Source organism: Populus trichocarpa, chromosome 6, assembly GCF_000002775.5.
Source record: "Populus trichocarpa isolate Nisqually-1 chromosome 6, P.trichocarpa_v4.1, whole genome shotgun sequence".
In the NCBI taxonomy this organism is placed as follows: Eukaryota; Viridiplantae; Streptophyta; class Magnoliopsida; order Malpighiales; family Salicaceae; genus Populus; species Populus trichocarpa.
The window spans coordinates 3,425,625-3,685,755 of NC_037290.2; the positions used below are offsets into that span (position 1 = coordinate 3,425,625).

Sequence of the window (260,131 nt, forward strand, 5' to 3'; positions counted from 1 at the left end):
TGACCACCTTCACTGGAACCTTTCATGGCATTTAATCATGGACTGCCAACCAAAAGACGAGCAAAACATTGCAAATTAAACATGTGTACATGCATACACGCATACACGCAATTTGCATACATACAATATCTTTTTTTATCACATTAGATAGAATGGCATCAATTGCATCAAGTTATAATCCAAATCTTTCAAAACGAGCAAGGACATGCAATAGTGGTGATTCAATCCAAAGACACAAGGAAAACCTGTTCACCTGCAAAGCATATGTAATAAACCAAGAAAGATGGAATATCCCGTCTTTCAAGCCCATCATGTAGAGACCTTCTCTTATCTTTTGTTCCTGAAACATTAAAAATCAAGGATGCACTGAGAACAAACATTAACACTGGCTACGCATTTCTCTATTTAAAAATGTCAAAATAAGGAAAGATACAACAAATGCAAGAAAATCATACAGATATAGAGTAAACTTAATGCTAACTATCATAGTCATTACCAAACCTTCTCGAACACAGAATAACTGATAAGGCCAGAGATTGGGTAGAGAAATCCCAAAAGATACCTGCTCATGCAAGTCCAGGAAAACAAAAAAACAATCCTAATTAACAAAGATAATAGAAAAACTTTGAAACCTTAGGGGTAAAAACACATACAATACTCCCATGACCCTCTTGATAATTGACTGAAATTGATCATCGGTGTATTCACGTGTTGGAAAGGGAGCGATTCTAATTTTTGAAGGGCTAAATTTTGTCCATGGCAACTTGAGCGAGGAAGATTTGTTGAATGAATTGGACGATGGAAGTTCTATATGTTCAGTTGAAGACTCAGTTTCAGTTTGCTGAGAGGCAAATATTATGAATGAATCCACTACCTGCTGAAGCTGCAGAAAGCATGGAAGCTCAACCTTGTTAATTTACTCTTTGAAAAGTATACGGCATTCCCCACACAATTTGTAAAGATAAATCTAAAGCATAAAAGGATAAATTAGAGAATCTGTACAGGATTAATAAAAGAGCTCCAATGTCAGGTGCTTGTATATTTAGCCAATTAAGTCAGACATTTTTAGTTTTGAGCATAAAAGATTGTCTCCACAATTATGAGGTTCCAAAATTCAAAATCAAGACTATAACATACAATCTAACTAAACAATAACGATTGTGCCAAATGTCTAATCCAAATATTTACAAAGAACTTCAAACATGTAAAGCTAATTTCAGTAAGGTATGAAATTTCAATTATTCTTTCCAAACAATTTTGTCCAATCTTCTTCAAGTTCCATAAAAAAAAAAGCAGTGCATGATAACCATGAATGGAAGGAGCTATAGCTGAAATTTGAAAGCGAAATCGGTAAATGTTTCAAACTACAACAGCCACGCTTGGTTCATAGACAAGCAAAAATAATTTAATAAGAAGTAACTTATAACAAACCTAGACGACATTCAAAGCAAAAACAAATTACCAGCACATGTAATAAGCAAATAAATATTTGTGGACTGCAGGGAGAAAAAGTAACATGAGAAGAAATAAGTAAACATACAGTGAAAAAAGCGCTGGAGCTGTATTGCATTGTCGGTATTATATTAACACCCAGTTCCAAGTCATTGAGATAAGGTCCATTCACATCCATTATGGTTCTAACATCAGGAAACCCAGAGAAAGCCCATGTGTGATTAAGTCGTATACTGTAATCAAATAGCTGAGGACCTTGATTATGAAATACTACTGCTCCTTTGATTTTTGGATTTGAGCAATTCCTAAAGAAAAGGGGGGAAAGGCCATCGTGCATGTCAATGCCGCAGCCTAAAACCATAATAAAAATGAATTGAATCCATGAGGAATGAACTTTTACCAGAATGCCAAGAGTACAACTTACTTGACTTGACTACAGGTGCCATAAAGATCAGAGGTTAAATATGTTTCCAACTCGAGTTCATCTTTGTAGATCAGAGAAACTTGCTGAAATTACAAAATCAGATCCATGAATCTCTCGGTCACAAAGGCCCTAATCATAAACAGAGGCGGCGGCAGCAACGATAACAATAACAACAACAACAACAACAACAATAACAGAGGCTATCCAGGCCTTCCCCATAGACCACACTACATGAAATCTTTGATGGATGTCATACAGAAAAGTATAGAAGTATAACGCACACATGCACAAGTAAACCCACATTTTGAGAGTACATCCTTGTTTGGAGGGTACAAAAATGTTTTTAACCTGCAAAATCACAAAAAGATGTTCAATGGGTACCTGCAGTAGAGGGAACTTGATTGACATTAAGTTAATCATCATCCTTGTTTCTTCTGTATCCGGTGCAAAAGCCAAAAACTCTCCCCTCACCAGCAATGCCTCCAAAACTTCTTGAAAATTCGGGGACATACCCTTTCCTACTTCTACAAGCATATTTTCCTTTATACACCTGAAACAATTCAACACCCCCACAGCAACATTTACTTCCCACGACATCATAAAGAGCTAATTCCACAACATAAACATGAAATTAAAAATTTGCTATACTTATTCTCTGTATTTGGCTTAAACTAACAAAGTAGGAACAATTTTCAAAACTCTTCATCGTGTTTTGTCACTGAATTATAACCAGCGAAGTAGCATTGAAATTTAAATCACAGTGAAAGTTGAAGATAACTTACGCCTGCGCAGGGTGAATTTGCAAATCAACTCTTGTCCGCACCGCTATTAGCAGTAACATTACAATTGTAGGAAGCAAGATCTGCAAAATCAAAAGCAAATTTTAACAAAGAAAGAAAGAAAACAAACAAACAAACAAACAATTCATCCTATTAACGGACAGTTAAAAAATGAGAAGAAAATAAAAAACTCGCATCAATTTGAACAAGAGAAACCAGATGCTTGATTCAAGCACAAGGAAATTAAAAAATAAAAACAAATATCAAGAAACAGCACATAAGTGATGATCAATAATTAGAATCATGCGAAATAACAAAGAAAATCACAAGAATCGTATAATTTAATCAAAAGTAAGAGAAAAATCAAATAAAACTTCAGTCAAATTCGAAGAAAATCGAGTAAATTCAAGATCAAATTGAAAAATATTAAACCTGAACTAAATTAAAAATAAAAATTACCTCAGCAGAAGTGATAAAAGGATGGCGAATTTTGAGAAGCCAATTCTTACGAAGCATAGCCCTCAACTGCCTCGTTGAATTCCCCATACTTCAGTTTTCTTCTTTCAATTTCCTCTCTTTCTCTCTTTACAAAACCCTAAGGACTGGAAGCAGCTATTGGAGAGAGAGACGAGGTGACGAGAGGGAGAGGAAAGTGTGAGGGAAGGTGTAGCTGGTAAAAAGTCCGTGAGGTTTAAATTTTTTTATTTTGTTTTTTAGTTTTAATTTTTTATATTATTTTTTAAATATTTTTATATTATTCTAATGTGTTATTATAAAAATAAATTTTAAAAAAATATATTATTTTAATATATTAAAAAATATACTTTTTAGAAAGAGTACTGCTGGAAAATTGCACTCACACCAAAGAAGGGCTGCGAAATTGAAATATTTTTATTTATTTAAGGCATGAGTGAGTTTATTTATTTAGTAGTTGTTAAGTATCTTTATGGGGTGTAATAAAAGTTATTACTTCGTACACCAGAGTACTGGTGTTTTGATTGGATTGGGTGATTGGGCACAGTGTAAGGGGCCATGGATTCTTGCTTTATTTCCCTTTTTTATTATTATTATTATTTGGATAAAGCTTTATTTAGGAGCGCCTCCGTGAGGGTGATCAAGTTGGAAACTAAATCATCTGCTAGGTGACTCGACAGTAAAAAATTCGAATTAAAAGATTTGTTTTTCTTATAATTTCATGTTTATGTTTTATGGTTGTTAATATGATGATTAATGGAAACTTAAATAATTATTAATTTTAAGATTTATAAGATTAATCGAAATACACAAAAACTAATTCGGATACCTCATTAATTAAAAAAAAAAAAAGTTGGCAAGTAGCAGAAACATAACATTCAAGATACTGTCGCAATATTGTTCAATATCCCACTCTTCAATGAGAGAGAGGAGAAAAGAGTGAAAAACAGGTCAAGGCGATCGGTTTTTCTTCACAAAAATGATGAGTGGCGTTGAAATAAAGGTAATTGGTTCAATTACCTCAGCATTTCGTTACTGCGAAGCAGAACGAGGTTCTTTTTCTAAGCATGGAAAAGATAAAGAAATCCGACACTATTTTTCATACTAAAAAATATGAAAAATAAGGAATTTTTTTTTCCTATGGAGCTCCTTTCACCAACCAGAAACCGACATGATAAAATATAAGAAATAAAATACATAAAATATGTCCACGTCAAGATATGACAAGTGTGCACGGTCACGGTCTTATCTAGCGAAAATTATATCTTACTCCATGGGAAAAAAATATATATAAATAAACAAATAAATTATATCTTACTCCATCTTCTATGTTTGGTGGGTCATGACAAAAGAAAAAACCAAATCAAATAAAATCAAAGGAGAGTTAAAGCATGCTTGTCAACGTCATGCAAGTTGCTCTGGGTCGTATTTCGGAAGCCAGTTGAGTTCAATTACAACCAGGGGAATTGCTAAATAATTAACCTGGCCCGACAATGATTGGACTTAGTGGTAAGATATTGATGTGTTTATATCAATTTTCTTTAGCTTTTTTAAAATTATTTTTTTATTTTTTATCTTTAAACTATTATTTTTAATATTTTTTAATCATTTTAATATGCCGATATTAAAAATAATTTTTAAAAAAAATATATTATCTTAATATATTTTCAAACAAAAAATATTTTGAAAATTAACTTTTATTACACTCTCAAACGGGCAGAATAATGAAGTTGACCACAAAATTAGGTTAAGAGCTTGTTTAAGAGTGTAATATAAGTTGTTTTTCAAAAACAAAATTACTTGCAAAATGCATTTAGATAATTTTGTATTTATTAAAATTCAACTATAATATCGACATATTAAAATGATCTAAAAATACAAAAAAAAAATTGAAGCTAAAAAATAAAAAAATATCAAAAACACGATTGTACAGCAATGCCAAATAATACCTAAGAAAAATTATTAGCAACATCAGCCACGTTCTCTTTGTTTTTTTTTTTTATATATAAAAAAACACTTTTTATTTGTTACATTGCTTTAAATAATTGAAAATTGATAAATAATATTAATTGACTTGAACAATAATTAATCACTTTTTGAAACAATGATTAAATTTTTTATTAGAAAACAGGTTAGTAATACTTTAATATTTTTTATATTAAAAAATTGTTTCAACTCAAAACGTAGCATAAGCTAATAATCCGGTCATAAACTTAAGGATGCTCATATAGTGGAACCTATCACAAACATATAACTTCAAATTCAAGTTTTTATTTTTCTTGTATTTGCAAGTAGTGAGGTTTAGTCCTCCACTAAACAGGGGGCTCACGGTGTGTCGTGGGCTATTCTATTTTTTTTTTCATCGTGGAGAAAGAATGTCAAGGTAACACAAACATTCATAAAAAAAAAAAAAAAAATTCAAGATTTGAGTCATTGACTCAACTGAGTTTAATAAACTTGTCTAATTTAAATACTACAAATAAAAAAACAAAAATATAATAAATAAATTGATAAAAAACCGACAATATAAAAAAAAGTAAAAGAAAACTAGCTCGAGTCCATCCATGTTAGAATGCCACATTTGTGACTTGTTCGTGATATTGGTGTAACCCATTCAACAACAAATGAATAAAAAGATTGAATTGTCCCCCATTAATTTTGAGCCAATCAGAGCTAACCTTCTAACCATGAAATCATGGTCAAAGAATTGAAATAATCCTATAAAAAAAAGTAAAAACAAAACACAAAAACCAGTTCTCAATAAATTAAATGTTGAATGATGAAATTGATAAAAAAAAATTAAATTTAAAAAAAGATCTAGAAAATATAAAAGTCAACTCATGTTAATTTTTGAAACTTATGACCATGGTCGTATGCTTTTGACTAACTCCATAAACTCTAAAAAATAATGAAGCAAAATGTCTCTTATTGAACTTGATAATTACAAAGAAAACTAATTTGCTAAATGCTAGTTTGAAAACATTTGATTTTAAAAATAATTTAGTTATTATATTGTATTTTTAAAACGTAAAAGAATTAAATTGTCCCAAATTAATTTTATAATGATTAATGAACTATATAAAAAAAAACCTTGTTATCCTAATAATAAATTTATTGATTTTTTTATTAAAAAAATAAAATAATTATTATATTATTGCAATGAAAAGTAATATATATTGAGGGACATAGAATCCTCCATAACGATTTTTTTTTTAATGAATATCGATTTTCCATTATTTTGTTTCTTTGTGGTGCGGGTCGCCTCTTCTCAAATGCATCGTACGTAGGCTGTTTTTTTCTTTTCTTTTTTATGAACTTTAATAAAAGACGAAGAAGATGAAATTTACAAGATTATTGTTATCAATAATTCAGTGACCTTCTAAATTTTTGTGCACTGGCTGATGTACGAGAGTGCAGTGGGACCATATTCCATAGCCCTCGGGTAAGAAATTAAAAAGCACGTTTCCTCCATCACCTTTGGTGGCCAACGGGTAGAGGATGATGCCATGGAATTATTCCTTGGAAGCTTGACCGGAACACCCAATAATAAAACGACTAAAATGCTTTTAGAAGCAAAAAATTTAGACCTAGCATCAAGGGGTATATTTATATTTTCATGATGTTGTTTCGTTATTGCAGTTTAAATTAAAGGGCCATTTGATATTTAACCAGATATTAAAAACAATAAATAATTAAAATACACAATAAAATAACAAAAATATCTTTAAAAAAAATTAAACATGAGATCAAAGGGTGTTTTTGTTTTTTCACGGTGTTTTTTTTTTTGTAATTAAAGAGTTAACCCATAAACACCTTTTCATTTAGTTTTTTTTAAAAAGGACGTGTGTGAATAGCACACCTAGAAGCGAGTGGGAGGTGCTAGCACCCTTTGGACAGCACGTGCGGTGCCTCCCGATATTAAAAACAATGCTCTATTGTCGTGTTGTTGGAAAAGCCTCTCTGTTCTCTTCCTGCTAGTGCAACACGTGTTTCCGGCGGTGATCTAGTTCGTCACCAGTGGCCTTTTTTTTTATCCCTTATTTTCTCTTTCCTCCCTAAAAATTACAACTTGGTCATTTTGATTATTGATATTTCAACTTCAGTCTCTGTTTTTTTTTTATCTTGGCTTTTTTACATAAGTTTTATTTGTTTTCAATTTCATCCTTAAATCTTAATCTACCTAATATTACATTCTCTAATTTGGTCATCGTTCTTTGGATTTCTATTTTTTTTGCTTTGACTCTTTTGCAAAAGTTATATTGGTTTTTAATTCATCATTCAATTCGAGTTGATAGTATTATATTTTTCAATTTGATCATTGTTGTTTTGAATTCTAGTTTTCTTCTTGACTCTTTTGTAAAAGTCATTATTCTTTTCAATTTCACCCTTTAATTTCAACATTGCTTTTATTTTTATATTAATTTTAAACCGGTCTTTTTTAATTTTTTTTTGTCCTTATACTATATTGTTTTCAACTTCACTCTTCAATTAAATATAAAATTTATTTTGTATTTTAATTATGTTCATCATTATTTGAATTGCTATTTTTTAAAATCTTTTTGTATAAGTGAATTTTTTTTTAAAATCATCCTTCAACATATAAATAATTGAGAATTAAACTTCATAATTTTTACAGATTGAGTGCTTCAGGTTTAATGACTCGGGTCACGAGTTTAAAAAGTTAACATATTTTTTTAATAGAAACAGGGTTGTATAATTTTCTTTATTTTTTATCAGTTTATTCTAATGGCATGATTTGGGTCGCAAGTGAGATATTTATTGCTATCAAAACCACTGTTACAAAAATCGAATCAACATTTGATCATATTTTGCAGTAACCCAATTTTTAAGTTAAATTTAAAGAATAAAATAGTAGTGAATATGTCATGTAGCTAATCAGTTGGTTACATGTAGCACTTATTTTATTCATGTAAAACATATTTATTATTAACAAATAATTTTTTTGACTTTGACATTCAATTATACTTGATTAATGAATCTAATGTTTGATTAATGAATCTACAGTAAAGATGAAGTCTACGAAACAAAATTGTTTTGCATATAAAACTATAAAGTTATTATAATTATGAGATTTATGTTATATCAAAATATTATTACTAAATATTCCCAATGAGTATTATATTAAGATTGAATATTAATTAGAGTTGTTGAGATCAGTTCATATTATGTTTCTTTCTTTATGAAATGAAGTAGTAGCTCATGTAAACTGGGATACGAGAGGTATCTGAAATTCATATGTAAGTACTTGTCTGATGACATGTACACTAAACCGACTTGCAAGATAATTCCAGTTGGATAGATCACTTATGTCCATGAAAAGACTCGTATAATAGTTGTGTAAGTGATCCTTAAGCTTTAGATCATTAAGTTAACTTATATAGAGAGTGTTATACTTTGATCCCGACCACATGTTGTCCTAGTCAAGGGTACCAAATGGACAGATATTGCGTATAACATAGACTATATGAATGTATTTGAGTAATCAATAGAGGATTCATCACCCTGGTGAATTAGAAAAAAAAATGTTTCATCTGTTCTCAGATAGTATTGATTGTGAAATCCTTAGCCAAGGTAAAATAAAAGTTGAAAAAAGTTTTAAATTTTATTCAAAGAATCAATCATTATAGTTTTGAGAAATAAAATGATATAGCGAAACAAATATACTCCATGCTATAATGTTTAAATCATAACATTATCGATGAAGGGATAATAATTACACTGAAAAATTAATCATTGATATGTTAAGTCAAACCACTCATGATTTTCTTAATATTTGGAAGATCATGATATGTTACTGAACGTTATATTTGATCTTCAAATATAAATCAAATAATTATCAACTTGATAATAAATAAAATTGTTTAATTTATCTAATCTAATCTTATTTTATTTAAGATTATGGTTTATATTTGGGTCAACGTACTAGGAAATCTAATGAGTCACACACATAAGAATTATTGGTCATAAATTAAAATTGAATGATCAATAGAGTGTGACTTGAATGTAAATAAATTTTAGAAATCGAGGGCTATAATGTAATTAATAAATGAAATTACAATTTCAGACCTCAAACAATCAAGTAAGGACGTGGTTGAATAAAATTTTAAAATTAGGCCATAATAATATATGTGATGTTATTTAAGAGGAAAAATGATATTTTTTCCTTTATAGAGTTTTTTAGATTTCCTTATAAATATAAAGTTATATCTTTTATTTTATAAGGTGAGTAAAGTATAATACATAAATGCATGAAACACAAAAGAAAATAACTAGCACTCCAAGGTATAATAATTACTCTCTTATATAAGGGTTTAAGAGAATTATCATTGGTAGTTTATGTGGATTACTGTTAGAGGCCGGACAATTAGACGACCTGTGGTTTGCGACCACTTAGCCTTAAAGTAATTATTCAAAGCTAGAAAGAACATCTGACTGCAGATAATTTTTGTATAAACAATTTTAGATCTGTCCAACAAGATCCCTGAGACTCCTGAAAATTTTTAAATTTACTATTTCCATTGCGTGTGTTCCTTTCAAGAAACCCAATAAAAAAAAACAGCCCACATTTAAGTGGTGTGTAATGTGGATCGTGGTTATATCATGACTACTCTATTTGAAAATAGGGGCCGGAGGAGTGTTTAGATTACTGACTTTAAATCAACTATAATTGTTAACACTAGCATTTGCTTTAATGATTTTCATTTTAAAATTGATGTTAATGTAATCAATCCACTTGCTAATCTCAATATAATACCTATATGGCTATGTGGTTTTGCCGCTGCAATGGAAGTTTGTTTTTCAGTTTGTGTGTTTGGTAATATGGTTTAGTGTGTTTTTATAAAAGTGATTTTCAATTGAAAATGTATTAAAATATTTTTTGACATCAACATATCAAAATCATTAAAAAATAATAATTTAATACTTTAGAATGAGAAACAAAATTGAATACAAAAGCTAATTCAAATATAATGCTGAGGAACAAAATCGAAAAACATAAATACATCAAGAAAAGGATAAAAAAACAGCAATAAAAAGAATGAGGGTTAAACTTGATAAAATTAAATTAAATGATTAGAGATGAAATTGAAAAAAACTTAAATAAGCATTAAAAGCAAAACAAACATTAATAAAAAGAATGAGGATCAGATTGGATAAAAAAATCAAATAAAAGGAAAATTTTGTATTTTTTTGAAGAGAAGAGAGAGAAAATAAGGGATAAGAAAAAAAATCCACATGAGTCATACCGGTGGTCTGACGCCGCTACACGTCTATCTATTGACAAAGACTTGGCTTGCTTCTCCAAACACCGCTAGAGGAGCCTGCAAACGCTGTAAGAAGGGTGCAAACTCCTCCCACTAGTTAAGGTGTGTGTTGCACGAACCACCAACTTTTATTTAATTTTTTTATATTTATTAAAAGACCAAACTGACCCTTACCTAATTTGAGTGGAAAAGAGAAAAAAAAACCCTGGACATTAAATATAATTTTTTTACCTTTAAGGGTAATTTAGACATTTCATATTGCTTTTGAAATTGAAAATTAAGAAATGCCCCTACACAAAAAAAAGTCATTAAAATTTTTTTATGAGGGTATTTTAGTTTTTATATTATGCAAACAAAAGATAAACATTTTGATCTGCCCCTCCATATGTTTCTAGTGAAAAATATTATATTACCTTCAAAACCAAGTTATTTAGCTTTGTTTATGAAAGGTAAATTTGTCCATTCATATTACAAATCTATAATGAACGGTAAAGGAGTCACTTATTAAGTTTATTTTTTCTTTTAATGCTTATTTAGATTTTTTTTTTATTGGTCTTTTTGTGAGCTGTGTATGCTATTTTATTTCATGAATAGTGAGAAGTATATGTAAGCTAACTGGGCTATCATCTTGTCAAAAACATGAGCGCCAAAAACGCCCAATTCCATCGAGGGCCTAATCAAAGCATACTAACAAGCCGAAACCAGTAAAAAAAAAAAACTTCATTGGATCGAGCCTTGTCAAAGACTTGGAGTAAAATCAACTAATCAAGGATGGGAAGAAACAAGAGAAAAAAAAAATTCAGAGAAGAAAAATCCACTTTGGATGGGAGTAGATTACATAAATGTATATAATCTTTCCATTTTGAGGGAATGATTTTGTTGTGATGAAATGAAAAAGAAAAGCTTTACCACAATTTCTAGAGGCTTTTCAGAAATAGAATAATATTTAATTTTTAGAAAATTAAAGTCAATAAAAAAACTAGAACTTAAATATTCATATTTAAGTACAATATTTCTTCATAAAAAATTTGAAAAACTAGTTTTTTAAATTCATACCAAGTTTAAGAAACATATTTTAGATGTTCTTAACAGCTTTTTAATACAATTTTTTCAACAAATAACATGTTTCTTAATTTTCTATTGAAAAAGAAAAAACAATAAAGAATACTAGAATTGAAAATGAAAAATAGTTTTTCATTAATGAACATGCCCTAAACTTCGATCCCAAAATAAATATGGCAGTCTTTTCAAGGATGACAATGTATCAATTTACTGCTGAAAATCCAGGGATAAACTGCCTATCTTTTTATATTTCTTAAAAAAAAATGATTATCTGAAAATCTAAGCAAGATATAAAGAAAAAATTAAACATTTTTTTTAGAAAACAGAAAATGTTTCGTATTATAACAATAATTGTTTTTTTTAATATTTTTTATTTAAAAATATATTAAAATAATATATATTTTTATTTTTTTTAAATTTATTTTTCATGACAACACTTCAAAATAATTTTCTCATTAACTTCCTGTATTGCTTGCTCAAGAAAAGAAACTCAAAAGTGGCATGGAAAAATGGAGAGACAGAAATCAACAGTCCCTCTGTTTTAGAGAACCAAACACGCTTTCATGTTTGCTCGTTGCCACCATTTTCTCACTAGCCAGACAGAAAATAGAAAAAGAAACAAAAACCAAAAACAAAAACCTTGGTCATACAAATCCAACAGAAAAACAAACAACAACCTCAAATTCAATCTGGTATGTCCCTTTCATGCATTATTATTCCCAAAACCCATCAATCATCTAACTATAACCATGAACCTCAACTCTCTACTGTTCATGAAACCCCACTCTCTACTGCAACGCCATTTCTCTCATCCAAAACCGCCATGGGTTCAATCCCTCCACACCTCAGCCATACAAGAAACTTCTATTTCCGATGAAGTATTCACCGTTATTAAAACTATGAACCCAATGGAGCCAGCTTTAGAACCCATGGTCCCGTTTCTCTCACCAAAAATTGTTACCTCTATAATCCAAAACCCACCAAACCCTCAACTGGGTTTTCGTTTCTTTATCTGGGCATCAAATTTCAAGCGTTTTCGTGCATGGGAATCTTGTGATTTAATCACTGACTTGCTCATTAACCAAAACGGGCTTGAGTTGTACTGTCAAACACTTGAAGCTCTTAAAAATGGTGGCATAAAGGTGCATAACGATGCATTTTTTGTGTTGATTAAAGTGTATTTGAAGATGGGTTTGACTGATAAAGCTATGGAAACTTTTGGGTCAATGAGGGATTTTGATTGCACGCCTGATGTTTACACTTATAACATGATTTTGGATGTTTTGATTCAAAAGAATTTTCTTTTATTAGCTTTAACTGTTTATACTAGAATGATGAAGTTGAATTGTTTGCCGAATGTAGCTACATTTAGTATCTTGATTGATGGGTTGTGTAAGAGTGGCAATGTAAAGGATGCACTTCACTTGTTTGATGAAATGACACAAAGAGGTATTTTGCCTGACGCCTTTACGTATTGTGTTGTTATTTCCGGGTTGTGTAGATCCAAGAGGGTTGATGATGCTTATAGATTGTTTGATAAGATGAAAGATAGTGGGGTCGGTCCTGATTTTGTTACTTGCAATGCTTTGCTTAATGGGTTTTGTATGTTAGATAGAGTTGATGAGGCCTTTTCTCTGTTAAGGTTGTTCGAGAAGGACGGATATGTGCTTGATGTGCGCGGGTACAGTTGTTTGATTCGTGGGTTGTTTAGAGCCAAGAGATATGAAGATGTGCAACTGTTGTATAGGAAAATGATCGAGGATAATGTCAAGCCTGATGTTTACTTGTATACAATAATGATGAAAGGGTTAGCAGAAGCAGGGAAGGTTAGGGATGCGTTGGAGTTGTTGAATGAGATGACAGAGAGTGGTGTGGTTCCTGATACTGTTTGTTATAACGTTTTGATCAAAGGTTTCTGTGATATGGGTCTTTTGAGTGAGGCTCGGTCACTACAACTTGAGATTTCTAGGCACGATTGCTTCCCTAATGTTAAAACTTACTCCATTCTCATTAGTGGTATGTGTAGAAATGGTCTTACCAGGGATGCCCAAGAAATATTCAATGAGATGGAGAAGCTTGGATGTTATCCTTCTGCAGTTACATTCAATTCCCTTATTGATGGACTTTGTAAAACTGGCCAGCTCGAGAAAGCTCACCTTCTGTTTTATAAGATGGAGATAGGGAGAAATCCTTCTCTGTTTCTTCGTCTTTCTCAGGGGCCCAGTCATGTTCTTGATTCAGCAAGCCTACAAAAAATGGTGGAGCAATTGTGTGACTCAGGCTTGATTCATAAGGCCTACAGGATTCTCATGCAACTTGCTGACAGCGGGGATGCACCAGGCATTTATACTTATAACATTCTGGTCAATGGTTTTTGCAAGTTAGGCAACTTTAATGGTGCTTATAAACTCTTCAGGGAAATGCAATTCAAGGGGCTCTCACCTGATACTGTTACGTATGGAACTCTTATCAATGGGCTTCTACGGTTTCAACGCGAAGAGGATGCCTACAAGGTCTTTGACCAGATGGAGAAGAATGGATGTACACCTGATGCTGCAGTTTATAGAACAATGATGACTTGGATGTGCAGGAGAATGGAGTTGCCACGAGCTTTTAGTCTCTGGTTGAAGTATCTCAGGAACATTCGTAGCCAGGAAGATGAAGCAATTAAAGCTATAGAAGGATACTTTGAGAAGCAAGAAGTGGAAAAGGCTGTTCGAGGCTTGCTTGAGATGGACTTCAAGTTAAATGATTTTGATTTAGGTCCATATGCTATTTGGCTAATTGGGCTGTGTCAAACAAGAAGGGTAGGTGAAGCTTTGAAGATATTCTTAATCCTTGAAGAGTACAAAGTTGTTATTACACCCCCTTGTTGTGTGAAATTGATATATTTTCTATTGAAAGAAGGGGATCTAGACCGTGCAATTGATGTTTTCCTTTACACCATCGAGAAAGGCTACCTGTTGAGACGACGGGTTGCCAATCGAATACTGACAAAACTTGTCCGTAGAAAGGGTGAAATGGGAAAGGATCGTGCCATTTATCTTCTATGCAGAATGAAATCCGTGGGATATGATTTGGATGCTCACCTTCTCCCTTGGACGAAGTCCCTTTTACATCGACATAATATACAGGAAATGGTAAACGGTGTCCCTGAGATGAACTCTGGATGCGTGGAAATGCAAAACAGCTATGGTAGAGTTGGGCAACCATGGAAGCCTACAGTCAAACAACGGAGAAAAATGTTTCAACTGGCACGAAGAAAATATGCCGGAATGAAAAACAGCTGACACAAAAGAAATATGCAGGAAATGGAAAACGGCGTCCCTGGGTTGGACTCTATACATGGAAATGCAGAACGGCTATGGTAGATTTTGGCGACTGCAGATGCCTGCAGTCAAACAATGGAGAAAATGATTTCAAATAACACAACAGTAAAAGAAAATTCAAGAAGCCGACTGCATCTAGATCGAGATTGGTGTTTAGTTGAATCAAGTGCATTCGGACGGTTGAGCTTTTTGCATGCTTAATTTTCGTATGTTCTGTTCCAGACGCAAACCTGTTGTAAAACATCGCCCATAGGCAACCGCAGGAAGAGATTTTTTTTTTTCTTTTTACAGTTCACTGTAAGAAATAAGAGCCTGATTTTTCTGTAATAAGAAAGTGGACGACACAGTTTTCTGTGCATCCCTAAAGTTTTGTACCATATACACTGATATTTTCCCTGCGATACTATTAACTGCACAAAAGATACTCAAAGGAAGCTCACATGGTTAGAAATTCATGTTGTTATGGTGATTTGAATTTTTTCTTGACATAAGCAACGACATAAAGATTGTGTGATCTGCTGTATTTGTTCTATCAAATAATTTTTCAACGAGTACCCAGGAATCACCCCCTGCTGCTAGTATCTTGTTTCCATCTCCATCTCTGTAATATCCGACAATTAGTAAGGTTCTTGCAGCAGTCAATATGGTTCGTTGTCTCGGCTTGCAATAACAACACTTATCAATAGTGCATGACTAAGTTGGAATGTTGTACAATTGATAGGTTGGAGCGACAATGAAGGTGACTACTTGCTTTTACTCGTCTACGGGTTTGTGTATATATCAAATGGAAGTGTAGATAATCATCTTTTCAGAAATGAAACACATCTCCACTGAAGGTGAGGTTCACTATAGCTTTTGACTTTGCATTCGCATTTCTTTATCTCCATGAAGAATCAGAAGAATGTGTATTGCTCTCTGGATATTAGTACCTTCACCTGCTGATTCAAATGTACCCCCCATTACATCGAGTATTGGCCATTAAGCTTGTCAAGTTTTTATTGACCTTTGTATGATGACAAAATCTACTTCCATTTCAAAGATTTCCACTTCATATTACTTTATCTATTCTCAAGTTTCTAGGCTTTTACTCGGAAATGTCACTGATATTCCAAGTAGAGAAATAACAAAAGCTTTTAATTACTTGGAGATATATGGGCACTGATATGAAATGCGAAAGCTGCTTCCTTGCCGATAGAATCATTCTTCGGTTGTTCGCTTTAATTCTTGTATATAATACTTCGTTTCAGTTATTCTCTCATATCACCTCAGTAACGGTTTTTGTCTCGTTGAACCAAAAAAAGGGATATGGACACTTCACCTTCTGGTTGCCCATTTCCATGTTCAGATCTTTGGCCAGTTCATCACTAACTCCATTTTTTTTAGATTTCTTGGTAGTATCTATGCCGTGCTGTCGACTCTCCTGTCACGTTTCTCAAATAAGACCTTCACAAGCCACCTGCTGCTCTGTGTTTGATGTTTTGAAATACTAGCATCCAAAGCCTTGCTCCTTCCAAACTCTGTAGACCCATTTTCTCATTTGCAAAACTTTCATTCATGACACTTCAAACAAGTTACTAACCTCTCCTTTCACGTGCCTAGTCTTCCAATCACTAATGTTGTTCCATCTTGAAACACATAACAGAGTACAACACAACGTCTGTCAACCCAAATTGCCTCAAACAAGTAACTACGAAGAGATGTCTCTCGTGCATTCCAACAGCAACATCCATACAAGAAAGTTCATCTCGGTAGAATCCCAGTTCAGGTAACAAAGATAGACCCCCTAATCTCTTGGGGGTTTCTAGAGAAATCTACAGAAATGCTTGGTACGGGAAGGTAAGGTTAACTGGAAACTAGGTACTATTATTTGTATTCTTCTGATGATGACAATAGCAGTAGGGCTTATAGTGACAAAGAAGAGAGAAAATCTATGGAAAAAGCCCTCGTACAATTTTAGAATTAGCAAGAGAAGTTCTGACAGAAGAGATGGATTTCCACGATCTAGTTTCTGCTACCAATAACTTTTCAAGCAAGAGAACGTTGGGACAGTGTTACGATTCAGGATGGCAGAATAATGGTGGGAAACAACAACAAGAAGAAGGCTGCTGTGGGAAGGCAAACGTCAGGGACACGCAATCTGCTATTAGTTGTAGAATTCTGTTAGTTAGTTAGAGTTAGTTGGATTAATCTGTTAGTAGTTAATATTGATCACTATAAAAGCGCAGTGTATGGATCACATTGGATATGAATAGATTGCAGTCCAATTTCGATCTCATTTCTCTCTTCTCTGACTCTTCTCTGCTAATATCATTTCTCTCTTCTCTTGACTCTGCTCTGCTAATATCATTCTGCTTCTTAGCCTCATCTTTTTCTTGATTTGTTAAGTGATCTTAACAGACAAAGAGGTACTGGATGTGTTTACAAGGGATAGCTAAGCAATCCCAACTATAAGGTTGCTGTAAATAGACAGAGGATATAAACATGCTGAAGAATCACCACTGAATTAATAATCACGAGTCAGTTAGAACATGGGAACATTATGCTATTGATAGGTTGGAGCACTGACGGAGGTGAATTTTTGCTTGCTTATGGTTACATGTCAAATGGAAGTCTAAACAATCATCTTCTTAGAAATGGCATGCAACTACCATGGAAGACAAGGTTCAATATAGTTTTTGATTTGTCGTCAACATTGTTTATCTGCATGAAGAATCAAAGAAATGTGTTATGCATTGCGGTATCAAGTCAACTAATGTGATTTTGGACTCAAAATGCAATGCCATTCTTGGTGATTTTGGTGCAGCCATGTTTCTAGACCAGCCTGACCTGGCCCTTCAAACAAGAAAGATGGTGGGGACATTTGGCTGTGTAGCTCCTGGATTTTACTATCAAGGCAGGGCAGCTAAAGAAGCAGATGTTTATAGCTTTGGGGTTTTAGTTTTGGAAATAGCTTGTGGGATAAGGAAACACAAAGATGAGGAGTCACATCTAGGCCTAGTTGAATGGTTTTGGGAGCTTTATGGAGCCGGGAATGTTCTTGAATCAGCTGGTGAGAGGTTAAACATTGATTTCAATAAGCATGAGATGGAATGCTTATTGATTGTTGGATAGTGTAGTGTTCATCCAACTGCCAAGCAGAGGCCTAAAATCAGTCAAGCTATTGAGGTTCTTAAATTGGAAGTTGCAAAGCCAAATCTCCCATTTGAGATGGCCCCATTCTTTTGGGAACTTGAGCACTTGATTCTGCTTAATCAAGCTTTCCGTCCACCACTTCTGAGTCTCGAGAATGGCTGTCAGAGTTGTCTCTACAAATCTCAATGCTGCATTTATATGATTTTCCATATTAATAGAATCATGTTAATAGAATCATCTCTGCAGTGCATCTTCCTGGTAGCTCCTGTGCTCATTGTTTTTTCTTCTTAGTGAGACAACACTTCCTGAGAAGCCAACCATGTAATAACACCATTGGTGAGAATGTGGGTTACATGCTCTTTGCTTCCAAGCTTGTTGACCAGGGGCTATGATAATATCAATATTCCACTTTGACTAAAAGTTAAGGACAGTTTATAAAATACAGATACCACCTCTCTTTTCAAGATAAAACTGACTATGGAACTACAAATTTAAACATGGAATAATGTCTCTTGAATGGCTAACCACGTAATGGATTTAGACCACTGCTGGTGCTAGCCATAACTGTCCTAACTATGCCAACCACAGCCCATATGCAAGCAGAATCCACCAACACTTGGGCAGTCCTCGCGCAGCCATAAAAAAATTGATTAGTTGGATAATAAGCTCTATCAATAATCACATGGCAGCGGTTCAGATTTTGGCAAAGCCTCCTCTGTTGTGGGGGAAATAAATTGTCTTTGAGTTGGGGAGGAGGCGTTATCCATCCAATAGGAACGGAGAGCAACAACATCGATAAGATCAGAAGTATAGTTTTTAGATGAAGGTTTTTTTTTATTCTTTTGATAATTATCAGATAAAGGTTGCTTGTAAATCAGCTTAAAACCTATTCATCTTACCAGTCCAGATCAACCATGTCTTCCACTGGCCAAGACCAAATCTTACAACAAGAGCATTCAAGTTTTTTTTTTTAATCTATTATTTTTTTGATATGCTAGGAATAAGGTAGTCAAAAATATTTTTTTGACACGACATAAAAAATCAATATAAACTCGGATTATAAATTCAAATTGTAAAATCATAAAAAAATAAATAATTTTTTTAACTAATTATATATTGATAATTTCAACTAAAAAATTAAATTACATTAAAATCTGATAAAATTAGTCAACAATATTATAATAAATAAGCGATCTAAATAAAATGAGAGAGATAGATAATATGAATTAATAAATTAATGACATGAAGAAATAAAAAATCTTAGAATAAAACTTTTCAATACAAGTGAATTACTGAATGATATTGACATATCCTATCATTTAGTAACTCACCTGTAGCTCTAGATATGTTTCAAACAGTACACAAATATCTAGTTTGACATATTTGATAAAATTCATTTACTAACTTTGACTCTCTGAAATATTATGTTTTCGAACTCCATCTGACCTAAAAATTTACCACAATATATTTTCATGTGTCTAATATTTTTCTATAAAATTTCAGCTCTATCCAATGTATTGTTTGAAAGATATATTTAATTTCACAAAACTGATTAGCAGATATTTTAAAATTAAATTTAAACATGACTTAATTTATATCACAAATTTAATAAATTCATAAAATCAAACCGAGTTTTTAGTCTGAGCACATGTTTCACTCGTATAATTTTACTAGTTAACTCACTATTTTAACAATAATAGCCGGGAGTTCAACATTTTCATTTCTACGCAAAACATGTGTCGTTTTTCCTTTCCTGAGTCATAGATAAAATTCAGTCACACACACACACACACACACACACACACACACACACACATATATATATTTCTTTCTTTGGGGGACTGAATTCTGAAACTTCGTGTACATCAGCTGCGAGTATAGAAAGTCTACATGTGATTAATGTACATATACATTAGGATGTCTTTGTATATTCTCTGAAACAAACGTAAGCAAACCTGTAAAAAGAAGTAAAAGCCTTATCTCGGAAGAAAAAATTGCAATTAGGACACTTTTCCTTGGATTTTTCACACTGAAACCTTCCAAATATCTGCTTTTTTTTTTCTCAGGTTACAAGAACATCTGGCTTTCTGAGGGATCTGATGCTAAAATCTCCCAAATTCCTGCTCTTCTTTTCCCAAATAGAAGGAACATCTGCCTTCCTGTAAAGGGCGGAGTAAGAGTTGAGACACCATCACTCCTCTGGCCGAAAGAAACTATAAGTTGAACTGGTCTCAGTCTTTGTAACCTTCATCACAACATTAAAGGATTTAATCAAGCAATTATACAGGCAACAATAAATCATGGCAGAGCTTTACCATAGTGTCAACTTTGTACTCTTGTAATGACAGGTGAGATTACTGAGTAGTATTAGTGTATCTCAAAACTACAGGCGAGCACCCTGCCGTCTGATTCCACGCTTTACCAAGAAAACCTGACAGCTTTAATGCTTCCCAGGACATGCGAAACTACATGACCAAGTTTTCTTGGGATCAAATTTCGGACAGGATATTAGTTATAGATGATGTTTCTCTGGTATTCTACACTATGATGTTTCTCTGGTATTCTACACTGAGAGATCAACTCACTCAAGACGACAACAATTTTCCTGACCTCTGAAACTGATTCATGATTGCTCATAAATTTATAATAATTTATCTTCTTGAGAGTTCTTTAAAAGAAACATTCTTATACTCTAGCAAGGAAATAGACACAAGAGAAATGGAGGATTGCAGATTAAGAAAAATGAAAGAAATATTGAGAAGCTTTAAGCGAGAATAAACCTACCTCAGGATTTCGAGAAAGTCCAGTAGGAAGAGCAGGAACAAGAGATGTCCAAAGGATGGGGTCTACTAAGGGATCGATTGTGTTGTAGTTGGTCAGAAGAGGAGCAGACAAGAAAGGAGTCAATGGAACATTTCTTTGAAGAGACAATCCCCCAGTCATTCCTAATGCAGCTCCAAGCCTCTCACTGTTGCTATCGTGACTTGTGGACTTCTCAACTGCTTTTCCATGGTCCATCTTGTTGATATTATTTCTGTTTTCATTCTCATCATTTTCAGTGACAGTTTCTTGCTTTTTTGATGCCTTCTCTTGCAAGTTCTTGTATGCAGCTGACTGTGACAAAATGCTCAAAGCAGATATCTTAGAACCTTTATGCCTTTTTCCTTCAACAGATAAGCCTAAACGGGGCATCTGGTATGGCTCAGTACATTGCACTTCTCGTTCTGTTGTTTTAAGTTCACTGCCAATGTCGTCAGCACAGCCATGTTTTGTATCCTCGGATGACTTTGTCATAGACTCTGCCAGACTAGTTTTATTGGAACCCCACCATTTAATATAGCCTGTCAGATCTATCTTTCTCTCAATACAAAAACTGTATTCACTCTCAGCTGCTTGATCATCACCTGCACCTTATAATGAAATATTGCCCTTAGATGGCATTAATTTTGGAGGTAAACTAGGTGGGAGAATTTAAATACTCACAGGAGCCTTCAGTCACCAATTTATTGTCAAAAGGCCATTTTGCAAGGCAACATAACACTGCAGAATTCTTTAATATAATTTGGTGTCTTGATTAATGATAAATAGAGAATCCCTGAATTAAGAAATCAGACCTTACCATAGTTTACGTTACTGAAGTATTCAGATCCAGGCACACGACTATAAGATGAGTCCCATCGACTGAAAGCAGAAACAAAAAATTAGTAATATTTTAAGCATATGTGATTAGGCAATCATATACCAAAAGAATGCTTTAGGGAAGAGCAAAAGGTACCATAAATGAAAGGATAATTTGTGCAGAAAAAAGCAAAAGTTTCCAAGAGCATACCTAGATAGTGCACGGTACTTTGAGATTCCTCTTGAAAAACCACTACTCTTTCTGCAGAAAACATCCACCATTAGAAACAGCATGATTACTATAAACGGTATGTTTTTCAGACTAGATACACACCTCCGAAGAGATGCCAGATACTCTTCTCTTGAGACATTCTGCATTTCTTCAAGATCTCTCGTGTAATCAGTAACCTGCAGGACATTGTGACAAAACTTAATCAGTAAACAGAAAAACACGAATGAGCTCTGTACAAGAAACTAAGAAAGGTCCAACTGGAGTTTTTTTCTCACTGGAAAATTAATGAGTGTTCCAGGGCCCCAATATTTCAAAGCAGCTAGATCATATGCTCTAGCAGCAGCTTCCTCGTCATCATATGCCCCTGCAAGTGAGTAGAACTTAATGAATCCAATAAATATGAAGAGCACAAGTATGAGCATATTTCAAGAAAAAGATTGTATAAAGCCAGTAACATACCCAAGTATACTGGAAGAATGAGCCCGGCCGACCATTCCAAGCGCAACAAGGAGACAAAGCAAGTGTCAGTTTGCATAATATACCCATGATTGCATTGTAAAGAAAGAGGAGAGGGAGGGAGGAAGCGAGATAGAGACCTTGCTTTCCCTTCTTATTCTGATTCTGGTTCCAGGTACTCTTATCCCAAAGGTGAGCTTCATATCGACCAGTCCACCTATGCCTATTGACCAAACCAAACAATAGAAATGTGTTCAGCCATCAAATCATAATTCTGTGTTGCTATTGACTACCCTTGAAAATCCAAGGTAACCAACCTGTACCCTCAAAATGACCCAAAATCACATTTATTTTATTTAAATAAATAAAAAAAGCAATCCCTTTCTTTTCCAGGCCCCATTCTACTACATTGATCCACCAGAAGCCTTGCATCAAATATCCTATTAAAATTAGCATTTCCAAATCTCCTGAATTACCTCAACACTTTCTCCCACAACCATTTATTTCCTCTAAACCCTCGTTTACACGTGTTGTCAAACACATAATACACATAGCACAAGCAACTAACTGTCTTCAACTTTGCCCTAACACAATCACACTCAATTATACAAAAAGATAAAAACTTTAAACCGAAACCCTAAAAAAGAACCTTGTACATACGTATACAGGCACCTTTACACCCACGGATACGTATATTTATACCTGGTGACGCCACGGTAAATGGAGCTACGTTTACCAGCAGTGCAAGGAGGCATTTTGCTAATACGTTCTTTAGCGGTGCATCCTCTCTCCTTCCTTGGCTTCTTAAGTCCTCTGTACAGTAATAACTGATCGTTTGCTATCACCGCCGCCTCTGAGCTCTCTCCTCCACCACCTCCACCTCCGCATCCTCCGCTTCCGCCACCACATACCCCGCCGCCGATTTCTGGTTTTAGGACCGGATCAGAAGAAGACGCCATGATTTGATTTAAGAAAAAAACTAACAAATTGAGAATTGAAAACAATGAAAAGGAAGCATCTTTTTGACTGTTGGTTTTTCACTGAAGTAAAGAGGGGAGGGAAGATGAAATGACGGAGATGTCCTTGATCGGTTTGGAAATGACGATGGTGTTTCAGGGTTGTTACAGGATGAAATGGGGTATAACGGCTAGGAGGGGGAAAGGGGTAATTCGGTAACTTAAAGTGTTTTGAAAGAGCATGGAGTATGGATGCTTGCTGGTGGATGTGGAAGCCAACTGCCACTTGTCCGGTTTTGGAGGTGCTTCGTGTCATGTTTGAAAACGACGTCGTAGTTGTAATTATTGCGAAGGTTGAATTATTTTTTTGCCTGCTTTTTAGGTGCCTAGCATGTGAACCTCTCAGGCAAAATGGGCACCAATGCCACCAATTGATTGATGTTTTTTCCCCCCTCTCGGAGGATGGTGATGTGTTTTATCTTTAATTATATTAATTTTTATTAAGAATATTATTTTGAAAAAAAAAAATTGATATGAGATTTGGTGAGATCAACAACATTAAAGAAGCGTAATACATTCCGGAAAAAGAAAGAACAAGGGATACTCATTTTTTTAATTAAAAAAATATTCCTTTTCTTATTACAAAGACACCAATTTCAGAATTTTATGTCTACAGATATTATAGACAAAAGACCAGGACTATTTCACCAGCTGCATTATCCAACGACTGCCTCACAACGCATTACAGAACTAGATCATATGCCAGCCATGGTGTCGGTTGTGTAGTTAAACTTGATATCTAGCATTTGCTTCAGTCTTTCCGCCAAAGAGAAACTAGATAGAAACTACACTGAGCAAACAAGTATCCATAGTCTTCGACCTATCACGGCATAAACAGGACATCGTTGAACCAGTAAAGCAGCCCGGATCACCAGTCTGTCCACGGTGGATTGTCTACTCTTGAGTGGCGGGTTTAATCCAAATCGGATCGAAACCCTCTCGTGTTCTTGAGAACATAATAGATTGCATTTGTAAACCAGATTCTCAATGTTGATGGGACTGGACATTACATTGTTACTGAACTCCATATTCTCAGAGGTGCAATGACGCTAGTAATGACTTTGTATTGCCATTCTCTTTTGTTCCTCACATTAGGCCATTTCCATCCCCTGCTACAATTGCATATGACACTCTGGCATCATCCTTGATCACAGACATAACCTGCATTCTAATACGACATTTTGAAAGCAAAGGACCTCTCAGGCGTCAATAGACATACTGAGAAAGTGCTCTAGCATTACCCAGCTCAATGAACTTTCATCAGGAGCATCAACTGCAGTGACTAATTTCTTGTTATACATTTCCTACTCCAAAGTTCCATTCCTCATCGTGTGAAAAATGATCATCTTTCCACAGTTTGGATATATTACTGGAAATGTCATAAACTCCTCTTGCAGGGCATGGGTTAATTCCCCCCCCCCCCCCATTTAACCAGCGGAGAGTAGGAAGGATCTCACACCTTGCTTGTCGAGACTTCATTCCCAGATTTTCTTCTCAACGATTCTGCAAAACATCAGTGACCAGAATAAGAAACAGCAACCCAATGAAATGACTAGGTTTAAATATTTTTTTAACTTATATTAGATAGAAGCATGTGTTCCAAAACATGATTATCTTGTGTGGGAGACAAGTATTTGCATACCAACTCTTTCCTGTATGATAGAAGAATAAGTGGCTCCACTTTTCTGTGCAAAGGAGATTATGTCAAAATACATTCCATTTGAAGGCTGAACTCTGGCTTCCTCCATCCATTCCAATACCTGCATTAAGAATTCACCGAGTTTTTCCGATCAACTAGAATTGCATTTTAACCCAAGAATAGCAGGTCTCCATTTTTTAGGGAAATAAGCGAGGGGCAAAGTGGCTAGTCCTGATTCCTGCCACTTGCATGTCCATAATAGAAAAATAGAAAAATTGAAGCATAATCTGACAGATTAAGTCTCGTTGATCACCTACATTTCCTTAACTATAATTATGATCATTAAACTTCAAAACATATAACTGACCACTACTCTGATTATTGAAGCAATGCATGCTTTCCTCTTATGGGACAATTCTAAAAGGGAACTTCACTAGGATTTCAAAAAGAACAACCCACTTTTGTGCAGTCATGTAATCACTATACTGTTGTGCCAGTGCTTGAGTTCAAATGCATGCCTCATATAACTTATGGACACATTGATTCAAGACTTTGAAAACAGACACCCTGTGATACCCCAGGTCTCACTTCAGATGAGTGTAAGAAGATCCTAAGGAAACCCCAGGTTGATACCCACCATATCTATCAATAGGAGATTGATGAAATGAACACCATCCATAACATTTATTATTTTTAAAAGTTATGAAATTTTATTTTGTATGAAACAACAGAAATTTTATTATAAGTCACCTCAATATATTTCCTCCAATTTCCAACAGCCAAAAGATTCTTCAACAAGATCGAGTAAGTGTTGCAGTTGATTTCAGCACCTGATCCTATAATCTTGTAAAACAACTGCATTTGTTCATAGATGATGCAGAGCAAGATTAGCTTATAAAACATAACGAATAAAAGTAGCAAGTAAATTAGCTCTCACTACTGATACCCCCCAAGATTTAAGTTATTTATTACATAAGAAGCTTAACAAGAGGTCAAACAAAGGGATAGTTAAATTGTTTACGGCTTCAATGCAGTGTTTCTTGGCAAATACATCTATCATAATATAAGATAGACATGTGAAAAATATCTGAGTACCTTCATCATAGATTCAATTTTTCCACTTTTCCCCAGAAGATGCAGAAGCTGGTTCAGAAGTCCAATTGAAACAACAGAGAATGAAGACTCCATCAATTTAATTAACTCAATCGTTGTTCTCCAATCTCGTAATCTACACCCAAATTTTCTGTGCTAGTTACTCGGGGAACATGAGCATAATGATGTATTATCAAGAGAGCAGGATATCTATCCTGTCCAGACAAACATGCTTATGAAGGCAATTTGCAAGATAGAGTGGATACTTACAGGCTACAGGCTGATACCATCTCAAAGAAAATAGCATCGCTTAAGGGGATTTCTTTCTCTCTCATAAACTCTGCAAGAATGAGAACCTTCGATGGATCACCTCCCTTATTGAAAGCTCTCATCAGAGCCGAACATGCAATAGTGTCTGGTTGGATATTATACTCTTCCATTTCTTGAAGAAGAGCACAAGCCTTTTTCCAGTGTTCTGTACTTGGACAGAAACAAAAGAGAGGTATTTAGCTAGGCAGATGATTTATTTCACGCCATTCACTAATCATGTCAGTCTCATACAAACTGACCTGCTGCATTATAAGCATGTAGCATCATGGTATAGGTAACAACATCAGGACTACAGCCAGCCATCTTCATCTTGTTGAACATAGATTCTGCTTCTGTGATTTTACCCTAACATATATCAAAAAGCAAAAGAAATGAGATCTCCTTCCATTTCCTGTAGATTAGTTAGAAGGCATATTTTGCCAGAGCACTTGCCTGCTTGCTGTAGGCACAGATCACAGAAGAGTAAGCTTCCTTGGTCATAGGAATCTTCAAGTCCATCATTTCAGAAAGAAACTCAAGTGCCTCACAATATTTTGTCATTTTGCAGCAACCACTTATTAAGACTGTGAAAGTAACAGCGTCAGGAATCACTTTACTTTTTCTCATGGATCTGTACATAGAAGTAGCCTTTTCAAACTCTCCCACATTCATATAGCTTCCAATAGCTGAATTATATGCAATTGTGTTCAATTTAATGTGTCGCCTTTCAGCTGCTTGAAGCACAACATCAATATTCACCTTCCTAGAACAGCGGCCACAAGCTGCCAAAAGAGTGCATATTGAGACAGCATTTGGATAGATTCCATCTTGTTCCATTTCACGCAAAACTTCCACAGCTTCAGCAAGCAAACCATTAGATCCATAGGCATCAATCATTGCATTGTAGCTGACAATATTTGGCTTCAACTTGTCTCTCTTCATCATCTCAAATACTTCTCTTGCCTTTTTAGGTTGTTGTGATCTTCCATAAGAGTTTAGCAAAGATGTATACGATACAACATCTGGACGAAGTCCACTATTTTTAATTGCATTGAAAACTGATAATGCCTCTTTATTCATCCCATGAGAAGCATATGCTCCCATGAGTGTATTATAGGAAACAATGTTAGGCTTGAGACCTTCTGCAACCATGGTACTAAACACGGCCCTACAGTTTTCTATCTGCCCATTCACAGAGTATAAGTGGATGATGCTTGTAAATGTTACAACGTCAGGGTGGCACTCTGCTCTCTTCTCCCTCATGGACTTGAAAATACCAATGGCTTTCTCATATTGACCAAGCTTTGTTAAGCAATATATAATGATGTTAAGGGTTGTTGTGTCAGGACGGATATTTGTACCTTTCATTAGTTCAAAATAAGATAGAGCTTTTGCATACTGGGCACCAGTCTTATATGCAGATAAAATAATATTGTGAGTCACCAGATCAGGTCCAACTCCATTTTCAGTCATTTTCTTACAGAGCTTCAGAGCTTCTCTCCAGTTTCCACTAGATCCACAAGCATTGATCAAGTTATTATATGTCGACCGACTGGGAGGAATCTGCAGATGTACAATTAAGGACTCAGAAATCTCTTATGATCTCAGATGACTCAAGTGCATAAGAAAGTAATAACAAGTCATTTACCCAATTCCTTTACGGGTTTGTACATGGAAAAAAATCAATACTTAGTTAAGGTTTCAGCAAAGTGGGTCCTAGAAGGGAGAATCTAAAGATAATCCTATTTTTTACATGAAATGACCTTCCCTCGAGACTTGAAGTTGCAAGAACAAGATTTTAACCACTGCACTGAGCAACGGTCTCAGATTTAAAAACTATTCTAACACATATAGATAAATTTAAGAAATATAGGGAAGGCAGCAGTATTTTCTATGGAAATTATTCAGGGGAGCTTATTATATTCATCCAAACTATCAGTGGAATCAAATGCCTATTCTAAACCTTCATGCACACCAGTTGAAAAATACATGGGTGTTATATAAGTCATAAATCAAGCTATCATCAATAAGTTTCAATCAAAGACCCCACCACTCCTTAAATATCTAACTTAGAAAAGGAACGAGTTAAAAAAGAGTGAAGAAAACAAAATTTTTCAAGTCATTTTTTATGGCTGTAGTGATGGATCCCTAAAGACCAATGCACGAAGCAATATTGCAAAAATTTCTACACAACTCCAATTCAACATGAAAAAAAAAGGAAGCTCACATCAAGTCAGACCTACTAAGATAAATTATAGAAGAAGAAAACAGATACACACAGCTTTCTGCAGCATGTCTTCCATTATATTCATAGCCCAACGCCATTGACCTGATCTACCATGCGCATTGATAAGAGCATTGCAAGTCTCAGCATCTGGTTTGCACCTAGCAGGAAAAAAGAATAATTTGGAACCATATAGTGACCAAGATAGAAAGCTTCAGATATTTCCATAGGGACAGAAACTAGAAAGTAACTGGCCAAGCATCACAAGAGAAACAGAAGGGATGTCCAGTTCCTTTGAATACCACCTAAAGCAACTAAATGCCCCCGAAATATGAAGCCATAAAGGTGCCAAGAAACAAATTTTATTCCACAACAACTACTGTGACAGGAATTGCTTATTGGCAACTATAATATTCCATTTTGTCCTAAAAACAATCAAATCCCTGTTAAAAACACTGCAAATCAATAAAGCATTACCTCCATTTTTGCATCTCGAAAAACAACCCACGAGCTTGATCAGTCCAATTATGCCTAGCATGCAGCCTAATCATCATATTATAAATATCTGTACGAGCACAGTAGTTCCTCTGATTCTTCATCCACCGAAAAACCAAAATGCTGTGTTCAATTGAACCCTTCTGCGTTATCTCCTACATCATTTCCCAAAAAAAAAAAACAATAAGACCCTTTTCTTCCATCACCTCTCAAAAAACACTCTCAAATAATAACAGTAACGTATCGATCATTGGATGAACCTACTATGGGTCCAAGTTACAGCGGGCCACTTTCACAAATCATTGTAAGTCCCACATGTGGGGTCCGGTTCATGAGAGTGGGTCCCACGAATGTAGACAAGCATTGCGGGGGAAATGGTTTGTTTACCTTGATAAGAAGAGGGAAATTCTTACGAGCAAACCGGCCAACCCACCGGTTCAAGAGACCTTCAACATCATCAGACTTGTGATCGAGTTCAAGAACTTTCTGGACAACCTGAGAAACAGACCAGTCCTTCTGGAACCTGTCTCCTTGGACTCGTATACGATAGCGTTGAGGAATCTGGTCTTTCCTGATTCCACTCACTTGAGTGGACACATGGTGTATGCCCTTGTCGTAGTCCACGAACCCAGACTTTTTCTCCTCGAATGCTGCGTCGTTTTTGGAATTCTTGCATAGTATTTTGGGTTTGAAGGCTGGTGGTGTTGGGTTGTGGAGGAGCGGGAGGTGGTGATGGTGTATGGTTGCCATTTCTGGTTGAGATAGAGAAACAGCTTTGGACCGTGGATAGATAAACCCTTTCAAAATGGGTTTACAGTTATTTTAGTTCCAACTTCTAATTACCTTTTTGGCCCTCGTAAAAAATAATTATCTGAGAATAAACATTTATTACTTTATTTTTATTATTATAAACGTTATCTCATCAAAGTTATTACACTTAGCTACAACAATAACTTAGTTTAAAATCTGTATTATGGATTGAGATACAATTGTTTTAATTGAAATATGTATTAAAAATTATTTTTTAAAGTATTTTTTATTGAAAATATATTAAAATAGCATTATTTAAATATTTTTAATATCAACTTATTAAAATAATCTAAAAATATATATATCAAAAATCATTGAGTACTAACTTTTCCATTTATAAAACATCATCACTGTTATTGTCAGATTTCCACTGGTAAAAAAATACTAAACAAGTCATGGAAAGTTCCCAGTTTGAATGTGAACAAAATGGTGTTTAACACGTAATTAGCAAAAGAGAATATGATATACATCAAAATTTGTAAATAGGCACTCCATCCAAATGGCTGTCACTGTGATGACTAGTATATAACAAATACAAAATGAAACCAAAGGGCAAAAGCGTTGGGTGTTTTCCAGCAGTACCTGCTCTTTTCTATGCCTTCAAAAGAAATAAGTTACAAAAGCTCCTTATCGGCAGAATTCAAGGATCCGACCCATCTTGCTTGTATATTGGACGCACAGTAGCTATATAAGTTTTACGTCCATGGTTCAGCTAAAAAGACCGAACCTTGGACAATGATATGGCTTGCCAATAGCCAGCTCTCGATAAATGACTATCGCTAGCTGAGTAGCAGCCCAAGGAGGAACTTCGATAACTGTCAATATCTATTCGGGGCAACAAGCATGGGTGGTTCTGACTCCATGGGCATCACCAGAGGCTGATTTTCTGTTGCCTCACAAGTTTCACTAGTTTGTGTAAAATGGAATCGGGTGCCGCTCAGTTGTTGGGTTTCTGTTTCTTCCATGCTTTCTGGGGTTTGTGTAATTTGGAAGCAGAACTAGGTCCACGAAATGACGCTTCGCCTTTCTTGTTCGTGTTCCTATGCTCCATCTTTCTTTTCCCATCACCAGTTTGCTCTTTGTTAAAATTCCTCTTCTTCCAACCATCCTCTGACCGAACCTTGATTGATTTTTCATGCTCTAAGTGCCTCGCTCTTTTAGCCCCTTCACGTCCGCTACCATCACCAGTTGATATACCAGGCTTGCTTGAGGTGGGAGGCTTCTCATTGTGTTTCTTCTCCCTCTTTCTCTTCCCAGGATGCGCTGAACCAGTTCTCTCAGGTACAGAACCCGATTCCTTGTTCTTTGGCTTCTCCACCCTGATGCAGCAGCACAGTCAACACGGATTTGAATGTGAGAAGCAACTAGGGAGACATGGCTCTTGCAGACAGCAATCAAGCAAAGAGAAATAACAAATATTAAACCAAAAGGAACAGGAGATTTATCAAACCTCTTAGGTGATATATCTGCAGGCGTTTTTTCTGTATCATTTGTGCCAGCTTCCTTGGAAGTTGACTTATGATGGCGATTCTGCAAAGGATGGATATTGGAAAGAAGCAATATGCTTTATTTAAAATTAAACAAAAATTTCAGCAGCATGAAGCACAATGGATTAGATATTCTAGATAGTTAAAATCATGCTATAATACGGGAGATGATGACATGTACGTGGAATTAGTGTAAGAATGACCTTTATTGATTACTTTTTCATTAAATGAATGAATAGTTTGAAAACACCAGAACAAAATTTGAGACCATATAAAGGACAAAAAGGGCTCTATACGGGAAAATGGTCCCCACATAAATGTTAACTTAATAAGGAAGGTTAAATGATTGATGCATTTCGCAACAGATATTAATGGTCTAAATCACTGATTATCATTTACATACTGAAACAGCAGTTGGTGACTCAAAGAGAGCCAAAAGTCTTGCTCTATCCCTGCCACTAGTCTGAATGCTCATGAGACAATTTACATAATTATAGCAACTTTCAATCTGGCCAGCACAAGCTGACATGTAGGGTCTGAATCTGAGCTAATCAAAATGTTTCAAGAAATTAAAATAAACCAAATTGAGAAGGCAACGTTTTTAGAAAAGAAAAACAACCTGCAAAACAGTCTTGAAAAAACTCTTATGTTTCTCTGGGATATCTAACTCAACTGCAGAAGAACCACACTTCCGTATCATAATCTCCAGTATGACTGTAACCTGTGGAAACTCATATATCATATATGTAAGAGGACCTTTCAGAACAGACAATCAATAAACAGAGTCACGTAAACACGTAATTATTTGGAATGTGCAAAGAAGACCAATAAGAGCATAATGCCAGAGTTACATGCCTTTGATCTGAAATGGTTTCTAGAGACAGATGACCAGGGAAGAACTCCAATGATGATGTCAGATAGGAAATTCTGCAGGTCTTTTGCTTGCAAGCAAGATACTAATACTTTTGTGAAGCCCAAAACAGCCTGTTTAATATTTACTAATTATTTCGACACTGTTGAAATCTAAATAAATTAATAACAATCTGGATAGAGAGCTAGCAAATACTTACTTTTATGACTTCCAGAGCTTTGTTTTGCAGCAATGATAAGAGAGAGGGAACAAGATCGGGCACTTTAAGACAGATTTCTGTATCATTATATACTAGTACAGACAGTGCAGATACTGCTCCACTTGTTATGTAGGGAGACGAACCAGAGAGATAGCCTGTTATCTGAGCAGTTTATGACTTCATCAGAGAGCAGCTATGACACTTGTTAAGTTATTAATGGCAACATGACAATGGTCAAATTCAAGATTTTTCATCATTGGACCACAACCAAAAGACCACTGAAAAACTAGCACATCAGCAACAACTCAATGTACAATCTAAAATTTCTAAATAAGGTACTCCCTGCCTGCAAAGTAATTCGTCCATCTACCCTTTATTGGATCCCCAAAATATTTGTCTAATTTGAAGTCCACATACAGAACCTAAGGAAGTTGTACACCACAAATCTAGAAGGCAAACAAGTTATCTAAACACCCAAAACTATCATTTTTAATTGCAGTGGTAATGATGGCATCACATTGATCACCTGAATTCATTGATAATGTCCACTTAAAAGGTTGACTTTCTAACATAGACAAACAACTGGAGGCAGAGGGACAGACAGCCGGATATTAGCCATTCATGCTGGGAAAAACAATGAACTAAAGAGATGGTAAGCATATTCAAAAGCCTTCAACAAATGAAGCTTCACGTTAACAATACTAAAGTAGAACAGGTGACACACTAACCATGCTGATCAGTCTTTGATAAGCTTCTCTAGAAGTGGCACAAGATGAGTTGCGCAAGGAGGAACTTATAAAAAGGAGTGTATCATAAGCCACTTTCCTAGCTTCTTCCCTTGCCTACATGTTACAGAATAGATGCATGCAGTTAGCTCTCAACCACAAGTGTCCTAACTTTGATAATTCATGCTGAATATCAAACGTGTTGATACAATGGCAATAGTATAGAATAACAAGGGAAAAAAAAGACCACTTCATGAATTTTATTTAACAAGAAATGGATGCCAATTTAAAATCTAGCACAAAACATAACCTAGTTGTTTTTCAATGACAATAAACCAATAACAGCGGTAAGTAGTGCAATATATAGTTAGTTAATTTTATGTTATGTAAAGTTCATTGGCAAACTTATCCAAGAATTTTAAACTAACATTAAGAAAACAGAGAGAGAAAACTATAAATCAATGTCTTAACCTACATGTGCATCTTTTGTTTGACACATTAACCATGTTTTCTTGTACAAAAGAACGAGACATGAAATATATCAAGAGCAGAGAGAGAGAGAGATTCTCTTAACAAGCTTTGGCAAGCTAATAACACACACGGAGCAGATAAAGTAGCTCAAGAGTTCGTTTGCCTCTGATTCCTAACTCAAAAATGGAAATCAGGACTACAAAACAATAAAAAAGAAGAAGCAAAGCACGTACATCCTTCAAGATGAGTATGATCTCATTGAGCATAAGAAAAGCCTTTGTATTTTTCTCCTCTGAGGTCATCTGCAAAAAGCATATTAAAGAAATTAATTTAATTTCAGATTCCATTTAATTTTTGCGGGATTACAATAGTATCACATCTGCCTCCTCCAAAGAAAGTGAATTAGCTAAACAAACCAAAGTTGCCAGAGTGTCCATGATATAAACATAATAAGAGAAACTTCAAAAGGAGAAAAAGGTAAAAAAAAACAGGACTTCACAAGATCATGCATACTAGATTTAAAGCAACCACTAATGCATGAAAGTATAGAATCTTCAGGCCAAATTCTAGAAATTCTCAATCATCTTTTCTCAATAATTTGTTTGAGACATAAATTTAGGCATACAAATAAATTTCATAATTAAGGCGTCTTGTATTCAATCTAAATAATACTAATAATGGACACTTTCCCATCAGGTGCCCTTCACTGTGTGAAAGAAAGACAGTGAAGCAAGAAAAATAGGGGTTGGAGGTGAAAAATGAGAGGTTGGGACATTGCAATCCCTTGCTTCAGTGGATAGTGAATGGACCCCCTCCACAAATGTAGGCACTTCAGCTAGAAACATAAATTGTCAGTGTCTTCTTATTTACTTACATTCATCTTGTGATTTCTGCGTTGTATTATTTTTTCCAATTTCTATTGCTATTTTCCAAAGAAAAAACTTTCATGGCTAACATGTAACATGCAAGGGTCCCCAAGAAACATAGTTCACAATGCAAGCATTCAAGTGTTTAACACCGACAATTAGTAAAATATTTCTCTTCCTTATACAGTCAAGACATTGACTTTTAACTCTTCTCAAATGTAGGCTCTTCAGCTAGAAACATAAATTGTCAGTGTCTTCTTATTTACTTACATTCATCTTGTGATTTCTGCGTTGTATTATTTTTTCCAATTTCTATTGCTATTTTCCAAAGAAAAAACTTTCATTAACATGTAACATGCAAGGGTCCCCAAGAAACATAGTTCACAATGCAAGCATTCAAGTGTTTAACACCGACAATTAGTAAAATATTTCTCTTCCTTATCCAGTCAAGACATTGACTTTTTAACTCTTCTTTCATCCTGCCCTGACAAGAAAATGATGACTTGAGGATTTTATCTCGAATTATCATGTTGTAATTTACATTAATGAAAAAAAAAAAAAAAAAAGCAAACAAGCAGCCCAGGAAGTATCATTTCATCTATCAATTTATGTATCTCAAAAATTGAGCTCATTGAGAGGATATTAATCACATGCCACTTCATAATTAAATTTCATTCCCTTTTCTAAATGAGCTCAATTTTTGGGAGTTGAGATATTCAATAATGCCACTTACAGAGAAAAAAATAGAAGATTTGGAAACACAGAAATAAAAATAGAAGAAGATATGACAAACTAAAAGAAGACAAGTAGGAACAGAGATCTTGACCTCTAATGCATGAACTATGAGAATATGGAAACAAGCAAATCGATTTTTAAGAGTTGCAACATCATCAGGAGATTTCAGGCCAAGTAATAAGTCAATCAGCTCCACAAACCGAGAAGAACAAAACCATGCGTGTTCCTGCACCAGAAAAAAAAAAAAAGCTACTAAGTCTGCAAAGCAGTAGCTTCTGAAGATGATAATTTAAGTGTGCCAAGAAGCGAATCCAAACCTGTAAAATTCTGCTCAGAGTGTGGTATGCTTCACAATGACCAGTTACATCAGTAGCCTGAATGTCAAAGATTCATAAAAGAATTTTTAGACCAGAATTATTTGGCCACAAACAAAAAAGTACATGAAGGTTGTCAGATGTTCAGGTTGAAAAAGTCACCTGAAAGATGAAGACAACAAAGTTATATATCAGATCAATGAAATCTGTTTTGGCTCCAACAACGAGAGAAGATGCAAGCTCCATCATCACACACCTGTAGATTTACTGGACTCGTCAATTTTCAAGATTTCAGGGGAGTCAGGGAGAAGACCAAAAACATAAGGTACATTTTCGAGGCAGGCAAATAAGAAACATACAGCAATTTGGAGAAGACAGGGAGAACCCAGTTCATTAATTCCTTTCACATCCTTAACTCAATTTCTTCTTTTCGTTTCTTTTTTTAAAATCTTTTTCATGAGATAGTGTTAGATGTTGTGGGTTGGTTTGGTATTAAAGCAGGACATTAACTTTCCAGTTTACCTATGTACATCTTTCTCTTGTACATTCAAGCTGCGTGCTTCTTCCTCAATCAATTCATCACCATCACTCTTTGGCTGTTGAAACTCACCTTCACCAGTTACAAACCGAAACCTCTTAAGCAGTGACATGAAAACTTTCTGGGTGACAGAAGAATTGCTGATAGAAGCCAAGCATGCAATAGCATCCTGAGAAAATACCATCAGTCAATATGTGATATCTCATGACATTGACTGGTATCAAAAAGGTAATGGCATGCGTATACAATAGCATAATTATAATCTCACAACTAAGAAACATTACTGAAAAGGCTAAACTCAATGTTACCAACTTAGACAGATGCAGAGATTACAGAATATGTCAAAAGCTATCCTACTTACCTAGGGACTGAATCATATGAGCCCAGAAACTTTCAAAGAAGGTTACAGTCTATGAGGTGTAAGCATCAAGTTTATAGATACAACAATGATTTATATCTGTACAATCTTTAGCTAGTATGACAAGAAAACCATGCCAGTAGCTCCGAATAACTTACAAGAGCAGCAACACTTACTTAAACTGCTCAAGCAAAATGAATATCGAACCACTCCACCTTAAATCAGGGGCAGTAGTGACCATGGCAGGTCACAAAGCCAGGTAAGCCAATCCAAATCCAATTGGTAAATTGCTAGGATTCATGCACTTTGTATAGGCATCACCCAACCCAACACTATTTATAGAGAAGATGAAAGCCAAAAAACAGATGCTATAGAAAAGAGGAAACAGAGATAATTCGTAAACTACAGTGAAAAAAATGCATAGTAGGAAAAAGGGGAGCAGGATATCAATGTCAAGTCAATTCTGTATCCCAAGAAATAAACTTTCAACTTAGAGAAAATACAGCAAGAATACATCTATCAAACATGTTAAAACAAAAATTAAGATGGAGAAAAACTATATATGGAAGAAACCTTTATATACGAGGGCTTCCCAGACTGTGAATCAACAAATAAGTCAGCTAGAGCATGAAGCAACTTTGAAGAACATGATGTCAAAGCTTTGATGTTTTTGGTTGCAGTTTTTTTGGAATAAGTGGCTACATTTTGGCACTCTAAAACAGAATCTTTTACTGCATTGTCATTTGAGGCACCACCATCACTTTTAGACAACATCACACTTCTGTTTTGATTCACAAGAACCTATGCAAAACCAAAGAAATAAATATAAAAAAATCAAATATAAAAGAAAACAAAAACAATTAAATAATGCATCCCAATAAAAAAAACCAAACCAAAAGAAGAAAGAAAATAATTAGCTCTTTGCACCTATAAAGGGAAAAGAGAGGTCACCTGTAAGGCAACAGCAATATTCTGATGCATGAAGGAATACTTCTTAAGAGAAGTAATCATAAGTTCAGCCAAAGCTCCAAACTTTTTGTGAGTATCGACAGGATAGCGACAAAAGGCAGGAAGCAGTCCCCAGAGGCCATGAGCATGAGCCTGCAGATCCTGACCAATTACTGATTTTCTAACTGGACAAAAAAAGGGGAAAGGGGAATAATAAATAAAAATATATATATTCCAGAAGTTGAAATGTTCACAGGATAACAAATCGTTGTTGAATGAAAATCATGAAGATGAAGCTATGATAGATAAAAGAACTCTTGGTTGCATTACAATTAAAGAATGGTTATGAGCTAGTACAGCCCCACAGGTGATCAGTAAATCAAACAGTTGTCAGCTATAGTTGTGTGACCACTGACTAGTTAATGTATCAATCTGCATAGTTTCTATTGCAGACTGCAGACATCAGTTTAGGTTCAGCAAAACACAAAGGTCCAATAATACAAATCTTCATCATCAAACCAAGAGCTCTACATCATAAATAAGGGCAATATGATCATTTGAAACTGCCTAACTTCTGCCACCCATTAGAGTTCATCATTATAAAATTAGCCATAATGGACAAACTTTTCATTTACTTAAAGCTTTTAGGGCATACCTTTCTGACCAGCTTGCTTAAAGGATTTTGCAAGAGGCACGATGTGCTCCATATAATACCCTAGCGAAGCTCCAACAACATGGTCTTTCAATATGGGTACCAACCAGATATTTGAACATGTAAAACTGTCAGGATCAATGGAGATAGGTACGAGCATAAGCATCTTCTCCGGACCAATGGCAACCACTGCAGATCCCATGCAATTTTGAAGCTGGAATTGTAACAAAAAGGGCAGCAATCAATTCAGTAGATGTCATTTAAAGAAATTATACACTATCAACTAAAAAGAAACATGCATATCTGAATTGAGGAGTGAGTTTACAACAATAAAAGATATACAGAAATGCCGATCTTGTTACATTTCCTAGGAAACATCTCATGAGATACGACTTGAATGTGCAATGCTCGTGTCAAATCTCTTAGAGAGATCTAACAGGCACTGGGCAAATTGACAGCTCAAAAGATATTGGTTTCTTAGGACTGCTCAAAAGGTGAATATAGCTTTTGCATAGCTTCACACCCATAACTAAGGGCCAAAAAGAAATAACATTGTACCATTAATGCTAACATAAAATCAGTTCAACCATGGATCAAAATTGGCAGATTGACAGCCCCAAAAATTTGTGTCACTGGCTGAAGAAATAGTACAAGCAAAAGAAGATGAAATAAAAATTTAAGAGGTCACTTGACACCACCGCTCCATCAACATTGGGACAGTTGCAAGAACATCCATGAGCACTTACATGATTTGTGTCTGGTTTATCACGACCAGCATCATTCATCAAGTCTGCAAGCTTAAGTACGATGTTCTTCATGAAGATATGCGATATATCTCCTGCAATATAAAAGCAAAGTTGATGAGCAGGAGCTCTACCCATTTATTAGATTAAACATAATCATGCATAGAAACAATGCAAGTAAACATATAATTCTGAGACAATGACCGACACAATATTAAACATGCGTGCAAAAACATTGCATTTTGTTCGGAGAACTATAAAAGTTCGCTATTCTTTTAAAATTTAGCTGGCAATATGGCCTCTAAAGTTATGCTAGTTTAAAAATTTGTCCAGATTTGGATACCATAAAATAGTTTGAAGCAAACAACAGAATTATGTGTAAAATCAAGAAATATAATTGTGCTAAAATGGCAGAAGAACAACAAATTCCATGTACCAAGCTTCTTGAACAAAACAGATATGACTCCCAAAAGGTGTTCGTTAGGAATTCCATCACATGAATTCAGAATATTCTCCAAGACAGCGCATGTTGATTTTATCATATTTGCTTCTTCACTCTCTTGACTTGAATCATCAAGTGATTGACTTTCATTAATCTCGACTTCTTTTGGATCTATATAGTGGTTGATCAACTCCTTCATTATATCTGAAGCCTGTGATGCAGTAGCCTCATCAGTCAAAAGACCTGAATCAGTATAAACATGTGTCAGGGGACCTAATAGTATGCAATCAACAAGTCTGCAACAATAACAAAGAAGAAAAATACTAGCACTGTTAACAGAGATCCAATAAACATATCAAGAAGCAAACCTGCTGTAGAACCAAAAATTTTATGTCCATTACTCGTCCAAGAGCTTGATCCTCCGGCTTGAAGTTTATTTAAAATAGTTCTTAGCAGGGTGGCGGCAGACAATACAGTGTCCACAGGATTCTTCTGTCCCAGAGATAAATACCCAGAAAGAGAATCTATAATGTTCTCCTGTTGCGGACCAATCACTTCATCACTTGAACTCACAAAAAATGCTTCAATATTTTGAAAAATCTGCCTCGTCAGCACTGAGAAATCAGACCTCAAAAGCTTAACTAGTTCTGGCAAAACTTTTGAACTGATTTTAACCGAGAGATATGGAACAGTAACCTTCAGAAGATTTAGCATATGAATGACCTCTAGATGTTCCAGCTTTGATAATGTTTCTTCTTTAGACTCATCAAAAATCCTTGACTCACTCAATGTAAGTGCTACAGGCATGTAATTTTTGAACAACGAAAAGACCAATTTGCTAGCTTCCTTAACAACAGAAGAAGATCTAAAAGACTTGAAAACCTTCTCAAGACAGTCTTGTGCACTCCTCCTCACCTGAAACAATGAAAGTCAAAATCCTAAACTCGTCAACTTCCCTGCATTTATCCCGGTGACAATAGTATAATAGCTTTGATAAAAATCTCAACTTTCTCAAGGAACAACACAAAATTAACCTAAGCAAGAGCCAAATATATCAAAGACAAAGAATTACTTCATTTTCAGCTTAAAAAAAACAAAGATTCAAACTGGAAATCAAATCAGTCTTATAAAAATAGAAACTTTAATAATCATTAATCACTGAATTACTTGACGATTAAGAAAAAAGGCACAACCTTTGGTCTCTTATCAACGGAGAATTTAATCAAACTTTCAAACCCTGCTTTCACAGAATCCCACTCCTCCAAATCACAAAACCCTAAAATCATAACCCCCAAGCACTTCACCACACAGCCCAAACTCCCCACTCCCACTCCTTCTCTCTCCACCGCAACTTCCACTAACACCGCCACCGCCTCCTTCACCTTGGCATCCTTAATCCCCTTCTCTTCAATCAAGGGCACCACAATCGAAACAAACGAAAGTAACGCCGCAATTGCCGTGGAATCTAGAGTTTTCGAATCGGAGAGATTGTTGATTGCGGCAGCGAAGTAAGCTGAGGGAGTTAAAGGAAGTGATTCGGCGGTAAGGATGGATCGGAGTGCGGCGGCAGTTGCCAAGAGGTGGCGGTGCTGTGGTGCTGTAGAGGCGGAGTATCGGGAGAGTAGTTGTTGGCAGATTTCTGTGTCGTTTTTCAATTGGGTTTCAGGTTCGGGTTCGGGTTTTTTATGTTTCATAGTTGCCGGTTTCGTGTTTGTGGTTGTGGTGGTTTCTAAATTTTGAGGGTTTAGAGGGTTTAGGGTTTTAGAATTTGTGAAGTAACGGAGAAGGTGATGCAATTTGGGCGGGTTTGAAATGGGCTTTAATGCTGTTTTGTTGGGCCCGTGTTTAGAGCTTGGTGATTGATGGAGAGCAGCCAGCCCAATTGGATTTATTGAAATTAGGAATCGGGATTTGTGAAGCACGTCTATTTGGTATTGTGGTAGCTTTTATGGTTGTATTTTGAAAAAAATTGTTTTATAAAAAGTACTTTTGATTGAGGTTAGTTTGGTATTTATATATGTTTAGTTAAAACTGTGGTTAAAATTGAGGTTGAATAAAAAGTAGTTTAATATGTTTGGTTAAATATGCTTTTCAAATTCAGGTTATAAAATAACTAAAAAAGATATTTATTAATATTGATGGTTTTTAATTCAAATATTGTAGATTTACCATTGTTACATTATTAAATAAATAATATTTTATATCAAATATTTTTTATTATTATATTAAATTATCTACAATTTCATCACGTATAAAATTCATCTGATAAAAACTATAATTTTCATCATTTTTTGAGCGTGTAATAAAATCAGGTAAAATATCATCAGAAACAAAATTAGAATTGCGATTAAATTCCATAAATCCTATGTCATCATGCGATGTTCTTCTAATTTATGTAGTGTTATTAAATAATATTAAACACTAGTTTTTCGAGTAAAACACCATTTTAAAAAAATTAAATTTTTTTTACCAGGCCGGACGCGGTCCAATGAACACTGTTCACGTGAATAGTACCACGTGAAATTCACCTAGCACTGTTGCTTCTCGCGTTGCCAAGTGAATTACACGAGGAGCAGCTCTCAGCTGCTGTATGCGAAATGGTGGTTTGAGAAAAAAAATTATGGATCCCACCAAACAGTAAATTGCTTTTTTCATATTACCAAACACTTAATTTACACGGTTTTCTTTAAAAGTTAAAGCTACCGCGTAAACAAACACTTTCGTATACGTGTCAAGCAAGAGATTTTGATGTTCATATTATATCTATCAAGTTTTAGATATTCATTTAGATACAAAATTTTAAAAAAATTAAATTTTTTTTTACCAAGCCGGACGCGGTCCAATGAACACTCACGTGAACAATGCCACGTGAAATTCACCTAGCACTGTTGCTTCTCGCGTTGCCAGGTGAATTACACAAGGAGCAGCTCTCAGTTGCTGTGTGCGAAATGGTGGTTTGAGGAAAAAAATTATGGATCCCACCAAACAGTAAATTGCTTTTTTCATATTACCAAACATTTAGTTTACGCGGTTTGCTTTAAAAGCTAAAGTTACCGCGTAAACAAACACCTTCCACGTGTCAAGCAAGAGATTTTGATGTTCGTATTATATCTATCAAGTTTTAGATATTCATTTAGATATTTATTATTTAAGACAAGTATTATATATGTATGTATGTACTATATTATATTTTTAAAAATATAAATATTTTACATATATGTGTGTCGGTTTAGATTCGGGTCGATTTTGGATTGTATTTTATAAAATTTATATCATATTCATTACTCATCAACAAGGTAATTATCCAAAAAAATAAATCTTATCGGGTTTGAGTGTAAGTATTTATCAACTCATATTAAAGTGCCATTTCTAATTGAAATCATATATATATATATATATATTCTTGAAGTTGACTCGTCAATCTGAGCATATACCAATCTAGTTTTTCTTCAAAATTATATATGCATCATGTATTTGATTTAGTCAAACTTTGATTATTTGATCTAGATCTAAATTAAACTCGATCAATTTTTTTTAAAATAATATTATTTTTATAAAAAAAATCAAAATAACATTGTTTTAAAAAAATCAAAATAAAAAATATTTGATAGAGATTAGAGATGATCATTTTCGGTTCGGTTTTTACCTATAAAAACAACCAAACTAAAATTTTATAAAATAAAAAAAATCAAAACTAGTTCAAACCGACTGTTTTGATTTGGTTCGGTTATTTTATATTAAAAACTGAAACCCAACTGATTGGATTTGGTTCGGTTCGGTTTTAGTGTGGTTCGGCTCGGTTATTTTATATTAAAAACCAAAAACTACATTGTTTTTTTGAGTATTTTTTAGACTTTTTAATAAGCTTAGTTTCGGTTTGATTTGATTTTTTTAGTTTAATTTCTTTTTTATTTGATTTGATTCTATTTTTTAATTTTAAGCAAACTGAACAAGACGGTCTGGAGTTTGATAACACCAATAACGAGTCGCACATACGTCCTGAATTCTTTTGGATTGGGGAAAGCGATGGGTGTAGTGCCAGGCCCCGGGCCTCCACCAAACCGAACAAGGTGGAGGCTATGCATGTTTCTTACAAATTGCAAGCAACGTCCCTTTGTAAAAGCCAGTTGCACGCTACGTGGTCCCTGTCCTTCAGGCAAGGGACATCCGGATCCAAGTTAGGGACCTCCCATTATCGATGTGCCCAGACGCGAAGCTTTAAAAGTGGGCTAGTTCCTTGATGGGTCAACTGACCTTGGGTCTACTCCTGGGCTATGGATTCTGTCCCTTCAACTATATATATTCTGTGCATAATCTTTAAAATACCATCCATTACTAATAAACAAAAGGGACGTGTTATAAATCATTTACAAATCTTACTTTTACAGGGAAGAGGAAAGCATAGTTTATGAGTATGACACTGAATATATATATATATATATATATATATATGGGCATATATCATTTATTCAACTGTCAAACGGATGCTTGACATTTGCATCCATGGCGGCAAAATGCTCTTCAGGACTGCGAGCTTGATCGGGTAAGCAAACCAGCGGTATAACCATGGAGCATATCGGGTCATTAGTCATAAAACCGCTCTATCTGGGAGGTAAAGGGGGGAGTGTTTGGGAATGTGGTTGAGATTGTCTTTTAAAATGTTTTTTATTTGAAAATATATTAAAATAATATTTTTTTTATTTTTTAAAAATTATTTTTGACATTATCGTGTTAAAATGATTTAAAAATATATAAAAAAATTAAATTTTTTTCAAAAATATTTTTAAAATAAAAATAAAAAAACAAAAATTACCTTAAACCACGGAGAGCCTTTCTTTGCTGGAGCAGATGGGCATGTCCTTCAGGCTACAGCCACATTACTCCTTGCCCAGTGGAAGGTCTGAGATCATAAAAGCGTCAGATTTTAAGCAAGCTGAATTAACTCCAGCCAGCAAATTTGAAGTTCCCAATGTCAGGACTGGCTTTATAATGGCTATCTTTAAGAGGGTGTCGAGTAGATGTGCGTTGTCGCAAGTATCCATGCGCTCCTGGCAACAACCTCTTCCTGTGTTTTTTTTTTTTTTTAATGTTTTTTTAGGAGATAGGGATGGATCTGTAAGAGCCTTGAGTACCACATGTGTGTCTGTGTTTCATGGAAACTTCTACTTGAGATCCACCGTCAAAATAGCGTTCCTATCTTCACAAGCGTTGGGATAATCCATTCAATTCGATGATTTGATTGATCTGAGACGATCTTGAATCCCTGGATCTTGTTTTCGGTTAGGAAGCTCGTGTATTCATTGCCTTGTTATTAGATGGGACCGGATTTCATGTCAAACTAGATAGGAGTTAATAAGGTAAAACATGGTTGACATCACAGGGAAATCAAATAAAACCTAGTTTAATTTTTTAAAATATTCTAAATCGAGGATTTTTTAATTTATTTTTTTTTAAATATTCTAAATCGAGTATTCAAATTTGTCGGCAGAGTATCTTCTTAAAACAATATTTTTTTCAATGGGAATTAATTAAGTCATATGAATTGTATATCCTATGCTTTTATATGGTTGGTTCATATGATGAATTAACGAATATTACCCAAAAAAATGGTAAATGGATTTATATATTCTCCAGCTACCGTTTTATTAAAAGGTTAACGGAGATGCGATGATAAACAACTATACTCTGCGCATTAATTGAGAATATGCGAGGAATATTGATTTTTTAACCTTTCGTTTTCACGAAACAAATATTATAAATCCGATGCAAAATACCTCTTGGAAGGAATATTACGGCTTTTACACAATAAAAAAATGCTTCAAAAACTTTTATATTAAAAAAAAAAAACAGAGAGAGAGAGGACGGAAGATTTTCGCAAAGTGTGATTTGAAGAACTTTTGGCATAATAAATATCTATTTTCCCGCGCTACGTAGGTTAGATAAAAAAAAAAACATTTCGAGCACAAAAAATAAAATCAAATGAAAAGAAAAGGTTTAGATGAAAGAAAAAACAAAAACACGCAGATTCAAATAAAAGTTGGACGTGCAGTAATAATGTATTTTGGATCTTAAAAAAATAATTGAAGATGCTATGATGATCAGTACAAAATAAAACAAATAACAAAAATTTAACATATTTTTAAAAAAATATTTTACACAATAAGATATTAGATCGGTTTGAATTTTGCAGCCGAATCTACTAAACTCATTACCTATATTATGAACTAGTTTTATTTTAATTTTTGTTACTAAATTAAAAATAAAATAAAATGAATAAACCAGCCCTAAAAATAAATGGCGTTGAAGCGCGCAACCTATGCCCGATCACTGGGGCAAGTGCTTGGTCCTGATGAATACGAGGGTATGTCAGTCACTGCAAAACTCAAAGCGCGAGCTCAAGAGAAGCAGATGTCGATGCAAATCTTGGTGGTGGTGGTGGTAGCAAATATTCAACTAAGAACTTTGATGATCGAAAAGGGGAAAGATTCCATGTGAATGGCACTTGTACATAAATTACTCATTCCTAAGAGACGAGGGGAAGCATGTCCAACAGTGTGTTCGTGCGCGAGATTTGAAAAGGAATCTGGTTAAAATTCCTGAATCAGGACGTGGCAGGTGACAACAACATTATGCAGTCTAGAGATGTCAACAGGGCCCTTAAGAAGAGTTATCTTTTATGTTTAACAGTTCATTCACCCTGGAAACAACTTAGTTGGAGGTAGGGTCCAACAACTAAAAAAGCATTACACGTCGCGTGGTGTTTGGTGCGCCCCTTGTAGCCCTTGAAAATCTCGAGAACCGAGTGTCTTCTACGCCCGATCATACTCATAACTGCATTAGGTCTCAAAGATGAACAACTTCTGGTCAATGGAACGAAGTAGGCAAGGAAAGTCGACAGAATGGATATGTAACCTCGAGAAAGGATTGGCTCTGAAGGCTGGGCTTGGGGGTCTTATTCTCAAACTCATATGTTGTCGATGGACTGCTTAACTGCTCTTATGGTGAGAACGGGTCTTCGTATACTGGCGAGGGGACAGACTGAGAACAACCCCTTCGAAGGCCTCCCCTAAACTCCCTCATGTGTTGAACAGTCGACTCAAAATTGATATGGACAAGGGGAATTCGATTGTTTAATTAAAACAAAGCATTGCGATGGTCCCTGTGGATGCTCACGCAATATGATTTTCTGCCCAGTGCTTTGAATGTCAGAGTGAAGAAATTCAATCAAGCACAAGTAAATAGCAGGAGTAACTATGACTCTTTTAAGGTGGTCAAATGCCTCGTCATCTAATTAGTGATATGCATACATAGATTAACAAGATTTTCATTATCCATGACTACTATCCAATATTTTTATAGTCGTTCCTAGTCTGTGACTCTAATCATATATTTTATTGGGTTTATATATATATATAAACAAATTCAATGATGGATCTGGAAGAAAAAAATTGAAGGACTTCAAAAAAAAGGTCAAATGCATAGGCTTAGACCAAATGGTCCAACATGCGTAGACAAGCTTGACTTAAAAAAAAATAATTCCTGTAAGGGGCAAACAACTATATTTTTATTGGAAAAAAAAAAAAAACAGATCATTTACTGCTCATAATCCAATCACCATAAAGGTAGACAAAAACAACCACAATCAAGCTCTCCTAATATAATGAAACTCGTTTACACTAAGATCGATATTTTTCATTATCAAAATCTGTTTCAACCAATGATTTTCTCTTTTATATTTGAAACCCATCAATTGAAAAATAAAAAAATTGAATTCTATGACCAAAATGGATTTTTTAAAACATAGATGGATTATCAACGTTGAAAAATGTAAATAAAAGGATGAAAATAATTTTTTCCCCTAGGTTGAGGTTGGACATCACGTTTCTCTATGTTTTTCACTTTGATTCATTGTCATTGAATTTTTCCTTCCTTAACATAATTTGACAAATTGAGCATCCTAATGGGCATATAAAAAAGCAATCAGAAAAAAATTGAAAGCAAAAAAAAAAAACTACATAATCTATAGTAATCAAACCCCTTGTCTTTTAGTTTTAGTTATAATAATAGAAATTCATTAGGATTTCACTTGGTATTTGGGTTGTTGATGGAATAAGGGTATTTGGGTTGTTGATTAGATGAGTTGACTTTGGTTAACTTAGATATTTAAAAAAAAATCAAAATTATACCATAAAAAAAAATATTTGAGTTTTGCCACCAATTACGACAAGCCAAATCCTAAATTAGTAAGTTAAAAGTTTGTTTGGAAGCGCGTTTGAAATTGTATTTTTTTAAAAAATAATTATTTTTACTTAAAATGATTTTTTTAATGTGTTTGAATTGTTTTAATGTAATAATATCAAAATATAATTTTTTAAAAATAAAATAAATATAGTAATCACAAACTATCTCTAAATCAAGTCTTATGATTTTTTGGTAACAAAACGTGATTAAAATGAACACGTGCTACTTAAAAGGAAAGAACAGATACCAATGACGGATTGATCGATTACTGTGTAAATAGAGGCGTGTGACAGACTCATAATTCAAGTATCCCAGCAGGTCACAGTACTGCATTCCTCGTGGTTCCAACGTTTTGACTATAACTTATTGTTTACCTTTGACCACGATAAATTAATTAATATACTTCCATATGTATAATTTACTTTTTAGGTGTTGGCTCAATAAATTTAGTATTGCAAACAATTTAGACTTTAGCATGTTTGATATTACAAGGTATGATACTTTCATTTTTATTTAAAAATATTTTTTTAATATAATTTTTTATTTTTTTACATGATCATGTCAAAATCATAAAAAAATACTAATTTAATATTTTTTTCAAGCTAAATATACTTTTAAAACACACTCAAACATGATTTCAAATACATTAGCTATTTAACTCGCGTTCCACCGTAGGTTGTAAACTCTTTAAAAAAAAAAAATACTAGGTATGCAAGCTGCTTAAATATGTTTTTTTTTTACATAAAAGAATTCAAAATGTAAATTAAAAATTCTCTGCAAATATCTAATTAAATAAATCGATAAGCATTTATGTAAATAATAACAAAATTAAAAATTTTAAAAATAAGGACTGAAATTGAAAAACAAAAAACAAAAAGGATAATGATGTACTTTATCCGTTAGGAGATAAAAAAAGCAAAAAAACAACTGTCATAAGCTACCAGGAGCGACTCCGTGTGGGAGAGGACACGATTATGCATCTAGAAAGACAATGGAAGATCAGATTTGACCACCAGGTGACGTCCCACGCGCTGCCTAAATGGCGCGGACGCCACCTAAACACGCGCGAACAACTTTTATGATTTAAAGATTCAAAAGTAAATGTAAAAATACCAAAACGCCTTATAACCCTATTAATCACACAAAATACTCATATGAAACTATGAAAGTACAAAAATACCCCAAAGGAAAAGTTTTTTTTTTTTTCCTTTATAAGGTTAAATGCATTCTTTTACTATGCATAGACAGTGAATAAACCAAAAAAACCATTATCCAACAACCCAACAATTTTTTAATCTTGGAGGCAAAATAATATTTTTACTAGTAAGAGGATTGTAAAAAGTCTAGAAAACTCTTTGTCAACGGTTCTAAATTTTTTTGATTATAAAGGTACAAAAGTATTTTTATTGAGTAAAAAAGATGGAAAAAATACATACACCTCTAAACAATTTTTTAATGACCAATATGCATGTGGAAAAGACAAAATAACCCTCATTTGCCCTTTTTTTTTTCCATCTAAAAATAAAAAAATAATTTCACTATAACAACTTACAACTCACCATATTTATTGCTACCATAAAACTACCACAGGGTGTAGAGTTTTTGTTAATAAACAATCTACAAAGGTTAAAGCTGCATTCCTAGTGAAGAAAGAAAGTTCAAGAGACGTCAATCAGTTCTCCAAGAACATAACATGAAGCACGAAAAGGCAAAGAAATGGAATTTCTTTAATCCAAATATTGTCAGTGTTATTAAAATGAATTCTCAAATTATTGAAGAATGCAATGAATTATTCATTTATTTTTTAAATGAAAAGAGTAAAGAAATTCTTCTTCTTCTTCCTCCTGTCTCGTGGAAATCTAACAACAAAGAGTATTTCCATCTATGATATCACACTTGCAATTCAATAATTCCTTGAAATACAGTTCATAATTGACTTGCTTTCCATGATCATAGCAATCAAATAATCAATTAAATGCTACGATTTTTTTGGGTTGGAGAATAATGAAAATATGTTTCCATTATTTGGTTCAATTAGGAGATTGAAAAAAAAGAGAAAATCATGTAATAAATAAATAAATATTTAAAGAAGGAAAAGAATAATCATGTTGAACAAGAGACAAACATTTAGAGAAGAAAAAGGAGTTAAAAATTAAAATAGCAAGCGTCTACCATAAAAGATGAGAGTCAATGAAGATTATTATGAGACGTTGAAAAAAAATATAGTAGAATTTTTAGCCCCAAAAAAAATCGATAAATAACGATTAAAAAAATGCACAAACAAGCCCTGTTTGTTTTTGTATTTTATAAAAATTTTTGAAAAAATTTGAATTTTTTTTTTATTTTTTACTTTACTTCAAATTAATATTTTTTGGTGTTTTTTTATTATTTTGATGCACCGATATCAAAATTAATTTTTAAAAAATAAAAAATATTATTTTAATATATTTTTGAATAAAAAACACTTTAAAAAATAATTACAACCCCACTTCCAAACAAGATTAATACTGTGTAAACTATAAACTCTAGGTCATGCAGACTCGTATCACCATCCATGCCAGCCTTTCTTTTGTTTCCTTAACTTAATAAAAAATAAATCAGTGGAATTGTTAGCATTTATTTTTCATGAAATAAATATTATTTATAAATTTGATGCAAAATACCCCTAAAAATAAAGGATGGTGAATTTTACTGTAAAAAAAATGCATAGAAAAACAGAGAGAGAGGACGGTGGATTTGCATAGAGTGTGATCTGAAGGCCTTAATTTTAGGTAATAAAACTTCCTCAAAATAAACATGTTCTACTTGAAAGGGAAGGTAAAAATAAATAACAGGGGTTTTGCAAATACGAAGTAAAGTTTTTGGAAAACTAGATTCAAATAAAAACTGAAAATTACTTTTCAAATACAATATTTCTCTGTATGGAAAGGTAGAAAACTAGTTTTTTAATACATATTCCATTACAAGATTTTTTTTTTTCTAAACGAAGAAATAACACAAACAATGCAAAAAATTGTTTTTTATGTCAATTTTAATTTTTTAATTTTTTTTGGATCTTTTACTATATTAACTTTTATTTTTAATTTCACTCTTCAATCAAATATAAAATATATTTTATATTTCAATTCTGATCCTTATTATTTTAATTTTTTTATATAATTAAAATTATTTTTCTTATTTTTATTATTTAATATATAATTGATCGAGAATTAAGTTTTATTGTTTTTCTATATATGATGCTTCAGATCTAATAACCCAGGTCGAGGGTTTGAAAAGTCAGCACGAATTGATATTTTTTTTTTAAAAAATAAACTTTATAATTTACTTTGTTTTTTTTTATTGATTTATTCTGATCTCATAACTTGGATCGCAGGTTTGGTGGAATATCATGGGTTTGCTCAAATATAAAAACTGGGATTGCAAGTTTTTCATGTTAACTCGAGTTAACTAGAACTGATTTGTTTAGGTTATTTTTTTATCCCATATCATCCTGTTGTATTTGATGGAATGTGAACTGAATTATATCTTTTGTTTTTTTTAGAAAATATTTTTTCTCGGGTTATTGTGATATATATATATTTTTAAATTAATTCATCTATTATCATTATTTATTATTTATTATATAATTAAAATAAAATTAACTTATTCATTCCAATAAATCTATAACCCAAATCACATATTTTTATTACCTTTTAAAACGCGCTTAACATCTTTTTTTTTTTTTTTTTAAAAAAAGAGTCTGCCCCATGATGTGCGGACAGTCAAACTAGTCAATAAAAAAAAAAAACATTAAAAAACAAAGACAGCTATCGAATAGGCTAATAGGTAAAATGATCCTGAATTATTGGTCCAATTTAATTCAACTCTTGACCTTTTGATTTTTTATGATTTTAGCACCCCGGACTATCATTTGTAGCTATAAATAGTATAAATTGAATTATATTCTAAAAAAAAAAAAAAAAAAAGAAATACATTGAATCAAGCAAATCAAATAGTGATTAATTATAATAAGGGAAGACCTCAAAAATACCTCTCGACCGTCTGTTAGCATAAATGTAAACCCGAAGCTGATTTTCACATCAATTTTATTCCTATATAATTTTGATTTCTCAATTGGAGCCTTATATTAAAATTCCTTAATAGAAAAATGGTTAAATTCCTCACAAAATTAAATTAATTATTGCAAAGAAAATAATAATTACAGTTTGTAGAGAAACAATTACCAAGTATAGATGGAAAGATCTAGTAGAGAATTTATGAAACTTGATATAAAAATTATTTGAGTATAAAATTGAGACCGAGAGGCACTTTTAAGGCTTGCCCTTAGAAATTAGAATAATTAATAGCTAAAAACAGGTCTCAAAGCTTGTGTGGCAAAACTGTAGCCTCATCGACACCACAAAAAGAGAGGGGAGATGGGAATCATGGCAAAGTCCAAAAGCTGCAAAAACAGCGGTGAAAATTGGGGCATGGGCTTCCTCCTCGTCTTTTTCCCTGAAGACACCTCCTCCTCCTCCTCCTCCCCAACAGCCACCCCCACTGTTCCATTCTCCTCCTCGTCCTCCTCACCGACACCACCAAAAACTACTTCCAGCCCCAATTGTAACTCATCAAAAATAATTAGAAGAACCAACTCAAACAACCCCATCATCACCAAGACTCAATCCACAATCTCAATCTGTGCTCTTCTACTCTTGCTCACTCTCCTTCTCTTCACTCTCTCAACTTTTGAACCCACAATCCCCTACCCTTCCACCACCATTAGTATCAACAAAACCCCACGTAGGTTTTTGTCTCAAAAGCCTCAAAACAAGCTTAAAACCGCCAAAGCCAGTTACTTCTCTATGTTTTCAAGAAGGCCAGAAGATAATAAAGGAAGCGAAAAGTTTCGTTCTTTATTCGCTTTACAAGGAATGGGCAAGCTTTACAGGCGCGGGACTAGGGCAATGAGTGATCTTGTTGTTGCTCATGTAGTGGAAGAGACCAATGAAGCTGAATTTAGACTCTTTTTAAGAGTCTTGCATCGGTCAGGTCTCACAGCAAGAGCCGATGTTGTTTTTGTCTTTCCTTCTTCTTTGTTCGCTTCAAGATTTGAATCACTGATCCAAGAAGAGAATGACTCGTTCTTGAAACTCGTTAATTATTATAAAAAATTGAACGGCACGAGTCATGACTCCGTGTCGGCGTCGAGTTTTGATGTGAGTCAGTTTTTGAAAAGCGAGAAGAAGCAGGTGGGAGAGCCTCTGTGGGGAAAGAGAATTCGAGTTAATGGTGATGGCAATTTCAGTGAGTCGGGAGAGGGTGAAGGGGAGTTGACTTGGTTTCGCTATGGCTCAGTGGTGGGTTTTGAAGCGAGTGAGCTTGACCCGGAAAACTCACTTGCTGGGTTTTTAGATCATTTGCCAATGAGTTTGAGAAGATGGGCTTGTTATCCAATGTTACTCGGTCGAGTTCGGAGAAATTTTAAGCATGTAATGTTAGTGGACGTGAAAAATTTGGTGTTATTCAGCGACCCACTTGGCCGAGTCAGGAACCGGAGTCCAGAATCAGTTTATATAAGAACAAAACAAGAAAGTGGTTCAAGCAAGCATAATAGGAAAATCTCGGAGAAAGCTCAGTCTCATTCTCAAGTTAACTCAGCGATTTTGATGGGTGGAGCACGGGGAATTCGAAGATTGTCTATTGCCATGTTAACAGAAATCGCTCGAGTTGCGATGCAACACAAGAAGAAGAGCTCAGTTACCGAGTCAGGGATTTTAAGTCAACTCGTGGGCAATGTGCATGTATTGAAGAACATTGATTTGATTACAACGACCGAGTCAATCCCGGGTATGAGTTCACTCACTGGCTCAAACTCGTCTTTGTGGAATAATTATAGTATAATCCAACGTGGGGGTAATAGTAATCATGATATTAACTCCATTATCATGAAACAAATATGTTCACGCGAAGCAGAATCTTCTGCTTATAGGGATTGCTAATTAGCAAATTAATTATAGAGGGAGGAAATATAATTTAATTTTTAGAGAAAAAAATTGCATAATTGCGTCTGTTTGTTTTTTTTCTCCTTAATCGCCAATTATATTTGTTTTTACATGTAAATGATATTGTTGAAGATATTATTTATTTTTTAAAATTTTCTATAATTGTAATGTTAATCAGCAACAAATCCGGAGGATGCAAGCATGACAAGAAAATGGTCAAAAGGCCATATTAATTAATCATCATTCTGTCTTGTAGAAGCTAAAGAACAATATATCATAATTATTAAATCCGCACATATTTATCCTTAATTTTAGAACTAGGATTGAAGTAGCTTCTGCTTTTTTTTTAATTGTGTTTGTTTTAAAAAGATATTTATTTATTTTATTTATAATTTTAATATATTGATGTTAAAAATTAAAAAAAAACAATATTTGAATGTGTTTTAAAAAAAATAGTCTGTATTGTAATATTGCTTAGCTTAGATTTATTGCAATTAAGATTACTTTACTGTTAAAATGATATTTGAGTTTGTTGAAAAAAATCTTAATTACGATGATCTCATGATTTTATTTATCACCGAAAAAAATATTAAATTTAAAAACATAATGAAAAAAAAAAGAGGTTTAATGCGAATGTGGGAGACAAAAAAAAATGGATGCTTTGGTCAGCGTTTTATAATTATGTTCCTAAATGTTTGCCTACTTTATGTAATTGATTGTTGATTTTCTGAAAAAGGATGCTATAAATAACCTTTAATTACGCACGCTAATGATCCCTCTTTGATCACCCATTCGTAAAGAATGGATCTTTAGTACCCAAAAAAAAGTTGAAAGCAAAGGCCGTACACTTGATTTCATATTTAAAGATTTCATAGTTTTTAAATGCCACCGGGTAAGACCTCGATATACATTAGTTAATCTAGGTTAACTCGGTTTATATTAAAAAAAAAAAATTAATGGGTTTTGATCGGATTTTGTTTGGGTTGATCGGGTTATAGATCAGTCTGAGTTTTTGACCGAGTCATATCGAATTAATTTTTTTTTAATTTTTATTGAAACCCAGATCAACTTAGACCATAAAATACTTGGATCACGAGTTAACCCAGCAATTTAGGCATAGGTCTTTTTTTTTAAAAAAAAAATTTGCTAGAATTGCTGCTCATTTCTGCATAAAGAAGTTAAAGTCAGAGGGAGCGGATGATGGAGAAAATGTAAAGCAACTACACGTGCTTATGAATTGTGATCTTCTTCTTCAGGTTTTATTTCAAGGCATGAAAAGCAATGAAACGTGTCAATCAAGCACCTTTGCTTTCGCTTTTATAGCCAGCTCTTGCCCAACCAAGCAAACCCTAGCTAGCTAGTAAATGTATTCACATGGCATTAGAAGAAAGGAATAAAAAAAGGGGGAAGATGGCTGAAAGAATTAAGTAAGGTTCTGAATTCTGATAAGGGTTTAACGAGCTGCTGGGTACGTGGTGGTAGTAGAAAAGTGTGTGCGGTATGTTTAGTCCCTTTTTCTTTGCCATTCTTAAAGGGCTGACATGTTAAAGATTACTACTCTTGCCCTGTGGATTTTTAGTCATTTAAGTTTAGATTTCTGAAGGTTTCCTTGCATTTTCGTGACTTTAGCTGTTTGAAATACTGTCAGGATATTGACTATTTTTGTAGTAATTGTTTGTATGAATTTAAGATTTTACAATTCAATGGTGCCCCCCATTTGTGGAATTTCTCTGTGACTTGAATGTAATAGTTATGATACTTGGTTTGGGGTTTGACACAACTCGATGCTTGGATTGTAGTTCTATTGAGTGGATTTACGGGTTGATCAATCAACTTAAACCAATCAAAACGATATCATTTTAGATAAAAAAAACTAAAGGTGACATCGTTGGCCAAGCCAGGTCTGGATTGAGTTTGGTCGAGTTAATTGCATCTGTCCGAACATGATTGGATTGCTTGAGTTAAATTCGGTTCAATGATAAACCCCCTTCAAATTAGGCTATGAAGCAATGAGTTTTCCAAGTTAACTTGTTAGGCCACGTTGAATATGATAACTATGCAGCTTTATTCTTGCTGCATGGTCAGTTTTCATTCCTTCGGATGCTTTTTTGCTTTTATTTTTCTGATTTTTAGAATTTCATCCTTTGGAGACAGAGAGAGAGAGAGAGAGAGAGCGCTAGCTTCATTGGATGCTGACCTTCAAGCAGCAATTTCGTCTTATTAAGAATATTTCCATTTCGACGCGTGCAAAAACAAAACAAGAAAAAGGATAATTATGATGATATTACTATTCCATATCGGCTAGGAAAAAAAATCAGATACTTTTTAAAGGACATTTCGTATATGAATACGTACATTCATAATCAATTTCCATAGTCATAATTACAGTGATGACAAAAAAAAATACACGTTTTTTGCATCCTATAAAGGGCATAATTAGAAAGAAAAATCCATTATTAACATATAATTTGCTTTTAACATAGCAAGAGTAGACTTATTTTATTTTATTTTTTTGATTAATATGGGTATTCAGACCAGCTTACGTGCACCTCGATTAATTCCACGGGTCATAAAGTTAACGACCATATAAACCTCCAGTGACCCTGAAATTTGTGAGACTCGAACTAATAATCTTTATAGAATAAATCTAGTGTTTGATCAGTTGAGCTACACCCCTTAGTATTACTAGTAAACTTATTTTAATATCCTGAAAATGACACAAGAATATCTCTAAACTATGGGGAAAAAAAGGGTTTCCAAGTGCAGTGCAGTCCAATTCAAACCTAGGAGGAGGCTTCGTAGCTGCCGTGGGGACAAGAACGAGTCCATTCTCGATTTAGTTAAGGTAGACAATTCATGTTAAAGAAGGTGGTTAGATATTTCCTATAATCAATGTTCTTAAAGCGTCCGTTGGGGTTGAAACATTAGTCACGGTCCAATTCGAACATTAGCACCATCGCTTTCAATTTGAATTTACTCCAACACATACTTCACGCCAAAGACTTGGGTATTGTAATTGAGGAGTTTTAAAAAAATCATTTATTTTTAGAATAGTTTCACTTTTCAAATGTTATCTTCAAACTAATATAAGGATTAATTTCTTTTTTCAAAAAAATAAAATACGAAGCACACATGCTCCGATATGATTAACTTCGGGAGATCACCTATTCTTTATTTCTAAAGTTTAAAAATGAAGGTAAATTTGAATTAAATTAAAGAAAGTACTAAATAAAATATATTTAATATTATGATGTAAAGTGTTTTTTTGTTTGAAAATATATTAAAATATATTTTTGAGATCAATAAATTAAAATTATTGAAAATAATTAAAAATATTAATTCAATATTTTTTCATGCCAATCACATTAAAAGGGTGTTTGTATGTGTGATAGCGGTTATTTTTCAAAATACTTTTAGCTCGGAAATATATCAAAATTATATATTTTTTATTTTTTAAAAATTATTTTTGATATCAGTACATCAAAATAATTTAAAAATATTAAAAAAATTAATTTAAAATATAAAATAAAAAAATTATTTTTTAAAAAAACACAATAACAAGCTAGAAATAAACTCGAGATAGGTTACTTTCAACAGAGGGTTTGGTATGACACTCGGCCGAAAGGTTGTAGGCCGCTCCTCCACAAACTACATTCTTTGCAATTAATTAATTAATTAATTAATTTAATACCAATAAAGATGGCTTAATGGTGCAGACTCAAGTATGAGCTACATTCTTTTTTGATCCACCTACATTGATATATTATAATGTTTGTTATCCATTACATCTCATCAATCATCAGCATGAGAGGTTTTTTTTTTTTCAAGTAAAAAAGATAAAATAATTAGACAAATTAAAGGCAAAATATTTTTGAAACATTCAATGAATAACTAATAATTTTTACTTTATGAACTCAATTTAAATGATAAGATAAATATTGGAAGGAAAAAGAGAATTATACTCACTTATTTTTTTAAAAAAAATTTCCAGTTTCTTTTTCATATCCTATCAATCTCTCTCTTATTAAATAAATATTATTAATTTTTTTTTAGATTAACGTAGGTGTCCGGGTCAGTTTGCGCGCACTTTGACTAATCCCACGAGTCTTGAAGTTAACGACCATGTAAGCTTTCAGTAGCCCTAAGGTTTGTGAGACTCGAACTGGTGATCTCTGGAGAGCAAACCTAGAATCTGACCAGTTAAGCTACACCCCTCAAGGTTAAATATTATTAATTACTTCATGAGTATAGTAGAATTTCTTAATAAATGCTTTATTTATTCACCTCAAATATTCAATTAACTATCATCGGGGATTTTGTTTGATCACTTTCCAAAAGGATGTGGGCATGTGATTGAATGTCTACATGAAGAAAATTAATCCCACAGATGTTGGCTTTACGACTCTTGGGAGGGGACTCTTTCTTCACATAATCAACAAAATAATGATAGAACATTCTAGTCTCTATTAATTAATTGTCACGGGGAGATTTTAATCAATGTAAACTGCCTAAAAACCTAATTAAATATAATAATTAACAGAACTTTTATGGCCTAATAATCCAACATGTGAAACCTAATTAGCTTTCTGGGCAAAAAAGTAAACGTTATGGCCTAATAAAGCAACATGTGAAACCTAATTAGCTTTGCGGGCAAAAAAGTAAACGAGAACATTCCTTGGGATTTCAAAATTAAAAGACAAGATTGTACGTGTGTGGAACTCCGAAACTTTTGTTCACGTGATTGAATGAATCGATCCTATTAATATTTTTTTGATTTTATGTTTTAAAAGTATTTTTTTAAAAAATTAATTTTTATTTATTTTAAATTAATATTATTTTTTGATATTTTTAGATCATTTTGATGTACTAATGTCAAAAATAATTTTTAAAAAATAATAAAAATATTATTTTTATATATTTTTAAGTAAAAAACACTTTGAAAAGCAACTGTAACCATTCTCAAACACGTTATAAATTTTGCTGATCAATTTAGGACCCCACTAACCAATTCTCTAAACCAAGTGTTAAAAAAAAATTATCAATTTATAATTTGATTGTTGACCTAGATATTAATCTATAATTTGATTGAAATGGTTAAAACCAAATATTTTTTTTTAAAAAAAATAATATTGTTTTGATATTTTAGTATTTTTTTTAATTAATTTAGATCAAAGCATCAACCCACTAATGTATAGGCCAGCTCCAAAAAACGGGGAGACCCATCAGAAGACAAGGATCATTCATCCATGGAGCAAGATACCAACACCACAAATCAATTTATACGAGGTGATGGTTTTTGTTTTCTAAATAATGTTAATGCAATCAAAATAACTCATTTTTATCATAAATTATTAATGAAATACATCAAATTCAAGAGTCATGCCAACAAGACTCTTTAATAAAAGAACTTGAGATTTTTAGCCTTTTAATTTACGAATTTTAGGCTATACAAATTGTTTTTGAGCATTTTTTTACCATATTCATTTTTATTATAAATTATATATGAAAAACAACTTAAGAATTACAACTCAAAAGGAAAGAGCTAAAAATTCATGCAAAACTGACTCCTAAGAACTCCATTACTGAAAGATCTCACAAACTTGGGAGCGCACCTGAAAGAAAACAAACAGATCGCATAATGGCAATAAGACTGAAAGGTATGAAAGCTTACTGAATAACTCTTTACACACAACCATACATGCTTGTTCCATCCAAACAACAACTTTCGGTTCCTGTATACTGGAATTTGATTACAAGTGCAGTACATATACACCCTTTTTTTCTCAACAAATAAAAAAGATTAAAAAGAGGGAAGAATAAAGTCAAATAATCACCAATGAGATACTCTGTGACCAAATAAAAGAATTTGACCTCCCAACTGCCAGAGACTACAGTCTGGTATCAATACAAGAGGCAGAGGTAGATTTAAAGGAAAAAAACACGGGCAAAACTCACTCTTCATGCATAATCACAATCAATACCGCTTTACTAATCACTGCTACACTCCATCATCAAGGAGTAACTAGTGAGATGCTAGACAAAACAAGCCAGGCATGGCTCACCACCAATGAAAGCACAGTTTTCCAACAGAGCAGTCGAGACCATAATGATCGAGGAAATTTGAGTTAGAGCACAAAAGGGTAGAAAAATAATCCCTTTAATGGACTTGATATGATCTCTAGAATAAATCAAATTTCTTCTTCTGCATGTCCTGCTTCCATTTTGGCATTTTATAAAATGCTTCTTTTGTCACCCCAAAAACAGTTTGGAACTCCTCGTCTGATAGATAAGCCTGAAAATTCAAACAGAGAAAAACTTGAATTCCAATCCGGATAACAAATTCAAGTGAAGTAACAAATTTGAGAATAGGACCAACCTCTCTCCGTTTAAAATCAATTCCTTTTACAGGATTGTCAGAGTGAGCCTTCAGTTGATCATAACTGAATGTACTTTGACCATTCCCATCATCATTCTCCTCCTGTTCTGTATCTTGCTTTCTTTCTGAATCCTCCCCATTGCTTTCAGGTACAGATGCAGTCTCTTCCATTTCCTTGACTTCTGCAACTCCTTCAGAACCCTCTACTTCAGATTGTGTTTCACTTTTCCCTTCAGCTACAAGTGCATAAATGTCTTAGATTGTTCAATTCATATACATATGAGAGATCAAATTAAATTGGAGATTCTTAATTCTCAACAGAAAAAAATATACTCTTGCAGAATAAGATAGACATTTTAAAAGCAACTGTGATTTCTTCATATCTAAGATACCGCCATCTGAAACACGCAAAAAGATGATTTCTTACTAGGAAGGTTAGTTTCTGAGCGAGGACTACGAGAAGGAGAGGTTTCGGGTGTTTTCTTTTCAGCAGTAAGAACTGATGAAAGAGCAGCAACAGCTGCAGCTCTTTGTGATCCCTGACCAATCCCAGATGGCCTTGGAGCAGTAGTTTTCGATCCTGGGGATGAATTGAATGCAGAGGATAAGGCAGCTAAAGCTGAAGCTCTCTGTGTCGGCCCTCCTTGACTGGACCCATTAGACCTATCCTGCACCTCAAATCACATCCACGTCATTAGGCCAAAAAAATGATTCAGTAAATGAATTCTTAACACACATACATCATCACTGTTGGGTACGAGAGCTTCAATAATATAAGCATGCTTCGAAGAAATTGCAAGAAAAACATGTAAATAAACAGAAGTCATATGAGCAAGAAGCTAATGTCAGAAACCTAACCATACATCCAAACGCAAATTCTAGGTGAAAATATACAACATTGATCGGCAGCAGATGCTCGTAAAAGCAACAAAACATGCATAGACAATGCTTTGTACCCATCAAATTTCCAGCTGACTCCGGTCAAAGAGAGGAAAACCAAAAGAATTAGAATTATGCCACTTATGAAAAAAAAAATTACTCAATTACCAAGACTCTAATTAACCAGAAAATGTGACCTCCATGGACCTATTGAGAACATGAAAGGACAAAAGGCCAGCCATACTCTTCCTCACTGTTGGTTTGTCAGTTGTTTGGAAAGCATATGACTTGTTTACTAGAAGGGAAGAAAGAAGCAACCCATTGAATAAAGAAATATGAAAACATACAAAACAGTATGCAGTTAACAGTATGCAGCTAACATTGAAAGAGACAGAAAGCAGACTCCTACAAAGTCAAAGAGAAAAGATGAAAGGCAATTTACCACACTGTTGCACGAACAAAATATTTACCAGATGTGATGACTTTCCAGAAGGATTAAATGCAGAAGACAAGGCAGCTAACGCTGAAGCCCGTTGGGTTGGCCCTCCTTGATTTCCATTGGACTTGTCCTGCAAACAAATAATCATGCATTGCATCATCATCAACGTCAACACCAACATTGCATGTAAGACCTGACTCAACTGCATTAGCACATACAGGGAGAACAAGAACAGCAAGACGAAAGACACAATGTCAACATAGTTCGTGGGATTGAGGAGAAGAAAAGTAGCCAAAAGAAGCTACTTACATAGTGGAGAAAAAACTTGGGAGAACAGGATTACAGAAAAGTCTCATCATAGCATTCAACAGTAAAAGAAATAAAGACATTTTATTATAAAGACAAAAAATTAGTTTAAATTCATTCAAACAACAAATGGTACAGTTATCTATCAATCACCAAGTTATGTACCAGCTTTTTGCATCAAGCAACACATTTACCTCCACAGCGTGATGTCCTAACCCAAAGAGTAATGCAACCTTCTTTTGGAATGAGTTTCCTTGAACCTGCAATGCAAGGACAAACTTTTTAAACATACAAACAAAAGAACAAGTTATTGAACATGGGATATATGTGAACAAAGAGAATTTTGTGAATAACAGAGTATTAATCTTAAGATCCAAACCACGTTTGCTTGTTTCTTTATTTCCTTTTCTTCTTTTCCTTTTCTTTTTTTTTCAAATGACACATCCAGATTCCGAGCTCCAAAGTTTGTCTTCATAATCATGATCATCATTGTTCAACTTAAAAGCTCCGGGCATGTGGTGTAATGTTTTTTTTTTTTTGGTAAATGGTTCATAATGGGCGGGCCCAAGTAGAGTAGAGGAGCTAGTGTTGAAGTTCCTTTACTGATTTTTTTAATACAGGGAAGCCCTTAGATTTTGTGGAGATGTAGTGTATGAGTGAAGTTGAATTCAACAAACTTTTACAAACACTCTAGGCAAGGTAGAATAGTCCCCTTAACTGATATTCAATTGGACTAAAAAATCCTTTTGCCTTGATTCTATTTCTAGAACCTATTTATAATAAATGATTCTCATCCCGTTCCCATTGACATGGTGAAAAGACTTGAGCTTCTACCCTTGTCTAGGAGACTAACTTCCGCACAAGCTTCCTGATGCCTCAAGTTCTCACTTCATCCACCATAACTTGTTTAGTTTTGTGTTTTTAATGAGACTCACCAAACTTGATCATGTTAGTATAAACGTTTGGAGGTGACTATATACGCATTCCGTCAATGATCTACTTGTACTACCAAGCTAAGCCTTCGCTAAGTAATGCAAACTACATTTTCTATTATCCTACCCAATAACAGGATTCCTGGGAATTCATCCACGTGCACAGCACCCACCTCAACTCCTTCATAGATATGCCACTCATAACATTCTGGATTTTACTATTCTCAATGACAATATTTCAATAGTGAGATAATAAAATAATGACTTGAGAAAAGATAAATAATGCTTGATTCAGTACATACAGTGGCTTTTATGGGATCCCACAAAAAGTATGTTGTAAAGAATGATGGTTCATTTCCTTCGGTAACTTTATACAGTGGTACAAATGGAGACAAACCATCCAGAGATACAGCCATCTCAATGTATTTCTGCAAAGGAACATATACTGTAAGTAACATTGACAGGAAAAATCTGACAAAAGCAGAACAGTTTAAGCACTACCTGGCCAATATCAAAAACAATTTGCTTTTCTTTGGGATCTACAGACTGGCCAACCCAAACAAACACTTCTGCATGTGTATCAAGTATCAAGATATCCTCAGTCAACAAGTCATCTTGAGAGAAGTTGTAAATTTCCTCAACCTGCCCAATTGAACATGAGAAGCCACTAAGAAGCTGTATAGCAAGAATTTTCAACCGCACTTAAAATCTAGAACTCACCTGAAATTTCCCTGGCAATCCACATAGCAGCAAAAATCGTCATAAAAAAGCCCAGTTAGAATGTTATTTCAGCTACTTAAAAATCTCAGATGACAGTTTCGATCAGATTTATTTCAAAAGAAAATAAATGAAAATTTCAGAGTATCAGCCAAGGTTCAAAATTAGAAATGTCACCTTTATTTAAGGAGAATTCGAACAAGTGAGGATCTCTGACAGTTTCTGGAGAAACTTTTTTGATGGTGTAACTTTGTTTGCCTCCAAGGGCAAACCAGAAAGATGAGCTTTCAGTTCCTTCTTTAGCATGTTTCAACGCAACTCCTGGCTGAATTAGTGAGGCAAGTGATAGTAAGATGACGATCAAATAAAAGAAAAAAATGAAATTTTGTTCGTGATAGTAAGATGACGATCAAATAAAAAGACCTTTAATAGGAGAAACTACAGGAGACACATGGCAATTGAAATGCAATTTTAACTAAATGTGCAGCAGCTCTATTTTTGTGTGTAAGTATGTGCATTCGTATTTAATAGGTCCCATTCCCAAGGTAAATTTTAATATTAACTAATTGCTTAGTGAAATCCAAATATCAAGAATTCATTAAAAAATTGGAGAATATCTGATATTACAGATTTAAAAATATCACTACTTCCTTTGATGTGTGCAATAAAATGAAAAGCAACACGGCTAAATTTGAAATATCAGGTATCATTTTTATATCACGTTCCCGTTTTATAGGTACTTTTTTAATTAAGCGTTTAAAACAAGCCATTGATATTCTTTCCAATAGGAAAACATGTTTTAACAAAATCAGAAAGGTAACAATTCCATTAAGGATGGTACCTTCAAAAATTCAGCAATTTTTGCAGCTAGCTGCTGCTGCTCAAAGGTGCTTTGATTCCCATGCCAGGTGAAAATTGACGAGCCAGATTGCAGAAGGAAGCACTCTGCAGGGTTCAATGATGTTGCCACCTGAAAGAGAATAATTTGATGGGGTATACATAACTGTTAGTGCTACTCCTTTTCTTTTAACAGTGATTGATGCAATGAGGTATTAAGATTATACTCAAAAAGCTTTTGAAGGAATGTGAAGATGGATCTTTCCTATTCACTTTAAAAGAAAAACTGGAGAAATTTTGAATTGTTCAGATGGGAAAAAGGTGATAGTTTCTAAAACTGTAACAGACTGTTGACCATAATGAATAGAAGAATTGTGGTCTCCAAATTACTAAAATATCTTCATAGTAGACTTCAAGATAAACAAAATCTATCAGCAGAAAAGAAAAGCTCAATGATCAGACCACATACTGCTTCAACTTGCACTGCCTTATTGTTATGAACTGAAGTTCCAGATATCCGAAAGAGTGCAACAGAATCTGCAGTGTAGGTTTCATCTGGCGATCCTTTCTCGGCTAGAGAATTCTTGTAACCAGAGCTCTGACCACCCTGAAGAGGAATCAAAGCAAATTTGTTTACAGCTAACCAAACAAAAAAAATCATCATTACAATAATAATTGAGACTTAAATTGTAACACCGGAATTGTAAAAGATTTAAAATGTGCACCTTGAGGATCACCAAAGGCTGAAAAAGTGCTACAAATTGTGGAGGCTCCTTACCTTGAAAAATACGACCCTGCAAGAAGCAACTATTATATGCAAGTCATAGGAGCAATATCCACAATTTAACTTCATATTGTATCGTACCTGTACAGGTCTGCCCTTTAATGAGTTGGACATTGTATTAGCCAGCCGAGCAGCCATCTTCTGGTCCTCCTGGATTGGGCAACCACAGAACTCGTTATTAAACTAGCCAAATGAAGTCCACTGATACAAGGCGATACAATCAACAGATAAATTTATAGGCATTTCTTCTGTGCAGCAATCATGACATGGCAAAGTGACATCGATAACTACCATAGTTTAAGTGATTAAGAAAATATTTGAGTGAAATAGTGAACAAACAAAGTCAAAATGCAGTACATCGTGCAGGAGTTGGTATTTTTGCATTTGTTTCACATTCATAGCAAAACAATGTGTGCACGATGCCAAGGGAGTGGAAGAATGTACAATGTATCTGTTTTTACATGCACAAGAACCCTCCACAACCGTTTATGTTATTTGCTTGGAGACATCTCCATCACTACCCATACTTCTTTCAATTATCTTAACCCAACTTCAACAATATAAATTACCTCTATGCTATTGTTTCCAAACCAACAGCAGAGAAGGTAATCTTCTTTCCTATCACCAGAGTGATAGGTATAGAGTATGATGTAGCAATCTCCACTATAAAATTTACCAATATCCTCCTTTGGCAATGGAGTCTTTGCACTGCCGTTGATGCACCATACCTGCAAACCAAACAGAATTCAATGTTCCAAGAATTATTGATTTTAACAAGCCTACGATTCAAAAATTCCCAAAACACATTTAAGGGACCCAAACTAAACCTCCATCTTTCCACCTCCTTCAAGCAAAGGTGGTACTTCCTCGTTTACAGGAGCGCTTTTTGTCATACCCTTGAGACCAACACCTTGTTGCTTCAGCAAAGCTACCATTACACAGTATACCAAATTTAATAATGTTACCCAAAATATGTTGCTTAATTCAACTCTCAGCATGTGATCATTACCTGCTACCTTCCCTCTTCCCTCTTCAGCACCAGGAGCTGCGGATCCAGCAGGCCAAGAATCAAAGTTTGACTTGAACGAATGTGTCTCATAACCTTGAATCAGTCTGGTTATGCGAGTAGCTTTCGGCCTGTTTTGGCTCACCACAAATTCCTGCAAAAATAGTTTGGAAATGAGATCCCATATTTTGTGTAGAGAAGAAATGCAAAACAGCCTTGGAGATGGGATTTCATATCCTTGTTTTGATGAAGAAATATATGCATGTCTCTACCTCAGCAGCCTGACTAGCAGCTTTTCTCTCCTCCACTTGTGTTACACGGCCAACCCAAAGAAATACCTCAGAACCACAGTCAAGGAGATAACATTTATTGTTTTCTAACAGTCCTTTGGACAGCTCGCCATCTACCATCTTCACCTCACCATCAGTAATGCTACATGAATCAATGATTACAAATTAGCATTGAGTAGCTTCTGTCGATAAGTGAGAGAGATCATAAAAACATTGGAAGCAGATTAAATGTGCCCATGTTTCTTCCAAAATAAAGGAAATTAACTCTTTGAAGATAATAAAAATGAATGTGCAAGGGTAAACTGAATTTTGATGAGGTCATGGAAATTAATAGCAATCAGATGAGTCTTTTACAGCACAATTCCCTCCACAAGAGAAACACTGAAGTTCTAGTAGAATAATTTATTTCTATAAAATTCTACCCCTACCATCTAGACCAAGATAATAAATGAAGGCACAATAAGAGATGCTTATATGGAGCTAGATTACAACGATGACAAATTTATTGTATGCCAACTATTAGGCCACAGATTCCAGAAATCCCAGAAAAATAGATTGCATATTAAAATTATTGGATGCCAACAAGAACATACCAATAATTGATACGCGGATGACGAGTGTGTGTAAAGGAGTTAACACTGTTCTTTTAAGATCATGTGCAGATTCACTAAGTGTCATATTTCAGCTTATTAGTGAGTTCTGTAGTTCTGAATGTGAATGCAAAGGGCAGCATAAACACGACAGCTAAAAGTACTTGTTTTCTTCATAACATGATGAGTAGCAGAAGTTAACATTTCCATGTATAGGCAACAAATGTAAAAGATAAAAAGAGGAAAAATCACAACTCTACATTAATTTTCAAATCTCGTAATTCTACTAGGATACACAAACAAAATCATATAAGATCATAATACCTGTAAAGCTTGGCTGGAGTTGTCTCCAGGATGATGTCATCTTCACTGACAACCTTTTTGCCAATTGGAGCAAAACCACCAAATAGGACCCAGAATTCACCAGAGTCTGACTCAGTGTCTAACTTCCCGTCATCTAGCATCACAAAAGCAATTATGTAGAGATAAGTAGCAGGCAAATAAATATTAACACTAGAATTGCACAAAACAAATAAAACATGGCTGGATAAAGTAAGACTGTTGAAAAGTATAAGGACTGGAAAGGAGGAATGTGATATGAAATTGTAAATCCAGGTGACTTACCAACAATTGCAACATCACATGTTCCATCATGATACTTTTCTTTCAAAAACTGAATCACTTCCAAAGCCTTGGCTCTTTCCTGGATATTAGAGTTTGCACCATTGAATTGATAGATCTTGTTCTCAGTATCCAAGATAAACACGTCATCGTGATTTAATGATGACCGGGCAAAAGGAACCTGCACAAGCAAAACCCAGAATCATATGATCCTGTCTCGTGGCAGATTCACATTTGAGAAGATTTTATTGTGGGTTCGTGAACTTCACATTACAAGATCTGACATGGTTATACCTGCTTCATTCTGACAACACGTTTCCCTCTACATACATACAATCGTGTTTCAAATGCTTCCTCCTCAGCTTTTTTAAACCCAGTTGCAACACCCCCCTCTAATGGTATAATACAGGGTTTGAAGTATGCCAAAAATTTGTCAGATTCATGTCCTTGAAGTTCCCTGTGCTGAACCGCACGCCCTCCAAGAACTGCATCCAGTTCAATGGTTTTGATAGCTGCTGTTCCAGCTTCATCCTGTAATAATGTTATGACATTATGTGAGAATATAATTTCAATTCTTAAATCATATGTGAAGACAAGATAATAGCAAAACCAGGTCCTTAAAGAGGAAGTTCGGAAAGTCAGAAACACACCTGACTAGTATCTTTTCCAATCCAGAAGTGGATATCGTACAGATAAGCACCTCCTTTGCCAGGGGTTGTCTACAAAAAAAAGAGGGGACAAGCAAGCATTAGATGAAGTGAGGATACAAAAGGAATTCACTCAGCAAAATAAAAGTTACAATAATCCAAATACATTAACATGCTCTCTTCAAGCAAGATATCTACAAGACTCCATCAATTAATGCAGATATTTTGGTTCAGAAACTAAAAGAAATAAATAGATAAAAAAAATATTAAACCCGCAACACCAACAAAATTTTTGTTCACGATACATTTGAGGACAAATTAAGGAAAAATAGAAGACAGGCACAAGAATTAAAAAAGAGTGTGAGAAAGAGAGAGTACCTGCAAAACAATGTAAGAATCCCCCATGTAGAATTTTCCATGATCAGATTTTGGCAGTGGAACTGGCTGAAAATTCTCGATTCGCCAAATTTCAGTCCCTCTATAAAATGTGTTAAAGTGTAACAGGGAGGAGAATGTTTAACCTTTAACAAATTTCACCAAGAAAAGTCACACACTCACAACTCCATTCAACAAGATAAAAGTTATAGCACATGCATGATACAAATTTTCATGTATGAAGTTGCTTATTCTGTATAGGATACGGTCTCTGGCCCACTCCCTGAAACGCAGGATCCAAAGCTTTTGTAGAGCTAGACATTGCCTAAAATCCTTCTTGTAATTGCTTTTTATGGAAAAAAAAATTGAGTGGATAATGTTTGAAACCCAGCTATTAGCTATTTGAAAATTGCACAAGAGCCTGTTGCAAGATTAAAAGATCAATAATTGGGAAAAATTACATATGCTGCAAATTTTTTGCACCATTCACAAACAAAGAAGATAATTTTACTGCAGCATCCAGAACAAATCAATCAGGGGAATTACATGACTATCAAATTTCATGGTCAATAACTAAGAACTGCTCCGACAAATAGAAACTATTTTCCACTACTTGGACTCTAAATGATCAGAATTCCCTCTAAATACTTTCAAAAGATCTTAAATGAAAATTACCCCACACCATACGAACAGGGTATATTTATCTGTTCATCATCATCATTTTTATTTATTTATTTTGCTTTGGGAAGGGGTTCGCTAAAGAGGAGCAGAAAGTTTCTCAATTGCATGTCTTTGCTCACACCACAGTGATTAGCCACTTCAGGGGCTCCGGAGCATTCATGGAGGCAGGCTGAAATGCATTGGAAAGCTGCAGTGTAACACTGAATGGGTATCCTGTTCTATCTTATTTTATTTATTTTTGTGTGAAAGGGGGGCAGATTAGGAGAGTCCTACATGTTTCCAGAAGTATCAAACAAGCATTGATGACATTCAAAAAACTAAAAATGTATCTGTGCTATAGATATTATAAGAATAAGAATACAGTACTTTCCAAAAGCATCTAACTATAGTTTTTGTGTACTGCTGGATATCTTGTTAGCACTTCTGATTTAATAACTTTTGTGTTAGACGTGATCACGCTAATCTTCTCCTCTTTTCTTTAACATTTAGCTTGCACAGCAAGGCTCAGCATTCATCCAATTCTTTCCACATATCCGGAAGTTTGTCCATTAATATAATGTCCTCAGCAATGGGCACAACAATCATTAGATTTCCCCTCTTATTTTTTTTCTAGAACCATTAACTTATAGGCTCCATGTCAGGTTGTATGGTTTGCTCTCCCAGTTTCCATTACATATTATCCATCATCCATTTATGAAAGATGACAGACCGTTTTGAAATACATGAGTAAATGACAATAACTCTCATCTTATTGGCACGTCCTGCAGGTGCAGGATCCCCACATGCCTTGGCTCGAAGCATAATACCTATCCTTCATGTAGCAAGAAAATGTTAGTATTAGGAATTAAATGAATAGAACCCCCATTATATAATCCTTGAAAATCCTTAGATTCCATTCCCTCAACATCCAGAGCTACATTTCCCACTGCCCTTCACATACGATAGTCATCTACCCACTTTGAATTACCAGATATGATATGAGAAACCATGTGGCTATTATCCTAGCATCACGTATTATTCATAATCTCAGACCAGAAATTGTAATTCTTCTTCTAAGAAATCTGCAAATGCTGGTAGAATTAGTCAATATTCACAGTGCATGAACTGTGAGAAGTTATCGACAAATTCAAACTTCCTGACCAGGCTCATTGCATGTTACACCCAAAATATGGAACTACTACTTTTGTACAAGGACCATGACCATCAATTCAACTTGTCTATAACCTTTTTCTCCCCGTGCAATCTCTACTTGAAAGCGTAAGCATCAAAACAAAGTCAGCACAAGTTCTGGGGGATCTTCAATCAGCCTTCTAGTAACAGCAATAATCACACTTCTCTTATACACACTTTCATCCGTTTTCAGACTTTCACCCGTTTTCAGATAGTTCTGCCGATTCTTAAAACTAGATATAGAGCCTTTTCATACTATCCACTAGCAACCTACCATGTTCCCTAGTTGTTTTGGTTCTTAAGCAACCGCTATCAGAGATATTCACATAGAATCACAACAAAAACTATAAGACCCTCGATCAGCAACTATCTCCAAAAGATGACACCCCTACCAGTCTTAGCAAATCATTCCACCATCCAATATACGATAAACAAATGCCTGCAGTTTGAGTCGCCGTACTACTATAAAGCACAAACCTTATCAATCAATGATCTAGTCGTTTTCTATCAAAAGCAAACATCATTTGACAACAAACCCGGGATTTTTCTCAATCAACCATCGATTATCCATTGACCAATATATTTGATTAAGATCATCATGATGCTCTCAAGTTAATCAAATCATTTCTAAATGAAAAATCATGATCATCATCAACTATTAAGCGCCAAAAAAAATCAAATCAATACAAGGAAACAAAATTGAAAGATCATCAAACAAAAAAACAACAAACAGACAAAACAAGAAAAAATCCAACTTACAATCAGATCAAAGCTGAGATCATCAACAGAAACGAAACCCACCAATATTTGAACAAGATCACGAAAACCCAGATCATAAAACACGAAATAAAATGCGAAATCAAAAGGGATCTAACAGAATTCCATAATTTTTTTTTAAAAAAAAAGAAACAATCAGAGTCCATCTTTCTGTCAAAGAATATACGTACGTACCCGGAAATTTCTGCGTCAAAAAGATGAGCATGCGCAAACGCAGAGATAGTTAGAGAGAGAGAGAATGAGAGCTAGAAATAGAGGGGGAGGGGGGAGCTGGCAATAAAGAGAGATATACTGTGAAAAGGGAGAAATGAAAAAGAAAAGAGAAGTGAATTATTGCTATTTGTGGGGGTTTGGTTTCTTTCTCCCTGCCTGTCTTATAACTTTATTTTATTACTATTTTTTTTTTTCAGACATTTATAAAGTTTCTTCAGATAAATTGAAAGAAAGAAAGAAAAAATACGAGTTTAAAAAGAATTTACTATGAAAGCTTCTTTTTTTTTCTCTTTTGTTGCAGAGAAGAGAGAGATGGCAATGGAGAGGGGAGAGAGAGAGAGAGAGACTGGTAGAATTTAGAAGGCTAAAAAAAAATCCGCGAAGGACGATGGCACCGGCCATGTTGGCTCTTTTTCTCCTTTTCTGATTGCTTAGTTGGATTTTTTTTTTTTGTTTTGTGTTTTTTTTTTAAGACTTTCTTGATATTTTTTTTTTCTTTAACTTGTCAGCAAAACAAGCCTTTTGCTTTTTAGATTTTTGAGCGATGTAATTTATTAAATATAATTTGGAAATCTTTTTCTTGAAAACTTTTTGCGAGGATTTGTGATAAAATTAGTAATGATTTATTTAAGATTTTGTTTAAAAATAGTACGGTTATATTTGATTAATATCTCCATGTTTAATTAGAAAAATAAAAACAGAAATATAAAATAAATTATGTATTTAAAATAGTTTTATAATAAGTTTTTATTTTATTAAAATATAATATATAATGATATGTCTCTTTAATCTCCATAATTTATGTCTATTTTATTAAACAATATCCAATATCATTTGACAACATTATAACTTGCCATGTATTGTATTTTTCTCTTTTAAAAAAAGATTAATGGTTATTTAATTAAAAATCTTTCATGAATTCATTTTTTTAAAATCACAGATATTTCGATGAGGTCGCTCATTTAATGCATGAGATTTTTTGAAAAATGTCTTGGAATAGATTTTTTTGAGATCGTCATAAATTAAAATAATCAAACTAGTCCAATTAATAATTAATAAGATTTTAAATAATAAAATTTTAAAAAAATAAAAACCAACAAAAATCACATTATTATAGATCAAATTGGTACAAACAAATTTTTTTTTAAATGACAAATTAAAAAATGCTCGAGCGCTCGGGCCTATTGGCACGTCACACCTAGGCTTTTAAAAGCTTAGGCGAGTGTGCATAGAGCAACTTACATGCTTCAGTCTCTTTAATTATTATTTTTAATTTTTACGGGATGAACTATCTATCGTCTGTCCTTTGATTTCTTTAAAAGATAAAAACAGTCGACATATGATATGTCCTGCCTAGATTCTGATGATTTCTAGAAACTGAGAAGTCAAGACTGAGATGTTTCACCCTAAAAACCCTTTGTCAACCATGTTTTGACAACAAAAGATATAAAAACACCCTAAACACCTTGAAAAACATATACATGGCCTGAAATAACCAAAAAATCAGGTTAAAAATTCAAAATCAACCCGAAACCAAAATTATTTTCAAGTTCAAATCTACCATTTCAGACAATGTTATGAAAAAATAGCGCCCAAGCTAAACTCCCTCGTAAAAAAAAACTCATTGACACTAAAATAGTCCATTTTCATGATTGAAATTGATGTTAATTGAAACTTTATCTCTTTACCACCAAAATTCAGCCACATTTTCTCTTTAGCACTAAAATCTGATTACTTTCTCTATCATCTCTCAAACCAAAGAACAAAAATAAGTAAATTGAAGTTTTGAATTACAGTTGAATTATATAAATTTTAAGGGACTTAAATTTTATAATTTAAAAGGTTTGAGGATCAAAATGAACGTTTTGTCCCAAGTTTGAAGCAACCACTCATTTTCACCGCCTTTATAGTTTGGTCCTCTTTCTTTGAATCTTGCCATTCCTAAATAAAGATGCTATAATTGACCTTCAATTCATGCTTTTAAAAAGTGGAATTGATTAAAAAAAAAGAGATAAAAAAATAAATCACTCTAGTAATCCACTATGATTTATCTTTGTGTATGTAATGATATAGGAAAAATCCCCACGTCTTTTAGTATTTATTAATAAAAATAGTATTTAATTCTATACTAAAATAAATAAGAACTATTATAGAGCCTCATTGTTTATATTCACAGCAAATCTCTACTTTTTATTTTTCAATTCAAACCCTGTTTTTGTTAAAAATATTTTTTTAATCTCATTATCATATTTTTTTAAACAATTATTCAAGTTTTTTTAATTAATTATGTCGGTTGAATCATGTTGAGTTAACTTCTACATGGTTTAATTTTAAATTTAGACAAAGTAAGAGTTCAGTTGAGAGGTCTTTTTTATATTAATTTTATCATTTTTTTTCTTAATTTTGAACTCATATTTTTCTTACCAGCTTGCTTTTGGACTACCCAAGGCAACTGGGTCACAACATAACAACTTCTAGGTGGTTTAATTTTAAATTAGAGCTGGACAAAGAGTTGGGTAATGGGGATTTTTATATCAATTTCATTATTTTTTTTCAATTTTCTCCTCATACTTTTCTTATCCGTCGACTAGGGTGTTTTTGGATCAATCAAGTCTACTAGGTCACGTTGAGGCTACTTTAAAAATCTTGATCGATTCCTTGTCTAACTTAATTTTAAGATTAAATCATGTTAAAGCTGACTTGATGTGAATTACCCAACTTGGATGGTTCAAAGATAACTCAGGCTAGCATTCAAAAATTATAAAAACAAGATGGGGGGAAATGATAAAATTAAAAGAAAAATAAGAAAAAGAAATAAAAGAGCACTTGTTTTGCTTTTTAAATAAACAGTGAAGGAGGTGTAGTAGAATTATTGTTTGATTGCGTATGAAATAACTTATTCGTGACTTTTTTTCATTAAAATTTTGCCAACCAACTTTCACATGATTCCTATCTACTAACACGAAATTTCTCATAGTTCAGGAGTTTTGTACAATTCAGCCGATGAAAAAACACCATATATTTCTACGAGACTTTAAAGATTGATGCAGTTAAATGAGGAGAAGGAGTATAACCTCCAAACAGTGCCAATATTCAATTGTAAATGAATGGAACAAATTTCTCGTTGAGAAGATTTATATCTGGAATTTATGGCCAACTAGCCAGGCATCGGGATCGCAGTTAATACGATTCAAAAGCCTTAAGCATCGGCGAGATGGAGTGAATAAGGAGTTGTTTGCAAAAGGTGAAAAAATTTATTTCTAAAAATGTTTATTTATTTAGAAATATATTAAAATAATTTATTTTTTATTTTTTTTAAATTTATTTTTTTCAAAAACATATAAAAAAAATTATAGCAATTTTTTTTTCTTGAAAACATGGTGACCATCCAAGATCTCAAGTTCGACTCTCTTATCTTATCGTGCAGACAATTTCATGGAGCCATCAAATGTGAGAAAAGTCTATGAAATCCTTTGTTTTTTCGTTTTAAAAGCGTTTTTTAAAAAAGTAATTTTTTTATTTTTTTTCTTTGCTTCAAATTAATATTTTTTTTAGGTGTTTTCAGATAATTTGACTTGTTGATATCAAAAATAATTTTAAAAAATAAAAAAACTGTAATTTAATAGGAAAAATATTTAAAAAAACAATCACTATCACATTTCCAAACACTCTATCCTCGCTAAGAGTCTATGCATGCTAGGACTAGTGGGGCCTGACCCGATACCCCTGCTAATTCAAAACAAAAAAGAGGATAAAGATCAATTTCGAGCATGTTTAACTTAACATCAGCAGCACAGTTTACAGAATTTCTACTAGAGGCAGTGAATCTGATGATGGCATGGAAGAGAATTTACGAGGCCGAAAAACCATGAAATGGACTAATGAGATTTTAATTAGGTGGCATTGATAAGGTGCTCAGTCGGTTCAAGCAATGATTGTTGGATCCCAACATATATAGGAATGAATATATAATAATCATAAACAAACAACTAACAAGTGGGTTTGGGTTGGCAGTTCAAGTAAATTGACCCAACACTAGAAGTTAGAGCAATCGAAGATTTCTGGTGCCAAGCCTCAAGGGATCTCTCAAAATATTACTTGTTCTGAATTCACCCAACACTAGGAGCTAGAGCAACTGACCACGATTTTATTTTAAAATAATTTATTTGCAGACAAAAATAGATTCTTAAAGCAATCCAGTTTTTAGCCCTCAAGGAGTATGGTCTCCCGTGAAAGTGACTTACTTCTTTTTATTCAAGCAAGAAGAAGGAAACATGATTAATTATTTCACCAAATAAGTAACCTCGATCTTATAAAATAATATAGATTATATATTAACATCTTAGATTTTTAAATTAAAATAATTTTTTTATATAATATGGTCAAAGAGATAAAACTTAAAAGCAATGCACGAGTTTGTGCAAATTTCAAATTTTAAAAACTTTTTACATTAAAAAAATACATTGATCGAGATAAATTATACTTGGACATTCTGAATTAAGAGTGAACATTTGAATTCATAGGCAAAATATACCTCAATACAAGTAATGAGACTTCATTTGCTTGTTCGTTGGATATTGAGAAGGCTTAAAATAAAGGGTTTCTAGTGATTTAGTTTGGGAGTGAATTTCAATATGTTTTTGTTAAAATTTATTTATTTATAGTTATTTTTTATGTGTTTTTAGATTATTTTGATGTGCTGATATTAAAATTAAATTTTAAAAAATAAAAATATTATTTTAACAAAAATCACTTTAAAAAATAATTATTACTATATTTTTAAACACCATCTCAAAACATAAATGGCAAACATCACGGCCAAGGATGATAGCGATAGCGATAACGATGTTATGGTGGAGCATATGTCGTGCGAGAAGGATAAAAAGATTATCCAATATTATTAATTCTTCCACAAGTCACTTTTCATTTTTATACGTATTAATTAAAATTAGGTGATTTTATTTTTTTTAAAAAAAAAACTTAATGTTTTTTTTTTAAAAAAGGAATTATATACACAATCCATCCATTTCAGCTTCTATTTCTTATTAGGCCTGGTTTGTTTTTGTGTTTTAAAAGCATATTTGAAAAAATTTGAAATTTTTTTATTTTATTCCTTGCTTTAAATTAATATTTTTTTGATGTTTTTAGATCATTTTGATGCGCTGATATTAAAAATAATTTTTAAAAAATAAAAAATATTATTTTAATATATTTCTAGATTAAAAACACTTTAAAAAATAATCGTAACTACACTTTCAAATAAGTTTACATGCATAGTTCTTTTCTTTTTTTTTCAAGAAAAAGGAAGTTATTGGATCATAAGGCTGCAAAAATAAGATGCCAGCTCATGCAAGGCAACGTAGGCAGAAGAAAACCTTATAAAAAATAAAAATAAAAAAGTATGGTCGTTGTCACATGATGTAATTGATTTGCTTTTGTCTATTATACTAATGAAAAGGCCTTTTTATGTAATCGTTTTTCAATATTTTTCCTCAGCAATAGTCATTGTACAATCTTTAATCTTACGTGTGACAGAAAACATGCCCAGGTATTCTTGTTAGATAGTTGTGTTTCATCTACTCTACCGATTGGTATGTTTGTGCATTTGTTAAACATGTATTTTTAGTCTGAAAATATATTGAAATAATATATTTTTTTAATTTTTATAAATTACTTTTTATATAAGCAAACTAAAATAATATAAAAATACAAAAAAGTTAATTTAAAATAAAATTTATTTTACTTTTTAAAAAAACATTTTTAAATAACCAAAACAAACGAAATCTAAAATACATGAGTATCAACCTTTCATTTTTCTCTTCTTGTTATTAAACTCACCACGAATATTGCCTAACTCAAAACTCGAAGTGGGTTGATTAACCTAGATAAATCTAGACAACATGATTTTACTATTAAAAATAAAATAAAATGATCTTGTTTTAAATAATTTTTAAAAATCAAACCTAGTAAAAATCATATTATTAAATTAACTCGTTAAACCCAACAAAGTTTAATAACACTTAATTAAATAAAATAATAGAACCGGCGAGAGAAAGAAATAAACTCAAATTAATCTCCCAACCATGTAACAATTGTCAATCAAATTTTCAAACAAAAGTTTTTGTCCATTTGGATTCCCCCACCAACTTTTGTTGATAGAGTTCATAATAATTTCACGAGTTGCATAAGTGCGGTGTGAGCGTTAATTCATTTATTGAGAAGAACTTAAATTGGTCTTCCACTGTAGCGATTCCCGATGAAGAAATTTGATTGTAAATTTATGCATTTCTTAGGATATAATTGGTGAAAAAAAAAACTTTTGAAACAAAATTAATGATCTCTGTATATTAACTGAGTAACAAGTTGGTGTTTATGATAATTATACCATCACGCCTTTGGATTTGTTGTTGTTGTTATTATTATTTATTGAATTTAAATATGTGTCTTCGAATTCAAAATATTATATTTTTAAGGGGTGAGTAAAAAAACTAAAAAATCAATTAAATCAAGAAAACTAGAAAAAAATAATTGAAAAAACCGAACCGTGAAAAAAACCAATTAAATCGATTAAAATTTTGAAAAAATCGACTGGTTCGGTTCGGTTTCGGTTTTATAAGTTTGGAACCGAAAAAACCAGAAAAAAACCCGAGCCAAACCGGTTTGAACCGGTTTTGTCCTAAAAAACCGAACCGAAACCAGTCGGTTTGAACCGGTTTCGGTTTTTTTTTTAAAAAAAATTCAATTTAATTATTTTTTTATAAAAACCAAACCAAATAAAAAATGATCACCCCAAATACTTTCTATATTTTGCGTGAAAAAGTTATCTTGGACTATTTGAAATGGTGAAGAACATCACAATTGATATATAAGCTAAAGGGTTCTAGGCTTTATAGTTTTACTTAACTTTTTTTTTAAAAGGAGCCTCTACTTTAACAAATCTTTGAGAATTTGACATCAGAGAATACCAGTTTCTCGATTGATTTGGAAACTTCAACAACTTCTCTAAGAGAAGCAATTGTAGCATATGATTGCATGAATTACACATCAAGAAATGACTTCTGTCGTTAACAAAAGGGAAGTGATAAGAAAAAAGTGAGAGAAAGAAAACAATAGCAAGAATTCCAACTAGGGGCATGTTTGGAGGTGTGATAGATTATTTTTTAAAATATTATTTGCTTGAAAATATATTAAAATAATATTTTATTATTATTATTTATATGAATATATTAAAACGATAAAAAAATATGAAAAAAATTAATTTATAGCTAAAAAAATAAAAATTTCAAAAACATAGTCGGATTGCAATGCTAAACAAGACATATGTGTTTAAAGGTGTAGTAAAAATTGTTTTTTAAAATATTATTTGTAAATGTATTAAAATAATATTTTATTATTATTATTACTACTATTATTATTGATATCAATATATCAAAATAAAAAAACACTAAAAAATAATAATTTATAACTAATTTTTTTTTAAAAAAATACAATTAAACTGTAATGTTAAACAAAACATATGTATTGCACCAAACTCAATGGATGATATGTTCCGGTTTGCATTTTTTTTTTTAATATTTGGCAATATTTGTTAACTCACGAATGTCTTTATTATAGAAATGTTATTTAAAATGTAAAACAATACCTATGGTAATTAACAACCAAATCAACTTTCAAGATCAAATTCAGGCACACCGGCCTGTCTTTATTCATTGATCGGTACTTGGCACATCAAATTTTCTGGTGGAGTTATATGCCTCAACCTCATAGTCTTATTGGATCATTATATATGTATATGGAAGTTACTAGGGGATTAACAATTATTATTCTCTTGCGTATTTTTTTCTTTGGAAATTGTTTCCAAAACTACCAAATAGATGCTATCTTTTCTTCACTTCAACTCGTTAAATAATTAACCTTTTAATTTTTAAATCAAGTGTTTTTTTTTTCCATAATCCTTGTAAGATTTTATCTGATAATATTTTAAAACTAGATCTAACCAGATAGGTTGATATATGATTTAAGTAAGTTGAATTCTGAACCAATCAATTTTAATAAAAATAAAAGAAAATTAAATTGATATAATTAAGTAAAAAATCAGAATCAACTCACCATATGGTTACTATAAAAATAGTATTTTATTCAATAAAAATAGCAAAAACACACATAATAAAAGAATAAAAATATGAGAGGAAGGTGGGTTTTCTAATCAAGGGCATGTACTTTTATTTAGTTCACACATGTCAATATTTTAGAGAGGCTTTAAATATTTTAAGAAAAGATAAACAATAACAAATTAACAACAGTAGAGGACGGCTAGGTCGGTGTCAAAAAGACTGAAGCGACCCCGCAGCCCATCTTCACTGAACTGTTGGCATCCCTGCTTTTCATAATATTGTATTCAGTGTACACAGCAGAAAATGCATCAGATTCTGCAGATTTTAATTATTTGGGAATATAATAATTATTATTTTTTAAAATATTCTTCACTTGAAAATATATTTAAATAATATAAATAATCTAAAAAAATAAAATAAAAATTCAAATTTTATCAAATCTTCGGTGCAAACACAACTCTAAACATGATCTTAAGATGAAAATGAAGGCAGGAAGCAGAGAAGAGATGGAAAAGCAATTTCCTAACAGCAGCATGCAGTCAAAATTTCATGAGAAAGTGCGGGCTGTGGGTGGCAGGCAAAGGAGCCCATGACGGGGGAAAAAAAGAAAAAAAGTCAGTGCATATAATAGTATACTTTACAGACACATCGGCAGTTGAAACTCCTCTTTCCCATTTGACCATATGCCATCAAAGTACTCAATACGCTATAAAGTCTCCCTGCCTGCAAATCCATCTTTCAATCTACTCAATTGCCTACTGTCTTGTCTCTCGTTTTTTCGGTGTTCCGGATTGTTTTCCATGATTGAAATTGAAAACGAATCTTATTGAGTTTATGCGATTAAACCTTTTTTTTTTTAATTTAATTTTTTTATATTCTTTAATTGTTTTGCATATTGATGTTAAAAATAAAAAAAATTTATTTTAATATATTTCTAAGTAAAAAGCATAATGAAAAACAATTACTACTATAATACCAAATAATATATATCTAAATGCTATTAGCTCAAACCTAGATAAGTGAAAATTGATATTACGAATAGTCAAAACTTGATTTGGTTTTTTTATAAAAAATAATATTATTTTAATTTTTTTAAAAATTATAAAATAATATTATTTTTATTGATTCAAATCAAATCTTGTAACTTAGTCTGGTGAGATGGGTTTAGAGCCCGAGAGTGTGGTTGCGGTTGCTTTTCAAAGTACTTTTCATTTAGAAATGTATCAAAATAATGTTTTTTTATTTTTTAAAAATTATTTTTGAAATCAGCACATCAAAATAATTTAAAAAATCCAAAAACATATTAATTTAAAGTAAAAAAAAATAAATTTAATTTTTTTAAAATATTTTTAAAATATAAAATCAAATAGGATGTTAATAACCTCTTGATTGAAAACAGGAACCATGAGATGCAAAAGGGGATAATCTAGAATGGGCTAAGCCTTTGTGTAAAAGCCCAGAGCTAAGTCAAAGTTCAGCTTTACCGGGCCTAATATTGTCTTTAAAAAACTCATGCGGATTGGTAGAGCACAAGATTCACGAGCTAGTATATTTGTTTTCATGCATTAAAGAGAGATGAATTTCAGTGGGCTAACTTCAAGTTTTATTTTTTTTTCCGTGTCCAGCCCAATTCAAGGCTCTAAGACGCTAAGAATTTCAAATTTCAATTAAATATAAATTCTGACTCAATTTCATAACAAATTTTATTTAAGTCAAAGTTATTTTTAACTGAATATACCTATAATTTATTTTTAAATCAAGAATAAAAAATAACTTAAATTAATTAATAAAAATATTACCAAGCAATAATCTTAGTCTCCTGAAAGTATAAAATAAAATAAAATTAAACACACCAATTATTTCAAGCACCGCACCCCACAAAATCCCGCAGTTGAAGATTGTAGTGAAAGCAAGGGATATCGCTACAACTTAGCAAGTTTTTTCAGGTACAAACTTAGAGGTCAAGAACATCTACTCTCTCTTTTTTTTTTTTTTAATTTCATTTTCTAATTTCAAACTTAGAATTAATATTGAGAAAAATTTATACACCAACCTCTGGCACGTGAGGGAGAAACCAAAAGAAGAAGAAGCAAAAAATGCCTTTTTCTAATTTATTTATGGTTTCAAGCACCGACCATAACTGATAGAAAAACTAAAACACATGAAGTTACATTAATTTCACACAACACAAGCACTTCTGTGTTCGGTCCAGAAATCAAGACAGACATTTTTACTATCTGTCCATCAAGATAAATTCAATGTTGAGGACAGATCCCATCTGTTAATTAGCATATGCACGTTCAATTCAAGTCAACCGCGTACGAAATTGGTACCTCCTTGGTTTAATATTTAATCTCTTGCATGTGACATCAGTTAACTTTATGTTAAGATTTTTATAAATAAAAATCTATTATTATGCTTTTTTATAATAATAAAATTTTTTCTATATATAATATAAGTATTAAAAACACAATAAATTATTATGCTTTTTTATCTAAAATAATTATTCTTACTAAGGTAATTATTTCTATATATAGGTATATAAAAGGTATTTTAAAAAACTTATTATTTTATTAATTAATAATATTTAAAAAATATTTGCTTTTTATTAATATATGAAAATAAAAGACTTTAACATAAACACAAAGTAATCAATATCATATGAAGAAGTCTAAAAGGAGTGCAAGTCACGGCAAACGATGAAGAAGAAGCTGCTAGGAAAACCGGGACTTAGATTTTGAAAATAAAAGGACAGACATACATAACTCACGCCTAATTTGGTGCTTCTTTAACGTGGCTTGTTACTTTCTTTCCCTATCTTCATTGTATCCACGTTTGTGTCGGATTTGTATACTAAAATATACAAGTGGATTTGCCAAAAAAAACTTTGACCCACTAGGGAACTTTCTTGCCCTATTTAGAGAGCCACTTCTAATTGCTTCTCGACAAGAAAAATACAATGGCTTTGTTTCTCGCTCTATGCTTTGCAATCATTCTCTCATTTTGCCAAGGCTCAGCTCATGCTGCTATCCCACCTCGTCCTCTTGATGGTAAACATTCACCTTTCTTGATTACTCGTTTATGTTCAACATTTTTCATGTGATCTTTCAGACGAAATAGTGCTAGTTGTAACACTTGCCTAGCTAAGGCTAATGTTCCAAATTAAAAGGTTAAATGCATGGTTTAGCAAGGCTGTTTTATGGGGTGTGTGTGTGTGTAGCTGCTTCTTGACATTTATTGACATGGGCAAATTTTTGCAGGACTTGTTGAAAATGGGAACTTTGAGCAAGCACCAGCAAAATCAAATCTCAAGAAAAGAGCGATAATAGGAAAATACTCGCTCCCGAAATGGGAAATCAATGGCATAGTAGAATATGTCTCAGGCGGGCCACAACCAGGTGGCTTCTACCTAGCCATTCCTCGTGGGGTTCATGCAGTGAGGCTAGGCAACGAGGCCTCTATCTCTCAAACTCTTACTGTCAAACCAGGTTCAATTTATGCACTCACGTTCGGAGCCACTAGAACCTGTGCTCAAGATGAGGTGCTAAGGGTCTCGGTCCCTGGCCAGTCAAGTGACCTTCCTCTTCAAACCCTGTATAGCAGTAATGGGGGTGACACTTATGCCTTGGCTTGGAAGGCTACTTCTAAAGCTGTCAAGGTCACATTTCATAACCCTGGCATCCAAGAAGACCCCACTTGCGGACCTCTTTTGGATGCTATTGCAATCAAGGAGATGTTACCTCTGAAGTATAGTAAAGGTAAAGTCCTGAATATTTTTTTTCAGGATCCTTTATAATAGCTGAAGTTTATGTTGGTTTCTGTGCTCTGTACACAACCTAATCCAATTTTTTTTTTGTTTTAAAAAAATTTCTTTCTATGCAGGCAACCTAGTGAAAAATGGTGGCTTTGAAGTTGGTCCGCATGTGTTCAAGAACTTCTCAACTGGAATCTTGCTCCCTCCCAAGAAACAAGATCAAATTTCACCCCTCCCCGGCTGGATCATTGAATCCCTCAAACCTGTAAAATACATCGACAGCAAGCATTTCTTTGTGCCCAAAGGATTTGCGGCAATTGAATTAGTAGCAGGGAGAGAGAGTGCCATAGCACAAGTCATTAGGACAATTCCTGACAAATTCTACAACCTCACATTCACAATCGGAGATGCAAAGAACGCTTGCCATGGGTCAATGATGGTTGAGGCATTTGCTGCCAGGGAAACCCTCAAAGTTCCCTACGTTTCACAGGGAAAAGGTGGATACAAGACTGCAACTTTGAGGTTCCGAGCAATTTCAGCTAGGACAAGGATTACATTTTACAGTGCATATTATCACACCAAGTTACATGATTATGGTCACATGTGTGGCCCTGTCTTGGATGATGTTAGGGTGTTTCCTACTCACTAATAAGGAGAGATTCGTTTGATGTTACCAAATGCATGTGATCATAAGTAATTTTTGAGATAATTAAAGTCTTGCAATAGCCTCTTAACAAGAAATCTGTAACACTGAAATGGGTGCTTAAAACTTTTGAAACCGATGCAGATAAAAGACAAACTTCAGTCATTTTACTCTCGAATGTTTCTTACCTTTTTTTCTTGTTTGATTCTGTTCCTTTGAATGTTTCTATTTGTACTTGTTTGTCCAATCTGTGAAGATACGATATAAATTCATATATTTTTGACAAAGCTTCTTTCAAACTGCCTTTATTGTCTGCTAGCATATGCCCGAGGAATTTCACTTTATTTTTTCTTCGGAATCACTTCTCGGAAAATCCAACTCAAGTAGCCTGGCTCACCTGTCGTGAGTTCCATGCACGAGGCTCATTTATGGAGGAATGTGAAATAGCTAAGGAATCTTATCCTGTTGAAACAAAACATAGAAAAAAAAAACCTTGAATTTTCAATGACTTAATATATATATATTAAAGCTATTATACCCTTAATAAATAAAATTATATAAATATTATTTAAAACATCCATCAATAATTTATAGCCATTTTAGATTGCTATCCTTCTGACCGTTTTAAGATCGAATCTAATTTTTTAATAGGAAATCATCAATAAAATTCAAACTTGATTGAAGAGTTAAATAAAAAATTATAACTATTTTGGGTTAGACAACTTGATTAAATAATTTATTTAATTATCTTCATTTTTTAATCTAATATATAAAATTCTGACTAATTGTTACACACTACTTTATGTCATACAATATTGTAGTAAGATGTTTTTTTTTTAAAATAATCTAAGAGACAAATTAGAAACTTTTTTCCTCTGTAACTTTGTTATTTTGATATTTTTCTTTTACTAACTATACCCTTGCCTTGCAGTAAGCTTTTGGCCATTTGCCAACAACATTGAATCATGTACAGTGCAGTTTGCATGCAATCATGTACAGAGGACAACTTTTATCAAGATCCGCATCTTCTCGGTCTTGTGTAAAGCGTACCTTGTTTGGATAAATCGGAATATAATTAAATACTGATATAATATAAAATGAATTTTTTTTGGGTGAAATAATACAGTTGAAAAATATCACGATTTAAAAATATAATATTTTAATAATATCATAGTTTAAAAACATGATATTTGATATATATTGCATTTCAGAACCATAATGTTTTCTTGATATTTGATGTTTTGGCTTCTATAAGGTTTTAAGTCATTTTCGTGTTTTAAATCTGAAAAAATTTATAAAATTATAATTTTCATTAATTTTAAATTTTATTTATTTTATGATTTTAGAAATTTAAAATATTTACAATTTTATCAAAATTTCGACAGAATTTTTTCTATATAGAAATTATTTCTAAAATTTTATCTCGCTTAAAAAACCTGTAAAAAAAAAAACACAATAAATACAATCAACAAATTCTATCTAAACTCAACATATTATCATATTCCATGATCACAAGTAGCCTCAAGAACACACACACACACAAAACAAATATAAAATAATTTAATAATACAATATTCAAGGAATCATAGAATATATAAATATAAGTCATCTATCTATCTACATTTACGTCGTCTACTGGATGATCCGAGCTCATCAGTAGCATGACCAGATCCAGCTCCTGCTTAAGTGTCCTCGTTCTCTACCATGACATCATTAAGAGTTAGTCTCTCTTCAAAGGTTTTAAGTCCAGTGCGACAAACATTTAACCCTTTGGATGATATAATGTGAATTTCGCTTTCTTCGTCAGTACTAAGAAGATAAGATGAGGCCTCACCACCCTCATGTAGCAAGAAACCAACATAATATTAATAAAATATTAATGTTAGATTAAAAGATAAATACATAAAACTCAACGGTTAACATATATTAATCATAAAAAAACTTGATGACTTATGTGATGTTGAATCTGTTAAGCATATTGCTTGTATTGCATATATCCAGGTGGAGGAACCTGCTTGAGATATAGAATAATGATCTTTTGCATTATACTCATATACCAAATCATATACTTCTCGTTAATAATCACATGATACATCTCTATAAATATCTCATTCCTCTATGCACCACATTGTGATATAAGCACCATACCTGCCTAACTAGTCATGATCATTATTTTTACCTCTACAAGTAATGGCGTGCAAAACATCAGTCATATTGATATCGAATGGAATGTGTTGTTTATAGTTGAACTGTCGTATTACCCGATCCAAGCAATGGTACTAGAACCCTGAGGGGTAGCTCAATTGGTCAGGTCTTGGGTTTTCTCTCTAATGGTTACGAGTTTGAGTCCCCTCAGAGCCACCGGAGGCTTACATAATCATTAATTTCAGGACCCGTGAGATTAATCGAGGTGCGTGCAAGCTGGCCCGGACACCTATGTTAATAAAAAAATATATGCTATTAGACTTTCTGTAAAAAAAAATCAGATTCTAGTCAATTTAACATGATTTTAACTAAATTGCATTACTTCAACTCTAATTGGAAAAATTCATAGCAAATTCAATTAAATTCCTAAAATTTAACATTAAAGCAAACTTAACAAAAAATTAAACATAATTCAGGATATATTATCAACTAATATTTTTAATGCTCAATTGCATTAAATCAAACACAAATTCTTAGCAAATTAATTAAATTCCAATAAAATAGTAAATTAATCAACTTATCAACAATTCAATGAAACATGTAAACCGCCACATTTATGCTCTATTTCATGAGTGTGTGCGTATTTAACTACATTATTAGTCGATTCCAACAATATACATAAAATCCCTAATTTGGCAACTTAACCTAAATTAAACACAACACATAATTAATTGAAATAATTAATTCATCATTAATTCAATTTATTTTCATGTTCAACTATATCAAATAAACTCTAATTGAATGTATTTTTTAACTAATTTATCATTGATTCAACAAACCTTAAATTCACCACAAACCTTGAATTCAACCTAAACAATTATTTGATTTCAATCAAACAAATACAAATTAATATCAATGTAATATGTTTACCTTACTTATAAGACTACAAGAATGGATAAGGTGGCGGCAACAACAAATGGAATGGTGAGTTTTCAATATAAAAACATCAAAAGATGCTTAGAGACCAAGATGAGTTTGATTTTTGGTTGATTTAAAGGCAAAATCTAAGTGTTTAACAAGTTTTTTAAGAGAAAAATGAGGGTGTTAATATTTATTTTTTGTTAGAGAAAGATAACATTGTATGTTCGATCTACTCCTCTTAAATTTTAATTAACGTGACACTTGTGAAATGTATCATGTAGTTATCACATTTTAAAAATACAATATTTAATACATATAATGCTTCAAAAGCACGAAAATATCAAATTATATCATTTCACTAAATGGGTCATAGCCCTCAATTTTCAAGTTTGGTGCGGTAATTTGACTAAAAAAAACCACCTTGCTTTCCCTTTTGTGAAGGAGTACTTGATGTACCTTGCAATTTCTATCTTGTTCTAGTACTGTTCACGCGGAAATTTTTTGTTTCAAAAAGTAGATTCAGGAGCTGGTAGCCTGGTACAAATAAACTGCCGTCCACTTTCCATTTTTTTAATTTGGTAGAGCCCCATGACTCTTGGACAGGGGACACACCTTACTCTCATTTTTCTACGAGCACATGCTCGAGGCGTAGAAGACAAAAAAGGTAGATAGACACTTTGCCTTTCCATTTTGTTTGAAAAAACGAGGTCTAGAGTGATTGACTCGTGAGTCATGATAGCAATAACCAAACAATATTCTATTTTCATTGTCGACATGCTTTCTTTCACTGTATATTATAGAGCTGCGCAACTGCTTATTTTGGCATCCTAATGCAAAGCTAAAGGGTGGGAATCAGTACATAGGAATGTCCGTAACGGTTAGTTTTCCATGAACTAGTTCAGAGGTTGGAACTTGGAACTGCAGAATTCTGGTACGTCTTTTGACTGTCCACGGTAAAGAGAGAAATAGCTGAAGAATGCTTCTTTTGCAACAAAATGGTGCTGTCCACAATGCCCTACGTTAGTTGAACATAAATTTTTTGTAATGGATTACTGAAAAATGTTGCAAAACACTAGCAAAACTTTCAAATTTGTTGAAAAAGATCGACTTGAATATTGCAACATCCAGAACCCACCATGATTCAAACAACTATATATGGACAGTGAGTTCAACCTGATGTTGTTTGATTTTTCTTAGTGAAGCCCTGTAGATGATGAATCACATGCTATAGATACAATGCCATGAGCATTGAGGAGAGTATTGCGTTCAAGAAAATGCCTTATTTGTCATTTGGTTAAACAAAATAACTTTTATTGACATGTTAAAAACATGTTATCACAGACTGACAGACATATATACAATCATTGAAAGTAAATTGCTCGAGTTTATACCATACAGTAGCATTACTTTTATTTGTTTCTTTTAAAGAAGGTTTAAACACCCATTTCAGTGCAATAAACTCTCTCATAGACAATTACAAACCTCTCTAATTACCCAAGAAATTACTCACGACAATATTGGATAAGCAACGAAGATCTTATTAGTGAGTAGGAAACACACTGACATCATCTAAGACAGGGCCACACATGTGACCATAATCGTGCTGCTTATTGTGATAGTATGCACTGTAAAATGTAATCCTTGTCCTAGCTGAAATTGCCTGGAACCTCAAAATTGCAGTCTTGTATCCACCTTTTCCCTGTGAGACGTAGGGAACTTTGACAGTTTCCTTGGCAGCAAATGCCTCAACCATCATTGATCCATGGCAAGCATTCTTTGCATCTCCGACTGTGAATGTTAGGTTGTAGAATTTGTCAGGAATTGTCCTAATGACTTGTGCTATGGCACTCTCTCTCCCTGCTACTAATTCAATTGCCGCAAATCCTTCGGGCACAAAGAAATGCTTGCTGTCAATGTATTTTACTGGTTTGAGGGATTCAATGATCCAGCCAGGGAGGGGTGAAATTTGATCTTGTTGCTTGGGAGGGAGCAAGACACCTGTTGAGAAGTTCTTGAACATATGCGGACCAACTTCAAAGCCACCGTTTTTCACTAGGTTGCCTGTGTAGAAACAAAATGAAAAAACAATACTCACTTAGGTTGTCTGAAGAGAGCACATAAAACAGCATGTCTTCTGGAAATTCTAAAAATCCTGTAAATGCTGGGATCTTACCTATAGTACGCCGGAGAGGTGACATCTCCTTGATTGCAATAGCATCCACTATAGGACCACAAGAGGGGTCCTCTTGAATTCCGAGATTATGAAATGTGACCTTGACAACATCAGAAGTAGCCTTCCAAGCCAAGGAATAAGTGTCACCCCCATCGCTGCTATAAAGGGTCTGAAGAGGGAGGTCACTTGATTGGCCAGGGACTGAGACCCTTAGCACCTCATCCTGAGCACAGGTTCTGGTGGCTCCAAACGTGAGAGCATAGATTGAACCTCGTTTGAGAGTAAGATTTTGAGAGATAGATGCCTCATTGCCTAGCCTCACTGCATGGACCCCTCGAGGAACGGCTAGGAAGAAGCCACCTGGTTGTGGTCCACCCGAGACATACTCTACTAAGCCATTGATTTCCCATTTGGGGAGTGAGTATTTTCCTATGATCACTGTTTTCTTGAGGTTTGATTTTGCTGGTGCCTCTTCAAAGTCCCCATTTTCAACAAGTCCTGCAAAATGTTGCCCATGCCACACTGTGTTAAAAATGACATTATATCACATGTAAATACTGAACATTTCTTTGGTTAACTACCAAAAACATTGCACATAATCAAGTAAAGAGAGGTGATTTTTACCATCAAGAAGTGGAGGTGGACTAGCAGCATGAGCTAAGGAGAAAATGAGAGCAACGCAAAGGGAGAGAAACAGAGCCATTGTATTTATTTTGCTGTCAAGGAGCAACTAGAAGTGGCTCTTAAAATAGGGAAAAAAAGCTCCCAAGTGGGTATAAAAGAATAGCGAAATCTATTTGTATATTTATAGCACAAAAAAAGCTGGATGCATTGAAGAAGGGAAATAATAGAAAACAACCCATGTTCCATGTTAACGTGTCATCAAATAGCCATGGGATGTTTTGGTCTGTCCCTCTTTTCAAAATCTAAGTCCCAAATTTCCACTGAGCTTCTTGACTCTTGTGGTTGGACCCTTCCTTGGTTGCCGTGATTTGCTCTCTTCCAGGACTTTTTTATTTGGATCTCATCTAAATCTAGATTCATTTGTTCCTTGTCCACACAAGCCGGTGATTATGCAAGTTTGATGCTTGATTTTGTTATGCGTATGCGTGATTAATGATTAAACCAAAGATGTACCAGTTTCTTGCGTCTTTAACTTGAGTTGATTTTGCATTTGCACCCTAATATCTGCCTTCCAAATAGAATTTATGTTGGTGGGCGTAATGTAAAGATGCCTGGCTTGATTTTTTGACAGAAACAGATGGGCTCGTGTGAAATTGTGAAGGCAACACTACATTGCAGCTCTTGTATTAATTAAGGTCAGTGTTTGAACTAAAGGTAATTAAAACGGGTTGGTAAGACGTTAATGATATTGCTTGATGCCGCTAGTATCCTTAATTAAGGGATTTTATGAAGTGTAGCTCTTGTAATAATGATTTGAATTTCTTGTTCACCAAAATATTTGACTCCTAGCTAATTTTGAAAGACCTCTGCTCATGTATAAGCTATAAAATATCAACTAACTAAGGCATTTACTTCAATGTACACAGCCCTTTTCATCTGAAGTTATTTGACTCTGCTTTTTGGATAAAATAGTGCGATGCTGTAAAGAGATTTACAGAGTGTTGAGATCTGGCCAGTGTTTTGCTGCTTATGAATGGTGCATAACTGAATCATCTGACCCTCTAAACCAAGAACACCAAAGAATTAAGGTTACCTGCATAAACATGTCCCTTGTTCTGACGTTTACACATAGGGTGTGTCTAGCAAACTTATGCTTTTGGAAATAGGGAGAAGTTGAGCTTGGCAGTGGACTTCCTGACATCAGGTCAATGTTGGTTCAACTATTTACTGTGTTCTACTTGTATAGCTCAGAGTTAAGAGATATATATATGGAAAATCAAGAAAACATCCTTTACTATCGTATATGTTTTACTATTCTATTATGTTTTAGGGTATATGGGAGAAGGATGTTGCTGTGGGTTCACCTCTACCTTGGTATTTGCCACTTGACAAAAATCAGTTTTCACTAAGCAGTTTCCGGGTATCTGCTGTTGGACGATTCATCGCAAAGAACATGGTACGAGTATTTTGGTGATTTCTTTTGAACCAAAAGTTTTTATGATCATTTTGGCCGGCTAAAATATAGAGAGATGGGATGAGGTGTAAAGCTGTAAATAGGAGCAATCGATTTCTTTTATGATTTCACATCAATCCAATGCACATCTGTTCCTGACTCCTTACAAAGTGATCTATAAGTCACAGATTTGTAGCTCATTCAGTTGAAGGTTGTCAAAGAGTTCAGGCTTTCTTGGAGAAAGCAGCACTTGTTGAAAGTGTCAGGTAAATGCTTTCATAATAGTTTGACTGCATATCCCAATCTTAAAGACCGATAAATGTTAGCCTAGCTACTGGATGCAATACATTAAAATACAAACTAGATATCATGAGTGCTTTTCATAATTTTCCATTTTGATCTCATGAAGCATTTTGATCTCATGAAGGCTACCCCACCTGGGTTTCTTCTATCAATTTGATCATTCAATCTGGTTAACTATAATTTATTTTGGTAAGCATTTTGGATGTATTAGTCTCGTTTTCTTGAGCAAACATTTATGCATGCACTCAGTGCATGATCATTTCTGTCCTTGATTCACGCATGATGGGGGTCGTTACACCAATATACTTTTTCATCGCTCGGAAACCTCTGTTGACTGTTGTAGGTCAAAACTTGGAAGATGCTTCCAGGGTTTTTGCACATTTTCTCCTTGATTGCTGTTATTTGTAATTGAAAACTGATTCTGGTGCATATTTGTTTCTTGGGGACCAGAGATAAGGATTTTCCATGCATAAGTTAATGTGTCCAACTTAACTATGTGCTGTTTTTTTATTCAAGAAAAAAAGGTAATACGTATTGGATTCAAATCCCTGTAATTTCCATGCCAGCTCGAATTTTACAGATGCAATATCTCTGATGATTAATTTTACTGATACATTTCAACAAGTACCTAGATAAAGAACAGAGAGATTAACAAGTTTGGATTGGAGCTGAGTTTAGGATTATTTAGATAAAAATTTATAAATGAATATGATACAGGATCATATATGCGATTAGCATTCGGGTTTAAATGAAAATCTGACATCGGGGAGGAATTTCCAGTAGCCATTCCTAGCTGAATGAAACTTCTGTCTGTAACATTTTCAGATTCAATTTCAGTCTAACATTATCAGTAAAATTTATAGAAACCCCAACAAGAGTTGACGATCACTATTCTTCTCAAGGAGAACAGGATAAAATGTAGTGGCATCCCTCTGTGAGATCCCAACCAGCTGCTGGCTCCATGCAATGATACAAAGCAACGGATTTCCATATCAAGCAAGAAAGGGGAACAACACTTGAAAGGGTTTTGTCACTGCATGAATCATGGGCATGACACAGATCATGGACAAATGAGTCCGATGATCACAACATAGCGCAGTTTCACTAGATGAAGTGCAATGGAGGGTCCCAGATGGGCTATCCATGCAGTCTTTTGGTGTACTCCAGTTGAGCTTAGGAAAGACTGCACCTCCAAGGGTTTCAATCGATTCCTTGATCTTCAATTCAAGGGAAAGAAGGGAGCGGTGGAGGCTTCTCTGGTTCATCTTCAGATTCTTCTGACACGGTATAGTCTTCTTCGTCTATGGGATTGTGGATTCTGTTCGGCAGGGCATCTTCATTTGAGATAGAAAGAGGAAGGTGGAAGGGATCGGATCATCAAGAAGGTACTCGAATAAAGATTCTCGAAGTTCAAGAATTATAGTTCTGATAGATACAGGCTTGAATTTTGGGAACCATTCGTGAATCTGGCAACGGTTCACTTCTTCTTCCTTCATTTCGGTAGTATAGGCCATTACCTTCGAGTCTCAAACGAACCCACTTCAGTTGCTTTCTTTGCCATCTGGTATAGGAAAACACAATCAGAGCACTACAAGGGGAAATGCCATAAACAGTAGAGATCTCCGAGCCTTGCTAGTGCCCAAGCAAAGCTTCATACACTGAACTATCGAAAACAAAATATATGCCACAGCAGCAATATTCAAGGACAGATGAGAGAATCATCATCATCAGAGGGCTTAATTTAGGGCTCAGGTATTTGAATTCAACCAAAACTTTGAGAATATATGTGATGCCCACATATCACGTCAGTGTTATGAAGAGATTGGATTAGATAAAAAGAAAAGCCAAGATTTGTGTATAGCAAGGAACTTCTTATGAAAGCGAAAACAAGAGATTCAAGGCTATTTAGACAGCATAGAAGCATTATGCTAATGTCCCTTCTTCATCATTTGCCATAGACCCTAATCCTCCCAAAGTTAAACTCAAGCAACCAGCCATTAATAGCAAGCATTCACTAGCCACTAGCCAGATTATCACCACTTTAAAGCTCAATCATGGTTTTCACAGCTTCTGTCATTCCTGCTCAAGCAGACGTCAACGACACTCAACCTTGGGGGATTCTAACCCACTCAATGTAAATTATTTGACTTTGTCAAGAAAGCAGTACAAATGACTTGGCTAGTTAAATCTGTAAATTTAAATGCCGTTTGGTAATGCGGCGGGCCTGAGGTTAGGAAACCACAGTTTCTACGTTTCTACGTGTTTGGTAATGCGAAAAAACATGTTTTATTTTGGTGGGATCACAATAATTGTGGCTGCACCTGTGGCTGATAAAAAATTGGAAAATTCTGCTTTTCAACAGCAGCAGCTTCATTTTTCAAGATCCATCAAAAAGCTAAGAGAAAAAAAAAAGTCGGCTCAACGATATAAAACATGGTACGAAATGCACGCTAACTTCAAATAATAATAATAAAAAAATATGTAATTTAACTGATCAGATCATAGATTTATTTTTTAAAAATTATCATTTTGAGTTTTATAAATCTCAGGATTATTGAAGGTTTACATGGTCGTTAATTTTAGAACCCGTGAAATTAATCGAGGTACACGCAAGCTAATCCGAATACCCATATTAATAAAAAAAAACAAAAAAAAACAAACCAGTTAACACCTCACACTTGTACAAGTTGAGTGATAGAACGAACCCGACCAAAGTCTTTCTACCTTGGAGAATGGGTTAATAAGGAAAACAAATGAGATTAAGGTTGTATTTAATTAGTGTTTTAAGATAAAAATAAGAGATAAAAAAAATAAAAGGTTAAGTTTAAAAAATAAGAGATATAGACCTGTTTTCATCTCTTTTATTTTTAAATAATGATTAAATATTATCTAAATAATAATTAACAAATAAATAAAAAATAATGATGAGAAAATAGAGATTAAAGTTATATTTAATTAGCATTTCAAGATAAAAATAAGAGAGATATAGAAAACAGTTAAAGTGAAAAAAGAAAAAGAAATGAAGGGATATGGCCTTGATTTCATTTTTTTATATTGAAACAATAATTAAACATTAACTAAATAATAATAATAAATAAATAATCATAGAAAAAGCCTCTTATGAAAACAAGAAGAGCATTTTCTATAGATTTAACACTCTTCCAAAAAAACAAAGAAAATATTTTTTCGTGAATTTACTAGGCTAGTAAACTAGCTTGAATTATTTAACTAATTAAAAAAAAAACTCTTTATATATATATATATATATATCTCAATCCATTTCTTTTACACATTCAAAAATCATAATAATGAAGAAAACAATCAATCAAATTTAGAATTTTAATCCAAATTCCATTTATTTTATTAATTTTTATCAAACTCATGTAAAAAAAAAACCCTCTGTACTTGTGCCTGCTTCTAGCTATTACCTTGGCAGACCTAAAGTCATCCAGAAAAATACATTTAAAAAAAAAAGAAAAAGGAAAACCCCCCGTCTCTGGTCCCAGTCTTCTGTAGAATAAACAAGTCTTTCGCATTGTCTTTCTCTCTGAAAAAACACAGGAGTAATCAACAAGAAAGAAAGGAACAAAACGACGGCGGTAGGCAAATAAGAAGCGGAGGAGATGGAGATAGTGAAGGCAAGGACTGATAAGCGAGAATACAAGAGAATTGTTCTTCCAAATGCTCTCCAAGTCCTTCTCATTAGCGATCCCGACACCGATAAGGCAATTTCAATTCCTTAATTTTTGCAATTTCAATTCAATTCTGGCGCTTTAATCACTGATTTAGGTCAATTCTAACCATTTATTTTTCGTTTCTTTTTAGTGTGCGGCTTCTATGAATGTTAGTGTTGGTTGTTTCAGTGATCCTGATGGTCTTGAAGGACTCGCTCATTTTCTTGGTAGCCTTTTCTTTTTTCTTTTTTCTTTTTGTGGTTTTCATGACGGTTTTTTATTTTATTTTTTTGGTTTCTGGTATTGGCAGAGCATATGCTGTTTTATGCAAGTGAGAAATATCCACTAGAGGACAGTTACTCTAAGTACATTATTGAGGTGATTAATTATTTAATTATCATTTAAATTGCTTACTTAAGAAAGAAAGAAAGAAAGCTCCTTTTATTTCCTGTTAAAATCTTTATATTTATTCTATGTGGTTCGGGAAGGTTGAATTGTAATTTTGGTGAGAATTTATGTGTTACTAAACGATGTTTTCTACGTATTTTGTTGTCTACTTGATGTGTAGCATGGGGGCAGTACCAATGCTTATACGACGTCGGACCACACCAACTATCATTTTGATGTTAACAGTGATTGTTTTGAAGATGCTCTGGACAGGTATAAAATGCACGCTTTCTTATTTTTATAATCTGTAATGATAGATAGCTTGTTGGTTTTGTCAGTTATCTTATAAAGTTTGTGACCTGGTTCTTTGAATGTGATTTACTGTTCAGATTTGCACAGTTCTTTATCAAACCGTTGATGTCAGCGGATGCAACCGTTAGGGAAATTAAGGCTGTTGATTCTGGTTAGCTGCTGTGCTTAGACTTTTTTTCCTTTTTAGGTTTCTCAAGCTGGATTGATGCTGAGTTTCTTTTCGGAATTAGTGTTGGTAATTACTTACTCTGGTGTTTGTGTCTCTCTTGTACAGAAAATCAGAAAAACTTACTGTCTGATGGTTGGAGAATAAACCAGGTATCATTCAATGCACTTGCTCACCTATCCGGTAGACTGTTGGTTTTCTTTTGTTAATCTTTCTTTTCAGTCTTTTGGTTGTCTTGTATTTGTATAAACTCAACAAATTGGTTGCATGTTGCAAGTGTTTTAGTTGATATGTTGTTTGCAAATTCCTAATGATGAGGAATCCTACAGATATCTAGGTTTTCTTTTTCCTTTTCACCTTTGAAACCACCTAGACTAACAAGAGGCCAATTTAACCTTCCAAATTAACTATAAGTAATGTCACAGATCACCTGCCGTTTTGTCTTAGTCACTCAAAAACAGGTATTCCATTGGGTAGTTCTATGCTTTTGCATGATATTGCACATTTGATTCTGCTCTATTTGAAGGTGCAAAATTAGCGTTTATGATATACTTGGTCACAACCTTAAGAAATAGTGATGCACAGTTCGTTCTTTGTAAATATTGCATTTCACATGTAGCAAACCATGCTGCTTGTCATCAATCACAGCTTCGTAGTGATTATGCAATTAATACTACTCACAAACTGTTTTTTCTCTCTTTCATTGCAGCTTCAGAAACATTTAAGTGAGGAAGGCCACCCGTACCATAAATTCAGTACAGGTTAGCTGCATATGTCGATGTATATGTGTGGTTGTATGCATGTGTGTATGAGCTGGTATGTTATTTGTAGAACACAGGAATCCAGGCATGTAGCAAGTCATGCATGCTTGTTGATTTTCAGCAAAACATCCATACTGCCTATGACTTTGTAAAGTTTAATTAATAATATTTTTCTACAACATTATGTTTTTAACTAATGATAATTTCTTAGGGGCGAATGCCTTCCACTGGCTTCCCTTAACTTCTAAAGGAATCATATTTACAACTACAATGATGTTTCATATTAAGGAAGATCAAAATTTATATTCTTTCCTGAATTGTGTCTATCATTTGTCAATTCATAGGGAATTGGGACACTTTGGAAGTTCAGCCAAAAGAAAAGGGGCTGGATACAAGACTTGAGCTTATAAAGCTCTATGAAGAAAATTATTCAGCCAACCTCATGAACTTGGTAATATATGCAAAAGGTTAGTAAATAAGCCTCCCTTCAACATTAATTATCTCTTGATTTCATTATTTACCAACAATTACAACTATAAATTTCTTTGCTGTGGAAATCTTCAGAAAGCCTTGATAAAATACAAAGCCTTGTCGAGGAAAAGTTCCAGGAAATTCGAAATAATGATAGGAGCTGTTTCTCTTTTCCTGGTCAGCCTTGCTCCTCGGAGCATTTACAGGTATGCCAAGTTCTGCTGCATTTCTGATTCTTTGCTCGCTTCATACTTTTAGAGAATGTTAAACTTTTGTGAAAGACAGTTATGTGTGGCTGAAGATATTAAACTTTTGAGAGAGTGTTTAATATTACCTTTATTCTTCACTGTGTTTGTTTTAGATACTTGTTAGAACTGTCCCGATAAAACAAGGTCACAAATTGAGAATTGTTTGGCCAATAACTCCGGGCATTCTTCACTACAAGGAAGGACCATGCAGGTATCTTGGCCACCTGATTGGCCATGAAGGAGAAGGATCTTTGTTTTATGTCTTGAAAACCTTAGGTGGGTTTCCCGCATCCTTACGATCTATCTTTATATTTTTTTTAATTCTACTTTATTAGATATACACATAGGTGGTTTGCTTTTTGCTTGGCAGTCCGCTTCTCATGTTCAGTGAACTCTGTGTGCATTCACTGTGTGCATGTTCATTCTTGTGCCTGTAGTTGCCTGTCTTTTATTTATGATGCTGGAAACGCTGGCTTCTTCTTTTTCTTTTTTGAAAATCAGACTTGCCTTAAGATTTGGTTACTTTAAAAAAAATGCAGGATGGGCCACTGATTTATCTGCTGGTGAAGTAGATGGGACAACAGAGTTCGCTTTCTTCACTGCAGTAATTAATCTTACTGATGCTGGCCATGGTTAGTTCCCCTTTAGTTTTATCTCAGTTTTTGCTCTTGGACAATCTAGCTTTAACAGAGTTGCAAAGCTTAGCTTATCTTATTTTTTAGCTGGGCAGAATTATATCTGGGATTAACATCTTTTATCTAAACTATTCCTTTTTGTTTGTCGGATTGCAGAGCACATGCAAGATGTTGTTGGACTGTTATTCAAATACATTCACCTCTTGCAGCAGTCTGGTGTTTGCAAATGGATATTTGATGAGGTATGGAAATGCATTATATAATTATGGATTACCATTTTGTGATATTACTGACAAACAGGGGAATGGCTAACATGCATCACACACGCTTCTTGCCATGCTCATTTGCAACTCTAACCACATAGACCATGTTTAGAGAATTTGATGGGTGTTACCGTGTTAGTTTGAGAAAGAGAGAAATGAAATGTCATTATTGTGGTGATTAGGCAAGAGAGCCAAGTGAAAGAGAATGCTAGCTACTTAAGGAGAAAGATTATGCTGGTGATTAGGCAAACCAGCATATAATGAATTCTTCTGCAGTTCATTTCCAATTTTAAAGTTGCAAGATGAACTCAACCAATTGGCATTTTGTTTAATTGACATTCTCATGCTGTGGAACATAGGGTTCCGTTACACTTTAATTTCTAGTTGAAATTAGGGGTTATCAATTGGCCCATACAAGTTTGAGCAAAAAAAAAAAGTTCATTTGAACTGAAGAAGCTTGAGGAGATGTAAGTTTTTGACCTTTTCTACCATGCATCTTGACATTTTCATGCTTCTATCCTTTATTTAATGGTTTTCTAAGTTAATTTTTGTTTTTGGAGCGTATTTTGCATCTCCCTGTCAAGTTAGATTATTTATTTATTATCTCTTGCATTCAGTATTGAAGTTTCTCTTTCTAATCTATTCAAGATGCTGAAATATTTTGTCTTTTCTATGAAGCTTGCAGCTATTTGTGAGACATCATTCCACTATCAAGACAAAACCCCTCCAATTAGTTATGTTGTCCGGATTGCATCCAATATGCAGGTTAGTTATGGATTTGAAAGGGGAAAAAATTGCGCACTTCCTCTGGAATTTCTACATCTTGCCAATTTGGTTGTTGTTTTTATATAAGATATTCTACACCATCATGTTGTGTTGTATAACTTTTGTGAGAATTGCTCTTACTAAACAATGTAGCCAAATTTAAAACATCTATGCATCCTCTACAAACAACAATAACAACGAGCATTTTGTTTTCATTATACACTTCTTCATCAGAAGCAATACCAGTTTACAAGTGCTTCATCTTCTAACTTATGAGTTGCAGATTTTTTTTAATTTGATGAGCTGTGGCCTCATGTGAAAATAAACTGAAAGCCTTGACCTTTCAATTTAGGGCCAGAAGAAGGAAAATGGTTTGTGATTAAGTTTTTTTTAAAAAAAAAAACTGAAAAGGAGGTGAAGTTAATATAATTAGAAGGTGTGCCTCTAAAATTTGGGGATGATTTGCTGGAAGATAGATTTTTAAAGGTTGCTAGAAAGGCTAAGAAGTTTTTGTTTCCTATAGGATTTAACTGGGAGTAATTGATGGAAGAAAATGATTTTACTTTTGCTAAACTGTAATAGTTAAAGTTGAAGTGAGTTTTTGATGTGTTGGGGTCAAGTTGTGAATAGTTAAACGTTGGAGATTGTTTGAGAGCTTTGTTTCTCTTTACTTTTAAACATCTTTAAAATATATTCAGGTAAATGCATGCATGCATATAATATAGATATGTGCACATATGTATGTATATGCTTATTTGCATGCTGTATGTATTTCAAAGCTTGTGACTGAGGATATGTTAGCTAGCATATTTTTAGAATAATGGTCTTTAAATGGTTGTTTGGTTTCTTTTTATCAGCTATATCCTCAAAAAGATTGGCTGGTGGGATCCTCCTTGCCTTCTAATTTCAGTCCAAGCATAATTCAGACGGTACTTAATCAACTTTCTCCAGACAATGTTCGGTGAGTTATTTAGAGCTCAAAGGAGCTGTAACTTTTGCCAAAACAAATGAGAAGCAAACATTTTTTGTCCCTTATTCCTTATTCTGTTTTTTTGGTTTATGACAATGAAATGGATTTTATTAGTAAGGCATGAAACCAGAATTAGATCAGGAGAATATGCCAACCACCAAAAAATATAAAGCAAGAAACAAAGAAAAATCATGTTAGAGGGGCTTTCTAATCCTGTTGAACCAGAACTGAGTTGCTTTCGTGTTACCTTACTTTCAAGGGGATTGATAATCGTAAATGATGCTAGATTCCAATTAAATAATAATAGAATGCAGTGAAATTGATGTATTTTAGCACCGTTTATGCTTAAGGGGAATGTCTCAAAATGGAAGAAATATGGCCATTCGTTTTAGAAAGATGATATAACTTTCAATTGCCTATTTTTTTTGTTATGATTGGATCGGCATTACAATCACCTTGCATGTAGATAGTAGTTGTAATCTGCCTTTCCATGGTAAAGGAAAACTAGTTATTGGGTGAACTTTTACAGACTTGTTTCTTTTCCTCATCCAGAATTTTGTTTGTTGTGCTCTATACATGTCTCAATTTGTTTGTACAAATTGTTCAATCAGTTATCTCCTTGGACATCGACTTGGTTGAGAAAATTTCTTAATTACCTCCTTTTATTCTGCAGAATCTTTTGGGAATCGAAGAAATTTGAAGGGCAAACTGCAATGACTGAGCCATGGTACAAAACTGCATACAGTGTTGAGAAAATCACTGGCTCCATGATCCAGGTCTGTTGTTGGTTGTTACTTTTTAGATTATCCAGTCAATGGTGTTATTAAATGCAAATCTTTTTGGACTTCCATTGCAATTTATTTTGCTTTACTGTTTGTTGTCATCAAACTATAAGCAGCTTCATTTTCATGATTAGAATCTCTTGTAAAGGTACAAAACCTGATATTTTGCAAGTTTTTGTCTGATTGCAGGAATGGATGCTATTTGCTCCTAATGAAGATTTGCATCTGCCAGCGCCTAATGTATTCATACCTACTGACTTATCACTTAAGGATGCACAAGAGAAGGTTTGATGGAATTCTATTATCTATTACATGATCATCATTTTTTTGTTTGTTATTTACTGATGTGACTGACCTTTGTAGCAGGTCAAATTCCCAGTTCTCTTAAGAAAGTCATCCTCTTCATCACTATGGTACAAGCCTGACACGATGTTCTCTACTCCTAAAGCTTATGTTAAGATAGATTTCAACTGCCCCTTTGCTAGCAGCTCTCCTGAGACTGAAGTTCTTACTGACATTTTTGCGCGGTTGTTGATGGATGACCTGAATGATTATGGTACCACGAACTAAAATTTGGATTTATTTTAGTGAAGATAAAATTTAATCTCTTTACTTTTTTATTTATTTCCTTTTCTTCCTCAAGTTCCAGTATCTCTTATTTGATGAAGCAGTGTAGCATATGAATATATAATTCATATGAAATCCTCATCTTGATAAATTAAACTTTATTTGATATACTGGCATATTTGATCAATCTCCACTCTGCATCTTACAACAGTTTTATATGTTTTGTATGTTTCAGCTTATTATGCACAGGTTGCTGGTCTATATTATGGCATAAGCAACACAGATAGTGGTTTTCAGGTAGTAGCCTATTTGCATATTAAATGTTATTATGATTTCTCTTCTGTCCCCTCTCTCACACAACCTACTTTTGTTTTGTTTTTTTGTAGGTCACTGTTGTTGGTTACAACCACAAACTGAGGATCTTGTTGGAAACTGTTATTGAAAAAATTTCAAATTTTAAAGTGAAGCCCGACAGATTTTCTGTGATCAAGGTAATGCAAGGAAGAGTTCATACAGGGTTTGAACTTCCTGTATGTACAAGTATTTATACTCAAAAGGATACATATATAGATATATTGATCAGTCATGTATACCAAATAATGCTCTCTTTGATTACGAAATCACTATGAACATCTTTTATGATTCTTCTGAAGCCCAATCAAAGTGGTGGAGCTTGTGTCACGTGTTTCCCTGTAACCTGTCAAAGAACCATCCCAACCCAATAACTTAAGTTGTTAGGTGAGGTCCCAGAATATGATTTATATTATTTTCTAACACGCCCCCACAAGTGAAAGCCCTTTGGGCTTGAAACTTGCACAGGTCCACACTACATTGTGCTTAATTTTTATCAAATAAATGGGGATGATGAAATTCGAACTCGTGACCACTTGGTCATCAAGACTCTGATACCAAGTCAAAGAATCATGTCAACCTAATAACTTAAACTGTTAGGTGAGGTCCTACAATATGATTTATAATATTTTCTAACATAACCTGACTTTATTTTCATGTCATTTGGCAAGTGCAATTTTGATAATTAGAACAAGGGAAGGACAGATATGAGCCAAGCTCTGTACATGATGTTAAGAAGGTTGGGAATAACTTTTGAAAAATTCTTGTGGAATATGGCCAAGAGAATGCCACTTTTAGAGACCACTGAATTATTTATTCCTTTCTTTACCTTTCTTGTTTAATTTTGGTATTGTTTCTTTTCTTTAGGATTCCTGTCTAGGTGACTTTTACAGGTTGCATAGGGAAGAACATATGAGCAGTGCATTTTTTTACTGATTATCATTGATAGACACCTTGTATTTTTTCCAGGAAATGGTGACAAAGGAATATGGAAATTTGAAGTTCCAGCAGCCCTATCAGCAGGCTATGTACTATTGTTCTCTCTTACTACAGGATCAAACATGGCCTTGGATGGAACAACTTGAAATACTTCCTCATCTTCAGGCTGAAGATCTTGCTAAGTTTATTCCATTGATGCTTTCAAGAGCCTTCTTAGAGTGCTATATAGCAGGTTTCAACTGCCTGTCTTGTATTTCTATAATCATATGGCTATCTCGTCTTGAATTTAAGTATCATTAGTAATTATTCCATTCATTCAGGTAATATTGAACGCAGCGAGGCAGAGTCAATGATTCTGCATATTGAAGATGTTTTTAATGAGGGTCCAGACCCTATATGCCAACCCTTATTCCCGTCCCAGCATTTAACAAGTAGAGTTATCAAGCTTGAAAGGGGCATCAATTATTTGTATCCAATTGAAGGCTTAAATCCAGATGATGAAAATTCTGCTCTGGTGCATTACATACAGGTAACTGTATTTGCTTGTGAGAAATGGTTTTTCTGAGTCAATGTGGCTGCTTTTGCAGTTCCGTAGTTTTTGAGTTGTTGAAGATATAATTTAAGTCAAGAATGTACATGATTTCAACTTTAAGATGTAGCATCACTAATGAAACATAGTAGCATATAAATAAATTTAAATACTACATTTCTTGTCGTTTTCTGGTAATTGACTGGATTGAATAAATTATTTCTGGTGAAATTTTGATTTCTAATTGACAGAATCATTCAATTGTGCAGATTCATCGAGATGATTTTACATGGAATGTGAAACTTCAACTGCTTGCTTTAATTGCAAAGCAGCCAGCTTTCCACCAGCTTAGATCTGTTGAGCAACTTGGGTACATTACTGTTCTCATGCAAAGGTATCCAGAATTACTCTCTAAACTTTGTTCCCAACATGGATTTTTCTCTAGGCCTTACCATTTCTTTCAATGTAGAAATGACTCTGGTATTCGCGGACTGCAGTTTATCATTCAATCTACAGTGAAGGTATTTAGCATTTCTTTTGTGTGTCTCTTCTGGTCATGTAGCCTTGTGTTATTACACTCTGTTCATTAATCCTGGTAATCTTGCTAGGGTCCTGGACAAATTGATTTGAGAGTTGAGGCATTCCTCAAGATGTTTGAAACTAAACTTTATGGGATGACCAATGATGAATTCAAGGTGAGGTTCTATTCTATCCCTATCATAATTGATTGATATTTTCTTGCACGTCTTTTTAGGTGGTTCTGACCAGCATGACATTGGTCAATGTTATTTACATGCAGTGATTGTTTCTCTAACCTTAAGGGAAGCTCACATGTTTCGTAAAAGTTAAAATTCCTTTTGGGAGGAAGATGGAGTAATCTTCAAAATACGAGCTTAAGTTGCGCATGGTTAATCTTTCTTCAAATGCTTACCTTCTTCTCTGTAAATTTTCTACCAGCACCTTTTTTTCCAAGACAGAATGAGATATAGCTAGCCGCAAATTGCATGCCTAAACAAAAGATTAATTCCTCGCTACCAATTAACAAATTCTTTGGCTATCTAATTTTCTGTACGAGCTGCACAATTTTTGAACAATATAACTTCAATGAAAAGGAAATCTAGTTGTTCCTAGACAATCCACATCTCAATTCATTATTGTGAACAGTTTGGGCCATTCAGATGAGAGCGAACGAGGCATATATTAGCTGCTTGTTTATTTTGTTATCTAATTTTATTTTGTTGTTGCCTCAATTTGTTTTGAGGTTTGGTGGTTGCAAGTGACCTATTTTTGACAAACCAGTCTTGTGATCCATTTCCGTTCACAAGGATTTAATTTCAAAATGCCTGTCAATGCTCTGCAGAGTAACGTGAATGCTTTGATAGATATGAAACTTGAGAAGCACAAGAATTTAAGAGAAGAATCTGCATTTTTCTGGCGAGAGATTTCTGATGGGACCCTGAAGTTTGATAGGCGAGAATGCGAGGTATGAATCTCATATATCTGCAGATGATGAAAAAATCTATAAATTGTGTTTATGGAAGCGGCAAGTTAAGAGATAAGGGCACACGTTACCTTTCCCAGAATCTCATGTCAATATTGTTAGCCAGTTAGAACAAAGCTTTTTCATCAATGGCTTTTTTTTTCAAATGTTCTAAACTTCTAATCCATGTTGTTACAACAGGTGGCCGCGTTAAAACAACTTACACAACAGGACTTGATAGATTTCTTTGATGAACATGTAAAAGTTGGTGCACCTCGGAAGAGGACATTGAGCGTGCGGGTTTACGGGAAACTGCATTCATGTGAGTACCCATCAGACAAAAGCCAACAGCTCCCGCCCAACGCAGTTCAGATAGAAGATATTTTCAGTTTCAGAAGATCACAACCTCTTTATGGTTCATTTAAAGGAGGCTTTGGTCACATGAAGCTGTAGGGTTGGGATATAAAAGCAATGGAGGTTTCCCCTTTTCAGCTGTGTACAATCTGGTTGAAGAAAATTGAAACCTGCAGCGAAGCAAGCAAATGGTAGTCGTAGCTGAAGCCGAAGTATAGCAATAAAACAAGAAGTATTCTCCAAAGTGATTTTCATGGCACTGTTTCTCATTGATCTCTGGCTTACAATCGTGGCATTGCATTGTAATTTATATGAAGTATTTTTTATGTGTTGCTTGCTTCTCAAAGACAACGATGTCTTGCTAGATACGTTTGTTTCAACAACCGAGGCCAATAAAAAAAATTAACAAAAAACTTATTTAGCCTTTTTAAAATAGTGTTTATTTTTTAATTATATTAGATGTATATAATTGTTTTATGAGGATGGTGTGATATATATATATTAAATTTATTTTCTTATAATATCTTTAATATGTGTAGTTTTGCATAAAATTTGTTTTTTTTATTTTACTCAATAAATTTTATGTGTCATTTCTGTTATAAATTGATTTTAATAAATAAATTCATTAAACATAATTGGGTAAATAACTTGTATTGTGATATTAAATATCTTGATCTATATTTGTTTTTTTAATTTTTTTAATTATATTTTTATTTATTGTTAATGATTTATTTATTTATTTATAAAAATAGTTTGTGATTTATTTAATTTGATATGTGCCTTAGTTTTTTTATTTACATTTTAAGATTTTTTTTTGTAAAAAAGACGCGTTGAAAGATTTTACCTGAATTATTTATTTATTGAATTGCTATTTATTTTGGATTTTTTTATCTTTTTTTTTTTCAAATTATCCTTCAAAATTTCATTTTTTATAGATTAAACTTCATGATTTTTCATGTGTGGTATTTTCGGTAAGATAATTCAGGTTATGGATTTAAAAAGTTAATAGAAGTTGATATCTTTTTGTTATTTTTATTTTTGATATTGTCGTTCAATATTGTTTTTCTAATAAAAAAATAATTTTATAATTATCTTTAAATTTTTTTTTATCAAATTATTTTTATCTCATGAAATTTGTTAAATTAATATGAAATAACTTACGATCGGCTTAAATCAGTTTTTTTTTTCTGTTTTTTTTATTTTGTCATTCCATGATTTTTTGCTCTTCAATAAAGTTCTTTTTCCTGTGTTATCGTCATCATGGCTTTTATAACATAGGGGACGATATGTTTTATAAGTGACTAGTCGTTTCGGTTAACAGAGATGAAACCAGAGAACCTAGGCCCAGCAACCCCAAACCAAAGGCAACGGCGGTTCTGCATCTAATCGGGGAGTATTGCCTGTTTTTTCTTCGAGAAAGAACAGTTAATACTTGACAATCAAAACGAATTGGAATATTTCAGAATTCAATTGAAGCTTTCCAATAAATGGAAATTAGAACCAATAAAAAAATTTAAATACATCGATTCATTGGTCAAAAAATGTGTTTCTTTTTTTGAATGATTTTACATGACTGAATAGAAGACTATGTCAATAGTATCTAAGCCCTTCGCCGCCTTGACTCCACAACTGGCCCCCCGAGAAGAGCCTCGAGTCGGCGCCTGACTCTCGCTGCCACCGTTGTGGCCATGGCGCTGCTGCTGCTGGTGGTGGTGGAGGTCATCGGAGTTAGAGGGAGGATGGTAGTACAAGCGAGCAGTTTGTGGGCAGTGAGAGTAAAATCTTCCAGCTATTCTTACCCCAGAATCTAACAACCCCATTTCTCTACAACAAACTCTCTTCCTCCTCGTTTTTTTATAAGAGCGAGAGTGAGAACTCGAGAGAGAGGGAGAGAGAGACACTTTAGGAGATGTGAAAGCCAGTCAGTCTGAGACGTTGTTGCGAGAAAGAGGAGAGGAGACTGTGGTGTTATATAGGGATCTCTCCTCACCTAAAACTCTGGCTTTTGACTTTCCCAGGTTCCTTTGGCTTTCTTGTTAGGTCTTCTTTTTCTTCCCAGTCCTTGCAGTAAGTTATATTGTAATTGTGCCCCATATTAATTGTACCCCTCATCATAATTATTTTACTTTTTATGCCCTCTCGAATCCATGAAAGTCAATTAAATTTTTTAGCTTCGAAAAGGAATAAGAATCATACCAGTCAGGATTGTGGTTCAAAAAGAAAAATATCAGTGAGAACTATTACTCTAAAAAATATTAAATTGATTTTTTTTAGTGTTTTCTAATAGTTTTTATATGTATTTTTGAACAAAAAACTATTTTAATATATTTTTAAATAATAAATTATTTAAAAATATATCATATATCATAATCTTAAAACTCCTCCATCTTTATTTAAGGGCAAAGAAATCAGTGTATCTCTAGAATTTCTGGGATTTGACACGTCTTTATTTCATAGGTGGGACGTATTCAAAGGGGGTACAAGGACAAATAATTGGGGTTAATATCAAATATGTAAAAGTAAAGGACTATAAAGGTAAATGTGCGTGAAGGCGGCGCAATATGCGAAAAGGGCGTAGTCTCGTCTCGTGTTCCTTTTTTTCGGTGCTCTCTTTCTTGTATGGCTTTTCAAACGTTCAGACTCTACGCACGTTCTCGACCGCGTCAAGCTTTGACGTTACGCGTTGAATATTCGCTACGTGGTTTTGACGGCGCTGTCTAGAGTTGGCTTTAAGACTTGATTTTTTTAAGAAAAATTCTTCCTTCGAAAATAAAAAATTTCCATTGCCTCAATGGAGAATTTTCTTACCTAACTTAATTTAAATAGTCAAATTGTTAGGAACATGTTTTTGATTTGTGCCTTGTTTGTTTCAGGTAAAGTAGTCAATGTTTGGTAAGTTCTTGGAAACTAAACGTGTTTGGAAATGTAATTACGGTTGTTTTTCAAAATATTTTTTATTAAGAAATATATCAAAATTATTTTTTTTATTTTTTAAAAATTATTTTTGATATCAGCGTATCAAAATTATTTAAAAATACTAAGAAAATATTAATTTGAAGTAAAGAAAAAAAATTTAATTTTTTTAAAAATCGTTTTTGAAACGCAAAAACAAACATAGTTGGAATAAAAGCAAAAATAAAGTGTTTTCTTCTTTTTTTATTCTAGAAAACACTTTCCTTGTTTTTACAAACATAACATCTTCCACGAAATATTTATGTATATATTTATCCCCAATGCAAAAAATTTATACCAAAAAAACCTAAATATCTAACTCTCAAGTAATATTATTAACTAATTTGGCTTTTTCATTAATTTAAAAAAGTTATTTTGAGGTTTAAAAATGAAATTTACTTAAAAATATTTAACAAGGTTATGTGTCTATAATATTATATTTGTATATTTATATTTTATAAAATAAGCTATATATAATATATGATATCATAAAAAAAAATCCTCCATAATTTTACTTTTTATATCTCATTTTTTAATTATAAGTGCTTAAATAGTTACATTTGATATTTTATAAATATTAAATAGACTTGAAAAAAAATATTTATAAGTTATTTTTCAACTTATTTTTCATGACATAATTAAACACTAAAAATTCTTTTTCAGCTTATTTTTCGTAACATTGTCAAATATCAGAAAATAATTTATTTTTCATGAAAATCACTTTAAAAAAAAAATTATTTTCCAGCAAACAAACGAGGTCTTAGATCTTAAAATGATCGGTTAAACCCACAAAGAAAAGAAAGCTTATTAGTATTTAGTACAAACTAGATTATTAATTTGCGCTACATTGCAGGTCGGGTCAAGTTTTTCTTAAACATAAAAAAAATATTCAAATGTTGCTAATGTTGTTTTTTTTTCTAGTGGAAAATTTTTTTAAACCGTGTAGGGGTTAATCCAACATTACTCAAATGACTTTACGAGTCCAATTTTTAAATCGGACTACTCATAAAAACATAGTTTGATTCAAAAATATTCAAGATGATGTCTTTTTTAATATTAAAATAACAATATATTGAGTTGACTTGGGTCAACCTGGGTTAACATATCAAATCTGCGATCCGGGTTATGAAATTATGATAATCTTATAGAAAACAAAACAAAACAAATTATAAAAACATAATTCTCAATCAACTCAATGTTGAAAGATGTAATTGAAAAAATAATTAAAAAGGGGCCTAAAAAGACAACTAGAGGTAACCTGTCAAACCCACGACCTGAGTATAAGACCAAGATAACCTCATAGAAAGTAAATGAATACAAATTAAGAAGTTCAATTCTCGACCAGCTCAATGCTAAAAAATAAGATTAAAAATATCAGTTAAAAAAATAAAAAAATGACCATAATTAATCCGTCAAACTCATGACACAAGTCATAATACCGAAATAACTTCATAGAAAAAATAAAAAAAATAACCCAAGTTAACTTATAAAAATTTGCAAATCTAGTCATAAAACTGAGAGAACCTTATATAAAACAAATTAAAATAAATTATGAAACTTAAATCTTAATTGACTCCATCAAATTCAATGTTAAACGATAAAATTTATAAAAGTTTTAATAAAAAAATAAAAAATAAATCAAGTCAATTTAAATTATCTCATTAAATACTATTTTTGGATTATAAAATTAAAATAATTTAATAAAAAATAAATCAAATTAAATGAAGTCTAGTGTGTTAAAAAAAAACCAACCAAAGACACTTTTTCCCAACTAAAAGTAAAAATAAAAGACACTTTTAATTTTTGTTTTAGCCGCCACCCTCTACCCTCTGTCTCTTTCTCTCATGTGATTTACCTAGTTATTTCATGTATGCTTAACACTTGCAAGATGAACCCTGGCTTCAAATCTCCCATCCAAAGGCTTTCATTATGCTCTCTGCTGGGCACTGACAGGCCAGGTCGAAGCGACAAGCCCCTGATAGAAGCTAGGCTAAAGCCCTCCTCGCTTTGTTCTACCAAATGAGAAAAGAGCTCGTCACTTAGATCGATGGAACGAGATACAGATCGCTGAGAGGTCAATGGTTAATTAAAGGCTTGACCAACGGGAGAAGACAAGATGACCAGAAGTCCAAGAGGGGTGGGTCGACAGGAGAAGCAAGTCATTTTGAAGGATTTATCCGGTTTACCGGTCTTCAAATAAAAAAACGATACAAACCAAGCTGAACCAGTTCGGTTTGAGCCGGCTTTCGATTCAGTTCAGGTTAAATTTTTCAAAAAGAACAATGACCGGTCTGGTTGGTTTTTTGGTCCAAAATCGGACCAAATCAGACCATGAACACCCCTAATGAAGCATAATTTCCGATGAAATACAATATTAAATGATGAAATTGAAAAGAAAAAAACTAATAATAATAAAAAAAGAATTAGGCCAACTGGATCAACATGTTAAACCGTGACTCAAGTCATGAAACAGAGACAATCCAATAAAAAAAAATCGATGTTGAATGATTTGTGACTCAAGTCACGGGAATGAGATAACCTCTTGAAAAGAAAAAAAAAACAATCCGATTTGACCAAGGTTAAAATGTCAAAACTTGTGACATTGATTATGAGACCAAGATATCTCCATGCAAATCAAAAACATATTAAGAAATTCAATTCTTAATTAACTTAATATTAAATAATAAAATTAAAAAAAAAATTATTCAATAAAAAAAATAAACAACAAGCACACACCCAACCTGCTACCGTGAGCTAATTGATGAGCCTAGTTCTTTTTTGTTTTTTCTTTTCAAATCTTTCTTTGGTTTTATTTTGGTGCTCCAAAATTTTTTATCAAATTCAGTAACTTTTCAGTTTTTACATGTGGTTTTTAAATACCATGATAAATTTTATTTGAATTTTAATAATTTATTTTTCAATTATTATGTGCATGATATAAAACTAATAATATTAAAGATAAATTGTTCATGAAATTTCAATTTGATTTTTTTATTCTTAAAATTTTAAAATTAATTTTTAACATAATTTTATTATATTATAGATTTTTAGCTTTCAATCGCACATAAAATATAAAAATATTATTATATTATTTTTAAAAAAATTGTTTTAACAAGTAGCCTAACAATAAAAAATAAAAAATTTCATAGCTAGCCATTCAAATAAACAAAAGGCCACGAGATCACAGCCCAACAACATCGCACATAAAATATAAAAATACTATTATATTATTTTTATAAAAAATTTGTTCTAACAAGTAGCCTAACAATATAAAACAAAAACTTTCATAGCTGGCCATTCAGATAAACAAAAGCCACAAGATTACAGCCCAACAACTGTTAATCAAGTTGCTTGCATTGGTAGAAAGCAAAGAGCAACTCGTGAGCAATAAGGAAACAATAAAGAATCGTGTCCGCAAGAATATCAGGGACTAGGGGGGAAAAGAACTATCCTGGGATATATGATTAAAAGAAAGCGTAAAGAGTTCACAGAGACAGCAAATGAAATTTGTAGAATGTGAAGTGTCATCTATTTTTTATTCTTATAAAGAAAGAAAGAACCACGGTTATTCCTTGCATTATGCTCATTCCTTCTCATCCCATCAAAATCATCCTTAACAACAATTCAAGGAATATATATCGGCCATGGCTCCCTCCAACAGTTATCAATTGTGCATAATACTGACTTGCATTCAATTTAAGCTGAAATTATTCCTCAATCTATTAATTTCAAGTATATGAACAAAGCTTTCTCAACAGAGGTATATGGCCGAAGCCCAACTCTAGGCTCAGCAAGAAAAACAATAGCACATATCAATATAGGGAAAATGTTCAGTTAACTATAATGTATACGGTAAGGCGCTGCCACCGCCACCGCCACCGCCATCCTTGTGTATATAGTGGTGTAATACTGGTGTCACTCGGTTCCCCTTTTTTACATCTTTTATGTAATTCCGGGCAGAAACAACAGCTAAAGGCAATAAGACTATTATGCTGCTCTATGTTATGCTACCAGCCTAATTAATCATGTACCAATATTTCCTATTTCACTTTCATATATATTCGCTGACCAAAATTTCCCTTGGTGGTGGGACGGATAAACCCTAGAAGATGACCTGTAGTTATATAGTATAACTAGGTCAAGCTCCCTATACAATTTTTCATGCTATCTGCAAAAGGAGAGGTCACTGATTACAATTATAACACATGGCAGTAACATTTTTAGTGCTAATTTTATAAAGTAATCACTTCATTGAAATGTCAAAAGCGGTAAAAAGATTTATGAGAAGAACCGAGTACCTTGTAAATATATGGGTCATGTCTCCCTCCTCTGCCAGATCTTTTCACTTCTTCTTGCCTTAACAGCCTAAAATTTCACCACGGTTCATTAACAATCAAACGGTGATGAAGATTTTGCAAGTAATAAATATATATATTTTTTATAAAAAGAGCACTATTGCACACAATTAGATCTAACACATTCCACGTGTCAATCACGTGAGCTTACTCACTCACATTCTCAAAGCTTTGCTCGTGCTAGGACTGTCTCCAAGCACTTGACGAATTCTCATTTCAGCGAAACAACCGCTAGACAGCAGCTTCAATATTGCTTCGGCTAGGCTGCTAAGGTAACGCGAGCCAGAGCCAGATCTAGATCTGATCCTCTTCGGCTCCTCGTCATCACGAACCGGCTTCATCATTAATCCTTTCCTTTTCATATGGTGGTTTCGCGCGCAAGCAGCGCTGGGAGTGCTTGACAAACACGAACCTGACTCCGTCGACGCCTCAACTGCCTTCTCTGGCGGAGCTACTGCGACGGTCCTCTGGTGACCCGAGATCCAGTTCACCTTCGAGCGCTTCCTTCGTGCTACCTGCAAGAATTACGAGAATTAAACTCAACAGCAATGATTATTAACTGATCAAAACACAGAGAACGCTTCGTTTAACAACAAAATCACAAAAAAAACACGAATAAAAGGACCGATCTAGAAGCAAACACAGTGCTATGAAGAGCTTAATCGATAACAAATACAGTAAGACTGAGAGAGCTTGTCTTAGATAACATCCAAACAGAAGCAAAACTGAAGAAAATCAACTAATAATCACCGAAAGAGATTCGTAATGACTTCAAACGGGGATTTCTACTCAAAATCAACAAAAAAAGAGCAAAAAATCACATACAAATCAACCGATAAGCATAAAACAGGAAAAAAAACGATTTCTAATAGAGATATTCACTCAAAATCAACAAATAATAGCCAAAAATCTCGCTATGCTAAAATCATCCAAATAGAGCAGAAAAACACTAAAATATCAACTAACAAGAATCAACAGAGACGATCACTCAAAAATGAACAGAACGAAGCCGAACAGAAACTCTGAGATTAAACCGAGAAAAAATGAAGACCACCTCGGGCTTCATTTCATGGCAGCGAGACACAATAGCGACGATCCGTAGCTTGTGAGCTCGAATCTCCTTAAACGAAGATACATCACTAGTAAGAGATGAAACGCACGATTTCGAGCCACTAGTCACCGAGCTCAAGCTCTCTTCTTCACTTCTTATCTTTCTATCACTTCGCTCTTTCACAGACTTCTTTCCATCAACACCAAGACTACCAAAACAAAAAAACATCGTTAATTAAAATACAAGCAAAATTAAAAAGCAAAGCAAGTTTTGATTGATTGAGTAGTTACTTTGAAGGAGGAGAGATAGGTGTGGTGTTGGAGAGGAGGAGAAGAGCAGAAGCGACAGTGCATTCAACAGGAGAAGGAAACGGATGCATTTTTTGTGTTTTGAACAGAAAGAAACGAAACGAAACGTTTTTTGTGTGGGTGGCGGGCTGTTCCAGATATTTGAATTTTTACTTTTCCTTTAGTTTTTGTTACTGCTATTTTTGTGCTCCCTTTCTACCGGTTTTATCATGGACAGCCGGATGCTTCTCGCGTGGGGTGGTTACTGTCATGGGAGAGAGTGTAGAATAACGAGACTGTTTTGAATGCTTGCCAGGTTTCAGGTTTTACAGTGCGAGTTTTGCATACAAAGTTTTATTGACCTCCATGTAATCGGGCTGTTTGTTAAGTTTAGGTGACAGCCTGTTAGCTAAAGAAAGTTTCAGTAAATATTAGATTACTAGATAATTCACTAGTGTTATGTTGCTGGTTAAGTAAGATTTTTCTTCAACGTTAGAAAAAAGTTCAAATGTTGCTCATACTTTTTTTTTAGCAAAAATATTTTTTAACTGTTTTGAGATTTGACTTGATATAATTCGGTTGTTTTTACATGTCTAAAAATAATTTATACGACCTGTAAAAATATAGTTTTACTAAATAATTTCAAGATGGTATATTTTTTTTAATATTAAGATAATAACATATTAAATTGACTTCAGTCAACCCGGGTTAACATGTCAAATGTGTGAATCGAGTTTTGAGACTATAATAACCTCATAAAAAGTAAATCAAAATAAATTATGAAGTCTAATTCTCAATTAACTTAGATGATGAAATTAAAAAAAATCAATTAAAAAATAATCTAAAAAAGTGTCACAGGATAACCTGCTAAACTTGCAACATGGGTTATAAAATCGAGATAACCCTAAGAAAAGCAAATCAAAACAAATTACAAATTCTAATTTCTATTCAACCCAATGTTGAAGGATATTATTAAAAAAATCAATAGAAAAAAAACATTAAAAAAATACACGAGTCAATCTGTCAAACTCATGACATGGGTCATCATACTGAGATAACCTCGTATAAAAAAATAAATTGATTTAACCCAAGTTAATGTGCTAGATTCGTGATTTTGGTCATAAAACTGAGATAACCCCACAAAGAGTAAATCAAAATAAAATTATGAAGCTCAATTTCTAATCTTTCTTGTCGGACTTAACATTGAATAATAAAATTTTAAAAATATATAATTAAAAAAAAGGAGTCAAGTCAACTTGAATCAGCTTGTTAAACATTATTTCTCAATCATGAGGTCAGGATAACCTAATAAAAAGCAAACTCAAATAAATTATGAAATCTAATTATCAATCAACACAATATTAAATGACGAAATTTGGTGGAAAAAAACCAAGTCAACTGGATTGACCTTTCAAACTCGCAACTCAAGTCATAAGACGGGGATAACCCAATAAAAAACAAATCCAATGTTGAAAGACACGTGATCCAGGTTATGAGATCGAAATAACCTCTTAGAAAAAGAAAACAAAAAAACAACCAGATTTAACTAATATTAAAATGTCAAAACTCATAACTTTGATTACGAGACCAATATATTTTCATAGAAAAAAAAATTATGAAGCTCAATTTCTAATCGACATAGTGTTGAATGATAAAATTGAAAAAAAAAATAACACAAAAAACAATTTAAGTCAACTCATTAAGCACTATTCTTGGGTCATAAAGGCTAAAATAACATAATGGAAAGTAAACAAAACAAATCATGAAATCTAGTCCATAATCAATCCAATATTTGGTTGACTTGAGTTTTTTCTTTTCTTTTTTTAATTGATTTTTTTTTTTCTCGAATTCATCATTCAACATTAGGATGATTAAGAATTATACTTTGTGATTTTCTTATGTATGTTTTTTATGAGGTTATCTCTATTTCACAACTCTTGTCAAGAGTTTGGCGGGTTAACCTTAGCTGACTCGAGTTTTTTTTTGTTTTTTTAATTGATTTTTTTTAATTTTATCTTTCAAAATTGAGTTGATTGGAAATTGATATTCACAATTTGTTTCAATTTACTTTTTATTGGGTTATCTTGGTTTCATGACTAGGGTTGTGGATTTGACAAATTAATCCAGGTTGACTCGGGTCATTTTTTTTAGTCTTTTTTTTAATTGATTTTTTTTCCATCTTCATTCTTCAACATTGAATTTATTGAAAATTAAATTTTCATAATTTATTTTGATTTACTTTCTATGATGTCATGATCTCATGATTTAGTATGTAGATTGACAGATTAATCGGCTTGACCTAATATGTTGTTGTCTCAATATTTATTAAAAAGATCTCATCTTAAATATATTTTTTTTACTCAAACTATATTTTTACTGGTCATCCGAATTGCTTTTGAAATAACTAAGAGAATCAAGTTATATCGGATCAAATCCTACACGGTTTAAATTTTTTTCTATAAGAAAAAACATTACTAATGTCTAGATGTTATTTTATATTAAAAAAAATTAATCTAATTTACAATATAACGCGGGTCAAATGATATAATATAAATATACTAAATTGCACCATTTCTTTGGGCTACCCCGTAATAAAAGCAAAATAATGATCATAGTCATACTCAAAATAATAAAAACCAGCGCATGCATATACTTCAACACTCTTTTGCTTCACTCTTCCCTTCATCTCCATCTCCCTCTTCATGCCATGCATTAAAGAGAACATTAATTAACGACTAGTTTTTTTTATCTTTCTGAAAATTACTAGTCAACTAAAAATTCGTCGTGACATGTTAAAAATACTAAAATTATAAGACTCGATCCAAGTTGCTGGTCACAAATCGAGTGGGCTTTTTTATAGCCTCTGTTAACCAAGTGGGCTTGCTGTTTCTGTTTGGTTAGGGTGTCTGTCTGTATTCTGGTGGTTGTACTGGGCTTATCAAGTTCTGAAGGAGAAAAAAAAGCCTTAAAAAAATAATAATAATACAATACTAATTATAACGAAGAAGACTAGCAAGACAAATAAACTGTTCTTATGGTAAATTCCAAGGCAAAATTGGAAACTCTTGTTTCCTGATGTCTAGGGCATTCTTTTTCTTCCTAATGATTAGAATCACTTTATTTCTTGAAGGTATGTAATATATTTATAATACCTTCAAGTTATAAATTATTAAATATTTATTTTTAATTGTGTTAGAAAATTATGAGATAGAATTTTGTAGCTTCACCAAATAAATCATTATTGTGGCAGTGAATATTGAATGAATATATTTATAGTCGAAAAAATGATTTGTTATCTCGGACCGTGCACACACAAATTTCAATTATATATAAAAAAGCATTGCAAATTATAAATTTGTATTAGTGAAGCTTGATTTGAAAGAGCTTCAAGATGTTGATGTTTTTTTTTCCCTGGTTATCGGAGAAATTGATGAAGATCTTTAAAACTTCAAGCTTAATCTGAAGGAGTTTCAAGGTGTTGATGATTTCTAATTTGTTAAAGAATTTCTAAACTTGGAGGAAGTTCCTGTTGAAGAGAGCCTTTTTTTAAAAAAAAAATTTCTTGAATTGAATTTCATATTTTCTTACATGAAAAGTAAAATTTACGTTGATTACCATTTATTCTGGGGTATTTTATTAAAACAAAAATAAGAAAGTCATTTAAAATATTCTAACTAAACGAGTATTAACGCTGTTTATTTTTGCGTTTTAAAAGCGTTTTTGAAAAAAATCGAATCGAATTTATTTTATTTTTGCTTCAAATTAATATTTTTTGATATTTTTAGATCATTTTGATGCGCTAATATCAAAAATAATTTTTAAAAAATAAAAAAATATATTATTTTTATACATTTCTAAATATAAAACATTTTAAAAAATAACCACAACCATATTTTTAAATACGCTTGTAAATCCATGAAATAGTATTTGATGAGTGTTTAATGAGATAAACAAAAGATTATATGATTTCCACGTGACTACTTATCCACTATGTTAAACTTGAATTAATAGAAGGATTAGATTGAGAACCTATTGATATATCAAGGACCTAATCAGGATGAAAATTGATAGAGGACCTATTTGAGATCACAACTACAAAACAGGGACTATTTTGAGGTTTGCTCTTTCGATATACAACTTGATAAACAAGAAGAAGAAGAAGAAGTCATGTTTGGTGCACGAAAATGGATCCAGGAATATTAAGCAAAAAAATAATCCAGCTGTATTTGACGTGTCGTGTGGATATGAGTCAGTGATTACTTGTTAACTTGTTATTGGCAAGACAAGCACGCCTTTTTGCCACGTCAGGTAAGGATATGCCTTGAGAGTATCTTTTGCTAATTTCCCTCTTTAAACCCTTAACTCTCTCTTATTTACATACAACATCATAGTGTTTTTATTATATTATGCCCTAAAATCAAAAGTCAAATAAATGAAAATTGCTTCTTTTTTTTCACCCACATTTTCTCAATTTCCCATGAAAAAAATGAATGACAAGAACCGACGTTAATTATATTTGGGATAGACTTGTAAAATTTTGATGTCTACAGACTAATTAGTTAAAATTATAATGTTTTTAAATAACTCTAAATTACAGGGGATTTGTACTCACTTTTTATCTAGTCGTATTATAAAACTAGAAAACACTATGATTAGAGGCAGGGGCGGAGCAAGAAAAAAAAGTCAAGAGGGATCAAATTAAAAAATTTATTCTAAAAGGGGTTAAAATTTTAAGGAAAAGACTGGAAAAATTTTTTCTTGCAGAAGCCTGGGTCCCTGCCAGCCTCCCCCTGCCTCCGCCACTAATTAGAGGGTTGGCAAGTAAAAAATAGCAATCTCCTAGAAATCACAGTGTATGAATACATGATTCAAGGTAAATCACGAGTACCAAAATTACAAAAAAAAAAACAAAACAAAACTAACCGGGCTCATGAATTACTTACATCCAAACACAATGCAATATAGACAGAGATAATGTAACTACATCTTGCATTTCCAGTAAAAAAATGATAAGCTTAATATACAATATAAAAACTATATAATCTTTAAAAACAAAATTTATAAGAAGGTTAAATAGAAGCAATTAAGTATTTTTATTTTTTAAAACTATATTACTCTTAAAAGTAAAGTTTGTTAATCTTGCATCAAGGGTTTTTTTTTTTTCAAACTAGTTATTACTTATTAGTAATTAACAAGTTGGCTCGAGTTAATTTGATCTTTTAACAATCATGAGTTTTATTTTTTAAAAAATATTGTTGGCACCGCTCACACCTTTCTTGTGGCACCATCCCTTGCTCAAATGTTGCCTTTCAAAATGACCTTTGAAGTGTCTTGCCATGAGCTTTTCACTGGTGTCGTGCGTGTATATAGAGGAGCGGTGGTTAGACTTCGATTAACTTTTTTTTTTCTCATTTTTCTTTTCTTTCTCATTTCCTTACCAAAATATAAGGGTATCGTTTCATTTGTTTTTTTGTATCCAATTTTCTCCTCACTCTCTTGATTGTTATTTTTTTTATTGATTTTTTCTTCAATTTTTTTCCCTCGTCATTTGATTTCATTTGATATTTACATCAAATTTAGTCATTATTTTTTTTATTACTATTTTTTTTATTTTGGATATTTTTATTGTATTTTTTTATTTTAATCACTTAGTATTTTTGTTGATTTAGAATTTGTTCACGTTAATTTTTAGGGTATGCTTTCCATGTGGTTAGTCTTAGGCTCCTAACTTGGGTCACAATTCTCAAAATTTAACATGGATTGGCTTTGATATTTTTTTAAGGATTTTTTTTAAAATTTATTCTTTCAACATATGATTTATTGAGAATTGATCTTTATACCCTTTTTTTTTCACTTCCTTTTCTACAGGGGCTATCCCAATCCCATGCCAAGGTTGCGGTGTGAATGGGTTAACCCGGGTTTGTTAGGATTTTTTTACTATTTTTTTAATTATTTTTTTCATTTCCCCCCTTTACATTGGACTATTTGATAATTGAGCTTCGTAATATTATTTAATTTGCTTTTGACAGGCTTTGTAGTTTTTGTTTTACCTTGCCAATTTTTTTTTAATTTTTTTAATTTATATTATTTAAATTAACCAAGTTTATTAAATCCAGTCGAGTTAATAATATAAATCCTAAATTGTTTTTGTTTTTTTTTATATATTTATATAAATTTAATATTTTTTTATGCTATAAAAAAATTAGACTGGCCGCAGGGTAGCAAGAGGCCTAAGTAGTCTAACACTAAATTACTACCATCTTTTCTTTTCCGCAAAGAAAGTTGGATAATAGAAGCAAGAAATCTCTTAAAAAAAAAAAAACCATCAACCTGATTCCCAGGTTTCCAACGAAATCCTATCGTACCAAAATCAAAAGGAACAAAAAAAAAAAAAGAAAAAAAGAGAAGAAAGCATTTCGACACTGTTTAGGAGTGTGGCTTAAATAAAAGTTCGTAAAATTTAATTTTTTTATTTAAATTTAAATTTTTAGATTATTTTAATATATTAAAATTAATTTTAAAAAAATAAAAAAATAAAATTTATTTTAATATATTTTTAAATAAAAAATATTTTAAAAACCGGAAGTACTTTCCGTTAACTAATGTTTCGTTAACTAATGTCGGGAGAAGGTTTGCAGAATGTGCCATCCAGACCTGGATGCCCGAGACAAGTTGCTCTGTCAACTGCTACAGCAGCAAACACATGGGCATTTCATTCTTCCATATTTTTTTTTAATAAGTGGACCCCGCATGACAGACAAGCAAAACGATGTTTTGTTTGTTTAAAACCACCAATCACAAATAAGCTCTTACTTTACTGCTAGTCCTCAGCAGATGAGCAAAACAGTGTTTTCTTCTTCTTCTCTACTCTCAAGAATCGATGTCATAGTTGCGAGATCCTTTCCAGTTTAGAAAAACGTTCGAGGACAATTATTTGATAAAGAAAAACAAACTTGAGCTACCAAATTGCTAGACGAGATCACAAATAAGTTTAATCTACTTCCATATATATATATATTAAAACCGAAGAAACGAGAAGGAAAACAAATAAGATTTGTGACCGACTTCATTAAACAAGAAAATAAAAGAAATAATTTAATCAATGAAGCCAAAACCATAAATAATTGGAGCTGATTGGAAATATTAATCATGAAATGACCCATACAAAAAAGAAAGAAATGATGGAAGAGAAAACAACTAAACAAGACAAGGACACCTCAACCCACTCCAACAAGAGGCAGCAGGAACGTTACATTGCATTTCATTCAACTTCAAGCCTAAGCAACCCCCAACCCCTTCCATGTCGGCAGCAACCTACTTCTTCCTTTCTTTCTTTAGCAGCTAACAAGTGGACTCCTCCCTCCTGTTTCATTTCTAGAGAGAGAGAACGATCGGAGACATTATTGTAACTTACTTTTAGAGAGATAGACTGAAAAAAAGGACGAGAGAGAGACAAGGAAATCGAGAAAATGTTTTGACAGTGAGAGTCAATGTTAGAGTGAATAAGAAACTCTCAAAAAGATTGAAGCTTTCAAGTTCAATTAAGAACTCAAAATAACACAAAAGATTGGAACTTTGAGCTTCAATCTCTTCAGTTTCTCACAAAATCACTACAAAGATTGAAGCTTTGAAGTTCAATCTCTTCCAAAAAACCAAAATCAAGAAGATCCCTTTTTTTCTTTCACCAATGTTAGTCCAAGATCGTGTAACCACTAACCCAAATCCCAAATCTCCCAAATCACAAATCAGAGCCTCCATCAACAGCCACCATCACGACCTCCACCACCGCTTCTCAGAGTCAAAATCTTTAGATTTCTCCACATGGGTATCTGAGAATTTCTGCAAAATCGTCACAATCACGGTGCTAGTTGCCACTGTCGCCGCCATCCTCTTCCTCTTGAGCACTGGTGACACTGCTGCACTTAGCTACATTCAATCAAAAGCCCAACCTCTAGACAAAGCCCATCATCCTCCTCGTATAAATTGGAACAATATCCCATCAATCGCTGACAAATCTTCGCCTTATACGAATTTCCGGTCAGAGAAATGGATTGTTGTTAGTGTCTCTCATTATCCTTCTGATTCGCTTAAAAAGCTTGTTAGGATTAAGGGGTGGCAATTGCTAGCAATTGGGAATTCAAGGACACCAAATGATTGGTCCTTGAAGGGTGCAATTTACTTGTCTTTAGAACAACAAGCGACTTTAGGGTTTCGGGTTTCAGGTTATCTACCTTTTGATTCTTATTTAAGGAAGAGTGTGGGGTATTTGTTTGCGATCCAACATGGGGCGAAGAAAATTTTTGATGCTGATGATCGCGGAGAGGTTATTGATGGTGATTTAGGGAAGCATTTTGATGTGGAGTTAATAGGGGAGGGGGCTAGGCAAGAGACTATATTGCAATATAGCCATGAGAATGAGAATAGGAGTGTAGTGAATCCTTATGTTCATTTTGGTCAAAGGACAGTTTGGCCGAGAGGGTTACCATTAGAGAATGTGGGTGAAATTGGCCATGAAGAGTTTTACACTGAGGTTTTTGGTGGGAAACAGTTTATACAACAAGGGATATCGAATGGATTGCCTGATGTTGATTCTGTGTTTTATCATACCAGGAAAACTGGTTTAGAAGCCTTCGATATTAGGTTTGATGAGCGTGCCCCGAAAGTGGCATTGCCTCAAGGGGTAATGATGCCGGTCAATTCATTTAATACGATTTACCATTCGTCAGCTTTTTGGGGTTTGATGCTTCCAGTTTCAGTTAGTACTATGGCTTCTGATGTCTTGAGAGGCTATTGGGGGCAAAGGCTTTTGTGGGAGATTGGTGGGTATGTTGTGGTTTATCCACCGACTGTGCATAGATATGATACAGTTGGGGGGTACCCTTTTTCTGAAGAGAAGGATCTTCATGTTAATGTTGGGAGGCTTATTAAGTTCTTGGTTGCATGGAGGTCGAGTAAGCATGAGTTGTTTGAGAAAATTTTAGAGTTGAGTTTTGCTATGGCAGAGGAGGGGTTTTGGAGTGAGCAGGATGTGAAGTTTACTGCTGCTTGGCTTCAGGACTTGCTTGCTGTAGGGTATCAGCAGCCTAGGTTAATGTCATTTGAATTGGACCGGCCTCGTCCTAATATAGGTCATGGGGATCGAAAGGAGTTTGTTCCTCGGAAGTTGCCATCTGTGCATCTTGGAGTGGAGGAAACGGGGACAGTGAATTATGAGATTGGCAATTTGATTCGTTGGAGAAAGAATTTTGGGAATGTTGTGCTTATTATGTTTTGCAATGGGCCTGTTGAACGTACTGCCCTGGAATGGAGATTACTTTATGGGAGGATATTCAAAACTGTGATTATCTTATCATCGCAGAAGAATGAAGATCTTGCTATTGAAGCAGGGCATTTGGATCGTATGTACAAGTAAGTTATCTATATTTATATATTTTACTTGTTTTGGTATTGTGATTTGAATCTAGATTCTTATGCTAACCAGAATCTCGGATATCTGATATGGATTCATATATTAGTCAGATAGCAAATTTTATATAACTATGACAAGAACTTTGTCTCTCACAGAGACTGGGGAGTTGGAGTGTTGGGAAGCTTTGACACTCTTGTAAAATGAAAGAGATTTGTTATGATTAAGAAAGTCTGAGGTTAATTTATGGGTAGCAAGAGAGTATGGAGAGAGCTTTCATGGAATTGGCTTTTCTTAGTTCATTTAATTCTATATGTCTGTTTATACGGGAATAATCACTCTTAGATTGTGTAGATTTTTGCCTATGCCCTATAGTTACAATACTGAACTCTTGTGCATTTGGACATTAAAGTTGGATTTTGGATGGCTGTTGGAGTTGCATAAAATACGACAATCAAATTTAATAAATGGTGGCTGTGTTTCTTGTCATGTTTCTAATTCCAACTCACCATTTTAGCATGTCTAGGGTAATGTTGACATCCTGGAGAACATTTGTGATCCTGGTATTCAGATTCTTTTACTAGGAAATGATGGCTTGGGAATCATCGTATCCTCCAACTTACCTTGTTGTTTACTGATGCCATATGGAATGAGTTTAATCTCCAGGTTCAACATGATACATAAGCTCTGATCTTCAAGTCAGGACAGAGTACTGCACAAAAGATTAATCCAGATTGTTTTTTGTGATTTTCATTTGAGATGTTTTGAAATATACGCATTCTGTTGAAGGTTAGGGTATGATATGTGCATAATACAATAGTTTAAGCTTTGTCTATTTTCAAATTCTTTCGGGCATGAGGCACTGGTGCTTGTGGATAAACTATTCTAGTTAAGCAAGATCAGAGCGTGAGTTTTCTTGGAGTCTCAAACATCCCTCTAGAACTGTCCTTTTCTCAAGGAGGCATTTGTTTCCTTCCCTCAAATTTGTTTTGGAGTTATGCCAGTTTGAGTTTGTTACTGTGTCTTTTATTGTAGTTTTCTTAAAAGCACCTCTGGTTGTTATCTTGTCAGTATCTTGGTTTCTTTGGCATGCATTCGTTATCGATAACCATGGAATTGGTGTAAAGTCAAATTTTAACTGTTTTGCACTGTCAAGTGGATATCCCCTATCTTTCATCTTAAACTGGTGTTGCTTTGTGTACTAATTATCCTATCTAATGTTGGTTATAGACATCTGCCTAAGATATTTGATCGATATAGCAGTGCCGAAGGCTTTTTATTCCTTCAGGATGACACCATCCTCAATTACTGGAATCTGCTTCAAGCGGACAAGACTAAACTATGGATTACTGACAAGGTAATTTTTTTTCAGTGCTCTGCTTTTTTGGTCATTGTTATCTCCTTTTCAATACATAAGGTTGCCTTATTTTATCAATTTTGTTTTTCTCCACACATGAGGATTGTGCACATTGTGTTGGTATGCCAGAGCTTTGTTTCTTCTTTCTCACACCATATCATAAAAATCAATATCTTAATGAATATCCATGTCCATATTTGTTGTGATGCTGCATGCTTATGGTGAATAACACATGTGGCTCCCCTTCTCTTCCTTTCTAACACACGTTGTTGCATGTAGGTATCCAAGTCCTGGACAACTGTGTCTACCAATGGAAACACAGGTTGGTATGCGAAACAAGCAGAAATGGTAAGAAAAGTTGTTGGCTCAATGCCGGTTCACTTCCAAGTCAATTATAAGGAAGCCATGAAAAGTGACCAGAGCCTTGTAATAGGCAGCTCTGAGATATTCTACATTCCTCAGCAGCTGGTAACTGACTTTGTAGATCTTGTTGGTTTGGTGGGTGATCTTAACATTCATCAAAAGGTTGCCATACCCATGTTCTTTATGTCTATGGATTCACCTCAGAATTTTGATTCAGTGCTTAGCACAATGGTATATAAGCCGAAGCCACCACCTGCTAATTCAACTTTTTATTCTGCTCAAGCACCTGCTGTTCATCCATGGAATGTGTCTAGTGAGCAAGATTTCATAAAGCTGACAAGAATAATGGCAGAAGGGGACCCGCTCCTAATGGAGTTGTTTTGAAGGTAAAAAACATCGTTTAATACTCAAAAGAGCCAGAATAGAGTAAGAAAGATTCAAAGACACCTGTAGCGCTACTTTCTACCTGTTATACTGAATTCTGTTTTTTCTTTTTCCCAATTTTTTTTGTTCAAGGGGGAGGGCTCCTTTTCTTTTTTCCTTAATTTTTTTGTATTTTTTTCTTTTAACATCTCTGTACATTTACCTTGTATCATTCATTTACTGATGGGGATTCCTCTGATGGAAAAATGTGTTAGATCTTTTTCTTTGGCTGGAAAATGTAAGAGAAGAAGATACTTGTTTCAGTTTCTTCTCTGGCGCTGTTCGCGAAACATTTTCAGATTATTCATTTGCTCATATTTCAATGTCTGCCTTCCTTGCTTTGGGGCTTTCAGGATATGGTTCTTGGTTGGAGTTTATCTCTTTGTTTGGGGTTTGTTTTTTTGGTGTCTTGGCTATTTTATATTAGGCCTTGGCGTTTAATTATGTTCAGGCAGCTGCTGGCCTTTTCTTGGCACCGTGTACTGCTCGTGTTCTCTCTCTTCAACCTCTGGGAGCCTACTTTATCATACTTTGGTTGGCTTATCAAAGAAAGAAAAAGAAAAAAGAAAGAATTGACAGTGGAGATGCTAACAAAACCTATGAAAGGGATTGAATTGCAACTGTGGATTTTATTAAAAATCTCGCATTTAAACGTGGTTGTCACATCCATTCATTCAAGAGAAACAGAGAAATAACCAAGGAAATCAACCATGTTAATGGGTATTTGCAAGTCTAGTATCTTTCCAGCAGTTCATTTACAGTTTACCGATCAATACCCTCAATCTTGTCTTCAACTTCTGAGTACAACTGTCTCAGCTTCTCAATGTTATCCTGTGAAGTTTCCCAGTACCCACGACCATTGGCCTCTAAAAAGGTCTGCAACATCTTCCTAAATGAATTTGGGTTTGTGCTCATGAGTTTGTTCAGCATCTCCTCATCTTGGATGAAAGTTGAGTTAGCTTCTTCATAGACCCAGTTGTCGACTTGGCCTGAAGTTGCACTCCAGCCAACAGTGTTTGTAAGCCGCTTCTCAATTTCACGAACACCCTCATAACCAGTAGACAGCATTCCTTCATACCACTTAGGATTCAACAATTTGGTTCGAGCATCGAGTCGCACAGTCTCTGAAAGAGTACGTACCTTGAAGAGACAAATTTTGAAGTAGTTTAGCATTAGAAGGAACTTAATAATTTTAGACTTGGCTATTGAATCAGCCCTTCGGATTAAAAGAGATTGAAATTGCAGTAATTGTCCAATTGCTAACCTGAGCATTTGCTGTTGTTGTGTCTGCAATGTAAGCATTAGGCTTCTTCTTATCCTTCCTCAAGTTCTGCACCAAGTTTGTGGGGTCTGAGTCAAAATAGTGGCTCACATCGGTGAGTGAGATTTCTGAAGAATCAAGATTTTGGAAGGTGGCTTCCGCTGTGCTAAGAGCCATCTCAAAAACTTTTCTCTTCTCTGCCATGCCTGCACCTGGGGCATCACAATCAAAGGCAAAGGACTTCCTGCTCAAGTACATGTCTTGAAGCTGCTTCTCATCATTCCAAGAAGAATTCTCCACTGCAAGGTTTATGTTTGAGGAGTATGATCCCGAGGCATTAGAGAATATACGTGTTGCTGCTTCTCGAATGTCAACACCAAGGGCTTCAGCTTGTTCTAGAGCATGCTTCCTGACAAAGTTCTGATCAGCTGGCTCATCTAGTTCAGCTACCATTTTCACTGCACGGTCGAGGAGGTTCATCTGTGGACAAAATAAAGGAAAAACAATACAGAAGTTCATCAGTAAACGGTTGAGCCAAAACGACGGCTATTAAAGAAAGAAAGCAGAACTGAAATATTCATATGTTAAAATAATTACTGATCCTCATGATTTTCCCTGAATGAAAACAAATTAGTAATATGAAAAAGACTCGGTACCTGATTGATAAAGAGATCTCTAAACACCCCTGAGCAATTAACGACGACATCAATCCTAGGCCTTCCAAGTTCTTCAAGACTTACAAGTTCCACCCGGTTAACCCTACCAAAGGTATCAGCAACTGGCATTACTCCAATCATCCACAATACCTGAGCCAGGGACTCACCATAGGTCTTGATATTATCAGTTCCCCACAATACAAGTGCAACTGTCTCAGGATACTTCCCACCATTGTCAGCTTTCTGCCTCTCAATTAATCTGTCCACCACAACTTTTGCACTCTGCATTGCTGCTGTTGTAGGAATGGATTGTGGGTCTAGTGCGTGGATGTTCTTTCCAGTTGGCAACACCTTTGGGTTTCTGATTGGGTCACCACCAGGCCCTGGCTCCACATATTTGCCTTCCAAGGCTTGTTTCAGACTCCCCAACTCATTGTCAGCGACTATAAGTTTCAAACAGTCTCCTAGGAACCGGAATAATGTTCTCAGCTTATCCCTATCTGCCTGATAGAATTTTGTGCTTGACAAGTAATCAACCCATGGTTCATTAATGCCAAACCCGAGGATAGAGCTAAGCTTATCTGCAACATCTACAACTTGACCCTTTTTGTTAGTTGTTTTCTGCACAAAGGCAGAGACGGCGCCACGCGAGGCCTCAGTTATTTTCCGAAGAAGTTCTACATCCTTCAAGATTCCCTTGTCACTCTCTCTATATACATCCTCTATGTTTCGTCCAACAGTTTCAGCTAATATTGATGGGAGCGATGAAATCTCATCTTCAGGACGGTCTAATGCAGCAATATTGACCAAGGTTGCGACAGCTTCCATTGCAGATGGAGGTTCACCAATGACATGAAGCCCACATGGCAAAAGCCGGGATTCAATCTCCATGATCTTGGAGTATACCTTTCCAACCACAAGATCTCGCTCCTTTGCAGAGATCTCCTCCCCCTCTTCAGGAAGCTCGACATCCTTGTCAAGATTGCATTGCCTAGCTGTACTGATTATGGAGCTCACAATCTGTGGCCCACGACCTGTGTCTTTGAGGGATTGGTATGAGGAGATAAGCTCACTCAACTGCTTCAGGCCCTTGTAAAGCCCAGCATTTTCAGCTGGAGGGGTCAAATAGCTAATAGTATTTGCATAACTGCGGCGTTTTGCAATGGTGGCTTCAGATGGGTTATTAGCTGCATAATAATAGACGTTGGGGATATTACCAATGAGACTGTCAGGAAAACAAGCATCGCTCATTCCCACCTGCTTCCCTGGCATGAATTCAAGTGAACCATGTGTGCCAAAATGAAGAACTGCATCTGCTTTGAAGATTTTCTCAACGAAAGAGTAATAAGCTGCAAATCCATGATGTGGGCTAGCCGATTTGGAGAATAATAGCCGCATTGGATCACCCTCATAACCAAAGGTGGGCTGGACTCCGATGAAGACATTACCGTACTGTTTTCCATATACCAAGAGATTCTCTCCATCAGAATTCAAATTGCCAGGAGGTTTGCCCCAGTTTTCTTCCAATGCAGTGGCATATGAAGTAAGGCTTTGATACTCTCGAACACCCATTTTGTAAGCAATGTTCAGATTTGGGCTGCTAAATTGAGCCTCTTTATCATGGAGTATGTCTTCAATCAAGGCTTCTGAAGTCTCTGGAAGGCCCTCAACATTGTAGCCATCTCTTTCTAGTTCTTTCAGAACCGAGAAGATGGAGGAGAAGACATTAAGGTAGGCTGCTGTCCCAACATTCCCCTTGTCTGGAGGAAAACTGAAGACAGTGATTGCTAACTTCTTCTCAGTCTGCATTAGGTAATATACTTGTCATCATGTGATGAAAAAATAGATTCAAATTGAGTTCAAGTATTGTTTTATAGGAGAAAATAGACTAGGTAATGAAAGTGTGAATCTTCTGCCACAAAGTTGAGAGGGAGAGACAGATGGGTCGCTAAAAGGGGCAGATGTGGACAGCCTATCCCTATCATTCCATCAGAATCAAATTTACATTTTAAGCAGTTTCTGAAGCAAAATTCTCATGGCTAATAAATAACTAGTGCACATATACAATGTGTGTTCTTTGAGGCCCATTCTCTCTCCATCACCGGCAAGCATAGATTCATAAATTGAATCAGGTAGTGACAATAGAAGTTCACATCAGCAATGATGCCTACTAATAGTAAATGCAACCCTTGGACTTCAACAATTTCGTTTTCTTTTCTTTCAAAGAAATTCTTGTTTCACTTGTAAACAAATGAAATGAGGGTGGGAATGATGTAATGCTTCATTGTGATCTAAGCACGTAGATTGCCTAACCATTATGAACTATCATGAACATTTTTATGGTTTTCATATCAACTGGAAGCAAACAACAAAACTCCAGGTTGTATAAAAAAAATATGACATGATGTTTAATGATCAGGAAGGAAAATACCTTTGATTTCCTTTTCAGTTCACCCCATCTGATTGCTCTCGTGCAGAGCTGCTCCACCCTTTTGTGAAGAGCATGTGATTTCCCTGCAATTACATTGAATTTTTTACTAATCCTTCAAGAATATGAGGTCGTGTGCATTGAAAGGAACTGCTTGAAGTAAAAGTAATGAACATACTGTTCAGCTTCAGCTTGTAAAATAAAAGCACCGAAAGATGCATATTTGCTTGAATTGTAGTTTTTTAAAATATTTGCCCCTTTTGGAAATGATAGAGACTCTAAAATCTTAAAGCAATTCCAAGTCTAATGATGGAACCTAAATCACACGAGTATTGATGGCCATGAATAGAACAAACAATAAGAAGATGAATTAAAGAGGGAAATTAGGCTTGCCTGTTCTTGGATCCCGGCCGGCAAAAACAATGGGCTCCATGCCACCATCCAGCTCAGGAAGAGCAACTTGCAAAGCCACCTGAATTGGGTGCAACCCCAAAGTACTATTTAACCACTCCTCAGTTGTTTGAAACACCAAAGGCAATGCAACAATATAAGGCACATCAAGCTTGCTCAATGCCTCGATAGCTCTTGGATGATCCTGCCTTGCTGGACCTCCAACAAGAGCAAAACCAGTCAATGATATCACTGAATTCACCATTGGTTTCTTTGTAACTGGATCGATCAAATACCTCTCAACAGGCCCAGAAAAGTCAAGTCCACCAGCGAAAATTGGTATCACTTTAGCACCTCTTGCCTCCAACTCCATAATCACAGCCACATAGTGACTCTCATCACCAGTCACAATATGACTCCTTTGCAAAACCAGCCCAATGACTGGTGCATTAGGGTCTTTAAGCTTCTCATTAGCATCCCTCCTGGTTCCATACCAATTCAGATACTCCTTCGCATCTTCATACATACAAGGAGCCAAAGGGTGCCAAATTCCACTATCCAAGAACAAAACTGGATCAGAATACGCAATCTTTTTCCCTTTCAATGCAGGAACATAAGACCCAGATATCATTTTCAAGAAATTCTGCAAGTTATCTGGTGACCCACCAAGCCAAAACTGCAAACTCAAGATATAAAGCCTAGCATCTTGAGCCTTATCACTAGGCAAATATTTCAAAACCTTCGGCAAAGTTCTCACTAACTTCAACATACTGTCAGCAAAACCCGCACCTTGCTTCTTTTTCTTGAACAACTGGAAGAATGGACTCTTTGATTGACCAAGCTGTGACATACTGAAAGAACCCAACTTGTTAAGCCTCATTACCTCAGGCATTGAAGGGAAAACCAAAACTGCATCAAGCCTATCCCTTTCTTTCTCCACAGCAGTTTTAACCTTCAATGCAAGCTCCTCAACAAAAATCAATGACCCTATAAAGATATTTGCATCTTCAAGATCCTTGCAGAAAGTTTTATATGTGGACGCATCACGAAGCTCCTCAACTAAGTAACCAACAACTTCGTATGATGCATCTTTGGAGGTCTTGTTTAGAGCTTGAACTGCTGCAGTGAGTGAAGACTGATACTGAGCTTCAAGGACTACGTAGACTATCTTCACAGTGGGGAGGTTCTGGTTGTTTTCAGGCACTATTCGGCGAACTTCTTGGGTGGTTTGTGTGAACAGGCCATTGCCAATTGCAGCACATTTTACTTTCAACGAGGATTTCAAGCTGGTTTGGTTGATTTTCCTGGGAACAAATGAGTGAAGAAAGTAGTGTTTTTGAGATGGTGAAGAGAGTTGGTCTGGTTTGATTGATTGTAAAGTGAATGGTGAAGACACTAAAGAAGCCATTCTTGGTAGAAAAAAAACTCACTTTAAGCAACTCAAAAACAGAGCCCTCGGTTTCTCCTCTCTGTTTCTAAATTAGAGAGAGGGAGAAACAAAGCAAGAGAAAACAGGTTTTGAGAAGCAAAAACGTATGAATTTGCTTCAGTTTCTCGTGTTTGTGCGTGTGTTCTTGGTTCTGGTTCAATGGTGTTTCTTCTTCTTCCTCCTCTTTTTCCAAGAGGTTTAAAGGCTGTGTTTATAATTTGTGTGTGTGGAGAAGGTATAGAGGGATATTTCAGAAGAGAAAAGTCGGTTATTATGGTTAGTGGTGGGAGGGAAGAACACGTGGCAAAATAGGCAGTCAAGCAATTATGATGGGAGTGTAGTTTCTGAGGTTGAGTTTTGTTTTCAAGTATTTGGAGAGAGAAAATGGGAGTGTGTCTACCCATCTATCTGTTAGGGTTTTCATGATGGAGTTTCCTGGATTCTGATTGGTAGAATTGGATTTCCCAAAAAGTAGCAGTAAGGGAAAGTGAGGTGGAATTGGATGGTGATAGAGAGAAATTATGTGACTAGATTCTTCCTTGCACTGTAAAAAAGAGGGGCTTGTCTTGCCTTGTAACAGATTCTTCATTTTGAGTTTGTGTTTCTCTGTGAAAAAGAAATGATATTTTTTTTGTGACCTAAATGGGGCCAGGTAACCTAGTTTGTGGCCAAGTGAACTTCTGTCCTTCTATCTTTTGTTCATGATTGATGCAAGATATCTTTTGGATACAAGGACAAGGTGGGAGCCCATGGTATCAGACTACTACTTACAGCAGCAGGATAAAAAAAAAAAAAAAAGCTGTGGTAAATACTGGGTTCTACGTTGCCATCCATGTCGTCACTCCCTCCTCTTTCCACCCTTCCCGTCTTCGCACATTATGCTTTTGTTTTCAATAAAAAGTCCCCAGAGAGATTTCATTGATTAAAAATTGAGCAGGTTGAGAGTCACATATATTTTCTTGTCAAGAAAATAAAGAAAAGAATACTGAAACTTGAGATTTCTTGGAAAAGAAGTGGACATGGACGCCATTAAATCACCAATATTTCATGTAATATTGTATACTAGAAAACTCTCATATAAGGCTGTCAATCATTTGCTTTTCAGCCCTCATTTCTTTTTAAAATCTCAACCAATTTAAGCATTTTCGCTACAATGATGCAAACAAAGCTTGGAAGAGAGGATTGCTATTGTTCCTTCAAGAAAATTACATGTTTCTCCGATCAAAGACTTGCATTCTGTAACAAAACACCAAATTCCATAGCCAATATTTGCGAGGCACAGCCCATGATTGCCATACGTTGTCAATTTAAGCCATGACAAGTCTACATTTAGCCATTGGTTCGATGGATCTTCTTGGGAGGGCCATAATTGAAATTAAACCTCACGTCCCATTATATCAACTCACATGCAACACTACTATTAAGTATCCCAATAAATGAGCCAGATACCATTTCACACACATTAACAGCGACCATCATCAATCAAGCTATCCGATAATTCAAAGAAAAAAGGTTCAAAGGTCATCAGCCTTGAATTTAATTCGAAGAAATGTTTAATCTCCATTTAAGAAACTGTGGCTTTCAACACATGAAGCTGCTTAGAGATAAATGCAATCCTCGTATTACATAGCTGGTCAATTGATGAATGGATGGGGGAAAAAATGAAGTAAAGAAAAAAAAAACAAAGAGAAAGCTCACATTACAGGAGACTGTCTGATACACAGTCAAGGGTTTTTACTTGGTAGTAAATTGCAATCAAGACGTCAATCCAAGTGGTTTTGGTAAACACCGCGTGCAAGTCAAGAAATAGTGTGGTTTCAAGTTCTAGAAGCAGGGAAGGAAGGGGGGGATTGCCTTCAAAGTGTGGAATACAGAGTATGCTGCCAAAACAAATCTAACGTACCAATTGGTCTACCTGGCCACACACGCAGGAAAGTTCTTTTTCCTCCCAAAAGATACTATTCGATCATCTTGCGAGCTGTGACTCAATCTAAGCTATGGACATCCACTACTATGATTGACTAGCTAGTATTGCTGCAGAGAGTGATAGAGATAGAACAAAATGCGATAAACCAGCTTTTCCATTGATGCAAGTAACAATTCACTACTTTTCCCTCCAAAATCTCTTTTCAGAAATACTTGCTTCATAGTAAGAAGACAGAATGAACACTGTATTTTTTAAACCGTAGAACTACTACATCCTAAATGAAACTTAGTCAATCTCCATACCAGAAATGGTCTCATCTAAAATGTCTTGAAGTTCCTTCACTCTCTGCCTAGTCAATGCAACACAATCCTGCAACCACAGCAAGCCACTTCTTTGTCAGCGTTACATATATCAGTCTTAACAAAAACAAGTGATAGTGTAAACCATACAAGGAATTCTAATCGAATGACTAGAATGTATCTTGTAAGATATTAGAAAGTTCCATTAGCTTTTATCCAAGCATTCAGTATATCAACTCCTGCCTATCTTCTCTTGCATACTGTCATTAACACATTGGATTTCAAACAAATCTACCTCATTATGCATCACTTGCGTTGAGGATTAGAACTCTGAAAATGATCTGGCATTTGAAGGGGAAGCCATTTTAAAATTTCAATTTTCCACACAAATCCCAATAGTCAAAACTTTTCAAAACCTTTAAAAGACTTGAGTTTGAATCCAAGAATTTTATCACCAGGTCAACACCACTCCCCAGAATAGTGGTAACAGATCTATCACGACATAAACAACTGAATATGAATGTTGCTTCAATTATCATGGTTCAAATGAACAGACTGCCAGGCAATAACTTGCAAAGTGTTTTGCTTCCTATCATAACGACAAATTGAATGGATTCTTTGACATTAAATTTGATTTCAGGAACCATCAATGTATATTCTCAAAAGCAGAGACTAACCTGGACAGCTGATGTCTGGGCAAGAACTGGTCCACCTGGCTTGTAAAAAGACACGAGTCTGGAAGATGAATCCAAAACCACCGTTACAAGAGTTTCCATAATAGACTCTTCTTCTGCAGTTGGGTCTGCCAAGATGTAGTTCTTGTGAAGTATGCATGTCAATGAAAATGGAATGCTGCTCAGTGTGAGCTTCCTCTTCTCCTTGTTGACAGGCTCCTCCTCCAATTTTGTTCCATCATCTTCCTCCGATACGAGTACTATTTTTCCATCATCATTTAGGGAAACTATGGGGATTTGCACTGCACATATTAAGCTTCTGTAATAAATAAAGGCAGCTGCAGATAAAAGATATTAATTGCAAGCAGAGCTTAGTTTGTACTAAAATCGCATTCAATGAAACAAACTAAGATTATAGAGTGTTCAAGCTTGGACTGAATTCATAAGGAGAAAAAAAAAGCAATAAATTACCTTTGCTGCTTTGCCTTGGTAATAATTACAATAGCTGGTATAACTAGAAAAAAGTGAAACCGGGTATCACTACACATTTTTTTTGTCATTAGTGAGGTTAGCAAAGTGAGCAAGGGTTATTGTACACCAAATATGTAAGAACCCATTGATACCATGTTGGAAATTATCTGGAATATAATGCTACAGAGAATTCTTAAATCAAATTATTTTGAACCATCCAACCGGATCAGATGATTTCAAATCATCAAAGAATTATGATCACTATGATTGACATTTATAGGCCCGCAAGATATTCACAAGAAACTGGCTTTCCTTCACATAATTATTTGGGCATACTTCGTCAAATTCTATTCAGAAAGAGAACAAGGATCTTTTGAAACCTATTCTTACATATCTAAACTGACTTTCACTAAATCTCCAACTTTTTTGAGTGACTGATATTCAAAGAGTGTAAGAACTTTAAACCACTGGAGAACCGGACACCATATCCAAACAGAAAGCATCCAGCCCAATGAATTTCAATAGTATATGCAAAGTGAATCTAATTCAATCTTCCAATGTCTATGCAAAGCGAAGTCACAGTAAATGAACAAAGAAAAATGTGTCGCGGAATGACATATGTGTACTATAGGCAAGAACGCTGATTTCTAAAGCCTATTCCTTATTTCACTTTAACAGGCCATGAATTAAACGGACATGGAAAGGGTGCAATCTTACAATGAGAGAAGGCACCGACAGCTGAGAGTAGTGCAGCATCAAAAAGAGCACCATCAGCATCCAAACAATAAATGTCCTGCAGGAGACATAATAATATTTATTTTTCATCCAACAGAAAACATATATCTAGCCTGTCAAGGTAAGCAAAAGCTAACTTTTATGTGGAACAATATATAGGAAAAAAAAATCAAAGCCCAAGATATATTAAAAGCATTTCTGATTTTGAAAGATCAAAAAGGAAAAAATAGGCAGCGACTGCCTTAATTTTGAAGCCAAATGCGAAGAAAGAAGACAATGAAAAACCAATACTACTAACCAGGTACGCCATCCAGGCAGCTTTTCCACTGACCAGGGACAGTTCCTTTAGATTAATCATGCCAGAGCTGTAATAAGCCAATGACAGACAACGTGTGTCAAACTAGGAATATTACTGAACAAAATATGAATTCAGTAAAAACAAACAGGGCAAGTTGATTTCAATAAGCTAACAGAAGTTTTTATCCAACACAAGGAAGCTAAGAGGCGAGGCCTAGGTAAGACACACATCTCTGCACACAATCAGGGGAAAATCAACTGTACCAGAAAAGGATAACAAAGGAAAGACTTCACTTGCCTTGATATGGTATCGGATAATTGCTTTGATATCACAGGTGCAGCCTCGGCAGGCCTACCAGGTCTAACAATTGGAGAACAGATTGGGGGCATGTGGAAATCAATAGCTGAATAACAAGATTAATGTATTGGCATCCTATAAATCAAACTGGAAAAGAAAGGGTACATATGCATGCAAATTAAAAAAGAGAAGAAAACAAAATTCATGGTTCATGGGTAACAACCAATGGAGCCCTCTTCCGGTGACTCTGTTGAAGGGGTCATCACTTCCATTTTTATGGCAGCCAACATGGTCTGTGCAAGAAACAAATTACATGTCTTTGAATCAAACTACTCAAACAAGCACATTTGCACACACAAATGAGAGAGGGAGAGAGACTAACAGTTGAACCGATCTTTGCCAATGCTGACCCATGAGCAGATGCAACAGCCCCTACATATTAACAATGTTTAGTTAGATCATCAAGGTCATACAATCAAAATCTAGCTAAGCAGGTGAGGATGAGAAAAACTAAGAATAACAATGTTAAACCAACCAAGGGCTAATGTTGTATCTCTAGCTCTTCCAAGAGGCCTCGCATCGGGGCGTATAGATTCTGAGAGATGACGCTCAAAATAGCGAAGAGGGAAGAGGCGTCTGAAAGCATCCACCTCCATCTCGGATGACAAGTCCCCTGAGGCATCTGGCACCCCCATTATATTTTGTTTGACTTATTTCCAACAATTTCCCTTGGCTCTTCTATATGAAAGGCAACCAATAACATAGAACCAAATTAACAAACCTATCAAAGTTCATTTTTCTAAACACTCCCGTAAGTCCAGCAACCGAGATTATCTATATTTTCAAAAATTCATCAAAGATAAAAAAACTAAAATAAAAAAGCCACTCAAACCAACTAAATAATCCCACAAAACACAAAGCACTGAATTCAAATTTATCCAGAATCAATACAAAACCAAACCGAAGCAGTTCATATATACTCAAATTTACACTAAACACGGCATACCGACATCCCAGGTTCCTTTTATTTGAACAAGCATTGAACACCAATACAAAAACAATGATTTTTTTTATAACAAAACACTAAAGCATATTTAAGTTCAGGTTCTTAGCATAGGCTGCAGTATCATTGTTAAGGAGCTAAGCAGCAGTGTGAAAAACACAAAAAAATGGAACAAGAATAGAAAAAAAAAGTTCACAGCTTTCTTATTCTTCGTTCTCCATTGCCAAAACCCAGCAAAACCAATCAAAAGAAAAGGGAAAAAAAACAAATGAAAACCCAAAATTTACTTTCTATTCTTTTAACATGAAATTAACAAACAAGAAAAAATGATCAAAGAGAGAAATCCCTGACATAGGCTTATAGCTTTTGTTGATACCTGTTGTTAGCTATCAAGGTTAAAACTTGAGCAGAGAGCAGTGTCAACTGTGTACTTCGGCAAACGGAGACCAGAGGTTTAGCCGATTTTATTTTTCCGTTAGGGGTTTTAGCTCGTAAACCAGGAAGCCCTAAGTCCTTATAGGTCTTGTTTGTCAAAACCAACCCAACCCATTAAAACATGAGCTTCCATAATAATAATAATAAATAGTAACAACTAAATTATTTACTCATGCTACGCTATAGGTGATATTAAGTTTTTTTCAAAAAAGTATTCAGACATTATAACATGTTTTTTTAGTAAAATAATAAATAAATTGTATGAAGATTCTATAAATAACATAGACGAGTGATAAACAATTATTAAAAAACTTTGAAAAAATTTAAGATAATATTTTTTAAAAATATTGAAACAATAATATATTAAATCAATTCGCATTAACTCAAGATAATCTATCATATCTACAACTCGAGTCATTGAGATCAATATAATCATATAAAAAGTAAATTAAATCAAATTATAAATTTTAATTTTCAATCAACTCAATTTTTAATGATAAGATTTCAAAATCTTAAATTAAAAAAAAATTAACCTAAGTTAACTTGCGTTAAATGACCAAACCTATGGTCTGAATCACTAGATTAGGATAACCTCATATAAAGTAAATAAAAAACAAATTATGAAACTTAATTCCTAACCAATTCAATATTAAAGGATAAAGTTGAAAAAAATAACAAAAAAAAATAATTTGAGTCAATCAGGTTAACTCATCAAGTTTGCGACCTGAATTATTATAATAGAATAGCTTTATAAAAAGCAAAACAAAATAAATTATAAAATTTAATTATCAATCAAACTATTGAAGAATGAAATAGAAAAAAAATTATTTTTTTAAATTTAAATTAACCAGGTTAACCCACTAAACCCTTAACTCGGATCATGATACTAAAATAACTTGATAAAAAAATTCAAATAAATTATAAAACTCAACCTCTAATAAATCAAATATTAAAAAATTAAATTAAAAAATCTCTATTTCAATAAGCAATGATATGATGTAGGAGAATAATAACAGTGATTTCCTCTCCTTAATTCGTTGCTATTAATAACATGATTTGAGCTTTATGTTATGTGTTCTTTCATATGGATATTTTTTATTTATTAGGTGACCTATGGTAAAGCATAGTTGTGGATATAAGATACATATACGAGTATGATATAATACGGTGCTAAGATCAATTAAATAATAATTATTTTATTACCCTCTTAATCCTCTTCATACTGATGCGAGCTAGATCTATTATCTTAACTGTATAATATAATTATGTGTTTATCAATCAAATTATAGAAAACTTATTCAATGAAAATTATTATTATTATTGAAATTTTAATTTGAATATTGTTTTCACCTCTTACAAAGTTCATATGTAAAAATCAAAATTGTCTATTATTTTATTGATTTCTAGTTTTTTTTCTTGTATTTAGTTTAATATCTCACATAAATTAATATACTGCTTTCAAAACCACAAAGAATGCTAAATTTTAATAAATTTGAAAACTTATCCTTCTACCTTTTGTTGTTAAAAATTCTATATATATATTAAAATTCAAGAAAATCTCATAAATTCAGATAGATTTGATGTAACTATAAAGAATGGATCATAGTTTTGAAACTCAACCCGACGAATTGATCCGGGACCCGGGATTGGAACCAGGCTGGGTTTAAGAAAAAATAGAGAAAGTCACGATCTAGGATGACTCGACCGGTTGACCCAACAAGACCCGATTGTAATTCGTTGATTTTTTTGTTTTTTTTATTAAAATGATGTCATTTTAAGTTAAAAAAAGAGAATTGACCCGAGTGACCCGGTCAAAATCCGTGACCCGGGTCTTGAGCCAGGTCGACCACCGGGCCAGATTTCAAAACTCTGGAATGGATATATAATTTTCGAGTAGGAAAATAAGCTAAAAAAATATCTATTAATATCCTTTTTTACAATTCAATTAGAGTTTAAAATAAAAATATAAAAATCTTAACTTAAAAAACTCAACCTAAACTTAATGTATTTATTAAATGATTTAGAAAACTTTAGATGCTTAAACCAATTAAAGTTTTTATTTAAATTAAATAAGATATTAATCTTGTAAAATAAAATAAAATTATTAAATATAATTAAATCAAAACCAAAAAAGAAAAAAAAGAAAAGTAACAGGCATTTAATGTATTTGTTTTTGCATTCAAAATATATTGTTTAAATTTCTTTTTAAGTTTTTTTTTATGATTTTAGATGTGATGATATGAAAAACAAATATATATATATTATTTTAGTATATTTTAAAACAAAACACACCTCAAAAAATAACTATTATTACAATCACAAGCAATACAATAGATTTAATAAAAATAATTTATCTAATTATTCATGATTTGACGTATGGCTCTTTTCCCATTGGTCCGATAACTATGGTTTCACATGAACAACAAAGGTGAAAACCCTACACACTCTTTTGGACCTGAAAAACAGTTAAATCAACTCCGCTGTTCAACATCTCCTAAACAAAAAAAACACAGACAACCGAAGTAAACAAAACAATGTCTTGCAATTCCTCAGGTTGCCAATCCAATTGCTACAAAAACGGTGACCAAGTATCGGACTCACCGCCACCACCACCACCACTAGCAGCAGCCAACAATTCTAATAATTTATGCCTCAAGTGCAAGACCAACAGCCCCATCACTCCTGGATCTCTTTCTGGTGATGAAGCACGCTTTTGTGCTGATTGCTTTAGAAGTAATATCTATGGGAAGTTCAGGCTTGCTGTTACTTCTCAGGCCATGATTTCTCCTTCTGATAACGTTCTTGTTGCTTTCTCTGGCGGCCCTTCCTCCAGGTTTTCCTTTTTTTTTCCCTCTGTAAATTAATACATGGGTGTGTTTTTTTATTTTATTTTATTAAACTGCGCGTTCATATTTCTATTTGATTTCAGGGTAGCTCTACAGTTTGTACATGGGTTGCAAGATAGAGCACAAAAGAATTTTGAAGCAAGTAAGGATAAATCATTGCCAGTTTTTGGTGTTGGAGTAGCGTTTATTGATGAAAGTGCAGTCTATCCAGTTTCTTCTGATAAAGTTGATGGAGCGATTCAGGATATGAGATCGGTCGTGTCAAATCTAGCCCCACCAACAAAACAGCTGCATGTTGTTCCAATTGAAAATATCTACGCTTCAGATTCAAGTGATGGGAAGGATAGATTGACAAAGTTATTAGATGCTGTTAATGATGCCACTGGGAAAGAAGATCTTCTGCTGCATTTGCGAATGTTGGCTTTGCAAATGGTTTAACTCTAGATGTGATGTTGAACGTCAATTGTAAAATAAAGAATCACATGCACATTTTTATTTTATTTTTTTGTTGTTTCTGTAGGTTGCATCTCAAAATGGATACAACAGACTTATTCTAGGATCATGTACATCAAGGATTGCTTGCCATGTCCTTGCAGCAACTGTTAAGGTTTGTCTTTCAATAGCCTAAAGTTGAAGTCCTGAAGGTCCATGAGTGTGAAATCATATAGATATACTAGTTATCTTCCGCGGTGAATTCTATAGAGTAGCAAATGGGCTATAAAATGGAAATCAAGGGACATTGGTGCTATTTTATCAAGTGATGCAATTTCAGATCAAAAGAAAGAATAGCACGGCACACACGTTCTACACTCTAGGCACTTTTGAGGCAGTAATATCTGGTGAATTGTCGCATTGGAAATAATAATAAAAATTGCTACTACATACTTTGGATAAGTCTTATGATACCCAAAACTATTGATCTTATTCTTGAAATAATGTTGATATGGATTGTCTGTCCTGAAATCATAAAGCAAATCTTAGCTTGAGGAGTTGTAGTATCTCTAAAGGAACATAACTTATAGTTGGAATTTTATAGATTGTTACCTTATAGATATGGATGACACCTTATATGTTTAAATTAGAAGAAACAGGCATTCCAAAAGCAATTTCAAATAAGCCTTCTACCAAGGGTTTTCTGTTCTATGAATTGATCACCTTCACAAATCTACCACTTGATTTAACTGGCAAGGCCATGTTGAGACAAATGGAAAGGTGGGAAAATGAGGTGGTGTTGGAGCTTTCCATGTTCTTTTTATTTGAATGGGGATCAATGACACAAACATTCATTCTATCGCAGATTTCATTTTCATGAAATCTATTTTCATTGCACTGCTAACATTAGCAGACATAGTCCAGAATTTTGTTGGCTGCAAAGCATAAAACATACGACCATGGGGAATAGTCAGTTTATGTGAACGATCTGAAAACATACTACTTCAATAACACATTCCAGCAGCTAGGTTGTGTCACAGTGCTTTCTATCAATGTAACCAGGCATAGAAGTAAAAACATGTTTAATGCTTTCATTGCAGGCCTTGTTTTCATGAATCCATGTTCTGTATATCCGGTTTATTAATTTTCTCATTGTTTTTAACAGGGCCAGGGATATTCTTTATCAGCAGATATACAATATGTTGATGCACGGTGGGAGATACCAGTAGTGCTTCCACTTCGTGACTGTACTTCACAAGAGCTGAATTTGTTGTGCCAACTTGATGGGTTTGTGATTCAAACTTTCAGCTATTTCATACTGGATTCTCTTTTGTCCTTTAATTTTCTCTGTAGATATATAATCGGTGTAAAATTATTTAGACTACTACTGAATGGTGGTTCATCCTGGCAGGGCAGTCTAAAGACTCTGCAACCGTTTGACAGTACTCCCTCTGGAATCAACGGTTTGATATCTTCGTTTGTGAATGTCTTGCAGGTAAAGAAGTTCTGTTGCTTTCATAACAAAATTTGTTTCCTCTGGTGTGCATGTGTGTGGGAGTTTATGCTTGATAGAGTTCATTTTTGCATTGTACCCAGAATGTTACTTGAGTTGTTGAAGCAGATAACATCTGCTTTTTTTTCAACATTGAAAGTACTTTCTTTTTTGCGTGAATATCATACTTTCTTTAAGAAGAGAACTTTTTTCCATTTTAGTTTAAATATTTCTGCTCATGATTTTCTTGAATATTAACTAGCAAGTCACTGACAAACCTTTTGGATTCTAGGAAGAAAATTCTTCTCGTGAGTGCACGATTTTACGGACAGCTGGAAAGCTTACTCCATTTGAATTCAACAGGATTCCTGAAACTGATAACTGCAATGTTCCTTTGGCTATTCGAAGGCGTCAAAAGAGATACAATCTAAAGACGAAGGAATCTATTTCTTCAGAGTTGTTCTGTCCCATTTGCAATGCCCCCCTCAAGAATTTTAATTCCTTGAATTTGAGCAGTCTCAAGAGTTGCCAAAGTTCAAGGTTTAATGCTGCTTGTTGTTCAAGTTGCCAGTTTCAGATAATTCCCAAGGACCCCTCATCAATGGGGAATTTCTGTTCTCTTTTACCACAGCAAGTGGTTGACAGAGCAAAGCATGGAAATTGTAGCAATTTAAGTTTGCTAAGGTGAGAATCTACAATTTTCATCAGCATTATTTTCTTTTTTAGAGGTATAACGTGGGAATAACTGGGATTTAAGTATCTTTACTCTCAGCACGTTTGGTGGCTCTGGCATAAACAAGTATAAGCGCACAGCTTTGGCTTGCCACAGTTCAGAGTTCAGAATATTGACTCTGTTTTAGGGCTATATGCAAAAGGCCTGTTTGCTCTTTTTACCCCCTTGCGTTCTCTCAAATTTCTGCTCTGGGTATCTAACATCAGATGTGATTCCTTATCTTGTGTAATTCTGAAAGAAATTTTCTTCTTGCAGGGGGCAAATTCAAGATTGCTTGCTTTCAGACAGTGAAGATGAAACTTGAATCATGTGCCTAATTTCAGAATTCTCTCTTTTCCTAATCGTCACTGGTTATTTGGTATTGGATACTATAGGCAGTTCCAGGAAGACCGCTCTGGGTTCCAGCTATATCTGGCATCAATCCCATGCTTCCCAAATGAACTAACATTGTAGCTTGTATTTAAGCTGGAATTATATCCTTAAATGACCTGAGTTGTGATCTTTGTGGGCAAGGGCACGCACAAGAGCGTCATGCTCCTGTAATTCCCTGGAGGCCATGACACAAGCTGCTTGTAGTGAATGAGAAACATGTCTTGTCATTATTGTTGTAGGAGTTGTTACCTCTTATCTTCTTGTCATCAGAGGTCACAATTTCGAGCTAAAGAAAGTAGGGAGTTCCTTAATCAAAGATAAGAGTGAGGTGAGACTTGAGTACTCTCTGTTGTACACCAATAATTAAGAAAAAAATTGATTTGGTAACATATGAAATCCACTCCTTGTCCTACATCATGAGTTGCACTTTTTCATATCATGTCAAGGTTCTGAAGCCAAAACAGTAGCAGCTAAAAATTGAAATTCTGTATTATTTACAATTTTTTTCATTAGGTTTTAACAATTTTTTTAGGTGACGTTAGCATAGTTGCTCCTCTCGCGTTGCCTTTGTTTTTTTTTTTTTTTAATAGACAAATGACATGTCATCATCTTATTTTTTTACATGGCAAACAATGTGTCTTCTAGTTAACTCTTTGGCCACCTTTGATACAAAAAAGCAGTTTTTTAACTTTAAAAATTAAATTTTTAACATGTTTTTACATGAAAATATCTCTAAAAACATTCTTGAAATTTCAATAAATCAATTTCAGACATCAAAAAACTTATAATCACTCTAAAAAACAAACTTCACGGGGAATAAAGATATTGTTAATATTTGTAATAATAAAATTAAAAATATTTTTACTTGTTTTGATCTCTCTTTCACGACGGAAACAATACTTTTATTTTCTAATATAGATTATCAATCACTTTTTCCATTTTTTATTTTTTTATAATTATTTTTCCTCTCAAATTTCAGGGAAAGAAACATAAAATAAATAAAGTTTAAAACTAAAATGTGAAATCCTCAAAATACAAGGACCAAAAATGAAAGAAATTACAACTTCAAGAATTAAATTGTAGTTTCCTATGCCCCATGAGCAGTAAAAAAAGGTTTTCTTGAAGTGTTTAATCTAGTCCTTGTTGTTTTTATTTTTTTATTAATAAAATTAAATGCTTTGTTTTTGTATTATTGAACTTTAATTCGAGGTAGAGACATTTTTTGCCATTGCGAATACACCATGACATGTAAACCAAAATAAATTATTAGACTTAAAATCACGTGAACTTAACATGAAAAGAATTAAAACTAAATAATTGTTTGATGAAAAAACAAGTATCCAGTGCAACTGGATATTCATACCATATTTATTACCAATTGAGTAAGAGATTTTGATATTTATATTCTATCCATTGAATTTCAGGTGTTCATAAAAATATTTATTTTACAATTATTATTTATTATTCAATAAAAAAAAAATAATAATAAATATATGCAAAGCATATAGATATATATATGAAGTTATGTTTAAATCCGATTTGGAATTAAGTCCGTATCATATTAATAACTCATCATATAAAATGACTATACATTCAAAAAAAAAAACAAAAAAAAAGCTTATTCAGTCAATATCTGAAACGGATATATTCTTTTCATATTGATATTAAAATAAAATTAAAAACAGGGCCCAAGCCCACGTCCCATTTTAAGTTTTAGACAGTGATCATATCAATACGCCTGGAATCTAAACTCTATTCAGTTAAACTACTTCTTTAAGTTTTCTGTGTTTTAATCTGATTTGTATTGTCGGATTTTTATGCCAGAAAGATAAGCACAGTCCCGTAATTATAGCTCAGTGTTTATATACAGTCAAAAAAGGGAAACAATTAAATATTTTTCTCTGTCATTTATTCCTTAAACATAGGAAACCTTTTCCTTTCCGTACCAGTACTAGTCGGGTTTTGCTGCATCACACTCATATATATTCTCATCTTACATGATTTGATTGTTATACACAGATTTCAGCTATTAACTTAGTCTTCTCTCTACCCTTTTTCAAGAAAAGTTTATTTTCAATCATGGAGGAAAATAATGGCCTGTCTGGTACGTTCATCAACAATAGCATGATGAGACTGGTTGCAAATAGCCGTGGAAGCAACAACAATGACATGCAATTTGATGCAAATATCCTCAGCAATGGCGATAGCAATGCCATACAATTTGATGAAAATATCCTCAGCAATGCCATGCAATTTGATGCAAATATCCTCAACAATGGCAATAGCAATGCCATGCAATTTGATGCAAATCTCCTCAACAATGGCAATAGCAATGCCATGCGATTTGATGAAAATATCCTCAGCAATGCCATGCAATTTGATGAAAATATCCTCAGCAATGGCAATAGCAATGTCATGCAATTTGATGAAAATATCCTCAGCAATGCCATGCAATTTGATGCAAATATCCTCAGCAATGCCATGCAATTTGATGCAAGTATCCTCAGCCATAATGGCAATAGCAATGCCGTGCAATTTGATGCAAATATCCTCAACAATGGCAATAGCAATGCTTATATTTCCCCTGGCTCTTTAGTTGATGATCAATTTTGTTCACCTAACAATGCCATGGTGATGGCTTGTTCATCTTCTAACTTGATTAATCATAGCGGCCAACCACAATCACAGGGATCCTCTAGTGAGTGTCAATTTAATTTACTATACTATAGTAGCAGTTTAATGTCTTGTTTTTCCTTGAAAATAAGATTTTTACTTGTATAGCAATTAACCAACTTGTGACTTATATACTGACATGCTACTAATTGGTTTTTGTAGGACAGGTTAATGTAGATGATGGGGACTACATTGATCCATATTTTTTTACCTTACCAATCGGTGTGAGGTTTTGCCCTAATGATCGAGAGTTGGTTATGGAGTACTTGATGAAAAAGGTCAGGAATGAAGCATTGCCCAAGAATCGTATTCATGAGGTTAATATTTATGAATACCATCCTGCAATCCTTACTGGTTAGTAAATACATTGGTTGCTTATTTATTTTTCTCTTGAGATCTTATATACTATATAGTTAATGCTGCTGTGTGCACGTATAGCAATGTTTCTGCTGTTCCCCTTTGTATCCATGCTACAATATTGATCCATAAATCATGTGTCTGATGGAACAATTTCTTTTGATTTATGTATGATCAGAGAAGTATAAGAGGTACGCGGAAATACATTGGTCTTTTTTCACTACTAGAGACAAAAAGTACCCCAATGGGACGAGACCTAGTCGAGCAGTACCTGGTGGATTCTGGAAGCCTACTGGAACCTCAGCTACATGCGTCTTTGATGAGAACAAAAACCCGATAGCAAGCAAAACGCCACTGGATTTTTATGAAAGTAAAGGAAAAGATGGTAGAACAGAGTGGAAGATGCTTGAGTACTTTCCTAAATGTATGGCTATTCATTCAAGCAGCGCTGGAGGCATGAGGGTATGAGTTAGCTATTCTTTTTAATATGATTCCTTGTTTTCTTTTTCTTTTTTTCTAATGGACAAATCATTTTGTTGCAGTTGAATGACTGTGTTTTATGCGTAATATACCGCAAAGGAGAGAAAAAAAGTGGGGCCGCGACCGCTAACGAAGAAACTTAGGGCAAGTTATCTTGTTAATGGAAATTTTTATTTTCCTGAATTTTCTCACGACGAACAATGACATGATGAGCATCTCTTTGCCTCCTAACATGGTAATTCGTCACACCCAAGCATCGAGCACAATCACAAACAAGCTCTGGTTAGCATCGTACTACCATTATTACAGAGAGATAGTTTCATGCTCTTGTTTTTTTTTAATAAAAAATAAAAGGGTTAGTTTTAATATAGTAATTTGTGTATGTTTTTCTCTTCAATAGGAGGCTTACTGTGCTTCTGATAAAATCAGCTCTCTCCCTAGCACAATTTTGCTATAGTATGAAATAAAGCACTGCATCATTGCGTAAAAAATTAGGAACTGCTTTTCATAAAGTAGTGCACTGAAAAAAACCAATCAAGATATCTATAATTTGAACCTGTCAATTTACAAGTTTTTGATACACAGCTAAAATGTGACGTCCGCTTACAGCTCGTTTTTCTGCTAAACAACATAACACTAGGAAAAAATAGATGAGATGTTCTCTCAATCCATTGAATGTCTCAAAAAACGCCCCAATGTCTTGAACAAATGGATTAACAAACCAGCAGCAGTAAAAGTGATAATCAACATCATAGAATGAACAAAAAAGTACATGTATGAACTCACGCACATGAGCAACTGAACAGAGATCAAGAAATTTGAGAAAAGAATTCCTCCAACTGATTCTCGCCTATCACCACACCAAGTTGCTGAGTGAAAACTGAATTGATCAAATCAGCCTCCATATTTGTTGATTCATCAGATGCATGGATCTCCATGTATTCATTCAGGTTGTGAATGGTTCCGTCTGCACGCATACAAAAATTTCAAATTTTTTGATAATGATGGCTTTTCAATCAAATTATGAGCAGTTCATCTTAAGGAATCGAATTGCACTCTGCACACTAAGAGAATGTCACTGCATAAAACCTGCAACTACTTTCTCATGTGAGTTCGGAAGTTGAGCAGTTTCTTGTTAGCAAAAACAAGTGTGAACCAAAAAGGATTTGCTGACAAGCAAAGAGCTAGTTCATTCGTAAGAAAATTAGAAATCAAAGGAATGGTATGACAAGACCATGCACAAGTACATATTCTATTTCAATGATTAGTCCATTACTACGTGATGACCTTTTCCATAGGAAATATAATGACTGGCTATCATAAATATCACCCACATGTTATATGAATGCAACAAACAGGACATGTGGACCTTAGGAACTTTCTTCTAGATCTGACCATGAATGGAACAGTATTATAAAGTTTTAAACCAGCACCAAGAGATATTTATGTGGCTGTACACAGAATTTACCTTCAGCTACGATGGGTTCATATGCAGGAGGTTGGGCAGTCCAATTACCAACAGAATCTTTCATGTGTCTTCTATCAGATGCAAAGAAACGGAGGAAAATTGGAGCATGCACAATTCGGAAAGACCTGATACCAAGAAAAACATTTTGTTACATTGAAATCATATCATGACATTTAATTTTCACATCATAAATAAGTATATACCCTTCTCTGAGAGACTGCCGAACATCTGAGATAAAACTTCAAGTTCTTTAGAAAGAAAATAAAATCCATATCATAATTCAGAAATTTTAAGTTTGTTATGACTGAGGGTAGTTTGGGATATAATAGTTAACCTAAGCGACTCAATTCACATCAGCAAAAGAATGAGGGCAACCTAAGTTACCTAACCTTTCTTAGGTTCCAGAGAAATAGCAAAAGTGCTCTCGTGTAGATAAACTACAGAGAAGAAAGCCACTTTTAGATGCACCATGGCATGAGGAATATAATTATGTTAGAATTTTTAGGTCCAGGTAGTAATCATCTTCTATTCTTCCATAACTATTCTTAATTTCAAGCAACATTCTTGTTTCTTTCTCACTTTTCACCCCTAATTACATGCTCTTAAGACCATAGTCAGCGGATGCATCAAATGAAACCTAAGGCCTCAAGGGCCAGCTGCCGTTACTGTCCATGCCTTGGATCGCAGCATGAACAGCCTCCAAATTTCCTTCTTCTCTTCCTCCCCTGGATCCCAAGTAACACCTCAGGAATCACATTACAAACTTCAAAACCGACAAAATTCAAGCCTATTCCATCAATTAAGCCACACAAAAAGCCATTTGATCAGCTAACCCCTAGATGGCATGAAAATTTCACTAAGATAATTCTGATATTCCAGCAACAAATAGAGCCAAAACTTCAACTATTCAATCCTCAATTTTGTTCTGCAAAAGATGGGTCCATCAATTGGTAAGTTTTGCCATTCATAAAGCCATGGCATATCTTGCATCAAGGTGATTTTGTTACTTTCTTTTTTCAGGAGGAGGACGTGAAAAGGGAGCTCGTTTGTATTTGAATCAAGCTAAAGCCCAACCAACAGAAAGCCAAGAATCTCATCCTCCATGTTTTGAACAAGTAATCTAATTTCTTACGAGCTAAAACCATGGCTGCTTTGCTGTAGCAATTTGACACACAGACCTTTTGGGCTCATACATACTACATACAGGAGAAAAAAACCGCAACATTGGCTAAACTACATCCTCATAATGCATTGACATACTAATACAGAAGGCACAATTTCATTAAACAGCTAACATTACCTTTGGTACTCAGAGAAGAGCTGAAATGATGGCCGGATGGTTTCGGAGACATATGAAGCTAACGGAGAAGGAAAGGAAAGACTTGAATCCAAATCCCACACTAAATGAGAGTTCCCATCTCTTTTTCTCTGCACATACCATTTAAAACCTTAATGGATACAAACAGAATAGCAAATTTCCATCCAAACCAAAATTAAATCCACTCAACCATCCTGAAACCCAAAGTAAAGCAGAATAATTTACCAGACCACCAGTAATTTTATGCTAGAAAGGGTTTGGCTCTCACCTGAATGCAAATCACATGATAATCCCAAAGAATGATTCCATCTGCTCTTGTACTAGCCTTTTGATGCCACAGTGGGATCTAAATAAAAAATTTCGGTTCAAAAGTTGGTATAAAAAATGACAACAAATTTTCTCAAATACCAAAACCACAAAACATATTCACTCAGGCTTTCATTACCTACAGCTAAAAAAAAGTTAGCCAAATGACATACAATCAGCAACTAGAACATTAACAATGTAAGTTAACTACAAAAACAATAATAAAGTGAACATTAATACAAGAAAATAAAAACAAGAAAAAATGCCTGTTTCTTATCATTGGAAATGAAAACAACAAAAAGATCAGACCCATCAGCATCTGCTACACCATCCTTGCATAGTTTCTTGAGAAGAAAATAAACATTTTCTTCACTGCATCAACACAACATTACACAACCAAAAAGAACAATAGTTGGTGTAAGGAAAAAAGAAAGAAAGAATGATCAATCAACTAAAACCCCATGATCAAATACATAAGCAAAACATAAAAAGATAAGAACAATAGTTGGTGTAAGCAAAAAAAAAAAGAATGATCAATCAACTAAAATCCCATAAAAACAAGACCATGGTGATCAAATACATTGGCAAGACATAAAAAAAATAAGAACAATAGTTGGTGTAAGCAAAAAAAAGAATGATCAATCAACTGAAACCCCACAAAAACCAGACCATGATGATCAAATACATAAGCAAAACATAAAAAAGAACAGATTTTTACTTATTGGGATTGCCCAGAAATTGCTAAAAATGCAAGATGAGTGATTTTGAAGTATTGTATGTACCAGTAAAATGGGGTGTGAGTGAACTGGGAAACCTCCAAATTGCTCATTCTTCGTTTCGAGCTTCTATTCCCTGTTTGATCAGCTTTATATTCGAGAGAGCGCCTGTTTTCGGCTTTTCGCTGCCTTAAACGACACGTTGGATGGAAGCTCGAAAGGGTGTCATTTTCTTACCAAAACACCAAACAACAGTTTATCTTTCCGCCCTCCTAAAACCGACATCGTTTTGTTGACTATCAGGCGCTCTTGTTGTGTTCTCTCTCAAACTCACAAAATTCATCCATGGTCTCTTAAACAAATCGAGTTCATAAACACTTTGATTAAGTCACTTTTTGATAGAGCTATTGAACCGTATTTTTTCCAGTTTTTTATATATTTTTTTAAATATAAATTATTATTTTAATTATTTTGATATATTTATATTAAAAATATAAAAAATTATTAATTTAATATATTTTGAAGCCTACGTTACAACTTCAAACACGCAACAGTGAAAGTGCAATACCTATATGTATATTTACCATTTACCACTAGATTATCGAGTTAATTATTTTTAAAATGAGGTCTTTTTTTTCAAAAATTTCCCTGAACCAGGATCAATTATAGAGTCTAGCTAGGTTTAACGAATATAATATATAATTTTAATATATTTTTAATTAAAATTTGAAAATTAAAAGTGTGTGTGTATATGTATATCGCCAGACACTCGCATGACAACAAATACATTTGACAATAGACGAAGCCTGCATTATCTGACGAGAGAATTTAGACAACATTGGAAATAGTTGGGCTGTGCTTGAAGACTTGGTATGGAAGAAATAGTAATACAATACTGAGATTTCCATGCTAACGCTACCTTCTTCTTCTTCTTCTTCCTCTTTGATACTTCTCAAGCTATACAGATGAACTTCAAATTGTTTGATACATGATGTCATTTAAAGATGATCATTTTTTACCAAGCTTGCCATCTAAACAGAAATTTTCATGTCTTAATAATCTCTCAATCTATATACTCTCCTAGGAAAATGAAGTAGGAGGACTGATTTGATTAACAGTTGGAAATTGAGAGATCACACGTGATTTTTATCCTCTCTTTAAAACAAGGGTTTGAGTTAAATCAAATAAAACTCGCAAACGCAGGAGCCGCAACCCTACCACCACAAGTCGCCACCACGGTCGGAAATGGAACCAGAACCAGAACCAGACAACAAGCCACCGTCTCCACCACCAAAACGCCGTTCAATCTGCCACAAATGTGACCGTCCAATCCCAGTTTGCCTCTGCCACGTCATTCCGACCCCACCAATCCCAACAAGAACACAAATCATAATAATCCAACACCCCCACGAATCCCACCACAAACTCAACACCACACCTCTCCTCACCAAATCACTCCTCAACTCCTCCTCTATAATAACCCGCCGGCTTACCTCTAACACCCTGATAAACGAACCCCCTTCCTCCACCTACTACCTATTCCCACCCTCACAGTCCTCACCGGCTGTAACTCTATCAGACCTCAAGACAGCGTTAAAAAACAACACCCCTCCTGTCTTAATCGTGTTCGATGCCACGTGGAAGCATGCTAAGGAGATGGTGAGTGCTAGTGAAGGGTATCTGAGTAGATTCGCAACAAGGGTGTGTTTGGATGGTTTCGATGGAGGCATAGAAGGAGGGAGTATTTATGACTCTGACCTGGTTTTGAGAAAGGAGCCTTGTGGTGGTTGTGTTAGCACTTTGGAGGCCGTGGCTAGGTGGTTAGGGGTCGTAGAGGAAAATGGGCTTGAGATTGAAGATAGACTGGTTGGGCTTTTGAAAGAGATGGTTCGATTACAGGCTCAGTTTTTGAAGCCCATGAGGCCTAGGCCTAAGCTGCTGAAGAAAAGTAAACAAATAGAGCAAGGAAAAAATAGCAGCGACGCGTGATGGGTTTCAGCTTTGGATTTACGTTGTATTTGTGTAGCAAATGGATGATTCTTTCTTCTTCTTTTTTTATCAATATTCCTTTATGAATCAACGTGGAATTATTATTTTTTTCTAGTTAATTATTTTGCCTCCAAACTTGATATTTGAGCCGTTCATAAGGGCGGTCGACCCACAAGCAAAACACACCATGGGCCAGTTAACATGGTCCATGGATCCCCACCATCCCACACTATGATGCAGGATAATGCCAAGAGGAATTCAATGAAAACAGCACCAAAATAAAGCCCCATGGCCAAGAAAAGAAAAAATAAAAAAAACCATAGACAGAGAGAGAAGGGGGAGGGGACCCTTGATGCCGCAAGCAGGTGAGACAATACATGATACAAGGGTCATGATGCATGTCTAGTAAAGAGAGAGCCCAGTCTCAATCAATACAGATTCTACAGTGAAATCCCATTTGCTTTTTCAGACCCTTTTTCTGTGGTCACAAGGATGGCAATCACCAAAAGAGGCTCCCCACACCATCACCCCTGCACATGCTATTGATACGAGGCAGACAGTGGAGTCATGTCTTTAGAAAGTGAAAAAGCGTGCTCTGCTATGGAGGAGGAGGAGGAGGAGGAGGGAGGGAGGGATTGTATCTGTTTCTCTTCATAGTTAGTACAACCCCAAGTAGGGCTCTGTTGCATCAATCACATGATATTTATGAAGGGCCCCTTCCTAGCAAGTGAAGGCCATGTTCATCATGGAAAATCAATTCAGGAGAATATCAGCAAATAAAGGAGGAGGAGGAGGAGGAGGAAGAGGGCCCCCCATATATCTCATATATTCATCATTGCAACTTTGGGCCTCGCACATGGAGATTTACATCCATTTTTGCAGTCCTGGTTTTTGCATGCTGGAAACTCTTACAATTCGAGTGTCAAAACTCTCGCTTACAGATTCAGGACCGAAATTTGTTAATACAGAGAACAAATTAGAAGAGAAAAAAAATTCAATGTCAGGTAAATTCATATCAAGTTGTTAGCAAGAAGTTGAGACTGAGATTAACACTGTAGAGCAATCTCTTCTATAGATTTTAAATTTTAATTAAGGCATTAAAGCATAGTTTATTGCAACGTTATTAATCTAATTATAATCTGTTCATTTACGACCTAGTTGAGGTTGTTTTTTAAAATTAAATTGGGTGGATGTTGATTAGATTAAATAATATTTTTTAAAATATATATTATTTTATAATTAACTAGCTAAAAAAACATTGATCTAGTGTAATAAGATTGGTTTACAGTGGAGATGGCATTTCACTTTCGAAAAGAAGGCTATAAACTTGAAGTGCTACCTGGCCCAAATTATGATGTGTGTGTGTGTGGCCTTGCTTCTAATTCTACTTGTCTTTTCAAGGAAATACATCCTTTTCATGTCTCAAGAATCTTCATCATCATATCTTATGAACTTGTTTTTGTTTTGTGCCTTCTCTTTTCTGTTCAAAATCATAACACAGCACGGCAAAATGGAAATATATATATATATATATATATATATATATATATATATCGAACGGGAATATTTGACTGCAGAATCAATTTGACGTCCTCAGGACATTTACATTTCCTTTCTTCTTTCTGTGACAAAATCATTATTGTTGATATAATTGATAGCTCCAGCAGTTTAGCCTTTCTTTTATATATAGTTTTAGGGTTTCGCTTTACAAATCGGCATTCTCTATAGTCTATGCTGGGATGCCACTAATGATGCTATCATGAACCCTAATGATTTTCCTATGACATTAGATGCTGTCTATGAGTAATCAATTTTAAAACTCTGGTTAATCAAAGCATCGAACAAGATGACATCCCAACTTCCAATAGAGTAGAAGCATGCAACGAACAAGAGGGTTGATTTTTTTTTTTTTTTATCATAGTTACTACTATCATAGTTATCAAATCCAAATTGAAAAAGAAAAGGTTTTTTAAATATTAAAATAATATTTTTTATGAATTTCTTTTTTAAAAAATTAAATTGATGATTGATCTGAATTTTTAACTAAATAATTATATCGTTGAGATTCCACCCAAATCAAATCTTAAATCAACTTAATTCTAGTTCAACTCATCGAGAGTTTTCAAGGTAGTGTAAGCAATATAATTCAGTAATTCACGCATGCATGAGCTTGATAATTTGATTTATCAGCTATTTGACGTTCTTCTATAAGATATAATCTTTGTTTCGTTTTCATTTGAGCTGAAGTACTTGTATATATTAGGTAGAGGGATATATTATTATCTTCTATTATCTCCTATATGATTAATTGGTTCATTTTCTACCGAATAAAATTAATAAATCCGATAGAAAAGATAGAAAATATTTGAATTTGTTTTTGTATTAATTAGGACGACTATCGTTTTAAAACCACAAAACAAGATCGAGATATGGATTAATCAAAAGCTCTCATTTCTTTTGTGATCCACCCAGAAAAACAAAGAAGAAGAGACATTTGAAATCATTTCTTTTTTATTAATGGGGAGGTTTAGGGTTTTAAGTGTGTTTGTCTTTGTATTTTTTATGTTTTTTCACAGCCAACCACAGTTTAAAACACAATAGAATTTATTTATTTTTGTGTTTTAAAATTATTTTAAAAAAATAAATTGTTTTTCAAATTAATTTTTTATATTTTTATATTAATTTTTTGTGTTAATATTAAAAATAATTTTTAAAAAATAAAAAATAAATATTACTTTAATAATTTTTAAAATAAAAAATACTTTAAAAAACTATCATTATTATATTCTCTCAGACACCGTTGATATTCTTAGATAATTAGCACCTAAATCGTAAAAACAAACAAATAAATAATTGATTTATATATCCCATCAATCAATCAATCACTCATCACAATTATGAATTAAATCTTAATAGAAATTGTGCACTGAAACAATACTTGGAACTTTTCTGACTGGGTTCCAACAGATGCCAGCCAAAAATGGAGTCAAAGTGGAAAATATTGAGATTTGAGACATCTACAGATCCTAATACTATGGTTCAAACGCATGATATTGAGAATTAATTTAATCAAAAGTAATGTGATAGAAAATCATTGGACCCCTCAATCGTGGTAAAGTGGTGCCGCCATGGCATCCCATGGAAACATGGTTGTGCTCCATGCCTTGATCCCTGCAAAATCCTTGCCTCAATTCATGGTTTCTTGTTTAATATTTTTTTAATTAAGTTTGATAATACTAAAGCTAATAATAATCATTAAAGAAAATTGATTTTAAAACTTGGGGTCTTGGTTTCACATTGAAAAAGAAATATACTTACCGATGTGGTCTTTGTATTTACCAAAACCACGAGCAAAAGGTGCCAAGACATCCATGATGTTGTCTTTGATTTCTGTTAGATAAGTGTTGTAGTGGTTATTTTTTAAAATATTTTTTATTTAAATTTTTTTTTTTATATCAGCACATTAAAACAATCAAAAAATTTTAAAAATAAAAATTTAATAAAACATTATAACACAGTCCAAATATCTTTTGGTCCTATTTATTTTTACGTTTCAAAAATATTTTTGAAAAAAATTAAAAGTTTTTTTTCACATTTTAAATTAATATTTTTGTAGGTTTTTTATATAATTTTGATAAAGTGATTTTAAAAATAATTATTAAAAAATAAAAAAAATATTATTTTTATATATTTTAAAATAAAAATTATTTTAAAAAACAATCCGTTTCCGGTACCGAAGCCAAAATAGTCTTCCTAGAAGTAAAGATTTTTCTAGGAGGAGTAAAGATTGTGAGTATATCGCAACATCCTTTATCTCTTGTACACCGGACGTATATACCATGGTGGTGGTCAGCTTACTCTCATGCAGACATGACTTGTCCCTACTTGTCTGTGAGATTCCATAACCATCACCCTTTAATAGGGTCGCATGCAGCATTTGAAATTAAAAAAATAAAAAAATTATGTTTAAAATTTGTTTTGATAGGAGGAGAAGGAGAGTTCAGGGTGTGGGAGTTCTTCAATAATTCACAAGGTAACAAACGAAAGTCACATTCGAAACAAATACCTTTGTCAATTATTGATGTATGTTTGGTTTGGGTTCTAAGAAATTTTGATTTGATGTTTTGAGGAAAAACAAGAAGTAAATGGAACTTTTCAATAGTTATAGAATTCCTGAGATGATTAGAAAATATAATTGGAAAAAATTAAGATAAAACAAGAAAAATTTATAATGCTCGTTAAGTAATTAATGATATTTTATTAGTTATCTTATAAGATCTACTTTAAAGAAAAAAACTAGACATGAAGAGAATATACAATTCATAACTTATAAAAAACAATTGTTTATGATTTCTATTTGTTCATTATATATCTTAATTTTAAAAAATAAATCCATAAAATAAATAATAAAATATTAATAGTTATTCCATGAGCAACATAAAATATAAAACATGATAATACCCTTAAAATCTAAAATCCACACCATATCAAAATATTTTCATTTATAATTTCTATATCCTAGTTGTATATATTTATTTTTTAAAAATAAATCCATAAAATAACTAATAGAATCATAAATGCAAAACAGATAGATTTCTTTTTTAAAAAATAATCTCGTATGGATCTAAAATCTATGTTGTTAGAAATTCGTGGAAGTGCATTTTTCTTTAATATAAACTTCTATATAGTACCGTTGCAGAAAAAGGTGCTCTGCTTCAGCAAGCAACGTTCAACAAGTGCTTACACTTTTTTTTTTGAATTAATAAAACTGATATGCTCAATTTAATTTCTTAACCATAGAAATAATATATCTTAATACAAGGTTAACTATTTGGAAGTTACATGGTGTTCTTGGATTAAATCCACCTCTTTATTTGAATAAAAATAGACTAATGAAAAATTTATAAGATTTTTACTTTTTTATAATATGATCTCTCATATATAATTTTTGGATAACTAAAAAGAAAACACATTTCTTTTCGGCCAACCCGTTAAATAGATTCCTTCGTTTAAGATCGAAGATATGAAAATACTCTTTACTAACCTTTTATTTAGATTTATTCCAACACTAGGTTAATTATGGCATCACTTTCATGCTGGAATTTTTTTTTCATGTTTAATATTATGGTGTAGTATATTTTTAAAATATATATTAAAATATTATATATATATATATATATATTATTTTTAATATCAATATGTCAAAATCATAAAATAAATATTTTAAAAAAATAATTAAGAATAAAAGCTACTTAACATTCATCACAGTCCACTTTCTTAGGTTACATTAAAGCAAGACTATTGTCAAAGAACTATCTTAACTTAATAGTTTAAGCTGTTAGGTGAGGTCTCAAGATATGATTTATATTATTCTCTAACACACCCCCTCAAATGAAAGCCATTTGGACTTGAAACTTGTCACAGACCCATACTACCTTGTGTTTAATTTTTATCAAATAAATGAAGATGATGAGATTCGAATTCGTGACCGCTTGGTCATCAAGGCTCTGATATCATGTCAAAGAACCATCTCAACCTAATAACTTAATCTATTAGGTAAGACCCCAATATATAATTTATATTATTTTCTAACAATTATGATCATAGAAATACAAGACTATTCATTTACAATTTAAAGAATACGACACTTCTTTCATCATTATCATCATTTAATCAAGTATTATATATATATATTTTTTAATGCACAAAATGATAGCCAAGAGGGAACAATTAGAGGACAAAGTGTACTTTTCAAAGGAGATTTTTCAAGAGTAAGCATGCATGCATAAAAATAAAATGTCTAATTTCATAGGGTGACGGGGTCGAAGAATTGGATGCCAATCATCTTACTATCTACCACATCAGAGAGGATGATAGAACCAAGAGAGCTTCCACTTGTCGCAATCCTAATGGGTCTGTCACATCTCCTCCTGCATGCTCCCTTCAAGAGACTGCCTTAATTTCCCGATATGTGCTTGGAATCTTAAAAAGGCAGGCTGAAGGTTTTTGAATATGTTTTTCATATTTAAAAATAAATTAAAATGATTTTTTTAATGTTTTTTTATATGAATACACCAAAACCATCAAAAACATATTAAAAAAAACATTAATTTAATATTTTAAAAACAAAAATTACCGCGCTATCAAGCAATATCACACCATTTGATGATTGGATGGTTCATCACTTATCAATTCTCGCTCCCTTGTTTATTCCGATTTGATGAGTTGGAAAGACCCATAAATCTTGCTAAAGATCATGTTTGGTACCTCTTTTTTATATATTTTATATTTTGTCGAGCCTAATTTTCGAGTCCCTCTTCTTTTAATTCCAACGGAAAGTAATTTGACCCATGATCCGACTTTTTTATTTAGCTACATGGTTGGATCAAAACCAAGATAATCGAACGGTGGTGGGTCTTGAATCGTCCTGATTACAAGAAAAGGGGTTGATTTGAGACGATTTGAAGTAGAGGACTTGATTTAACCATATGTGCAAAGTAAAGGACCACAAGTGATTTCAAGCCACGATTATTTCTACACGAGAGAGATGGAGCAACTGGAAAAGGAAAAAAAAAAATAGTAACATTCAAGGTTCTTGACTGTAATGATTAGATGGAGCAACTCCTGTAGGCTCGAGTCCTTTTCTTTCCTCTAAATTTGCAAACCAGGTGAGGGAGAGATATAATTTTAATTTTCAAATAATTGGGTTTTATCTTTTTTTTATATTATTATTAATGTAAATGTTTGGATCAGCTTGGACATACCTCGACTAATTCCACGAGCCCTAAAGTTAATGATCATGTAAGCCTCCAGTGACCTGAGATTTATGAGACTTGAATTAGTGATCTCTAGAGAGCAAACCCAGCTGACAATAAAAATTCTTTTAAAAAATAAATTTTTTAATGTATGCAACCCAATATTTTTTATCAGGATTAAATCATAAAAAACATGCTCCTTGAACTTGTTACAAGCTGATTGAAAATTCTTGGATCACACTCCTAAAAAAGATAGCTCTTTTCTTTATTTTAATCTGATTTTTTCCTGAATGGAAGTGAATTATATCCACAATTAACCCTAAATCGACTTGACACCATCCCATTTACGAATTTTCTTAAATGGTATCCATCATGAAAGCAAGAGGGTGTCACGCATGGTACAAGAAAATGTAGCTTCAAATTTCAATTCTCTAGAGTGGTTGAGTGTATAGTACAATAATGGAAGAACAGCAAGACCCCATGCATCCTTTTATTTTGTGTGCACTAATTTGAGAAATTTTCCTTAAAAATCACTCGATAGAACTAAGCAACTACTCAACTAGCATTGTCTCTTGAAAAGAGGACATATTTTCCTCCTTTGCATGACATAATAGCAAGATCACAGATGATCGAAGGTGACTGACATGGACTAATAAATAGTAATTTGCCCCCGAATTGCAAAAAAAAAATGAAGACCAAGATGCGTATCTTATCATGGAATTGTCTAACATGTTATTTAGCAAACTTAATTTTGTTTATGGACCCATCTCATGGGACAATGCCCCCCCAAACAGGCAGATCCCACAAGTTCTTAGATTTAACAACCTTGTTTAGATTTATCTACCACGTAACTCATATTGTCCGTGTTTATTATTGTAATGCATGATATTTTTCAAGTATATTTTTTGTTTTAAAATATATTAAAATTATTAAAAAAATATTAATTTGATATTTTTTTAAAATTAAATATATTCTTGAAAGGTGTTCGATACAGTTTCAAATACAAATACCAACCATCATTGATTTTAAAAGTATTTAGCTACTAAATTAGAAAGTTGAAAATGAAAATGTTTTTTTGAAAATGATAAACTTTATGCGTGGAATAAAATGCCCACCCCAAGGTGGAGGGGAATCCAAGGTTTGTGCCATGAAAGAACAAATTTAGGGTTTCACTGTCCTTTTCCTTTCCCTACATTCCGCAAAAAGAATGGGATGCTGAAATTGGGAAAGAAGGTTTTCCTGTGAAAAATTCTCTTATTTTATAATTTGAAACATGGAGTGTTTTTTTTTTTTATATAAAAAACTTTGTTAATAATTTAAGAGATAAAATCCCATAGTAAAAATTAAATATAATATTCTCTGAAAAATATTTTTAGATATTACCTTCTCAAATTACTGTTGATTATCCTTCTTGACTTTGTGGTCCTGTTTGTTTTTGCTTTTAAAAAATTTAATTTAATTTATTTTGTTTTGTTTCAAATTAATATTTTTTTTAGTGTTTTAGATTATTTTGATGCGCTGATATCAAAAATAATTTTTAAAAAATAAAAAAAATATTATTTTAATATATTTTTAAATAAAAAATATTTTAAAAAACAACCATAATAATACTTTTAAATTGTAATTTAAATTAAAAAAAAAACCTCAGCAATTCAAAACTTACAGTATCACCAAAGGTGTGATTGAAAAGTTTCAACTTTTTTTTTTTTTGACACTGCAATGATATCATGATAGACCTAAAATACCTTTTGCACATTTTTTCAGCTTTGTAATTTCACATCAGCACTCTATCAAGTTAGGCCTTACCTCTCCACATTTTCCTTTTCTCTCATATTTGGTCAAATCTTTCTAGGGGAAAAAGTGAGAGAGACAGTGAGCTCTGAACTTGATTGTTAACATGAAAATAGAACATTTAATATGATGTTGATATTTTTTAAAAATATATTAAAATATTTGTTTATATTAATATACCAAAATCATTGAATTACCATTAAAAAATATATAAATTTAATTGTTTTTAATAGATAATCATACTTTTAAAATTATAAAAAAATAGAAATTACCACACCCTCAAATAAATGCTTACAATGTTATAAAAAAGAAAAACAAGGATAATTACATTATATTTAAAATATTTTCAGCTCTTCAAGAATCATGCCATCCCAAAACTAAATCTATGACAATTTACCCTTTTAACACTTATCCAAATCATTAAAGTTATGAAAATCATATTAAATCTACTTAATAACTTTTGTTTAATCATGACTCAAAATAAGAAATTATTTTCACAAATCATGTCTAAGAGAGATCTAGATCTTAAGTTTATGGAAATTTATCCTTTGCCACCATACCCAAATCCATAAATTTATGAAAGCAACCTTTTTCCCACCATGCATTGCCCCATAAATGGAGGAACAAATCTATTTGGCTAATTACTGTATCAAGATTAGTATTAAAATACATCCTCTAAACATTAGTCAATATTAATTAATTAAAATGAATGTGGGGCTACTCTACTCTACTCTTGAATGCATCAACATAAGTATCAAAACCCATAACACAACGACAGTTGCAGTCTCACACAGTAGAGAACCGAGAGAGAGAGATTTTATGCAGCTTTCATTCACTCATCACTGCTCATTGTCATTTCTCGTGAAAAAGCCTTACGTGAGTGAAGAGAACAATTCCTCTTCTCTTTTTCAGATTCGGACCTTAAAGCTCTCTCTCTCTCTCTCTCTTCCCTGTCTAAACCCACCTGTACTAAAAATTAAATACAAAACAAGAAACATAGTACTGTGTACTTTCTTTTCTTGCTTCCCTCAACTTCACACTTTCCTTTCACTTACATAGGCCTTGAACCATTTTCTTCTTGTTTTGTTCTTTGATGTATATTGATAAATATGAGTACATTTACAGCCCATGCTCTATAATGCATTAATCCTTTGTCGTCCTTCTTTGGTCTGTTCTCTCTTGTTCTTTCCTCTTCCTTTGATGTGGGTCTTTTTGTTTCCAAATCACATTTCTTTGATCACTTCAGACTGTGCATTGCTTTGATTCCAATGAAATCTCAAATGGGGTTTTCTTGAATTGTTAAATGGTCATTTGGGGTTTGCATTTCTTGGTCGTTGCTTGATGAAACACCTCTCTAAGTCCCCATCGAAGTGTTCTTGCTGAAAAGTTTGATTCTTTGATCAAAAGATCAAAACTTTATTGTCGAAGATAAGTGGGGTTTTAGGACATGGTAATGTTCTTGAGTTGGGGCGTGAAGAAATTTTGAGTTCTTGCACTGAACAAGTGTTAACCCAGGAATAAAAGACCAACTCAATAATGGCATTTTCATGCTTGGTGTATCTTTTTCTTGGGTTTTTATCAAAGTCTTTGTTAGTGACTGCTCAGTTGGATGATCAAGCTATACTGTTAGCCATTAACAGAGAGCTTGGAGTCCCTGGGTGGGGTGCCAACAACACAAATTACTGCAAGTGGGCTGGCATTAGCTGTGGCTTGAATCATTCAATGGTTGAAGGGCTTGACCTTTCAAGGCTTGGCCTTCGAGGTAACGTGACTCTAATCTCTGAGCTCAAAGCACTGAAGCAGCTTGATCTTTCTAGCAATAGTTTTCATGGTGAAATTCCTTCAGCTATTGGGAACTTGTCTCAGCTTGAATTTCTTGATTTGTCTTTGAATAAGTTTGGAGGCGTGATTCCTATGGAGTTGGGTAGTCTTAAAAACCTCAAGTCATTGAACCTTTCTAATAACATGCTTGTAGGACAGATACCTGATGAGTTTCAAGGTCTAGAAAAGCTGGAGGATTTTCAAATTTCTAGTAATAAGCTGAATGGTTCTATTCCATCTTGGGTGGGTAATTTGACAAACTTGAGGGTTTTTACTGCCTATGAGAATGACTTAGGTGGTGCAATTCCTGATAATCTAGGTTCAGTTTCTGAGTTAAAGGTGTTGAACCTTCATTCCAACATGCTTGAAGGGCCAATACCAAAGAGCATTTTTTCTATGGGGAAGTTGGAAGTCTTGATTCTTACGCTGAATCGGTTGAAAGGTGAGCTTCCTGAATCAGTTGGCAACTGCAGAGGCCTCTCCAATATCCGAATTGGAAACAATGATCTTGTAGGAGTCATCCCTAAGGCTATTGGGAATGTTAGCAGCCTCACATATTTTGAAGTGGCCAATAATCATATGTCTGGTGAGATTGTGTCTGAGTTTGCTCAATGCTCTAATCTAATCCTCTTAAATCTGGCCTCAAATGGATTTACTGGAGTTATTCCTGCTGAGCTTGGACAGCTTGTAAATCTGCAGGAATTGATTCTTTCGGGTAATAGTTTGATTGGAGATATCCCGATATCAATTATTGGATGCAAGAGCCTTAACAAGCTTGACCTTAGCAATAATAGATTCAATGGCACTGTTCCTAATGGTATTTGCAACATGTCAAGATTGCAGTACTTACTTCTGGGTCAGAATTCAATCAAAGGTGAGATACCTCACGAGATTGGAAACTGCTTGAAACTTCTTGAATTGCAAATGGGTAGCAACTACTTGACTGGAAATATCCCTCCGGAGATTGGTCACATCAGGAATTTACAGATAGCCTTGAATTTGAGCTTCAATCATCTCCACGGACCTCTGCCCCCTGAATTAGGGAAACTCGACAAGCTGGTTTCATTGGATGTCTCCAACAATCAACTTTCCGGCACTATCCCTCCTTTATTCAAGGGAATGTTAAGTTTGATAGAGATTAATTTCTCCAACAATCTGCTCAGTGGCCCTGTACCCACCTTTGTACCATTTCAAAAGAGTCCAAATTCAAGCTTTTTTGGGAACAAAGGACTCTGTGGAGAGCCGTTGAGCTTGTCATGTGGAAATTCTTATCCTTCTGGTCGGGAGAATTACCATCATAAGGTCTCTTACAGGATTATACTAGCTGTTATTGGCTCTGGTTTGGCGGTATTTGTCTCTGTAACTATAGTTGTTCTACTGTTTATGATGAGGGAGAGACAGGAAAAGGCAGCCAAGACTGCAGGGATTGCTGATGAAAAAACCAATGACCAACCAGCAATTATAGCTGGCAATGTCTTTGTTGAAAATCTCAAGCAAGCAATAGATCTTGATGCTGTTGTTAAAGCAACTTTGAAAGATTCAAATAAGCTCAGCATCGGAACTTTCAGCACAGTATACAAGGCAGTTATGCCTTCTGGGATGGTCTTGATGGCGAGGAGACTAAAATCCATGGACAGAACCATAATTCATCACCAGAACAAGATGATAAGGGAACTTGAAAGACTGAGCAAGCTCTGTCATGATAATCTAGTGCGACCCGTTGGATTTGTAATTTATGAAGACGTCGTTCTTTTGCTGCATCATTATTTACCCAATGGGACATTAGCTCAACTTCTTCATGAATCAAGCAAGAAGTCCGAGTATGAACCTGATTGGCCTATGAGGCTATCCATTGCCATAGGGGTGGCAGAAGGATTGGCTTTTCTTCATCACGTGGCCACAATCCACCTTGATATTTCTTCTTTTAATGTTCTTCTAGATGCTGACTTCCAGCCCTTGGTTGGGGAGGTGGAGATATCGAAGCTCTTGGATCCATCCAGAGGCACAGCAAGCATCAGTGCAGTTGCAGGGTCATTTGGTTATATTCCCCCGGGTATGCATATTTAAACCGTATCATTCTAGACTTGGTAGCTGCTTCTTTGTTTCTCACTGTCATTCTACTTTTCCTTTGCTATGCAGAGTATGCATACACAATGCAAGTTACAGCTCCAGGAAATGTTTATAGCTATGGGGTAGTACTGCTCGAAATCCTAACAACTCGGCTACCAGTCGACGAGGACTTTGGTGAAGGGTTAGATTTGGTGAAGTGGGTTCATGGTGCTCCAGCTAGGGGAGAGACTCCTGAGCAGATACTTGATGCAAGACTTAGCACCGTTTCCTTCGGTTGGAGGAGAGAGATGCTGGCAGCTCTTAAGGTAGCGTTACTCTGCACCGACAGCACACCAGCCAAGCGGCCAAAAATGAAGAAGGTAGTTGAAATGCTTCAAGAAATAAAGCAAAGCTGATGGAGCCGCCTGTGAAGCTATTTGATTCTGCACGGCCTATATTTATTAAGACTATGGTTAGTGGGCTGTACACAACATGAGAAGCTTGTTTCTGAATACATGATTCGTTTCTGATATGCCTACCTGGAGGAGTAAGACTCACTTTGTATATTTCATTTCGACCTTGGATTCTGTCCATTTGCTTTGTACCAAATTCAGTTCCAGCAATGGCAACTTGTAAAGTACTATTTGAGTCAGGAAAAAAAAGAAAGCAGTTGAAGGGTGGATGGACGGAAGAGGGTGCTTCATTAACAAGATCACTCTTGGGTTTTTATTGCATGTTAAGCCTAAAATTTCTATCCTGAAGTTCTGGTCTTGAAATGTTGGAAATATATGTGAACAGTCGAGTATAATTTTTCTTATGAAATTCCAGATTAGAGTGCAAAGTTTTCAAATATGTTAAGATTATATGCACACTACAAGTTCTTGCTCTCCACAACTAATTTCGCCCAGTCTATCGGTGCATATCTCTCACCAACCCCCCGCGAAACCCTTCATGTCAGAATGGAGAATTTTTAGATTTTTTTTTTTTTTCATTTTCAAGGGGAGGATGTTAGGACTACCTGTCTTTCTTCTTGAAAATGTTCATGCTCTTATTATGATTAATCGGCTGACACTTTTACGTGGAGGCTTCTTTTTCACAAGAAGATGAATCCAATCTGAACACTATTACAAATGACAAATATTCATCCAGAAGTAATACAATGGCTTCAAGAAAGTATCCCAGAAAGCAGACACAAATAGGAAAGAAAATAAAAACATACAGAAAACAGGGCAGACACATGCAGCCTCAAGACAATACCTGGAAGGAACCAAGTGTAATGCAACCAGAAGAGCACTCACAGCAGAAACAGAAAACATAGACCAACAATGCCAGGGTAAATTCTGACTGGCTAGTGAACTGAACAGTAGAATAGGTATTTCATGCTTCTTAACAAATAAATAAATGAAGCTCTAACATTCGAAAATATGCAATTTTCGAAGGCTTTTTAAGACCTTGCACATCTTGTGGCACGAAAGATTTTCACAAATCCCAAATGTATAAAATCTGAAGAGACTCCAAGCACCCAATCCCACCTTCTGGCAAAAGCTTCTGCTCAGTACACATAGCCATAACAATGGTAGGCTGATCATGTACCTCGCCTATCTTTAGCCAACTCATCCAATCCATAGTAACCCAGAATCAGAGTTTGAAAAATTTGTATATTGAAAATAGATTTGATCAGTCTTTCCATTTTCGTATTCCCCAATAAATTTAGATATCTCAAATGCATCTTCTGTGGTGGCACCTCCAATTAAAAACCCACCATTTTTATTCCTCGCAAATGCTTAAATTTTGAAAAAATAATTTCGCAATGCCTGTTTCAAAACTTGGCCCCTCTAGAATATCTTGAAAGAGAAGTGTTCTTGCACGATCCAATCTCTGGGAGTGTAGGAAGAGCTTGGAAAAAAGAAATGAGGGTCAAGAAACGTCAAGTGCCAGGTAGTTTTGGAAATCTGCAGGTTGTTAGAGCTTATGATTGAGCATTCAATTCGAGCCGATGATAATGCAAGATCGTGCATTAAATCATGCATTTTAAACTGCATGAAAAGCATTTTGTCCTCAACATCTTGAAAAAAAAAAAAGAACGATAAAGAAATTGCACCCAAAAGATATCATTGAATTTGTAATCTTTTGGAAAAATTGAACGATAGATATAGCTACAGAGTAATAACAACTCGGCTCCAGATATAGTTGTTTGACACCCTCATACCATTGCATGAGCAATTCAACAAAACATTAGTTTATGCCACTTGCAAGAATATTAACGTTTTTTTTTCTTTTTTTACCAGAGGAAAATAAAAACGACAATCACAATAAATAGGATTTCAGTGGAATTACATTGTTCACCAATCTATACCCAATTCTCTGGAGAGGAAGAGTTTGTCAACATACATTATGACTGGCGCAGATGCAGCAACATAACTCTGCATTTGAATTATTGCCGAGCTTTCTGCAAAAACAAATGAAGAAATCAATACGAGTGATTCTAAAACACATAAGAGTGCCTGCAGAACAGACACGTTTTAGTTTGAAATAACCACGGGCATAATTATGGTGCACCAAGTCAGATAGAAAGTGGATTGGAAAACAGGTTTTAGTCCTCCCAGCATAATTGTTTGCACACCTTTCAAGAACATATGAGATATTGAATTCAGAAACAAGTGTTTGAAATGGTCCAAGCACTCACCATCTTCATTTAGCTTCTTTAAAAGTTGTGCTTTAGTAGGAAGGGCGTACATCCCTGCAGCAACAGCTTTTCTAATTGCCCACCCATGATGGGGAGCAAATACCTGTGCATAAGCCTTCGAAGCAGGGCCCTTCAAAGAATTTCCCCTGGCACAGGAATAACAGGAATTGTTAACCATCTTTTCAGCCATAAACAAAGACCATTAATCCAGAATCAAGGCCAGTCTGTATAAATCTACAACTATAATTTGCTTATTGTGGTCAGGAACTTGAATGTGTATTAATTAAGGTGAAACACAAGCATCACCGTCTACACACTGGATGTTTATTGAGGCATGCAGCTTATAAATCAACCAATCTATTGCTTCACACATCAAAAAGAACGGTACCAAGTCAACACCAAAACCTTTAAGAAGATGGCTTTTAACCAGAGGGGGGGATCCGCTCCTTCCCGCATGAGGTACACTGACTATTCTCACCTTGGCACAATATGAGTATAATTGGAAGTAGGTACACAGCAAAGAAATGGGGGTTAAATACCCAGTGATCCACAAGTGATTCAGGACAGAGACATTTGGCAAAACTAGCATTAATAAATCACTCAACCTTTACACAGTAACTAAAAAAACATGTTAATTTGAACCTAGGTTCAGAAATAAGTAGACTTGATTTGAAGACATGTGATGTATATCAGTTTCATCCTTAAGGAAAACAAAATCACGAGCTGAAATGGCAAAATGAGTGTTAAGTTGAAATTATACAATTGACCATTCCATATCGCTATTATGTATGATCTATTACAACGGCATTGGCAGGACATATCAGCTATTATGGAACGTCCCATTATGTCGGCTAGAAAGGCACTGGAATTGTAAGGTAGCTGAAAAAAACAAAATTTCCATCTAATGCAGGGAACTGAAACAAACAGATGCCCATACATAACACCGTCCACTGTGAGCACTAACCCAGGCAAAAAACACAATTTTATGAGCACATGAAACTAAAGCCCTGGACCATAACAACCTCCAGTTAAGCGAGCTCATCATCACAAATATAAAACTTCAGACCCCTATCCCATTGTGTAGTGCCTAATCCTTTAGCCCCCAAAATCAGTTTCCCCAATTCACCATGAACAAATAAGATCAAAAAAGAGTTAACATGAAAAGAATCTAAAACACAACCACCATTTGCCTCCAATTTCTCCAGTTTATATATCAATTAATCAGTGAAGCAAATGCCACAACTGTTGTCTATATTCCTCTGCAATTGAGGACCAAATATGACTTTAAACCTTCACAAGATCCTGTCAATTGGAACATCCTGCTATATTCTTTGTACAAATTTTAGCAGTACCCACCTTGATGAGAATTCAGTTGATTTTAAGACCAAATACTTGTAATAAACTCGCATATGATTTTAGAATTAATCACTTCACACAAACTAAAGGAAACGTAACAAAACAGGAAACTAGACATGCATACATACATTAGTAGGTTGAATTCTTGAAACTACAGCTCCGAACAGCTAAGACAGGCACATCAAAGTCAACAATGATCAAAACTTATAGAAACAGAACAACCCAAATCGAGTATGATCATCATCAACATTGAGCAGAAACCTAATACAACACCTCACAAGAAATCAGGCATCAATTCATATAACTTAGTAACCCCCAGTCTAACCACTAATATCCTTTAATCAAGACTTAATCATGGAACTATTCCTTTATTATACATGAAAAAGTGAAGCAACTCACAAACACAATTTCATCAAGTACTTGAAAAATTATTAAAACCCTGTTCATGTAACAATAACTATCTTCCATAACGAAAGGCAAAAGAGAAAGTAGTAGACACATACTCTGTAACCATAATCTGCTCAAACAACACCCTGACCATATCAAGACCACGCTTTACTCTCAAAAGATTTCTTGAATGACTCCCACCTTTTCTCACAGAATTCCTTTCTACATCCTTATCTAACACACTTTGCAATGTACCAATCGATTTTGATGCCTCTGCAAGATCATGCACCTGTTTGTTTGATTTTATCATCAAAAACACGAATTTAAACAAAAAAAAAACATGGGTTTTTGGATATTGATAAAAATGAATGATTTACCTTGGCGACATAATCCATTTCGGCGAATTTAAAAGCGATGCCTAAGCAACCGAAGAGAGGAGAAACGAGAGAACAAGCATGAGAAAATGGTGCCACTTCAACTTCTTGGGTTTGAGATTTTATTGTTGCTTCTAGTTCTTTAAAGGCTTCTGCGATCTTCTTCAGTGGCTTTTCAGTCTCCAGATCGCCCATTTTCTCAACCCTTTTCGTCAAAATCTAAATCTCTCTCCCTCGATTCTGGATTTGTTGATGATGGTGATGAGTTGTTTGTAAATTCTTGGTAATGCGGAGTTTTTATAGAGAATGAGGATTAAATGATATCTCAGCACTTATGCAGAATAAACTTAACCCATTTTTGCACTAAAAAGAAAAGAATATTCCATTTTCATCCTTGTAGTTTACAAGTTCCCAATACCAGTCCTCTAAGTTCCGACGAGCCTATGTTTTTCATCCGCATGTTTAGAAATCTCTAAGAGGGAAATCTTATATTTAAAATCATTTAAGAATTAAATTTTAAATGAAATTTAATCTTTAAATATGATGTAAATTAGATATCAACTCTTTACAATTACAAAATTTTAAAAAAATTAATATTAAAACTTTCTCAAAATATCTATCTAGTTATTTTTTTTTTAGAAAACCTTTGAAAAAATATGATGAAGTTAATAGGTGTAATATATAAAATAAAATAAAATAAAATAAATTTTATCTCTTTTAAACATGTAAATTCAATTTATTTATCAATTAAATTTAAATCAAACACTATAATTGAATTCAATTACAGTAAAAAATTAGTTTCAAAATTGTTTTCAGTAAATAAAATGTGAGATCATGAACTATTTCACATATCATAGAAGAAAATATTCTATTTACAGCATTTAGAGAGAGAAAATTATGATTATTCCTTCTCACATTTTAAGTTCCTCCCACTTCAAAAAAAAAAAAAAATCAATTTTATCATGGTAAAAAAGCTACAATAAAAAGTGTTAACATGAGACTTGTAGTTTAGAATGCATGCAAGGAGATACAAGATGCGCACTTGCCATCAAATCCCCCTTCCTCTTTATGCAAGTTGGACATTGTGTGGATCATCGTACTCCACAGCCGAAAGGGAACAAGAATCTCAGCATAAATGACAGATTATATCTTTAATTGATGCTATTTTTTGTATTTAATTTTTAATACTTTAAAATATTTTTTATTTAAAAATATATTAAAATAATATTTTTTTAAAAAATTATTTTTAATATTAATACATCATCAACAACAACAAGAAGGATAAAACTTTTGTTCAGATTTTTTTCGCATAAAGCGAACCCAATCCCAGACAATAAGTTTCTAACCCAATCCCAGACAATAAGTTTCTTCTTCCTTGTAAAAGTTTCACATAATTTTATTTATTATTATTCTTTGTAGAGTAAGAACTAAGAATGGTATAACATTTCCTTTACCACCAATTAAAATATATCTATAAGACAATGTTTGACAATGCGGTGCACTGTAGATGGCACCACGGCCGAAACATTATTTTTTGTGTTTTTACCTGTGAAACGTTGCCAAACAGGCCCTAAGCTAAGGCATGCAGGCCAAACTTAACAGTAACCAGAAACAACCACAAAAGAAGGTGAGGCGGGGCGGCAGAGATATTTCCCTCAAGTGCACGATCATGAATCTCAAGGCACGCACTATCTTTGATAATTGCCCCAGTCACCTTCCTGGAATCACATACAAACCAAGAAAGGAATAGAAATGATGAAATTCTCTGAATTCTGTCACTTGACTTTTATTTAGATTTAACCATGACAGCATTGCTGACCAATCCCATATCCAGAAAACAAATAAAAACAAAAGGGCACAAGGGCCATTGCCATCAAAGCTAAAAGTGGCTGTGTCCAAGCATTCGAACCTCACTAAACATTATCGATGACAAAAATAACACACCAGCGAACTGAAACTGACATATCACAAGCTAAAATTGGATTCAAGAATCTTGGGACTTGACAATGAAATTCTGGCGAGTGATTGGATTCATCACCACTGGTGGCCCTCCGGTACGAGGCCATGCTTGAAATTTCTTGTCAGTCTCCTCCCACCATTCCTTGTTTGAGACTGTTCTGGGTGTGGTGCCTGGATTCAAAAAAAGTGACCTTAAACCATGGCAACAGAAAATAACTAAATCTTCAGGCCAGCTAAAATTTACCTCCAAATATCTTCTTGTCAGAAACAACATAGTCACAAACATATGCTATTGCAAATGATCCCACGAGAGCAGATACTATGTACTTGGTTGACATGTTCAAACTGTAAAGGAAAAAAAAAACATTCACATGAGAGGGAAGTATTAGCACCTAAACAGATACTTCACATTCCATTACTTCAGTTATGAGAGCCTGGGACATATTTTTTTAAAAGAATTCAGGTAATTCAGAAATGTGAGTTTATAAAGAAGTATCCCGGCTGCTCCAAGAATGGAAGACTTTCTACAAAGCAGAAACTGCACAAATGAACTAGTAAAGATATTAATATCAGAGGTTTTTATTCATAATGTGCTTCTATAGTGAGAATAACCATAAAAGATTGCCAAGCTAAAATTGGGGAATTAGAATAGAAGCAGAATTTGCAAGCAGAGGCAGAGCCTCATTTGAATAGAAGCAGAATTTTCTAGTAAGATATATTTTTGTGAATTTTTTCATGAAGTCGAAAATTTTGCAAGTTTGTGTCCTTGATAAATTTTGACATCTTTTGTTTTTTCAGTTAAGTTTTAATATCCTTGATAAAATGTCAACACGCATAAGCATCCCAAGAAAATATTTGCTAGTAAACAAAGTTGGTCCTGTAGAACAAGCCTGTCCAGTCCATGATTTTGTAAACAGAAGAAGCATGTAGCCATAAAAAATAAACAAAAAAACATGGGTGCGAATTGGCAATTAAGAGCTTGCTTCAAAAAAACTAGACTCATAGTTTTCAGCGCACAAAGATCTGATTAATAACACAAAAGTGTAACACATGGTAGCATAAAAAAGAAATGCATCTCCAAATCAGATTGTGCCAAACACAGCTCTAACTGGAAAACAAAACTACGACTAATCCATATCACTACAGGTAATCTTGACGATCAAAAGGATCTATGAGGAGCATCACTCATCCAGATGACCATCTATAAATAGGTCAAACATATCATGGGAATAAGACCTACATTCCTCTGTTCCCATGAATAGCTGTAGCCAACCTATCTTAGAGACTTTTTTTGGGAAAAAATATCCAAAAGACATGTTGCAATTATGCACAAAAGAAAGTCAGATCAAACAAAGAAAGAAGCTTAACATGCCACCAAACCTATACAACAACAACAACAACAACAACAACAAAAAAAAACCGAAGGAAAAAAAAACCTCTCTAAAAGAAAGGATAATGTAGCAGTAATGTCAAGGAAACGAAGCCTAGGACACAGACCACATGAGGTCCACATAAAAATATTGCAGCAGTCTGTAACAGCATCCCATGGGTTCATGTTATGCCAAGGGAATAAAATAAAAATACATCATATAAAATAGCATCATCACATGAACAAAAATACCTATCATCCACATTTCCCAGATTCTTAGCTATAAATTGGTCAAAACACCATGAAGAACTCCCATATGAACTAGAATGATATGCACACCGCATCTGATAAATGGAAAAGCATCCTAATACTTCAAATTGAGTGATAAAATGGTAGAAGGTTGAGTTAGGTTTTTGATTGAACATACAGATTATTGGGAAGGAGGGAAAAAAAAGAAGGAAAAAGCACACCACACAGGACATGATAACATTAATCAATTAAAAACCTGACAGAAATGAATCCAAAAGCATTAGCTAGTTTTATAATTCCTCATTTTCAATCTAGTTTCCTGAAATAAGAGACAACCAATCCCCTGTATGTCCACAACAGAAAAACACCATTATTATAAACAATCTCCTACAACACACTAAAGCTTGAACGGCATAGACTTCCTATTTCCACTGCCACAGTAATATCAACAAAAAACATTATCCTACCATTTTGCAAACTATAAATCCTCTCTTATTCCCTTACAGCATTTACATACCAAAACATTCACCAGTCAACACGCCCACGCCATTCATTAATCTTTTCAAAGCAGAAAACAACATGAACATGAACAGATTCGTACATAGCAAACCTTCTATCTCCTAGTAAAACCCCACAAACCCGTATCCTTCTAAATCATTATTTTTATACATTTCTCATAAACCCAGAACCCAAATCAATAAAAAAAAACGACCCAATTCAAGATTCCATACAGTAATTCCTCTCTGTTTTGCACCAATTAGATTCAAATTTTAGATGCGACCCACTTCGTGCAATCTATTTAAAATCAAATTCAACAAAACGAAACCCTAATGAACCAAAAATCAAACGTTAAAAGATTATCCAAAGTCTCTGATACACTGTCTTTGGTTACCAAACAGATTGAGGAGCTCACCGATGGTGACGAATCAGCTAAGGCGATCTGGGTCCTCCTGCGGTCTGCTTGAAGCTTCTTACAAGGCAGAAAAAGAGGTTGCCTGTTTTTGTTTGTTTTTATCCCTTTTCGTGTTGGGCTGAACTTGTTTGGTCCAGATTTTCTGTTTCTTTGCTTATTGGGCTAAGACGATGCAAGGGTTTTCTATATCTCTAATTAAATTCATTTTCTCATCAAATAAAAAATAATCACAAGACTATAAAATTTATTAAAAAATTACTAATTAAATTCATTTTCTCATCAAATAAAAAATAATCACAAGACTATAAAATTTATAAAAAAATTAATTTTTTTATAAGAATGCTTGAAAGTTGATAGTTCAAGTTTGAAACTTTATGAAAAAAATTTCTTAACACATGCTTATAGAATGCATAATTATTTTAAATCTCACAGTTTAAAATTAACCAATACGATGAACATAAGAAATAATAATGTTCTTTTTTCCTACTCTTACTAGATGACAAATTATTAGATATTTTCAATGCATTATTTTCTCACTCACATGAAAATAGAATCTGCACTTGACTTAAGATTTGACCTAATTTAAGGCACAGATTACCGGATCTGATTTTGAATAAAAATTAAAACAATTTTGTTTTAGATAAAAAAAAATTAAAAACCTTCTTAAATTGATTTGGTTAATTAAATTATGAATTAACATGTTAGACCATCTAAATTTAATTGTTTCAATATCCAAAATAATTTAAAACAATATATATCTCGGATAAGTACAGAACAAATGGAGTTTACTGAATCAATCCAACAAGTAAGTAGATTTAATAACTGATTTTACATGAGAAATGGAGCCCTCCTACAACTCTGAAAATACTTTCAATTTCTCATCATGTTTGATATTAGTTTTCAGAAGTGAGAAACCAGAAGTGCAAAGAGAATAAAATTAAAAGAAACTAAAAGGCTTCTACTTTTATTGTACATTTATTACTGTACACATAAATTCATTTTCCCAGTAGTGAATTGGAATAGTTAAATTATAAATTTTTTTTATTGTTTTTGTTACCTTTTTTTTTTTCACCCGATTATCAAATTTATTGTACTTTTTTAAAAATATAACCATAAAAAAAAAATCCAATCCATAGCATAATGCGAAGTAAGATTTTGGTTTGGTTTTCAGTAGTGTCACTTGTGCAGCAACAGAAGCCAACTATGCATGGCTAACCATGCTAGAGGGATTGGACTAGGAGACAATGCGTAGTTTTCGGTATCTCTTACTATGAATACATGGAGGAAGAACAAGTGAGGTTGATTTCATTAAATAGGCTTGATATCTCAAAATAGCACACATGATCAAGCAGAGAATTTACATACACATTCATCATCATTCAACGATGGACATTTAAAACATATTACATTCTTTAAAACTCCAAGCGGAATCCAAGCACTCTTGCAGGACCACTGGGCAAGAAGTAAATGGTAAGGCACCTTCCTCTTGCAGTCACTGCCAAAAATATTGAGATAATAGAAACAAGAAAGGTAAAGAATGAAAGAATTGAATGTGACGAAAGTAACCAACATCAACCAATCTTGTTCACATCACTGACTTCTTGTAACACTAATAGAATATGAGATATATACGTTGTGACCAACATCAACCAATAAATTCTTGTAGCTGTATGGCCTTTGAGCTTTGAGCTGATTGATCACTTGATTCTTGACTAACCAGAAGAATGTGCTTCTCTTACTTCTTTACGATCAACAGCCAGCAGCTTTTAGGAAGTTATCAAAGGGGCTTGATGCTGGTAGCCTGAAGAAGTTAGGCTGATGTTGATACACTGTCGCGCACTGCATTTGAACAGTGCCAATTGGCGGTATTTGTGGGCTTGCAATAAGATTTTGGTCGAGGAAAGGATTGGTAGCCTGCATATTTTTCAGTTAGCAAAGGTGAGGGATTTTCTCATGCTGATTAATTCAGCATGCCAACGCATTGAAAACTGTCAAGGCTAAGCTTCATAGAATGTAATGAAATGTAATGTAGTATAATCATAAAATCACATGCACATGGATGATAAGTGAAAATAAATGCATAACTAGTATGTCATGCGAGTATGTCCAGGTTGAAATTTCATGAAGAAAACACAACCATCTGAACCCAAAATCAGCATAAGAATAAGATATTACCTTCCTCGCCTTGTCATCATATTTCTGAAAGGGGACATTCATCAAACTCTCCTGTCTCAATTGGACACTCATCACATGAGACATCTTCTGTTGCTTTCCCATCTGAAGTGTTTCGCAATGGTGAGCCATTTCCTTATAAGACACATCAGGTGCAGTTACAGACAATCGTCCAACTTGGTGTGTCGTCTCTAAGACCTGCACACATAAATCATCTATCTGTGATTGTGCTTTTTACTATTTTTTCCTTTTTCCGCATAATTGCAAGATTTCAATGTGTTAGCTCGAAGACGAGTCCCAAGCCCAAACCATTAGGGCCATGAAAAGTAAGGCCTCAAGAGCAGAGAAGACTGAACAATATAAATAACTTGCCCAAACCATTAGGGCCATGAAAAGTAAGGCCTCAAGAGCAGAGAAGACTGAACAATATAAATAACTTGTAATGAGAAACCAACCCGCATTGTGAATTTTTAGTTATAGCATCAACAAAAGCCTGCGTTGCACTTCTAAAAGCAAATAGCTCTTAACTAGAGAGCATGATATAGGTAACATACTGATTCTAGAAGTTGATTGACGCTCAACAGGTTGGTGGCTTGGAAGACAATTTCTGTGGTCTGAGTGGTTTGACCTTCCAATGAATCTAGAAAAACATCATCTACTGTAAAAAGTGGAGTGCCCTGCGAAACAAAAACAAGATGATGCAAGCACCAATTTTATTTTTTTTCTGAGAATTCAAGTCCCAAGTATTAATAGAAAAGAAAAATAGTGAAAGGCATTTACCTCCACAAGAGAGTTATCTTTGGAATCAACTTGATCTATTTGATTTGGAGTATCCATAAACAACTGGGCTCCCAAAGGACACACATCATCAGGTAAGAATTCGTCGAGGAGCTTCTCCCGTTTAGCAGATACTTCAGACTGTAGAGAACAAGTCACTGTTTAATGCATAGCGATCACACAGTGATAAATTTACAGTAAAAGCACTAAATGACAGCCAAAAATACTTGAATAAATCAGATAAATGCTTTACATTTGCCAAATTTGCCAAGCTCTTAGCAATCTCAGCAGCAAAGAATTCCCTGCTTTGGTTCCCAGTAACATCTATCTCTGAAAGGGATTTTAAAGCTGAACTATCATCGTCCTTAGATCCATAAACAATTGCGGGGTGGCCAGAATCTGTAGCCACAGCCTCTAACTTGCGGTCTTCAACTAAGCGCAAATATGGATCAACCTGATACAAGCATGAGACTGCGTCAAAAACATAAAGTTCATGGTTATATGTCACAAAGCACGTGAAAGCAACCAGAAAAAGTCATTTGTTTGTGACAGTAGAAAGCATAATCCACATTTAAATATAAAAGCTTCAAGCAGATGCTGAACGGATGTGTTCAAGGTGAACCAATGCAAGTGCAACTTAATCAGCAATGACACACATACCATTTTTTCTGTAAGCACCACCTTGGTACAATAAATAAGCGGAATAATATTGAAAGCTTTTGATGAAAAAAGAATCATCGAAGTTGCCAGAGTAAAGAGGGACCTGCGGCGTGATGGTGAGAGTGACTCTGCAATAACAGCAAGATTGTGGCTTCAATTAAAGAGATGATGCCCAATGAACACAAATTTTTAACATGTTCATGCTACTTGACATGCTTATTAGCATGAAAATGGTTGGAAAATAGCAGGAAAAACTGAACAAGATTGAATTCAATTGAACCCCAACCACTTATTCAAGAGGACTGTATTCTAATTACACAATTTTAAAACTGAAGCTGCGGCATTTACTTTCAGCAAAACATCATGGGACTCAGTATTCACCCTGTATGCACTGATAAAATTCATCCACCTCCGCAGTAATCAAATCTGTAAGTTAAGAAACAACTCAATTTTTCTTTTAATTATATGGATGGAATACATAGGCTAAAGATTTTCCTGAATGACCTACCAAAAATATTTGTGAAAAACAATTCAGATTCGTGAAAGCTCCATCCATGCTCCTAAGAACCTATCAACCTTTGTTGTGCTTAGTCCATCACAATTATTTCCACAAATACCCTTCATCATTAAAATACTACAAAAACTAAAAATGCTTTACCATGTCATCATCTCAACCACAAGCCAATCATATTATCTAGGAGATTCATTTTTAAATTCAAAAGTTTAATCTTAGTCTACTTATTTTCACTTCACTCATCTGATATATGCAACTTTGTTGATCTTGGATATAGATAATACACAAAGTATGTCATCTTCTAGTTTTGATAGAAACTCAACTAGGTTCAATAACACAAAACAACATTCCACAAAACAATGACTCTGGGAACTTACCTTCTTGCTTAAGAGCAATGTTTCTCAAGGAAAATGCAAGCTGAAAACTTCTAATCAAAGCCTCATCACTAGAATTCTGTGGAACAAGATAAAATGTAATAGAACTAAGAAACTAACCACAAAAAAAAGAGGGGTAAAAGAGAAGATAGAGCCTTTGTAGAGATAAACAACAGAAATATTCTGCACAACCATTCATGATCAGTGTGACACATAATTGGTGAAAACAATTTAAGTCTTAGGAAACCTAAATTTGCATCACTTCACTTCTCACAAAGCCTATCAATGATTAAATTTTGTGGATGCTGTATCTTCTAAATTAATGTCCATGAGAAAATTGTGGTATGCAGTAGTAGTTAGAGTTTATCTCAAGGACAGTAAAATACTTTGCAATAAAAATAAACCTGCTTTAATAATTTTTTTTCATATGCGGTTAGAGAAATGACAAGCTTAAACATCGCTGGTAGACACAAATAGCTTGAAACTGTTATTATCACTGGTGCAAATTCAAATGCTACTATCAATACATTAAGAAATTACCTTGGTTCGAGAAAATAGCAATACCAGGCTATATGTATGAGCAATTGCTTCATAGTTTTGGGGTGTATTTGCAGGAGAAATGGACTGTGTCCAAATCGATGAAAGCAAGAGAGAGATCTGGCGGCTACTCAACCTTAGAGAACCAACCTCCTGAGTTTCAACCAACACAGAAGATTCAGATACAAATTAATGATGGACTAAACTAAGACAATTTTAATAACCAATTGAAGAGTTGATTATTTTTGGTATCAAAGCTAGTGATTATACATTGAGTAGGGACAGCAATTCCTACATCTGAAAACCACTTTTTGTATCGGCCATAATATACATGTATAAAGCTAAGGCCAGCTCTTGCACAAGATGCATCTCATGATTAAGTCCCTGCCTGTCCAGAATACAGTATTTTAAGTATCTCCAAGCAAACTCTTGTGCTCCTTTCTAAAGCCATATTGATGAATTGAACACTAGGTTATTTTAGAAGAAAAATACATAATTGGATGTCTTCTGCATAAGCAGTGAGGATCATGCTGAATTCTTTGTGCATAGTTTGGATCACATTATGAGGATCATCCTATAATGCGTAGGTAAGGAAGAAAATTGTAACAGATGCAACCCACTGAATTTAAGTGGTTACACTTGAAATTTGACCCAAATGGACGACTACAATTTATAAAATACTAAGTTGACATTGTCAAAACTTACAGTTTCCTTATTTAAGATGTTCACGGGATTCTCATCTGATGTTGAGGGTACATTAGAATTTTTCATGCTGTGTACTCGACTTGTAGATGACTTCAATCTAGCAAGGATCCCATTATTGATTTGTTCACCTTCAAGGACATTATTTTTGTTGTCTTGACAGGCATTTTCCCTGGTGGAAGTTTTATCCCTTCTTAGCTTGTCAAAAAGAGCAGCCGAAGAAGAAAAGACAGAGACAGTTCTTGATAGAGTCCGTGAAAGATCAGAGCCTTTATTTGACCCAGGATTAGTTGAGGATGGACGAGGCGAAACTGAAGATGGCACAAGAACAACAGAAAAGATGCGGTGAGCTCCAACTCGTGTTTCATGGTCAGGATGGACCATAGCTGGAAGTAACTGATGAAATAAAGTTTCAGGGAATGACTGAAAGAAAGAAGCGAAGTATATTAGATAAGATACAGAAATGAAGGTACTCAAATAATCTAAAATATTCAAATAGACCATGACTTTGGCTTTGCCTTGTTTTGATATGACAAATTTGGTAATGAGGCAACAATTTGAGCTGTACGATAAACAGTGGAAATCGTAGTTCTAGCTATAACAGTAACATTCGAGATGTTCTCCAACATCACAGCCATAATGTCAAGGATCGGGCCTGCATCTCCAACCTGTTCACCAGTAGTATCCAGTTTTTTTCTATTAGAAAATTCCGAAGTAATCGATAACTGTATAAAAACATTTACAGCACACATAAAATGAAATTTTATATTACTTCAAATAGAAACACATTTTTAAAAGTCAAAGAAGCATCACACCAAGTTAAGTAAAAGCTAATGGAGATGAGTGTCACCTTATATGCTAACTCAGTAAGGCATTTATCTACCACTTCTCTAAAGTTTTTGTTCCAGTTTTTTATTTCAGCTCCCAGATTGGCATCATCAAGTGAGCAGTGTATGCTTTTCCGCAAATGACGCATGACATCACTTACTGCACCAATTATTGCCAGAGAAGGGTCAACCTTGGCATGTTCAGCAAGGGCAGTGGTAACCTCAACAATATCGAGCTGCATGCTGGGTTCTTTAAGGACATTTTTGTGATCGAGATGCTTAATCAATATGGACAGCAAAACATGTGTATGTTGCCCTAGAACATATTAAAAAAAATCGAAAGAGCATGATTAGTCTTCCATCAAACCACAATTAAAATTGGAAGAGCACATAAATAGCATGCTTCATAAAATTAAATGAAAGGGAACAAAATACTGTTTTAGGAATACCAATTGAACAGTTAAAAGATTGCTTAAATACCAGAATTATCCATTAAAAACTGCATATCCTTTAAGACTGGGAAGGCAAGACCATTTTCAGGAGACCATAAATTTCCATTATCGAAGTATCGGAACAAAGATTCGAGAACACGCCGAATTGTTGTAGCCTCCTTCCCTAACTTCGCCATGTTATGCAAGCAAACCCTGGACCAAAAGCAGGGGTTACGGGCCTCTTCTCTGCCAAACCAGAAGAATGATGAATAACTATTAGTTGATGACTAAAATACAATAAACTATGTCTTCACCAAGAAAATATTGTGTCAAGAGATTACGCTGTCATATTTACTTCGCCTCTTTCATTCACAATTGTCCTCCAAGAAGGAACCCTTGTAATGACCTCTGGCAAAGGAGTAGCAAGCCCCTCATTTTTCAGCACTTCTTGCACCCACCGATTCTGAGGACCTGGTTTGTCAGTATCGAGGTTCTCTGAAATCCTCTTAGGACCTCCATAATTTTCCAAGACAACTGAAACTATCTGTTTAATCATATGAATAGTATTAAAAAAAAAGTCAGGAGTACACTAAACAATGGTTTATATTTGTACTCAAAAAGAAAAGAAAAATGAATGAGCTGAAACGTAGGTCATATTATTTAAATTGTAAGGAAAAAAAGAGAAATAAAAAGGAGAAATAATAAATATGCAGATCAACGAGTTTGTGTTAAAATGCTCAACTGCAGGGACTTCCTTGAATAGCTTCTACAGTAAACTCTGTGCACATGAATATGCTTATCGGTGTTATTGCATTGTGCAAATGGTAAAGATCTTGTTCTTCTAAGCACAAGCATGCGTGTTCAAGTCTTGAGGGCAGTCACTTCAAGTTAAGATGTCAAAGACAGACCTCTCTCAGTGAAATAGGAAAGTTCATGTGCAGATTTGAGCTGCCTCAGTTACCACACTTCTTCTTTTTTATTTCTTTTATGCATGTATGTCCATATATAAGACTTATCTAACTAAACAAACATCAGCCAAATTAGCAAAGTAACAGCCAACAGACTGACTAAAGACTTGGTCATGTTGGAAAACTATGGACAAGTTGCAAAGCACATTTGGATATAATTAATTATTTTTCAATTCTCAGGGAGAAATATGGAGAGCATAATAAGAGGTATCAAAATTTGTCATGTGTAGGTAAACTAGCAATGAATCCAAGACAGTCCCAAAATCTGCTTACATTGTCGAACTCCACTGAAATATGAGAGTGTTGACCCATAAACCAAATCTACAAACACAAAAGTCAAAAAATTGTCCACTTAGCATAAGAATGATTGAAATGAAATGTATTAGTACTAGAGAGTGTGTACTTATATTAGTTATATATAACAGACAAAGAAATCTTTCCCCTGAGACCACTGGCTCTCAGAACAATTTTGAAACCAGAAAGACTCTCAAAATGGTCATTGGTCAGTCAAGGTGCATCTAGAATTAAGGAATAATCACATTTGACAAACTTGCTGGCTACAGTAAGATTCAAGATATGCCTCTTTTATCAGGATCTCCCATTGTTCAATGTAAGCGAAGTGTCACTGATTTTGGAAGGATCATAGTTCCACATTTTGAAGAAAATAAGTATTAAAATTGGGTAAAAAGGGTACCATAGAAGAAAGGGCTTGCAGCCCAGCTGCACATAGACTTTTTTCCCTTTCATCCTTTCCCTCTTCTTGAGTAAACTGACAGAGTTTTGGAATAAATCCTTCTAAGTTAAACATGAAAGTTCCGTCATTCTGCAAAATTCAGCTATAAGAGATAAGTTTGAAGGTTCCTCTGCACAGAAAACTGAAAGCTCAACCACAAATTACCCCTGAACATGATGTTGAGTTGCTAAGTAACCAATAGCACCTACCTGGTTATTTACAAAATCAAACAGAGTCTCGCATCCTATAACTTGAATGTCATCCTGCCGTGTTTGATCCAACAGAGTACTAATGATGCTCAGTAAGCTACTTGCAAACAGAGGCCTGTGAAATGGTCCCCGATCATGAACACACCCACATAGTAGAGGTGAGAACAAGGAAAGCCAATACAGATGCTACAATATTTACTCAAGGTCGGATGAAATAGTGAGTGGAAAGAAAAGAACATTGTCCTAGCTCTTAATCATACAGCTAGGGTTAAAAATACTTGAATTCTCAATAAGGACTGTTGTCCCTTTTTTCTACAAGTGTGATTTAAGAAAGCTTAAACGGGTAATAGTAGTGGTTTATATAGTGCAAAAGAAAATGTGAAAGAACCCATATAAACAACAAAAACAACAATAGATTTTAGAAATGCAAATATTGCACAACCCACAAAAGAAAGCATAACGGAGGGAGATAAACTCACATTTGCTCCTTGCAAGTGATCAACAATTTCCTGTAAATGCACATCACAATTTTTGCAGATTGAAAGTTCTCGATTCTCAGTTCCTTGTAACACCTTTGCTCAAGAGAGCTCGTGATCTGATCACAAAATTTGCAGCCTCCATTAATCACAAAACAACCATAACAGAAGGGAAAGAGTGAGAAAGAAAAAGAATCGATATGATTTTTCATGCAATAAAATAGTCTGACGTGAGCAACATTAAAAACACAATCTCATTCCAGCAAAATAAGAGGGGAATGGAGATGAAAGAGGTAAGATAAGAAGAAACCGGCAAAAAAAATCCTATGATATCAATTTAGACGTGCCTCCAGTGTACTGATGGGAAATACAATGATTTATGTGTGCATCTGGTTCAGCACGTTTTATGTCTCTTGACAAAGAATAACTTAATCAAACAACTAACAAGAGAAGGGTACATGAAGAGACACAAACTCTCACAAACACTAGTTCCATACTAAACAAACAAATGAAACTTGGCTGATGCATGTTATCTGACTTCCTGATTTCCAAGAGAAGTAACACTTTTTTTAGCAGATACTATTTTTCAATCATACAGAAAGAATTATGGCCAATATCAGCCAAAATCCCACCTTCTTTTAAGAAATAAAGATATCCATGATCATCAGGAGTTTCCAAAATATTAGGCCTGTATCACACAACTATTGCATTAATTTGAGGTTTATATGAGACAAAACTATACCTTCGGGATACGGAGAGGATTTTTAGCAGCATATTCACATAGTTTTCCAATCTTCCGATCATTAGGTCCTTCCTCCTGTCATTAAATGTAGCGTTAACAAACAAATGACATTAAACATCGAATCACCCCACTGTTGAACAAATGAAAAATTTCATATGCATTATGCTTGCTTGATGAAACCATATTTTCAAAGAAGAGCCAGAAACTGTAGCGGCTTAAGATTCATCATCTTTATGCAGGAAGTGCTTGACTGGGGAAGTAAATCAAAAGGGACAGCAAAAAAAATTCAGTTTCAATTTACTAGAAAGAAAGATGACTGATGGTGTGGAATAAAAAAAATTCAACAACAGAAAAAAAGAAGAACGAGGTTTTCTAAAAGGGATTTGTGGTGGCAGAGGAAAAGAAAACAAGATGTTGAGTCTTAAATGGTTACCTTCAAAGCCATTAGGGGATTCAATATCGCCCCAAGTCACAAAATTGCTCCAGGATCATTGGTACAAGATCTTAATGAAATCTGTTTGTGAATGCTTAAAAGTACTAGTTTCTAATACCTAAAGAAAACACAGACCGTCTAGGAGTTGGATGGTAAAATCTTACTTGCATATTCCAAGTTCTTGTACATCTTATTGTTATGTAAAGATTTTATCAAAAATGATACATTATTTGCAACCAGTGACATGATGCAAGGCTGATGCTTGTCTTTTAAACCTTCTTTTTTTCATATTAAGCGACCATGTGCTGGCAGCTGCGACATTGACATGGTATGATTCCAATCAATGCAATACTAACTACAGAAAGATGAACATTTTCTGTCACTGGGAGACAATCAGCTAAAAGAGGGGAAAAAGAAAATGCACACTCCAAATTGGAATGCCACATTATAAAGTATAACTAGCTTATTTTCTGAAATTGCTATGCTTTAAACCTGTCTTCATATAGATTATCCAACAAATGCAATGATAGGTCAGAAACAATAAATTATCACCAGCAACTTGTTATTATGAATAAACATACCAAATGTGAAACAAACATGTTAAAAGAAAACAATGTAAAGAATGCTAACCTGGTTTCGAGGAAAAATATCTGCAATCAGCTTCTTATATCTCTTGACAGGTTGTCTGGACCTTGCCCTCATCGCAGGGCAAAAGAAACAAAGGCTGCCACATGCAGGCATTACTTGCCTTGAAATTACACCCGAAATCGCGCTCATTTTGGATTCCAAAAATTTCCCTCAAAATTTTGCTTTCTTTCCCCTCTAAACCGTGCAGATACTCAAGATTTTGGCAACAAGAAGGGAAAGAAAGACTCGAAACTCAACTGGGTACCCTTCAAATTCAATGGCCAACCTGTGTTGGAAAAATTACAAATTCAACAGAAGGGGTTCTAAAAAATGACTCAAAACTCAACAACCATGCAGAACAAATTCGGATTCCGCTAGGAAAACAATGTGGATTCAAATTCAGGAAAATGGATTACAACAACAGCAAAACATGGATCAAAATCATTAACCAATAACAAAATTATGATGAACTATCAACATTCTTAAAGATAAATAAAACTAACCAAAGGGGTTGTGAGAAATGAAAATTCAAAAATATATCAATAATCAAACCATGAAAATAAACTATACCTCGGAGCCAAGAAACAGCTTAACAGAAGCTGGAAATCTCTCTAAAGTCTAAGCCATGTAAAAAAGGCACCGAATTTCCAGCATTGTCCAAGCCACTCAATTTAATGTCTGTCCTCTCTTTCTTTCTCTCTCTAAAAACTAAACTAAAGAAAAAAGAAAAAAAAAATCTTTGTACCATGAGCCGGCGCCATGTCAAATAAAAATAAAAAATGATTGAAAAGTTCCACACGTTCATAAACGGCATTCCATGCGGAGCCGACGTGCCAGTGAATTATACCAGCAAAGTATAACTTGGTCCTTAATATTGATAAATTTTTAAATTAATCTTTGTAGTTCAAGAACTTATATGTTAACCCTGGATCAACTTTGATCAAAACCGTAAAATAGATCTACCTTTTATAATTTCTAGTCTCAAAATGTCTCAAAAAAATCAAAGGTTTTGTTTTTTATCTTGGTATTAATCTCTTATCTCCGATGATTTTTTGTAACTTGATCTCTTATTTTCAGAAACATCGATAATTAAAGTCAGTATATGCAATACTAGTTAACCACTCGATTAGCATGAACTCATTCAAGCCACCCAACATCGCTTTGTCTTCTTCAAATCTACATAATAGTAGATGAATTGCGGTCTTGAACCAACCTTTGATCAACTCTCAAATCGTTTTTTTCTCACAAATCAATTTTTTTCGAGTTATTGTTAACTCCATACTTGAAGAGTGTTATTGTACTCGCTATATGTAACGAGTATTATTGACAAGGCTAGGATAAGGAATCATTTGAGGAGCAAAAATACTATGGATGAAAAATAAACATGCAAGCCATTATAGTTAAGAAGCCTCGTTGTTATGCTCTTGATAGCCCATTATATCCTTTGTTAATTATTTCACTTCATCAAAAAAATGTACATCTTTTAAATTTAATAACAAATCTAATATTATTAAATATTTTGATTAAGTTTTGAATAGTTGCTTGATATGTGCATAACCAATGGAAGGACTAAGTCGTAAATCTAGAAACATAAAAATTAAATACACAGTGTTTTTTACAAGAGGGACTAATTTGTTATCTTTTAAAAACCATAAGGACCAAGTTAGTATTTCACCTCTGTCTCTGTTTCTTGTTTTAACGAACTACTAAAAAACGTGCTGTCATGACAGTTAAAAAATTTGTATGGTTTTTTTTTTTTATGTTCTGTTCGGTCCTCCGGTTCACCGTTCTATACGTTACAGATACGATTATGCTCTGGTTCTTGCGAGGAATTTCTCCCTGCCCCATCTTTTTAGCCTTCGAAAATGGCAACCAAATCCCATAAATCAGAAAATGGGAATAAAGTCTTGTTGGATTATTGATGTAGTGTTTGGTTATTATATCAGGTAAATAAAAATAAAAATAATGAAAACATAAAATAATTTTTTTTTGTGTTTTTTATTTTAAAAATATAAAAAATCACTTTAAAACTATTATGAAAACAATTTTATTCTTTATTTCTCCAGCCAGATTTTTGTTTATCTTTTTGTCTTGGACACTAGCCAAAATTATACTAATAACTATAAAAAAATAGAGTTGATTTAAATGTTTACATGAATAACAAGCTAGGTTAATATATTTTTTTAATCATTTGAATATATACTTTGTGTCATAGCTTAATGGTTAACACATGGAAATAATATTAGTTCACGGGTTTAAGACTTAGAGGCACCATTTTTGTTCTCAACTTAAAAAAAAATGTTAATATTTTATTTTAATCATTCATGTTTATTTTTATTTTATTTATTAAAAAAATTAATAACTTGCAAAAAAGAAAATATTGGTAAGGCGTGTGGGCCTCCCTCGAGCTTATATGCCTAGCTTTTTAGGCTAAGCCTAGCCCATCATGATTGAGGATTTTTTTTTTAGTCATAATATTTTTTTTTTAATTATTTTTAATTAATCATTTAAAAAGGGATTTATTTAATTTATTCTTTAATATTATGTTAATGATAAATTAATTTTTAATTTTTTTATGATATAATCAAATAAAAATAAAACTGACCAAGTCAAGTTCACAAACTCACGGATTTAGTGAGTTTAAGAGAATTGAAAAAAAAAATTGTTCAGCACCAAGTGAAAATGTAGGTGGATAAACTATTTTTAAACTAAATGGTTTGTCTTTGGTATAGGGGAGGAGGATTTTAATTTTGATATGGAAAATTGGTAAATAAAAAAAAGGTTAGCGAATGAGCAACAAATTGGCGATATGGCTGTGATAAACCGTATGGCAAAAGAGTCTTGATTAAAGGTCATAACCATTCTGTACTCCAAAGCAAAACTCTAAAAATGATTAATAAGAACATATTCATTGCTAATGAAACATAAGGATTAGATGGCCATCTCTTTAAGGAGGCTTTTGAAATGGTACTCAAGTGCCTTGCAATTCGTAGCTAGCCAGCAACTTCCACTGCTCTTGACAACTCATATTAATCAACTTTTGTACGAGTGAGAGAAAAACTCAATCTTGATTTCATTAACTTTCCTGTTAGAAAAGAGAAGAGCAGACAATTTTCCATTTGTTACTTCAACTTCAGGCATTGTAGGCTGGCTGTCTTTGTGATGATTCACTGCCCCAAATTTAGCACCTTCATTCAACCAGTATATTTCAAGTAGGTTCCACAAGATTGTCTGCAAAGCAAAGATTAGGTTGAAAGGACTGATTACATTGATGAATATGAGTTGTTTCTGCCTAAAATGCTTAAGAAATGGAATGTGAGCATGCAACCAGCCATCCACTTGTTATGGCAGAAAAAAAAAGCTAACAGATAGTCACGGCCACTTCTCTCCATATATGGTGGCCTAAGCTGCTATCCATAATCCATATCGCGAAGTTGTTCACGTTAATGCATCTTCAGACCAAGGAGGAGGAGGAGGAGGAGGGGAGGAGGACATCAGGGCCTACCACCTTCCCTGCTCCAGGTCAGGTCCCTAACTCCCAGACTTGGCCGTCGGCAGCCATTTTGCTTCCAGCTACAGAAGTTCTGGGAAATGGATGCATTTACAAACTCGCATGTTCCCCAGTCCTCATTTTTTATTTTCTATAACACATAGCATCTCATGAGAAAACATTTTGCTTAAGATACGGTGCAGGTTCCAAAAATGTTGCTACGATCCTATATTCTAATTGCTTAGATTGGCTAACCTCTCCACAGCTGAGTACGAAATCAAATGAAGCCAGGAATTTTCAAGAACCCGCAAAAGTAAAGAATTAAATCGCCTGACAACTTCTATTATTAACAAAAAGGCCTTTGTGTGAAAGTTACTGACAGTTCAAAACCATACAAATTGCCTCAATGCTCAAAAGTTACATTTGCTTCTGTACTGGCTTTAAAAAAAATGAATGCGATCAGAAATAGAAAAACAATGCCTACTCTGGAAGCAAACTTCGCTGTTTGACAGCCAAACCTTTCTAGGCTTTGGAAGTACCTCTATGATCTCTCTCAACATGCTCCACAAGCGCCACAGGATCACGGAAACCCTTACTACACTTTGGGCATACCTCCATTGGCAACTGTAAGACACGAGATTGATTTCCACCCTTTTCATGGACCTTCTGCACGTGATCTATCAGATTTGTGACTGAGGAAAACCTTGTACCACACTGCGGACACTCCTCTGGCCCCATTCCTCCACTTCCATTGCTGCTGCTTGGGCTCGCACTATTTGTTGCAGTCTGCCAAGCCTGGCTGATCTCACTGCTCAATTTCGACATGCCTGCTTCAGCTGAGGCTCGAACAGTTGAAGCAGCACTAAGAAAGTTAGTGGTCCACTTGGATGAAGACACAGCTGTAGCTCGATTGGGTTTTGACTCTTCCTTCTTACTCCTATTCAAGAGACCCATAAAAGGAAAGCTCACATCAGGCTTCTTTGGTCCAGGACAAGTGTGATCTGGTCCAAACCGGTGTTTCAGGCAATGGTCAAGTGTGCAATCCCGGCACTTGATTGTGTTTGAGAATGTAAGGAGCTCCCTGCAACCCCGGACAGGGCATTTTCTCTTCTTTGTAACTTTATCATAATTTGAAGGGTCACATTCAGTATTAACATGCACTTCCCAAGAAATGTTTGGGTCTTCGTCAGGGTTTAGGCGAACTCCCTTCGCACATAATGGACAGATGACAACAATGACACCGTTGCTATCAGCTTTTGGGCAACTGTGTTTAATATAACTTCTATGCTCCAAACAAAATACCTACAAATTATTTAGTGCATACAATTAACACAAATAAAATAGTTCTAATAAAATTAAACGCGGCAATCAGCAGGCAAATAGAGATGCAAAATATATGGAGACCAAAACAGGAGTATCAAAGACTAAGCACGCATGCAACAATTTGCTCAAATTGGCATTCAGAACACAATGAACAATCAATTAGCTAACTTCCACTGCCCAATTGCTCCATTTATTTTGCAACAGTTCTACAGCCTAAAATAAAACAAACAGTTAGCCTTTTACATGTAGATAACAAAGCGATCAATTGATTTAGTAGCCTGGATTTCCCGATATACCATTTAATAAAGACACTGCATGTTCGTTTATTTCGTTAAGGAAAAGGGTTGGTAAAGTCTTTAAGGTTTTGAAAGTAGCAAATATGAAGATTCGAAACTTCCTGTAACTCATTAAACAATTCTTCAAGAATGGACTAGAATTCAAACAAGCAACAGCCGAAATCAACCTCTAATACCATCACCAAAGTTCAAATTTTGCAACATAAGCCCCGACTTTCAGCTTCCAACAGAACCAACACACTCCAAATTTCAAATCTTTGAAACAACAAAAAACAACAGCATAACCCATTTCATTTGAACAAAAACTCTGACTTGGCTAATGGCTACCAATTTAAAACATGAAAGAAACCACTATCATTTATAACCTACAATTCTTAATGATAAAAACAAAGCCACAAGCTTTACAATAAAAGGGCCAATCCTTCACAAATAGAATCAAGTAAACACGCTCAAAGTTGCAAGCTTTACTTCATAAATCCAAACTCAAGTCAATGTCTAGAAAATAATCATACTATTTTCATGTTAATGAACTCGTTTAAAATCATGGGTTCCAATAAGATAACGATCTTAGCATATAAAACACATCAAAGTTTAACACTTTTCTTTATGAAATCCAATACCAAGTCAACGCGTACACGATAATCATACTTTGAGAACATGGGTTCCATTGACTTAATGATCTTAGCATCTAAAACACATTACATTTTCTTTCTTTGCAACCAGTCCCAATAAAAAGCATTAAATAATCAAACGCTTGGGAATTCAATTCCAGCATTCAAATTGGAAAGTACCTGGCGGCAACGATCACAAGTGAAAGGCAAGAAATCGATCTGCTTGCAATCTTCAACTGAGCAATGTTTTCCTAGATCTGGGAATTGTGGAGTGCCCATTATTATAACTAGAATTGGAAAGGGATTCGAATAATAAAAATGAATTTAACAAGATAATTTTTGGAGAAGGAGAATTGAATTATTATGAGTATTGCAGGATTTATAGAGAGATCGTGGAAATTTCTGGAATTCCGCGTATTTAGAAAGCCAAAAAAGACCCAGGAGAAGAGTCTTTGGCTCGCTACAAAAAGTCAACTCTCTCTCTTTCCTTCATCTTGTATTTTCTTTTTCTTTTTTCATTATTATTAATCTTATTTGAGGTGACAAAGTCTTGGGTCTTGGTCAAGCGTCCGACTCCATATAGATCAGTGCCTGATAGTCTCTCTCTCTATCTCTCTCCTGAGAAAAGTTCCTCTTTTTTTTTAAGTTTAATGGTGAATATTCAGTTATTTTTAAAAAAAATTTTATTTTAAAATATTTTAAAATAATATTTTTTTATTTTTAAAAATTATTTTTAATATTATCACATCAAAATAATTTAAAAAAATAAAAAAAATTTAATTTAAAACAAAAAAAATAAAAAAAAATTTAATTTTTTTAAAAATATTTTTAAAATACAAAAACAAAACTCATCTAGACAATTTTAATTTTTTTTTAAATGACAACTTTAAGAAAAATTTATCAGACCGTAATAAAGATTTTCATGTTATTTTATATATCAAATAAAACTAAATATTTCTTAACTATGCTAAAGGATTTGATTTCAAGATTAAACCTGAAAAATTAAAAAAAAATTATATTTCTTTAACTACTATATATATCAATCCTGAATACATTATTTTAATTATAAATATATGGCGTGTAATTATCATTATAGAGTTCATAAACACGAAGCGGTGGGAAAGAATCATACATTTAATTCTTTTTTACTGATATCCCTGATTTCAATCTACAATTATTTACATCACCATTTTAAAACTCAACTAGACTTTGTAGGTTGACCAATGACCAGATGATTTTGGATTTAAACCAGGTTAGTTTTCAATAAAATAAGAGAAGAATTAATTTGATGTCACAGTTAAAAATTCAGGTTAACTTATAATTTAATAAGGCCAAAAAGAATCTAGTTTAACGACAAATATACATACATATACGAACACATACATCATATTACCAGTCACATTACGAGTTACGCTATCACTGCGAGATGGATTAAAAATTTAAAAAATCTTGACTCGGCTCTTTACTTGGTCCGAGTTTTAAATTAAATCATATAAGAGTTTTTCTGATATGATATTATCAACTGGGCAGGTTTAAAGAAAAAAATCAAAGAAAAAAAAACAAACCAAATTCATCCTAATTAACCCGTCAAATCCATGACTTATGTTTTGGAATCCACTCGGTTGAATTAATTTTTTATTTTATTATATGATAAAAAATACAAATATCGATTCACAATCATCCCAATACTTAATTATAAAAATCAATAAAAAAAACTCACATTAAAGGATAAAATTGAAAAAAAAACCAAAAAAAAAAAGTCAAAACAAATGGACTCGACTCTTAGTTGGGGTTTTAAATTAAATCGTGTGAGAGTTGTCCCAATGTGCCTTTATCGATTGAATAAATCTAAAGAGAAAAAAAATCAAAGGAACAAAAAAAAATTCAAATTCATCCTAGTCAACCCGCAACAAAGTTATGGAATCCACTTAGTTAAATTATTTTTTTATATGATAAAAAATATGAATATTTATTCATAATTAACTCAATATTGAATGATAAAATTCAATAAAAATCATATATTCAAACATAAAACTGGAAAAAAAAACATTAAAAAAAGAAAAGAAAAACTAAATGCTCAATTAAAAAAAGTCATGGACTATTATAAAACAACTCGTGCACGAAGATCTTTTCTTATAAAATTGGAAAAAAAAACCAGGAGAAAAAAATTAAATGCCCAATTCAAAAAACCATGGGTCTATTGTAAAATAGTCCATGTGTGTGGGCGAGAGTCAGGTCGACACAATGGACTTTTTTAATTTTAAAAAAGGTTATGTAACACATGACTTGTTGTCTATCATATAACAAAAAAATATTACCCACACTACAATGACTTTTAATACGAGAGCACCACGCATCAGCAGCCAGGTAAGTCACTAAACACATTTATTAACAATTTATTAAAATAATATATTTGATGGATTCAAATAAAATAAAAAAACCCAAAATAGATTAAAAAACCCTCCAAATAGGGCAAAAAACACCCTCCAGGAAGCTACCGAGCCCGAGTCCAATATATACTAAGGAAAAACGAGTTCAAACATGGTAGGTCAAGCCCATGTTGGGATGGGAGTGTTGGGTGTCATGTTGTCATGCCAGGTCCTTGGCATACACCCCAGCACCTTAGTAAGGTGTTGGGCCTATGGCCACCACTTGGCTGGCATGTTGTCCATGAGGAATGCTGGGTGTGCACTCTTTTAAGCTCGAACACACACCCTGATCCCAACATGCATGGGTTTAGGCAACGTATTTAGATTCATTTTTCACCTTTAAGAGGCCCGAACACCTTGCTTGAGCCCAACTCTAGTCATGAAGTTTTTTCAAGATCCCATGCAAATCTCTTAGTATTTTTCATTGATCTTATACATATTATTTTAACTATAATACAACTCAAAATATCACAATGATAAGGTTACACTTTAACCCCTCATCTGTATAAAATGACAAAATTCATGAATTATAAATATATCGTGAATCCTTCAAACTCAAGGCTCACACAATCTTTTTATTCTTAACATTCTCGATATATATATTTTCAGAGTTCATCTCTCCTAAATATCATTGTATTTTTTTTTCTACAAATTTATTGACTTTACTATCATAAAGTCTTACATCCATTAAATAAGATCTTTTACAGATACCAATTATCGGTCACCTAACTTACTAGACATTACTTGCTATTACCACAACCAGAGGTGTTCGAAAAAGCCGACCAACCGAGTAAACCGAAAAAATAAAAAAAATAAAACCGAGAGAACTAAAGAAACCTTTTTAAAAATTTGAAAATTGACTAAGTTCAATTCGGTTTTGGTTTTAAAAAACCAAAATCGATTAAACCTGACTGGTACAACCAAACTTTAATAAGAAAAAGGTATAAAAAGAAACTTAACCTAACCCTTTAGCATTTTTCCCTTTAGTCGCCCCTCACCCTACCCTCCCTCTCGTTCTGTCCTCTGGATTCACAGTTAACCTGAACCTAAATCCCTTTTGTGCTGATCAGCACTGAATCCTCTTGACTAGCTCCCAAACAGTCCATGAAGTTTGCTACTCTATCCCCCCTTCCATGGACTGGGGCACGCTGCAGTTCCAGTTACCATCCTTCCAAGCAAAAGAATATACTGCATCAATGCAAAGCACGGGTAAAAGCTTGGTGCATCAATTCATGGAAATACAGCCCAGCCTGCTTAGCAAGCATTAAGCCTTGTCTAATGGCATAAATCTCTCCATTCATTCTGGAACCAACACAGCTGAAGGATCAGAACCTTTTCACCCTCCAAGTTGATCAACATTTCGTAGTAACATCACAACTACAAATTTTAAACTACAATCTTCAGTGTCTTCTTAGTTAGGCTTCTGATCATCAGAACAAGGAAGATGCCGAAAGGACTCCTCTAAATCCCTCGCCATGTGAGTATTCCATTGGCAATGGTCAATAATCATCTAGATCAAACCAAACCACAATTCAACATCGTATACCAGTCATCCATCAACAGTATAATATAAGAACATCTTTAACACCTTGATTATCAGGATAATTAACTTGATCACTTTGGTAGATCATTTCAGATTAGGAGAGCACCACAAAAAAAAATATTTTCCAAAGGAGGAAAAAACGCAGAAATGGAAGCACAACTCTACTCAAATATTAGCAAAAACAGTCCCCTAAAGATTCACGTGTAAATCATTCCATCATCAATGCACAACTTCACATAAATCAGGAATTAACATAAACCCCTTAATCCTTATCCCTTCAAGCACAGAATAAAATGACTTTCAGGATCAATAAGACTGAATGACATTTTATTAATATCTAAGAACTCCATTATACATCCATTGACTTGTAAACTCGATCACTACCAGAAAGCTTCAACATTTATACAGTAAAAAACACAGGCATCCCAAAATTGGATGGAACAGAACCATTGTAGAAACAACAAACCTAGGAAGCTTGTAAGGCTAACATCAATGGACACACAATTCATGTTCTTAATTACCAACAAAAGATGGGTTATTAATTCTTGTACTGTTGGATTAAATAACAGTCAAGAAACCCCACTTTGCGCAATAGATCATTGATTGCTGATTTCCCATTTATACATCAAATCTAAGCATAAAAAAAGAGTTTTAATGATAACGAATATAAACAAATTGAAAGCACAACAAAAAGGGAAAACAATCAACCAACCCCAATTCAATTACTAAACAACTTTATTGATGCTCTTGATCCATTCATTAAACAAAAAAATTACAACCAAAAGGGTGGAGGAAATTTACACACTAATTAGAGAACCATTATCATTATTACTACTACTGGGATCTAAAACAGGAGAGTTAGAAGGATCCAAATTGAGTAAAAACACAGATCTAGCAGCCACAAGCCTCTTCCTCTTAAGAGAACAAGCAGGACCCCGAATCTTGCTCATGAGAAAACAAGGGACTTGTTCAAGATCAAGAATTGAAGAGATCTGTTGTGGGGTTGTAGGGATTGAGTCAAATTGATGGACAGATAACCGTGTTAGCGAGCTGATCTTGGAATCCCTGAGTTGAGCAAGCGCACCAGGTTTCAAGTATCTGTAAAAATTGGACTCGTGATTTCTTCTCTTTTTTGTGGCAAGAGATCTTGAAATGGTGGTGGGTTTCATTGTGTTTGGATGGGAAGGGAGAAGAGAAGATATTTAGAGACAGAGAGAGGGTGGGGATGGAGTGGGGATGGTGGGGGGTTAGGGTTTGGTGTTTTAATAAGGGGTGTGTTTGGGAGGCGGGAAAATGAGGGAGGGAAAATATGGGGGAAAGATGTGTTAGGGTTTTGAAAAGTGCGTGGCGGGATAGACTTTGTAGGTGGGAGATTGTGACATGTGGATGTTTCTGACGGTGGATATTTGAGGACAGATTTTCTAGGATTTGACTAGTATACAATATTCATTGTATGCGTGTATTGTATTGACCAAGGTTAGCAATTTCAATTTTTTTTTTATTTTTAATAATGGAGCAAATTTTGCAAATTAAATTTAAAATAGAAACAATTTTTTTAAAAAAATCCAGCAACGAGTACGAATCCGTGCTACCCTTCATGAATTTTTAATCCTATTCCACATTTACTATCATGTTTATAAGTATAAATAATTATAGTTTAAAAATTATGTATATAAAATAGATTAGAATATTAACTATAATACAACTCAAAATATCACAATAATATGTCTCATCCAGTGCTAATTGTCTGACAACCATATCATTCCGCAACGCCGGACCCTAAAAAATCCGAATGGATCATTCTATCTCCAACCATTTTTTCAATACCAAATGTATTCCATGAAAAAAACAACCTCATCCCAGCTATATATATAACAAGTTTTCTTTGCAAGTACAATTATATATTTATAGTGCTTCAATCCATAATAATATTTATCTTGATGAATAGTAAATAAACAATGAAAACCCCGTACTATTTATCTTTTTTTATAATATTCAATCTATATTATTATGCACCAATCAATATCAAAATATCCACACCAATCAAATATAAATACTCTATTCTTATTAAAAAATAAAATAAAATCCTAACATGTAGAGAAGCAAACTTCATGTGCGTCTGACATTGTTATTCGACTTATTTTTTAAATTATTTTTTATTTAAAAAAAGTTAAATTGAAGCCTTTAAAAATAAAAAAAATTAATTTAATATATTTTAAATTAAAAAAATATTATCCATCTCGTTACCAAACACGCACTTCTAAAAGAGAGATTTGACCTCCAGTCACAGGGATAAAAAAACAAAAACATACACAAAGAATCTAATTTAGATAACACCACATAGATTGTTACCTTTAAACATGCACGCGGCGAAGCTATAATAGCTGGAAAAACAGAAAATCTAGGAAGATGCATTCAAGTAGGAGAAACAAAGGAAAACAAGTTTCCGTGATGGATGTTGCAAAAGCGTGGGAATAATTACGCAAAATATAAAAAGCATGCATGACACTGATTGATAGAGTGGCGCCATCTCTTCAATGCAAAAGCGAGGACAAAGCTCTCATGGCATGGAGCTTGGAGCTTAGTTCTTTTGTTTCAAAGAATAGACGATATAAGGCTATTGAATCGACCCTTCTTGTTTTCAACGGCTCATTGATTTTTTTTTATATAATACAAATGCCATGCATTATAATGTAATTATGATCAAGTCATCTTGGCCTCATTTTCACTTGCAAACAAAAGGGCTTATTAAGATTGCACTCGCCTGGTCAAATTCAAAGCCATTGTTTTAGGAAAAAATTTAATATTGATTTAATGGTGATTAATTGTGAGCACAAATTCAGGGTAATTATCAACGGGGGGAGGTGAGAAAAATAGATTTAAGTCTCGAGTCTCTGACATATTTTGGTTTCAATGCACGCGATCAATCCAAGATATTGAACTCTTTATTTTAATCTTTGGTATGAACCTCCGTATAAGAGTTTTTGGCTGCTGTTGGCCAGAGGAAAAGGGGCAGGGGTAACGACTGGGCAAAATTGGTCGGCGGCGATCCTCGTATAAATAAGTTTTGCAGGGGTGTTTTATGTTTTATTAACGTTAATAAAATATGTACATTCATGAAAGGCACATCTGGTTTGAGCACCGCGTTAGATATCTAGAAAAGTAATTCAACCCAACTAATCGGGAATCATTTGGCTCGTTTTATATAGCTACAAATCGCAAAGCTTGAACACCAACCACACCTAACCATTAGAGACCGTTTGGTAACATTTTCTGTTCTTGTATTTTAGTTTTCCATTTTTCTTTTTGAAAAAACACTTGAATACTTGTTTGGTTAACTAATTTTTTAAAGTATTTTTATAAAAATATACTTAATTTCACAACTCGAACTCGATTGACACCTCAGTGCTCTGCACTTGGTCTCTGTTGGATCCTCGGGCTTCATACTCGGCCCCAAAACCCTTCTCAATTTGCACCTCAAACACACCAGACCCAATCATGGCCCCAAACCTGGATGCCTCAAACTCAATCCCGGTTCGACCTCCATATCCCCCAAGACCTGACTCCTACGCTCCCCATATTCGATTAAGGTTTGGGTTCTGGCCCGACCTCAAACTTGACCCCACCATGAAATGAAACCGAGCTCCCGAACCCTAAACCCCGGTGATTCAAACCTGGTCCCATCCCGAGCCTAATCTTGATTCCAGCCCTCTCGATCCCAGTTCAAACCTATCAATGGTTCAAGACTTGATCTTGGTTCGCAACAATATTATCTCAATACAACTGAAACATCATTTGCATGATCACCTCACCCGTCCCCTTAAATTTCGAGTGAGTTTGAGTGCCAACTGAACTCGTAAAAATCACTTGCAATGCACTAAAAGGAAGGGAACAAATCTCGTTGCACCAGAAACAGGGAAAATCATGAAGGAAGACGGGGGCATAGGCTTCTAAGCAACACAAAAGAAACGAAACCAATACCAGACATCTGTATTCGCGTATAACAGTCAAAGAGCCACCTGCAAATTTAGTGACCGCAACAATCCAGACCTCAATTCGCATTGCCATATATATCAAGCACCCTCATTATCCTTATCCAAATAAAATTGACGATTAACTCATGTTGTCATCTAATCAAAGAACTGGTGGCAGCCTAACCCTCGTTCTAAACCAAAAATAATGAATGGATGCTGTAATTGAGAGAAAAATATCAACCTTAACACCATGGATCGGTGAGTGGTATTAGAGTAGAAGGATGTCAACCTAGGTGCTAGATTTGGAAGGAGCACATCAACAAATAATTGTCCTGAAAATTTTCAAGAAAATATTCAGACAAGCATTAAAACATGCATGATATTGCAAATCCATTCAAAATAGCATTTAAAAATCCAAACCAAAACTTGGAAAGGAATCCAAAACAAACATAGCTATCCTCAAGGAAATACGACAAACATTTTTTAACTACAGACTATACCAAAGAAAAACATTGTCTCGTAATATCCTCAATGGAATCCCAAGCAACACCGGAATCATTCTTGTTGAACCTCAGCGATGAGAACCTTGCTAGTAGGCTTTGCCAAGAGATCTGTGTACTCTTGGAATGGAGATCTTATGAAGCGGGTCTCCTTCCAAAAGTCAGGTGTAAGGAACCCATAAGTCTTCAGCAAGCAGTCAAATGTTGCCTGCAGATGAAAAAAGGTTAGATATCCACCCAAATACAAACCCTTAATCCTATGGATACTAACACCCAACAACTATAGCAAGAGAAAAAACAACCAATCAAGCAGTGAAGCACAGAAGAGAGTTACATAAACTAAGTACCTAACAAGCTCGATGCAAATATTTAGGAGCACCAAAGTTCCGACATCAAACAGAAGTCAATAAACAAGTAGGCAAATAGTAGACATTCCAACTCACAAAACCTAATTGACAGTATACTAAAGGACCCCCAAGGATCAACAAGAGACACCTAGAATAACAGTACCAAATTGCAAAACATTATAGCCACACAAAGTAAAGAAGCTAAACCCAAAACAAATGGGTTTACATTCTCCTTCAATGCAGTTACCTTATCCATCTCCCCAATCTTGATGAACTACCTTACTATCAGGAGAGAAAAAAAACCCACTTCACAATGATAACCCCGAACAAGATAACAAGGATCGGGCAAGAAAGAGATATAAAAAGTGCAGATTATGTTTATTTTAGCTTCCAACAAATGTAAATCATTCAATAATAAATTTAAAACAAGCAAGCCCATGAAAACAGAAAAAAATGGACCAACAGTGAAGACAACTTCTTGATAAAAAAGAATGCCTCAGTTTTCTCAACATACAAATCCATTTCTACTCTTGAAAATAAAGACCAAAAAAGAAAGCAGAATTCCTGAGATCAAAACATTTCCATAGCAACAATTAACATAATCTTTTAAATTTAAAAAGCAACAGCCAGTCACTCACACTGACATGATTGAAAATCCTGTAGATTAAGCAACTTAATCATCATTAAGACAATTCTCTACCACCATGATTAAGACATCAAACCAATATAAATCAAGCAATCACACATCCATAATTAACATTGACAATATACACATCTCTTAATCACAGCAATAAATCACTTCAAATTTACCCAATGAAACTAACATGACCAACCCTATTTCGAAACAACAAAATAAAACATACGTCAGAGTTCTAAATAAAAAACAAACCTTGACGAAGTTCCCAAGAGTCTTGGTAGATCCTCTGGATGATGTGAAAACATCATCAATCCCAGCAAACTGAAGCACCTTCTTTGGAACCCTAGCAGCAACGATCCCAGCTCCACGAGGGGCAGGAACCATTCTCACAGTTACACTTCCACACTTCCCTGTAACCTTACAAGGCACAGTATGTGGCTTTCCGATCTTGTTTCCCCAGTACCCTCTTCTCACAGGAATAATCGACAGTTTAGCCAAAATAATAGCCCCGCGAATGGCAGTAGCCACCTCTTTAGCACACTTCACACCCAACCCAACATGTCCATTGCAATCGCCAACAACAACAAAGGCCTTGAACCGGGTTCGCTGACCGGCTCTGGTTTGTTTCTGAACTGGGGTGATTTTCATCACCTCATCTTTCAAAGCAGGGCCAATGAGAGTGTCAATGATTTGATACTCCTTGATGGGTAGGGAGTGAAGGTAGATTTGTTCGACGGAGGATATTTTTCCGTCTTTCACAAGGCGGCCTAGTTTGGTGACGGGAACCCATTTTTCTTCTTCCTCTTTGCGTCCACCGCGGCGGCGGCCTCGGCCACCACGGTCTCCACGTCCACCACGGCCACCGAAACCACGGCCGAAGGAACCACGTTCTGCGGGGGGGCGCTCTGCCATGGTTGCTGGTTCTGTTAAACGATAGAAATTAGGGTTTCTAGAGAGAGGCAGATGCGGAAGGAGTGTTGAGAAGAAGGGTTTTATAAGAGGAGAGGAGAGCTAGGGTTAGTGAGTGAGAGGTTAGTGTTTGAGGTAGTTACTAAACTTTTCCGTTTTAATTATTTTGGTACCTCAAATTTAATCTTGTTTAATTGAGTTCTCGAACTACATGTGGAATTGGGAATTTTATTTTTATACTGATATTTGTTTGGTATTATAGAGTTGCTCTAAAATTCAAAACATTTTGCATAATCGGATCCTCCATTGTTCGTTCCAACTCATGAAGATCGATTTTTCAGTAAAAATCATCATTTCAAGCGAGCCCTTCTATTCGTGATAGAAATAACGATCATTTAATTATATTAAATTCAAGAAAAATAAAATTGTAAAATCCATGGAAAATTCGAATACCTTATAAAACTGATTGTACTTTTATAATTGTTGATTTATTAAAATAGGTTCCTTTGTGTCCTTTTATATATATACATATATAAATTATTTTCAAATATTTCCTTACTTTAATTAAAAAAAGAAGCATAAAAAAAGAGCTTTGGAGAGAAGAAGTAGAGTCAAAATAAAGTTTTAATTCAATTTAATTACGATAAATTATAGTATGGAATTGTTTACAAATATTCTCTTACCAATTGGGTCCTTTAAAGTCCCTGAGCTACAAACTGCCGCTGGCATGGATCAATAGTTTGAGACCATTGAGCTTGACTATGATCCAAACATGGTGTTGGGCAAAATTCATCAGGTTCTGCCCCCCCTCATAGCTACGTTTGGGCTTATCCAGATCGAGATGTGATTGTTGTGGGCCTCTGGTAAGTACAATAAGGCCCAATATACTATTTAAACTCAATAGATCCGGGACCTGGTTGGAAGCCCAGGTACTCCTCTTTTCTTTCTTTCTTTCTTTATATATATATATATATATATATATATATATTGTTTTATTTACAATGACTTTTGTTTTCCTAAAGTATTCAATGTGGAATTAAAATTCATTTAGTAATGTAAGAATATAACCCAAGCAGGGGAAATGGGTTAAATGATAGGCTTTCCAACGCTATTAAGAAAATAATTATTTTGTTTTGCCACAGTAATTAGTTAATACAAATCAAAATCCTTCAAATGATTATTATGGATTTTTAGTTTTTTTTCTCTGATTAAAAACAAGTCTGGAACTCTGGACTTTTTTTTTTTTTGACGGGTACAGGTCACTAAAAATGGCTAGACTCATCTTCATTTTTTTAATCTAAAATAATAATAACAATAAAAATTCTTCGACAGCTTCGGTTAGTGTTATAAGTGTTTGAAAGTGTAATAATTATTTTAAAACATGTTTTAAAAATATATTTTATTTTAAAAATATAAAATTAATATTTTTTAATGTTTTTTATTATTTGATGAGATGATGTAAAAAATAAAAAATTATTTTAATATATTTTTAAACAAAAAATATTTTTAAAACATATCACAGATCACAATATCAAATACACACGTTGACACCGTTTTATATTATAATAGTTTTTGTTTTTTTTTTAAATAGAAAAAAAACCATTTAATTAGTTAAATAATTTTTTACTTTTTTCACTTAATTCTACATATAATTACGTTTTAAATTTTGATTTTATAAAATTTAAAATAAATTAATTTTCATTCATGAAGATATATTTTTATTTATTTATTCATTTTACAAATAAAAATTTATCTCATAATAATTTTAATAAAATAAATATTTATTTTAAATCACAACTAGAAATATTTTTCTTATATCACTGTAAAACAAACACTAAAAGTTATATCTTTTACTTCTACCATCCCTCTCTTTCTAGACTAGGCATTAGCCCCACCTCCCCCCCCCCCTATATTTCACCTGTCCCGTTAGCTGGGAAACCATTTATCTGAAAGTATACTTGTTGGGAAACCATCCAGAGAACACATGTTGTCATGAAGGTCATCATGTCTCAATCGTTTTTTTTATATATAAAAAAATAACATTATTTTTTTAAAAATTTTTATTTAATGTTAAAATGAAATTACTAAAAATTTCATCCTTCACCGAGTCAATTTCTTATATAATAAAAAAAAACTAGGTTTTGAGTCCAAACATAAATAAAATGGTAAGAAAAAGTCTACACCATGAATGGCAAAGTTTAAGGATTCAGAGTTAGAACACCGTCACTGACACTCAAGGACTCCCCAGTTCTACTAACAGGCTAGGATCCTCCATGAACAACATGGAGAGGATACTTCTTAAGCATTGAAGTAGCAGGCTGTCCTTGGATTTTTTTTTTTGGATTCGAGGAAATCCCACCTCTCAAAAAACGTATTTTGTGAACCTAGATGAGCGAGTAAAATCCCGGCTATTTCAAGCTTTTATAAGAGGTGCTCTTACCCCGGCTGTCCTTGGACCTGTTTACAAGAGAACTACATCTCACCTTAAGAACGACATAAATTATCGAATACGGCGAGCCTGTGGGCAGAATTAAACATGCAAGCGAGTTTTCAAACTTCCTTTTAAGACACATACATTTTTATAATCTAATTTTTGACTTTTTTTTTTAATAATAATAATAATAATAATAATAATTATTATTTTATTTGTTGAAAAATAATAAAAAATAAAATAAAAAATGATGATAAAAAACAAATAAATAAAAAATAAATTAAAATTCGAGTTAAGGGCATCATGATTGAAAGTTTTGGGATTTAATTAAACTTTGGATTAGTTATAGTCGCCAAATCAAGAGCTTAATTGAAGAATTGATAAGTTTTGAGACTTAATTGAACTTGAAATTAGTTTAATTTATGAAATCAGGGGCTTAATTGATGAAATACTAAAGTTTGGGGCTGATTTGGGTTAAAACTGCAAGACATTGAAGTCTAAGGACCATTATGTAAATAGTGCTAAAATCTAGGGGCCAATTAAAGTTTATCCAGGGAGCTTGATTACAAAACCTTCAAAACGTCAAGGACCGAAACGCAAATGGCCATCAACACTGTTCATCTTCTTCACCCGACCGGAAAAAAACGGATGGCCAACGATGCATCGCCATTACTCCTGCAATAACAGTCACTTTATTACCTGGTAACGGTGGCATTCTCTGGCTATAAAATCCAGAGAAAGAAAGCAGAAAGGGGGGAGAGAGCATACGGAAAAAAACGAACACAGGGGGAAGAAAAAAACAGAGGGGGAGGAGAAACGAAAAAACGAGAGAAAAAATCAGAGGGAGCTTCCATTCAACCAGCAGCACATCATTCCTTTACAACCATCATCTTCGTCCTGAGCAGGGGGTAACCGAGAGAAAAAAAACAAACCCAGAACACGAGGAACCAGGGTAGCAGACTTTTATTCCCTTGTTTCTTCTCTAAGAAACAGAGGCCGTCCTCTGGCTTTATAAAAGACAGAGAAGGCCACGGAGAAACAGAACTAGGAGGGGGAAGACGAACGAGCAGGGGACAGACACAGACGAAGAAGGGGACCGAGAGAGAGTTGACTGAAAACACAAACCACAAGCAGAGAGGAGACGAACGAACAGGAGAAAAAGAGAAGGAACAAACGCGAGGAGAAGACATAACGGAAGGGAAGCCAGACGCAGGGAGTGGCATCATAGCTTCTTCCCAGAATCCCAGTGACAAGCTCAGGAAGGATTTCACCCAGCGACGGCTGTGAACCAGGTAAGCTTTTCACTCCTTCTCCTTCCATTTATAAATGCACAAACACTGTGCATGTAAAATATAATTACGTGGTGGCTGTAGCAAGCGTGCGTGAATTGTTCACGCACGCTTGCTGTTAAAAGCCAGTCGGGTCACTGGCTTGGGCCAGTGACCCAGCTAGGCCTGCTGGGTCCAGCCCAGCCCATACGAGCTGAGCTGGACCCAGCCCCCAAAAAATATAAAAATAAAAAATAGAAAAAAATAAAAAATATGCATGTATATATTTAAATTTATTTTATTGATTTATTTAAGGACGTCAGAGTCAGGAACACCATTCATTTTTGTTTTTGGTTACATAATACTTACTAACCCAGAGTTGGAAGTATTCGTAGTTAAATATTCACTGACGTCAGAGTCAGGAATATTACAAGCAAACTATTATAGCATACACCAACAAACTTTTAGCAATTTAAGACAAAATCAACAATGCAGTCTGCCACAGGCAGGACGTTTAAAAAATAATAATATCTTTCTTTTTACGTAACTAGTCCCATACCATAAAATCTTTGTTGATCATTTAGGGTTTCTAGTAACAATAATACTAGATAATAATTATTTAAACAAGACTTTTTTTTCCATTAAAGAATAGAATGTTCAATATTTATATTTTTAAGATGAATTTTTAAGGTCACCGTGACGCCGGTTGTGACAAATGTTTAAGGGAAAAATGAATTATGATAGCATACCAGCTCTATTATGTTCCTGTCACTCTCTGCATATTACACGTGGTGGGTATGAAGGCGGGTCAGGGCTGGTTCCCCGAGCCTGAAGGGTCACTATACAAGGACTTGACAATCTCAGGTGAACGGATTCTACCCATCAACATCTACTTTACTAGCTGACAAATTAGCCAACTGGGCACGGAGTGAATTTGACCTAAACTTCTCACACTTCCATGACATGGTAATAGCAAGTAACTAAGGACAAACCGGGAAGGTTTCAAGAAGTAAGAAAAAGAAAGGGGCTCGTCTTGATGGCCAACATCAACATGTGATATCACAAAGGACAAATTGGGAAGAGAAATCAAAAGATTTTGGATAGAAAATTCAATTTACAATCTGACACAGAGCTAGAAGTACTTCTTGAACTTGTTTTCAATTCAAAGATTCAAGTAATGCTGCAGGGCCTTTTGGCCTTTCATCTATGTTTTACACCTCAAAAATCACACCAGCTTGAATAGTAAAGCCAAAGAAGGTAAAAAAATCATCATTATATAAAAGAAAAACAATCGTCATAAAGATGAACCAAGCTACCAAAAGTAGAAGTACAAAATGTTTCAATCCAGGAATCCTATTTCAGTTACTACCATTGCCGCATTATTTACATCATAGCATCATTTTTGTTGGTTTTAATCCTCACACAGCCTCTCAAGCTTCTCGTCTTCTTGTTTTCCTTGCCATTTAGGCATTTCCCTCTGTTGCAACCTCACTCACTGATACTAGTCTATTGCCTCGTCTTCCCATTTTCTTGATACTTCAGCTATATATTCTTCTACATTTCCCTATATGCCACTGTAACCCTCGTCTCCTTACCCCTCTTATGCTATATATATATTCTGTTTATCCTCGCTTTAACGTTCCCATTCTTTTTCACCGCAGTCAGCTACCTTTTTTTTTTTTTTTTTCTCTGGCTTTAGACGCACATCTATTCTTTACCTAGTCCTTCCGCTTGCTCTCATCTTGGTTGTGACTCTCTCTCTCTCTCATATTACACCAACTGTTCATATTCATATTTCCTTTCATGGGGACCTTGGAGGCAAGATTAAACGATCAGTTGACACCAGCAGTGGCGAAACCAAGCGGCAATACAAATCATTCGATCGAAACCCTTGTTGTTGTCTTAGCTGTGATCACTATAGCAGCTGTTATTGCAGGGATTATTGCACGGTTATGCGGTGGGCGACACTTTGGCGGCAATGGAGAGCATGACATAGAAGGTTGGGTAGAGAGCAGATGTAGGAATTGTATTGATGGTGGAGTCCCCGCCGCGCCACCCCAGCCAGCAGAGGCAAAGCCAGCAGCGGCAGCAGCAGATGCAAAGCCAGCGGCGGCAGCAGAAGAGGCAAAGAAGTGAATAAGGTCATACAAGTGCAGAACTAAGGCATCATAGCAGAAAATATCTTGGAATATTATCACATATTAACATTGTTTTAGCTTAGTAGAGAGTGATTACACTTTTGCTGCTTCAGTGTAGTGCCATTCATCATCATATGCTAAGTGTCATTTAACAGAACAATTAAAAGGGATGTTGAGTAATGATTTCAGCAGAAACTTAATAGAGTGTATGCTTGTTTATCTTCAATTAGACTGATCAGTTTGCAGTTTTCTCAGTTTCCTTTTCTCTTTCAATTAGACCAAGTCTATCTCTCGAGTTCTATTACAAGTTAGGCCATCCATGCCAGAACAAGGGGATTCATGCGCACTTCATCGCGGAATGCACGCACCGGATTTTTCACTAACTTTCTGCAATAAATAAAGGGAAGCAACATCATAGCAATCGGAAGTAATGCAAACAATTTCACTGTAAAAGCAGAAAGAAACTTTTTCACAATCTGACCGTTGCTCTTTTAAAAGCTAAACCTCTTGCAAGCTATATTATATGCTTGCATTATAAAGCTTTTAGTGTGTGACCGTTGCTAGTTCTTCTAAAGAAATATTTATAAACAAAGTAAAGCCATCAATTATGAGCCACTTTGAGTTTCTAATGAAACCATGACCTTTCTCCAACAGAACTTAAAATCAGGAACTCAATGCTGGAGTTCCAAACCCACTATTCTACTGCTTGAAGAGTCATTACCATTTCAAAATATAATTTAAAAATTATATCATCCTACATTCTTATATTTATATATATGTGTAATGTGATGCTGGCCTTCCTTACGTGTAGTGATAAGAAAGAAATTAAGTCTTCAAGTCTTAAAATTACAGTTCTAAATTTTAACACCGTTCCGAAAATTAATATGAAAAATTGCTTAAATAGGAGCTAAATAGACCTAGCTAATTAAAATCAAATCAATTAAAAGTTCTGAAACTTAACCAGTAAATGGATCGAAAAATAACTAGGAAAAATAAAAAAATTCCAAAAAAACAACTTTCGGGTCTATTTAAATATGATCCCAGACTCAATTAGTGTGATTGGTCGACCTCGTAGAAAATCAAGTTTGTAGAACACGCTTGTAAAATTTTAGCTCGATTTAATAGTTAGATCTAAAGCCATGCTTATCTTCGTAGGAAAACTTCGGAACTTCTTATCAGATTTGAATTTGTTGATTTAGTCCATGAACAATCTGCTAAACTTTTCATGTTACGCTTACTGCATCACCCAGTCACTCCTCAAATATAACGAACCAATTTCATTGAGAAATGAGAATTTCGCTATCCTGTGCTAGTGATCATTAACACCCTCCATAGCCTCCCCGAGCTACTTCGGGAGGTAATCTAACCCCCTTATCGGACGATAAAATAATGGTATTTGTGACATAATAGTTCGAAATGGTTAGATGTTAAGAAAAATAGGAAACAAGAAATCCAATATCATGTTCAAGCTATCCATAAAGGGCAGGAAGTTGTAGCCAAAGAATAATATTCTCATTTCAGACAACATTTCTCATTTCTTACAACATATAAACCTCAGGGAAGAGATGAACAGTATCATCTCCAACAGCCGACCTCTTTGGGATTGGGGCTGTCGCGGGGGGCGCGACGTCGTCTGGCGATGGCGGAGGCTCTATGTCGTGCCTCCTGGTGAGGGGTGTTGTGTGTTGGAAAGGGTTTTGGATTTAATCATAAAATTATGATTAATGTAAGAAGTCGTCACCTAGTATTATGGTCACTAGAAACCTATGGTCTGCGAGAGTCTGAGTAAGGGACTGGTTGTGCAAGGGGAAGACGCATCACCCCCAGTGCACCTTACCTAAGGTAAGCTGCATTGTTGTTTGATTGTTTTTCTATGCCGGGTTTTTATTCATTGGTCTTTTCTAAGGTTCAAGGCAGATCTCTCTTCATGAGAGAGTCTCTACCTTGTCGGGTTAAATCTTAACCGTTCTAAAGTCTGAATTTTAGCATCGCATATTTTACACCTTATATCTTTAATACCTGAGGGTGTACTTTATCGTGTAATTTTACACCCCACAAATATTAAAGTCTACATCTGGATCCTAAAAAAGGTTAGAAAAAGGTTTTTGACGTGTTGACCAAATTCTAATGGATAATCATAAACTGGTTATGATATCCCTTTTTGATTTTTTTAAACATGAAAAAGATGCATTTTTTTTATGAAAAATATGCTTGGAAAAATTTTAAGATTTGGCCGTATGCAATAAAATATTTTTTCTTTTTGAAAATGTTTTGATTTTTTTTTTGAAATATTTCGGAGAAAAACCGGGTATTTTAATACTGGATTTGTATTTTACAATGTAAATATACAATCAGATATTATGCAAAATTAGTAGAAAAATATTTGAGAAAATCACAAATTTTTTTAAGGATTTTTGAATTTTTTGTGTGGAATTTTTCGTTTTTTTTTATATATTTTAAAAAAGAAATATATAATATAATATTATATATTAAATAAATATTATTAAAACAGGTGGGCTGGGTCGGCCCAGATGACTGGGCCAGGCATAAACCCAGAAACAGTGGGCCTATATCGGCCCATCATACTTTCTTTCTCTCCTTTTTAGGGGCCGGACCCGGACCATACATTTGGTCTGGGCCAGAGCTGGCCTGGCCCAAGTGAAATTAATTATGTGCAGAACGTGAACAACAACCTTGCAGTTGCAGCCGGCGGAGTGGAGCGGGAGGCAACCTTGCGGGGGGAGAAGCAATTGCTGTCACCGGCCTGGAGTGAGGTTGGAGGTGGTCCGGGTAGTCGCCCTGAAGCTGGTGGCGGCGTCTGTGGAGGAGTCGGTGCTGCTGCTGCCGATACTGGAGAAGGAAGAAAATGAAAATGATGGTGTTGATGGGCTGCTGCCGCTGTGGAGGAAAAAGGAGGTGCTTTCGGTGAAGAGGAATAAGTGTGGTGGAGAGGGTGGAAGACGAGCTGGTGGCAGCGTGGCTTGGAGTCGCTGAGAGCACGGTGGAGAGAGAGTGTAGAGAGAGAGACTTGTTGCAGAAAAAGAAAAAAAACTGGGGAGGAGGCTGGTTTTTTGTCAACTTTGGACTCAATGTTTTTCCTCTCCCAGGCCATCAACGCCTTGGACTCAATGTTTTTCCTCTCCCAGGCCATCAACGCCGCCTCTATTTATAAGCGGTGGAAGAGGAAAATCTTGTCTACACTGGGAAAAAATTTCAGCCCTTGATTCTGTTGCGAAGGATCCCAACCGTTGGTTCAAATTAGCCTCCCTGAGTTGTCAAATCTGCAGGAAAAGGCTGCCTGAGTTGACCTCTTCACGCCGTCGCCGGTGCCGCCGTGTTGTCATTCATCCTGAAACGTTCACATGGGGTTGTAGAGGAACTGCAGGGGATCCGTTTAGTGCAAGTTTGTTTTGATTTGATGGAGAAATCAAGCAATAAATGCACCTGCAAATAAGGCTCCAAAGCAGTTTAATTTCTTTCGGGTAAAAGAAGAAGACAATGAACAGTGACAAGACGACGCGTCGTCTGGTCCTCTTTTTTTTTTTTAAATGCACAACGGCGCCGTTGTGGACTGAATTAGGGATTTAAACAGTTTTCAATTTAGTCCTCCATCTTCTAATGTCTTTCAATTGAACCCTTAATGGCCTCTAAACTTCTGTTTTAATGCAATTAAGTTCCTGATGAACTTCAATTGGAACCCCGAAGTTACGCGCCTATTGTAATATGGTCCTTGGCCTCGGATTTTGTCAATTTAACCCCTAATTGACCATCAAACTTTCAATTTCTTCAATTTCACCCCCGGTTTTTGTCAATTAAGCCCCCAAATTTTTACGCCTTTTGCAGATTGGTCCTTGGCTGTCAATTTCTTCAATTTAACCCCTAATTGTTCCCAAAACTTCAATTGTCTTGCAATTTAACCCCTAATTTCAATCAATTAATTTGAAAAAAAATTAAATTTGGTCTTTTAAAATTCCAATCTTCTCAATTAAGCCCAAATTAGGCTCCCAAACTTAATTTTTCACCAATTAAGCTCCAAATAAAATTAATTTGACCCATTTAAAGTATAATTAAGTCCTTGCACTTAATTAAATCCTTCAATTGGACCCAAATTAATTCTTAAACATAATTAAAATTTAATTTGGCTTATGATTAAATCAAATTGGCCTATTAAAAATTTAATTATGTCATTGGGCTTAATTTTTATGCAAATTTGTCCAATAATCATTTAATTTAACCTTGAATTTGCATTTTTTTCTCCATTCGTGGGCATAATGGGGTACAATTAGACCTTGAATTTCTTTCAAAAATTACAGCTTGATTTCCCGGCCTGCTTTCTCCACGTTGCCAGCCTTTATTTTATTTTTTGATTTTTATTTTGAAAAAAATTGATTTTGAAGGAATAACCCAGAATTGGATTATTCAGGAGACTAATAAACTTGTCAAAAAATGTAGAGAATAACATAGAAATGAACCTATAATTATTTTCTGGTCTGACTATTTAGACCAGAACAGAACACTACACCAAGCAGAAGAAAAACAGCCCTCTGGTTATGATTTTGTTCTATATTCAATCTACAAGTTCCTCTAGCAGTTGATGCCGCACTGCTCAACGTCTGGTCCAGTCACCCTTGTTGTAAAAGGATCCACACGTACCCAGAGCAGGGAGAAAATAGAGGCAAGGAGAACCGACCATACAACAATGATAGTAGGTGTTCGGTTCTGGCGTCCCATCAGACCCTTGAGGAAAGGGTAAAGATGAATAATCACCCAGAAAGCAAAGAAAAGCTTGCCAAAGAGGGGACCCCAAGATTGATAACCACTGTTTATGGCGTAGGAGACTCCAGCAACCACTCCAACTAGATTGATTATGAGGAGAGTAGTTGGTGGGATAAGTAAAGTTGTCCACTTGAACATATATAGCTCGGTAAAATCACCATCTTCATCGGATGCTTTTGAAGTGACAGTAAAATTGGTATCTATTCCAGCAAGGACTTTCAGCAGGCCTTGGAAGACAGCAAATAGATGAGCTGACACACCTCCAATAACCCAGAACTGCTCATTTCTCCACCATTCGTCAATCCCAACACCACTCCATCTCATTTCCAAAATACCAGTTGCAAAGATTGATAGAAAGAGGGATATGAACCAGATACTGGCGATGTTACTAATCTGCAATACAACAAAACACAAATCAGGCATGTAAACTCCCCGGAATATTACTTTTCAAGAGAAAACACAGAAGAACTGTCTTTTTTCTGCAGACAAGTTCTCGCAGTTCAATTCAAGTCAGAAAAGAAGAAAACTACATTCTCATTCCGCAGTTAGCAACAAAAATATTACTCTCAGGCCAGGATCTTGTTGTTCCATAATGTCAAAAGTTTCATACTTAACCAAAAGCAGAGACGGCGAATGCAACTATTTTCACCTGTGGAATAATGAACTTTCCAGTAAGAAGGCAAACGGCTGGCAATGTACAATAGGCAAGAAGAGGAATAGCGGTGATTGGATAAATGGTGGTATTGATATATGCAAATCTCTCGAGCCATTTTAGCCTTCCACTATAGCCATACCATATAGGGCAGTGACGACTGAGAAGAATTTCAACTGAACCTAAAGCCCACCGAAGCACTTGATTTAGACGATCAGAAAGATTAATAGGAGCAGATCCTTTAAAGGCAGGACGCTTTGGCATGCAATAGATTGATCTCCAACCACGAGCATGCATCTTGAATCCTGTAAGGATATCTTCTGTAACTGAACCATAAATCCATCCTATCTGCAAAAAGAAAGAACAAAATGTTTATTAGGAACACAAAATTAATGTGTTGACATAAGCTACAGCTAGGGATGCATATAAAGCTCCTTCTCTTCCATTTTTTTTGGGGCTGAAGAAAAGAGAGTCTGTGGCTTGCAGTATATTCGTCCATATTTACAGCATAAAAAGAAATTGGTATCAGCACGAGGGATGAAAAAGGGTTAACGTACTTCACTTCCCCAGTCTGTCTTGTCTTCATATCCACAGCTGATGACATGAATAGCTTCTTTTAGAAGAGACTCTGGGGTGGCAGATCCAGGAACACCGCCGTTCTCCATAAGGGTGGAAGCAACAAACACGGTTGATTGACCAAATCTTTTCTCAAGTGTCATTTGAGACATGAGCAATGACTTTTCGTCATCGAATCCAGTACCTTTTGAAGAAAGTTACAGAATATCAGCATTGCAAGCACAGAGAAGAGGTAACAAAAAACTATCAGACAACAAACTACCATCTATTTAGCACAACTGAACACTTATTGGAAGTAACTTCTTTTACGTGTCAATAAATCTTTAAACCCTATCCTGAAGACAAGTTTCAGCAAGATTACAGTCATTTAGGAAATGAATAGAAGTAAAATAATTTCAACCTAAATTATATTAAGTTTGAATCATTAAAGATAGAAGGGAGAACCATGTGTTTTTTGACATGTCACCAACTTATGTAAGTATATATTCATGTCTGAAGAATGAACAGGTGACGGATCTGGTGCAAGTTGTATCCAAGGAAAAAGAAAAATCCATGCTTACCTTCAACCCCTTCTTCTATATCTTCTAAATTGAATACGGGCAAAGCAGGGTCAACATGCTTGCTCGATTTTTTCTTACTTTCCTTTCTACCTGATCCTGAACTCTTCTTCCGGGATCCACCAAAGCATGAAGACAGAAATCCTGGTTTCTTATGCTTAGGCTTGAGAGGAGGCTCATAGCCATACAAGGCTGTTCTATTGAAAACACACCCTGTACCCACGTATACAGGGCCTTGGATTCCATCCAATCCTCTTAAATTTATCTACCATCGCATAAGCATCAACACAATATCAAGAAGACAAAACATATATGAATTTCATTTTCTGTAACATGTAATGAATAGTTCTGCATGCCACATACATCATGAAACAATAAAAGAGGACAAATTTGTGCCAAAGGTTGCAGTAAGTACTTACATCAAAGAAAACCGTGTTACGGTTGGCATATCGATCATTTCTATCAATCCCATCAAATCTCTGGGGAAACTGGACATAACACACTGTTCTTCCAAGATTAGGATCCATTAGAAAACACATAGCTTCTCTCAATGCCTTGCTGTTGTTTATGTAATGATCACAATCAAGATTTAACAAGAAGGGTCCATTGGTGAGAACTGCTGAAACACGAACCTGTATGAGATACATGTTAGTTAGTAGTAAAACCTTAGTAGATTCCGATATTGATAATACTGAGAACTTACAAGTGCATTCATAGCACCAGCTTTCTTATGATGCTGAAAACCAGGACGCTTCTCACGAGATACATACACCAGTCGTGGAAGTTCATTACCCTCAGTGTCAAGGCCTCCACTATGGCCCAAGAAAACCTGCAAATTATAAGGTAAATAGGATTAGACACCATAAAATGTGTTGATGCCAACAAGAAAGTATGATCCAAGAGAAATCAATAAAAAACAAAGGCTGCTTAAAACAGTCACTCCTGTGTTGTGACGCCCGGATCACAATCAGCAAGTGGAATAGAAAGGTTATATGCAGAAGTATAAAAAGAACTATCCAATTGCCATTTACAGGAGTGCAATACACGAGAACATCCCGACATCCCGACATTGCGGATTTTGTGCGGGTAGTAGTTATCCTAAGAAGGCATTTCTTACTGAGGAACATCCTAACTTAGTTTGAAAATGGACAAACCTGGATCATTCCTGGATGATCTCTGGTATTATTTCCAGGCCAAGGCGTCCCATCTTGCATGACCCATCCTTCATCAGGAACCTTTTGTGCCTTTGAAACAAACCCATTGACACGAACTTTAAACTCTTCATATTCTCTCTGCAAGAAAGCTATTAGGAGTAAGACAAGTAATATACATGCTAAGTTTATGAGTAACAAAATCATTCAATAGAACCTCAATTTCCTACTTTCATAGCTCTGCGTTCTTTAACAAATGCTGGATGAACCTTGTCTTTTAAGTAGTCAATCTTTTGAGCGAAGTACCATTCTGGAGCTCGCGGCTCAATATCATATTTCTTGCAGAAAGGAACCCATTTTCTAGCAAATTCAGACGTTTCAGATATGGCTTCAAATGTCAACATAGCAGCTCCATCATCTGAAACATAGCATGAGACTTTGTCGACTGGGTAATCTACTGCAAGAATAGATAGCACAGTATTGGCTGTGACCAGTGGAGGTTCCTTTAAAGGGTCGACTGTACTGACAAAAATGTCAACAGCAGCCAATTGAGACGGCTCTCCTTCTTTCTCATATCTGTGAGGTATTGAAAACTTAAGAAGTTACATCTTCGCAAGGATATTAGCAAAATTTAACACCATTAATGTAGATTATAGGAAAAAAGAAAAACTACCTGAGAGATAGCCTGTCAAGATATGTCTCACGATTCACTGGAAGCCATTTAGGGAACTGATCCAATATCCATGATATTGCAAACCATATCTCACAGATAACAGATATTAACCACAAAGCATAAGCATCCCTCACTGGATTTGTTAGACGGTAGTGTAAGAAAATGCAAAGGACAACAAGCCGCAAAACTATGACCATCCTGTAAGGGTTAATCCTAGAGGAAGGAATTGAAACCTTCCTTGAGAGGGGCTGGCGGGCTTCATCATTTCTGCATTACAACCATGGGATCAATACAAGAAAACAATGACGAAAAAAATAAAATACAAATATCAACTGAATTAAAATCATGGATTTGCAAAGCTAAAAGGGAGAAAGCCATAGAGGAAAAACCGGTGGAGGAGAGGGAGGAAAAGCCACAGTTTCATATAGGTAATATGTGAATGCTGTTAGGCAGATGATAAACGGACAATCTGCTTAAAAGAGCCAGTTTCACACTCTGCTTCAGGCACTTACAGTAAAGAATCATCCATGAGCACATCAGTGCTGGCATCAAAATCTCCACCACCCCTGCCTTCAGATGGTGCATTACTAACACTCATTGGAGCAGTATTCTTCTCAGGCTTCATCTTCCAACCATCAATCCTCTCTCTCCAGGCTACATTGCCAAACCCCAGTGATCCAGAATCCCTTGTTGGATCCCTCATAGTAGCTGCAGAAAGTCCAATACTGACATTAAAATCTGAACTAAACGATATTTATTTTAGCAGATATACATCCATACCTCTGATGCCACTTTCAGGAGAAGCCAATGAGTAACGTTCAGGAGATGCAGCTGAAAGATCCCCAGAAACCTGAAATATAAATATTATCAGCAACCATTGTCGATGTTAAAGAGAGAAGAGAAACTAGAAGCAACGAATTGCTCCATCACCTACCGAGCGTCTACCAGCTAGATAAGGAATATGGTTAAGAGAAACATCTCTGTCATAGTTTGTAGTTGCAAGATGCTCTTTTCGACCAGAACTCGAATCCCAAGCCATCATACGCTCTATCTTTTGTTTCTCATCTTGAACACCTGATGTATGATGATTTGACTTGTTTTCTACTTCATCAGAATTAGCATCTTCACCTTGAATTGGAGGGCTTCCTGATGAGAAACCAAAATGTGTCACTGACACATTATCTACGTACGCATGCATAAATTGTAAAAGCAGCAACAAATGGTGTTGGATTAACCTTTATGCCTCTTGTATTTGGTCTTGCATTGAGGACAAGACTGGTTACCATCCTTCCTCTCATACTCATAACATGGACGGCAAACTGGAAATGAACATACATGGCAAGCAACAAAGGGCTCTCCATCTACAGTCTTGCCAATATCATCACTGCAGATCTGGCACACTTGGATTTTTTTTGGCTGAACAACAAGCAAAACACCCAAAGCCAAAGTAAATTCATAGATAAGAAGACCCAGGAACAGATTTCATAATCACTATCGCAAATCTCTAAGATAGCACAATTTCCGAGCAGTTCAAATGTATTAGATTCAAAGGAGAGAGATTATCTTCCTTGATTCTAAACTCAGCAAACAAACAGATTCTCCGACGAACAAAAGAGAGAAACAAAGAACTGCTGACAATCAAACATACAGATTTGGATTATCACACCAGCGAAAGTTCAGCTGTTGGCATCTAGAATAAAGCATCATGATCTACACTTAACCAAAACTATCTCATAAACAAGTCAGACATTAAATCCCCTTCGGATCTGAAAACGCTAAGCAGAAGGAATATAAAATGCAATGAAATGGTTTCATGTACAATCATATATTAAAGTAAACAAGAACAGGAACAAAATCCCATTTCCACTTTTCCTGTCATTTTCTTTCAAGGATCCAAACATGATGGAATAGAGAACAAAGCTTCCAACCCCCCAATAAAAAAAACACATAAAACAATTCACCAGAAAGCATGCAGCAATGCATTTGTACAAATTCCACACCCTTCATATAACAATCCAATCAATTGAGTGTCTACTCTCTATCTATCAATCCCAATAATAACAAGCAAAGTTATCAAAATGTTACTAACCCCAGTAGCATCTCCTTCTAAATCCATTACTGCCCCTTCAAGCAATCAAGCAAAATGCTCAATCCCAGTTCACAAAATCTTTAAAGCAGCTATTTTTAAAGGCAACCCTCCATTGATGAACCAATGGAGTTCCGATGATGCCACACAAAAATAAAGCCTACTAGACTATAAAAGCTTTAAGTCCCTCACCGACACTGACCGACAGATCCACAGTGTCTGTTTCCATTATTTCACTCCATTCCCATTCCCTTTTATTTCATTTTCATTTTATAAAATATTCAGAGACGATTAAAAAAAAAAAGGCTGCCAAAAAAAGGAAAATGTGTATCTGAATTTTATGTCAAGGTATAAGTGGAACTTGAAGTGCAAGTTTGGAGATACTTATGTTACAGTTCTTTTCTTCGATCAGATCTTGCCACGCAAGCATGAGTTTTGACGTGGCAAAATATGATTGGATGTTTAAATCATCCGGTTCCTGCGAGCGGTTCCTTTTCTCTTCTGTGCAGTGAGACAAGATCCAAACAAATGTAAGTAACTCTTCTGAACGGACTACGCCCAAGAGTATAAAAATTAATATACTCGCGTTTAGGAGCTGCTGTTTGTGTGAATTTACTCATATGCCACGAGTTTTGGAATGAGATATGGAGAGTATTGGCTCTACATTAACGCTTGGAGTGTGTAAGAATGGTGGGGTTTGACATGAGAATGATGAGCTGGCAGTAACTGTTACATCAATTGGATTTTTTTACTGCGAGGACTTGACCGAAGTAGTGACTTTTACTAAGGGATTCAATGGTCAATTTAATGGCCCTGAATTTATTTTTCTTTTTTGAGACTGGCCTTTTTTAAACCTTTTTTTCCCCTCAAGGGGCCAGCCTCGCTGTTCGAAAATAATAATAATGATAACGGATTAGGGCAAATAATTGATATGAGATGATCCAATGAATAAAGTTAGTCTTGCCCATATATTTCACTATTCACTTTTCTAAAATGTTAAGCTATCAAAAAAAAAAAATTATTTTAAAGAGAGATAGATACATAATAAAAAAAAATCAAATCAGGGATCCATTAGAAATAATACCAATATTTTTATTTAAATAATACCAATATTTTTATTTTGGATAAAAATAATTTTTTATTCCGACTTTAAATTTTTTGAATTTTTTAAATGAGACCTATTCATTAAATAAATGAGATAGGAAATGAATTTTTGTGTTTGGGTAGCATGTGTACAACTTTTTTTATAGCAAGAGAAATATGCATAGATTTTAGTTACATAAATTGCTTTAGATATATACTTTTGGGATGATTTTTGTAAATTGTTTTTTTTTTTAACTTAAAGAAAAGTTACAAGTATATTTGGTTAGAAATATTTTTTGTTTAAATTAAAAGCTTGTTATAAAATTAAGTCAAAATTAAATATTTTGATTTAATCAAAAATAAAAAATTTTAACTTTTTTTTTATGGATTATAACTTATATACCTTTATTTCTTCAAAAAAATTGTTTCAAGTTATTTTTACCAAACATGTTAATAAGTTAAAGTTATTTTAACTTATTTTTATCGCAACTTATTTATGAATCATATCAAATGGACTATAAAAAAATATTTTCATGTGAACAATAGACTTTTACTTATAGAATTTAAAAAACATATAAGAAATATTGATAATTTTTTATTTTAATTTTTAAATCGAGTTAGAATTTTACAAGTATTTTATAAGCTCGGATTAGCTTACTATAACCAATTTACATCGTTTTTTATATCCAAATTACGTGTGGAAGTTGTTGTTTTGAAATTTTCTTTATTTTACTAAAACAAGTTGTTTTAGGGATTTTTTTCTCAATTAGGTTAATTTTGTTTAATTTAAGTTTTATTAGTTAAATCATTTTAACTTACCATTTAAACATTTTTGTATGCTATTGGCATAAGAATTATTGACATTCGAAATTTATCAAATCAGAATGCTCTTTTCAATTCAGTTGTAATTTAGGGTTTATATAACTTTGAATTTTTTCTAATCATGTCATCAATCAATATACAATGACATTGAACTTTTATTGGTAATGTATACAACCATTGATTAATTATGATTGACTATGTATAATTAATAAATAATCCATGCGGTCCTATTGAAACCTGAGAAAATTAAAACAAAATGTTAATGTCAGGTAACCACTTGAAAAACTCAGTAGTTCTCTAATCACAGAACATAGATGATGCTCTGGGAAACTTTTGCTTACCTTGTTCTAAGTTTTTTTTGGTCCATCAAGGACATTTTGGAGAAACAACTCCCAATTCAGCTAATTTGACATTGTTGCACGAAGCTATGGCTGTTCCCGCTCCTTCTCTTTCAAGATTAACATCGTGCATCAGAATCCCTTCGCATGGATAAGTCTTGCTGCAATCAAATTTGATAGCCACCTCAGAAGCACCAGTCCCCTTTATGTTCTTGTACACCACATTTTTCACTTGGACTGCTGACCTCTGCATGCGTCATAATCAAGAAAACGTTTTAACAACTAGATTAAGGGGGATGGGCACTGCTTTTAAATGCTAATTGTTGTTAAGGTCCTGTGGGATAAAGTTCTTCACCTGTTCTTCGCATGGTTCATCTTGGTCACAGTAGTTTTGATCTATTATAATGGGGTTGGTGACATTGTTCATTTCAATATTCAGAAACTCGATGTTGCGTGCACTTCCAGACCCTCCCTGCATATTAATTAAGATCACAATTGGGCTTAAATCTTGATTAAATGATATATAATGCACATCAATACTGTTGATGAAATGAAGGATAGTAAACATTACCTGCCATGTTTTGATCCTAACACCATTTGTGGTACCAGAAAACTTGGCACCATTGACAGTAACTCCTGAAACGTAGTCTTCTGAATTATGAACTCCCAAGCTTCCAATACTGTGCACAGAAAGGAAATTGAAAGAGCAATATTAGTTAATGCTTACAGAAACTCATAGTAGCTAAGGAAACAAGCAATTCATATGAGAGAAGAAGTGTCAGTTCAAAGAAGGTTAGAGTTTGATGTTTGCTATTTCAGACCTGATTCCATGACCTGGTCCACAAGTTATGTCCGAGGCTTGAACATTTTGGGATCCACTTACAATGGAGATACAATCATCACCTTCATTAACCAAAGCGATTGCACATGACAGTCATAATAAAAATTGTATGAATCTGAAGAGATGGGCAATAAATACGTGGATATATAAATACCTGTTCCTATGACTGAATCAGTAATCTGAATGTTTTGGGTGCCTGCGACATGGATTCCATCAGTGTTAGGGCTTCCCTCCGGTGAGGTTACTGTGAGGTTGGAGACTTGAACACCATTGCTTTTCTCGAAAGAAACATGCATTTGTTGTGCATTTTGGATTTTGAGGTTCTTCACAACCAAATTCTGGCATTCATAGAAGGTTATTGCCTGCAACAAAGCATACATGGTTTCCCAAAATGATGATTTTGTAGCTTCGCAAGATGAGAACCAGAGAAAAAAATTGCAAAACTTTTCAGACTAAGAGCATAAATACCGTAGGCGCATCTTTGCAAGGCTGCAAAAATCATGAAAGAAAGCAAAATGATCAGCTTCTCTTGTTCAGCAGAAAAATGAGAAGATGAAAGTCAATTACTCCTAAGATTAACAGTAAGAAATACAGAGTTTATATACATGACTTACAAGATTTTTATCGACTTTGCATGAGTTTTGCCACCATATCTTCCCGTTTCCATCAATAGTTCCACCACCTTCAACTTGCAGATTCTGAATACTATCAAAGACAAGCCAATGTCTGCCATCTTCTTTGTAGTCCGATAGATCATCAGATGCTTCAATGACTCCATTTACCTGAGATCATTTTTCTCAAAAATGGCCAAATATTTATCTCGTGCAAATAGCATGATCTATCTCTCCAAAAATATTTATGCGTTTAAATCTATATATGTAGTTAAACTCACCTGTAATGTGATATTAGATTTGCAAGGACCCTGGAATGTAATCGGCTTAAGACGATATGTATAGCGGGGCACAACAACAATAGCTCCTTCAGAGGAAGAACAAGCTTCCTTCCAAGCCTTTTCAATTGTCTGAGAGAATTAAGTTATTAACTATTACTTGCAAGAAATATAGTAGAAGGTATGCTTACAAAGCAAGAGAGGAATTAAGCATTCGAAAAAAAAAAAAAAAAATTTAATTAAGGGCCTTGAAAAAGAAATGGCAAGAGACGCGACTGGGATTGCTAAGAAATTACAAGAGTGTCCTGTTCTTGTCACTAAATTAAAGATTTAAAAATCAAATAATTGATGACTGCTAAAAATATTTATCTACAAATTAAGGTGTTGATCATTGGATTAGAATATATGGCATGAATTCCCCAAGTTTTTGCACACTGAAGGCATAATCAGTTCAAATCTTAATTATTGTAATTAAGAATAGATGGTCGGATATGGAACACATGTACAATATATGATGTAGGCTGTTTTGATTATTCACCTGTCATAACTGAGCTATGTAAATACGATATTTATGGATAGATAATATAAAGCTAAGCCTATAAAAAGATGAAGCTTCGGCTAAATGATTAAATTGATAAAAAAAATTTATTTTTTTATCAAAAATTTAAATCGTGTTCAAATTTAATCAGGAGATTCTACATGCTAGTTCTATACGAGTCAGTTGATTATAACAAGTCAAGGTCCGGAAGGTTTACAAATTAGGTTTAGAAAGTGTTGTTTAGGTTAGTTTTGTTATTTTTCATTTTTAATTTTGAATTTTCTAATTTGTTTAGGGTTTTTCTTTCTAAATTAAAATAGTTTCCTTTCTTATCATGTAGTTTTTTGAATTTATTTAAGAGATTGTAAACTTCCTAGAGAGACAAACTAATCGAAGAAAAAATATATATTTGGTAATAGAATTTTAAATTAATATTTTTATATATTAATTTTATTTCATGTATTTCTGTGTTACTTGTTATTATTTTATTTTTTGTATTGTTTATATCCGTGTAAAATTGTATATTATATGCTTATTATAGAATATAGAATATGAGTATATAAAAGCATGCTATACTAATGTTAATGCATTATTATTAATCGTGTTTTGTGGTCATGAAAGGTTCGATGATACTGCCTGTCAGAAAGAAAATATGTACCTCTGTGTCATCTCCTCCAACAGCTTTAGCTCCAAAATCCTTTACATTAACTGTTCTTACTGAAGTTGATTTGCCACCCACTTTGCTAAACGCTTGCAAACTAATTAAAACATCACTTCTCAGCTTGACTAAGTTCTTAAACTCGCCATCCTCGCTAATCGTGCTATAGTGCGAAGGGTAAGCTCGAGAATCATAGCCTGATGCTTCTTCTTCAAGATAATTATTAAGTGGGTCCTCTTGCAAACAATTATAGGATGAAATAATGGAGAGGAAGATCATGAAGAATGAGTACAAAATCAGTGCTCCTCGTAAGGCCATAATTATATGTATATTTCTTCTTTTTTTAAGAAAGAGGATTGATAATCTGAAAGGTACAGAAGAATTTTGCTATGGATGATTATAGGTATGGAAGGTAATGATGTTTCTCGTGAATTTATAGAGAAAAGAAAAGAGAGAGAAACGATGCGTAGGTGTTCTTGTTCAATATTGCTTTTGAGGTATGGCTTGAGATACGAGAGACTGAGACGAAAGGATCTCCTAGCTAGCATATTAATCTCCATGCATTCATGATTTGTGTACGTATGCCTGATCCATATCTCAGAATTAATAGCACTTATTTCCTGATTAAATCAAAGTATTCTTTTTAATGCTGCACTTAATTATTAATCACAAATTAAATCAATATTTGTTGACTTTAATGCACAACTTTACTAATTATATAGCCATCATTTTCTTTAATGTCATCTAATACGAGCTTGTCATTTGCAAAAGAAAATTAGTCAAGGCTGGTAATCATGAAAAACAATATTTCCATCATGGAGGTCTAGAACAAGTGGCTCAGATTGCGGCAGCAACGGATTTCTTGATGGTTTTCAAGAAAAATTAAGCAAATAAAATACTCACAATAAGTGATCTCTCCTAAAAATATATATATTATCTTTGATAGTCTCCAATATTTTATATATTTTCTAATTTCTCTTTTGCATCTATATTGGACAAGAACAACGTCCAAGAGTCTTCTCCCCTTTGCCCTTTTTTAGAAGAAAACTTGAAAATTAAAAACGATAAATTTAGCGTCTTGCATATATGTACATGGTTAATTACATGCACGATCCCGCCTTGCGTACTCAGGATTCTACACGAGGGTTTGTAAGAGTAAAAACTTTAAATATAGGATTCTGATCACTTTTCAACACGATCATTGTAGATATTGAGGCTGCTTACAAGGTCACGAAACATTGGAGGCACGTAAATATTATTCATTATTTTATCGATATGCCATACACTAATATTGTTTCTCATATTACTCTTATAATGAATATATTTTGAGATGAATTAATGAGATCACATGGTTCATTGCATGTGTTGTTAGTTTATGCGAATAGGGTTATTATAAAGAGTGGGGGAGATTGAGGATTTTGAGCAATCGTACATGTTTATATATTTCGTAACAATATATCCCCATATGGGGCTCTAGCTAGGGTTTGGATTGGGCGTAGATAATAGGTTTTTGTGTTTTTATAGGAGGAATATCTGTCGAATCTTGATATGCTCGCCGTCAGACCTTGAAAAGTGTGTAAATTTGGCTAACTTGATGCTGCCATCACTAAGTTTTTCCGTAATATACTTGTCTAGAGTAGAAGTGGGGATGGGGAATGGCTTTGCTGAACTTTCTAGGGTTTAGTCACTGTGGCCTGATGTAGTGCAAGACCTAGTGCCCATGATGAATTCTGCGCTCGAGCAACCATCTTTCTCATTACCAAGAATGATCAATCAACTTAAGGGGATGATCTCCCTAATAAAGAGTTTATTGGGTTAACAAAACTTAGCATCCAATCTATGATTGTCATCTGTATTGATCGGTTGGCTCCCAAGTCCTTTCGTGTGGGGAATTCAATTCGAAAACAAAATGTTACATGCTGAGAGATTTGGATCGGTATGGAGCAGAGATTGATTTAGATATTTCTTAACAGGTACTTGGGTACTTGATGAACAAGGTAAGGCATATATATTATTCCTGTACAATGTCCAAATAAAGATTAGCTCTTTATTATTATTATTATTATTATTATTATTATTATTGGTTATCCTCTCACCATACATTATAGATTGGAGTAGTGTTTTATTAAAAAATAAGGGACTATAATGAAAAGGACAGGTAGAATAAAAGACGTGTATGAAGTTTGTTGTGAAAGTTCATTTTCATCCCCAATCTTTTTTTAGATATTAGGTTACTGGTCCTTGTAATTTTTTAAAAATCAATTTTGATACTTAACTTTATTTTTATAATTTTTCAATTTTTTTTTGTTAGTACGAGAGAGAGAAAGGGAGTTGTCGGATTCCCGTGTAAAGAGAGTAAATTACTGTTGATGATGATTACGGTCACCAAAACAGTAGCTATTTGTGTCAAATGATTCCATATGATGAGAGGGGTTACAATTATGTGTTTTATTTCTACATTGAAAACACCTAAAAAGCAAATCTAGACTTGGAAAGATTTTTTGGTTTTGGACTGTTTTGTTTTTGTGTGTTTTTAGAGACCATGAATTGGTTTAACAAGGTTCCTATGATGTTTCCTAAGTGTTTTAGATAAAAAATGAGTTTTTGGATAAAAAAAAAAAGAGAATCTTGTTTTTCCGACCACCCTAGTGGCCGGATTTTAGGCTTAGCAGACGGCACGTCATTTTTTTTTGGAAATTGTTGGGGCAAACAACAAATCGTCCGCCCCATTAAACTTTTAAAAAATAAAAGGCATGTGCATAGGCTATAGCTTTATAGGCCAGGTGCTGGGTTTGGCTTCAGGCCCACCAACGCCTAGCCTAATTCTTTTTCTTTTCTAAAAAAGTATTTTTTAATTGATGTCTTATTTTATATGATTTTTTTAAAATAATTTTTTGATATATGATTTAATTAATTTCCATTCTTTGTGATTTTTTCCTCTTATTTAGGTTTTTGTTAGATTGCGATTACTTTTTTTGTAATAGCGAGTGTGTTTTATTTTTAAAGAGGTTGATATGATTCATTTGTGAGTTTTTTTTTAAATTATATAGATTGAATTTGTTTTTTTAAATGATTTTTTATAATAGTTTTAATATGTGCAACCTTGGATAATATTTTTTTTAAGAATAGAATAAACACCGAGCCTGAAATGTAAGAATAAATTGGGTTAATTCTTCTTTTTATCCCAAAGTCATTTTCAATATAATATAATAAAGCTAGAGTCACACAAACCCTAAAATTAGAACTAAATTGTGGAGAGAATTTTGATTTAACAAACTATGAATGTCAGAGTTAAATTAACATAACTAGTAAAATTTAAATTAAATAAATATACTAAACCTGATTAGAAAGAAACTAAAAAATAAAAAATAAAATAATTTTTAAAAAATTCTAAAAATGACATGCTTATAGAACATGTTCACAAAACTTTAGCTTGATGCAAAAATCAATTAAAATTATGTTTGTTTCTGTTAATAAACTCGTCTGGACTTCCCTACCGATCGAGTCCATAAATGTTGCTAGATGTTCCACGTCAGAAAAACTAATGGACCTCTTAAAAGTCAAAATCAACAAGAGTTAGGGGATTAAAGTGTATAGTTTTAAATATGAAGGATTAAGTTATAACCATGTTCAAAACTGGGGGACTAAAGAATAATTTACTCAAAATTTTATCATCATATATGATAGGCCCAGGCCTCATAAAATAAAGCTAGATTCATGAAAATCTTCAGAGGCCTATTCGGCCAGCACGACGAAAGTGGAAAAGGCCTGATCTTTTACCTGTCCTTGTCAGTTAAAACTTAAAACATACTAATTTTTAAAAATCAGTTACATTTCCCGGGTTCAAGCTCAACGGCACAAAAAACACCAACCGAAAAACCCTCTCTGAAGCCCTAACAAGAAGTAGAGCTGGAAGAAGAAGGACACAGAACGACTCGTTTCAAAGGGTCCAAAAATGTCCCAACATGCGTATTCTCCAACAAATCCATTCCGCAGTCCTCACGCTGTTCCTCCCCATCCCCAGCATCTCTTCCAAAATCCTTTCCTTTTCAGCTCTTTCTCCTATTGGAAGCATCGATTATGTGCGCAAAGTTTTCGCTCAAATCCCAAACCCAAATGTATTTTCTTATAATTTAATTATAAGGGGCTGTTTGTTGAGTTAAAACCCGTCAAAGGAACCCTTTAATTAGTTCAAGAAGATGGTCAAAAGAGGGTATCCAAGTGCTAATTCGTAGCTTTTGCACTTAAAGCGTGCTCCATTTTAATGGAATTTGAAGAAGTTAAACAGGTGAATGTCAAATCTTAAAATTCTTGCTGCATCCTCTGCATTTGGTGACCATGCAAGACTGAAGCTTTGACATGTATCATAGGAAGGCTGTACTCTAGAAGGACAAGAACAGAGATATATACAATCGAGGAAACCAGAGCTTTTATCCAACAATTCTTTTTACTATTTTTTGTTTGGTACTCCTGATCTTTGAAATTCCTTTGGTGTATGGAAAATCAGGCAACCGCTCTGTTCAGGGTGTGAACCACATCAATTACCTTGTCCATATATTTGAGCTCTAAAGAATCCAAGTATGGCCCAGAAAACAAGCACTGTTATAATTATGTGATCTTTATCATTTTTGTTAGTTCATTTTTAATTATATTCAACACATTGCAAATCTGTAAACATGAATCTGTTCAAGCTTGGAGTTATCTTTCGCTGCTAATCGGCCTTTATCTCCTCTATGAAGCATATGATGTCCTGGGCTTCGGATCTTTGGTGTTTCAGGCAAGCAACTCTATGGATGTGAGTCAAGGGATATATAGTGATTACTAGACTGGTGTTCTCTGAAACCTCGCTATTCATAACTGATTCGTATGCGCAGGCTGAAAATAGAATACAGGGAAATCAGTCCAAGCAATGAATCTGTCTGCTCGCATTTGAGATCCTCAGAAGGTGAGATCAAATAACACCAGGAACCTATCTTTCCTTTCTGCTATTGACAATATTATTTTTTTCCTCTATACTGTAAGAAAAGCTACCTAAAACAGCGAGACGCAAAAACGCCATTGGATGGATGTCAAAGTTCTGCTGTTTCAGAGCCCTACCAGGTCTATATTTTATAGCATTGGATTGTTAATTTTCTTAATGCACATTCACGTGGCCTCTGTTCTATCACATTTTTTGAGCAACTAATGGGCCTAGCAGCAATTTAATCTGGCAACTGATATAACAAAAAGGAAGCACAGTAGAATTATAAAAAGAAAGTAACTTTTATTGCTGATAAATGAAATACAACAGCATCGCTGGCCATTGGTTATTCAATGTGAGGGCTCTCTCTCACTTCATGTTATGCAATACAAATCCATCACCTGATACTTGCAGGAAACCCTCCTAACAATGGTGACATTCCACTTGATATTAGTAACATGTTATTACTTAAATCTGCTTAAACCTGTATCTCCACAGGCCATCTGTACATTTCCACTACTGGTACAGGCAAAGTCAGGGTAACTAGCCCAGTGGCAGAGTCATAATTGAAGTCGGTGAAAACATTGCCCACAGTGCATTTCAGAGGTCTTTGGGAAGAGTAAGCACCAAACCTTCCACACCCCCTGACTTTCAGCGCAATGGTTGCAGTTGGAGACCGGCTCTCACTGAGAGAAGTGGTCAGCTCTGAGGAGACTTCACCATCAAAGTGCTCCGGTGACTTGTCAGAAGCCATTTGAATTTCAACCTGCTCCACAGCACCTCCTGTGTTGAACATGTCAAGCAAGCCTATTGGTGCAAATGAAATGTTGGAAGTGATCTCCTGCACATGAATAGTTTGATCATTCAGTGAATCACAGATGTCTCATTAAACACAGCAGCAACAAAGAAAGAAACCAGCTTGAGAAAGACTCACATTGATAGGACAGAAATGGAAGAGTTCGTATTCAAGAACTTTCAATGTCACTGGCATTGAAGCACCTTTAGGCAACCGAACCAACTCCCCTGTAATCCAACAAAGATAGGATCATGTTAACATGATATAAATCCGGAAGCTCAAAAGGCATTATTTACCAACACTGAAGAAAACTTTGCTTTAATCTACCGGAAATTGAAGATATTTAATGCACGACTTGAGAAGTTCACATTAAGGCTCAATTTCCTGCCATATAGAGAGGGCCAGGGCTAGTATATTAATGCACCACTGACATTTAGACTCTCTCTTCCCTTCTCGTCCTCTTTTTTTTTTTTTTTTTTCCAGAGCAAATTTAGTATATTCATATTTTACAGGAAGGACTGGAAAGTTAATTACCTGATTTGTAGGCATAGACCACGGTCTCCCCATCCCAATTTGCACCAGCAACTTGAGCAATGCAGTCAACGTCGCTGGCACGAACAGAAGCAGTGAGGGTCCCCGGAGTTGTGTCATGAATGCGGGTCTTCTTCTCAATCTTGCACCAACCCGCACCTTGGCAGTTGAAGACACCAACCACACCAGTGCATTTGTTCACATTCCAGACCTTGAGTAAGCTGCAAAACATGATATTCAGAAAGAGAATTTTAAATGGAGCATGCTTAAAACAGAGAATCAGAGATGACTGGCATGCAAAGAGGGAAAAAGCAACACACCTCATTCCATCTCTTGCTGGATCAACAAAGAGGCTGTCACGTGTTGGCCTGCCTGGAAGTTGAGCACGAAGGACAGATCCATCAGGGAGGACCAGCTTCTTCAATAGATCAAAGTTGTGGTTGCCTGGCTTATCACTGCACAGGATGGAAAGATAGTACATTTCCATGTCAGAAATTTGTGATATGTTTCATACATTCATGTCAAGATTAATAGGATACAGAAATTAGTTTTAAAAAAGAAAAATACCTGACATAGATTGCACATCCACCAATAGCACGAGCTGCCCCATGATAATCTGCAGCCGGGTGTAAACTCTGCAGCCATGGATTACATGCTATAAATATGAAAACTATGTTGAAACTTTAGTTTCAGCCTCCCTATGGGTTATATATAAACAAACAGGATAAAAACAATATGATGGACTAACAGAAGGAGAATTAATTCATTTCCACTTACATGGAACATATCCCAGTCTGGTTGCATAAATTCTCCAAGGAATAGAGTGTTGTAAGCCACAGAGGAGATATGGATGGTGTGGGAAGCAGGATCCCGAGGATAGAAATCATCAGAAGCTCTCACTACAGCTGTCTGCTTGGTGCTATAGATTCCATCAGTGTTATGACACATGCAGGAAATACATCCATTGTCAGGGAAGTTTCGTGCAATTGAAGCCTCAAGTGCTTGTTGATAGCTACGAGTCAGAGAAACTCTTCCACCATGGCCAGCACCAAGGGTTTCAATAATGTTCTGAACATCGACTTTCACTCCATCAACTCCACACGATGCTAAGTAGGCATGGAGCTCATTGTAGAAGTTGAAGACCTTCTTTGGATGCACCAAACCAAGGCCATGAACTGCTAGGCTGTCCATAACAATATCAGGTTGGTTGCCTAACACGCCAGGAGATTGAACTGGATAAGCCAGGGCAGTGTCATAATGCTCCATACCAGCAGCTGCTGGTTTAACTCCACCCCAATAACCAGCCAAAGCATGCCATGCATAAACATACCTGCGATCAAAAAATAAAGCAAAGTGTGAAGAAAAAAAACTACACTGTTTTCAGCTAATCCTCTTCCCTTACTTCATCTCACGTATGCATGATGCCAATTTCCCTAACACTAAAAGGAATCATGGATAAACCTTCTGTCTTAAGGTAAATATTTTCATGAAAATGCACCACTAGCACAGCAGCAAATAGTTAACGACGAAATAGAACTAAGATCACTCACTTCACATTGTGTTGTTGCTTGGCATTGTCCACAACAAGCTTCAGTCCTATGGCCTGCTCATTCTTTTCACCATTCTTCTGGAATTTAGAGTTCTCCTTTATTCCAGTAAGCCTACTTGCAAATCTGCAATAAATAAAATTGCAAGCACTCTGTCTTCAGATATTATCAACAAAATTACAATAAAACGAAAATGGAGAAATATTAATCCAGGAAAGTATCCCAGCTAATGCCCATTATGTCTATGGACACTTGGGTGGTCTCCATGTGTGTGTGCGCGCGTGCCTGTGTGAGATAGAGAAAGAGAGTTCATACTGTGCTCCTTCTTGTACAACAGCATTAGCATCCTCCTTTGCTTTATTTTCAATCTGTTGCCAACCATCATCGATGATCAAAAATCGTGGAGGAGTCCCTCCCTCTGACAGACTGCGTTTGCAATTGGAACACAATCCAGTCATTCAATCTCAGTATTTGGAGATCTAAGTCTACATTTCATTCAAGATAGGATCTAATTGACTCTTCCATATTAATTCTGAATTACCTCTTAAGGCCTTCCTCAACACCCTCAGCGGTGACATCTGTGTAAAAGGCATCCCAAGTACACCAGCCAAACCAGTCAAGAAATGAGGGCATCTGCACAACATCCAACAGAACACAAAATAAGATTGAAAAGCACTTCAAAATTTTCTGCACTCATGGTCAAATTTCTTGATTAAAAATTGAGGTAACATATGCAAAATGAAAGAAACATGTAACGTACCTTTTTCTTCTCCCGATGAAGAAAGGTTTGCAAATGTTTTTCCACAGCCCTGTTTTCATGAAAGTTGTTAGGAAAATTGTAATTGCAGGCTAAAATTGAAACTCAATGCAAGTGCAGATAAAGATAAAGTCGTGAACTCACTTTACAGCTTGGTTTATGACTTCAAAAGGATTGGTCCCAGCATGCATGTAGACCAGGTGAAGGCCTTGGTTGGTTTCAACAGCACTATCGCCTGCAAAACCAAATCAACCACAAAAAAACGCATCGTTTCGGTTTCTTTCAAACTCGATCCTCTCTATCTATTTCTTCCAAATGAAAGGAACTCCAAAAAAACGATTCATCTGGATGGTGGAGTCATTGATTGGTTCTCCAGCCTGGTAGTGTTCACATCAATGACAGCCCCAACCCAGAATTTCAGAATTTAGTCTCCTTCACTAGTGACCGACAGGATGAGACTGAATTAACAGTAGTTTCGACCATATGAAGTAGGGTAACTAATGACAGGTACAGCCCATAAGTCTGTGATGTGGTCTCAATAATGAGAGATTAGGCTCATGGGTGGGTACATATTAGCGTTGCACCGGACACTTTAATTGCCATAATCTACTCACCGCTCTCAAGGCAAATCTCCATCTCATTCCTGTCGTTGCCTTGCAGTACAGCACGGAACTGGCCTTCAAGCAGGGGAAGGAAAACAGTGTAGATTGTCTGTGCATCATCTTGATCAACTTCTTCACCACCACCCTTGCTTTCCACTAGCATGAATTGAGTCTCCAGTGGAATATCTTTCCCACACTTCCCCATTCTCTGGGTCATCCACCATAACTTGAATCGGAAGCAACACATAAATCGAAGATCCCTGCCACAAAAATTGAAAGTGAGCATCTCCAAGAATGCAAAAGAAAGAAAAAAAACGCATAACCTAAGATCATCAGCAATGAAAGGAAAGGCTTCAAAATGCTTACTCTAAACCCCCAACAGGAAAAACATGGAGACTTTTGTTATGAGAAGCAGTAGCACCAATAAAAGCACCAGCAACAAGTCCAACACCAGAGCCAGGAGTCAGAACAATGTTATCAGGAACTCCAGTTAAAATTGTCTTCCCATGAACCACAAGGTTCCCATCATTGATTGAAATCTTTGGTGTCACCGTCATTGTTGCTGTCTTACACTTAGTTACTGCACACCCAAAAAAAAAAAAAACACAAAACAAACATAATAAGAAACCAAACCAAGGGTATAAAATGGTTGACTACTAGATATGGACCTAAAGGGTTTGTGTGATTTTTGGATCGGAAGCTAATACGAGGAAAAAGGGTAATTCATGCGGATGCTAGTTTGATGGTTTCTACGACAATTGTTGTAACTTCTCCACTCCCTCCACTTCAACGAACTATTACAAGGTATCCACTTCAGTTGTTGTTGGTCTCTTAAAATCCTCAGCATTTATGTCTTTCTTCCTTTCTCTCACTTTTTTTTTAAAAAAAAAACAAACAAACTAGACACCAATTGTTCTTGCAGCCTTAATTTCCAAGAACTGGTTCAAAAATACAAAGAATCAAATATAAGGGACTGTTAAGTATTTCCCAGAAAAATAAATGTTAAAATCAGTATTAGAAAAATGGATGAATGTATATGACACTGAAATAAATCTAAGTTTTTGGAGTTTTGGGTTAGTCAGCGTTTCAAGTTTCGTGTGCCTGTGAAAAAAGAACAATATCACACTCAGATTTTTGTGGGCATCTTGTTCGGAAATTAGATAGAATTCAAGGAGTTCAGTGAAAACATAAAATAGATTTAAGGACTTGAAAAAATTAAAAAATAAATAAGAGAAGTAGAGAGGGGGGGCTCCAATGTTTTCACACTTTCTGTTTGTTCATTTTTAGCTCTAAAGCAATTTTGTCTGTAGATTCAGAAACATAAAATCCCACTTCCAAAGACCCAAAACAAAATTCCAAAAAGGAAAGTTGATGGTAAAGATTTGAGAGCAAAAGGAGCTAAAAAAAAAAAAGAAGCTTCAAACATTAAAAGATCTTAGCCGTGAAGCTACCATGTCTCCTCGATATTCTGCGCAAGACAAACTAATTAAACTAGCTAGAATGATCATAGAAACAACCGAGTTTCTCGTTGTTTCTCAATACACAGAAAAAGAACTCACCAAAAAATGTCTTGAGAAGACTTCTAAAAGTGCGTTGAAGAGCTTGGAGACTATGATTAACAAGCAGGGTTTTCCTTGCTTTTTCTTGCGGACTCAATAGAAGTGCATTCCAGGAGGAATGCTTGCTTCATAGGGGGAGGAGCACCAACTTCTTGTAGCAATGGAGATGCGCTAATAATTATTGCGATATGCAGTGAGGGTAAAGAGAGGGAAGGGAAGTGGGTTTTTATACCATGTCAGGTGTTAAAGGTCGAACAAGTTTGGTTTACTAGATGGTTCAAGATCTTGACACGAGGAAGTTGATTGTCGTATTTTTTTTTGTCTTTTTAGTATTTTATGGAATAAAAATAATTGGGATATTTTTCCTCCATGCATGATGAACGAAACGACAGGCCAAGCAGGGAGCCTCGAGTAATTTCCAGGGAAAATCGACAGGGTGGTGTGTTGGAGCCTCCATTATGTGTTTAAGGGCTCCAATATTAATTGTTTAACCTTTGCTTAGTTTGTTAGTTAATGTTCTGTAGAATGCTTCAATACTATTTATTTAATATTTTAGCGTAGAATATTTTTTTAAAATATTTTTTAATTAAAAATATATTGAAATAATTTTTATTATATTTTTTTTATATCAATATATTAAAATCATATAAAAACATCTAAAAAATCCATTTAATATCTTTTCGAATAAAAAATAATTTAAAAATTAATTTAAAAAGCAAGTTATAATGCAAAAATAAATATTTAATAAATCTTTTATTGTTGTTTAATTTATTTTTCAGAGTGTTTTTTATATTAAAAAAATTAAAATGATGATTTTTAAATTACTTTCAATGATTTTCAATTAAAAAAACTCATACAAAAACAATCCATCGTTACCGGTACAGATTACATTTGCTGGCTGTCATGAATCAAGTAATTAAATATTTGGATCCCACCGTCTTAATAGAAAATTGACATTAAACAGGTAAGCAACTGGAGCATATCGTTGACCCATGTCAAGAATTTTGACGCCGGAATCTGGATTTCTGAACCAGCAGTTGGTGATGATAGATTGGATATTTGGCATGATGTTCAACTTGTCGATAATGTGCATAGCTAAGCTTGTACTAAGGAGATTATCGTTAGCGTGTTTAGTATTGTATTTTAAAAGTATTTTTAAAAAAAATTAAATTTTTTTTTAAATTAATATTTTTTGTTATTTGTATATTTTTTTTAATATACTGATATCAAAAATAATTTTTTAAAAATAAAAAAATATTATTTTAATATATTTTAAAATAAAAAACACTTTGAAAAACAATTACTACCTATATCCCAACTCACAGCTTTTTTTCTCTTCTGTAAAGGGCAAAACAGGTATTATCATGTGATGTTTTTTTTTGCAGCTTTTGCCTTTTATTGGTCAAAGTTGGTGGGTAGAATTGAACCAGGCAGCTCTCCAAGCTGGGAAAGAGCATCAATTTGAAGTAAGAGACGAGATGCATAAATTTGGAAATTTGCATGCTATCACGCGCGTTAAAAATAAGAAAGTGCAGAAAGAATAAATTAAAATAAGAAAGTGCAGAAAGAATAAAAAGACATTTGAAGCCAAATTCAATGCATAATATGCAATTCTCACTTCAAGCTCTAATTCTCAGTTACATGTTAAACAAGTGCAGAAAGAATAAAAATTAAGACATTTGAAGCCAAATTCAATGCATATGCAATTCTCAATTCAAGCTTTAATTCAAAGTTACATGTATATATATCATATCATGTTAAAAAATAATATATCAATCTTGAAACTTTACTTGGTAATTCAAGTTATTAGATTAAAATGGTTTTTTAATATAATATCAGAACTTTAATAATCAAACGATCACGAGTTCGAATCTTATCATTTTTATTTATTTGATAAAAATTAAGCACAAAATAATATAAATCTGTGTAAATTTCAAGATCAAAGAGCTTTCACTTGAAAACATATATTAAAAAATAATATAAATTATATTTTAAATTTTATCTAATAATTTAAATTATTAAATTAAGATATTCGTTTACGTAACTGATCGGTAGAAACCCAGTCCTTTGGCAGGAGCGGGGCTGTCCAGGTTCGAAACCTAATTAAGGGCTCCTGACTCCTGTCAGCATTGAATTTACCAAGAAACTTTCTATTTTCTTAAAAATTGTTAGCATGAATTTCTCAATACATGTTTTATTTTAAGATTTGATAGGCGATTTCAAGGAGCCAGGTGATTAATTTGTTTCCTCCCTCCTCGTTGAGTTTAACCTTTTCTCTACTTTTGTTTCTGGCATCAAGCATCTGCAGCTGTCTTCCTGTTTATTGCATTGAGTTGCAGCAGAGTGTGCGATCGATGCAGTTTTTTATTTTCTCCAGCCATTCTCTCTCGATGGCTTCTATCTGTAATATTATTCCCTTTGATTTCTTCTTTTTTATACATAAAAAATCGAAAAAAGTGGATTTAATCACAATACATGCAAATTATGGAAGACGAGTTCTAAAATGTAAAGATGAACCAGCAAGAATTTTACAGCAATATTATAGGGTTGCTGGAAATATATACAGAGAGAGAATCTTCATGAACGTCTACGTACGTACGTACATTAAAGTTACGAGTATCTATCTATCTATCTTCAGACATTTTATAGCATTACAAATCCATAATTAATATTCAAAGTAATCACTTAGAATTAGTCTTTGAAGTGATTATTTGGATCTTGAACATGAACTGATCAGAGTTGCACTGAATTGTAACAACTACGATCTTAGCTAGCATGGGATATTGGAATCACCACGTACGCACGCCATCTTCTTCTTCTTGTTGTAATTCAAGTCAAAAATGCAAACTAGCTAGGGTTTATCTTATCGAAAAGTTATATGCCCATTGCTCAAATTCACTTGCTAACACCATCCAATTTGGGTTATAAAGGAGATTCCCCTTGAATGTGTATGGATCAAAATGAACAGAGCTCTTATCGAGGCCTGGCATGAGATATCACTATCGTACACGAAAAGTGCTGCTAATATATATATGGAATTGTGTACTTGTCTCTGGAAGACTACCATCCATTTGTTTAAACTCAATCAATATCCGTTTTTTTTTTAAAGTATTTTTTAAAAAATATATATATATATATTAAAAAAAAATATTTATTTTTTAAAATTTATTTTTAATATCCGTATATTAAAACAATCTAAAAAATAAAAAAAAAATTTAAAGAAAAAAAATCAAATGTCTTAAAAAATACGGTTCCATAGCACTCCTAAACAGACATTAATGGAAGAAGTTGGCTAGTCATTTGAGATCATCACTTCGAATATAATTCGTAAGCAAAAGCAAAGTACTATTTTATGTGCTTAATTAATTAATTAATACATGTCAAATAATGGGGTTTGGATGCTCAAGTCCACTGAAAGAATCTTTTAACGAGAACATGCCAACACAAATATTCCCATTAATTTATAAAGATGCACAGGCATGAGGCTTATCGATCTACGAGTAGCCAAAAAAAAATTAGAAAAAGCTTAAGCCGCTCAATCAAAGAATCTTTTGTGATATAGTTTGAAGGATATAATTGCTAATATAATAGTAATTAAATATTTATATGATTGTTAATTTTAGAATTCGTAAAATTAGTTGAGATATACGCAAACTAGTTCGGACATTCACGTTAATCTTAAAAAAACAGAGTCTTTTGTTTTTTAAAAAAAGTTTTGAAAAAATATATTTATTAATTTTGTTTAACATTTGCATGCTTGAAATTATAAAATTCTATATCAAAGCATGTCTTAATAATCAACTATACGGGTGAGTATTTGGATAATTTGGACGAAAACTTATCACGGATCTGAAATAATTTCTTGATTCTCCGAATTATAATTTGGGTAATTTTGTGCCCATTACCCCATTCATATTTCTTTCTACCCAAAATCTCTTTAAAAAAAATCCAATTAATTAACTCTAAGATTAGGTCCACTTTGCAAAATTAGGTATAAGAACATTGCAAGTCCATTATTTTTAGAAATTTATAAATAAATAAACAAAAATAATAATATGGGTAATTCGGACAACCTTAATTTTTCTCTGTTTTACCCAAATTCTCGAAATTACCCATTCTCCAAGACATTCGGATAACCTTAATTAATTTTCCTCTGTTCAGATAATCCGAGTAATTCAGATTTTTTAAAATAATATTAATTCACCCACGACCAGTTGCATATAATTATATCTTCAAGGACTTGTCAACGTTAATACCATTTTGCTTTCAAAATAATAACTACAACATGCATTATTAAAAGGCAACGGGCATCTCCATTGGGATAATATTGACCAAGTAGTAGTTTTCATTTGTTTTGAAATTTGAAAACGATATAAGCATCCAAAACTAAATGCTAGAAACATTTATAGAAAACAACTAGGACTATCCCCCGCCATATCCCGCATATAAAATTTCAAGTTAATTTTAAAAATAATAAAAAAAATTTATTAATATTATGGATGTATTTTAAAATATATATTTTTTAATTTAGAAATACAAACATATTGTTTATGTTATGTGTAGGATTTCAAGTTAATTTTTAATGTAAAAATAAATAACTACATTATAGATTGTTTTCATATATCATAATTTTTTTTTAATTGAGAAATGAATGAAAAGATGTTGTTTATTGCTTTATGAAATAAACTAAGAAATATATAAATTAATAAATAAAAAATAATTATTAATATTAATTAAATATTAAAGCATGAAGCTAATATTCATAATAAAAATAAAATATAAATGCACATATAAATATTTTACATTAATTGTACTTTTTATTTTAAATATTTTCATTTATTTTATCTTAGCGGCTAAATGTTGCTGCTAATAACAAACAATTTTTATTTTTATAAAAAAAAACATTCATACAAATATAACTAATTCATGTAAACTATAAGAGGAAAACAATTGATACAAATCAAACTAATCTTTTCGAAGCATGCATCATGCAACTAAAAAAATATAAAAAAAATTAATCACTATTTTTAAAAACAAAACTAATTCAACTTGTTTAAGAAATAAAAGAGATGATATAAAACAATATTTAAATAAAAAAATAATTATTAAAAAAAAGGTTAGGCGCTAATGCACCTCGTCATAATAAAAAAACTCAAGCTCACACAAGATTTATTTGTTTTATAAGTAATAAATAAAATGTCATTTATTTTTTATTTTTTTTAAATCTAGTGGACAATTAGTTGTATTCACCAACATTCAAGGTTTTTGACTTTAGAAACCCAAATTAGAAATTGGTAAATAATGGAAATTGGTAACATTTGTTGTTACTTTTTCAGTTCAACAGAAATATTGTTAATTACAATTACAGTCTCTCTTTCATCAATTGTTTTTTTTTTAATCAAAAAACATAAAACTAAAGCACCTTTACAATCCTAGCTTTATAAAGTTATACTTATTTCCCTTCTCCCAAAAAAGGAGTGTTAATTTTGAAGGCACAAGTATTGGAATATCATTATAAAAAAATAAAAAAAATAAAAAAGGGTGAAATCATCTGCTTTAAACGTTTTACCGGTGCAACGCGAGCCAGCGGAGGTGGAAGTCCTATCTTGCGGCTTTTGATATCTAGACGGCTAGACCAGATTTCGACAGAAGGTTATCTAGGTTAGTGTTTGGGTTGCACCGTATTTTTAAAATTTTATATTAATTTTTATTTAAAATAAATTTATTTTATATTTTTAAATCGTTTTAATGTACTAATATCAAAAATAATTTTAAAAAATAAAAAAATATTTTAATATATTTCTAAATAAAAAATATTTTAAATTATCATCACTGTCATAATTTCAAATAAGATTTTAATATCTGGAAGATGGTAAGTTTTTTTCATGATGTATAATTGCCAAATCAAATTTGATTTTTTTTGTCTGTGGTCAATGTGGTGTCTAGTTTGATGATTAATCCCCTGTTTTCTGTGTCTCTCCATTGGCTGATCATATATATATTTGTTTGATTCTTTCTGTCATCATCTTCTTAGGATAGACCAAGATTTTGAAAGAATAATTGCATGGCAAAGATCACTTATTGAGTATAAGTGGGTGTTTGAAATTGCGGTTAAAATATTATTTGTTTAAAATTTTTAAAAAAAATTAATTATTTTTTTAAGTGTTTTAAAATTGTTTTGATGTGCTTATATTAAAAATAAATTTTAAAAAATAAAAAATATATTATTTTAATATATTTTTAAATAAAAACAACTTTGAAAAGTAACTGTTACTATAATTTTAAACGGGTAATAAGTATTTGTTTGGAAACAGAGTTTTGCGATTGAATGCAACTTGTGTTTTCATTGCGAAAATCATCAATTTAAATATTAGGCTGTATTTGGGAACTGTGCTTTCTAGTTTTTTTTTTATGCTTTCCTTTTTGTTATGTTGTATATTAGTCTTATATATTTAGTTTTTTTTTTTTGATTTTAACATTCAACACTATATCATTTCGAAGTGGAGTTTTATATTTATTTTATTTTATTTTTATGAATTTATCCCGATCTCATGATTCATATTGCGGGTTTAATGGGTTAATCTGGGTGGGGGGTTTTTTCCTGCTTTTTCTAATTAATTTTTTTATTTCATCTTTTAACATTGAGTTGGTTGAAAATCGATCTTTATAATTTTTTTTATTTACTTTCTATGAGATTATCTCAATCTCATAAATTAGGTTGCGGGTTTAGCAGGTTGATTCTGTTTATTTTTCTCGAGCCCTTTTTTAATTGAAGATTTTTTTAATTAGACTTTATATTTATTTTTTAATTTGTTTTTCATAAAGTTGTCCCGATCTCATGACCTAAATCATGAGTTTGACATATTGACCTGAATCGACTAGGTTTTTTTTTTTGTCTTGTTTTAATTGTATATTTGTTTTTCAATTTCACATTCCAATAACTCAATTTTATTTTATTTTTCAATCTCATTTTATTTCAATATTAGGTTATTTGGAAATTATATTTCGTGATTTTTTTTTTGCGGAGTTATCCCAATCTCATAGATTTATTTTGTTTCTCGATTCAATGTTCAAAATTCGATATATTGAAAATAAAGCTTTATATTTTTTTTATTTCATTTTTATAAAATTATCTCGGTCTCATGTTCCAATTCACAAACTTAATAAATTAGCCTAAGTCAATTTGGGTTTTTTTCGGTCTTTCTTTTAATTGATTTTTTTTTATTATGCTTCAACATTGGGTTGGTAGAAAATTAGGTTTCATTATTTTTTGTAGATTTGCTTTATATGGGGTTATTCTAATCTTATAATATTGTTTGCGGGTTTGAAATATTATATAACCCGGGTCAACTCGAGTTTTTTTTTTGTCCTTTTTAATTTAATATTTTATTTCAATTTCATCTTATAATATTGAATTAATTAAAAATTGATATTTATAATTTATTTTGATTTGTTTTTTTATAGAGTTATTAGAGTCTCATAACACGAGTCAATTCAATATATTACAACAAAAAAATTATTCAATATATCATTATTTTTTAAAATATCTGTAATATACATTATATTTTGGGTTTATAGTAAAAAAAAAAAATTATTAAAAAATACTTGAGTTTGGACTTTGGATAATTTTTTATTTTAAAAAGATTTGCGTAGTTCACGCTAATAATCTAAAAAGAAGGTAGACAAACAAGAATCACATGAGCAAAGAAAATTAAACAAATTGCTGGCACATGAATATGACAGGTGGGGCCCATCTACAATCGTGGCCTGCTCACAACCCAATACGTACAAATTCCACGTCAGGAACACGAAGATATCGTTGCCTGGCTGAGTTCGCCACATCAGCTGCGCGTCTGCACATGGAATTGAGGTCCCCCAACGTGGTACTGTTTCTTAAGTTAAGTTTTCCTGTCTTGTAGTTGTCGCTAGAGTGGGGCCCATGGCACGTAAGCTTTGAGCGTGCTTGGAATTTGGATTGACGATGGATCTGCTCTCATGGCATATTCTATCCTTCCCTCCTGGCGTCATTTCCTTAATTTATTTTTATTTCGTCTCTGATTAATTTCCTGACGTTTCTTAAGCTTCTCTATACAGTTTTCCTCCTCTGATTTGTTTGCACACGTAGCTTTTGATTGTGTCCACGGATGAATAATAAAACTGATCAGCTTTTGATCAATGAAAGTTATGTCCTCCTATATATCAACACATTCATATATATATATATATATATATATATATATATAATAGAAAATGAGGATTCTAAAAAAAAACTTGGTTTTTTGAATTTTGAATAAAATAATTTTTTTATGAAAAATAACACATGAAGTTATTTAAATAGGAACTAATAAAATCGATTTTAGTAATGAAATATAAACCAAATAAAATTCTAAAATTTAAGTAGAAAATTAAAGAACATTCTCGAACATCTTTTTATCCTAATTTAGATACAAAAATGATCTCAACTAAATATAATGAGTTATTAAATTTTACGGGAAAAAAAAAGATTTTTATTATAACATTCTGAAAAAAATTTAGTTCATTGGACTAGAAAATATATGTATTTTTTTTAGAAATGTCATTTGACGTGTCAGACTTTTTCTTGCCAATCCTAAATAGTATTAAACATTAAGTCATCAAGAATCAATAATAGATGAATATATATATCAAAAAATTCAAGTAGTTTAGAAGTAAGGTTTATATGTTGTACAATTTATTAATCTCTTGGATATGATAACCTAATATATTTTTTCTAGTTAAGGTAGCCGATAGCTTATACCCGGTGCTTGTTAAGCCAAGGTAGTCAGTGGCTGATACCTGTAAAAGATTTATTTTTGTAGATTTGAGAACTCTCATATACTTAAATAAATATAAAGTGTAATGATATTTTATTAAAATAAACTTTAAAAATATATGTGCTAAAAATGTTAAGAACGAAGAAATTATCAGTATTTTACCTTGATGGTTTGTTTCTAGCTTCTTAGCCTTGTTTTTTTACTAGAGTGGAAGGGTTGAAGAGTCATTTTACCTTTATAAATTAATTTTGTATTGTGAGTTGTGTTTAACTCATTTTATCCGACTAAGAGATAAAGACATAATAAGCCATGAGAGACTTTAATACATCTAATGATGTTGGTGGAGTGTATAATTGTTTAATTAAGTTTACTTGTTGAGAAATAATTCATTTAAGATTCATGTAAATATTTTGTGGACGTGTGATATTTTCATCGGGCATTATGTTTGAATCCATGAGTGTAATGGATCCGGACACATGTTAGGCTTCGGCGAACATGGAGTACCTGACCATGCTCGGGGTGCGATTGCCAAAAATCCTCTGGTTCGATGCCCTTGAAAGACACGTGTGAAGACAAGCTGTTGGGCCTAGCAACACCTACCAAACTAGGCCCAACACGTCTATGCTGGGGCAAGTTTGGGGTTGGTGCGTGCTAACCTAATTAGTTTAAAGTTTCAGGAAATTATATCTTTTTTTTTATCCAGTAACTTTTAAAAAAATATATACAAAAAATTACTGGTGTGTGTATTTGAATAAATACTAGTTAGTAATGACACTCTCATAATCATTCTCGGTTTCACATTTTCCACCAACAATTTGACATTTACGAGCAATTATGACTGGAAATGTTTTCCTCATTAATTTGAAAAAAAAAAAAAATGAAACTCAAAAGTTGCCCTGACCCATTGAATATGACTCTGTGAAAGGAGAATCATAGTCACATTAAGTTGCTATCACTGCCATCTAATTACCTAGGTAAGGAGATTAATTATAGTCACATTAAGTTGCTATCAGTGCCCTCTAACCTCGCTAGTGGTCTCGCATCACATCGCTTTAAACAAGGAAACAGCTGGATCGAGTCACAAAAGCAAATAGAATTCAATTATTCAAAGCATCCTAAAAAAATTCAAATCAAAACTCCATTAATTTGTGACTTGCAATCCAGCACCAATCGAATCCTTATTGAAATGCCTATGCAAGTGATTTGTAAGTTGTTGACAAGTCATTACATGATGCGTCCTTGGGCTGTGCATTAAACAAAGAAAAAACACAAGCTGCTCGTATGATTTCGTGTAAGAAAGCACTAAAAACAGACCGAGTAGCTCACGTACCTTGAACTTTTTTCTTGTTTAGACTTTAGAGTAAAGCAATTGACTTCTGTATAATATATTTTTTTTGAAGACACAAACAAAAGCAGCACAACGTTACACGAGCGAAGGCGGTTAATAGGACAATGATTTGGAGATTACAATTATATATATTTAGCGGTTGATATGATATGATACCATATGTACCCACTATATATAATATCTTCACTATATATGTTATATATTATGTTTACTATATAGTTCAGTGCTTACCAATCATTCCACGATCAGAAAAGGACCGGTCATGGGTGGTCTCCACCATGATGACAAACCCATTTGAATTTAGTTTTAAAATACCACTTTGGATGGCTAAACCCTAGATTTTGGCTGTTAATTGACCTCAGACTTCAAACTAGTTGCTGATCCCCCTGTTATGTGAAGTTATTGCAATGGTGATTCGAGCACTTTCACCTAAAATCTTATTCGGATGCTTCAACAATGAATATAGTATGGTTAAATGTATAGCAAACATTCATCAAAACCAGTTATTTCTTGGGACCATCCGAGATTATACGCAGATTGAAAGCTCACACAGAAACAAAGGTTATACAAGTTGTCCACGGCGCTCAGATCCTAGTCAGCGTCTGACGAAGCAAGCCTGTCTAATATTGACACGTGTTCTCGTGCTCTTGTAGCGGGCGGCACATGGTAAGATTTGTGAATTTTTAAAAAAATTTGAACAGTAAAATAAAACTATTAGCAGAATAACCTGGTTTTTTAAAAAAATCGCTAAATAACCTGGTATCAGCCTGTCGTGTTTTTCAATCGCTCTATCACTGGTGCGAGACTTGCTTGCATACAAAGTATTTAATTTCTGCCGTGCTTCCTTTGAAGTTTTGCAGGTTGAAATGAAAGGAGTGATTGTGGCCCTGTGGGGGTTGTGGAAGCTAATTAAGATCATGCATGGCACTTAGGATTAGTTTATTCTGCCTTACCCAATGATTTTTCTGAAGGCGTGATGTAGGGGTGTCATCCGTTTGTGGAAGGATCGATGGCTACCAGTGATATAATCTAGAAGATCATATCCAATTAAAAAAGACTCAAACTATGCACGCCACTGTTGAAAAGTGGAAAGGGTGAGCTTGTCGTTTATTTGGGCTAAAATATTGAGAGCAATCAATGGAGTATCGATCGGGGATGGTGGAGTGGAGATCTGATGTATTCTCGTTGGAGTGACGATCTGATACCATGATGAAGATATTGAAGATGTATTATCAAAATGTTTCTATTACAATTCTACCACTCATACGAGCAGTAAGTTAAGTGCAGTATATATATACAAGAAGTACAAATCTGTTATAGTAAGCGTAGCTGATATTTGTGCCTGTGGGAGATGTAACTGTCGTGATTGATTCTTGCAATGATCAATTGACCGTTTAATGCTTGGATATTGGTTGGCACATGCTTGAATCTTGGCTGGCATTGTGGGATCTGTTTGTAGCAGGATTCTCGTCATTATCTCTGATAACCCGTAATTCAATTGTTTAGAATTTGAAGTAATTCTAAAATCTAAGTTACTATACATGGTTGTGGAAGAAATTCATGTTATCATTTCCTCAATACTCTCCATGTTAGCCGGAACCAAGAAAACATTACTGTCCGAAACATTAACATAACAACTTACAAGAGGACGTAAGTATGTGCAAATATTGGAGATCAAAATAGCACCAAGGAGGTGCTCCTGAGTCCTCAACTTGCAACAGATCGCAAAAAATCTGAATAATGAAACAGAAGGAATGTAAAGCATTATTGGACAACTGGGTCATGTTGGTTAAGGGAATTTACTAGGTTTCTGACCAATGAAGGTGATATTTCGAGGAAAATAGGGTGGGTGTTCCCTTCATATGTCATATTGCAGGCTGTCGTCATAATTGTGACATGCATGGATATATCTGCTTGCAGTTATGGCATGCCAAAGTATTGATACAACGTCATGATCATGTAGTTAGGAATTAAAGCTCGTTGGTTTTTAGTAAATTTCTGATAGAAGATGATCAAATGGTTTGTTCATTCCTATAGGGCAGCGCCAGCAACCTGTACTTTCCTGGCTTCTGCGCACTCTTAAAACTTCAATTTTAAAAATAGCAGAGGACATCTCCTGGCTGGGCATCAACCAAAATCTCAAGGAATTTGTTATATTAATAAAAATCTAATGGCACAAACATAAATATCACCCATTGACGTGGGGTTGGGATTCCATTTAACTTTTAGAATTTTCTCGTGTTATCATAGTTTTTTTCAATGTTTTTATATTAATTTTGAAACTTGTAAAATTTATATATTGTTACTAGAAGATAAATATAATTAATATAAAAAATAGAGAAAATGGAGATAATCATAAGGAGGAAATACAAGAGAAAAAAATAGGCAACGACATTGCATTGTAGAATTTCCCCGCCTTTTTCTTTATTATCTTGGTTCAAAATTTATACCTCAGCATTTCTAATAGGGAACAATGGGATTCATCTAGACGATGGTAACCTCCATGGATAGATTCGGATTTGATCGCAAGCTTTTCCAGGGATTAGATTCGGATTTGAGACCATTTGCAGTGCATTAGCCATTTGGCCTCTATCCTTCCACCCTTATTAATTGGGAGTAAATGTATCAAAGTCTGTCTTCATGTATGACTTTGCAACTCTCTTATGATGTTTTCAGAATTATCTTGCTTTGAAAACGACACCGATGTTGGTAAATGATTTGGATCTACCACACCACCATGTTTATCATCGTGCTGTCTTTGAAATTCATCTCCATCAATCAATCTCGTGCCCATTTTTTTCCTTGATGTCCACGTTTTTAAATTTGGAGGTATTAGCACAAAAAAATTCCAACAAGGAATTCAATCAACTCCGCGATTCATTCTTTGTTACTAAAACAGAAAACTTAGGATATATTTAGCAAAAGAAAACTATTTTTTCTTTGTTTTCAGTTTTTTTTTAGTTTTTCATGTTCATTTATAAAAAACGAACAAGAATCTTTTTCACAAAAAATGTCATACTATGTAATTATCTTAATATTTATATTTCCTCTAATTTAATTATAAAATATTGATTTTATTTTATTCAAATAAAGAATTATCATAAAAAGTCATGCTTATTAACTAAAAAAACTAAATTCATGACACAAACAAGATATAAAAATTTAAAAGGAAAAACATTTCAATGTCTTACATTCCTCTCTCTCTCTCTATATATATATATATTAGAAAAAACCCTGAATAATCTTGAAAATGTGTTTTTCAAACTCATATAAATTTGAAAAAACTAGTTTTTTTTTTAAAAAAATAATTCTTCAAATGAAAGAAATATCGTATTTGAACAATGAGTTTTAATTGTTCTGTTTCTAACTTCAGTTTTTCAAAAATGAAAACATAACTACGTTTTTTAATAACTCGTTAATATTCTTTATTCTCGAATCTTTGAGCTTTTCGAAGCATCAATAATACCAGATAAATCATATAGATTTATCAATAATTGAATTTGAAATAACCCTTTTATTCGTCCATTAATAGCATCGATACATTCCGGGTCCAGACATCTAGGACGCTTTCAGACAAGTGACCGACCACTTAGCACGAGACACAAGTTCATAGCTTCTCGTGTCTTACAATTTGTGCTCGTTTCAAGGTGGACCGACCACCTTAAATATTGATCAAAGAGATTGATCTAGAAGGAAAGAAGATAAAAATCCATAAATCATAGGTCACCATCAAACAATCAAAGCCAATATCGTGTGGCAGGGAAGGGAGGACCAGTCCAAGCATGTGGTTGTACCATGATGAGAGGTATGAAAATGCAGGAAGGAACTTGCAGGATCACACATATTTTAATGGCGGTGGCGAACACGATGATGTAATGCTTTGAATTAGCTACACAATTATTTGTACAAACGTAATGTGTTAATTAAGCCACATTGTTTTTAATACGACCAGACAAGTGGAAGAAGATGCAATTATGCTCCAAGGTAGCCTCGCCCAAATTCTAGCAGCTTCATTTTCAACTCGATTGCTAGATTTTTTATTTTTGGGATCATGGTTAAATGACCTCTTTGTGGGTCCAATTAGAAATTTGGCTCTTGCAAGTCCAATCATTAATTGCTTTTTTATCATATTCAAGATTTAATACAACTCAATAATTGAACAGTGAAAGTGCCATAAGTGTAAAGTACTATATATTCCTAGATATTTTTTTGGATCATACTTGCTCCACCTCTTTGTGGGTCCAAATATAAATTTCAGTATCATAATAGTAGTATATGTGCGGGGCAATCATTTTTTTAGCTTGAGATTTTGAATGATGAGTAGGAAGAACAACACATTCTTATTTTTTATAAGTTAAAAAGAATTGAAGTTGCTATTTAGTATTTTTATTATTAAAAATCTTAATGAGTTTTCAAAGTCTTGTTAAGAGAATTAGTTATATATAGAAAAGATAATATTACCCCAATACATCTTAAATAAGGTAAGTTGTATTGTTTATTTTTCTAAAATAAATTACGATACTGTTGTATTTTCTAATTATTGGTCTGTTTATTAGTCAAAGTCGGTCCACTCTAGTAGAGGAGACCGTAATTTTATGGGTTAAGCCTAGCCATACTAAAGTTTAACATGCTTTTTGTATTTTTTTTTCTTTTAATATCGGAAATACATACTATATATAAGTTCGCAATCTATGTTATCAAAAAATAATAATTGTTTGCTCCCTAAAAATGTGTACCTCAACTGGTCAGGCTTTAGGTTTGTTCCCTAGAGGTCACCAATTCAAGTCCTGCAAATCTCAGGGCCACTAGAGGCTTACATGGTCGTTAACTTCAGGGTTCGTGAGATTAGTCGAGGTACGTACAAGGTAGTCCGGACATCCATGTTAATAAAAAAAAACAAAATAAAACAAAATAATTATTTTGATATTTTTAAAATTTACATCAAGTTTCCTATAAACTTAATAAACTTATTATTAAGTTTATGATTCATGCAAAAAAATATGAAACCATTTACAATTTATTAAAATTAGACTAGGACCATGTTTAAAAAAACACTACAAAAAGTAGAAATACAAGGCTTGAGATTTTTCTTGAGGCGTGTTTGCCAAAAAAGCTTTAAGGACCTAAAAATTGCATTTTTCTTTTGACAAGTTCTGGCTTTGCCAAACGCAGCCTTAGGCATTAAAAGCTCAGCCCAGCTATGTGGACTGGGCTTCTTAGCTTGGCCCAAAGCTAACACAAGCCCTGTCATCCAAGCTTGAATTAAAACAATTAGACAGCCCAAAGACTTTAAGCCTTTTAAGTTAAATGGTTTTGTATGGAGCACAGGCCATGAACACTAATTAAAAAACGGCTCACCCCTAAGAAGATCAAAAACAGGTACTGCCATAGCAAAATCCAGAATTCTTCAGGTGTTTTAGAAACCAAAAGCAACTTAGTTTCATTCTTCCTTGCCAATTAAAACCAATACTCCATAACTTTATTTGCTTACACAATATCACATGCATATGCTGACAGTGCAAAAACATCAGTGACTCTTTTAAAGAAAGGAGCATGGAAAGGAATCAAACCTATTGCTGTATCATGCCAAGAAACGTTGGTTTTGTTTTTACTAATCATATTTTATGGGAAATGACTACTGTTTACCTTTTGTTCTTAGTAATCATGTAACGCCACCTTCATTTTGCAATGGAATGGTCCTCCTGGTCTCTTGGCTTTCAACGCTTCTAGACCTTCTCCTTCCCTCCCGTTTCTCTATTCCTTGTTGCTTAAAGTGGTGGAAAAGCTGGTTTTTTAAAAAACTAGGGAGAATGATGATCCAAAGGTAGTCGGTCTGCTGGTGTTTAGCGGAGAAGGAACCATGAACGAAAGAAAGCAACAGCGGGGGGTTTTGGACGAGAGGGATTACACTTTACAGTGATTTTTTTCTTAGTTCAGGGCTTGTTTCTTTGTGAGGTGCAAAGTTTTTTAAAAGCTGGAAGCCAAAGCTTGAAGTATGAAATGGCGGTGTGGTTATGGCAGTCCCGGTGGTCTCTTCCTTGAACTAACAGGGCTGTTATTTATAGGAGATGAGAGAGGTCTGTGAGGTCCTAACCCTTTAACCCTCTTGAATTGATCTTGCCATTGATAACAAGCCAATAACCTGTACTCTCGAACCAGATTGTCAAAGACTGGTTGAGTCAGTGACTTTAGACTGGTGTTGCAGCGGCTTATGGGGCGACCACTCGGTGAAAACCATGTTGGGAAGTAGTTTAAGGCGTGAGAGGACATTAAATGGCTCTGCAAAAAGGTCTTCAGCCAGCTCCTTCACGGGAGAAATGAAGAAGAAAATGAACAGTGGTTTCAAAACGACACCGTTTTGTTCTTTTTAATTCATTCTCTCCTTTATTTGCAAAGTAGCCTGTCATCTTTCAATTTCATTAACTTGGGCCATTTTGGGTTGATTTCTCAAGATTCATTTCGATTAAGTCCCTGATCACGTCAACTGTGACCCTCAAGTTTCAACGTCTTTTACAATATGATACTTGGCCTTGAATATTTTTAATTTCATTCTCAATTAATCTTTAAACGTTGCAATTCTTTCAATTAAGCCCCTTGTATCAATTAGGTTATTCAGAGTTTCAATTGGATCCCTGATCTTCTAATGTTTTGCAAAATAATATTCATTAGGCCTCCAAACTTAATGTTTCTTCAATTGAATTCTTGATTGAGTTAAAAAAAAAAAACTTATCAGAAGTTTAATTAAATTCTTAAAATTAATTAATTCTTTTAATTTTGACCAAATTGACTTTCATATTTAATTTTTTGTTTTAATTAAGTCAATTAAAACTATTAGAATTTTAATTAAGTCCTTAAATTTAATTATTTTTTTTAATTTTGGTTAAGTTGGATTTCAATCTTAATTTTCTTTTCCGTTAAGTCTTTTTTTAGCTCATTTGGTTAAAATATATCAATTTGACTATTTTTCTGGTATTTTGATATGTTAGAACTTAAAGCTTATCTTTTTGGGTCCTGAAATTTTTGGATTTTGGATTTCTAATAATTTTTTTGAATAATTATTTTTATATATATAAAAGAATTCTAAAGGATATACAATTGGGCTATGAGAACAATTATTGCTATTACATGTCGAATCATACCCTTTGTATAATATTCATGATTTAATACCTTTTCTTTTGAGACTAGAAAAACTCTTAAAATGACTCTAAAATTTATATAAAAAAATCCATAATTTAAATATCATTTAATTAAATGCCTTAGCTTGATGGTTCTTCTCCTTATTATACATGACATGAGGGTGTGTGTACATATATAATTCATCATTTTCTTTTTATATTTTTATATTGAGATGAGGAGAATTTGGTATGCTGTTAAGTAACATACCATAGGAACTCAGATCGTAAAATTATAAATAAAATTTTAACTATTTTTATAATGACAATTATAACCAAGTAATAAATAATAATATAATATAATTAAAATGAAAATGAAATTTTAGTAGGTTTGTAGCTTATAATTTTTGTTAACACTACTTTATGTAAATAAATTATTATTGTTGTTGTTTAAAATTTAATTAAGAAAAAAAATTAATTTTAATTAAGGTTAATAAAAATTTATTATTTTAAAAAAAACAGATATAGTATAAAGCATATTTGAAGCGATTTGATGTAAAAAACAGTTAGGGAGACATGGAAGCATTTTGAACTCTTCCTCTCTTTTTTTCCCCTAACTGTTTCTATTTTTGAGAGACGTGGAAGCATGCCAACCATAATTTTTCCTTCCTTTCTCATTCACCTCTCCCCTCTCTCAAACATAACAAAGATGAGACAGGCGAGTGCCCAGCAAATAGAAAGAAAAATGTGCAAAATCGTAAACTCGGGTGTATTTTGCACAATTTTTATAGACTTTATCGATTTTATTCGAGTTAAATTTAATTTTAATAATTTTAAAATTTTTAATTTAAATTTATATTTTAAATACACGTTAACTTGTAAAATTTTACGGGTGAATTTCCAATTTTGACAACAATAATTAGCTCCATAAGCCTATCCTAATTTTGATGAATATTTGGTGATCCAATCCTATTTTTTCATCTGATTATACATGAGAGTATATAGAGGGTAATCATTTTCAGTTCAATTCGGTTTTTATTAAAAAAAAAGTAACCAAACCAAATTTTTTGTTTTTTTTAAACCGAAACCGGTTCAAACCGGCCGGTTTCAGTTCGGTTCTGTTTTGTTAGACAAAAACTAGTTCAAACCGGTTTGACTCGGTTTTTTCCGGTTTGGCTCGGTTTTTTTCGGTTTCGGTTCGGTTCGGTTTTTTTCTGTTTCAGGCTTATAAAACCAAAATCAAACCGGTCAGTTTTTTTTCATGATTCGATTTATTTTTTTCAATTTTCTCAATTTAATTGATTGTTTTGCTTACCGTAGGATACAGATATTAAGCTCGATCCTCCTTCTCTTGACACTAACAATTTAGCAATTAATGTATCTCGACTTGTTAACAAAAATATTGAAAATGAGCCAATTTTTACATGCAGAAAACTTTTTTTTTCCCTTCAACGAAGCAAATCCTGAATTTAGTTTGGTTTGGGCCACAAGCCTTAATTTAGTTTCACTAACAAAACTATATTTCAAGGCTAGAAGGTTCAAGAAATGTAGGGCTTCACAAGCAACGTACCACTACTTAGTTATTTTTTAAATTTTGTATTTAAATTAACTTAGCTTCTTTAATATGGTTAGATAATCCATTGTTTATTAACTAAAACTTTGAATATAAAAAAATGATTAAATTTTATTATCATGTCCTTATGGATCAAGTATTATGGTAATTTTTTATGATTCCGTGGCCCATCAAATTGTTCTAATACCATATAAACCCTCAATAATTTGTGAGGTTTATGGTGTCTGATTTGATTTTAAGTGATTGATTTCTGATTAATTTGTTAACACATTGATGTTTAGTTTTATTGGTAGGCCTAGATGTTATTTTGGAATAGAGTAGAGAAAATTGCCCTGGATGTGCTCTGTAACACCCGAATGAAAGGTTCGATCAAGTTACACCTAACAAAAGGTAGGCGATGCATTGATAATGGTATTAACAATCTAAACCCTATTTACAATACAGCCCCAGCAGCCCTTCACCACTCAATTCTCCTATCACTCTCACAGCAAACAAATGGAAAAATCACTTCTTCAATTAGGGCAATGGTCCCTGTTAACTGTAAAGATTTTAAAAAGAAACCAATTGTAATACTATAACATATGGGGGGGAAAGCACCTTCTCTATAGTCAACTCTTGTTGAGTTATCTACCCTCATTGGCCAATTTTAATGACCCGTCCCTCATTAGTTTCAGGCTCAGACTGTTGAACCGCTCGCGCGAATACTGTCTTGATGCTTTCCTCCAATCTGTTCCAGCCTTCATCATTGTGGTAAACTCCTCGTAACTTATTTTCCCATCCTGCAAGTTCAGATAAAGGGGCTCAGGTTTGATTCCATGCATGTCAAAGTTAATGGAAATGAGCACGTTTTGAAAACACTATCAAGACACAGACATTTCCAGGTGGGATTAGAAAGTTTCAGAAAAAAAGCACTTTGTATCTATGCTTACAGCCATTATATAAGGGGTATATAAAACAAGGAAAATATGCATGTGTGTGTGCAGAGGTGTCAATTTCCATCAAAAAAAAAAATATGCATGCCATTTTTAGATCCAGAAACAAACCAACTGACAAGAAAATAGGACTGACCTTGTCTGTGTCCACATCGTTAATAATAGCATTAATAACTTCTTCATTACTTCCATCAACTTCATCAGCCAAGGCACCTCTTAGCTCATCAATTTCTATGTACCCACTTTGGTTTTGATCGAAGAATTTAAAGGCTTGGCGAAGGTGTTCATCGTTCCCCATCTTTTTCAGGTGAACAGTAATAGCCACAAACTCTCCATAGTCCAGATAACCATCTCGATCTGTGTCACCCTGTTAAAGGAAACTTGTCAAGTTTATGGCAGAAAATAGCGGTTATAGAGGGTTTTTTTTTTTTTTTTCCATCCAAGATCAATGTATAATAAAAAAAACAGTAAAAAAATCTAAATTTCATGACTTACCACTTCCATTAAAATTTGAAGGTCACTCTCAAGGACCTGTTGGCCAAGTTTTTGTAATCCAACTCTTAGCTCATCAATGTTAATCTTGCCTTTGTTGCCAGTATCCATCAGTTGGAATCCCTCCTTTATGCCAGCAGCTTCCTCCACTGACAAATGCTCAGCTATTACCTGTTAATTTGACAATATAAGCAATGGAAGATAAAATGTAAGGAAGACAGGTCTCAAACTAGAATCAACACCACATCCAAACAATATCAGTAAAGCAAAAACCAAGTTTTCTTGAACTGGAAAGATAAAAATCATTAGTTTACATATTCTATCCAGCAAATTCTAAAGACATTACCCTCATAGCTCTTTTCTTGAGTTTGTTCATAATAGAGAATTGCTTGAGCTTTGATCGTACTGTTTCACCTAAAGAAACATTAGGAGCCTTCTTTGCATTTTGCAACCAAGGGTGATCTGCATTTCAAGAATAAACAACTTAGAACACCTGTGTTTCCATGAATTTCAGTTTTGGGATTTTCCAAGCAATATCATCGTATTATCCAAACAATAAAAGATCCAAAAGCACGAGAAAACCATTTCATTAGAAATGAACATTACCTAGCACTTGTTGTGCTGTAAGCCGGCACTTCGGGTCAGGATCAAGCATCTTTCTCACTAGGTCTTTGGCATTATCAGAAACTTTGGGCCAAGGATCCCTCTTAAAGTCAACAACTGACCTAATAATTGCTTGTGCAACTCCCTGTTCAGTTTCTGCAGTGGAGGTAGAGTTTTATTAGTGAAAAATACCAACACCAGTGTATAATGCATGTATAACTAAGAATTGTTCCTGAGCACCTAATGAAAACAATAGCTATGCATACAGTTGAAATTTCTTTAACCAAAACAAAATACCAACCTGCCCAGAAGGGTGGAACACCACAAAGTAAGATGTAAAGTATTACACCAGCACTCCAGACATCTACTTCTTGGCCATAATTCCTCTTGAGCACTTCAGGAGCCATGTAGTATGGACTTCCAACTATCTCCGTAAATCTTTCACCTGCAGAAAGTAAAACCTTCAGCCAATGTACAAAAAAGGATGAAAGCTAAAAAGTAGAGCTATAAAATGGAATAGGTTTGTTCATAAAAAAAATATGCAATAGGTGATGGGTAGACATTACCAGGTTTGAAAAACACTGACAATCCAAAATCAATTGCCTTCAAAGGGGCATTCTCCTTCTTGTTTCCAAACAAAAAGTTCTCAGGTTTTAGATCCCGATGCATCACCCCATGCTCGTGGCATATCTGGATCATGACAAAACATATCCCAAAAGCATTAGGACTCTGCTAACTGAATATAACGCGTGCAATTTGGAAGCAGTAATGTCAATTGAGAACATATGCTGTAAGTTAGAAAGGAAGGGAACCCTATTTGGCCCTTTAACTGATTTTGGACAGCATAGAAGTTATTACCAAAAGGTTATCACTGTGAAGCAAATCCCATTGTCAGCAAAAGAGTTTAAAAACAGCAGTGAGAAATCAAATGAAGAATAAAGGAAACCGATAAAACCAAGAGGTAGGAACCAAACATTTCTATAGTAACGGCACAGTTACTCACAAGTATACCAAGAGAGGAATCAAGATTTAATGAACAATAGAGGTTATTCAAAGCAAGCAGTAAGCACAAGAAGCCAGGGCAAAAGGAGGAAATCAACATAAAGAGAATCCACAGTAAAAACTATAAGATTTTCAGATTGCCAGAATCAATATCTGCCACATCTACTCATCAAGACAAACTATCTCCTATTTTCTGCCGGATAATATTCACTAATCACTTGCAAGAGATTGCATTTTTATTAAGTGCTTATGGTCCTAGACACCAAATAAAAAAACCATATTTCCTCGGCACACAAATAGCGCTAGCCACCAACCATGAATTCAAGATCCAAAAGCTAAATTTATGTACAAGCATTTAAAATTAAAACACAAAAAAAGCAACATCTACTCACAAAGATTCAATCATGAAAACTTCAAAAAAAAGATAAATAAATAATAACCACAAGAGTATCTCTTTACCTGAACAACCTCCACAATGGTCTTTGTAACACCTGCAGCAGCCCTCTCGGTGTAATGTCCTCTAGCCACAATCCGGTCAAACAACTCTCCTCCTTCGCATAACTCCATCACCAAATGAACTGCATTATCATCCTCATAAGTATCCTTTAAGGTGACAAGATTAGGATGCTGAGGCATACGTTTCATGATCTCCACTTCTCTCCTTACATCCTCTATATCAATATCTGTCTTTAACTTCTTTTTAGAGATACATTTGCAAGCAAAATTCTCACCAGTATCCTTATCGGTACACAAATATGTGATTCCAAATTCACCCCTGCCTAGTTCTGTACCAAGTTCATATCTTTGCTCAAGTTCTTTTCCTGTGGGGTCTTTTAACACAATCAGCTTGTGGCCTCCATCATGGAGCCCATAATCTAAGGCATATCGGTTATGTTTCTTCTTGTGCTTCGTTTTCTCAGGGTTTCCTGATGGTGTTACACAACAATTACCCATGAATGAAAAACAAAATAATAAAGAGAAATTTTCTGGCCTTTTGAAGGGCACTTGTCAAGAAAAAAAATGGAATTTGATTATTAGATCTATCAAAATCTGATTTTTAGACCAAAACAAAAGAGGGTATTGGAAATTAGCTTGAAAGATCCAAACTTAAGCTACAAATGATGAAATCTCAAAGTAGAAAACCCAATTCTCAACAGAATTTGATCCAACAAATAAAGGGTGATGCTTGATTCAAGAAAGGAAATTTTGAATTGCAAATAAGTTGTTGCCTTTCCAAGAAATATAGATCAAGAGAGAAAATTTACAAGGAATTCAAGACAAGAAATGAAAGGAGAAAGGAAGGTGGGATTTATGGGAAGGAAAGGGAAGGTAATGGGGTTGATAAGAGGAATTTACAAGGCAACTACCACTGTTGTATTGTTTTATACAATCAAGAACTCATTCAACAAAACAACAACATGGGATGGATTTGGTTCAAAGAAAGAAAAGAAAAAAGACGTCAAACCTCTTTCCCATTTGACAACACATCCCTTCCCATTTCTTCCCTCTTCTTTTGTAACAAAATTTAGGGAAAAATTAATTTAAAATAAAAATAAATAAATTTTCATAAAAAAAACAAGTTGAATAGCAGCTCTAAATGGGTTATTATTACAAGTTTCCGAAATAAAGGGGAAGGTAGTCTGATGTTTTCCCGAAATATCCACAACAAAGTTCAGATTTGTAGGTTTTTTTTGTTTGATGGTGTAATCAGAATTAATTAAGCTGATAAAGGTTAGTGTTTTTTTTAAAAAAAACAATAATCATTCTTTCAGCATGGTTTTATATTTGCCCATTTGGGTTGCCAAATCACCTTATATGGAATGAATCGGACGCGGATTCACTGCACTGTGCCGCGTGCTTAATTCGTGATCTTGAAATGAAAAAAATATGAACGAAAATATGGGATGAGGAATTAGAAAGAATTTTTTTAATTTTAATTTCGTTTTACAAAAACTTATACATTTTAGTCATTTTTAATTGATATATCTTTAGTACTTTTAGTTTTCTAAAATTAATATTATTCTAAAACTTCATTCTTTTTTTTTTTCAATTCATGAGTTTAAAATATAAAAGACTATCATTGGATCTCAATTAAAAAAAAAAAGAAGTGTACGATATCATCACGATTATTATTGTTTTTTCTAGAAGATACACTAGCAACATTTAAATATTTTTTTATATTAAAAAAATAACTTTACATGTAGTTGAATCTAAAAATACAACAATTTTTTAAAAAATACTCTTAAAAATTAACCCAAAAAATAATTCTAGAAAAAAAAACAATATCCAATCAATCAATTATTGCCTTAAATGAAAAAAGAAGTGAAAAAATTTCGACAATTTCACTCCTAATTTTGCAATTCTACTGTGAGTATAATGTTGTATTATTTACTGTATTTTTTTCTTCATATGCATTGTGGTAGCATAGATTTTTATTTTTTTATACATGCAAAGAAATAGCAATGTATTGTATTTTGACAACAAGACAGCTATAATTTTTGAGTTATAATTAGGTTAAGTATTATACATCTCACTTTATGCACAATGCCATCATCAACATTGTTGACATCATTTCACTCATTATAGTCGCCTTATTCTTCATGAATCACATGAGCTTTCGAGCAAGACTAATCAATTTAGATAAATAAATTATTTGATATTGTGGTTATAGTTAATATTTAAAGTATTTTTGGTTTAAAAATATATCAAAATAATATTTTAAAAAAATTATTTTTGACATCAGCACATTAAAATGTATCTATCATTTATAGATACTACTACATTAAAAATGTAAAATAAAGACAAATCTGGGGACCATAACGTAAAACTATAGAGTATTTTGGCTTTTGTCAACGACTTTACCGACAAGTGGGTGCTTTAAGTTGGCAGACTTGCTTGTTACGGTCCTCTCCTTTTAATTATGACATGGTCTTCTAGAAGCCAGCCAAAAGGACACGAATTTCTTCTGTATATCATATTTCCAAAAATAACCCCCGCATTCTCCTCCACGAAATTACTCCTCAGGGAATTAATTAGCTTCAATTTTCCTTTGATAAAATGTTCTCTCTCTTCGCCCTATATAAAAGATTATTTTTGCTTCTACCGTGTAATGTTTATTATAGGATATAACTCTTCACAACAATAAATATATAAAAAAATTATAAATTTATATTTTTTTTATTGTGTTTTTTGTTTTTAGTACCATTAAAAACAAACGTAGCAGTAAAAACAATTTGGTTTTTACAATTTACATTTAAAAAACAAACATATCATTTTAAATAATTTTTTTTATTGTAATTAAATTTAATTATAATATTTGATTTAAATTTAATTAATAAATAAATTGAATTCACATGTTTAGATAAGATAAAATTTATTTTATTTTTTTACTATTTTATTCTCATTGCCTTCTTCTTATTTCTTTAAAAGTTTCAAAAAAAAAAGATAAATGAATATTTTAGAAAAGTTAGTTTAAATATTAATTTTTTTTCTTTGGAATTGTAAAGTAAAGAGGTTCATCTGTGATTTATTTTTATAATATTTTTAGAGATTAAATTCCATTTGAAATTTAATTCTTAACATTTAAAAAAAATTCAAACATGAAATTTTATTAAAATTTCTAAATTGAATCCAATTTAAAGGATTCCAAACATACTGATAATATTAATGTTACTTAAATAATATGATTATTATACAAGCAACTTAGAATCCAATATTTTAAAATTAAATAAAAATAATCAAATATGTACCATTTATTAAAAAAATTTATTATCATTTAGAATAATTGAGTAAATTTAAACTTCAATCTTAATCCAACCACTTCATAAACTTATCTTGAAGCTTTATAATCTTTATAAGCTTTACAAGCTTAAATTAAAAGTTATGTGTTTTAATTATAGGATTTATTGGTGGATGTTTAATTCATCTTTTTAATTCGATTAAAGATAAATCACACATTTTGAAATTAAATAATTTATAAACTATTTTTTAAAACACGATTGTCTATACATAAAAGCCCAAGAAAAAAAAAGGATATACATTCTAAATTTCTAATTCAAACCTAAAATTAATTTCATTTTCTTAAATACACCGTCGCTCTCTTCTAGTCATCTTGGCACGGTGGCCAATGTAAAAAAAAAAAATCGACTGTTCATTGTTGTTTTGTTGTGGGGGCTTTATGGGTAAGAAAAACAAAAAAGGGTATTAGCCGCATTACTACCTATTTATCTTCTCGTCTAAGGTTGTCAATTCCATTCTATTTTATCTGAAATAACTGAAATATTCCATGTCAATTTAAAAAACAGAACAAATTTTATCTCATTTTAAATCTTGGTCCGTTCTGCATTTTTCGGCTAAATTCCGTCCGGAACGTTCTGGTTTCATTCCACATGTTCCGTTCCGCTCTTGAAAAGCCATTGAATCAAATTGAACCTTGTTCAATTTCATTAATTAAACCACCCAATTATAAAAAGCTGTTTTTCATTACTATTTTCAATAACAATGATATTGATAATAATATTGAAAATTATTGTTACTATTTTCATTAACAATGATATTAATTTTTTAAAATTAGATTTATCACTAATATATATGGT

The 260,131-nt window shown here is 34.0% G+C and overlaps 30 protein-coding genes, 1 long non-coding RNA gene and 1 pseudogene across 50 annotated transcripts in view; 11 read left to right on the forward strand and 21 right to left on the reverse strand.

Moving 5' to 3' along the window:
- The window catches only part of LOC7496128 (ABC transporter A family member 1), a 24,460-nt gene extending 21,130 nt beyond the window's left edge, over positions 1 to 3,330 (reverse strand). For 3 of the 5 annotated variants that reach the window (XM_002308901.4, XM_024603835.2, XM_024603834.2), the window contains exons 1-8: positions 3,115 to 3,330; positions 2,659 to 2,738; positions 2,258 to 2,426; positions 1,877 to 1,959; positions 1,541 to 1,757; positions 654 to 883; positions 502 to 562; positions 254 to 340 (exon numbers count right to left, since the gene is read on the reverse strand). In XM_002308901.4, the coding sequence (XP_002308937.4) occupies positions 254 to 340; positions 502 to 562; positions 654 to 883; positions 1,541 to 1,757; positions 1,877 to 1,959; positions 2,258 to 2,426; positions 2,659 to 2,738; positions 3,115 to 3,201 (1,014 nt within the window). In that variant the 5' untranslated portion in view covers positions 3,202 to 3,330. Of the gene's footprint in view, positions 1 to 253; positions 341 to 496; positions 563 to 653; positions 884 to 1,540; positions 1,804 to 1,876; positions 1,960 to 2,257; positions 2,427 to 2,658; positions 2,739 to 3,114 lie in introns of those variants that run through there. The other 2 variants (XM_024603836.2, XM_024603837.2) reach the window with 2 other exon arrangements.
- An 8,626-nt stretch (positions 3,331 to 11,956) lies between these two features.
- On the forward strand, positions 11,957 to 15,233 carry LOC7473611 (pentatricopeptide repeat-containing protein At1g79540). Its single transcript, XM_002307988.4, has one exon. It carries the CDS (start codon positions 12,038 to 12,040, stop codon positions 14,762 to 14,764), a length of 2,727 nt encoding a protein of 908 aa, XP_002308024.3. The 5' UTR covers positions 11,957 to 12,037; the 3' UTR covers positions 14,765 to 15,233.
- A 1,644-nt stretch (positions 15,234 to 16,877) lies between these two features.
- LOC7496129 (L-type lectin-domain containing receptor kinase IX.1) lies at positions 16,878 to 18,327 on the forward strand. The gene is made up of 5 exons (XM_052453629.1): positions 16,878 to 16,962; positions 17,356 to 17,412; positions 17,514 to 17,859; positions 17,920 to 18,095; positions 18,227 to 18,327. The coding sequence occupies exons 1-5, from the start codon at positions 16,878 to 16,880 to the stop codon at positions 18,325 to 18,327; spliced, it is 765 nt and encodes a 254-aa protein (XP_052309589.1).
- A 1,454-nt stretch (positions 18,328 to 19,781) lies between these two features.
- On the reverse strand, positions 19,782 to 23,454 carry LOC7496130 (AP2-like ethylene-responsive transcription factor At2g41710). Of its 7 annotated transcripts, none has more exons than XM_024603113.2 (10): positions 22,944 to 23,448; positions 22,382 to 22,464; positions 22,245 to 22,253; positions 22,061 to 22,149; positions 21,888 to 21,961; positions 21,765 to 21,815; positions 21,555 to 21,616; positions 21,419 to 21,475; positions 20,720 to 21,345; positions 19,782 to 20,180 (listed from the first exon to the last, which is right to left on the reverse strand). In XM_024603113.2, the coding sequence occupies exons 1-10, from the start codon at positions 23,198 to 23,200 to the stop codon at positions 20,127 to 20,129; spliced, it is 1,362 nt and encodes a 453-aa protein (XP_024458881.1). In that variant the 5' UTR covers positions 23,201 to 23,448; the 3' UTR covers positions 19,782 to 20,126. The 7 variants fall into 7 exon arrangements, with proteins under 7 accessions (XP_024458881.1, XP_024458882.1, XP_024458884.1 ...); XM_024603114.2 differs by having other exon boundaries at positions 20,720 to 21,339; positions 22,944 to 23,447; XM_024603115.2 differs by lacking the exon at positions 19,782 to 20,180 and adding an exon at positions 20,187 to 20,400 and having other exon boundaries at positions 22,944 to 23,454.
- A 327-nt stretch (positions 23,455 to 23,781) lies between these two features.
- LOC7473612 (pentatricopeptide repeat-containing protein At2g41720) lies at positions 23,782 to 29,844 on the reverse strand. 2 transcript variants are annotated; one of them, XM_024602682.2, is made up of 10 exons: positions 29,404 to 29,844; positions 28,999 to 29,171; positions 28,577 to 28,682; positions 26,751 to 27,860; positions 26,558 to 26,663; positions 26,259 to 26,463; positions 25,992 to 26,139; positions 25,647 to 25,751; positions 24,900 to 25,017; positions 23,782 to 24,760 (listed from the first exon to the last, which is right to left on the reverse strand). In XM_024602682.2, exons 1-10 carry the CDS (start codon positions 29,764 to 29,766, stop codon positions 24,711 to 24,713), a joined length of 2,484 nt encoding a protein of 827 aa, XP_024458450.2. In that variant the 5' UTR covers positions 29,767 to 29,844; the 3' UTR covers positions 23,782 to 24,710. The 2 variants fall into 2 exon arrangements, with proteins under 2 accessions (XP_024458450.2, XP_002308939.4); XM_002308903.4 differs by having other exon boundaries at positions 25,992 to 26,124; positions 29,404 to 29,840.
- Positions 29,845 to 30,270: 426 nt separating this feature from the next.
- Positions 30,271 to 40,943, reverse strand: LOC7473613 (uncharacterized). The gene is made up of 18 exons (XM_024603940.2): positions 40,369 to 40,943; positions 39,544 to 40,090; positions 39,170 to 39,418; positions 38,737 to 38,828; positions 37,994 to 38,204; positions 37,342 to 37,523; positions 36,964 to 37,191; positions 36,017 to 36,201; positions 35,657 to 35,750; positions 35,498 to 35,554; positions 35,272 to 35,406; positions 33,813 to 33,881; positions 33,112 to 33,225; positions 32,384 to 32,545; positions 32,169 to 32,297; positions 31,933 to 32,034; positions 31,277 to 31,356; positions 30,271 to 31,145 (listed from the first exon to the last, which is right to left on the reverse strand). Exons 1-18 carry the CDS (start codon positions 40,867 to 40,869, stop codon positions 30,764 to 30,766), a joined length of 3,519 nt encoding a protein of 1,172 aa, XP_024459708.2. The 5' UTR covers positions 40,870 to 40,943; the 3' UTR covers positions 30,271 to 30,763.
- A 10,813-nt stretch (positions 40,944 to 51,756) lies between these two features.
- Positions 51,757 to 53,562, forward strand: LOC7473614 (uncharacterized). The gene has a single exon (XM_024603126.2). It carries the CDS (start codon positions 51,832 to 51,834, stop codon positions 53,395 to 53,397), a length of 1,566 nt encoding a protein of 521 aa, XP_024458894.2. The 5' UTR covers positions 51,757 to 51,831; the 3' UTR covers positions 53,398 to 53,562.
- A 5,496-nt stretch (positions 53,563 to 59,058) lies between these two features.
- On the reverse strand, positions 59,059 to 71,344 carry LOC7496131 (villin-3). 3 transcript variants are annotated; one of them, XM_024603560.2, is made up of 24 exons: positions 71,002 to 71,344; positions 68,466 to 68,620; positions 68,203 to 68,302; positions 67,828 to 67,896; positions 67,472 to 67,708; positions 67,181 to 67,358; positions 66,881 to 67,013; positions 65,949 to 66,108; positions 65,680 to 65,830; positions 65,498 to 65,598; positions 65,240 to 65,398; positions 64,752 to 64,820; positions 64,612 to 64,680; positions 64,356 to 64,493; positions 63,891 to 64,019; positions 63,227 to 63,374; positions 63,053 to 63,063; positions 62,834 to 62,974; positions 62,635 to 62,760; positions 61,595 to 61,660; positions 61,126 to 61,224; positions 60,204 to 60,450; positions 59,777 to 60,012; positions 59,059 to 59,692 (listed from the first exon to the last, which is right to left on the reverse strand). In XM_024603560.2, exons 2-24 carry the CDS (start codon positions 68,519 to 68,521, stop codon positions 59,579 to 59,581), a joined length of 2,937 nt encoding a protein of 978 aa, XP_024459328.2. In that variant the 5' UTR covers positions 68,522 to 68,620; positions 71,002 to 71,344; the 3' UTR covers positions 59,059 to 59,578. The 3 variants fall into 3 exon arrangements, with proteins under 3 accessions (XP_024459328.2, XP_052309654.1, XP_024459330.2); XM_052453694.1 differs by having other exon boundaries at positions 68,466 to 68,623; XM_024603562.2 differs by having other exon boundaries at positions 60,204 to 60,444; positions 71,002 to 71,342.
- Positions 71,345 to 82,037: 10,693 nt separating this feature from the next.
- Positions 82,038 to 83,716, forward strand: LOC7473615 (protein DUF642 L-GALACTONO-1,4-LACTONE-RESPONSIVE GENE 2). The gene is made up of 3 exons (XM_002307991.4): positions 82,038 to 82,204; positions 82,415 to 82,912; positions 83,037 to 83,716. The coding sequence occupies exons 1-3, from the start codon at positions 82,114 to 82,116 to the stop codon at positions 83,555 to 83,557; spliced, it is 1,110 nt and encodes a 369-aa protein (XP_002308027.4). The 5' UTR covers positions 82,038 to 82,113; the 3' UTR covers positions 83,558 to 83,716.
- Positions 83,717 to 88,001: 4,285 nt separating this feature from the next.
- Positions 88,002 to 89,578, reverse strand: LOC7496132 (protein DUF642 L-GALACTONO-1,4-LACTONE-RESPONSIVE GENE 2). Of its 2 annotated transcripts, none has more exons than XM_024603308.2 (3): positions 89,415 to 89,578; positions 88,791 to 89,288; positions 88,002 to 88,678 (listed from the first exon to the last, which is right to left on the reverse strand). In XM_024603308.2, exons 1-3 carry the CDS (start codon positions 89,491 to 89,493, stop codon positions 88,158 to 88,160), a joined length of 1,098 nt encoding a protein of 365 aa, XP_024459076.2. In that variant the 5' UTR covers positions 89,494 to 89,578; the 3' UTR covers positions 88,002 to 88,157. The 2 variants fall into 2 exon arrangements, with proteins under 2 accessions (XP_024459076.2, XP_002308942.3); XM_002308906.4 differs by having other exon boundaries at positions 88,791 to 89,312; positions 89,415 to 89,573.
- Positions 89,579 to 91,812: 2,234 nt separating this feature from the next.
- Positions 91,813 to 93,414, reverse strand: LOC7496133 (uncharacterized; annotated as a pseudogene).
- A 1,239-nt stretch (positions 93,415 to 94,653) lies between these two features.
- Positions 94,654 to 105,257, forward strand: LOC7473617 (insulin-degrading enzyme-like 1, peroxisomal). Of its 2 annotated transcripts, none has more exons than XM_024604066.2 (26): positions 94,654 to 94,895; positions 94,996 to 95,071; positions 95,155 to 95,222; positions 95,413 to 95,504; positions 95,621 to 95,694; positions 95,818 to 95,861; positions 96,419 to 96,470; positions 96,815 to 96,937; positions 97,035 to 97,147; positions 97,303 to 97,465; positions 97,729 to 97,821; positions 97,981 to 98,066; positions 98,766 to 98,852; positions 99,710 to 99,813; positions 100,496 to 100,598; positions 100,794 to 100,889; positions 100,968 to 101,160; positions 101,407 to 101,468; positions 101,558 to 101,662; positions 102,492 to 102,693; positions 102,782 to 102,990; positions 103,260 to 103,384; positions 103,460 to 103,511; positions 103,599 to 103,685; positions 104,351 to 104,473; positions 104,672 to 105,257. In XM_024604066.2, exons 1-26 carry the CDS (start codon positions 94,794 to 94,796, stop codon positions 104,921 to 104,923), a joined length of 2,886 nt encoding a protein of 961 aa, XP_024459834.1. In that variant the 5' UTR covers positions 94,654 to 94,793; the 3' UTR covers positions 104,924 to 105,257. The 2 variants fall into 2 exon arrangements, with proteins under 2 accessions (XP_024459834.1, XP_002308028.2); XM_002307992.4 differs by having other exon boundaries at positions 94,655 to 94,895; positions 100,971 to 101,160.
- A 6,214-nt stretch (positions 105,258 to 111,471) lies between these two features.
- LOC7473618 (uncharacterized) lies at positions 111,472 to 112,685 on the reverse strand. Its single transcript, XM_024602618.2, has 3 exons — positions 112,291 to 112,685; positions 112,075 to 112,141; positions 111,472 to 111,944 (listed from the first exon to the last, which is right to left on the reverse strand). Exons 1-3 carry the CDS (start codon positions 112,491 to 112,493, stop codon positions 111,936 to 111,938), a joined length of 279 nt encoding a protein of 92 aa, XP_024458386.2. The 5' UTR covers positions 112,494 to 112,685; the 3' UTR covers positions 111,472 to 111,935.
- Positions 112,686 to 120,669: 7,984 nt separating this feature from the next.
- Positions 120,670 to 125,281, forward strand: LOC7473619 (probable glycosyltransferase STELLO1). The gene is made up of 3 exons (XM_002307993.4): positions 120,670 to 122,877; positions 124,106 to 124,232; positions 124,512 to 125,281. The coding sequence occupies exons 1-3, from the start codon at positions 121,157 to 121,159 to the stop codon at positions 124,977 to 124,979; spliced, it is 2,316 nt and encodes a 771-aa protein (XP_002308029.1). The 5' UTR covers positions 120,670 to 121,156; the 3' UTR covers positions 124,980 to 125,281.
- Positions 125,282 to 125,627: 346 nt separating this feature from the next.
- Positions 125,628 to 131,440, reverse strand: LOC7496135 (magnesium-chelatase subunit ChlH, chloroplastic). Its single transcript, XM_024603274.2, has 5 exons — positions 129,757 to 131,440; positions 129,367 to 129,449; positions 126,936 to 128,738; positions 126,283 to 126,759; positions 125,628 to 126,158 (listed from the first exon to the last, which is right to left on the reverse strand). Exons 1-5 carry the CDS (start codon positions 131,159 to 131,161, stop codon positions 125,781 to 125,783), a joined length of 4,146 nt encoding a protein of 1,381 aa, XP_024459042.2. The 5' UTR covers positions 131,162 to 131,440; the 3' UTR covers positions 125,628 to 125,780.
- Positions 131,441 to 133,245: 1,805 nt separating this feature from the next.
- On the reverse strand, positions 133,246 to 137,439 carry LOC7473620 (uncharacterized). Of its 2 annotated transcripts, none has more exons than XM_024603154.2 (9): positions 137,263 to 137,439; positions 136,419 to 136,618; positions 136,266 to 136,315; positions 136,107 to 136,176; positions 135,884 to 135,989; positions 135,587 to 135,653; positions 135,271 to 135,346; positions 134,086 to 134,384; positions 133,246 to 133,478 (listed from the first exon to the last, which is right to left on the reverse strand). In XM_024603154.2, exons 2-9 carry the CDS (start codon positions 136,576 to 136,578, stop codon positions 133,395 to 133,397), a joined length of 912 nt encoding a protein of 303 aa, XP_024458922.1. In that variant the 5' UTR covers positions 136,579 to 136,618; positions 137,263 to 137,439; the 3' UTR covers positions 133,246 to 133,394. The 2 variants fall into 2 exon arrangements, with proteins under 2 accessions (XP_024458922.1, XP_006381009.1); XM_006380947.3 differs by having other exon boundaries at positions 136,419 to 136,621; positions 137,263 to 137,438.
- A 2,313-nt stretch (positions 137,440 to 139,752) lies between these two features.
- LOC7473621 (cytoplasmic tRNA 2-thiolation protein 2) lies at positions 139,753 to 143,592 on the forward strand. The gene is made up of 7 exons (XM_002307994.4): positions 139,753 to 140,154; positions 140,251 to 140,599; positions 140,688 to 140,774; positions 141,765 to 141,886; positions 142,016 to 142,094; positions 142,384 to 142,775; positions 143,080 to 143,592. The coding sequence occupies exons 1-7, from the start codon at positions 139,856 to 139,858 to the stop codon at positions 143,126 to 143,128; spliced, it is 1,377 nt and encodes a 458-aa protein (XP_002308030.4). The 5' UTR covers positions 139,753 to 139,855; the 3' UTR covers positions 143,129 to 143,592.
- Positions 143,593 to 147,227: 3,635 nt separating this feature from the next.
- On the reverse strand, positions 147,228 to 150,834 carry LOC7496136 (protein N-terminal glutamine amidohydrolase). The gene is made up of 6 exons (XM_002308912.4): positions 150,581 to 150,834; positions 150,065 to 150,170; positions 149,761 to 149,838; positions 149,475 to 149,602; positions 148,175 to 148,299; positions 147,228 to 147,673 (listed from the first exon to the last, which is right to left on the reverse strand). Exons 1-6 carry the CDS (start codon positions 150,625 to 150,627, stop codon positions 147,516 to 147,518), a joined length of 642 nt encoding a protein of 213 aa, XP_002308948.3. The 5' UTR covers positions 150,628 to 150,834; the 3' UTR covers positions 147,228 to 147,515.
- Positions 150,835 to 151,315: 481 nt separating this feature from the next.
- Positions 151,316 to 152,622, forward strand: LOC7473622 (uncharacterized). Its single transcript, XM_024603370.2, has one exon. The coding sequence runs from the start codon at positions 151,760 to 151,762 to the stop codon at positions 152,501 to 152,503; it is 744 nt and encodes a 247-aa protein (XP_024459138.1). The 5' UTR covers positions 151,316 to 151,759; the 3' UTR covers positions 152,504 to 152,622.
- Positions 152,623 to 161,836: 9,214 nt separating this feature from the next.
- LOC7496137 (leucine-rich repeat receptor-like tyrosine-protein kinase PXC3) lies at positions 161,837 to 165,741 on the forward strand. The gene is made up of 2 exons (XM_002307996.4): positions 161,837 to 164,923; positions 165,010 to 165,741. Exons 1-2 carry the CDS (start codon positions 162,586 to 162,588, stop codon positions 165,333 to 165,335), a joined length of 2,664 nt encoding a protein of 887 aa, XP_002308032.3. The 5' UTR covers positions 161,837 to 162,585; the 3' UTR covers positions 165,336 to 165,741.
- Positions 165,742 to 167,014: 1,273 nt separating this feature from the next.
- LOC7496138 (accelerated cell death 11) lies at positions 167,015 to 170,063 on the reverse strand. Its single transcript, XM_002308913.3, has 4 exons — positions 169,726 to 170,063; positions 169,465 to 169,637; positions 167,606 to 167,751; positions 167,015 to 167,368 (listed from the first exon to the last, which is right to left on the reverse strand). Exons 1-4 carry the CDS (start codon positions 169,915 to 169,917, stop codon positions 167,262 to 167,264), a joined length of 618 nt encoding a protein of 205 aa, XP_002308949.1. The 5' UTR covers positions 169,918 to 170,063; the 3' UTR covers positions 167,015 to 167,261.
- A 1,420-nt stretch (positions 170,064 to 171,483) lies between these two features.
- LOC7473623 (uncharacterized) lies at positions 171,484 to 174,379 on the reverse strand. Of its 2 annotated transcripts, XM_002308914.4 has the most exons (4): positions 174,213 to 174,379; positions 171,926 to 172,026; positions 171,675 to 171,852; positions 171,484 to 171,631 (listed from the first exon to the last, which is right to left on the reverse strand). In XM_002308914.4, exons 2-3 carry the CDS (start codon positions 172,017 to 172,019, stop codon positions 171,707 to 171,709), a joined length of 240 nt encoding a protein of 79 aa, XP_002308950.2. In that variant the 5' UTR covers positions 172,020 to 172,026; positions 174,213 to 174,379; the 3' UTR covers positions 171,484 to 171,631; positions 171,675 to 171,706. The 2 variants fall into 2 exon arrangements, with proteins under 2 accessions (XP_002308950.2, XP_024458593.1); XM_024602825.2 differs by having other exon boundaries at positions 171,484 to 171,852.
- Positions 174,380 to 175,491: 1,112 nt separating this feature from the next.
- Positions 175,492 to 186,132, reverse strand: LOC7473624 (protein SEMI-ROLLED LEAF 2). The gene is made up of 20 exons (XM_024602978.2): positions 185,965 to 186,132; positions 185,398 to 185,680; positions 184,335 to 184,409; positions 183,596 to 183,711; positions 183,117 to 183,231; positions 182,869 to 182,997; positions 182,448 to 182,495; positions 181,548 to 181,750; positions 181,256 to 181,452; positions 180,799 to 181,091; positions 180,467 to 180,616; positions 179,952 to 180,371; positions 179,250 to 179,399; positions 178,713 to 178,788; positions 177,822 to 177,949; positions 177,415 to 177,615; positions 177,165 to 177,302; positions 176,939 to 177,061; positions 176,388 to 176,582; positions 175,492 to 176,126 (listed from the first exon to the last, which is right to left on the reverse strand). Exons 2-20 carry the CDS (start codon positions 185,542 to 185,544, stop codon positions 175,962 to 175,964), a joined length of 3,069 nt encoding a protein of 1,022 aa, XP_024458746.2. The 5' UTR covers positions 185,545 to 185,680; positions 185,965 to 186,132; the 3' UTR covers positions 175,492 to 175,961.
- Positions 186,133 to 189,198: 3,066 nt separating this feature from the next.
- On the reverse strand, positions 189,199 to 191,634 carry LOC7473625 (zinc finger AN1 and C2H2 domain-containing stress-associated protein 11). Its single transcript, XM_002308916.4, has 2 exons — positions 191,295 to 191,634; positions 189,199 to 190,186 (listed from the first exon to the last, which is right to left on the reverse strand). Exons 1-2 carry the CDS (start codon positions 191,391 to 191,393, stop codon positions 189,407 to 189,409), a joined length of 879 nt encoding a protein of 292 aa, XP_002308952.1. The 5' UTR covers positions 191,394 to 191,634; the 3' UTR covers positions 189,199 to 189,406.
- A 4,169-nt stretch (positions 191,635 to 195,803) lies between these two features.
- LOC7473626 (uncharacterized) lies at positions 195,804 to 196,383 on the reverse strand. Its single transcript, XM_002308917.4, has one exon. It carries the CDS (start codon positions 196,253 to 196,255, stop codon positions 195,884 to 195,886), a length of 372 nt encoding a protein of 123 aa, XP_002308953.1. The 5' UTR covers positions 196,256 to 196,383; the 3' UTR covers positions 195,804 to 195,883.
- A 3,042-nt stretch (positions 196,384 to 199,425) lies between these two features.
- Positions 199,426 to 201,548, reverse strand: LOC7473627 (40S ribosomal protein S2-3). Its single transcript, XM_002308918.4, has 2 exons — positions 200,797 to 201,548; positions 199,426 to 199,768 (listed from the first exon to the last, which is right to left on the reverse strand). Exons 1-2 carry the CDS (start codon positions 201,454 to 201,456, stop codon positions 199,616 to 199,618), a joined length of 813 nt encoding a protein of 270 aa, XP_002308954.1. The 5' UTR covers positions 201,457 to 201,548; the 3' UTR covers positions 199,426 to 199,615.
- Positions 201,549 to 206,256: 4,708 nt separating this feature from the next.
- On the forward strand, positions 206,257 to 207,544 carry LOC18099837 (uncharacterized). The gene has a single exon (XM_006380951.3). It carries the CDS (start codon positions 206,956 to 206,958, stop codon positions 207,286 to 207,288), a length of 333 nt encoding a protein of 110 aa, XP_006381013.3. The 5' UTR covers positions 206,257 to 206,955; the 3' UTR covers positions 207,289 to 207,544.
- A 1,238-nt stretch (positions 207,545 to 208,782) lies between these two features.
- LOC7496139 (cellulose synthase A catalytic subunit 3 [UDP-forming]) lies at positions 208,783 to 218,097 on the reverse strand. Of its 3 annotated transcripts, XM_052453780.1 has the most exons (15): positions 217,765 to 218,094; positions 216,911 to 217,091; positions 216,610 to 216,821; positions 216,456 to 216,525; positions 216,188 to 216,383; positions 215,676 to 215,942; positions 215,233 to 215,578; positions 215,006 to 215,143; positions 214,555 to 214,680; positions 214,271 to 214,483; positions 213,855 to 214,116; positions 213,276 to 213,478; positions 212,716 to 213,066; positions 211,695 to 212,459; positions 208,783 to 208,899 (listed from the first exon to the last, which is right to left on the reverse strand). In XM_052453780.1, the coding sequence occupies exons 1-14, from the start codon at positions 217,789 to 217,791 to the stop codon at positions 211,875 to 211,877; spliced, it is 3,177 nt and encodes a 1,058-aa protein (XP_052309740.1). In that variant the 5' UTR covers positions 217,792 to 218,094; the 3' UTR covers positions 208,783 to 208,899; positions 211,695 to 211,874. The 3 variants fall into 3 exon arrangements, with proteins under 3 accessions (XP_052309740.1, XP_024459902.2, XP_024459901.2); XM_024604134.2 differs by lacking the exon at positions 208,783 to 208,899 and having other exon boundaries at positions 212,312 to 212,459; positions 212,861 to 213,066; positions 217,765 to 218,097; XM_024604133.2 differs by lacking the exons at positions 208,783 to 208,899; positions 211,695 to 212,459 and adding an exon at positions 212,468 to 212,715 and having other exon boundaries at positions 212,861 to 213,066; positions 217,765 to 218,097.
- Positions 218,098 to 219,714: 1,617 nt separating this feature from the next.
- LOC7473629 (polygalacturonase) lies at positions 219,715 to 223,342 on the reverse strand. Its single transcript, XM_002308920.4, has 10 exons — positions 222,931 to 223,342; positions 221,738 to 221,866; positions 221,460 to 221,627; positions 221,314 to 221,334; positions 221,000 to 221,207; positions 220,826 to 220,907; positions 220,576 to 220,684; positions 220,360 to 220,476; positions 220,008 to 220,251; positions 219,715 to 219,903 (listed from the first exon to the last, which is right to left on the reverse strand). The coding sequence occupies exons 1-9, from the start codon at positions 223,246 to 223,248 to the stop codon at positions 220,033 to 220,035; spliced, it is 1,371 nt and encodes a 456-aa protein (XP_002308956.2). The 5' UTR covers positions 223,249 to 223,342; the 3' UTR covers positions 219,715 to 219,903; positions 220,008 to 220,032.
- A 4,831-nt stretch (positions 223,343 to 228,173) lies between these two features.
- On the reverse strand, positions 228,174 to 233,890 carry LOC7473630 (probable galactinol--sucrose galactosyltransferase 2). The gene is made up of 14 exons (XM_006380953.3): positions 233,683 to 233,890; positions 232,490 to 232,703; positions 232,136 to 232,383; positions 231,666 to 231,756; positions 231,525 to 231,573; positions 231,306 to 231,397; positions 231,080 to 231,190; positions 230,768 to 230,890; positions 229,995 to 230,547; positions 229,785 to 229,852; positions 229,538 to 229,672; positions 229,221 to 229,438; positions 228,825 to 228,913; positions 228,174 to 228,731 (listed from the first exon to the last, which is right to left on the reverse strand). The coding sequence occupies exons 2-14, from the start codon at positions 232,678 to 232,680 to the stop codon at positions 228,369 to 228,371; spliced, it is 2,331 nt and encodes a 776-aa protein (XP_006381015.2). The 5' UTR covers positions 232,681 to 232,703; positions 233,683 to 233,890; the 3' UTR covers positions 228,174 to 228,368.
- A 10,111-nt stretch (positions 233,891 to 244,001) lies between these two features.
- On the forward strand, positions 244,002 to 245,228 carry LOC112327831 (uncharacterized). Its single transcript, XR_002982219.2, has 2 exons — positions 244,002 to 244,488; positions 244,683 to 245,228. It is a non-coding gene; the product is annotated as an uncharacterized LOC112327831 (long non-coding RNA).
- Positions 245,229 to 252,864: 7,636 nt separating this feature from the next.
- On the reverse strand, positions 252,865 to 257,084 carry LOC7473631 (calcium-dependent protein kinase 32). The gene is made up of 8 exons (XM_002308922.3): positions 255,996 to 257,084; positions 255,101 to 255,224; positions 254,836 to 254,979; positions 254,538 to 254,690; positions 254,278 to 254,393; positions 253,935 to 254,102; positions 253,576 to 253,806; positions 252,865 to 253,286 (listed from the first exon to the last, which is right to left on the reverse strand). Exons 1-8 carry the CDS (start codon positions 256,488 to 256,490, stop codon positions 253,131 to 253,133), a joined length of 1,587 nt encoding a protein of 528 aa, XP_002308958.1. The 5' UTR covers positions 256,491 to 257,084; the 3' UTR covers positions 252,865 to 253,130.
- Between the last annotated feature and the right edge of the window lie 3,047 nt (positions 257,085 to 260,131).

Coding starts and splice junctions, on each gene's coding strand:
- LOC7473611 (XM_002307988.4), top strand. CDS start 12,038: ATGTTTGCTCGTTGCCACCATTTTCTCACTAGCCAGACAGAAAATAGA.
- LOC7496129 (XM_052453629.1), top strand. CDS start 16,878: ATGGTGGGAAACAACAACAAGAAGAAGGCTGCTGTGGGAAGGCAAACG. Junction 17,413..17,513: donor TGGTTACATGTCAAATGGAA/GTCTAAACAATC, acceptor ATCTGCATGAAG/AATCAAAGAAATGTGTTATG. Junction 18,096..18,226: donor TCTGAGTCTCGAGAATGGCT/GTCAGAGTTGTC, acceptor TTTTCTTCTTAG/TGAGACAACACTTCCTGAGA.
- LOC7496130 (XM_024603115.2), bottom strand. CDS start 23,200: ATGGCGTCTTCTTCTGATCCGGTCCTAAAACCAGAAATCGGCGGCGGG. Junction 21,962..22,060: donor GAACACTCATTAATTTTCCA/GTGAGAAAAAAA, acceptor AATGTCCTGCAG/GTTACTGATTACACGAGAGA. Junction 20,401..20,719: donor GACTTTCTCGAAATCCTGAG/GTAGGTTTATTC, acceptor TTGGTCATGTAG/TTTCGCATGTCCTGGGAAGC.
- LOC7473612 (XM_024602682.2), bottom strand. CDS start 29,766: ATGGCAACCATACACCATCACCACCTCCCGCTCCTCCACAACCCAACA. Junction 28,683..28,998: donor TTCGAGATGCAAAAATGGAG/GTAATGCTTTAT, acceptor TTTTCCTGCTAG/GTGCAAACCAGATGCTGAGA. Junction 25,752..25,991: donor AAATTGAATCTATGATGAAG/GTACTCAGATAT, acceptor GAACAAATGCAG/TTGTTTTACAAGATTATAGG.
- LOC7473613 (XM_024603940.2), bottom strand. CDS start 40,869: ATGAAACATAAAAAACCCGAACCCGAACCTGAAACCCAATTGAAAAAC. Junction 35,751..36,016: donor CAAGAGAAAGATGTACATAG/GTAAACTGGAAA, acceptor GTAAATCTACAG/GTGTGTGATGATGGAGCTTG. Junction 33,226..33,812: donor TCATACTCATCTTGAAGGAT/GTACGTGCTTTG, acceptor TGTAACATGTAG/GCAAGGGAAGAAGCTAGGAA.
- LOC7473614 (XM_024603126.2), top strand. CDS start 51,832: ATGGGAATCATGGCAAAGTCCAAAAGCTGCAAAAACAGCGGTGAAAAT.
- LOC7496131 (XM_024603560.2), bottom strand. CDS start 68,521: ATGTCTAGCTCTACAAAAGCTTTGGATCCTGCGTTTCAGGGAGTGGGC. Junction 65,399..65,497: donor AAGGAGGTGGAAAGATGGAG/GTTTAGTTTGGG, acceptor TTTGGTTTGCAG/GTATGGTGCATCAACGGCAG. Junction 60,013..60,203: donor CTCAGAAACTAACCTTCCTA/GTAAGAAATCAT, acceptor ATGCACTTGTAG/CTGAAGGGAAAAGTGAAACA.
- LOC7473615 (XM_002307991.4), top strand. CDS start 82,114: ATGGCTTTGTTTCTCGCTCTATGCTTTGCAATCATTCTCTCATTTTGC. Junction 82,205..82,414: donor CCCACCTCGTCCTCTTGATG/GTAAACATTCAC, acceptor AAATTTTTGCAG/GACTTGTTGAAAATGGGAAC. Junction 82,913..83,036: donor ACCTCTGAAGTATAGTAAAG/GTAAAGTCCTGA, acceptor CTTTCTATGCAG/GCAACCTAGTGAAAAATGGT.
- LOC7496132 (XM_002308906.4), bottom strand. CDS start 89,493: ATGGCTCTGTTTCTCTCCCTTTGCGTTGCTCTCATTTTCTCCTTAGCT. Junction 89,313..89,414: donor TCCACCTCCACTTCTTGATG/GTAAAAATCACC, acceptor TTTTTAACACAG/TGTGGCATGGGCAACATTTT. Junction 88,679..88,790: donor ACCTCTCCGGCGTACTATAG/GTAAGATCCCAG, acceptor GTTTCTACACAG/GCAACCTAGTGAAAAACGGT.
- LOC7473617 (XM_024604066.2), top strand. CDS start 94,794: ATGGAGATAGTGAAGGCAAGGACTGATAAGCGAGAATACAAGAGAATT. Junction 95,223..95,412: donor ACTCTAAGTACATTATTGAG/GTGATTAATTAT, acceptor CTTGATGTGTAG/CATGGGGGCAGTACCAATGC. Junction 102,991..103,259: donor CTCTGGTGCATTACATACAG/GTAACTGTATTT, acceptor TCAATTGTGCAG/ATTCATCGAGATGATTTTAC.
- LOC7473618 (XM_024602618.2), bottom strand. CDS start 112,493: ATGAAAAGGAAAGGATTAATGATGAAGCCGGTTCGTGATGACGAGGAG. Junction 112,142..112,290: donor ACGAGCAAAGCTTTGAGAAT/GTGAGTGAGTAA, acceptor GTGAAATTTTAG/GCTGTTAAGGCAAGAAGAAG.
- LOC7473619 (XM_002307993.4), top strand. CDS start 121,157: ATGTTAGTCCAAGATCGTGTAACCACTAACCCAAATCCCAAATCTCCC. Junction 122,878..124,105: donor CATTTGGATCGTATGTACAA/GTAAGTTATCTA, acceptor TGTTGGTTATAG/ACATCTGCCTAAGATATTTG. Junction 124,233..124,511: donor AACTATGGATTACTGACAAG/GTAATTTTTTTT, acceptor TGTTGCATGTAG/GTATCCAAGTCCTGGACAAC.
- LOC7496135 (XM_024603274.2), bottom strand. CDS start 131,161: ATGGCTTCTTTAGTGTCTTCACCATTCACTTTACAATCAATCAAACCA. Junction 128,739..129,366: donor AACTGAAAAGGAAATCAAAG/GTATTTTCCTTC, acceptor TACCTAATGCAG/ACTGAGAAGAAGTTAGCAAT. Junction 126,760..126,935: donor GAGATCTCTTTATCAATCAG/GTACCGAGTCTT, acceptor TTTTGTCCACAG/ATGAACCTCCTCGACCGTGC.
- LOC7473620 (XM_024603154.2), bottom strand. CDS start 136,578: ATGGGGGTGCCAGATGCCTCAGGGGACTTGTCATCCGAGATGGAGGTG. Junction 136,316..136,418: donor AGATACAACATTAGCCCTTG/GTTGGTTTAACA, acceptor GTTAATATGTAG/GGGCTGTTGCATCTGCTCAT. Junction 135,990..136,106: donor ACCGGAAGAGGGCTCCATTG/GTTGTTACCCAT, acceptor CTTGTTATTCAG/CTATTGATTTCCACATGCCC.
- LOC7473621 (XM_002307994.4), top strand. CDS start 139,856: ATGTCTTGCAATTCCTCAGGTTGCCAATCCAATTGCTACAAAAACGGT. Junction 140,600..140,687: donor GAATGTTGGCTTTGCAAATG/GTTTAACTCTAG, acceptor TTGTTTCTGTAG/GTTGCATCTCAAAATGGATA. Junction 141,887..142,015: donor TTGTTGTGCCAACTTGATGG/GTTTGTGATTCA, acceptor CTGGCAGGGCAG/TCTAAAGACTCTGCAACCGT.
- LOC7496136 (XM_002308912.4), bottom strand. CDS start 150,627: ATGAGCAATTTGGAGGTTTCCCAGTTCACTCACACCCCATTTTACTG. Junction 149,603..149,760: donor ATCATGTGATTTGCATTCAG/GTGAGAGCCAAA, acceptor TGGTATGTGCAG/AGAAAAAGAGATGGGAACTC. Junction 147,674..148,174: donor TGAACCCATCGTAGCTGAAG/GTAAATTCTGTG, acceptor GTATGCGTGCAG/ACGGAACCATTCACAACCTG.
- LOC7473622 (XM_024603370.2), top strand. CDS start 151,760: ATGGAACCAGAACCAGAACCAGACAACAAGCCACCGTCTCCACCACCA.
- LOC7496137 (XM_002307996.4), top strand. CDS start 162,586: ATGGCATTTTCATGCTTGGTGTATCTTTTTCTTGGGTTTTTATCAAAG. Junction 164,924..165,009: donor ATTTGGTTATATTCCCCCGG/GTATGCATATTT, acceptor TTTGCTATGCAG/AGTATGCATACACAATGCAA.
- LOC7496138 (XM_002308913.3), bottom strand. CDS start 169,917: ATGGGCGATCTGGAGACTGAAAAGCCACTGAAGAAGATCGCAGAAGCC. Junction 167,752..169,464: donor GAGCAGATTATGGTTACAGA/GTATGTGTCTAC, acceptor TTCCTGTGCCAG/GGGAAATTCTTTGAAGGGCC. Junction 167,369..167,605: donor AAAGAAGCTAAATGAAGATG/GTGAGTGCTTGG, acceptor TTGTTTTTGCAG/AAAGCTCGGCAATAATTCAA.
- LOC7473623 (XM_002308914.4), bottom strand. CDS start 172,019: ATGTCAACCAAGTACATAGTATCTGCTCTCGTGGGATCATTTGCAATA. Junction 171,853..171,925: donor TGACAAGAAGATATTTGGAG/GTAAATTTTAGC, acceptor TTTTGAATCCAG/GCACCACACCCAGAACAGTC.
- LOC7473624 (XM_024602978.2), bottom strand. CDS start 185,544: ATGAGCGCGATTTCGGGTGTAATTTCAAGGCAAGTAATGCCTGCATGT. Junction 181,751..182,447: donor TTTCAGTGGAGTTCGACAAT/GTAAGCAGATTT, acceptor ATGATTAAACAG/ATAGTTTCAGTTGTCTTGGA. Junction 176,127..176,387: donor ATGATGACAAGGCGAGGAAG/GTAATATCTTAT, acceptor AAAAATATGCAG/GCTACCAATCCTTTCCTCGA.
- LOC7473625 (XM_002308916.4), bottom strand. CDS start 191,393: ATGGGCACTCCACAATTCCCAGATCTAGGAAAACATTGCTCAGTTGAA. Junction 190,187..191,294: donor CTTGTGATCGTTGCCGCCAG/GTACTTTCCAAT, acceptor AATAATTTGTAG/GTATTTTGTTTGGAGCATAG.
- LOC7473626 (XM_002308917.4), bottom strand. CDS start 196,255: ATGAAACCCACCACCATTTCAAGATCTCTTGCCACAAAAAAGAGAAGA.
- LOC7473627 (XM_002308918.4), bottom strand. CDS start 201,456: ATGGCAGAGCGCCCCCCCGCAGAACGTGGTTCCTTCGGCCGTGGTTTC. Junction 199,769..200,796: donor CTCTTGGGAACTTCGTCAAG/GTTTGTTTTTTA, acceptor TTTCATCTGCAG/GCAACATTTGACTGCTTGCT.
- LOC18099837 (XM_006380951.3), top strand. CDS start 206,956: ATGGGGACCTTGGAGGCAAGATTAAACGATCAGTTGACACCAGCAGTG.
- LOC7496139 (XM_052453780.1), bottom strand. CDS start 217,791: ATGGATTTAGAAGGAGATGCTACTGGG. Junction 217,092..217,764: donor TAGAAGGAGATGCTACTGGG/GTTAGTAACATT, acceptor CTTGTTGTTCAG/CCAAAAAAAATCCAAGTGTG. Junction 213,479..213,854: donor TATAGAAGAAGGGGTTGAAG/GTAAGCATGGAT, acceptor TTTCTTCAAAAG/GTACTGGATTCGATGACGAA.
- LOC7473629 (XM_002308920.4), bottom strand. CDS start 223,248: ATGGCCTTACGAGGAGCACTGATTTTGTACTCATTCTTCATGATCTTC. Junction 221,628..221,737: donor AATCTAATATCACATTACAG/GTGAGTTTAACT, acceptor AAATGATCTCAG/GTAAATGGAGTCATTGAAGC. Junction 220,908..220,999: donor TGATTCAGTCATAGGAACAG/GTATTTATATAT, acceptor TGGTTAATGAAG/GTGATGATTGTATCTCCATT.
- LOC7473630 (XM_006380953.3), bottom strand. CDS start 232,680: ATGACGGTGACACCAAAGATTTCAATCAATGATGGGAACCTTGTGGTT. Junction 229,853..229,994: donor CAGACTGGGATATGTTCCAT/GTAAGTGGAAAT, acceptor CCATGGCTGCAG/AGTTTACACCCGGCTGCAGA. Junction 228,732..228,824: donor TCCATTTCTGTCCTATCAAT/GTGAGTCTTTCT, acceptor ATTCATGTGCAG/GAGATCACTTCCAACATTTC.
- LOC7473631 (XM_002308922.3), bottom strand. CDS start 256,490: ATGGGTAATTGTTGTGTAACACCATCAGGAAACCCTGAGAAAACGAAG. Junction 254,691..254,835: donor TGTTCCACCCTTCTGGGCAG/GTTGGTATTTTG, acceptor CCTCCACTGCAG/AAACTGAACAGGGAGTTGCA. Junction 253,807..253,934: donor TTCAAATTTTAATGGAAGTG/GTAAGTCATGAA, acceptor TTCCTTTAACAG/GGTGACACAGATCGAGATGG.